The sequence below is a fragment of the Rissa tridactyla genome, chromosome 7, assembly GCF_028500815.1.
Source record: "Rissa tridactyla isolate bRisTri1 chromosome 7, bRisTri1.patW.cur.20221130, whole genome shotgun sequence".
Lineage (NCBI taxonomy): Eukaryota > Metazoa > Chordata > Aves > Charadriiformes > Laridae > Rissa > Rissa tridactyla.
Window position 1 is genome coordinate 56,242,170 of NC_071472.1, and position 214,071 is coordinate 56,456,240.

At 41.7% G+C, this 214,071-nt stretch overlaps 5 protein-coding genes across 11 annotated transcripts; 2 read left to right on the forward strand and 3 right to left on the reverse strand.

Moving 5' to 3' along the window:
• Positions 1 to 3,974: 3,974 nt before the first annotated feature.
• Positions 3,975 to 64,042, reverse strand: ZZEF1 (zinc finger ZZ-type and EF-hand domain containing 1). Of its 2 annotated transcripts, none has more exons than XM_054208227.1 (55): positions 63,531 to 64,042; positions 59,193 to 59,337; positions 57,945 to 58,139; positions 57,127 to 57,298; positions 56,159 to 56,358; positions 54,915 to 55,125; positions 53,350 to 53,466; positions 52,930 to 53,108; positions 51,776 to 51,874; positions 50,645 to 50,736; positions 49,485 to 49,633; positions 48,817 to 48,928; positions 47,407 to 47,622; positions 46,416 to 46,516; positions 45,909 to 46,078; positions 45,226 to 45,359; positions 44,857 to 44,927; positions 44,292 to 44,406; positions 43,521 to 43,680; positions 42,435 to 42,556; positions 42,238 to 42,348; positions 41,424 to 41,590; positions 40,734 to 40,815; positions 39,896 to 40,097; positions 38,652 to 38,800; positions 38,017 to 38,257; positions 36,374 to 36,453; positions 35,072 to 35,165; positions 33,989 to 34,505; positions 33,159 to 33,323; positions 31,812 to 31,931; positions 30,732 to 30,893; positions 29,950 to 30,079; positions 29,543 to 29,681; positions 29,181 to 29,346; positions 28,343 to 28,605; positions 27,164 to 27,336; positions 26,435 to 26,582; positions 25,722 to 25,858; positions 25,004 to 25,281; positions 23,745 to 23,919; positions 23,071 to 23,203; positions 21,257 to 21,453; positions 20,562 to 20,681; positions 19,025 to 19,213; positions 18,568 to 18,668; positions 17,903 to 18,038; positions 16,472 to 16,831; positions 14,456 to 14,599; positions 13,394 to 13,562; positions 10,831 to 10,929; positions 9,904 to 10,069; positions 8,249 to 8,399; positions 7,637 to 7,708; positions 3,975 to 7,152 (listed from the first exon to the last, which is right to left on the reverse strand). In XM_054208227.1, exons 1-55 carry the CDS (start codon positions 63,894 to 63,896, stop codon positions 7,078 to 7,080), a joined length of 8,937 nt encoding a protein of 2,978 aa, XP_054064202.1. In that variant the 5' UTR covers positions 63,897 to 64,042; the 3' UTR covers positions 3,975 to 7,077. The 2 variants fall into 2 exon arrangements, with proteins under 2 accessions (XP_054064202.1, XP_054064201.1); XM_054208226.1 differs by having other exon boundaries at positions 25,722 to 25,861.
• Positions 64,043 to 64,220: 178 nt separating this feature from the next.
• On the forward strand, positions 64,221 to 69,758 carry LOC128912403 (neuferricin). 2 transcript variants are annotated; one of them, XM_054208235.1, is made up of 4 exons: positions 64,221 to 64,495; positions 64,737 to 64,895; positions 65,566 to 65,752; positions 67,313 to 69,758. In XM_054208235.1, exons 1-4 carry the CDS (start codon positions 64,243 to 64,245, stop codon positions 67,524 to 67,526), a joined length of 813 nt encoding a protein of 270 aa, XP_054064210.1. In that variant the 5' UTR covers positions 64,221 to 64,242; the 3' UTR covers positions 67,527 to 69,758. The 2 variants fall into 2 exon arrangements, with proteins under 2 accessions (XP_054064210.1, XP_054064211.1); XM_054208236.1 differs by having other exon boundaries at positions 64,755 to 64,895.
• Positions 69,759 to 70,235: 477 nt separating this feature from the next.
• ANKFY1 (ankyrin repeat and FYVE domain containing 1) lies at positions 70,236 to 105,566 on the reverse strand. 4 transcript variants are annotated; one of them, XM_054208230.1, is made up of 25 exons: positions 105,415 to 105,566; positions 100,058 to 100,250; positions 98,403 to 98,521; positions 95,854 to 95,989; positions 94,247 to 94,370; positions 92,529 to 92,678; positions 91,430 to 91,595; positions 89,140 to 89,344; positions 88,333 to 88,401; positions 87,392 to 87,591; positions 86,888 to 86,985; positions 86,256 to 86,478; positions 84,089 to 84,187; positions 82,690 to 82,843; positions 81,585 to 81,753; positions 80,283 to 80,401; positions 79,786 to 79,942; positions 78,331 to 78,531; positions 77,138 to 77,314; positions 76,556 to 76,703; positions 76,195 to 76,285; positions 75,744 to 75,868; positions 75,392 to 75,538; positions 74,816 to 74,906; positions 70,236 to 74,066 (listed from the first exon to the last, which is right to left on the reverse strand). In XM_054208230.1, the coding sequence occupies exons 1-25, from the start codon at positions 105,422 to 105,424 to the stop codon at positions 73,934 to 73,936; spliced, it is 3,504 nt and encodes a 1,167-aa protein (XP_054064205.1). In that variant the 5' UTR covers positions 105,425 to 105,566; the 3' UTR covers positions 70,236 to 73,933. The 4 variants fall into 4 exon arrangements, with proteins under 4 accessions (XP_054064205.1, XP_054064204.1, XP_054064206.1 ...); XM_054208229.1 differs by having other exon boundaries at positions 100,058 to 100,271; positions 105,415 to 105,496; XM_054208231.1 differs by lacking the exons at positions 98,403 to 98,521; positions 100,058 to 100,250; positions 105,415 to 105,566 and adding an exon at positions 98,061 to 98,258.
• Positions 105,567 to 109,084: 3,518 nt separating this feature from the next.
• UBE2G1 (ubiquitin conjugating enzyme E2 G1) lies at positions 109,085 to 136,251 on the reverse strand. Its single transcript, XM_054208233.1, has 6 exons — positions 135,870 to 136,251; positions 120,559 to 120,661; positions 117,531 to 117,628; positions 116,307 to 116,485; positions 112,456 to 112,579; positions 109,085 to 110,302 (listed from the first exon to the last, which is right to left on the reverse strand). The coding sequence occupies exons 1-5, from the start codon at positions 136,234 to 136,236 to the stop codon at positions 112,493 to 112,495; spliced, it is 834 nt and encodes a 277-aa protein (XP_054064208.1). The 5' UTR covers positions 136,237 to 136,251; the 3' UTR covers positions 109,085 to 110,302; positions 112,456 to 112,492.
• Positions 136,252 to 152,309: 16,058 nt separating this feature from the next.
• Positions 152,310 to 181,229, forward strand: LOC128913153 (protein spinster homolog 3-like). 2 transcript variants are annotated; one of them, XM_054210250.1, is made up of 12 exons: positions 152,310 to 152,583; positions 155,638 to 155,703; positions 156,167 to 156,303; positions 156,853 to 157,004; positions 157,892 to 157,958; positions 158,870 to 159,060; positions 161,153 to 161,305; positions 164,467 to 164,656; positions 170,086 to 170,151; positions 174,865 to 174,963; positions 177,872 to 178,040; positions 178,541 to 181,229. In XM_054210250.1, the coding sequence occupies exons 1-11, from the start codon at positions 152,376 to 152,378 to the stop codon at positions 178,037 to 178,039; spliced, it is 1,497 nt and encodes a 498-aa protein (XP_054066225.1). In that variant the 5' UTR covers positions 152,310 to 152,375; the 3' UTR covers position 178,040; positions 178,541 to 181,229. The 2 variants fall into 2 exon arrangements, with proteins under 2 accessions (XP_054066225.1, XP_054066226.1); XM_054210251.1 differs by lacking the exon at positions 170,086 to 170,151.
• Positions 181,230 to 214,071: the final 32,842 nt, after the last annotated feature.

Sequence of the window (214,071 nt, forward strand, 5' to 3'; positions counted from 1 at the left end):
ACTCTGAGGAACATAAACCCCAAGGTGTGAGGGGGGGGGATTTCTGTGAAACCATTGACATTTTTGATTAATGAGTTTTCTGGGGGTGGTTTATGTGAAGAAGACGGGTAAGAGACGCAGACGTGACTTATTCTCAAGCAAAGGCTTGACTAAAGGTCTCCTGACTCAACGCTTCTCCCGACTCAGGAATTCATCTTCTCATTTTCTGCCTTTGCAGATTTTGCTGGGTGCAAGAGAAAGCCGTAATTTGTGAACTTCCTATCAACAGTGCGGTCTGTTCACGCTCCAAGGCAACAAAACCAATTTCAGGCCTACCTTTAAGCGCTTAACTAGGTGTGCTTAAGATTACACCTTAATTCCATATTTAATTTAACCTAAACTAAGCACGGTGATGAAATGAAGTCCTAATAAACGTCCAGCTACATATGCATTTTGAAGTCCTCCTATCGTAGGTGTCATACCATCAGAGATGATGCATTGGAGAGAAAAATCTGTACGGGATGCTTTTACTGATTAGAAAGTATAAAGTCATAAGGGGAAGCATTTCCCCGGGATTTCTCAGGCATTAACATGGGATCCGTCACCCCGAAATGCAGAGCGAGCTCCAACGAAGCGCGGCTGACGGCACCACCTGCGCTCCCACCCGCGCAGCCGCCCCACGGCCCCCAGACCACTGTCACATACTGGCTCTGGCTAAAAACACACGGGCAATATATTTAAATAAAATAATTACCAAAACAGACTGCACTTTTCGTTCCGCATTTGTCCACGTTCCTGCTGCAGGAATTCACGTGCCACTAAAGGAGCAGACCAGCAGCTCCTTTGGAGTCCGATAAGGTGTTTTGTTGGTTCCTAGGAATTTTATGTGGTTGAGGAGGTTAAAACCTTTGGGTGCCCGAAATGCAGGGAGGCGAAAGCTGAGCTCCCAGCCCACCTCCCCGGGGGTGCGCTAAAGATGGGGGGAGTGGCTCATTACAAAGAGATATTGGGCACGAAGCAGCGAGGAGGTGTGATGTTTAGCACCGACCTTGCCACCGCCTCCTGGGAGAGAGCAAACACCACCCGAGAGCAGCAAAGGGCCGTCTTCAGAAACCACGGCAAACCGGCGCGACCGCTCTCTCCAGGAAACACCGCACTTTCTCCGTGTTCCCTAAATCCAAACATTCTCAGCCCTTGAATACAAGAAGAATACATCTCTAAACGCTAAGGTGTGCTGCAGAACTGCCGGAGATTTCCATCTTTTTATCAGGAACCCTTTTTGATGCCTTCAGCTGGAGGAAATAAGGGTTTGGTTTTGTTTTTGTTTTTTAAGCTGTTTATTCCTCCTTAGAGTTGTCTCATCTCTTCCAAGTGAAGGAGCCACACAACGTGGCTTTGTGGGGAGCTTGCAGCGAGGCAGAGACGCGCTAAAGCAGGTCACAGGAGGCGACTGAAACCGCGCTGCTCCAGTCACTGCCCAGCGCCAGCGGAGGAGAGAATACAATTAAGGTCACCACAATTAGCCAAACCCCAGACTTGGGCAGGTCGGGATGGGCAACGCTCGCCAGGGCGCGCGGAGGAGAAGAGAGTGGTCAGGTCAGTGCCGGGGGCTCCAAACCCTGTGCACGGACGGAGCATCTCGCCCGGCTCTCACTCGTGCGCACACACAGGCATCAAAATGGCTCGGAGGACGCACGTTTGACCATCCAGGTGCTAGGAGATGCCAACAAAGTGTCTTGGAAATAAGCCTGCGCGAGAAGGTGCCGCTGACAAATATTGGCAGGCGCTTTAATTTTACACTTCTTTAATTTTCATAAAATTGACTTTTTTCCATGCAAGGCAAGCTCAAATATTTGTTATTTGCACTGCAAATGTTAAATAAAAGATGCAGTGAGATTTATGGAAAGTCAGACAGTAAAGCGGGGAATGGAAGAAGAAACAAGTTGGGTTTGTTTTTTTAAAAAAAAAAATAAAAATCATTAAAGTTGTCAGCAAAGCCTTGGTAAGAGAAACCCCCCAGCAAACTGCTTGATGCTTAGATGGGAAGACCCTGGCGTCACTTATCCTTTCTCCACTTCTTTTCCCGTGTTCCCTAAATCCAAACGTTCTCAGCCCTTGAATATAAAAGGCATAAATCTCCAAATGCTCCAAGGAGCACTACAAAACTGTCTGAGGTTTCCATCTATTTATCAGGAACCCCTGGTTGATGTTCCCAGTTGGAGGAAATCAGGTTTTTGGGTTTGTTTCAAGTGTTTATTCCTCCTTGGACTGCACAGCCGCTTACGAGCCCCACCACAACGGGTTTGAGCTGGGTACCAGCTTTTTATTATTTGTGCTTTCTTCGGTAAAAATCAGGAGAGATTACGGCCGAATAGACCTGATTAAATTAGACCTGACCGTCATGGAAAGAATGAGCTTTAATCTCACTTCCTTCACCCCTTACTTAATTCCTTCCCTATTCACAGTGGATTTCTCTCTTATTCACTTGAACGGGAATTGACTTCTTCGCTTTAAATTCGTAGGTGGGACAGATTTCTGTTTCCCCCTACACAGCCCAGCACAGTTCCTGTTTTTCCAGGCCATTTTACCAATGCCCAGTCTTTGTTCCAGTTATTATCCAGCCTGACCTCCTACAGATGAACTGGCCCGGTGTTGAAAAGCATCCTCTTCACGTGTATTAATCTCTTTCCCCACATTTCAGTAGCTTTACCTAAGGGAGATGCTTTTTACCTAGGGGTCATGCTTTTTATAGGCTCCCATGGTTGCGGTTGTTGTTTCTCCCCCAAAAACAAGGTACGATGCTTGTGCTAGCGGCACCCCTCACTGCTGGTTGCAAGAAACCACACTCCCCATTAGAAAGGGAAAGTACCAAATCAGATTATTGGGCCTTGCTCTGCTCCAACGCGCCCAGATTTTATAGCAGGGTACCTTCAGGGGTTTACGGACGGGCACTCCAGGTTTAAAACGGTGTAAAAGGGCAGGTTTTGCCCTAGTGTGTGCAGAGATACAAGACCCGCTGGAAACGTTACATCTGAAGCAGGCTGTGAGAACTCAAGGCAGTTGGGCCAGTTCTGTTTTAAACGCAGTGTAGCCTTCTAGGAGTCGGGTAAAAAGAGCCCCCCACATATAAATTAGCTAGCAGCTTAATTTTGATCTCTTGAAAGAAAACCAGACTTAATTAACTTAATCTGAAAAACAGCAGTTCCCAAACATCGTGGTTATGACCTCCGTCCCATTCCAGTGCCTGGGGCCACACTAAGGTGGAGAGCAGATGAAACTGAATTTGTTAGATTTAGCACCTTGCTTTCGCCAGCTGAAGCCTCACACCTGGCCGTCTCGGGGAACGGTCCCCACTGTCCCACAACTTCACAATCATATTATTTATTTGTATCTAATAAAATTGCCTAATAAGAGCATTCTCTGAGCACATCAAACCAGCAGAAACAACTTAGGGCTGTAGGTAAATACAGAAAGATGTCGACTTCCTCACTTACGCTTCCCTGAACAGCCCTTTCCTCCAGCCAAGTCAAGGTAAATAAGCTTTAAACTCAGTCCGCTGGACGAGGTAGGTACAAGCACCTTCGCTGATAAACACCGCTAATTAGAATCAAGAGAGACTCAGATAAATCCCAGCTCACATGAGACATCTGGGGATCCAGACGTGTGTTTCGGGTCTGAAAGGAAACAAACACAGGCGCTGAAAGCAATGGATGTCCACGGGAAAACTTCATTTTTAGGGTAAGGCCACTGGAATGTAAACAGCAGGGCTGGAATTTAGGAGATGACTCCAGAAGTATGCATCCTGCCCAGTTCGATACAAGAGCAGAGATATATATATATCTATACACACACACACTGACCGCGTAAGGAAAAGCTGGTTTACGTACAGGCATTGAAAATGAAGATTGGTAAGAAAACCCCTGGATCTCACTGGAAATTCGAGCATTTAACATTCAGTGAGGAGCGAGAAGAGCAAACAAACAACAGACACTGTGTTGTATTTTTTTGTTTTTATAGAATTTTTACAATATATTTCTCTTCATTTGCATATTTTACCCACATCTGTAGCTTTCTTTTTACATGTTGAACTGAACTGGAATAAATCTAAAGGTCTGATATATTTTAAACAACTGATAAAAATTGCAAAGTAGTAAACCCGTAAGAAAAGAAATTATAAAACTCTCATTTTTAAGTGTTTAATGAAAGCAAGTCAAATGTATCATTAGGAACAATACGGTTTGTTTTAAACACATCATAGGTGATTCAGGCAGGACAACTTGTTTTGTTTTGATTTTTTTTTCTTTTTATATTAGGCACATTTTTTTCAGCATACCTGTTTTCCAGACAGTTTTATACTATTCAATAGTATCATCCGCATCCACTTGGAACTGCTGCAGGATTTTCAAAATGTGATTGATCATGAATATTCATTATTGGTATTCTCTTCCTTTCTTTAAAACTATCAGAAAAAAATAATAATGAAAAAAAATAAATCAGTGTTTCTTGTCTCTTAAAAATCCGTAATGAATGATTGAGTTGTAAGGCAGCAACAGATTCGGTGTCAACTCAGGTCACAGTCCTTCAGTTCCATCTAGTGGGTAGAAATTACATTTAGTGGACGCTGTTCCTGGACAGTCCCTTCAGGGCACGATGACTGACTCACGAGGCCAGTTACTGCTGGTAGAGTAAGTTAAGCGGAACGCCTAGTAAGGAACACTGGCCACTCCTGGGTCATCCTTGCAGCCTCATGTCTTCGTACAGAAAGCAAAGACAGTCCAACAAAAAAAAAATGTGAATATGATAGAGCCATGACAGGTTCTACGAATGGTTTATTTACAGTCTTCATCCCTGATGTGAAAAAATGAAAAAAGCCTTCTTCAACTACACCAGGTAGATGTCAGCAGCATGCTACATGCCTTAGCAAATCAGCCCGTTGCGTATCCTTGACTGCTCGGCCATGGATTCACGCTCAGGCAGTGAACAAAGTCCTGCTGCTCAAGAAGAGCAATTTCAAACCGCTCACCTGTCCCATCGATACGACTCCCTAGAATAGACTTAAGAGCGTCTCATTTTGGCGGAGCAACTCCCGGTGCTCAGAACGAGTTCGTGCTATCAGAAAGGGCGAACAGTTGGTTCCTCAGGGCTCTCTCAGCCACCCCTGCGGTGAGACAGCAAACTCAAATACGTTACTCGGATGTGGGAACAAAATGATCCACACGTTAAAGACAGGCCACAACTTGGGTAATTCCCTTCCCATCGTGATCTCGTTCGGGAAGGAAGGAGGGCTTTAACCTGCGACTACGGCACACTCAAGGAAGGGTTTCAGAGCAGTATCTCTCCACTTCCGCTCAATCTTTGATAAATAGTGCATTTTTCCTGAATTCTGGCATTCTCATTTGCTAAGAGGGCCACTCCATTCCTGAAGGCAACGGCTTCAGCATAGCACTTCTTGGTCTTCAGTTTTAAGTCTTTCAGGCAGAACAATCACATTCCGATTCAACCTCGTCCCCTGAAGAAGCCTTCACTTTGCACTCACCCGGCTCAACAGAAGTCAAACCATCTTTAACTACAGCACTAGAGGCCATCCAAAAAAAAAAAAAAAGGGGATGTATTACTGCATGTTTCCCTCTCAGAGGGAAATTGGACCACCCTTAAAATTCCAGTCCCAGCTGATAAGACCATCACAACTCAGAGGTCGTCCCCCAGAGCAGTGCTCCTGCGCTTGCTGCACACTGCTGTTTAGGCATCACTCACCTGCTGGGCAAACAAGGCCAATGCGCGTATTCCCTTCTGACAGAGCCACTGCCTTTACACAACTTACACTCAGTTACTCCTGAAGCTTTTGGTTGCTTTTTTTTTTTTTTTTTTTTTTTTTTTACATATTCTAATGTTGAGGTGAGGAAGGGAAGAAGAAAATAATTAGCATAAAAAGTTCGCTGAATTCACACTTGACAAGACCAGCTCTACATACTGTAAAACTGAATACAAAATACAGCCCCAAATCCTTCTATGTTCTGTTTAACTCTTTGGAAAGGGAACAACCAGCGTAGTTGAGCAGGAAGAAAGCCAATTTATTTCAGCATAGAAGGTCTGCAATTCATTCCATGTTCACTACGAGTAATGCAGTTATTGCTCTATAAGATAAGACTGGATTGATCATTAACCCCCACCCTGAGTGCTGGGAGTCCGGGTTCCCAACGTTGCCGAGAAGGATCTCCTAAGCCACTGGTATTGAAATAATTAAAAGAAAAATGCCTCGTGAATAATATCTTTTAAAGATGTGATCTTCGAGAAACGTGTAAGTTCCTCAGTTCTTCATACTACCACCGCTTTGTGAATGGAGGCCAGCCTTGGCTCTCCGCGCTGGAATAATGGACTATTTAGAATAACACACTGGAGATAAATTAAGGTAAGAACAGATGATCCAGCTGATCAAATCAAAGAACAGGAGGAACATAAACCTCTTGCACGAGGATGCTCTGAAATTGGAATCCTTTAACTGCTACACGAATCACCCAGAATTTGTTTTACAACCTGTAGTTTAAGTAAGAATTAAAGTTCTTTTCCTTGGGTAGTAGCCTTCAAAACAAAAGCAAACATGACAGGATTCAAGCGTGGACCGTTTCTGCATCAGCCCGCCAGATTCTGGTTTGCCTATTTCACTTCAACGATACAGAATAGGTGCTGCTGACGGCATCACTCCGAGTTCAGCCGTATTTTCAAAGCTGTCACGTTCCATCCATCAAGTTTCCTTGGGAGCAGATGATACCAACGTGGGGGCCTTCCATTCTCATACTTCAGCTACCTTCTTTCCTTTACTTCCTCTGAATAAAAAAAAAATATTGTTCTGTTTACTCTAACATGCTACAATATGTGCATACATAACTGTAGGCGACGCGTGAGTTACTTCAAGATGTGCTTTTTCTTTGAAGTGCGCTTTTACTTTTACAAATTCTACATCAAGGTGGAAGGAAGGAAGGCTGCAGAGTGCTCATACACTGAAGCTGAAGGAACTTTTCCTGAACTGAGTTAAGATGTTTGTTCCAAGGTTCCTATGGACAAACTACTCTATCCCATGCACTCCGGCCTGAGCCAGTATTAAACATTCCAGAAACTTGTTGATTTGTTCGGATAGTTAATGGCAAGGCTGATAGCAGCAATGTTTTTCAGGGCCTAGAAGAGAGAAGGAAAAACAAAGTCACATCAAAGATGCTCCCCAATCCAAAACCGCAAAGAAATCCTTGTATGAAATTAAACAGAAATAGATAAATAACCACCCTGTTTCTAACTGGTCGTCTCCTGGTAGGGCAGTAATCGTCACGCATCCACACAGTTTCAGCAAGGAAACTGTATTTCCAGTGGCTGAAAGACCAGCCCCTTCCCCATTGCCAAGTTTTGGCAGTTGAGAGGTCAAATCGGTAAAACAGGTAGCCCTGATTACACCCGGCAGCCAGTTTGCGGCACATCATCCGACTATTGAAGACCAGCATTTGTGCTTAGTTCATTCCTCAGTTTCAAAGGCCTGTCATGGTACTGTAAAGCCCAAGTACATTCATACCTATTTTATAAAACTCCACTGGGCTATCAGAAATCATTTTCTATCTGCCAGAAAAATATGACAAAATCGCACATCCCTGGGGTTGTGCAATCTTATTACCTGTGCTGTGCAGCGATGAAGATGATCTTCGGTATTTAAGGCAAGCAAATACTCCTGTAGAGATCCAAGCTCCTGCAGCAAGAAAGCATTCAATGAACACCAACGTTTCTACCAAAGATATCATCCTACTAATTAACGTTAAAATGCTGACCATTTTAGCAGTCCCCAAGAATCAAAGGTATCAGAAATACACACAGGTCTCTCCTGGACACAGTCTGTGACCACAGAAATCAGTTCATTACAGACTGTTCGTATGTAACGTTCAGAATCAACTCAAGGAGAACCACATCCGAATACCTTTAAATTAGTTATTAAATCTGCATTCCTCTCAGAATAAAGAGTAGTTTTAGGGCCTCCGCCTTAGTCAGACACGGAAGAGTCATGGCTATTACTTAAGGTCCCGTGATGGATGGGGCAACACTGTGCCCCTCCATTAGAATCTGCCACCAAATTCCGCAAGAGAAAGCTGTTAATGTTTCTGAAGCATTTGATGTTTCGAAAGCGCTGATGGACTTTGCCAAGAGAAAGGCAAACTGCATTTAGTTTAACACGGAACTACGTATCATTCCCAGCACTGGGGAGAGGAGGGATACAAGCAGAGGAACTGCTTACAGCAACTCTGTTTTCTGTAACAAAGAAGAGTTCTGCGAGTGCTCGATGAAGAGGAAGGAGAATACCAGGCTTGGCCATGTCATGACCAAAGTTGTTTTCCATATGGGTGAAAAGCTGCCAAAGTGGCTTCAACAAGGTGAGGTCACAGTCCCTGAAAAAAAGTAATTTAAATGAAATAGTGAGTAACCATGATCTTTTTGGGGAGAAAAAAATAAAAAAAAACACCAAACAAATTTAAGAGAATAAAACCACACAGTTTTGACAGATGTATAAATAAAGGAAGAAACACAAGAAGCATTTTCAAATCTAAATTGAGTCAAGTGTTTCAGCACAATGACTTTCATTCTGAATCAGTGGAGAAGATCTTATATCCATGAATATGTCTAAATGACATCTCTAAAACGGACTGGCCACCGAAATGAGGACTTAAAAAACCCTACATATATCACTTTGCTAAATGCTCTAGCTCCACGGCCTGAAATTATACAAAACCGAACTACAGCACTGGGCAGACGATGCCCTTGTTTAGGGCAGACAGGCAAAAATTGATATATAGCTTTAAAAATAATTCCAACCCCGCATCCTTCCTACTGCTGAGTTAAAGCCAGCTAATCAAATGTCACTTATCATACAGATAAGATGACAGATATCATTCAATAGGGGATAAAGGGGGCGAAACTCAATTTCAGAATCCATCATCAGATTAACACAAGAAAAATATTAAATATTATAAGCACAATGGAGACTTGATCTTTTAGCAATTAAATTTGTTGTCCACATGACAAAGCAGACATTTTCTGATGAGAAAAACCTAAGGGAACTTGAAAAGATAATAAATCAGTGACTACAAATAATACCAACATAATTTTTTTCCGAGTTAGATGTAGATCGCCGTATCTAAAATTTGCAGAGAGTCAAGCAATGGTTCTATGTAATTGTCCGTTTTTATTGCTATATGCGAATATACTTTTTGAATTCTCTTTATCCAAGTAAGATAGTGGGATGCTCTTATTTTCGTGACTTTGTAAAACCAAAAGGACATAACCGAGATAAGTGTCAGCATTCCGGCACTGTTGCCTTTCTATCGAGTTAACGTGACTATACAAATTCGCAAGAGACTATAAAGCTCAACATTTTTTTGAATGTGTATTTTCACAAAACACACACATGCCATACACACTTCATCAGTAGTGCACCTATCCCTTCTGAAACTCAATTACAGGCTTAGTGGCACAACTAAAAATAATAATTTAAAAGTTATTTACTTTACACAGAATCAGATCATCATTTCACCAGTTTATTATTCCATCCTCACCTTAATTGTGAGGTTAAGTTAACCTAATAGAAAGAGAATAAATTTCTAGAAAATGAATTGAAATCTGGTTTTTTGTCCTGTTTTGGGGCGGTTTTTTTTCTTTACAACAACATCTGAATTCTTTTTGGCTTTTAAAAAAGGTCCAATGAAGAGAAAATGTTTTTGAAAAAAACTCCTTATAAGTTTCCGCTGTCAAGGCTCTGTGATTTGTATCCAAAAGGCAAATGAAGAATACCTACTTCAAATCACGGTTTTCTGGCTTCAAGATATTCTCAGCTTAGTCACTTTTTCTTCTCCTGCCCTTTGCCTTTTGGCACACAACGCAGAACAGCGCACTTACCTCTGGGCACTGCACTGCACTATCTTCAAGAGCAGGTGGATAGCCTTCAAACGCTGGTGGCCCGTCTGACGGCACGCTACCCCCACCTGCCATTCCCAGATCTTGGCCAGCGGGAGGTGAGGAACTACCCTTTCCTCAGACAGCATCTGCTTTAGAATTTCAAACCCTGGGAAAAAATAAAAATAAAATAAAATAAAATAGCTGTTACTTTCGTAGGGACCCATCTGTTCCTAGGCTCAGTTTTCTCCACATACAAAGTATTGCTCTGGCAAGTAAGACATATTGAACAAAAATACAAAAAAAAATATTTCTGAGATAGTTCTACACTACATCCTGACATCACAAGTCTATTCTGGGGCAAAAAAAACTAAGAAAGAATCCTATCTGAAATAGAAGTTTTGCCCAAATGAGGCAAACAAAACACAGGTCCTTGCTATCGTGTGATTTGCGGTAGTTTTGCTGATTACAAGTCATCCACCAGCTTCAATTTCGCTAAAAATATTTAATTTCTAAAATAAACTGATAAAAGCTTTCATGCTATATCTAGAAATTAGATCCAGAAGCAGCCTGTTCTAATGGATAACTACTTTTTAAAAACAAAATTACAATTATTTCTGTTTCCAATTACAGCACCTTGGAGTGTTTACTAAATCCTGTGTGTAATTACTGTCATATAATGAGACTTTGAATGCAAAAAACAGTATTACAATTGTCACCTCCAAACCTCTGTGAAGATTTGGTATTTCTAGCATAAAGTCACAGCAAATAAGAGACATTAGTCAAGTTTTAACTTGAACTAGTTACTTATTTCCAGAACGCTGGAGAAAGCAAATTTTAAGTCAGTAAAAAGGGATAACCACAAGTCTGTCAAAGCTTGGCAAAATAACTTGAAAAAGTCCTTTCCGATACATTCTGGGTGGTGCTTACCTGTCTGAAACCTTCCAAGATGACCCGCTGTCACTGTAAACTTATAACCCCACTCAGTGTTACTCATGTCAGAAGTAAATCGGTAATAGAGTGTGTCCCCTGTGTACGAGGGAAGGAAGAAAACCCACATTATTACCTGCCCGTTGTTTTCGCTATCACAAATACAATCCAAATGAAAACTCTGTCATAAACGAATCCTGGGTATCGTCATTCAAGAGAGGTGAGCTTTTACTTTTTGGTAATTACGAAATGCACAGAACAGTATGACAAACAGGAGGCTGAAGCAAAACGCAGAACGATTTCCCCTGCATAAAGACAGTTACCAGGATAACATCTCTTATATTTTTGTCAACTACATGGAAGAAGAGGGAGTTAAAGAAACTCTACGTTGTACACAGTTGAACTTCACTTTTCTAATTGTGTTTATGGATCGGTTATGATTTATGAAAAAAGAGCCTCCACATAGACAGCCAAGCTCACAGACCATTAAAGGTTAAAAAAAAAGTGAAAGTGAAGTTGCGCTGCTTTTACGTGTCAGAACATTGACTTGCACACTGTTACTCTAAGGAGCAAAACTTTTAAACTTAGCCACTTAAAAGCGGAAGAACTATCAAAATGTTTGATCATTTTACAATCAGACAGTGGAACATTCAAGAAGTTCTTGTCATTGCAGTATCTACAGCTTCACAGAGATAAACACCGGCACTTAGCTGTAACGCTAAAGAAAATACATCCTTACCTAGAGTGCTCTGTAATATTAGAGCTGCTTAAAACTTAGAGTATCCTACTGTTCCATGAGAAACCCTGTCACCCTGGGACAAGCATGCTGGTTTTCAGTGGGAAGCAGAATTTTCAAAGATTCACAAAGACGAAAAATTTTGAAAACATTTTAGGGTTTTAAATAATAAAAAAAAATAATCTAAAACCCTGTTCCCCTTTTCATCACGAAATGAAGCCATTTCTCTATCCTACTCCTAGGAGTCCTGAGAAAGCCCTGCCATCAAGTGAAAAGCCCAGAAGCCTTCAAATGCCTGGTTCCAGCTAATGCCTGCTGAGTGAAATCAAGAGCCTTAATCCAGACAGCCTTGGCTGGAAATAAAAGTTTCACAAGGTGAAACTCAAGTTTCACAGCCAAGGCTGCTCCAAAACAATGGCCCTCAAAGTTCAGTTTCTTGGCAAACGTCTGCAACTCTTTGGGAGGAAAATGAGGACAGCAAGAAGTTCATAAAAATCCAAAAATGTTTCTACAGACCCACATTTGTTTCTAACTAGCACCTTGTAACCTAAACTGCTTGCTAAGAAAGTTCCTAAATCTATTGACAGCTACTGACAGTATCACAGAATCACGGAATGGTTTGGGTTGAAGGGACCTTAAAGCCCACCCAGTGGCACCCCCTGCCCTGGGCAGGGACACCTCCCACCAGCCCAGGTTGCTCCAAGCCCCGTCCAACCTGGCCTTGAACCCCTCCAGGGATGGGGCAGCCACAGCTTCTCTGGGCACCCTGGGCCAGGGACTCACCACCCTCGCAGCAAAGTGTTTCTGCCTCAGATCTCATCTCAATCTCCCGTCTTGCAGTTTGAAGCCATTACCCCTCATCCTAACACTACATATCCTTGACAAACATCTCTCTCCAGCTTTCTTGTGGGCCCCCTTCACATTCTGGAAGGGGCTGGAAGGTCTCCCTTCAGCCTTCTCCAGGCTGAACCCCCCCAGCTCTCTCAGCCTGTCCCCACAGCAGAGGGGCTCCAGCCCTCCCAGCATCTCCGGGGCCTCCTCTGGCCCCGCTCCAACAGCTCCGTGTCCTTCCTGTGCTGCGGGCTCTGGAGCTGGACACAGTGCTCCAGGTGGGGTCTCACCAGAGCAGAGGCAGCGTCAGCTCCCTCGCCCTGCTGGCCAGTACTCGAAGTTTCGAGCTCCCTGCAACGCTGCAGTGCTCAGGGGGTTAGAACAACTTCACATAAGCAGCACGGGACCATGCAGTCCTTCAGCTCACAGCATTTGCTACTGGCGTTGTCAAAAATGCGCTTAGAGAACACAGGCTGAAGTTGTCAAGTCAAAAGGATTTTTTTCGGCTACTCTCTGTGCCAACAACTGGAGACAAGGCATTGGCACACACTCTTTATTTGCTCTGAGCGCTACTATAGCACACAGGCAAGAGATAAGCTTATCTGTTTGTTGTTGTTTTTTTTTTTTTTTTTAAAATGTGCTTCCTGTGGAAAGTAAGACAAGGCAGAAACAATGTAAGTGAATATTGTGCAGAACAAGGACTGTGTTGGAACAGAAGCAAGATTAAAATTTGTTTCCAGTAGCTAAGTGCATGCTTTGACTGAGGCGTGGAAAAAAAAAAGGTCAAGTAGCAGAACAACAGATAAGCCTACTTTCAAGAAACAAACGCAAGAGCAGCACGTCAGAGCAAACAGACTGGGATAAGAAAAGGAGTTTTTTTCCCCACACGTCTCAGGGACATCTGCCTTTAACTGCCATCTTCCAGTAGTTTCTCTCAAGAGTCCTGGATACCAGCAATTCCCTCTACATTTGCACTTTGAAACACCGCATGTTCACCTGGAAGCTCAAAATCATTCCATTTCTGCGGAGACCCACTGAAGCTGTGCCGATCCTGCTGGAAATCACTGCTGCTGGACATGAGCAACTCATCGCAGCCTTCTTCTGTATTACACTGAGAGTCAAACTTGATCGAGAGGTAGATAGCACCGGGAATGTGAACTTTATCCTGAGAAATAAACATAACATCTCTGTATACTGCAATACCATACCACCAACAAGCTACTTAACTTTCACCATACGAGCAAGGGAGATATAACAAATAGTACAGCATCTCCACGGGGAAAACCCCTCTTTTGTTAAATTAGCTCCTGATAAAAATAACAATGTAAAGCATGGCCTATTGTTTGCATTAGTTGGCGAGTGTAAAAATTAATTGCTAGCAACGCTTTGCTTTTTAAAAACCGATAATCGTTGCCGATATTGATCTCTTTGCCATATCCTAAAGGTTTATACACATTTTAACAATAAGAATCAGAAGTCTAAGAGCTGCAGGGGAAAAAAAAAAAAATCCCAAGACTGTTCAGAGGCAATAGTTACTTACCAATATATAACAGAAAAATGCTTTCAAACAGTAGCAAGAAAAGAAAGTCAAAAGCTGTTTGTGTCAGAAGATAGTCTAAAATGAGGAATACAACACAGACAGACTCCACTCCTTGTTTCTAACAGCACAAAGAAGTAACAGGCCAAGTGAAACAGGCCTTTGGATGAAAGGGTAGAAGTCTTTGCTCATTAAGGCCCTGAAACCATTTCAGTATACGATCTGCTTCAAACTCACGCCTAGTAAAACCATTTAAGTTACGCACTTTTTGCATGATTGAATTAGGACCACATAAAAGCGCCTTATTGAACACATTTCTTCACAGGGCAAGGCCTCGGTCGTTTGGCATCAGCCTCTTCAAAAGCAAGGCTGAAGAGGTGCTTCTCAGGTGCTCGGAGCGCAGAAGTCCCCTGGATGTGCGCGTGGAGTGCTGGGAAACTCCTGCTCCAGCCACCTCGATGCCTTTCAACTAGTCTTCAAACCACGCAAATCCACTCCGCTGCAGTACGCGTGTAACATACCTCAAAATTCGTATTGTTGTTGTAAGGATGTTTAGATTCGCGCATCTGGACGGCCATTCCGGGCTCCTCCATGAACTGGCAGGCCGTCAGCGCCATCGTCCCCAGCATGCTCTCACTGCACCCCTGCAGCACCTTCTGCAGAATCTGGGGAGAAGCAACACCCCACGTAAATACAATCGGCCACCAAACCAACACATACAGCCTTACGCGCTGGTGAGTGACACACGTCATTTCTAGCCACACGTTTCCCAAGAGAGAACCGAGGTACTAGCAAGAAACTAGACAAATTCACAAGTGATGTCTACACGTATCGTCTCCGTAAGTGCAGATTTTGCTCTGTCCTCAGTTCCAGATCTTTCAGTCTTTACCTAATAAAAATGTGACAGCTATTAGCTACATCTCTTTTCACAAATGCTAGAATCAAGGCTAATCTGTAATTAACAGTAAACTAAAGCTGGAAACAAGGAAGACAAACAACTTTGTTAACGTACTAAAGAGACACCTTTATCTTCTACATCTACAGCTTTTGATAGAATAGAATATCATGTCTTAGCCTTCAAAATGTACAACTCATGTATAAGAAGGAATGATTAAGTATCGGTTAAGTGGCTGCAGTGTTTGAAAGCACCAGATGCAAGAGCTGTGTCTTTAAAAATACAAATAAATGACATTTAGTCTATCAGGACACACTGATAACTCAAAACAACCTGAGTCTCCACTTTTCTTATTTTTCAAAAGCACACAAAAGCTCTGAATCAGAGTCCTGCTACTCCAGCCCCTTTCCAGGTCATTATAGCAACCCCTTACACCTCTCCACCTGCCGTTTTCTAACTCCTCCTATAAAACGTAATGCAAGCTCAGACCAAAAGGCTCATCTCCAAATCAGCCAAAAATTGATTTCTTGGGGAAAAGAAATTTAAAAAACAAAGGCAGTATGCAGCATAGTTCCCTGAATGCACTCTTTGCCTCCACACACTTGCAGAACAGCCGAAGACAAAGGCTACGCTTTTGAATTTAATACGCCTTAACAGATTTTTTTATTCTATCGGTGCGTCCTGTCATTTTCTGAACCTATATAAACACCCTGCAGCAACAATTTCAATGACATATTGTGTCAAGAACCAGTTCTTTCGGTTTGTTTTGGACCTGCCACTTATTACCTTAATCTGACACTCCTTTGTTTTCTTACCGGGAGGGCCAGTGAATACTACTTGCTGTTAACTTTTGTATCTGCTTACTGTTTTAAAACTACAGAGAGGGAGGAACAGACTTTTTCATTTCTCCTCCTCCCCTCACGACCTCACAGGGCAAAGATCAGGAGTGAAGAAAACTAGTTGGTTCCTCATACTGAAGTTATTCCATGGCTATGATAATCCTGCCACTCTTCTCCAGATCTCTTCCAGTTAAACTACCTCTTCTTTTTCTCTCTCTCTTTTTTTTTTTTTTCCATTTTCATTTTTTAATGAGATGAGGGAGTCAGGTCACATGCTGAAGCCCAGGTGAGAGCACACTACTGGTTCAGTGGCATACCGATACCTTCTGGTTTATTTTACCCCCTCTTTGAAGATTCCCAGCACTTGATTCGCTTCAATTGCTGTGAAGCATTGAGCTGACATTTTCATTACAACATTCTATTTTCATTCCACCATCGCTTCCCCCAGGGTAACAGTCAGCTCCTCAATGGAGTAGCAGGTACAACAATACACACGTTGAGATGTAACACAAAGCCGCTTTCAAAATGGACTGCCTATTTTCCCCGATTTCTGTATAAGATTTATTTTCCCATATATCTCTTTCACAACTGAGACTTGTCTCCACAAAACTAGTTTTTCCATTTTCTGTGAGCAAAATCAGTACGTTAAGACACTGACAGATTCCAACTGCTTTTTCAGAAGGCGTTTAAATTTTGGAGTTTCGATTTAGTTTAAAAAAGGAACTGCAAGTATTTTTGTTAGTCAGAGTCTCGTGGCATGTAGGCACAGGGCTTGTTCACAAGCATAGGTGAAATCCACTTACTTTCTCCCACAACTGCTTTTCCTCTAGCTGCATAAGCATGTCCAGTATGTATGTCATATGCGCTGGGCCACTAAGATCTAGGATTTCTTCATTTATCGCCACGTCATCTGGCCACTCGGCTAACAACGACGCCAGCACGTGCCTGGCGTAAAGAACAGCAGTTGCCTCATTTACACGATACAGGTAGTCTCTCACAGCCTTTTTACTTCTAGAGTCCAGCTCCTTGTGCAAGAGTATTGAACTCTTAGTGCGCCGTTGCTTGGCGTAACTAAGCTGTAGATCACTCTCGGTGTTGGTTATCAGTTTCTGGGCGACCGGATTGGTTTCTTCTGTTGCTTTATCGCAGAGCGCAGGCTTTGACTGCAGAAAAGAAATGCAAGTTTTAAAATAGGCTCTCAACAATTTACTTCCATATCTTTAGATGTCTGACCAGTCCATCAGACTGCAAGCGGGGTTTACAATGAATCTGTCTTTTACATACTGAAAATCAGATGCAACAAACACCACAAAAGTGTGATCTCTCACGCACCTACAGGGACAGAATTCCTCAAAAAGACTGTTTATGAAAACAGACGTCCCTATACTCCGCTGCATTCGTGACTGTACACACGACTGGAACCAGCAGTTAGAATTCTAACCAGAAGTGTTAATTTAAGCTGACCTACAGAGGTAAGGCAACAAAGTGCCATCCTATTTGTGACACAGAATGAGGCGAGTTGGGAGGGACCTTTGGAAATCATTTGGTCCAAATCTGACTTAAAGCTGAGCCTTGATTCAAAAATCAAGGCTTTGTCCAGTTAAGTTTGGAGAATTTCCAGGGGTGGCTATTTCACAGCCTTTGTATAAGCTGTTGTAAGGCCTTGTTTTTTTAATTATAATTATGTGAAACTACTTCAGGAAGCCCTTGATCCACTTTACTGTGCAACTGATATACAGCTGTGCTGGTGATACCGCACAGCCAGGAATCAGCACCCAAAATACAGCAAAGAGCTGTAGGACCAGGCTATTGAATGCGAAACCTTGCAATTGTAGAGCCTACTTTACAAGACAAATTCATTGCTTCCTTGTCCTGCTGAAATTACTGTAAGATAACAATAATATGCTAAAAGAGTAACGCTTACGGCATAAGCTTACAGTAATTAGATACAATCTCTCTTGTACAAGGAGAAGAAATTACAGCGTGCAATCACAATTTGTTCTCCTGACCTGAGAATCAAGTTCTCTTACTTCCTTAAGGAAAAAATTACAAGGAAAAAATATTTGATTCTTGTTGTACCCGCTCATTCATTCTGACATAAAACATTAACAACGGTTCACTTCAGATGTTAAAGAAAAAAAATTCCGGGTTTGAAGTTACTAAACAAAACTGAAGTCACTCAATGCCTAAATTAATTATTTTGCAACTGCTCCTTTTCGTGGAGAGGTACGTACCAAACAGGGTAAGATGATCATATCTGTATCCACCGCTTTTGAACTCTGCTCCTCCAACCTCAAACGCTTGCTGGGTTGCCATTTCTGAGCCAGTGTTCGGATCCTCTCATCTGTTGTAATTACATCTCCATCAAACCTTAAAAGAGGAAAAAAGAAAAAATACACAAACATGTTTCAAAAGTAATGCAAACCAAAGTAGTGCAATTAAATGTAAATTACATCTTCCCACCTTCTGTTTTAGAAAGATTCATTAAACTCTACCTATATTTATCATATTATGTTAACTAGCTTCCCTGTTCTAACAAGTCAAAGGTTTTAAATGTCATAAAATTGCTCATCTCTGTGAGAACATGGTGGCTCCGCGACATGCTTTGATTACTAGAAGCCACGTGTAAGCTCTGCGTTCTCCCCCAGTTAGGATAATTTAGAGACATAGTAGATCTTCATATGGGAATCATCGTATTGAAAAGAACATGCAACGTATTTCAGAAGATGGTGACTCGTTTCCATAAATACAACTTAGTAGGAGTTTATTTCCTTACTTTTTCACACATGAAAACCAAATCGTATCCTTGGAACAATTTCTATTTGGCACCTATTAGATTTTAGATCACTGCCCACATCTAGTAACCTTGTTTTTCTGCTGGGCCCAGGCTTTCACATACCTCTTTTGAACTTCCAGGAAAAAAGAATCTGTTCTTTTCATTTGCAATTCATACATGGCTCGAAGAATATGGAGAGGTGCGTTAAGTGCATCATGTGTCATCTAAGCAAGGAGACAAAAACCAAAAGAATAAAAAAGATGACATTACAGGGGAAAAAGAAGTGTGAGTTTCTTTCAGGATGATCTAGGTATTATTTTCCCACTAAGCATATAGGTAGAGAATTAATGAACTTAATATCTGGATTAATAAAAATTAAAAGTAATTTAGCAAAAAGCTTTATAATGATTTCGTAGTGTTCATTACTGTAGTTCTAGTTTATTTCCTTTAGGTAGTGGTACATTGGAATCACAGACCCGTGTAAATTTAGAAGAAAAACAGTCATATAAACTACCAAACATTGTATGCAACTAGCAAATTCACAGTAACTTCAAAGGAGGTAAAATTAAGTTTTAAGTACCAAGAAGCATATTTTGGTGGCTTCATCCAAACCCTCCAGAGGATCAAGCTTGTTCTGCTCTAAATCGACAGGACCAACAATGGGTTGCTCCACATCTTGATCTTGTTCCCTTTCTTCCAGTTCAGTATCCTCACGTTCAGCCAGGGAACTGATCTCTTTCTTTGAGGAATACAGCATTATTGACAAAATCTGCGCAGAAAAAAAGGTAGTATATGGTGTGACAGCTGTAAATATTATGAGTGTATCTGCAATCAGCATTTTATAAGAACATTATAAGATTTGGACAGTGCTTAACACATGCTATTCTAAAAAGAAGCAGCACCTAAAAAAAGAAAACAAAACCAAACTAATACACAAAACCAAATCGTTTCCCACTTCACAAATGAGTTACACCTTCCCGGCTGTTCCAAAGACAACTTAAGTGATCAGCCGGAAGTGTAAAAAATTGAGAAAATAATTATTTAACCATTTCAGTACGTCAAGGATTTAAGGATTCTTAGACAAGAACAGAGGAGAGGTGACTATCGCCAAAAGGCCTGCCATGCCCCTACAGATTCTTCTCCTTTGAAAATATCCCTTTGGCTTCAGCACAGCCAACAGTAGTACTCCTAACAGCAAGGAAGCGTTACACATTTCCCTGGTCCCCCAGTTTGCGCCTGCCTCAGCTCTGAGGAGTAACACGGGCAGAGCTACGGCGAGACATTGCAGCGCTCAGGGCAGACCACTCACTCGGCAGGATGCTGGGATGGGGCTTGGAGCAACCTGGTCTAGCAGGAGGTGTCCCTGCCCAGGGCAGGGGGTGGGAATGAGATCATCTTTAAGGTCCCTTCCAACCCGAACCATTCTGTGATTCTGTGAGGTGGGACACACCTCCCGGCGGCAGGGCTGGGGGCAGTGAGATCCCACATGCCAGGTCTGATTCTGCAGTGTTTCTAACCTACCACCTGCAGCAACTTCTCAGAATTCCAGGGCTTTACTCTTTCTCTCTCTTATTGTTGCTAAAGTCGTAAGTATGAATTAACACAACTCTTGCCTATGACAAAACATAACTAACAGTTGAACCACACTTACCTTCCTGCAATTAATGAACATTCAAAAAAAGCGTGCCCACATGCATGTTGATGTCCCCAAACTGCGCTGCAGTAATACCTTGTACATGTCTGAGTAATGCAAGTAATATTTTGCTTCAAGATTAATTATTATTTTTTTTAAATTGAAGAATGGCATTTTCAAGAACAGTCCAAATAAAATTCATTAAAGAAACTTAGAAGGTGATTAATGCCTCATCTTGCAAATTTCTTCCAAATACAATCAGATGAATTGAAATCAGCTCCTGCTTTAGAGAAGCTGGACTATTACGATGACACAATTATGATGGACAGAGGAAGGCAGATTCAGGGATACAGTTAAGTGAACGTTTTTATAAAGAATAATTAGAAATTCTCTTGGGACTTTCTTCACAAAGGGGAAGCACAGTGCCATAACCTTTCATGCCGTGTAAAAAGCCTGACTTTTTACAAAACGTAGCTTTTCTTACCTCCAAGTCTCTGAGAAGCCAGGTCTTGCTGAAGCCAGTTCCTTTGCTACATTTCTTCACTAGAAGCTTGAGTAAACCAGACTGAAGAAAGGCAGCTTGGATCTCCTTAAAACCATGAATCTACACACACAGACACAAATAAGTAAGTAAAAAGGGAACGATGCATCACAATGCTTGCAAGGCCTTGTCACACAGCCTCAGATAAATTTCCTGCCCAGATGAACTACGTTAGGAATCTTTTTCTTTCATGTCCCTAAAAAACCCCCAAAATACAAAACCCCACTTCAAATGCCTTAAGAGCATCACCTATGACACACACAGTAGTCATTAGGTAACTGTCTTGCTCCGACAGTCCAATAAAATACTGATCCCCTCTTCAAATAACTCAGGAGTAAGAAAAGGGGCAAGCGAGCTTCAGCCCATAGAGTGTTATCCCTGTAAATTTCTTCTTCTTTTTTCATGAATGGTCAGCCCCCCCAGAGGAAAAGCGATCCAACTTTCAACTCAGGCTCACAAATGCTATTTAAAGCCTACCAACATTTTCAGCCCTCTACAGACAGGGGTTAAAAGCAGCCAGCTGTGAGAGCAATGAACTTGTGTTAGTTCCCCAGTGTGCTTAGCCAAGTTCCTGTAGTGCAAGGTAGAATTTGAACTTTTCTTTACCTATTATATTCAATGCGTCAGGCAAAAGATACCTTAAGTGTTCTGTAAAGCCCCTTTAGAGCGAGCGACAAGACCCAAGTTGCTTCCACTGCCTCCGCGTAGCTGCTGTCCATGCTGGTCTGCAGAAGGTGCGTGGATATAAGCACAAAGTGCTGGAGGTACTGTCTCAGCTGGGCCTGGGAATCACTGCCTTCTTGTCCGCACTTCTGAATCAACTGGTAGTCTTTCACTGCAAGAGAGAAAAAACACTATTCACTAGGTTTGTCCTAAAATGTTGTGAAATCACCCTTTACCGCTACATGTGAGTAGGCTGGGACATGAACATGATCCATACATGAAGTACGTTCTAATAATGGTCTTGTACTAAAATTATCTCAGATTCATCGTATGGTCAAGGAAATACCTCATTTTTCAGTGCAAGTTAAAAAAATCCTAGGTAACTTCTGTCCACAGCTGATTTTCTGCACATATTTGCACATAAAACAGTACAGCATACAAAGCAGCGCATGTTGTATTTTACAATTAGAATGGGGAAAATTCTGACCTGCAGTTGATACAATGAAATAAAACTTGCTGGTCTTACTGTTCAAAGCATCAACAACAACAACAAAAAGCTTTTCTATTAAAATCTTTCTTCAATATCAAAAAGCAGTTTGGCCTGTTGATTTTTCCAAGTGTCTTTTAAACAACTTCAGTAGTTAAATCTTAGGACAACCTTTTCTTTATTAACTTCACAATTTTAGATCACGTGTGCCAAAGCTGAAAGCCCTCGCTCCTAGAAATCCAACTGATTATTTGTATGTTAAACATTTAGCTTGAGTAACTTTTAAACAAGGTGAAATACACGAAGAAAATTCTGGTACAATGCATGGGACCCAGGAGGCAGCATCTGTCTCTGGGTTTTTGTTATTGTTTTCTGGTGGGTTTTGTTGTTGGGTTTTTTTGGTGCTTTTAGATACCATAACAACCAATACATTCTACCAACATGCCCTGAAATTGAATATTCTAAAGTATCCAGACATTTCCTGGAGTACACACGACTTCATGCTGTATAGCTCCTTTTAATGTTTGTGTCAAACTTTAGGGGTATCCAAACTGTTTTGAAAAGTTCTTCCAGACAGGAGGAAAGCAGAGAAGATAAGACCCCTGACATTTAATAAAGCACATGATTAAAGGAGTTAGGCTTGTCCTCACGGCATGCTTTTTTACAGGACCAGGAAAGAACAGCCAACACAGCATCGTTTCAGAAGCAATCAATCAATAACGGGTATGTTTGTGTTCGCTCTTGGTCTTCATTTGCCCATAGTAGTACACCTTGCCCACAGTGGAAACAGGCACTTTATAAAAATGCAGAGTATTTTTTAAGCACCAAAGTAGACTATCCCAAAAATGTTCAGGCTCTGAGTACCTTTCCTTTATATAGCAGCACTGAAGTACACGGAGGCAGCATGAACGTTTTTTAGATTTGCAATTGTTTTAAAACATTAAGCGCGTGTTTGTAAAGGCTAAGACACAAGCAGTAAGCAAATCTCAAAACAGAAACAATTGCTTAATCAAAAGCATATTTCTGAGATTTCTCAGTTAGTAAAACGGTCTCAAGCGTTTCCTAAATGCTTTTCTGAATAAAAATAAACGGCAGAGTTTTAAAAAGAAAATGAGTCTCCACAATCTTTACTGCAGAAGCTTCACAATTCGATTTAACCTAAAAGCAGAAAATCAGGTGACTACTAGTAATGGCATTCAAACTCTGCAGACCCGCACAAAGGGGTCTAGTCAAAATATGCTTTTGGGTATCCATAACAAACTGTAAGGACGATTCTTTGATAAAATAAAAATGTCACAGAACCTGTTTTTCTCTTTCGGGTTTTGATGTCTACTACAACTGCCCTGTTTTTCTCAGTGAAATGCTTCAGGATGATCACGTTATGAGGCTCATTAGCATTGTCCATGTACACAGACCGAGTCCCCATACACAGCACCTGAAATTGCAGCAAAAGTTTCAGTTAGGATGTGGAGTACTTATTTGTAAACACGCAGTCATCTTTTATATTGGTTACATTTGCTTATACGTGGTATTGCACTTTTTAGCTGAACAATCTGCTCACTGCCAGGGATTTGTCAATCTTTAGAAAAATGGCAGTTCACTTGTATTAAAAAAAAAAAGCCTACAACTACCAGCTTAATGCTACAAAGGCAATATATCACAGTTAATGACTATCGAGAGTGAGACTGGAGTGTTTTGCTTGTATAAAAAGCCCTTTTCGATACTCAGATGTACTACGCTGGTTTTCTCATGATAGTTACAAGTAGCACGCAAAGAAATGCAAGGCAAAACCAGCTACGTTATTCCTCATTAGATAAACATGAATTGTGCGCAAGTGGAAAGATGTGAACTCTGACATACACCGTGTTTTGAGTTTACAACGGATGTCCCCAATTGATGAAATCCATAGTATTTAGAAATAGAAACCTAAAAACTCTAACCAATTTCGTTTCCTTTAGTATCAATAGGCCACTTACCTCAGGAAACCCAACCAGCACCAATAAAGTGAAGATATTGGTGTGCTTTAGCTGGAAGGGCAGTTGCTTAATGCAATGGTCAGTGAAAGCAGCGATCACATTATGCCACTGCGCAGAAGAGTTCAAAGATCGAAGAATATCTGCCATGGAGCTTGCCCAGTCCAGACCTACACGACTGGAAAGCAAGAGCAGGCAGTATTAGGAGGGCTGACTACAGACTTACCTGAAACTATTTTTCCTCAAGACAGCGTATCACTGTTAATCTGTCATAGCTATAAGCTTTCATATCATCATGTAAATGTTTTTCCAAATATTTGAAGCTTTCACGTCAGCTGACACATGAATTCTGTTTTGTTTTTCATCACTAGTGCATAAACACTGGTCTGTTTTCTCAAGGGGTTTACAGTCACAAATCAAAGCGTGCCTGAACATTGTTACCTTTAACTCCTAATTTTAGTTTAGAGCTCAGATGTTTTTCTTTGCACAAGTGGTTTATTTCCCACGTACATGACTACCTACTCTCTGTGAACTACACAAATAATCTAAGGAGACTGGCCTCCTTGCTCTAAAGTTAGTCTTTGAGAAACTCCCTTCCCTCAGCTGATCCTGGGGATATTCTGCCTTTAAATTTCATATGCTTTCCTATTTGCTTATGGACCTTCCCTATAAAACATAGCTACAATGGAAAAGCAACACTATCGTATTTAACGAGCATGATATTAACGTTAGAATGCCTGAGGGCTTTCTCAAGATCTTCGAAACAGAAGACCTGCCCTGCCCATCCTGGCTGCTTCCTGTGCAATTTCACTGTACAAAAATGTCTCTCTCTAATACTCTTACATAAAAGGGCCAGATCCAGAACTCAGCACTGGTGACAGTTACCACATGACACACTCTCCTCCCTTCCCAAGTTACACAGGAGATAGGTAACTCCAGGGAGAGAACTGATGCCATACAAAAAATACAGGACCATGTTTTGGTTTTTTGCTCAAAGTTTCAAAACCTGACTTCTTCCACCATAACACGCTATGTAGGTAAGCACAGAAAATTACCTCACTCTTCAACAGACAGCCTTCTTTTGGAAGGCAATTAAGAGATTCTCACCGCAACAAGAGCTGCAGATGCTAAGCCGTTTCCATGATACAGGGGTACAGCTTTAATCAACTTCCTATTAAAAAGCCTCTAGGCCTGAGGCACACAAGAAAGAAAACTAGTATTAGTCATCAGAGAGCAACTCATAGGTTTAAAGTAAAAGGCACCTGTCTAAACACACAGCTCCCAGACTGAACAGAAGGTGAGTTGTCTTCCAGCCTTCTGGCACCGTAGACCCGTCTCCCGCAGCAAACAAATTGTGTTTGGCTGAAAGGACTTTAGTCACTGCAGCGTCCACCTCTGCAGGCATAAGTCTCAGGATTAACTGGCCCAGAAGTCCCAATGTTAAATGATAAGTTTCATTTAGGTGGCCAGCGTTCGAGATTACAACCTGAAACATCAGTGGAAGTATTTGTTCCAGGTTAATCAAAGACATTGTGGAGCCCTACAGAAAAAGAAAAATCTCAGTAAGGCAGGGAAAGAAAACAAGACTTTTAGTCAAAGTCATAGCACATACAAAAATCTTCTGTTCTAATGCTCTTTCAAATGGAACGAAAGCAAATGAGAAACTAGGTTCCTACTTCTGGTGTTGACCTGTTAAGATGACCTGACATGTAAATCTAAGCTAGTGGCTTAAACTTTGCAGATGTTGAAGAGTTAAGATAGACTGCTTTCCAGATAAATTAAAATTCCCTTCCCTCTCCCCCCATGCAAGAACGAGCTCTTACATTCCTTAGTAACGTGAAATGTCTTAAGACATCCTGATTCACATTTTATAACATGTAAGGAACAAGACCCGTGTCCCACATTTAATTCGCTATGAATTTTCTTCACGTTATTTGCGATATCTAGAAAACTACACAGATTGAAAGTAAAAGAACTAACTGATTTGAAAGGTGGTAACATAGCTGCCAGCAATCCTAGAATCCTCTTCTGAGAGCATTCAGCAAAAACTTGTTCCTGGCTAGGTATTAAAACCTTCTCTGCTTGCTTCTGGGCTGAATCCTCCGAGACGCAGCCATCTGCTTTTTAAATTAAAACAAAAAAGAAGAGAATCCCCAAAATGGCATTAAGAATTAAAAAAAAAAGTGATAGCTTAATTTTTATAATTACAATCTAAGTATAAAACCTCTTTTTTAAAATGTAATTAGAATGTGAAAAGCAAGTCTTTATAAAAATGTATAAAAGGTAGTAGGCAAAGAGATTTACACCATCTATTCAAAAACATAAAGGATGGTATAGGGACAGATCCGTTTTACTACGATAATTCTAACAATACTAGTCTTTAATAGAATAAGACACTTAACTTCTGGTTAGGAATTCAGAAGCATTGTATTAGACCAACAGGAACTATAATCTCTATACATGGACACGTATCAGTGCAATTCTACTCCCGTTTCTACAACCCTTCAAGCCGATTGCAAGGTAGCAGTTGTTCAAAGCAGTGCGCTTGGCAGGTTTTTACAAAGCAGACAGCTCACTTGCATTAAAGGCATTTGCAAATACACAAAAATGGGTTCGGAACAAAAAATACAGCTGTTTGCTTTGCATATGAATGGATGTTTCTGTGACAGGGAAAATGAGAAATAATCTTTTACCTGTTGGAGAAACACTATCATCTACAGACAAGTCTGACTCTTGTCTCAAAACAGCTTTCTTTGCAAAGACAGCTTTGCTTTCACTTCCTTGTTTTCCTGCTTTATCTTCTGCAGGAGACTGGGTTTCATTGCGAGTATCTCCTTTCCCCTAAAAATAAAAAAAGAGACACTAAAAGATTAAAAAAAAATTTAATACCTGCAGAAACAGCCATGGAAAAAAGCCATCTGCATTTGTCAAACATTTTTCCTTGAATATCCAAACCTTTTGTTGGTTAAGAACTTCTTGATGTATACATGTCTTAAGCTTCTGTTCAGTGAAAATAGCATTTTTCTATTTTGCTTGAATCCCTATGCATAAAATTACTGCACAGTAATACTTTTTATGTACTGTCTAGAACTGTAGGAAACTCATTCTCCTACCTAAACAGTGCTAATGACTAGGGGAAATGACAGCCCTTTCAGAAAGGACGATCTCTGCCCCTTCCCTCCAACGCTTTGTGAATCAGTTGCCTGTAAGAACATAAGGTGATGCCTTCGTCTTTGATCAGCTGGATCTAATAAAAAACAAACCAACCAACCAACAACTGTTCCCTTGCCCCCCCAACTTTTACTTACAAAGGAAATCATTACTATCCCTTATTTCCCTTACATATCCAGAATAGGGTGTTTCAGCTTCTGAAGACGCACGTCTAATTGATATGGGGGGTTCTGTAAATAACAGGTACTTACATTACAATGCATAAAAGAGCCTGTGCTTGGCTTCTCATCTCTTCCCTTCGCTGCTTTATCACCACTATGGCCTTTTGGAGCACCATCTGTGGGAGGACTGACTGAAACAGTCTCATTCTCTGAGAGGGATTCGCCTTCCGGTAACATGCAGAGCAGAGCTAAATTTTTCAGACCTGAAAGCAAGAAAGTTATAAAAGCTATTTAGCTGTTGAGTGTCAAGATAGGCAAAAAGCAGAACCGAAACATTTCAAAAGAGAACTGCAAATTTCCCCTCACACACTCCTTTTGAATATCAACTCCATCAAAAAGAAGTTTCCCATCATGTTCACTTAGTTATGTAATTCCATTAAATAATAGTGGTGACATTTTCCACCTCACAAAGATATCATCAGGGTAGAAGTCTTAACTAATTAAAATATGTGTTAGAGATACCTCCCAACAGTGTAAATTATGAAAGGCAAATGAAATTTGTCTTAGCTTTTAATCTTCTCGCCACCTAAAATGTCTGTAGACTAAAACTGTACGCTAAAAACAAACAGATTAAATAAAGAGGATACATAAGTATGTGGTGGTGGTATTTCAGCTGTATTAGAGCTGCTCAAAAAGAACTACCAGTAAAATTATTTGAACTTGAGTCTAGAATTTTTGTTACATTCAACGTAGGTCTCTATTGTATCACCCTGTTTTCTGTAGTAGGTCTTGGTTCACAGAAAACCTTATTTCCAGGCAAACGGACATCATCCCCAGAAACTTATCTCATACCACACATAAGGTTAAAAAATTCTTGCCAAGAGATGTAGAACAAAAAACATTTTCCACCAAGTTATTTGCCTTCCTTCAAGTCCTTCAGTTGCCAGTAACACATTAGTAAGAGAACATGCAGCTATATTGATTGATCCCTTTACAACATCTGAGATGGAAAAAAAAACAACCAGAGAGTTGCCAAGTTGTCTTCAATGTTTATGTAAGCATAAAATTAATTTTCTCAAGCACCCTATTTTCCATGTTGCAGTGACCCCGAACGACACTCGTTCTACATTTGCTTTCAACATAAACAGTTATTCTCAGTGAAGTACACAGTAGCTTCCCCTTTCCTTTGGAAACTTCCAAGTGAGTAATCACAGACTTCTCTGACACTTGCTAGAAACCATTGTTTCAGTGAAGGAGGAGCTGACTCACCTTTTCCGTGCTGGGCTTTCATCAAGCAGTCTCCGATGAGCTGGATGCACTGATGTTGCAGAACTCTGGCATGAGTGAGCACCTGTGGATCCAGTTTCTCTCCTTCTACTTCCTCCCCATTTGCCAGATCTGCACTGTAGAGAGTCAAAGCTGCAAACAGCAACCAGGAATAATTGTGGACGTACGGCTGGATGAGCCTCTGCCGGTCACTGATTCGAATAGTCACCATGGGATACACCGTGATGCTGTGGGTGGGCAAGTGACTGAAAGAAAAAGGTACATGAGTTTGAAATGCAGCCACTTTCTTGCTAACCAATGTAATGAGTAACACACGACACCTTTACAGGAAGCTGTGAAAAAACCAACACATTGCAGTTTCAAACTGTACACCTTCAAGTGTGGTAAACTGTCAGAGCCTCACTGACTTCAGTAGCGCTCCTTTAACAGAACCTGAACTGTCGCGAGAGCTCCTGCTCCAGAAATTAAATTTTATAAGATCTTTGGCGTCAAGCACTAAAACCTGTGTTGTCTAACCACAGCGCTGTTCATTTCTTCTATCCCGTCTTTCAGGGCTGACAACTCTCCTTCTGCAACTTTCACAGCCATGGCTAGAAAACAATTGCTTCTAAGCTATTTCAGAGGTTGGGGCAGGTTTCTAAACTGCAAAAGTTTTTGCTGAACAGGTGCTCTATTTGTTATGTTTCCCTGAAAGACGCCTGCGGGATCTTCTGAGGTCAGACGCAACCTTGTAGGAAGCGTCATGAGAATGACAGACTGTACTTAGTTGCATATTACAGCTTTTCTGCGAAGTGGGGGAACAAAATCACATATTTAATACCTGTCAGAGTATTTCTTTGCAGAATAGCATCCATAGCAAAGGTCAAAGTCATCACAGACGTTGCAGTTCATTCTCCGACCTATGATAACTCCTTGACAGTGATCACAGGCATACTCCATGTTAACCATTTCATGGTCATCCTCGTGTCCTTCGGGTTTAACTCCACCTGGAAAGAAGTATTTTAATATTTCCACGTAAATCATTTTTGATAAAGGATCTTTCTTAATTTCAAATTCATGTTCAGATTAGGAAAAGCTTAACATTTCTAAAATACCCATAAGAAAAGTCTTTCACTTTGTTTTATGTATAATTTAGAAGAGTATAGGGTTTTGAGTTGTTTTGGTTTTTTTAATGATTCTTACCAAGAAAACAAGTTTTACACAGATCCATGTCATTGCACTGCAGACAGCGGTAGCGGTGCCACGGTGCAATTTCGTCACAGCCATCGCAGGATATGTCCACGTTTAACAGGTCACAGTAACGAGCAACAAACATGTGCATCTAGAGCAAGAAATGGACACAGTTCACTTGAGTATTATTTTCTAACTTTGAGTAAGCTCTTTTTAGACAAAAAGCAGAACACTTCCCCTGCCAAAAAAGGATGGGGATCTTTTCATCATTTTAGACTTTTGAAGGCCTACAGGGAGCCAGGGATCCAACTCGTTAAAAAAACAAAGTCAGTTTAAGTCAGATTCCTTTCTCTCCTTTATGCTTTTAAAAGTCTCCTAATTACTCCTTCTGCAGATAAATAAACAGATTATGAGGTCACCTTTCTCTGCTTCTCTGGATCAGCTTGAGCTATCTTTTCATACCAGGTCTCAAACATTACATCCTGACATTCATCCATCCACTCACAGTTTTGCTTGTAGTCTGCAATTTCATCTTCTTCACTCCACTGACTAAAAGAAAAGCAAGCTCAAAGGTAAGTTTGAATGCAATCAGGCTTCTCTCTAACATAAAAAAAAAAATTATCCCGAGTTAAGAACAAAGTGCTCTAACATGCTAATAAAACCAGAACTGTGAGAAGCCCAGTTCACTTGGTTCATAAGTGACCATGCAGACTCCTGCTTCTTGCGTCTGTGACAAGTTCTTAAATAAATATGGGGAGCACAATGCAAAAATCAGAAAAATCCACACTTTTGGTAACCCTAGCAGATCAGATAAGAAATTTAAAAGGTTTTTGGCCTTTACATTTGCTCATCTGCCTTTACCTTTGTTTCATCTACTATAACGATGAAACATGCAGGAGTTAAAACATTCAATATTCATCGAGACAAGAAACAGCATCATCTACCTCCTGCTACGCCGCTAAACAAGTGAAATGTTCCAGCAGTAATCAGGTTAAAGATAAAATTTTAATAGTTTTTGCACTAGTAATGCTGCAAAAGTTTTCAAATACTTCAGTTAAGCCCTTGGATACTGGCCAAAATTTTGCCATACTTGTTAGTGGTATTTTTACTGCTTGTTCCAGCACAAAGTTCAGGAGCCTTTCTTGGTAAAAATGGTATCGATAGTTAGTACCATGTGAAAGTCTCGTTCTTCCTGACTCACCAAATGATGCTGTCATGAATACTTATGTTTTCTTGTGATGTAGTCATCAGAAGATGTGGTAACTGAATCTCAACAAAGAAGGAAAGATCGCTTGGTTCCCAGCTCATATCCAAAAGGTGAAGGAGAGTTGTCTGCACACATGATAAGGCAGGAAGCAACGATCTAAATAAAAAACAAGACAGCAAAACATGACTGCTCCAACCTAAAGCTGAAATTGCATATTTGGGGATTAAGGGGGTGGTGGAGTGTGTGAAATCACCATACACTGATTTGCAGGCTTTACTCTGCATTAGATTAACTCTGTGGCAGAAACTCAGGGTTACTAATGCATAAACTTACACATTTAGCCAATAAGCCAATGCAATTTGAAATAAAGATGGGGTATTTTATGGATTCAGTTGAGACGAAGCTCATGCTGTTGCCTGAGCACGAGCAAGAGGGTCTGTCTCTGCAGTACCACATTTTCTTGATATTTCACAAAATGGTCAGGGTTGCAAGGGACCTTTGGAGATCCTCTTGTCCAAAAACCCTACCAAAGCAGGTTCCGTTTGCAGGAAACTTGTTCTCTTTGAAACCTTTGCCATGTTCAGTTGAAACTGGACAAAGGACTTGGAAGTTACTGGCAGGGAAACGGACATTATACACAGTCACGGAATTCTCATTTTTTTAGGACACCCGACTATAAATTCCAACAATTCTCACCAGGATGCTACAAAAACATGAGCTTTAACATAAAAGCATGGTTGCAGAATTGTGATATTTATTGCGTTTTTACTCTTGCCAAAGTATTCCACAATAAATTTGCTATTTCTAACAGAAACACATTGCAAAATTATAACTACAAACTGCCATAATAAGTCAAAATTTGAAGATTGATAAATTTATTGTGCTTTCCTGCATAGTATAAGTCCGTCACTTGGCATTTTTGGTCATAAAATCCTTATTTAGTTCTGTAAATATTGCAAAGTATAGTCAAACTTAATTAAGACATTAAACAATAAGTATCAAGTGACAAGGGAAGAGGTGAGGGAGAACAGAAAAAAACAATCTCACATAAAGAATGCAAGCAATGTACCGTACCTGTCATTAATAGCACTAAATCCCTTCACAGAATTTACCAGGAACAAAACAAGCTGATAGTAGGACTCTCGAATCTCTTTGTGTAGCTCAGCACCACAACCTTCCAGGTTTCCAAAGTAGCTAGAAATTAACGACTCAGTTTAATTGAACAGAATTCACTTCTAAATTTTAGGTAGCACGTTTTTGTGCAAATTTTACAAACAGACAATCTTCTAAACGCTCCCCGCAAGTGGGAAGGGTGTTGCTTTGGTTTAAAATGCAGTCTTCCGCTTTCAAAGAAAAATTTCAAAGAAAAATAAAAGAATCCCGTACCAGGAATCAGAAGTTAAGATAGAAAACAGGCAAAGAGAATATTCTCATGGCACAAACAAAAGAACATTCCTTCAAATTAAGAAGGTGCTTAACAAAAATCTAATCAGGATCTTAAAGGATATCAGTGCACTGCAAGATGAGCATAAGAACTCTTGACATGTCAGAAACCAGTAGACAAATTTCAGGCAGCACTGTCCAGACACGCGATAGAAATCAGAGCTAAATTCATGAACCAGAACAGCATAGTTCATGAGCTGCTGCTTTGAGATGGTGCTTTCTAGTTGTACATGCATATAATCGATGTGATCTTTTTGCCTCTTTATCGTACGTGTATCTGCATCCCCTACAACTGGCAGGCAGCACTTCAGACCGTAGCTTGCACGTCCATCGCTTTAGCCTCTGGCACACCAGTGGAATGTATCACCCCACAATAAAACGTGTCTTGTACAGGTATCGCATTCAAAGTTATGAAATTTCATGAACAAGCAAATGCTCGACTAACAAGATACAACATGCACCATTCTTGGAAGTTAGTTCTTCTGCCAGATAGGTACTACCTTGATTTACAAATAAAGTTCACTAAAATTATAAAGATGCAATGCTACATAAGGAATTACAAGTTAAATGGGTTAGATCACTGCAGCCTTACGGGATGAGAAATAAACCGATCTAGAATTAGACAGGAACTTAAACTAAAGCAGTAACTGGAGACTCCACAATCTTTTTGAGTTTGTTTTGATCTGGTTGGAACGGTAAAGATGTTTCTAGTTATCCACACTGCGATTCAACCACATGATACCCACTGGCATGAATAGCTGCACAACTTAGTCCCACTTGAAAATAATTATTAAATATTTTTTTTAAAATGATGCACGCAAGATTTGCACAGTAGCCTAAAAACTAATCCTCAGGTCATATTTTTATTATCCACATGGATAATGGAAACTTTCTACTGTTTTCAATATACATATGACTGGGAGAACACAGAGACTAAGACAAATCACATGGCTGAGACTTGTCTAAATAATTACTTACTTTGTAAAATCTTTCTGACAGGCTAGAAGTTCTAAGAGAAAAAGTACACATGGCGGATGAAAACAGTGTGGCTGCCCAAGCGAGCCCAGGCACTGGCGGATTGTCTTCAGCACTTCCATAATACTCTGCCCTTGGGATTTTCTCAAAGCAAGAACCTTTAAAACACTAAGAAAAGCAAAACACATCTATGAGGACCTTCAAAACGTCGTGCTTAAAGTAACCCAAATAAATGACAATAAATCACAATTCAAGAATTACTTGACTAGTTAAACAAGAGTTTGGGATCTAAGTTTTCAGTCATGTTTCTGCAGTGTACACTGCAGTTGGAGTGAGTGCTAAAGTTTCAACCAGAAACCAGGACTTCCTGCACCAGTCCAAATTTTAGAGCCTAAAATAGACAAACTGAGAACTGGAAATCTCCCTTTTGATTTACATTCTCAAAATATCAGGTAATTGAGTGAGAGATGCAACTATTCTGTATTTGGTATCAATGATTTCTAGTGCTGCTATACCACGTCTTCGCCGTTTGTAGATACGCAGCAAAACGTCATTGCAAACAGATCTCAGGAAGCAAGATAAGAAACAGCCAAGTAATCGTTTTCCACATTCTGAAGTTCTACATGATAGAAGTGAATCAAAGGGAATAATACTCTCTAGGAGCTCCTACGTGGTTGTGAATAACTGACGTTTGATACATAAACCTGACAACTAATTACGTACAACATGATTTTCAACGCTATCTTGCGGCTAAAAGACATTTGATTCCATCCAAAGAGGTCTGAAGACAAGTTTCTGTATTTTATAATTGGCAACATTTTCAATTTGCTTACCTTTCATGTGAAAGTGATTGATCCTTAATAAAGTCTAATGTGTTTTTCAGCATAGGATATTTCTCCTTCACAGTAGGCACAGCTCTCGGCTCTTCCATCGATCTGAAAGACAGCAGCCTTAGTCTTCCACGGCTGAACTGAGACTTCCGCGTAGGAGTGGAAGGAGGTGATGATGTGTCTTCTTGCTGTGAAACTGTATTCTCAGCAGGCTTGCTATGAAATGCAGATGCTTCTTCTGTTGCCAGGGGGTCTGGAACTTGTTTAAGCTTCAGATCGGATTGTGTCATTTGGCCCCCCTCTTTCGAAACAGGATGAGTTCCTCCATTGGAAGACAATGAGTGTGCTGCCTGGAAGTCTGTCTCCACAACAGAACCTTTTCTTTGGCATTTGTCACCGACATACTGTTGGATATCATCAGTATCTTGGGCTTCCAAACTATCTGAAGCAGAATCTTTCGTCTTTGCTCTTACGGGCAAAAAATTCAGTAACAAAAGGCTCTTCTGCATACAAAGTTTTGCTGCAGTATAAAAATTGGAAGAGTTAAAATTATGACAACAGAACACTAAACTTGCTATCTTCTGCTTAGGAAGAAAGTGGTTTATCTTGTTTCTTCTGAGCCAAGACAGCTAGAAAACACTGTTTTTCTTATTATATCGATCATGATGCTATCGGTTTCTTAGCTCTAGATTTCCAAAGGTTAAATTTGAGTAATCGCACTGAACCACATGAAGCACACAGTAGTCAATGAGAACACGTTCTAATAACAATCGTTCTTCTAGTCTAACATTAGTTAGTTGTGATAACAAGTATCTATAAAAACAGATGAACCTAAGTTCAGAACGAGGAGATCCACGTGAGAGGCCACTCCCCGTAGAATTTTCTCACATACTGTTTTCTGCAAAGAATAGCAGAACAGGATCCCAGACAGTTCATGTAATGTACACTAGTTTAACTCTTAAGGTATTAAAAAGTAACCCCAGTTGCTAACTTACCTTTTACAGCAGAAACAGTGACTACGATTTACAAGGCAATGCTTTACTGAACTACCTGGAATGCTTATACACTTGGAAAGGCAACACTTACCAAGAGTTTCTGGGTTCACCTCACTTGCTTCTGTGTTCTGCTTCTCCTCAGTATCATTTCCCCTACCCATCAGGGATTTCTGCTTCATTTCCAACTGCAGACAGGATGTTAAAATAGTTAAAATATGTATATCCCCCCGTATATCTATACAGCAAGGCAGTATGAACACTGCATCGTGTTAAAGGAATTTAATCTCAGGAACAGATGACAGTATTTCCTATTCCCCACTGCAGAACAAAACAGGCAGCAGTCCAACAGAGCAATACCTAAACTATCAGAGTAGATAACACAGCCTCGTACAGAGACGCTCAAGGTTTGCAGGCTGGCACCATTCCCTGTCTTGTGACTGACGTGTACCAGCCCTCCAAACAAAAAAAGGCTTCCCCTTTACCCCCACCGCTCAGGAAATGAAATACACCTAGTCATGAGACAAGATTCTCCAAAAGCATCGTGTCATCTAACTAGTGAGTGCTGTCAGATGCAAACGTGACCTGTCGTGCAATGGGTACAACGCGTTTACTCATCGTAACATCCATCTGCACTCATTGCATCGCCAGCGCATCAAGCTGCCTGGAATTCTTGCAGGCAAGAAAGAGGAGGGAGGAGCTTAAAAAATAAAAACAGTTAATTTGGCTGGCCCGCCTCTGAAGGGCTCACAAGGGTAGCAGAAAAGCGGGCCATAGGCTGAATTAGCTGTTCTCGAAGGCCACGCAGTTGTTAACACTCAGAATCTCCTGCAGACTAGGGAGATCTAAATGAGTTTTGGCTCTCTGCAGCTGCAGGTGATGATGCAGACACCTCTCACCAGCTTGTGAGCTGCTAACACCAGCTCGTGACATAAGGTACACCTTTCAAGGAAAATTACATGCAAAAAGCATACTCTGAACTGAAGCCAGCTACTTGCTTGTCAAAGAAGCAATTATTTCCTTTTCTGTTAGCACTGCATTACTGTAAGAATGATGTTTAAGAGTGATTTCTTTCTATGCTATACCTCAGAAGAACTCCAACTGCTATGTGCGAATCTTCCTAATTAACATCACTCATTCTTGCTGAAACGTAATACAAATTTACTGGAGTCAAATTCAGTCCTAAATACTCATGATGATACAACAGGGGCTGAGGGAAGTGCAAGAATGCGCTGAATCGTTTAAATTCAGAGTTTAGAAGTGAATCTATGTTCTTACTAAGTGAAAACTGTTGACCTACAATCACTGGAAGGAAAACATGGTTCCACCCAACTCCTTAACATCGTAAAATATTAAGGTAAATTACATTAATAGACATCCTCCTGAGTGATCTTACCATCCATATTCTAATGGAATCAGCCAGGGAATATACTTGTGCAAACTCCTCACTCAAAGGCACCTTGCCTCCACTGTTGACTGGAAAGGAGAGAAAGAAGAGTCCCATTTATTTGCAGCTCCATTTTTACACGACTACTTAACTAAAATTATGCTACAGTCTTCCCTTCATCTCTTAGTCAATGCTTGGAATTATGCCTGTAAAAAAACAGGGAATAAAACCTGCCAACTTTCATATGCCTTAAATACATAAATTGCACCTTGACAGGGTTATTTGCGAAGTTAAATTATGAATATCTTTCTCGTCTCCTCCCAAAATTGATGCCTGCAGTCATGGAAAATAAAAATCTCTCCTTATACATGCAAATATCACTAATGCAAACTGATAGCAGAATAATCAAGAAATACTTAGTATTAACTTAAAGCTCTAGAGATGTATTTAGTTACCAATTTTTTTTTCCTCTTTTGCTTTATGCTATGAATTTCTGGAATGGACTTTCAAGATCAATTTACAGAAGTTGAAGACGTGATAAAACAGTTTCCGTCAAAACTGGCCTGACAATGACTACGGAGAAAAAGATATTCCTATTCAGAGTTTTCCCTCTTCCACTCCCCATTTTTTTTTTATTTTTCCTCCTTCTTTTCAGCACCACTTGTACATACTGCACATGGCATCATGGGTCCTGAAATTAGCCTGCCCCAGCAAGACCCACAGATGAAGCTATTAACATAATCCTCGGATGGATATCTTATCCGCTCATTAATATTTTCCTGAGCTACCACCGTTTTCAATCTTACTCAGAAAATTAGATCAACTGTCAGACATGGAAAAAACGACTAAGGGCAATAACCACTTTAGACCTCAAGTCAGTCTTTGTGTCAGTCATTTTTACCCTTAACTTTATAGCTCAAAATGTAAAATGTTTTGTGACAGAAAGTGAAAGCCTAAAACGAAACCCTTCAAGAGCAAGTAACACCTTGTTATCCAATGCTACAAACATTTCAGTAAGCTTAAAGGAAGGACGGTCTAAGTTAAAAAGTTGTTCTTTTTACCTACCGAAAATATATAAATTGTAATAGAATGGACATCACATAAGTTAAAAGCAAAACATCACCTTTTATTTAAAAAATAAAAATAATTAAAGAACCCCAAAAAACGTATCTTGAGGATGCCACGCATCTAGTTTCCGCAGTGTAACATTTTGGGAGGTAATTCACACCTCCTCCGGTCCCAGCATTTAAAAGTATATTTAAGTTGGTGCTGACTTTTTAGAAAAGATAAGGATGAGAGTGGAAAACGATATAAGAACCAGTGATCACTGGGAGCCACGCTGTTCTGAATTAAAACCCCAAAGGACATCACTGCTCTCGTTGGGTATATCCTTATGAGGCTTAGTCAGTAGCTTATGATGGTTATTAACATTTGGAGAGAGCTCTGAAGATAAAAAGCATATAGTAATAAAAAATAAACACTCTAGAGGTAAGGCTTACCTAATCTACCTAAATGATGACCTCTTTATACAGAACATCTTTTTAAAAATTGTCACACTAAACTGATTTTTCAAAGTTTATAAACTGAACTATAAGATAGCCTTTTACAAACTTTAAGTCTTCATTATTAAGATAGTCTAGTATTAGAGTTACCATATTTCTGAAGCTTCTCATATAACTCTGGAGTGAGATACACCAAAGCAGCAAATGTTGAGTTCACAGCTTGATCAACAGTAGAACCAGCAACTATATCTGTCTTTGGGGTCTGTTTTTTACATGCCTGTATAAGTCCTTTGAAAAGTTCAGATTTTTGCCCACTGAAGTCCTGGGCAGGATCTGATTTTGCAAAGTCGATAAGAAAGTTACGGCAGTCATCTTGGTGAGAGCTCCTAGCCTGGAGAGAACGTTAGAAAACATTTACTTTAACATTGTCTGAAAAGTTGTTGCCGCTCAATTTTAATTTGACAAATTTAATTTGACAATTAAGTCAAGTTGCAGAATCTCTACTGCAGCTGAGCAACCCGATGTAATGAAAGATGTCCCTGCCCAAGGCAGGGGGGTGAATTAGATGATCTTTGAAGGTCCCTCCCAACCATTCTATGAAAACAGAAACTAATAAAAAGCACAGGCCAAAGTTTCTTTCCTCCTTTATATTTGAATTAAACAGCGCAAGTGGTGTCAACTTTAGCACAACAGCATATGCTTAGGGACATATCAACTAATTAAGCCTGAATGAAACTGTGCGATACATAGGGATTTCACGCCAATGAAACAAAAGCAGTGGGTACCTCTTTTTTATCTCGGTGCGTTTTGCTGCTTTGACTGGCTCCCGGCAGCGCCTCAGGACACATCTGGTGCCTGAAGACAGGTTTCCACAGAGGAGAATTAAGAACTGATGTTACTTTCAAAGGAGGCAAGTCTGCTTCGCTACCTAGTTCTGCAAGAAATTCAGGACAGACAGGTCAGTTACTAAATATTTTTGTTCATTTTTACAGATTAATGAAAATAAGTAATGTTAAACATCCAGTAGGGGAAAAAAGGTAATGCAAATAGTCTGAACAAGTAATTTAACAACATTCTCTAACTTCTGTTTCTCTAATATGGTGCAGAAAACTGATGTACCCTTCCTTTAATGATAGCATCAATAGCTTATCTTATAGTGATGATATGTTACATTATGGAAGGACTTTAAATTATTTCACTTTATTTATGACCATAAAAATTCCCCAATTTGCAAGAGAGTTTAAAAGGTTTTTCTCCTCCTAAAGACATAATAATTTGCTATATGTAAGCATGCTCCTATTGAGAGGAAGAAAATATTTTATGATAAGAACACTTCAATTAGTTCCCTAAATTCACAGGGAAGTACTTGCCTAATTTTCCAAGGTAAGTACTGACCACCTGACTGCAGCAGAAACTCTTTAACCTTGTTTAATTTCTGCAAAGCGGTGAATGAATTCAGATTTAGGAAGATAGAAATGCTCTGGTTTTGAAACTAAGAAATAAACAACTTTTTTTTTTTTTTTTTTTAAATCTCCCATCTCATAGTTCGTATTTTACTTATCTTCAGTGGCCCAAATGCTAAGTGTACTTCACTTCTGGAATTAGCCAAACTTAATTTGTAAATTCAAGTTTAAACCAATACCAAGTGCCCACGTGAAACTTTTTACATCATTTGTGTTCAGAAGACTGGGCAAACTCTGATATTAATTCCTAAATGTAATTCAGTTTAGTATGATTATTTCCAGATGTCTGTGTCTTCCTAACATGGGCTTCCGAACACCAGAGGCACCACAGTGATCCCTGTGACGCTCTCGGAGCAGTCCCACAGAACGGCGGCCGGCCCGGCCACAAAGAGTGGGGACAGCTCAGTGACCAAACTTTGAGAAGCAGCAATACAGCAAGTCTTCCATCTTCCGTCAAGAGAGAAATACAAAAGAAACTTCATTTTCACAGGGGATGCAAAACATAACGTCCTCGTATCTCCTCTTTATATGGCAACACAACTGCTGGAGCTATTAAATGCACTCACCTCGTAGAGATTTCAGGGCCATACTTCGGGAAGCCAAGCGCCCCATCAACCGGGATACAAGAAGCTGTAAATCCAAGCCCCAAGAAACGGCAACATCTGGGAGGCCGTAAGCAGTGACGGAAAACTTGTAGCCCCACTCATTATTACTGCTGTCAGAGTGAAAGAGAAACTGCAGCCGTGGGCCAGCCTTAAAGGTCACTTTCTACAGAGCAACAAAACAGTCATTTTGCCAAATGTACATGACAGGAAGACGTTTCAGGGTAATGAATTTCCTTCAGCAACTGGTTTTTCAGTATTATGTTCTGTCCAAAACAGATCTAATTTCCCCCACCATCTGAATGAGAAACCCACGATACTAAGCAGGTAAAATTTCTATTTAATAGCTTAATGAGACATTTTATAGATGATTGAGCTTTAGAAGACGGAGCCATAAAACACTAGAGAAGCATCCCATTTGAGTAGGGGTCATTAAAGAAAGAGCGTAGCTGCAGGAAGCACTACACTTGTCTCATGATGTAAAGAACTGTGAGGGCAGAGTGTCAACGAACAAGTTTTACCCATGTAGTTACTGTCAGTTAGACATGATTATTATTTTTCATTTTGACTGACTGCTCCTTTGATCCCAGCTACAAAGAGGGATTTTTACTCATTCACTCCTTTTATCTGCATCGTTGCAGAATTTCTTCCCCACCTCCTGCCCCCCACCTTTCAGAGGGAATAAACACGTACACACAAGTATGAAAGCACACATCCTTGTAGACGATAGGTTTCCACAAGAATCATAAGAATTTCCTAACACTGGATCTATCACTTGGTTCAGAATTTTAAAGACGCTCACCTTAGGCCACTTCTCAGTGCCAACCTTTGTATCGTAACGAGTTTTTGCACCTCTGGCATCAGTAAACTCCAGGTAATCATACCTGTGAAAATTGCAATTCATTACTTCCATATTTACTTTTTAAGTTTTGGGGGAAAATGTTTGCTTTTGGATTTTCACAAGCGCTGCATCTCAGAGTACCCTATCACATCTTTCTGAACCACACCTGCAGTGCTTCACGTGACTGCTATGGAATTTATTCTGCGTTTCAATGCAATAGTCCCAGCAAACACAGACCTGCTTTCCTGCAGAACTTTCCCAGCCCTTCAGAATCGGTAACGGGTGCCAATTTTAACATCTGGCATGTCTTAACTAAGCAGAAGCCCGATACGTTTCCAAGAGAAACCAAGCCAATAGTTTTGCCTAAAGAGGGCAAAATAAATACCACAAGCACAAAGTGTGGTGGTCACAGCAATATTACAAAACAGATCAAGGCCAAAGGAAGCAAAATTCACACAAACAGCATGTCTGTGCATTTGCCAGGAGAAGCGGCTTTCAGCATAAGTCATTCAAAATAGCACATTGTATATTAACTCAGGACAATGAAGAAACTGAAATGGCATGCTTAGAGCGCAGGAAGTATCCTTGCACATCAAAACATGCCCTCTGCAAATAGGTTTTGGAATCTAACACAGCACAAGACTAAATTACCTCCTTTCAGTTTCACATTTTTCATCAAATTCCACCTCAAAGTAAGTTGCCCCATGACATAGGAAGACTGAGACCTCATGGCAATTATTTTCATAGTTATGAGGAGATTCCATTGTCCATGTTCGCAATACTACAGGCTGTTCTTGCTGCCAGCTTTCCATTTCCATCTGTAGAATGAAAATGCATTCTTGAGAAAGTAAAGCATTAAAAAAAAAAAAATTACCACACTAGATTTTTGTGTCTATACTTTCAAGTTGCCAGATGTATGTACAAGGTGGAATTAAAAAGGCCAGAGCACTGATTTACACCTAAATTAGTTATAAGTACACCCTTGATAACCACCTTAAAGAAGCATTTCTAAAGCAAAATTCATCGAGTCTACTCAGGGAGGAGAAAGTCTCACCCTAGAAGAGCCCACAAGTCTCCAGTGATAACAAAAGAGAGTCTGGATGACTAATGCAGATTTAAACGTCTACACTACAGACGTACAGACTATTTGCATTACCACAAGCAACAAAGCTAAAAATGTTAAGCGTATGCTATTTTTAATTTCCCTCTTTCATTCTCAGAATCTCTCCTCCTTTCTGCCTTCTAGGCTTCTCATTCCAGTTGCACTTTCTGCTCATTTTGCTCATCTTCCGTACCAGTACAGACATATCTTCTGGTTCCTCACTCAGTATTTCATTACACATGCCGTACTTGTAGAAGCTTTTCAGCTCCTTTCAAACCCTTACCAATAGAATCACCTGAGATGTCTTTCCTGCAATTTTGCTTTTGTTTCACTGTACTTAATAGTGCCTCTATCTTTAGTTACCTTATGAGGCTCGCTACAAAGGCTTTTCAGTGGCTCTATCAAAGTGCTGAATCCCTGTAGCAGAGTACAGTATGGAATGTCTAAAGTGCAAAAATCCAACAAGAAGATGACCTAGGAGAAAACACAGGTCTCATGAAAATGCACGTCACCATAGCCATGCTACCCGGGAATAGTACAAAATCCCAATGGTCACTTACCAGCTGACGAGTGGCCATAGCAAAGACAGAGTTACTTATTTTTTCTACTATTGTTTTGCCACTATATTGAGATAAAAGTGACTGCAAAATCGTTCTGATATTTGACAGGAACTGGCCCACATCTAAAGAGAAAAAAAACCCTTAATAGCCACCTTAAGGATTTGCTACCACAACCTGCTTTATCAAACACTTAAGTGCATGGTGATGTGCACAAGAAGACAGAGAGCAGGAAAGGCATCTGCTGCCCCAAGGCAGTGACGCTCAAGAGCCAAAACAGTTCAGAGAAGTTTTCTGTGATATTTCTATTGTGGAAACAAGTTATGCTTATCAACGATATTAAAAAAAATAAAAATAAAAAAGAGAAGTGATGAGTAATTTAATCAAACACTCCAAGACTGCTGAAAATCTCAATGTATCGAGTAGCTTCCTCTCTATGTAAACTCACGTGCAGCTTAAGTAACGAATAAGGCTAATAATTTTTAGCTATAGCCCTACTCTATTTTAAAATGTAAGACAGGAACATAATAAACTTATTTATACACAAATAACATAAATATGAAGTAATTTTCATAAAATTACATCTCCATTAAGTACTTGGCCCAATTAGCTACCCAATACTGTGCTGCTCTATTAAAAAAAAAAAAAAAAAAAAAAAGACAGCTGTAGCAAAACACCCCTTAGAAGTGTTCAGCTTCTTAAGTTCTTTTCTCCTTGGTCTTACAAACAACTAAGAAAATACATACCACCACACAGAAGCTTATCAAGATAAGGGAAATTTAAAGAAAGCAAAACGTTCAAATGAAAGTCTGTAAGTGTATTTCTTTTTTTTCTTTCCCCCAGTATTTGACACCCAAAACTTACTGAAACGTTCTCTGAAGATTCTCCCAACATGAAGTGATCAATATGGCTAAAATTCCTGTTGCTCGATACACCTACAGACGTCTTAGAGACTGGAAATGCTATGATAGTTACGGGATTGACTCAGGCAACCACTGGTGAACCCTTATTACACTGCTATTTGAGAAATCATATTTTAAAGCCCTGTATTCCACCACATTTAATTCTGTATTCAATCCCAGCACTTACAGTTTTTAAGTATTCCTACAGCAAGATCCTTGGCTGAATTATCGCTACCCTTAAGTTGCAGGTAGCACCATGAAAGGAGGCTACCTTGAACAGACCAGAATAAGGAAGACAAGACTGTGCCACTCTCTTGCTGTGCAACATCCAGCATCATCATTTCACACTGCAAAATAAAGAATGTAAGAAAAGGATATCCTCGTCTGCCGCAGAATGACATACTACATGCAGTAAGTAAACTGTGATGGACATTATCATCCCAACCACCCCACAAGAAAGATTAAATGCAACTGACAAGCAGCATATAACACCACGAAGCAATAAATGTATTTTGTTTTGGTAAATTGCAATTTTAAGTAGGAATAGCTGAATATGAGTCACTCGATGTTCTCAGCACATTTTTTTCTGCATATGTAAATGACCCTCCTCCACTGACACCTCCCTTAGTGGCACGACCAGTTCTAACCTCTCAATATGGGATGATTACTTCTGTTTCCTAGTGTTGATAGGCTGCCATAAAGTCTTTTCAATGCTAAGGAAAAAATCCTCATCTTATAATCATTGACTCTAATATTATGAAATGTCAATGCTTAAAGGAAAATATTTCAATCCTTTGGAAACCCTAATCCTACCGACTTGAATAACCATGGACAGTTTTATCCAGAAGAACAGCAAAGCTAGTTCTTCGGCATACATCTCAGGCGTGCAGCTTGTGTTTGAAGGCATGCAAAAATCACGGCAAAGAAGTAGGAAGAGAAACAATGCAAAGACAGTTACCTCTCTTGCTGCCACTAGCAGAAGGGTATCCATGACTGACAGCACTTCACTTATGTCAAAATTCGCAGAAACTCCTTTCTCTGGTAATAATAAGAGTCCACCTGGATCTTGATCGCTACAAAACAAAGATCTTACTAACCATCAACAAGTAGCACAGTTCCAAAATACAAATTTAGTTATCCTTGTGGCAAATCTGTAGGGATTCTACTGTTTTGTTTTTTTTTATTATGAAATTCAAAAGTGTTTGGGTTCTGATGACTCTAGACTGATTAAATCAATACCAACCATCATCATGGACAAATAATCACTCAAAAACTGGAAGATAGCCTAGGAAAGTCTAAGAGCAAAATACTGTGATTCCAGTACCACCCTTGGACAAAGTTTTATATAGCTATTCAGTTAACAAACATATTAAGTAGTAGTACTCTCCTTTCTAAAGCAAGGTCAGTTGAGTATTTTGGAGAATTATTTTCCAGGGGAATAACATTTCTAAAAAGGATTAAAGGTGAACTTATTAACAGCCGTGGGGTATTAGACAATGATTTGGAATTTCAGGACCCCTTACCTGAAGTGGGTACACAAGGATCTGAAGGCAAGGTGCACAGATTGCTTATGTTCTTGCTCTGTGATGTTTTTCTAGAAAAGGAAAAAGATTTATTTTTTATGATACGTTCTGTTTCCTTCCTCTGTGAGAAAGAATTCTAATTTCTGCATTCTACTATTCATTTTTGGTAAGAAAGGCAGGGTTAGCTCCTCTTTCTTTGGATAAGCTGCAGAGAGAGAGAGAAGGGGGAGGGTAAAAAGAGGCAAAGAAAAAAAGAAGGTTTTTACTTTAATGGGACAGAGTATATGTTATTTGACAAGAACTCAGATTCGTCCTCTTTTCTGCATAAAGAAAGCAGGTACTAAATCAATGTCTCATGTAATGGTTTACCATCATGGTGAAGAGCTGGTGTCGCCTGGTCTGTCTATCTGGGAAAAAGACTGCAGCTCCGCTGAGTAAGGTGTTCTTAACTTCCTCTTTTAGCATTTTCATGGGCGTGGAGTTACTGTCCCCCATATCCACTACTGCTCATACAAAAAGGAAACAAAATTACAAGTCCAAATTAAACTCCATCTAACACGTTAGAGGCATGACTGAATTAAAGGTGTTAATTTACACAACTTCAAGCCCTTGCAATCCCATTATACACACAGAAAAGGAGGGGAAACTTTTTGACTTCTAGCAAGAAAGATTTTTCTCAGGATATATTTATTCGTTGAGTAAATTAATTCTAGGAACGTTAAGACTTGACAACTATCAAAGCTAACAAAGTGTTCAAGATGCGACAGACTCTATATAAACTGGTTTATCTCTAGCTTGCTTTCAGGAGACTGAATAAAGAGGGTACCATCCTACTTCCAATGAAATCTAAGGTGTAATTCCCGTTCTCTTCATAGGGTCAAGGAAAATTTCACTGTGATAGACTAATTAGCACACACCGACCTGACGAGAAAACAAAGGAACAGTAGCTGACTTGGCCTCTGGGAATTAATATCTTTTCCCAAATTGTAACTATTGTAACACACCTGTAAGCCAGAACAGACAAAACAGTTAATATAGTCGATATAAATTACCTTCACACAGATGTCTATAAAGCTCTTCTGCAGCTTCTGTGTGACCAGATGTTTTGCTCTGAGAAGTTTCTTGAGGTTTAGCAGTTTTACTGTCTCCAGTAAGTGCAGAGAAGCAGCTCTGGAGAAGCTGCAGCAGCAGTGTTTGAGCAGAGATGCATTCTTCCCTTGGGCTGTAAGAAAGCATAAAACAAACGGAAGTAAAAACTAGAAAATACGTTCTTTTGCATCAAACAGAAAATGCTATGAAAGTCACTATCTCAGATGGATAAAAAACACTGAATGGAAAGCACACAGCCAAAAAAGTACAGCTCCCAGCTAAATTAATCTACATCTCAAGTTCCTACATAACATGATAGTTTAAAACACATATGGCAGCAGTAGGAAAATGTTATTTATGTAAATAATGTAGTTTAGGAAGAAGAAACTGCTGCAACTAAACCAAGCATACTTTATTTATACATACACACAGAGATTGGTGCTCCACCACACAATAAAGAAGTGACTTACTTTTGGTGAAGTTTATTGTAAAAGTTCCAGAACAGCTGCAAATCAAGGCCTGTGAAATCTAAAAATGACTTGTATTTTAATCCACTCTCCTTCTGTTGAACCTTTAAAAAGGCAAAGAAAACGCAGGATTGGAAAATTAACTCTATACAGAACACATTTATAACAAGTAAATCCCTCAGCACCGGGCTTAAAGCGGCCTAGTTTCCTATAAATTTGCAGCTAACATGAATTGCAGTATAAGTTCTTTCATGGATATTCCACTGTCTAAATGCAATGGTTCATGCTGAAACCTTCCCCTTCACAGAGCCACTAATAAGGACTCTCTCTCCTCTCTCCAGATGTCTAGTCCCCCATCCCTGTCCTCCACCACCAAAAGACTTTGCAGCCTCTACCTCTTCACCTAATTTGATTCAAAGTAAGTAACAGCCAAAATAAGACTGCCCATGGTTCAAAAATCGAAGCTGAAAAGGCAGAGATGCATGCACTGTATGAATAAGAAACAATTTTGACATGTATCCTCAAAAATAGGGTACATCATGCTGACATATATCAGCACATACCAGCCACGTCTCTCAATTGTATATATCTCACCCTAGATATTTACAGAATTATTTCAGATAAAGAGAGGACGTTTTAGTCTCTGCAGCTTTTCTAGCTACTTCTCTAAGGACTTTCCCCCATGCTTGCTTCAGAAATAGCTACGTTACCTAACAGACAGCAGAGCATCCTTCGGTTGCATCTGCTTCACCCACCATTGTAACTTGATGCTGAAAAATGGTTCTTAACTCTCTTCTGGACCCAAAGTGTGCATATTCCTAGTCAACTTCAGTAAACATACACAGAATGCTATTTTCCAGAAACCATTTTTTTTTTCCCCTCCAGAGGATGGTTTTAAGTCACTAGTACCTTATCCAGGCACAATTACTGTTAGCATAGCCGTATTACTTTTAGCATGGTAAATACATGCTTAAAAAGAACCAAGTGAAAATACCAGGTCCTGTGCCAGCTGCTGGATAAAATGAAGCGTCTTCAGGAGAAGAGTTGTGCCACAAACGGTATCGTCATCACTCCTCCTGCACTGTAAGCAGTTCATACTCCTGTTGGGCTCGTCTCGCATTGGCCGAAGATAGCCAAGAACGTTCAGGCCTTGAACTCCGAGCCGTTCTGCTGTGTCTTGTCTTGTGCACAAGAACTTTATCATCAAGTACTGGAAGAATATAAGCATAAGATTTGTTTTAAAAGTTAGTACAAATTTGGCTTTTAAAAGACACGAGCGCGCATATGTGAGGAGACTGCCGGTGGCGTAAGGGGGGCAAGCCTTATTCCCTGTCAATCACCCCCAGAAGTTTAAAATACCGATCTTGAGATTCAGGCTAAGCTTGAGCTCTCCCCACATCCAAAAAGTCACAGTGATGGTTCTGTGACCTCTACAAGCATCTGCAAAGTTAGTTAATTCATTATCAGTTTCAGTCATTCTGCATACTCTGTTCCTTGGCTCAATAGTTACAGCATTTTTGCAGGTTAAAAAATTATTAGCTGCATTTAAAAGCAAGCAGAGGATCAATATATAATATTTAAAACATACTTTTATGCAGTCTGTCCACAGCGAGGTACAGAATGCAAAGCTGAAGGGAACAGCAAATCTGCCACCCAAATGTACTTAGTAACTACACACTCACAAGTCTCGGGGACTAAGGGTTACACAGACAACAGCGGAACGTCTCAGCAAGCAGTGACCGGTTTAGAAAGATTCCCAGTTGACTTATAACCGTGCACCGCTTCTGCTAATTTCCACAGGACAGAAAAGGACTGGGGAACTACACAAAAGATCCCGCCAGAAACAAGATAAACGCAGGGCCTGGAAAGCAAATTTCCCCACTTAAGCACTACAAATCAAAACCCATATTCTGCCACTCTTGAAACAGAAAAGTCCCACGTTCTTCAACGAAATCACCCTAACTGATGGAACTGCTTAGTCATTTTTTTCTGTTAAAACAAGAGTTGAAGAACCTGGCTCTGAAAGAATAAATGCTGTAACTACGCAGTAGTTAATTCATATATATATTAGAACAAAGCAACAATCATTCATCCTTTTTAGAAATATTTGCTCATGATAAAACCACTACTCTGTGCATAACCACGTAATTTTGCATTAAATTTGATCTTGAAGGACCATTTACCTACAGCTATATACGTGTACGTACAGAGAAAAAGAGCAGAACTCAGAGGACAAAAGTTGCATCATTCACTTAACTAGAAGCCTGTCGATTTTTACATCTACCCAGGAGAGTTCTTCCACAAAAAAAGAGAGTCATGTTTATTTCACCTGGGATTACAACAAAGCCCAGAGACAAGCCTCTGCTCACTGTGACTGGGAAAATGGATTTTCACGGTTTCTTACTTGGGAAATTCTGCATTGCTGCATTTTGACATCAACTTCATCCCATTCTTCTTCCACTTCAAACCAGCCAATAGGATCATCATCTCCCAAATCATCACACGAACAACTGCTTCTACGTATAAAAGAATGTAACAAGCTTTGTAAAAAAATAGAGTTTGAAAACCGCAAGGCTGTTGATAACCTACCAAAATATTTTTAGCATGTTCTGGATATAAAGATGAGAAGAGAGACAAAAGAAACTTCCACATACCCAAACTCTATCACGCGCAAGGTAAGAAAATTTAGGGAAATCTTTTTAGTCATGGTCCCTAACCTCCCCTCAACTCTTAAACAACAGTTCTGAGAAAGTAATTTAATAAAAGTTAATTAACATATGATCTTCCTACAGATTGTTTCTGTTACCAGTGCTCTGCATCTCAAGTAGAAAGCTTGTTTTGTTATATCCCTTTTTAAAAAGGTCTTTAAATCAAGGGTTGAAAACAACAGCTATATACTCATTTCCTCAAACACATAACATTGAGGCTCATTAAAATCAAACAAGTAACAATTAAATGATGCACCATTTTTAAGTCATTTGGGACAATTCTCAGTAGTTCAAGTGGCATTGCAAAAAGATCTAATACAGCATTTATCTTCCATGTATTCATTGCAAAACAGTCCACCTATACCTGTTTTTTACAAATTGTTTGAATTCCCGCAGCTTCCATTTGTCATAGCTTTCAAATCTTTTGAAGTGTTCCTCTGCGTGGAACTTCTCCGAAGCACTATTATACGCAAACACCAGCCCACACTGGGCCCCAATGGCACCTCTTCGGACCTAATAGAACAAATCCAGTCTTAAAAAGCTGGCAATAAAAGAAGCTGTTGCTTTCACAGAAAAAGGAAGCAACTAAACCCTGACAATGCTGATCTCTGGAATTGCACTTTTTACCTAAAGAAAAATGAAACACATTTAGAGAGTTATTATGAAATTGTTGAGAGAATTGTTATGAAAACTTTTGTACGTCACTGAACCAGGATCATGTACGTGGTTAATATCTGCCACATTTATCACGCTGCTACCACCCTAATATTAACTACAATACACACATTAATCCTAATTTTGTATACTTTAATTTTAAAAAACCAAACAAAACTAAAGTTACATATCCCAGTATCACGACACTGCAAAACAGCTTAGCTGCCTCTCCAGCTCCAATGAGAATTTACTTATCAGAAATCCATCCATATTTAATTCTCTTTGACACTGAAATATATATCCTTGTTCCAGGAATTAAAACTACTGATTTGTCTTAAGTAAATAAATAAATAAATACAGCTGCAGAAATCTCACTGAAGTTTTGTCCTGGCCATGATTTAATCCCAAGATCTTGCTTTCAAACCAGATAAAATCACGTCAAGTGTTCAAATTACACTGACGTCTCTAAAAAGAATTTGAAACTGAACTCACATGCTGTATATCTTGAAATCCGCTATTCACAGAGTTGAAAAATTATTTTAAGTATAAGGTATATAATCCTACAAATAAATACATACACTTCAGAGAGAAACCATACACCCAAGGCTCGCTGGCTTGAGTATGTTACAAGAGAAAGACAAAAGCAACAGAAAATAAATGTTTTACTACATGCTTGTGGTACCCTGAAAGAATTTAAGACCTCCATTTCCTCAAGTTCCCTGTGACTTACATAAAAGTAAAACCCCAAAATAACATTATTGCATGACTAATTTAAAATTTCTGTTCATACAAAAAAAATTCTAATTCAACTCTACCATTAGGGGGAAAAAAGCAATTCTCCTACTTGAAAAGCACAGAGGAACTACGTACCTTTATTCTAATTTGTGTCACTTGAAATGAAGATTCAGTTCCAGTAGAAAGAATGATACTTGCTCTGGTCTTCCCAGTTTCAGTAAGAAAACCTAAAGCAGCGGTGGGAACGGAATGAGGTTGGAAGGGTTGCTAGTGCAAGCTGTTTGAAAGAGAACACTAAGGTTGTGGACTAAAGGAGGAAACAAGAACACAACGCTTTTCAAGTGAAACGCTCAATAGGAAACGTTTCCAAATAAGAGCGTAAAAGACGAGTAAGACGACTGTATCATGTTAGTATATGCTCCCAAAGAGCAAACGCTGGTGTCTCCAGCCAGCGTCTCTCTGGGGCTGCAGTATCTGCAGCAATTTCAAGAGTGTTTCCCCATTAAAGGTTATTAATAAACTCACAAATACTACTTTGGCTTGTGGCTCTATTCACTGATATGATTCATTGTTCCCCAAACTGTGATCCATAAAACAACCGAAGACAATCCACAAAATAACTAAAGAATAAAATCAAACGCTACACGTGAGCAAACAAAGGGGTAAAATAAGCATTTGGAATGTGCCCGATTGCCTGCCACAATAACTTTCATTTACCAGTAGCACTGCACAAGACAATACAGAATTTTTTTAAAAAAGATTAGGTGGTATTTCATTGAAAAAGGAGGTCAAGAAACACAAACCTCTTTCTTTAGGTTGTATCAAGTACATAAAAACATTGCATTAACAAAGACGGGCTATAAAGGAGAATTAGAGTTACATACAGTCTCTGAAAATTTCAGTGATTTCTACCATATCTCGCCACCAATATTTGGGAAACTGGCAGTGGATGATTCATGACTTCAACCCACAAAATGTGCTCTAGTATAATTTTCTTTGTGACAGCTCATTGCTGACTTCCACACAGAATATCAATAATTCTCCCCCGAGTCCACTCATTTCTTTGTTTGTTTAGGTATTACAATAAGCGGGCTCCTGAGAAATCCACCTTGTTGGAAAACAGAATTTATATATTGTTGGGGGGAGTGGGGAGAATTATTGTTGGTAGCACCAAATATATGTAGATACATATGCAACAGAACCATAGCCTTGTTAACAGCCTTCGCTTCTGGTTGAATATTCTGGATTTTAAGTCTGGGCTCTTACCGTCCCCAGTCCACGGCTCTACAAGGAGGTTTTCAGGCCCTGATTTATCTTCTTTTCCCTTCACATCACATGCTTGCAGAGTCAGCCGTAATGGTTTTCCTAAATAAGAAAATTAACAGGTTTATCAAATTCATAAAATAAAAAGCCTATTTTCCAGTTTTAAGTTCTTCACACAGAAAACTAATGAAAGAAACCTTACAATATTATGAGCTTTTTACCATTGTCAGACCAAAAAAAAAAAAAAAAAAAAAGGAAGAAACTGTCATATAAGAGATACGGTAATCTAACATAGCTAAAGGTTTAGGTATGGACAGAAGGACAACGAAAATTGTGACAAAGAACGTTCTCTCAACTGTTTGCATACTTTGCAATTCACAATATATGAAATACCACTTTTGTCTTGCAAAAAGCAGGAGCTACTCTGGGAAAAATGAAAGAATTTTCAAATCTTTTGAAAGTTAATACTAATACTATAATTATAAAATAATTAACATACTCTTTGGCACAAACCAAGGAATCCTGGCAAAACCTACTAAAAGGCAAACAAAGGGAAAAATTCTCAGAAGAAAAAACTTCTCAGAAGTTAACACTTGAGAAAATACAGATTTATCAAACAAGTACAGTCCATACAGCAAAATCTTACGCCTTGTGCCAGACCATGCACAGCTCTACACTTACAACGTACTCAGAGTGATTTATAAAAGTGGAAATAAAGAACTGTTAACAGATGCTAATGACATTACATTTAAAACACATTAAAATTTGCGCACACGCATGTCTGCAAGAGAGACCACTTACTGAGGCTAAACACACAAAAAGTTAAGTGTGTTATCAGAAGAATAAAAATACTTGATGTCATTTGCCTTTTATACTATACAAACACTATCACCATCTTGACACAGGGGCCACTATCTACAAAGTTCATGTTCTCTCCCTCAAAATGATGCCACCCGGTTCAATTCTTAGATCAGAGAAAGCTGATCTAATCACCAACTTTTAGGGCAGTTCAGCTTCACAGGCTGCATCTTCTTGGTAAGAGATGTTAATTTGGAAGTCTTCTATGGTTTTAAACCCCAGCAGTACGAGTAAAACAACTCAAAGCTGCATATTGTCTTAAGTACATACAGTAACGGATCCAACAATTACTCATTTACCGTATTTATAGAGCAGGTTCTGTCTGACTGTTGCCATGGAAGCGATAAGGGATGAAGCCTTGTATGGAGTGTCCAGATGATCGGTGATTGTACAAAGGGAACTTATCACTTTAGCAACACTCCCCCGGGCTAAGGCAAAGGCCAAGAGTGTAAGTTCAACCTCTGGAGTAGTACAACAACTGGGGAGGGAAAAAAATACAACAGTACGAAAAGAAAACTCAGGACTTTGGTTTTAAATAAAGACAAATAATGTGCACGTGGAAAAATCTAATGTGCCTGTTTCTTAATGTCTCTGAATTTTTCAAGATACTGTAAGAAAAGCAGGTGAGTAAAAATGAGATAAGTTTCCTATGCAAATTCTTCTAAACCACTACAAATTCTTCTTTTCCACTACGTCAAAATACATCAACAGAACCTCACCTTGTTATTCTTATAAGGAAGCTATCGACTTCTTCCAAAACATTTGGAGATAAGAAGCTTGAAAAATCTGTAGAGCCCGGCGTTAGGGATAGAGGTGGCATGTGTTGCAGTGCTTTCCTAGTAAAAAGGACAGAATATAACATCAGAAACCCTGATAGAATCAGAGAACAAAGCCTTCTAAAATTAATTAGGTATTTGAATCTTCATGCGTTATATGAGTAGGTCTCTACGAATAGATTCTGAATGCAGAAAATCTGTTTACCCAGCGAACCTGTTTGAAAGGTAAAAACAGTATTGTGTTCTAGGTGGGGAAAGTTCAACGACTGCTACGTAATCTCGAATCTCAGCCTCATTATCTCAGATTTAATGAGACAAATAAATCAAGGGGGTTTCAATTAAATCTGTGACAGCATTAGAAATAGCTTAGTACTGATAAGTACTGCTTCACTTAAACAGTTCTAGAATTGAGTAAAAGCCCGTTAATAAAGGGAAAATTGCTACTAAATTCTTTCAGAACAATTACAGAAACCACGAGAGAAACCTGTTAGCTCAGATGAGAATTCGTCTTTGATTTCCTAGGATACTGTAATAATCCCAGAAAATAAGAATTCTAAAGCGGTTTCAAAGTCATTCTAACCAATACTAAAGTTTGCGTTTTAACTTTATAATTCTAACCACTGAATTTGTAATTCCTCAATGCATATTTTTAGTCGAGACTTCGTAACTTGTTTAGGCTTTATTAGCTCAGGATCCATGTTATATTTCTAACAAATATCCAAAGCGTAGCAAGACTGAAGGCTCTCAATTTTAGTAAAGCTCAGAACTACGAACCTGAAGTAAGCACGTATAAAGTTATTTAAAGTGGTTTCACAGATGACACAAATTAAGGATAGGCTTAAAGGACTTTAGCCTACAGTAGTCATTAAGGTTACGACGGCAGTGCTCTTAAGTGGTGGCATCACGGTAACTGAGCTCTATAAAAGTTGATGTGGGTGTGTAGCAATTTTATTAGGATTCCAATCCTTCAAGACATCGAGCAGAAGTGTTTCGCAGCCAAACAAGGAAACGTTACACAGACACTCACCAAAACCAAATGTCTGCACAGAGATATTGCATATAACCAACTATATCCCCATGTAATGCACGACAAGGCACTACATGTCAGGTATTTGCTGAAAATTAAGCCTAATTAAGCTCCCTTCATAAGTGGAAGCTGTCCATTATTTATAATCAATAATATTAACAAAGAAGATTAATTAATTTTAGGCTTCTCAAAAATATTACAAGCCAAAGGATAGGTGAAAAACATATTTTTCAGTGTCCATTCAGTCATGGCTTAACAACTAAATTAGATCCAACAGCTGGGAGAATTACCCTGGTTCTAGTATGTGCAAATGGATAAAAGAGAAATATCAAAATTTAAACAGTGCGATAGCTAAAAAGATGTTTAAACACCTCAACGGAGGGAGTGGAAACCAGTTACACAAGGGAGATCAGTTGCCTGAAGCTGGAAGTATTAAATATATAACTAAATAAGTCACACACCATGGAAGTTTAGTACTTACTGAGTATTTTGTAAAATAGTGTGAACGAATGCTGGATTTGTTTCCATGGAGGCTGTTACCAGAGAGGTCAGCAGAGACCAGTACCAGATAGCTGAAGCATCGCACACAGAGACGCCCACCTTCTTAACTCTTTGATAACCAACGGCCCTGAGTCCATGGATTCTAGTGTCACACCCATCACTAAGGCAACGCTTGATGTTTATCTGTACATCTGTCAAAACATAAAATAGAAATTTTTTTTCCTCATTTCTTCTGCTGGATTAGATCTAGAAGAATCCAGATAGTCAAAACAATAATTACTGCAAAACTTCTTAGAAAAATAGCAGCAGATATGTAACAGTACTCCCACATATAGACAACTATACATGTGTTTCTTCACCATGCACCCTACGATTTGGAAAATTTAGCCTCTGAATGGCTTATGCAATCAATCCATTACATATCGCACAGCTAGAAATCCGGAAAAAAGCAATAAAAGACCCTCAAAGCGGAAAACAGATTATAGACTATTTCACCAATACCTTTCCACCCACATACATAGAAAGTATCTTGGGAGTGGTAGTGGAGAAGACAGGGAAAGAGTAAAGCTTAAAAGCAGAGTTTTAAGTTACATGAAAATTTTCACGTAAGTTCTTGACCACTTTATATAGATAACATTGTCCTAGTTACTTCTGAGCAACGCTTCTGTGGCAGTCAAAAGCTCAACTTAGTGCAAAGTGCCTATTTGAACAGAAACCATCTTAGGAAGGAGCAGCTTTCCTCCGATGGATTCCAATATAGCACCCACACATCTACCAGACTTAAAAATAACACTACTTAAAAATCCTTAGCATAAAACCTGCTTTACAAAAATCATCTGACCAGCTTCAGAGTTTTGCTAACAAAAAAGGAAAATGTTGCTCAGAAGCAGATTTTTTGCTAGATACTATTATCCAACATATGCTTTCACTGCGCAAGCAAAGATATTTTAAAATTGCCCAGTGCCTTCAAATTGAGAGACTAAAACTGCATCTTCAGTCATTTCAGCTCTTCATCCCTTAGCCCAAGTTAGATAGATGCCACGAGAAAGACTCAGAAGACTCTCTTATAAGCTAGAAATTAAACTACAATTAAAACAATTTCTCTGACGCAAGGAGGAGGTCAAAAGTTTCTGCTCTAACGACCGACATTTCAACACACCATTCTATGATCGACCTTCAAAGCAGCAGCAAAACAATATACCAATGGTATCTTTATTAACTCACACATCTGACTAATGTTAGCGTTTTCCAACAGTGTTACGTAGCCAGTGATATTGCTTGGAATGTGAACGTCTCGGACCTCCTGAAGACTGCTGGCATTCCTCCCCACTGCCACTGTAACTTGCTGTGGCATGTAACTCTGGTCATTAGCTGCCACCGCAATGGACAGATGTCTTAAAACAACATCTGGTTTCATCTTTAAACTGCAAGGCAAAGATAAAACAGTTCTTGCAAAGGGAAGACAAGCCAAGCACTTCACTTCTAGCTAAGCTTCACCCAGTTTCCACTTCTACAAACACAAAAAAATCCACTGGAAATTACCCAGCGCTTCACAAGCATCACCAACGCTGTATCATGGTGGACAAGTTAGATGACTTGCAATTAACTTAAAAGATAGTTTAGTTCGTTTAGATAGTTAGACAGTTTAGATAGATAGTAAGAATGTGGAAATTTCTATTGTTCAGCTTTTCAACTGAGAACTCATTCCTCAGGAATAAAAATATAGTGTCAATAATGACCAAAATGAGGGGGTTGGTTTCGGGTTGATTTTTTGGGGGGTTTTTTGTTTGGTTGGTTTTTGTTGGGTTTTTTTGGGTTTTGGTTTTTTTTTTAAATTACACATTCTATACCTCCTACTGAAAAACCACTACATATTTCTGTTTCATGGAGCAGCAACTTTCTAGACAGTGGCAAGGAGATTCTATTCAAGTACTAACCAGTTTGCAGTTTGGAAAGCTTAGCTACAAAAACAAGGGTATGTGGCAGCATGGAAGATGATGCATTTGACACGTGAACGCTTTCGCTTGGTGATTAGGCCTTTAAACTTTATGCAGAGATTAATGACTTCTGCTTTCAACTACATTCATGTGTCACTTGTTAATTCCATAATTTTTTGCAATTACAACCCACTGGCTGTAAAACCTAAGGACTAACTCTTCCTCAACTCAGCTGCACGTTGCGGTGTTGCTCACCGTATCCAATGTGAGCGAGCACTCCCATCTGACTGCCAGAAGGATGTAGTTTCTCCATTTGTCATCTTGTCAATATCGGCGGAATTGGATGAGGTTTCTATGTGAGTGTAGCACTTTGTGACAGACTTCAGTTTGTCTGATTCCTGATTACCATTCAAGTCACTGGGGTATTCTGCAAAGAAAACAAATCACCCATAACAATCTTTTTTTTTTTAGAATTATGATACCTTTATAATAATTATCTCATATAAATTAACTTGTTGGCACTGAAAACAAATCCTGAAGAAGTGTTTCTGATAGAACCTAGAAGACAGAAAAGTTTCATTTCAGATGAAGTCACAATAATCTCAGTCTACCCCTTGCAGTTTGAAAACACCTACTTTGCCTGGAGTTCAAGAGGCTTTATCTCCTCTTTCCACTACCGGCCTCATCAGTGCTTTATTATTATTATGATTCCAAAATACAAACAGATGAGAGGAAAAAGTAAAATGTGATGGAGAAAACCTCCATTCAGCTATTCTAGGGAAGAGACAAAGCAGACTGTTGCCCCACGTAACTTCATCTGTTTCAATAAAAGTGCAGAGATCTGAAAGTATCAGGTCAAGCTGTGAAGAAAAGGGGCCCTCCCTCTAGGGAGACCACCAGGACAGTCTCATCTGAAATACAACAAAAGCAAAAAGGCACACAGAAACATGCAGACTGCCTTCATAAAAAGTCACGCCTGTTAACGTTTAAAGATTAAACAGAAAAAGTTTTTTATTTAATCTTCAAGTTATGGTTACACTGCCATCCTGAAAAAAAGGGAAGATACTACATACCTCTCTCTTTTAGGAGAAGTCGATCTAAAGAATCCTTCAACACAGAAGACCGCATAGTGCAGATGTTGTTGAAGTACTCCAGCACTGGGTAAGGGATGGCAGTACTAGAAATCCGATTCCGGTGCAAGAATCTCAGTATCATTGAAGCATGAAGACCAAGACGCTCTTTTGATTCGGAAAATATATCAATAAAACCTAGAAAGAGACATCATTTCTGTCTTTGTTGCAGCATCTGACTTGACCGAGTCGTCATTTCCCCCCTACATCTCATTACTAGGTAAATCCAAATTAAGCACCGGAGCCAATATTGGAACTACATTCCACCACATGAATTAGCTCAAATCTGCAGCCTTTGCAGCAGGACTGTGAAAGGTGCAGACAATTATTTTTTGCCAGTTACCTGAAATGCCTGAAGGTGTTCAAAACAATCACCAAAAATCTTAGTTCTTATGCTTATTTCGCTGTCCTAAAAGTTCCAAGCTCCTACCTTCAATACCCGGGTGAAAGAGATGCTGCTTGGCTAACGAGCTGGTGTACTCAGACCACTCGCCCCGAGCTACACTAAGCATTTCGCATTGGCGTTGCAGATTATTCCCAAAGAGGCGCCTAACGCTTTCCACCGACTTCATACGAAGTTTCAGCCCCTGAACAGTGGAACTCTGAATCGCAGAGCATTTAGATGGACAGAATCCTACCCCATAGAGTTCCCTCCTCCGACTTGTCTATTAGCCAATTCTAACACTTCTTGTCTGATCCTCTAAGGCAAATCCCCTTTAGCCACTTATCATCAAAAGCTTGGAAGGAAAGCCAGTAACTGATACTTATCCCACACATCAAATTCTGGAAACTGACACTTTCCAAACTACATGCTATAAAACGTGAATTATGTTTTAGCAGGATTTCAAATGCTAAATAACAATATAATAATAATAAAGTATATGACTCATCACCTGAAGCAGACTCAGTGGAGGATTTATTCCTCCAGTTACTGCGTATAAGGCTGCATTAGCTCAGCACTCACCAAAATTTTGCAAGGAACTATTTTCTGTAAGTTAGCTGGACGTAATTACGGGAAATTTTTAATTTACAGCAACTTCATTTGTGTGACACTAGAGAAGCGAGAATGACTTGGACTGTAATGTTGAGAAGATTAGGACAAACAACGCTATTAAAACAATTTATTGAAGCAGCACTCCTTATATGGGGCAGGACTTGGGAAACCATTTGTTTCGTCCCCTGTTCTCATACCTGGAACTAGTGAACAAGCTTGCAGTTGCCTGATTACATGGCTAAGCTCCCCTTGAAGATTAGCTCCACTAGAATTCTTGAGAGCCTCCAGCATATTCTCCACATCTACGGTGCCATCTCCTTCAGCATCAAATTGCGCGAAGGCCTGAAGAGGAATAAAAAATGAAAATTTATTTCAGCTTATTTACTTCAAGGAGAAATTCAAGGGATTTCATAGAAACTGTAGCAGTAAACATTACAACACCATTAAATAAAAATCAAAGAGTCTGTTTTCTGTAGTATTGAATTCATGATAACAGGAAACAGCCTGGCTGGAAATCTGCAATCTTTAGCAAGTTTTAAGGCATTTGCGCTGCCTTCCTATAAGAGTCCACTGTAGTTTTGCTTCGGTGGAGGCAGCACATCATCTGTACCAGTGAATCAGCAGTATCCATCTGCCGACATCTGTGACTACGAGGAAGCTGCTCACAAACGAACACTGAAAAGCTCTTCCATTAAAGGCTGAGGTAGTACTAACAGCCACACCACCAGTTACTCATTACTGCTGCATCCATCTCACACTGCATCCACTTAAATTCTTTCAGGTTTTCAATATTTTCTTTATTTAAGAAAGCGTCCTTAGAACCAGAATTATTTTTTTTAAATGTGTATTTCCTTCCATATCCTGTCCTCCTACACAAAACACCAGTTTAACATAGTTTGTCAAAGTATTTGTGAAAACAATGGAGGGAGTTTGAAAAGATATTTTTTTCTTATTGAAGGGAACCATTGCCAGCCTTAATAACTTTGACCTTAACATAAATTTTTAATGTAAAAAGTTGTGTTGAGCATGTATAAAAAGTAACTCACGCAGCTATGCATTTCACATCTTTGTACTAGCAAAAGTACAAGGTATTTTTATTCAGATAAGCCTATAAAACACAATCAAGCTCATAATCGTAAATGGTTTTAACTAGCCACTGCAGAGAACCCATCATCCAGTGACACACTAGTATTAAAAACCCTAGCTATATTTTTACAATCGTATTTAATTTTGAAACAAACTTCTGTTTAATTGCCAAAAAAAAAATTGAACCTAACCCCAAAAGAAATGCAGTCCTATCAGGAAAATCCAGTTTTTCATACAAATTGGGAATGCGCTTACAAAAGACATTTCTTTACAAGCAAGACTTCAGTCTCCCAGCCCTGAATTTGGTATTTCAAGTTCAGCTGTGTAGCCAAGTACACTTGGCCTCTAAACACCGATCATCTCACAAGTGTTGGAGAGAGTCAAGAAATCACTGCTCTTGGGGAGGAAGCTTAAGCTGGAATCTCTTGGTTTGCTACCCGATTATCAAACTTGATGTACCATTAAAAGCACTATCCTAGAGAGAAATAACCCAAAACGATTAGATCATAATAACCTGCCAATTAACCATGACACAATTAAACCACTTAAATGAGAGCAAAGTCCTCAGAAGACAATGGAATCGAAATGCCGTACTTTAGCTGACTAAAGCTCCACCAGCACTTCTGCAGCACAGCACTGAATTACAGCTTAGCAGTTTTATAAACTGTTAAACATACAGCTGAAGCTATGCTAACAATGATTAAAAAACGTATTCTTAGTAGGAAAGAGGACTGGTGCTGGGCATTCAGTAGGTACCACAGCCAGTACAGAGAACTAGTGCTGGCCATCAGGTGGAAACTGAAGCAAAACACTAAGACCTTTGCTTGAGGACAACAATACAGAGGGAATTAATTTTAACAAACCTAACACAGTTGCCAAAAAAAATATTAATGTACAGTTTTGTACCATGCCATTTTTGCCTTTATGACTTTTTCTTCTCATTTTTGAGGGCAAACTGTGCAATTACTAAAATACAAAGTGAAGAAGCGAGCAAGTTTTGTGATGATGTTAGTGAAAACAAACCACACACAAGATGACAAGGCTGGGCCTGCTGATAGCTACTTTAAACCAATTTCTTACACTTTCATGTAAGGAGTGATTACCACATATATGCTTTCCTTTGCATCTTAATGCCGTATTTTGTCATTTATTTTTAAACTTTTCCTATGATCTCAGGAGATTGCATCGACCCTAGAACTCTAAAATTATTTTTCGACTGTTCCGTGTAATTTAAACTCTATATTTGACACAAAACTTACACAAGTTCCACTGCTCAGACAAGCTGCCCTCTGCAATGGGGACAATAAGCAAAAAAAGAAAAAAAAAAACAAACCAAATCAGTATGCAAACCAGTATCCTGAGCTTTTGAGTTGTGTTCACGACTGGGACATGATACAAATGCAGTAGCAACAACCCAGCTGCATTCTGCTCCTACATAAAAGCATTAAGTCCACACACTTTCTACCCGGTTCAACCCTGAACACAAAGAAACATAAAAGAAACACCTTTCCCAGGAAATGATGGCTAAGGTGATCGCTAGGAAACACAGCGCATGGAGAAAGCACCCCCTCATCGCACAGACAGGTCTGGAGTTGGACAGCGTGACAGAGTACCTAAAGTGTGACTTAGGAAAATTCTGTATTTTCGTCCTTCACCCTCAGGTAAAACTGCAGCATTAACCTTTCAAGCGAAAGTTGGCTACACTACGTGATAGCTGCTGAAGGACTAATGAATAAAAAAAGGGATTCAGAGGTTCAGTTTACCTAGAAAATAGATTTTGCATTTAAACAGAGGTTCATTTTGTCCATAAAGCATTCAAAGTATATGGTTCACAAACCCCACACTGGGAACAGAAAAACTTCATGGGCAGACCAAAGCTTACTCTGTGTCCGACAGGATTGTGTAAACGCTAAAAAGTGAAACCTATTGACCCACCACCCACAAACTAACTTCTCATCAGCATAAAATACATCCTGGAAATCTAAACTACTGCAGCCCGTGGGCCAGTGTCAGTTATAGCAACAATGACATCAAGGTTTTCCACACAACTCCCAGCATCTCCACTTCGCAGGACAGACGAGATGTGACCACACATCTGTACCATGATAAATCCTTTGACAAGTTTTTTCCCCACTCCCAGGAACAGGAAAAAACCCCACACAAACTCAAACACCAAACCAAATTGTATTCTTCGTGCAGAGGTGGATGTGCCATACAGACAATCCTCAAACCATTTCTGAAGCCCGCAAAGCTCAGTTGTTCTTATTATCAGAAAGAACCCCGATGTACTAATTTCACTCTTACTGTTGTTACACAAGAAGCGTTCTTTATTGGCTCTTGTAAAGGAACTGGAAATGGAGGCAGCATTTTAGCAAGCTACTTGAAACAGTCTGGTACAAACAGACGTATCGGAACAACAAAATTAATCTCTTAGTTTACAGTAGCCTTATTAATGTGTCAACACTGATTTCAAGGAGCGTATGTGTGATTTAACAGTTTACCAAGTTATTCTACTATTCAGGAGCAATACAAAGACAGAATGAAGTCACTGGCCAGACTCAGAAACTGCACGTAATAAGAAATTCAGATACAACCACTTTCTTAACTGAGTGTGAAATTCCGACCAGGGTGTTCTGCCGCATTTTAAATGCTGGCTAGAGAGTAAAGCTAAAGCTTAAATGTTCTAGACGTGAAGTTTCCCATATCCCTTCCCACAGCAAAAAGGGAACTGTACTCTCTTCAACCATTAAAACCTTACCTTAAGACCTTCAGTCTGTGGAGGGGGAACTCTGTTACACTACTTTCTTCCAAGTTTTCCAAAACTCTTACTTTACAATAAGCAATGGGATACCAATGAGATACTTAATTTCATTGCTGATTTTGAGAAGCAACAATAGAATTAAGCCTGGTAAACTTCAACTTGCTGATACCATCAAGAAGTATCTCAGAGGAATTACTCGTACAGAATTTCCTACGTGTGCTACCACCAGCTGTGCTAGCGGTAGCAATACTATATTGTTGTAAATAACCATTTTATGCACAAGCGGCTGCTGAGCACGATCACTGAAAACAGACATAAATTAAAAAAAAAAAAAAAAGATATCTGTAAGTTGACTGCCTGCCTATCGGTAGCAACAGCCGCTTTTTCCACATTGCTGTGGAACGCTCTGGTCTGGCCTTGCCCCGGGTACCAGGAAGGGGTGACCAGGGTCTCCACGGTGCTGTCACTGGCCTCGCTGCTCGGACCACGGGCCCGGTGGCCCGGGCAGCCCCCCCGGCTCGGGGAGCCCGACCCCCATCAGCAGCCCAGGGTTCCCACCGCTGCCACCCCCGCCTCTCGCCGGGCCGGCCAGACCTTCGGCGAGGGAGCTTTTTCGGCCGGTTCTCCGCCCCGGCGCAGCCCCCCCCCGGCCCGGGCAGAGGCCCGACCCCGCCGTCCGCCCGCTCACCTCCTCGCTCTCGCCGCGGGAGCCGGCTGCCAGGCGGGAGACGCTCTCCAGCACCTCGCAGAACTGCTCCAGGCTGACGGCCTCGTCGCCGCGGCTGAGGCGCTCCTCCAGCCAGCGCACCAGCGTGCTGTGGTGTCGCGACACCAGCGACTCGGGCAGCGCCGCCTCCCGCAGCCGCGCCGTGGCTTCCCGCAGCCGGGCCTGGTCCAGCAGCACCTCGGCCGGGGGCAGCGGCGGCGCCGGGCTGGCGGCGGCGGCGCCGGACGGGAAGGCAGCGCCGGGCTGAGGCGCGGCGGCCGCCCCCTCCATGCCTTCCTCGGCGCCCTCCTCCTCCTCCTCGCTGCTGTGGCTCGCCGCCGTCCCCATGAGCCCTTCGGAGGCGCCGGCGCTCGGCAGAGCCGCTTCTCCTCCTTCCTCCGGCCGCCGGCTCCGCCCGGTCCGGCCCGGCCCGGCTTAGTCAGCAACTTCCCGGCCCGCCGCACCTGTCAGCGCCCGCCGGCGGCGGCCGCGCCACACTGCCGCCAAGCGACACCCGGCGTCGCAAAGTCCCGCCCCGGAACGGCTGCGCCGCGCGACACTCAGCCGTAAAGCACACACACCCTCTATAACGGACACACACCGCACTGGCCACGCTGCCGTCAGCCGCCGCCACGCTGCCGTGCGGCGAAGAAAGTGTCGTGAAAGGTGACGGGCGCGGTCGTGTCGCGGCCCCATGCGGCGGGGTGCGGCAGCGGCGGCGGCGCTTCTGTGCCTGGGGGCCGCCTGCCTGCTGGGCCGCGGGTTCGATCCCCGCGCCTGGCTGCTGCCGCCGCCCCGCCACCGCCTGCTAAGTGCGGCCGAACTGGCCCGGTACCGGGGGGCGGAGGGCGATCCCGGCCTCTACCTCGCCGTGCTGGGCCGCGTCTTCGACGTGGAGCGCGGCCGCAAGCACTACGGCCCCGGCGGCGCCTACAGCGGCCTCGCAGGTAGGGCCTGAGGGGCGGGGAGGCGGGGGCGCCCTAGGACCTCGGGTTCGAGTCTCGGAGGGGCCTGATGGGGCTCAGAGCGGGCCTGGCAGGGTTCGATGGGGCCTGACAAGGGTCGGAAGGGCCTGACGGGGCTCACTGGGGCCTGACACGGCTGGGTGGGGGGTAGCGGGGCTCAGTGGGGGCTCGGAGGGGCCTGGCAGGCCTTGTCTGGGGCTCACTCCCTGTCTGGGGGGCTCAGGGCCTGTCTGCCCCTCAGGGAGAGATGCCACCAGAGCATTTGCCACGGGCGACTTCACCCCGATGGGGCTGGTGGACGACGTCTCGGGGCTGTTGCCGGGCGAGATGCTCGCCATCCAGAGCTGGCTCTCCTTCTACAGTGACAACTACGACCCCGTGGGTGAGTGGTTCTGGAAAGGGAAATGGGGCAGGTGGGCGAGGGTGGGCCTGTGGCGATGGCAGGTCCGGGACGCCGCTCTGTGTAGGCCAGGCTTCGTCTACAACATGTTGGACATGGTGAAGGTCCTTCACCTGCGCCGCTGGAGACTGAAAGCTGTGAGCGACCAGCTGGAGCAGCTGCTAAACCAGACCTAGTTTGAGGTCTGCTTTCCTCAAAGGCGAAGCTGAACGGTTTTTCTCCCCTGGGCTGTCAGCTGCAGCTCTCTGTCCTGCTTTTATTTGTCTCGGCTGAGCAGAAGGCGCGGAGCCAGCGCTGCGAGCACCGAAATTAGCAGGACTCAGGAGACTGTAGGAGCAGCGGTGCAGGGCAACTATTTTGGGGAATGAGGTGCATGGGCAGGAAAGACTTCTGGGATCTGCAGCTGAAAGTGGCATTGACTCTCTGTGCCTAAGCTTATCCTGCATAGATTTATTAACATGGGTAAATCACTGTGTGATCCAAGAATGGAAGGGATGTAAACTCAGTTTGGTTTTAAAATTGAACCACGGTGAGATCCTCCTTTATTTGTCTTTAAATAAAAATAATTAAAAAGAAATAACAAAACCAAAACAAGAACTATTAATTTTCCTAGCCTGGAAACACTGTGGTCTTAACTGATCTTCTCTCCCAGGGAAGCTGGTGGGCAGGTTCTACGATGAAAATGGAACACCAACAGAAGCCTTAAGGCAGGCAGAGGCTGCCATTGAGGAAGCTCTGACGTTCAAAGCAGAAAGCGAGCAGAGGAAGCAGCAGTTTCCACCCTGCAACTCTGAATGGAGCTCTGCTAAGGGCAGCCGATTCTGGTGCTCCAGACAGAGGTAAACTGCCTTCCTGCCATCATGCTTGGACCCTTTGGAGCAAAGAATTTCTGCCCTTTTTTTGGATGCCCTGAGCTTTGTCATTGCCTCTTCCAGCAGGAGTGGCATAGGAAGATGTCCTAGGTCCTGCAGTCGCCGTGCTCTGTAGTCTGTAGGTGAGGTCTGCTGACAGAAGGGCACGGTGCTAACATGCCGAGTGCTGGCACGGCTGGAGCACACCAGGCATGGTCCCTTCCCCTGCCTGCATTCCCCCGGCTGTGCTTTCTGACAGGGGCAGAACAGCAGCCCTGTTCTGACAGCAGCCCCAGGGCTGTTCCCTGCGCCAGGTTGAGCCGCTGCTGCTCTGTGAATCGGAGTCCCCAGATTTTCTCTGCCAGTCCAGAAACCACTCGTAGCCTCCACCCAGTCTGGAGTTGCCCGGAGGTGCAGGTTGGGCTGGTGAAAGTGTTCTCCAGCATGAGGCAGCGGAGGGGAACTCTGCTCACTGACCTGGTGAGCGGGTAAAAGGAAAACAAAGTTTCATCGCAGTCATTATGCTTTTAGGAACTATTTCTGAGGCTAAAACTCTTCTGTCACACTGGAATCAAAATCAGGTTTCAGAATTTGCCACATGTGCATGTGATCCTCCTGTTCTCAGGAAAACAGGACAGAAATCCCATTAGGACCGTCTGCTGCATTCGAACAGGTTTTTTTCACCTATTGGGAATGCAAGGATTAGCTCATGTTTTTCAGTTTCACAACCTGTCTCACAGGCTACTGCCACAAGAGTTTTCACTTAAAACCGCATAAAAATGAGGTTGAGCTTTGAACAGTCATTTCCTACTTGGCCTATTTAATCATATTTCTCTCTCAGTTTAGGGACTATTTTGTTTGAAGATGAAATCATTTCAAAGACCGCATTGCAAAATGTGTCGGCTTCATTTCGGTACACCAGTAGCACTGCGTACCTTGGGGAATCTGCTTCTATGCGTGAACGAGCTTGGGTGCAGCCTTGGGACTGGGTCTTCTGTGGTAATCACTTGTGTAAGAGTTTAGAGGCTTAAAAAAATGCCGTAGTTAGAGGAACAGGCTGGATTTGGCCCATAAAGAGACATTATGAAGTCGTTGCGGAAATACTTGAGACTTTTTTGTTTCTTTTGCCCTAGTTCTCAAAACCACCGTGTTCAGTCGTGGCACAGAAGGCAGCGTGTGGTTATCTGTGAGCAATTAGCTACCCCCAGAAAAGGCATTTTGCCATTAGACACACTGTGCTACATAAGGCTATGATTCTATTTCCAGCAATAGAAACGTGGGAAGCCAAAGTCGGTCGCTCCCAGAAGGGTGAGAGCATGTAGCAGCGCCGATGGCACTAGGTTCAGCCACAGGTTTCTGAAGCACAGTCAATAAAAAAGTATCAGAAAGCTGTGGGATGTTGGCTACTGGGAGCAAAGGCTACCTCAGTGAGTGTATCGTTAGTTCTAACTCTCCCAGATTGTCTTGGGTTTTACCTAATTCTTCTCAGTTCACTGGAAGCATTTTCATGGGTTTGAATTGTAATTTATTTTTTTTTTTCATTCTTAGTGGGGGAGTGAACAGAGACTGGGCTGGGGTCCCTCGGAAGCTGTACCGACCCGGTTCGAGGGGGAGTGACTGCGTGTGCGTGAGGACTACTGGTCCCCCGTGGGGCCAGCCGGACTCCAGCGAGCACAGCGACAGGGGCGACCTGGACAACCCTCACCTGGAGCAATATGACGGCTGCCATCCACTGGCCGAGCAGTGTGTCCTAAGGGTGTGATTCCGAGCGCTGGATCCGAGGTGGGCGTAGGGTCCTGAAGCAAAACGTTGCACCTTGGGTGGGCAGCTCCAGCTTTATTCCCTTCCGTCTGTGCAAAGGGAGCAATAACAATCTCATGTTATTCGTGACTCTCTTTTAATGTACGGAGACGGAGAAGGAAACACTTCAGCCAAGTTAGTGGCTAAAAAACCAGCAACAGGATGCTTTTGTTCTCAGTGCTTTATTCCTATGGTATTTTTACATCTGGTGAAAAACTGTAAGATGCGCAACCAGAATTATATTTAAAAACTGATTTCTTGTGCAGTCAGGAAATAGATGCTTGTGTGCACGGTGGCGGGTGCGATGTGTTGTGTTTTAAGGCAGCGAGGTAGTGAGCACAAGAACCGCTGCATCACCACCGCCTCGGTTTACGCACAGTCCTCCAGGTGCTTGAACTCTGCCAGCTGCATTGTAGTGCTAATGCTTCTTCCCGGGCATCCGATTTACTCCAAAGAGTTTGAAGGGAGCAGGGAGAAGCGTGAATTTCTCCTACAGTTAAGGTACATAGTGTCTAGGTGTGCAGTTTAGTTATACACGAGCTTTATCAAGTTCTTGGAGTACCGAAGGCAAAGGTCATAGCTGTATTTCCTCATTTAGTGTTTGTATTAGATACTGTGCAAAGAAGATATTGAAAGCCACCTACGAGGATCATCATTTTATATTAACCTCACCATCCTGGGCCTCTGATTCACTGCTTTCAAACTACTCCGATCAGAGATCGGTAGTTTTAGGTAGGCAATAACAAAAGCTCTGTAGCAACACAACTGTCCTGCTGTAACCTGCCTCCTGTTTCCATCCTGGTAGATGAGCTCCCATCTGGTACGTGTCGGTCAGACTATAAGCCAAGGCTGGATGTCCCCTCACAAGGCCCAGCTCCCCTCAAGTCTGTACACATTTTAACACAGCTGGCAAAATTCAGCAACACGAGCGACTCCCAGAAGAGCAGGGCAAGTTATTACCATTTCTGTGCAGGGCTGGAAAGGACAAGGGAGGACCCGCACGGGGCTTGGGTGCTATAAACCCCAGCAGGGAAGCAGTTGCTGTTTCTTGGAGTCTACCCTTAGAATCAGTTTCTGGTGTAGCTGCAGCCTCAAGAGAGACACGCAGATGACACGGAGTCCAGCAGTGGCAGAGATCCATGCTGAGCTGAGTTCAGGTCTGTCCTTAAGGCAGCTGCCACCTACGTATAAAGAGCCAAGAGCCATTTATAAACTCATCAGTTTTGGGCTACTACCACCTCTAAAGAAAGTCCCACAAAGCTAAGTAATTAGTGAATAACTAGGGAGATTACAGGAGGCCTGGCAGCGTTGCTTCAAAGCAAGAGCGATAACGCGATTGCAGTGGCAGCAGGACATAGTTCAGCACTTCCCCCTGGGATGTTTTGATGGGGCTGGAGCTGCCGTGGACAGGAGCCACACAGCGGTTCAAACGTGTATGTGCTTAGTGTGGTGTTTTGGGGGGTGGCGGGGTTTAGCCTGGGTCTGTCGTGTTTCTTTTCCACTGTAACCTTGACGAGAAGTCCTCTAAGGCACTGTCGGTCAGCAGTGGCAGTTGTACGCGTGGCTGAGTGGCAGCAGAGCCATCGCACATCATCACGCTTTTAAAACTGAAACTTAGCCCTGGGCTTGTGCCCTCGTTGGGGTCGCAGCAGGCAACTCATTTCACACAAGAACCCTAATGCTAAAGCTGTGTAAAGCCTGCAGGAAAGAGCTGCAAAGCTTTGTCGTCTCCACAACTTGGTGGCCATTACAAGTGTCAGCAGGTCATTTGCTTTTGGACACGTCTCCTTTAACGAGAACTTGCATTTAGAGGCCAAACCATCCCCCAAAGTGATTGGCAAGTGTCTTTAAAATAGCTTTAAAAGTTGCAGCAAATTCCAGATTACTAGTCCATAGTTTAGTGTTTGGAAACACCGGGGGGAAGTCTCCTTTGCACTCAGAATAAGTCATCTATTAAAGCAGAGAAGGAGACTCCCTCGCTGAGCTGAAGCGCTCCAAGATTATCTTGTTTCTACTCCAGCTCAAAGGCTCAGCTCTTTATCTACCCGCCCATCCCAGGAGAGGAAAGGGTGGGGAGAAGCCCAGCAATAGCTACACAGGGTCACGTCAGCACAGACAGTGCTCTAATAAAGCTCACCATTCGTCTGTGGTTTAGTAAGTTTTATTAATAAAAGGCGAATGCATCACAATCTCACCAAGCTGTTTTGGTTGTTTCGCTATTGCACTGAAGCTCCCCTTTCCCCACAGCGAAGCTGCAGCAGGTACACGCTCCTCCAGGAGGCCGCGCTGCCCACACCGGTCTGCAACTGAACACACTCCAGCTCCCCGCAGCTTCTCCACGTAAACGCAGCCCAGCCGAGAGCTGACTGACATCGTGAACCAGCTCTGGCCCGGAGGGAGCTGGGATTGCTTTGTAAGAAATACTAGACTTGCCTATAGTCAAAGGCATTCAAGACACGCGTATGGTATAAACTAGAAGACTAGACCTTGTCAGCCAGAGTAACAGTTCCAGCAGTTCCACGTTAAAATGAACACCTGGAATAATCTCACAACAAAGAATACGTGTTCCAGCCCCAGTTTTCCACGCGGCTGGTGAAGGATAGCTTGCAGAGGGGCAGCTGTCTCTACAGGAGAAGATACTTTCTTAACAAGGCTTCCACCTCACAATGCGTTATCTAGTTATGCATTTTATTACAAGTAGAATCATTACACAACAAAGTAATGCATATTGGAAAAATACATTTTTACAATGACTCCAGACAATCAGTGCAGATAAAATGCCATTGTTCTAAGACTTCCTTTTCTATTTCACAGAGGGTAGTAGAAGGTTCAGTTATTCTTTGTCACTCACACAAGCTTGGATTTTTCTAGAGATGAGTTTGCTCAGTTCCCAGCTCTGCTGGTTACAGGAAAAAGAGGACTTGCCTACTAACATTTGATCTACAACAAAACCCAGCCTCGGCCTCCCATATTGTTAGGTGTTAATTTAGGAGCACTAGGTGAGGAGTTGCACAAGCCATGGATCTCCAGCACAGGAAGTCATTAAGGCATCTGTCAGCTTTTAGCCAGCAGCTTGCGACACTCGCTCGGTTAGCGCCTTCCCCACTACCTCCTCACTCCGCTTAGTGGCGTGAAACAGTGACTGCACCTTTTGCAGATACCCCAATTAAAACCGAAGCCCGACCACATTTTGTGCTTGTGTAAGAGCGCCGGATGACTGCAATCAAAAGGAATCCAGCCTCGGAACAAAAAGCTACAGTAGGAACCACCGCAGACCTCCCGTGCAGCCCCGCTGAAGTGCCTGAAGCCTGGTGTGACAGCATCACTTCCCAGGGACAGAAGTTGGTTTTCCACACACCCTTTTGTTCAGCTCTTGGCAGATTTGAGTCTCAAATTAATAGATACCACTCAAAGACAGCAGGGGCAAGGGGGGCGGGGGGTTCGGTCACAACTGTAGTATGCTACAAAAAGGAAGAGAGGTCGTTTATGGAGTTAGAAATGTGTCGGCCACTACTACGTTACCAAGGGCCTCCATTCACGTTTGTACCCTGCAGCGGAGCACTGCCAGCAAAACTCCCCAAAGGTCTCAGAGGTGAGAGTTCAGACCAATCCTGGGCAGAGTGCATGAAGGACTGAGCCCCCCAGCTGGTTGGGGGGCAGAGGGGGGGAAGTCAGCCTCTCTAGCTGAAGCACTAGAACAGAACTAACCGGGGGTTTAGTTCCGGCTGCGAGCTTTTCCCTTTTGACTCTGACAGAAAGCTAGTTAGTGTTGGCTGGAAGGAAACTATCTCCAAGGCACTTTAAAGTGATCAAATTCGCTGAATTCAGTTGCTTTAAATTTAATGAACACTTCAGGCTGTACGTTAGTTCATCAATAATTAGCTTTCCTTTCAGACTTCACTAAGAAACCTGGTACAGTATTGGCTGTAAACAGCAAATCAGGAGCATCACGTACCGTTTCCCAGAGCTTCAGGCAGTTATAATTAATATTCTAATTTTAAAAAAGCACAACTAGCCAGCCTTAAACTTGCCATTCAGTGAAGCTGAATTTTCAGATCTACATTTTTCACCATTTAAAAGGTTGCTTATTCTGTCAGAACCAAGCTCCCTGTTCCCTTGCCCCCTCCATCAGAGAAGTCACTGAAAAAACCCCATGTTTAAATGCTTTAGCAATTCCATGTTGTGCAGTTTTCCAATTAAGCAGAAGTCCATAGGCTGCAGCCTTGGAAGAACACTCCTCTACCACCATCCTTCAGTACTGTGAGTACACACCAGCCACTCCATAGCACTGTAGCTCCAAACAAAGAAGGAAGTCAACATGATGTCACGGGATACGCTAGAGTCAAGACTCCCTTCACCAAATGCACTTGCTCTCCACCATCATTCTTTCACTCCTAGAGACTCGCAACCGGTGAGATCCTGAAACATCCAGTCCACTGTTTCCTAAAGCACAGTGTTTTCCATCATCCATTTCACTCAAAAAAAACAAACTGTGGCTTGCAGTTAAATGCTTCAGACATGATTATCTTCCACCCCATTCGCCCAGACCATTACGCCAGAGATGCACCATTTGTACTAACCGTGTTACAGAGACCAGTTGTGTTACCCAGGGCATTCTGTTGGAACACGACAGCAGCAGACGTTAAACAGTGAGGCAAATTTGTATTAGCATCCATTATTCTCCTCTAGTGTTACAAGGGTGAGATTCCAGTTATAATATACGCATATTGGAAGATCAAAGTGCAGATCAAGTGAGACTTGATGTGAAATTCATCGTGCAAATGTCAACAGTTTCACCCTCTCCCACCCTTTTCTTGTACAAGTTTGAGAAAAACCTCAAGCAAGTCTCCCACAAAAGCAGCAGTCTGGTTTGCCACCTCATCTTACTGACAAGTGACTACTCCAAGCAGGACAATGTGTCACCAGCTTGTCCGTACTCTACACTGGAGATAACAGTCATTAAATAAATGCACACCAGTTCATGGAGCAGAGATGAGCAATGCTGAGTCTAAACTAGGTTCATTTCTTGGGATGACGACAGCCTTAACATGGCGTGTAGTTTTGCTCAAGTGCACTATTTTATTTCCCTCTGCCTGAAGCCTTTGCCCAACCAAACCATAACCTTGTCTATCAGCAGTTTTTCCCTATTTACTTAGACAACGTGGCGTTGGATTTTTGCAGATTCAGCATGTTTAAGAGAGCACGACCAGCCTAGATGAAGAAACTGCAGCTTAATCCAAACGCCTGGCACCGCACTGCCAGCTCAGAATCCTTCCTTCAAGGCCAGAGGCTTCATGTTAACAGTGAGCCTCCAAATACGCTCCCGCTCACCAGCAATCCTGCTGAAACTGGACCCAAGTGTAATGCCTAGAGGCGCAGCACACCTCGCACTGGTAGGGTCGCTGACTCTCCTGCAGCAGTTAACCAGGGTCTTTAAACCAAAGGAAAGTGCTACTCTCCCTCCTGGGATTCATAATGCACTTCAGCATTTATTGCCGTATTGCGAGTTAGGCTCCTTCACCAGCCTTAGTGTTTCTCCATTTAGCATATGCTTAGGCCTTTCAGCGCACTTCTGTTCATTTGTACAAGTTTCATGAATTGGAAGGACTAGCAATGTAAATATGAAAGTGCAACAAAGACTTCGACGGCTCTAGCAGGTATGAGCAAGAGTATTTGCTGGCTAAAACAATCTTGCACTTCTCTTGAACATGCCAAAGCTAATGAGACGTTTACTGAGGAGGTATCAAGACGTGGGTCTGCAATTCTGACTGCTTTGCATCAGATGTTGTAAAGCTTTCTGTTGTAAGGCCACAATTCTCGAGCTATGCTTAGAACTACTCCCACTTCTGAAGAGTTTCTGGAAATGAAGAGTGGTTGCAACAGCTCAGTCTAGCTTCACAAGAAGTCTTCTCTAGAGAAAGGGAACATTTATCTTTAAGACAAAGCAAAGAGAGATACCTGGTTACCCTGAAGCTTAATGCCATCTCTACTAAGCAGCCTGAAAGCCACAGGGCTTAATAGAGTTGCTCAGTGCAAAGCACCATGTCAAGGACAGACCTGTTTCATGTTAATTCAAACATCAGCCTAACAATTTTAGCTTCCGTATCCCACCGCAACTAGAAGAGGGTCCAAATTCTTTTGTCACTTGGTTTCAATGATCCACTCGAATTCCTAGTGAAGTCTATCACAGCCCAATACATTTACAGTCACACAAAGTCATTTATACCAGAATATATCATAACAGGGTCCTTAATTAGTTCAGTCTATTGCAGAAGACGTGTATAGGCCTCCTCTTCCCTATCCAGAGGGCTTGTAAGCAGAGCTGCTGTCAGGAGCACTGACTGGGAATCCCTTTACTTCCACAGCGTACTAGGAGACTCCTCCCAGAGTCAGGACATCAAAGCAGATGTTGCAAACTCGAACTGGCTTGTTCAGATCAAATTTTATGATAGGAATCTCTTTTGTTGAGCACTTATGGCAGAGCAGGCGTCCACAGTGTCGGCTGTTGACAGAAGAGGGGTGAGAGAAAATGTGAGTTCACTCACGGTGAACACCAGGATTTTGCCGTTCGGTATTCCGCAAGGATAGTACCACTAAAAAGGTTCAGTATGAAGCATTACATTTTTCTTGTATCTACTGGTATCTCGTGTAATAACCGGATACTAATGCCAAAAGACACGTGCTGCTTCTATACCAGCCAGTCACCTAGTACTACTGTAACTGATGCACGTGCAGTTTCTCTGGCACACTGGGCAATCTGACCTGTGCTAGGAGATAAGTCTTGGCTTAACTTCCATCTACCCAGCAAACTTCGTAGAAGTTCAGACTGGTTAAGAAAAGGCAACTCTTGTCTCCACAAGAGCAACTCATGTCAGCACCTTCAGTCACTTCCACGTTACAAACACCACCCCCAACCTGCGCTGGCAGTAGCTGCCCAAATCTGTCACCCATTTCGGAGCAAGTCAGCCCCACTACTGAAAGCAGGTGTCCAAAACCTCTGTTTCACTACTGGAACTTTGACATGATTTCTCATTTCCAACCAGTCAGAACAGTAAGTGCACAAAGTCCTTAGAATGCAATTTTAGTCAGACCACAAGTTACTGATCCAGGACGCAGAACGTTTCAGCTGCATTACTGGCTGTATACCTATGTTAACATGGGGGTTTCCTAAACAGCCAGAAGGAACGAGCCTAGCTACATGTGGAAAAGGAATCCGTTTCCTTGTAAGTACAGCAGGATGTGTCATATTACCAGTGATGCTTTCTTGTCGTGACTCCAAATTTGGCAGTGCATTCATAGCAGTTGGAGCCATCACACCAGGGAGGTTCTTTTGTCAGCATATCTGTTAGAGGCAAAAATGTAACGGCAAAATGGGCTCGGACACCTCTTGAGCACACTGTAACATTAAGGAGGCTTTTTCTAGTTCTAGGTTGCATCCAGCGTAATTGATTTAACTACTCCTGCAGTAGCTGCAGCCTTGTTTGTAGGAAAGGTGATGCTGATGAAAGCCACTATGTAGCACAAGTTAAGAAGCCGTACCCAGGTTTTAAGCTACATTAGACTGTAACACCAGACAGAAGTCTCCACGTCTATCCTTCCAGAAAAAGCCATATTTAAGTTTAACAGGTCTGCACTGTGCAACTTTTCAGTTGATCATGAGAAAAATTAGTACTTCTACCGCCCCATTTAAAGTAGTAGAATATTTAGAAGTTCAGCCCCTCAGAAATTACTGTGACCCCAGTCAGATGCCCAGAGATCTTTCCTCCACCAAAGTATCTCAGAAGCATAAGCTGAAAGCCCCCTCCCACCGTAGCACGCAGTACTTACCTAGCAACCTAAAGAGAAGCTGTTTTGTAGCAACTTGGTAGTTGAAGATATTGACTCCTTGATTATTGTTAACTCCAAGACGAGCCCCAGCTCTCACTATTGCACGACACAAGTTAGCATTTCCCTTCATGTAAGCCAACAGGAGCACTGAAAAATAAAAGCCAGATACCTCCCTGTTAACAGAATGGTAGGTCTTGTGCTAGACTCAGTCCAGAGTAGGAGCTTTAGTTCGTTTAAGTTTCCATGTAAAGTTTGCATCTTACTGTATTTAACATACTCCTGCCAATTATTCCAGTAATTTGAAAGTCTCTCAAGTCACTTCTAAGTTTAATAGTTGTTGAATCTCACCTACCTGTGTTTCCTTCAGCGTCAGGTTTGTCTAGAGGGTATTCTGGCATACACTCCAAGAAGAGGTCACAGATGGCTGCTGCATTATCTTTCCCATATTGCCCCAAAATATGCATTGGTGACTGGCCTCTGGGGAAAAAAAGTTTGCCATCCTGATCAAAGTCTGCTTGCTACTACAGTTACTCATCCAACTCATTCTTGTCCAAGTTAGGTGTACCACTGTGTACGTCTGACCCCAAGTAACTCAGTACGTCATACACAACTGCCTACTTCAACTTCCTTCTCCTGGTATACGTCATTTCCATACAGCATGCTCTGCACACTGCACTGTAAAATTAAGCGTAGAAATACTATAATCCAAGCCAAATCTTTGGCATTTTATTAATCTAGTCATACCACCACATATTTTAAAATACACTATGCTTCTTTTAGCCTCTTAGGACTATACTAATTACCTAATATTAAAGGCTTCTGCATCTACATTGCACTCTGTGAGGAGGACCCGGATATTGTTTAGACGGCCATGCATCACTGCCAGATGAAGAGCTGAAAAGCAGAAGAGAAGTTTCAAGAATCTGAAGTAGTCAGTGTCAGCAATAATTACAGCCTGATAACATTAAGCACTCTCCTTCCACTTCCCCCACCCCTCCCTCTCCAAAACTCCTTCCACCGGCTTTGATTCCTTGGACTTTCCTTCTCCTTTTCATCTTTGAAGAGCGAGCCCATTCAGTGAGCTATCTCTGCCACTAGGAGATATTCTTTATTAACAGACCTGCTGGAACATTTACAGCTATTTGTAAATCTTTAGAAGTTTACCATTATTTCCATTTTCATCTACAGCTGCAAAGTCTACTCCGTTCTCCAGAAGGACCGAGCAAATTGTGGGCAAATCTTGCTGGGCTGCTAAGTGAAGCGCAGTCTGACGATGCTTAGTCAGTTCGTTCACCTGGGCACCTGCAAGCAGCTGTCAAGATGCAAGAAGGAATATGTTCAGAGACGTTTCCAGGGCTATTAGCCAAGAGTTTACTTCTGTGAATGAAGCACACAAGACTCCACTGTACAGAGATACTTCTAGGCCTCCAGCATACATAAAATGCTATCGTTACTGAGCTGCTGCAACTTGAGTTCATGTTCAAATCTGTGCACGAAGTGCAAGGTAAGGTTCTTCCTTTAAAGCGAGCCACACTACCTAGTGACTGCTGCAAATCAAACATGCTCTTACAAAGGCTACTGATGCAGCTCAGCAAAGTACAAGCTACGGGAAACTTTATGCAAGTCTGAGTTCCGTTTGAGAAAAAGTGGTATCACCTTCAGCTGACTTCTCCAGCCTACAGGCAATATGCATTAAGGCCGAATGTGCCTTTCTAAGAAGGGGAAGAATGACTCTCCAGTACGTACCAGATTACGCACAATGATCTCTGAGCCAGCCTGTACAGCCAGGTGGAGAGGCGTCAGTTTGGAGGCATCCTGGACCCGGGAGTTTACATTAGCCTGTACACTTATCAGGAACAGCACACTCTCAATGTCCGAGTTCTGAACAGCTATGTGTAGGAAATTCCGACCTTTATTATCAACCTGCGGCAGAAAGGGCACGTGAAGTGAAATTTCTGTAGAACAGCAAGTTGATACATGGCAGGACATATTTTCACTAAGAGATGAAAATCTTATTCCTTTCACTGCTTCACATTAGAGACTTATTTGATAGATGTGACTATCAAATAACCGAATCGAGAAATTATCAGCTGCAACTGCTCACTCCAGCCTGCTTCAGACTACTTTATTTCTACTTTATGGCCTTGTCATTTCTTGACCACACTCTGAAGAGTATTATGACAGACAAAAGGTTAACAGCTGTTGTACTGAGCAGCAGTTAATGATTAAGTGAAACAAACTTGAGTAAACCTGGCGGTTACCACCGGAGAAGCAAGCAACACGCAATCCTGCCGCACTGATGCAGTGGCCACTGATTCTGTGGCTTAATACCAAGTGCGTGTTGTTGTTCCTATTTGCCTTGAAGCTGACGTTAAAGCACGTTTAGAAGCAGCTGTATTTCTAACCACCTTTTATATATGTTACAAGAGCTCATTAAGCACTCCAATACTTTACTAGTAATTAAACTTACATAGGGTAGCAAAACTCCTGAACAGCTGCCTGAAGCATCACACCAGAAACCTGAAGATACAGTTGGAGGTTTTGTAGTTCAGCAGTGCAGCACAACACCTATTATTCAGTTATTTTAGGTCAGGGTTTCTATTCTGCATAGCTTTAGGGAAGCTAGGTAACAGATTATTTTTCTACTAGTCCAGCACACGACAAAAGTAGAGTCAGAACTGTCTCTTTACGTGCCTGTTCCCCAATTTAGCACTGACAAGATGAGATAAAGTTTGATGAGACACTTGATGTTCTTACTCATACATAGCACGTACACACCTACAGTTTCCTAATAAATCCTGCTACAGAAAACTGGCATCTGGCAAATGTCATTGCATGTAAAACCACAAAAGGATAGAGCAGGATTTGCTTGTGGAACACTCGTTACCACGGACTAGAGCAGTAAGACCACCAGCACGCTTTGAATACTCCCAGCTTACCTGTTCAGCAGCTCCTGGCTCCCTCTTCAAAATTGCCTCAGCTGCTTTGTTATTTTTATATGTCATAGCACATGCAAAGGGAGTCACTCCTTGCCTATCACGTACATTTAGCTTAATATCTGGATGTGAAATCATAAGCTGAATGATAACATTATGTTGGTTGCTAATGGCAACATGGATTGGAGTTCTTCCTTCTGCATCCTAGAAGGAAACCAGGAAGCTTGTTATACGCAGATTCTGCAATACAAAATCCTTCCCTAACTGTGAGAAGTAGGGGAAGCGTATTAGTTTAGTTCTGTGATGCACCCAGCTGCCTTCGGCTGGGACACCAGAACAGTTGCAGTGGGAGCTCAAATCCACAGTGGAAGCGAAGCACGTTGGTATTTGTTTCTCCAAATCGGCTGACCTCAATCCGTTTAGGCAGCTCAGAGTAACATTTCCCATGCAGTCAGACATTTTGGGGGCAGAGATGAGCATTCAAGACTACAGCCAAGCGTTCCAAGAAAATGCTTTCAAACTAATAGTAGTTTGCAATATTTTATGTTAATACTTTATTAACAACTTGTAGAATTCAATTTTTATCTGAAAGAACGATGTACAGACTACATTATACAAACCTGAAGTATCATTTCCATAGATTCAGCACTGCAGATATTTCCCTAGCTTGACTCTCAGCCACTAGCGCTAAGTGTTCTGGAAGCTAAACACTTGGAACTTCCCTCCCTGAAAATATAACAGCATCAGGCATGTTTGCGATGCAAACAGTGTATTAACGTCTAGCAAATTCACGTAAGGTGTCTAATCACTTGTCTGCACCAAGCAGCAATTTACAGCCACAGCTGCTTTGTGGCTGTCTTCTGTCCTTCATGTTGATGTCATTTTCAATAGCATCAGGACCTAGAAGTGTATGTATTCACTTCTTTTATTGCTATTTGTCAAGCTTCTGTTTAAGGATTACTGTGTAGTCAAAAGTGAACTGTAACTCATAGTTACATCACCTCCGTTTACCCAGCAACAGACAACACTTCCCAAACATACTCACAAAGTAGAGTATTCTGTCATTTTACCCTAGAGCTGATCTAATGATTAATCGCAGCAGGCAAAAGCCCCGCTCCTGCCTTTAATTCACACTAGGGACAGAAGAGTTGAATTCCAATCACTGTATCAGAAAACTGATGCTGCAAGTGGTTTTCTGTATCATTATTTTCCTTCAGTATAGCTTCCTGAATTTGAATTAACCCATCATATGAGCAGGTAAACACTAGATTTGGTAACAAGGGACAGGAGAAAAAAAAAAAAAGAGAACTGCAGCCCAGCCCTCACATTGGCTCAGCTATAACAGAAGGATGTTCTTTTTCTTATCTAGCAAAATACACAACTAAGAGGGAAGTTTGTTTTCACTACATTAGAGGCAAAGAATCAACTTCAAAGAAACTGCACAATTTCTCTACGTACCTGAGCATTGACATTGGCACCAAACTCCAAAAGGCACTGGATCACCTCCTCTAGTCCCCAGCAGGCTGCCAAGTGTAGGGGTGTTTGTCCATCATGAGCTTCCTCTTCTCCTTCTCCATTCGGGCCTGGCTTCCTGGGACTGTTCACATCACAGCCACTAAAACAAACACAACACAGTCAATTTATTATGTTTAATCCAGATTTAAACTGTTCCAAACAAAGGTCAGAAGAGTTCGCAAGAGCTGATCTAGCAACTGCTGACCCATTCTACATAAGCACACGTTCCTGGTTTTAGTTTGACTTTTGTCACCAGGAACGTGATGCTAATACAGGTAACAGAGTGTGTCATTAGTCAGACTTCCGTACGTGCCACCCACGCACCAGAAGTCTGACGAGGCGCATACCTGTTACTGACTCAAATTAGCATTCAGTTCATTTATGCCAGGAAAATACATACATGCACATTAGAAGGTTTGTATTTCAGAAGAGGGTCTGACCTGCGAATAAGGAAGCATGCTATTTGTTCACTGTTTTCATCAATAGCTCTATGAAGAAGAGTTTGTAAGCAGCCACTTGGTCCTGACCCCCAACAGGTGGAATCACAGCCATGCCTAACCTGAAAGGAGAAGCACGATGAGGCAGTGAAGGCTTTGTTATGTCTCCAGCAGGCTCCTACTACTTTATATAGTCCCTTACTGATGCTTCTGAAACATTATCCCTTAGATGTAGAATTTGAGAGGCCTTATCTATTTCTTGTGAGTCACTGAATTTCAGGAAGCTACGTTAATGTCTTCCGGACCAATATTTTATTGGTCTACTAGATAATACTTAATTAGGTAGTGTTTACTAACAATTCAGATATTCACTCGTATACCGTGAGCAGACAGGTCTTAAGCCAGTTTGGGTAACAGTTACCTCGCTGTCAGCAACGACAAGCACCTAAAGCAAGTCAAGCGGCATCAGCAGACTTCACCTGTGAAGGTCTGGCCCCTTTATTTCTTTCCCATACCAGCTAAATAGAAATAGTTTTTTCCAGGAACTGTATTTCTAATATTTATAGCCTTCTACTACAGAAGTACTTACTCAAGTAACGCAGCATTAAGACTTGTTCCGCTCCATTTTACAAACTATTTAAAAGGTTTATACACGAGTAGTTTCAGTGGTGACTCCTTAGTCTTATCCACTAGCAGCACGAATGGCCAAGTACAGTTATTAGATGTATTTCTCAGCTCGTCAGCACAGCTTTTAAGTAGCTGTCTCTAGCAGACAATGACTGGATATCAGAGACAAAGCTTTCAAGTAACTTCCTTATAAAGGAGACAGAGAGGTCTATTTATGCCTCCTAAGAAGTCTCCTGTTGAATCACCTATAAAGTAAATAGTCCTAAAAGTAAATATAAGCCTTTAAAAGGCCTTCTTGATGGAACTTTAAGATGCACTAAAAGCCACCACATACATATGGGCGTTCAGTTTTATTCAGGAAGCCTATCGTTACACAAGTACAGTACGGTACAGACTGATGTTTTTAGTAGATCCTTACTCTTTCCAGAATCAGGAATCCAGATACCATATTCCATACTTTTGTTTGAGTGGCTGCAAGGTATTTGACTATGCAGACTACAGTGTTTATAGAAGATTTTGCAAGAAAAAGGAACTTCTGGGGAAGAAGAGCCTGTAGAAGTTAAATAATGGTATAGGACTACTCTGTTCTTTTCATGCATTGGGTTTGTCTTTGCTGATGAGCCCTTTGTTGCAACGCGCGCAGAAGTGAGACTAAATTAAGTCAACTGACAGTCTTACCAGAGTCGATGCAATATCTTCCAGGTTATTTTCTAAGGCAAGCCATAAAGGAGGATTTCCTTTCTCATCTGGCACAGACATGTCTGCTCCCCTGGTACAAATAGCATCAACCACAAGAGGGAGCTGGTTCTTTATAGCCAGCTGTAAGGCCGTCTCTCCATCCTGTGTTCTGAAATAGGTACAGTTGGAAGTGTGTTACTACTGTATGATAAAGTTAGGCCCCGTGTTACAGTAGTTTATTGGCAAAACCAAGAATTATATCCTCACGTGTGTATTTTTGCTGTAGTGAGACTATATCTCTACAGCCAGGCAAACACTCCATGTTAGTTTTTCATTACAGCTATGTAGTTTACCCTTCTCTCCCCTACCTTTAGTAGCGATTGATTTTTAAAGTTTGAAAAGCATGTTAGTGTTCTTTGCTCAGAGACACCGTCATTTCCTTATGTGCAGCCATCATTTGAGGACAGTTCCTTCAAAGCAAGCCTCTGCCACAGAAGCAACCAGATTTGTCTGCACTGTGCTTATGCTACCAGCGACCGTCAGAAATACCAACTGTTAGAAAACTGAAGTCAGAACAGTGGTATTAGGCAGTCTTTACCCATGACATTCATTACAGTATAGCTCGCAAATTTCAAGGACAACCTGTCAGTCATATAAGCAACTAAATGTTTTGTTCAGTCTAGTATCAACGTGTCTGGGAAATGCTCAGCAAGTTCTATCAGAATTTTGTTGCTGGAGCTACATCTGATCAGTTTAGATGGTAGAAAACAGGCAGTTCCAACAAGCTAGCAAACAGACGAGACTACAGAAGTTCAGTACCACCTCTCTAGGACTTGAGAGCCTGTTAAAAGGATCCTGCGCTACCTAGAATTAAGTGGCACCGCCCTCTGCAGCCTCAAAAGGAACTCGCCAATGGAGCTATGTATCTGTCCAAGTTCCCGTATGTAAACTCTCAGCCGTAACTGGTGCCATAAAAAGCACCAAATGCATAATTACGTACAAATCATGATTTGAAACAAACTTCAAGCCATTACATAAAGGCAGACATCACTACCCGGCTCCTAAATACATACCCAGTCGAGTGTTGTATGAATTAAGATCTTACCTGACATTTATATCTGCCTGATGTTCCAGCAAAAAGAGTGCACTCTTACTGTCTTGCCTCTGTATCGCCATATGTAGCAGAGTCTGTCCGTCTGACATCGTGTCATTGATGGACGCCCCAGACCCAAGCAGCTGAGCTGCTATTGTGTGCATGCCTACAGAGTTAAAGCTCGTTAGTATTTACCTTCAGTTCTATAAAACAGACACACTGAAGATTAAAAGCTTGAAGCTTTATTTATTAATTTTCAGTAATTACAGTATGAGATTTACTGCATCAATGCTAGAGCCTCTTAAAGTTCACATAAATGAGCTAAACCAAGTCAGGACCCAGCTTGAATATTCACAGACTTCTTGATTATTGAGCCCTTTTGGTCTCGCTTAAAGACACAAGACACGGTCTTGTATACAGAGCTCTCCCATTAGTTCTGCCAACCTAAATGCAGTCGAGTCCTCTTTAACCATACCTAGTCTAATCCTTCATATCACTTCAGATTTTTGTCCAAGAAACATACGAATTTTGGTATTGCATTCATAAGCTATTCCCTGAAGCATTACTGTATCAGATGTTTAGCTTAGTTCCTCCTCCTCTATCTCAGAAGCAGATAAGGGCAATGGTAGAGAAAGCTACATTTTGGTTTCCTTTTGTTGGACAGGAAAGTGAAAAGCCTGGACAGTGAAGATGTTTGTCAAGTATGGATGACGTCTAGGACTCCTGTACAGAGCAACATCACTAAGCATTCCGCCTCATCTCTTAAGTGCAGAGTGAGCAGTCATCCCCCACAGAGCTGCTGTTTCCAGCTCAGCAGGACCACACGTAAATTAATTCAGTAGTGACCACACCACCTTCTTTTGGCAATGTGCTCATACTGTTGCAATGTCACTTGACTGCAAACAAAAGTATCTCATTTTCCCCAAAACATTCCCCTCCACATTTCAGACAAGAAAGCGTCTTCTGAACCAGGACCTCAAATAACATTCACCTTAACAGCTACTTAAAGTAGCTCACCTTCCCTTCGTAAATGTCAGCACCACTGTACTAACCAGCATCTAGAGCAGTTAGCCATGGGCAGACAACATGGTGACCCGACGTGAAAGCTACCAGGGAGTTCTCAGTGGAACAACTCCACAGAACTACCAGCACAGTTGTGGGCAAGAGGCTTGAGGCTACTTGCTAGTGAACAAGAGAAGCTGTAGGCCTAGAAGTCAGTCAGATGTGAACATTCAGTTTTAGAAGCTGAAGAATCATTTAAAGCTCTCCTTGACAGCTTCTCACTGGCAGCACAAGCCAGGACATGAACACACGCCTGCTGGTTTGTTTGAAAGAAGTCTTATCCACATCATGGTGACATCAATAGCTTCCATATCTTTGTAAATTGTCACCTTGTTTTGATGGTACATACCTGTCCAAAGAGCCAACCCCAGCACAGTCTGGTCTCTCGAGTCCTTTAGACTAAAATCAGGAATAATTTGCAAGTTGTTGGTAGCATGAAGAGCATTAGCTAGAAAAAAACGCATAAGGAATTAGAGTATTCTTGTACTTGACCTGCAGTTGCACATTTAAAGCTGCAGGAGTAGCAGTGTCACATTTTAAAGTAGGCTGTTCCTTCAGCAGTTTGAAAGATCCAAGCAAGATACCTTCAGTTTCCCAGATGCAATACTGCTTAGGATTCAGGTAGTATTGCCATTACTGCCTAATCTTAGTACTCACACTAAAAAAACCATTCAACTTTCTAACTAAAAGACTTAACCTGCCCCCTTTCTACCTCCACTTCCAGAGTCGTGTATACAACGTTCTGACAATGAGGAGTGGAGGCTGTACTGCAAAATGGTGGCAGCATCCCTTCTCCTCAGCTCCCTGGGATGGCGGATATTCTCCCCAGTTCACCTACTCCCTCTGAATCCCACTTACAGTAGGAGACAAAACAGGCCTTCCTTCAGCTGTCAAACTCCCTCCCTTCTGCTAGAAAGGAGAAGCTCAACTAGCAGCATTTAATGAAGTGTCACCTGCTAGTATTTCAGGACTCGAGTCTCAACTCTACTACAATACTAGTATTACTCTGTACAAAATCCTCTTACTCAAAGAGTTGAGGAAGGCAGAATTCTCACCACAGAAAGATGTCTTTATCCATATTTGATTCCAGCATTTACCTGAATGAAATGCTTTGTCAGGGAGAGAAAAGGGATCTCAGTTGTACAGCTGGAATACAACCCGGGGCTAAGTGTTCAAGCCCATTATCTACAGTGGAGAATTTAGCAAGATTTATGGGCAAGTTAATTTTCTAGTCTTAACAAGCAGATTATTTGAGTTTAAGACTATGTTTATCCAGTCTTATTAATTGCTCCACTTAAACAATGTTTATAGGAAGACATGCTTTATTGGTAGTTTGTCAAAACACGGTTTAGATGCCACGTTGACACACCAATCCACTACAGCATCACTAGAATCATAGAATCATTTAGGCTGGAAAAGACCCTTGGGATCATCGAGTCCAACCATCAACTCCACTCTACAAAGTTCTCCCCTACACCATATCCCTTAACACCACATCTAAACGACCCTTAAACACATTCAGGGATGGTGAGTCCACCACCTCCCTGGGCAGCCTGTTCCAGTGTGTAACCACTCTTTCTGTGAAGATTTTTTTCCTAATGTCCAGCCTAAACCTACCCTGCTGCAGCTTGAACCCATTCCCTCTTGTTCTATCGGTAATTACCTGTGAGAAGAGACCAGCACCAACCTCTCTACAGTGTCCTTTCAAGTAGTTGTAGAGAGTGATGAGCCTCAGCCTCCTCTTCCTCAAACTAAACAGTCCCAGCTCCTTCAGTCACTCCTCATAAGATTTCTTCTCCAGGCCCTTCACCAGCTTCGTTGCCCTCCTCTGCACTCGCTCCAGCACCTCGATATCTCCCTCGTATTGAGGTGCCCAGAACTGGACACAATACTCCAGGTGTGGCCTCACCAGTGCTGAGTACAGGGGCACAATCACCTCCCTGCTTCTGCTGGTCACACTATTTCTAATACAAGCCAGGATGGCATTGGCCCTCTTGGCCACCTGGGCACACTGCTGGCTCATGTTCAGCCGCTTGTCAATTAGAACCCCCAGGTCCTTTTCTGCCGGGCAGCTCTCCAGCCACACTTCCCCAAGCCTGTAGCGATGCGTGGGGTTGTTGTGGCCCAACTGCAGGACCCAGCACTTGGCCTTGTTGAAGCTCATGCCGTTAGCATTGGCCCATCGGTCCAATCTATCCAAGTCTCTCTGTAGAGCCTCCCTATCCTCATGCACATCAACACCCCCGCTTCGCTTCGTGTCATCTGCTAACTTGCTGATGATACACTCTATGTCCTTATCAAGGTCATCAATAAAGATGTTAAATGGAAATGGTCCCAACACCGAGCCCGGAGGGACACCACTTGTGACTGGCTGCCAGCTGGATTTAACTCCATTGACCACCACTCTTTGGGACCGCCCATCCAGCCAGTGCTTGATCCAGCAGATCGTATGCTCATCCAGGCCATGAGCCGCCAGTTTTCCCATGAGAATACAGTCTGAACCAGAAAAAACCTACCTTTTTGTTCCAGGATGACTGACACCACATCTGGGTGATTGTAAGCAATAGCCATGTGAAGGGGAGTTTGCAGATAAACATTCTCTGCTGTTGGAGAAGACGCATCCTTCTGACCAAGCACTGCTTCTGCAGTCTGGATATTTGGATTGGCTCCCTGTTGCAGAAGTTCGGCTGTCAGGTTTGCTAGGCCATGCCTACAGGCTGTATGCAGCGGTGTTTCTCCCTTTAATAAACAGAGTAGCAGGTTAACAGCTTGAGACATGAAACCCAGAAGAAAAGTAGCTTTTAAACTACTATGACCAGAAGAATTGTTGTGAAGAGCTTATGTCCTAGGAGTTGAAGCTCCTTAGGATTTCCAAACTACAAGAGTTAGCCTATATTAAGGACTTCATTACAACAGGCACTGAGGGAAGTTTAAAAGCATGTTAAAACTGGTGATGCTGCAAGAACAGCGCCACAAGGACGCAACAGCTGTCTGATCACTAGTAAATATCTGAAAACATGCGAAAGGCTCTCAGCAGGTGTTCCAACTTGCTTTAAGCTACGGTTAGCAACAAGAGCTCTCCGCTATCTTATTTCTGAAGGGAAATAAGGAAATTTTCAGACTATAGTTTGTAAGTTTCTGCTTTTACCCATTTGTTTTGGTGGTTGACTTTTGCTCCATGAGTTGCCAGGAAGAGAGAAGCCGCCTCGTTTCCTGCACCAGCTGCCCTCTGAAGCAAGCAGTTTCCTAAAAAAACGCCATGAACACTATTAGAGCATTATTCCAACCACACTCTGATACTAACAAGTGTGCTAGCACCTTCACCACTACCTTACAACATCAAAATTTGAAGCCAACAAGGAAAATCCTACCACTGCAATGCTGGACTGCCACATACACTGCCATTTAGCAATTACACATTTTGAAACTGTGAAGAGGATGTTAGGACCTGGCAAGGAGTCCAGATTTTCTGTCACTTCCTGCAAGTCAAGCTCAGCTTGGGACCCGTTAAGTTCCAGCTCTGGGTACTACCTACCATTCATTATGCAGCAAATGCTGCTGAAACCTCATTTAGCTCCTCAGAGCACAGTTAGCAATAAGCAATTAAATTACAAGCCTTCCACCTACACAGAAATACAAACCTCTGTTTTACCTGTTACTGTGTCTGGAGCATCTGTATTGCTGCCTCGTTGGATCAACCTTGCTGCAAAACTGTTCTCATCAAATGAGGTTCCATTTACAACAGGAGCATCCTCAAAAGGGTTTACAGACTGATCAGACGATACAGTGATATACTGAACTGCAAGCCACAGAGCTGTGCTTCCTTCATGATCCTTCAGCTCCAAGTCTAGTCTAAAAATAAAAATTAATGTTCCCCGATTTATACCTTTAAAAGTGGTCCCCAATGCAGCTTAAGTTTCAAGTGTCTGAACAGCTGTACCAGTTTATCTAATACCTCACTGACAACTGTTGCTTGCCAAGAACCACACTGTAGCTCCAGTTACTTCAGAGAATTTGTGATTACCCCGAAACAAGCAAGGCACCTTTTAGTCGCTACTAGATTTAAGCTCATTGCTCCCAGGAGAAGCGTGGCCCTGGTAGATTTGGGCTCCCACTAACTGTAACAAAGAGGTAAATCCTCTTGTATTCAAGTAAGCTGTGAATAAGAATTGCAAATTCAACTACAAAGAAACTGAGTCAAATTAACTCTTCTGCTTCATCACCTTAAGAAGTTACTTGTATTAGCTTTAAGCAGCACCCAAGTCGAACTCAAGAATGTATTCAGACATTTTAAGAGCCTTATTACTGCTTTCAGCTCCACTACTAATGAAGCTATTACTACATTATTTCACCTATCCCTCTTTGAAAAACACAGAGATGCAGTTTGCTTCCTCTTTACAGTAGGGCAAAAACTTCCTTGGCTTTGGGCATTGTTCTGGCATCTTAAGTTATGCAAAGCCTTTATGCTATTGCATCCCAAGCCTATTGCTAGCCTTATTATAAGGCAAAAAGGCACAGAAGAGTTGTTAAACTAGTTTTCCTATTTTCAATGTACAAGGTAACCTCAGTTTTTCATGTTTAAGTGAGACTTACTGTTTGCACTGGAGAAGCTGACTGAATACAGGTTCATTCCTGACCACAACCGCCACGTGTAATGGGGTCCTGTAATTGGAGCAAAGTACAGCTACGTTAGTAATAAGTGAGAGGCTTCAGATTTTGTCCATGGTCACCAGCAGATTTATGGGGTTAACTTTTGTCTCTGCTTTCAGGAGAAGGGCACAAGCATGTCTTGAAAGAAAGAGCAATCTCCCTTTCAGTGGGCATGATTCCAATGAATTTGGTAGGAAGCAACTCTTCACACTAGTGTAAGAGCTAACCTTCAAGGAAAAAGCACAAGAGCTTGACCTATGAGAACTGAGCAGCTGATATACCCTAAGTCCTCGACATCATTTTACGTACTTGTTTACCAGCCCAACCTAACCTGTAAAGCATTTTTTAGGCCCTACACTTCAGATAAACACACTGCACCACTGGCTCTTTGAGATAATTTCAGTTTCACTGCCAGCTTCAGAGAGAATTACCTCCCAGGAATACTATTTGTCACCTTAGCTAGCTTGCTTTACTGTTTGGTGATTCAATAAAGGCAAACTGTGTGCCATGTGTTTTAACAGTTTCTACAGCTGGGCTATGTTTAATTGGTCATGACAGGGTATCATTCAGCCTGCAAAGTTTTCTGCTTTGAGTGCTACCCACAGGTCTTAAACTGAATTAATTCACTTTTCCTGCTTCCATTATCACCTGCGCTTTGTTGGCAGACCTGAGCAGATTCTTAGTCAGCTACATCCAATCACCACAGTATTATCTGTTAAACCAGCAGACTTTACTTCACCCAGTATTTACCTTCCTTTGCTGTCTTGCATATTTGGATTGGCTCCAGCCTGCAAGAGGGACTCTGCTATCTGTGCCATCTCTGCCATGACATCTGGCAAATGCTTCTTGGGGCTGTACGACGCCACAAGGTGCAGAGGTGTCTCCTGGTCTCCCAGTGTAGCAGCGTTCACACGGGCACCGTTTTTAATGAGAAAGTTTGCTGCAAATTTATCTCCTTTTGTGAAACAAAACAAGGTTATTTATTGATAAATACTTTGTATACACTGTACACTTCATGCAAGTCCAGAAACTGGATACACATGATTTCCCTCCGTACTATACAATCATGCCAAGTGTCTGCTCTTAGAATGCCCTAGCACTAGGTAACTTCACAAACACTTCACTGCAAAGTCAGGATTAAAATATTTCATAACAACCCTTGGAAAATGTGTTTTGCCCAGAGGTTACATGTGACTCAAGTTCACACATTAGTTTACTTGTTATGGTGATACTGAGTTTGCTAGTTCCTCTATCAAGATAAATCCATTCCTGCTTTAATGCACAGCTGGACAAATTGTGAGACTAACCATACAAACAGTTTTTGAACAAAAAGTGCTATTCCAGAGCATCAGTCAGAAGTGTGTAGTTGAAGTTAGTCATCATCTGTTCCGTCTTGCTACATCAACAAGCAATAACACAGCCTCTGCTCTTGCAAGTTTAGGCCCAATTATATACAGGATAAGGGCTTCAACAGTTAGACGCGCCATGCGCAGTATTCCTAAGAACTCCCTCCTGAGAGCTTCTCAGAAGCCAGAACTTAGGCCCACTTCTGTACGTGAAACCTTGGACTTGAAACACCGAGATGCCGAGAACGACTTCACGATAATACTAATTCCCCTTATCCAAAGATTACTTTGAATAGACATATTCACAAGTTGCTTGTCCTGAATGCAAGACTGGAGAACAAAGACAACTGTTCGCCTTTATCTCTGCCAGCAAAAACCAAAATCCCATTTTCTGATTTCCATATCTGACATTCATAAAAAATAAGAATCATGAGGCAAGTTCAGACAATTTGCTTTAGCTCCATTTCCAGAACATGTGATTGTTAACAGCGATTAATTCACTGAAGCTTTGGTTACTGAAAAGCAAGCATTCATTCTCAGAGCTCTAGCTTAGACTGGAAGCAGACATTAAAACTAAAGGACAAATGCTAGTATTAAGTATTAAGAGCAGCCTGCTGCAATCTTTCCAGTGTTTTATAGGGCTGTAACCATCACAACACTGACCTACGCCTAGAAGGTCTCCTACTCCTGCTGATGAAGTTTCACTCACAGGATCAGACACCAGCATTACCCTGTTTAGATATGTAGGAGATTAAAGGAAGAAGTTGGGAGCTGCATTTTGAACTCACATAACTTAAACTACTTCTAAGAGTCCAAAAGAGCTTGCAGTTTAAAATAAACTTATGCTTTTAATTTGTAGCACTACAATACCCATGAGGTCCAGTCACAGGTAAGGTTCCTGTTGTGCTTGGCTTTCTGGAACAGATCTGCCAAATTTATCATTGCAGGCAACTAGTAGCACGAGATGTTCACTACAGATTTTTACCAGACTTTGGCCATGGGCCAAGATGCTGCCGCTCCAGTGCCTTCAGAGTACAGCAGCCATAGCAACCAGGTCCTACTGTGCTCCAGTTTTCATAAGGTGCATTTTCTACTCTAAGGTGAAGAACAGCTCAGTATAATCATGTAGTTGCACTCAGACTCCACCCTGAGAGCTACGCTATCCACTGGAGCTTTGAAGATATTCAGACTGACATAGAAGCATCTCCACTTGCTCCTCCTCTTCTTCCAGTCTGTTTTTCCTCCGCTAAAACTGCTGTCCAGTAGCAAGGACCCTTGCTATTAACGATAATCACAGAGAAGCATATGCTGCATTCAACCCAGGTCTAGAAAACAGGCTTCATTTTTATTTATGACTAGGCTGTCATGCTTGATTCAATTATGTGTTGTCAAATTAGAATATTCTCAGTATCTCCCTACATTTCTTCTTCTAGCAGACAATACTCTACTAGATTGCTTCTGGATGACATGTAGCATAAGTTTAGTTCACCATCCAGCAGGCTAGCTTTCAGATCTCAAATAAGAGTTTGTTTGGTTTTAAGTTTCAAAAAAAGAAACAGGACAAAGTTCACCCTTGACTTCAATTTTCTAACTGAAATGTCAACTACAAAGTGACACAGGAATAAACTTTGGAATATATATTCCACACTAGGAACAACTGCAAGTTAACAAGGCTTCATATCTTATTTACTTACCTCTTTGGATGGCTTTATGTAATAGACTCCAGCCTCTCTTGTCTGCCCTATCTACGTCAGCCTTGTAGTTGACCAGTGTAGTTGCAATACTCTCCAATCTTTGGGCGAGGGCTAGATCCAAAGCAAGATCGCCATTGTGATCCAATTCATTGAGCTTCCCAGGAAGCTACAACACAGATTCAGTCAATGTACATCAGTTAGAGGTATGCTCACCAGCCCAACATCATATTTTAACAGCCTGTTCCAACGACCACCATGTTAGACCTTCAGCTCTAATGCAAAACGCCAGTGATGCATTTAGGTAAGTAGGCCTTACACAGGAAAAGAATCAGCAGACAAGCATCACCACAGGCAAGTCTACCTACAGGGCTGTTCCCTGAGAAAACAGGACTCCTGTTTGCAAGCCTTGCTTAACTCGCAGGAAGCAAGACTAGTACACTCTTAAAAGATGTTGCCTATATAGGCATATTCAACATAGTACTAGGAAGAATTATTCAACTATTCCTTTAAAATACCTCAAATCCCAATTGGATTTAGCACCTGAGGGTGCTAAGTACTGCTACAGTCCCAGCTCTCAATTAGGATTTGAGGCATCTTAAAGAACTAATTGAATAATTCTTGATAATTAATACTTGAATAATTTTTCTGTCCCCCTTTTTGAGGGACAATTTATTTGATAGTTGTTCAGAGTACGTCCATCCAAACAGAACAAATATCTAATTTCAAACGTTCAATAAAAGAGGAAAAGCATTTGTTTTAAGAAATGATGCTTACTGAACTGCCATAAAGCAACAACGTTGACTACTATGCCATTCAGCTTTAAATGTGCATATCACATATCACGTATTGACATTTTATTATATCTAATCTGATACATGTAAGATTTTTTTTAAAGCATTATGAATCACTTCTGAATTATGTCTTTCTAGAGCCCTTACCACTAGACCTCCATTACATACACAGAAGGAGCTATAGCAGTGATAAACATGCAAATAAGAGTTAGTGACAAAAATCAGTAACAGGGATCAGACTGGCAGTTACGAACTAGTTATCTGAAACACCAAGTTCTAGAAGACAGATCAAGCCAGTCTTACTATACCTGTGAATCCATTTCAATAAGATACAAAAAGACTACATCTTCTCTCTCAACCTTAATAGCCTTATGCAAAGGATATTCTGTCTTTGACTTGAACATTTTATACAACAACTGAGCACTCATGCTACTGAAGTCTTCTTTACGCAAGTCATCCTAGAAACAATAAAGAAGAAAAGGGTAAGCAATATTCCTGTTTTATTTATAAACAAGGCATTGCACAATGTAATTACGAAGTTCACAAAACAAGTTCAGTTAAAAGCTCCATTCTGACAACATCACAAGAAGCAAGAACAATCCAAGGTAGCCTTTTAAGACCAGGAAGAAGCACTCAGGAACTTTTACATTTTACAATTTAGTTTCAAGATCAGTTAGTAAAATTTTTCTTCCATTTTGTCTACAGACATAGAAAACTAGCATTTCACCAGACATTACAGTAGATTAACGTCTGGTCTCTAAACTAGTTGTCTATCTGGACTTAAATCACAGATTAGCGTTTCCTGACAAAAAGGACTACAACTATTGAAGACTGAGAACTCCACAGAACTTTGAAAAACTCCAAATAGAAGTAAACAGAAACTTAGAGGTCCAAAGACCTCAGGTTTGAGTTAGTGCTCGTTTGACTAAACAAGAACAACCTCATTTCCAGGTAGGATACAGCGTCAGGAGCCAGATGCAGGAAAGGGTTAAAATGGCTGACCGGCAGGTTCAGATATAAGAATCTTTATTATACATTCATAGATCAAAGCACTCCCTTCTGCTTTGGCATTAGCCAAACAAAAACACATTCACATCTGGATGACACGTTTTAGATTTAGAATAACCTAAATCCTCACGCAGTAGTCTGCTGTTGACAAGTCTTATTTTAAAGGCTAATCCCTTACTCAGTTAATCAAACTTTCCTCAAAATAACAGATCAGAGCAAGTGACACTTCCAAGTCGGTTGCAAGACTCCTCACCACTCCCTCCATTACAGAAGATAAATTCTTCCCTGGCTTCCCTGGATTATTTTTAGAAGTAAAAGCAGGCCTGGGATTTGTGATCTGTATAGACAGAAACCAACTATGAATGGACTTCTAAACAGTTCAGAGTCCAGATTTGATAAACAACCTTCTTGCTTATTAGAGCACAGTCCCTTTGGTTTGGCTCATGATTAGGAAACTAAGATGCTTTTTACAGTGAAGAATTTCCAATGAATAGAAGAACTCTTCAGGCTATGAGCTACTTCCCCAGTCAAGACATTCATGCCAAGATAGACAATGGACATAACCTCTAAAGACAACAAAAAAATCTTAGAGAAGGAGCCATTTAGCGTGCTTTGTTTCAAACATATAATTATGAATTAGTATTGTAGCGAATATCAAATAACACAGTGTCAAAAGCACAGAGTATAAAGATAACTGAGACAGATGGGAAGGGAAAAGTCACTCCTGCCTCAGAGGCAGCCCCTCCACTCACACCAGGGGGCAGGGCAGGCAGATTTCACAGCTTTTGTCAACACTGTGGCTCCTTGCAGACATATAAGGGTCAGCGTAATAGGTCACCTTAGTCACTGAAAGTTATCAGGAATCCAAGTAATCCCCATCCCAACTGGAATGCTCGAATGCTGGCATACCAAGAGATACTCCTGAGGTTAGACAGTACAGGAAGTTAAGCAAAATTCTGCTGATTAAGTTCCTATATTCTGCAAATATTTTTCTTTTCTTCCTTCTGACAGTACTTACCCAGTGACTTGCAATTATCTCAGCACAATAGTTCAGGAGAGTGCTAGCATTCAGCTCCTCAGCAGTCTGATAGAAACGAATGCAGTTCCTGACATTAACTAGTGACATAACTCCTTTTTCACATCTGTCAAAATAGGAAAGCCAGTGTTCAGTAACCAGGAAACAGCTTTACTGTAATCACTCACCCACGCTGTAACAGGGTCCTACATACTCCTTTTCCTGGACGCCAGTAGAAAAAGGCTTGGCCTTGCTTTACTGTAAGGCTAAGCAACATAAACATACTTCAATCAGAAGCCTTGTAAGGCAGCTTCCGTAAGAGCAGACTCCTATCTTTGGCATAATCCAAGCCAAGGTCCCATGATATACCACATACCGCTGGAGCCTGCAAGCAAAGATGGGCGTCCTCGTTCTGCCAAGGGAACAAACTGCAGTTCGTTCACTGTTATGAAGCAGGGAAGATGTCTATCTCTGCAAGTACTACAGTGACCATGAGCAGCTTTTGTGCCAAAGATAGAAAGAGGCATGCCAAATACAGCTATTTGATTCATAAAGAGAAGAGATAAATTTTAACAGCAGATCCAACAAATCTTTATAGGTCTGAAGTTATTAGTTTGATTTTATAGTAAGAAAATCCAAGTACATGCCAGCGATCTCCAAGCAGATATTAAAACAAAAGAATGGAAACACTTGTCTCCAGGTACACGTATGTACCAAGACATCTAATAACTGCTAGTAGCATACGGCATGGGGACTTGTCACTAGGCTACCATGAACAGACAACAGCTGAGGAATGTTTAGGTAGTACAACATGAAGACAATTCTGGTTGGTATAAAGGTTGAAGGCAGTTTTAGCATTGGCCTTATAGATGTCAACTTATTTGGACAGAAGAACTGACAGCAGTTTAGTTTGCTTCATGCTGAGTCACAGTTAAATCGCAGATTAAGAGTGCTATGTACTATTACTGCCCCAGAAACACGTACTCTATCGTTGACTAAATTCAAGTCTTCAAAGTTGTACAAAACTTGAAGAGGTTTCAATTTGTACTCTCAGGCTTCTCACTAAGTGGTTATTTAGAGCACTCTATACATTCAAGGTAACAACCTAGCCCCTATTAGAATGGTGTTAACCATGATCTCCTCAAAATGACAAAACATTGTAGTGTTACATTAACCTTTATGAAGAAAATTTGCAACCAAGATGCACAGAAGAACAACTATTGAAGATAAAGTTTTCACTTGTGCCATTTTAATACTGCAAGCTACTTGCCATTGACTCTTCTAGCATTCTCTTTAACAATTACTTTCTTGCAACTTTCCAGACCTTGCTACTAACTGATCTCTGCTTCCTCTTAATGACAAATTAGGGTTATTAGTTGACTGGGAGAGGAACTGGAAACTAAACATAAAAGCTATGAGGACAAACTGCTACAGTTTAACTGTAGTGCAAGGCTTTGTTTCCTGTAATCAACTGAATGTCGTGTTGTATTCCCGAAAACCTCCAGACTGAAAAAGCAACATTTGATCCCATTGCCAGCAGCTACCATCTTATTTCTATCCAAAGAAGGCTGAAGAGTTCAAGAAGATTCACTGTATTTACCAAGACTCACCTTTCCCTAAGCAGCTGGAGCTGAAATTTATTAGCCAGTTTCATGAGCTCTGTCAAGAAGATATCATCTTCTCTTAGCTCAAGTTCATCTGTGTAGATCCACCGCAGCATTGCCATGGTTACCTCTGGGTCAGCATCTGGTACAGGGAGCAACAGAGATTAATAAGATACCCGAAGAACAATCGCCTATTCAAGTAGCCAGTATTCCTCTGACCGTTAAAGCCACAGCTACCATGAAAAAAAAAAAAAAAAGACAGCCTCGTTGAAACTGTACTGCTTTATTTCAACCAAAATGTCAAAATAGAGGAAAAACTGGCCAGAACCTGAGACTAGTAACAATGCTGGCACCAAGGAGGAAAACCTTTTTTCCATCGGAACACTGTGCAGAATGCAGGGAGCCCTGTAACATCTACCTGCTACACAAATATTGCATATTTAGCAACCAGTGATGCCCCTCTAAAGTCTTTGGTCCCTCACATATGACTAAATCCACATCTACATGGACAAACACAAATCCCCTTTTCAATTTAGGAATCCTAAATATAGGATTATATATTATATCCTATAATATAAGGCTATATTATAGCCATATATTATGAACTGTTGCATTCCAACGAAGGTACTTGCACCTTGGTAATGACTACAAAGTACTTAAAACACCTGGGAACCATTTTTAAGAGAGGTGCAAAAAAGTCACTTTAAGAAGCTGGTTAGATTTCAGGTGTTTACAACACTGATCACAAGCCTGATGTTTTTACACAGCAAGAAAAATAGAAACCTACACCACAGGACGCAAGATACACAAGCCCAGTGGCCAGGGACCTTTGTCACCTAGTCAGAAGCATAGTGACAATCCTACTTACAAGGCTGTAGATGAGAACTACTCCACAACATAAAATCGGACCAACCACAACAAAAATACCATTCATTTAGAAAAATAACATTAGCCCCTTTAGCTGTTTTGTTTGTTTTTAAAACAAAAACATACATGTTTAAGACACTGAAATACCCACCCTAAACCACATATCCTTTACGTGGAAGGTTGCCCTAGATAATTTGCAGAGTACCAGACAGTACTTGGGATAGCACGTAGACTGCCTCCTAAGAAACAGGAGGTTTTAGTAAGGGTAGTATCTTTTCCTGAACTTGAAGTAATCAGAAAACCTATTTGAGCTGTAATATCAGCTCTGCCTTGGCAGAGAGAAGAGTTCATTTTCTCCTTCCCAACAAGGGAATCTTAAAGAGCAGAAAATTCTTCAGATTATATGAACTCTGAAAACACTCAATTTTAAATGCTGCCTGTACTCTGAATTTAGGATTCAGGCAATCTTAACTTGCAAGTTCTTAAGAAAACCATGACAGCTTTTAGGGAACAACTTGTTGCTTGCTACAACTATTTCATAACCTAATCCTTGTACTGTTTATCAAACTTTCTAAAAAAATTTTTGTTTTACATAGTAGAAAGTATCAGTCGCTAGCACTTATTTTAAGCATCATTCTGTAATAGGAAGTGTTTGCATTGTTAAACATGCAAGACTTCAGTTACATTTGAGATTCTCAAGCGAGCTTAAATGTGGCGCTAGAAATGCAATGAACGGCCATTTGCAACAAGACAAAACAATTAACGTAAGAGCTTTTTGGTAATAATCTTCTGTTAACATAGCACTCAATTTAAATAATACTCAGCATCTGTTTTCTTGTGGCTGCAGAAAGATCCATAAATCCTTATGCAAGAAAGCCTATGCTGTCTCATAAAACCAGCTTGCTGCGACTTGCTTCTTTCCAGTTTGTCTGCACTGCCAATTCACGGTAATACTAAGTGCAGAAAGTGAAGCCAGTGCTTAATATTCAACATGCCAGCCAGCAAACCTGCTTAACTTCATGCCTGTTTTTATTGCTCACAAATTAATTGTACAAGACTTCTATACTGTTAAGTACAGAAGAAAAGTCTGTCGAGAGGTTCAACCTGCAGAAATACTGCCCAGTGTAAGCACATGCAAGAAACAGCTACAGGAAAACAAAACACCATCTTGTGGGAGACTGTCTTTTAGAAAGCTTCTCTTCCTCACCTATTTTGCAATGGTATGAAAGTGCCAAAGCAAGTAACTTTTTACTAACACGTCAGTATTCATATTCATTTCCCACACACTGCATTAACAAGAAGCAAGGTATTTCCATGACACACTTCAGAGAAATTACGCACGCTACCTCAAAAAGCCCTGTCCTTAGAAAGGAAGAAGTCAAGCTCCTCCACATAGATTTGTTTTTCATTACGCTTAGTTGACTCTAGAAAAGACAAACAGGCCACCATTCTCAACCCCTGTTCATTAAAGAGAAAGAAGGTAGGTTATTGATTTAACTAGCACTAGCATCAAGCTCACAAGGGTACTACCAAGTTTCAGAGACAGAACTCCATAATTCATGGATTAAGCACCACTTTTTGTGGAGAGTAGTAGTCTAAAAGGTACATAAAGAGCCTTTTCCTAACAGGCCCTTTCACCAGTCATCCTAAAGACAATCTAAGCATCATACTGCTAAGCAGCGACTGACCTGACAGATCCAGCTCCTCTGTCGAGGCAAGGTTGGCAAGACTCCAAGTATCACTGCGTGCCGCCAAGACAAATTTGTGAGCACTGATGTGCTTGTCCCCAACTTTTATCTTCAGATCACTGGTAAGAGAAAAAAGTATACACGTGTACAGCGCGGGCTTCCCCTGTGCTTCGATATGTATGGATTCTGTATCTCCATAGTGTCTATGCCCTGGTATCCACACTTAGGTTTGAGTTTTTTTGAGACATCAAAATACATTTAATTGTTTAAATAGAACATATTGCCAAATGACACAGATCTTAATTTTTCTAGGGAGAAATGCAATGAGGCATTAGTATTTAAAGTGTTTGGGGTTTTGGTTTTTTTTAACCATTTCAAAATAAAATGCAAGGGAGCTATTGTAGCAGATAAGAAAATCCAACAATCTTGAGGTTAAATATTTATGTTGCAGTGTCCATACTAATACTGTCAGCTAAGCACCAATGGTTTCAGGCAAGACCAGTAAGAGAACAAACGATGTCTGACGGTAGTCTGAGTACAAGGCAGACTCCAAGAATCCCCAGTTCCCAGGAGACCAGCTGTCAAGAACACTTTGATTTCATTCTGACCCCTTTAAGACCAGGTTATCCTTTGTAGTTAGAAAGTACCTGCCCTGTTATTTTAAAATCCCATAGCTTCTAAATGTTCTGACTGTGTAGGTGTCTTTTCCAGACCATTTTCTAAATCAAAGCACTGCTATAAACTGAAGCGCAAATTACAGAGATGTTATTTAACAAAACTTGCATTAGGACTTACTTCCTTTCTGCTTTTATAACTAGACCACTATTCTGCGCCTTTAAAACTCAAAAACTGAACAGAATTGAAGCGATCCAGCTCTTCTGACATATGCTACATAACAAATCTTTTACCTAGCATGCTATAGTAAGTTCTGCCAGGCACAGAGCATTTTCTCAGGAAGGCTCATGAAGAGATGTCAGAGGAAGGAAATTTTAATCAAAACTATATATTTCCCCCCTTAAATGACTGAACTCCTTTACTATACTAGCATTGCTTTCCAAAACAGCAAAAATATTGATAAGCATCATTGTAGTCTCAGAACTAAATCAGTTAAGGGATCTAGAGCCTTAATGCGCCTGTAGAAAAGAAACCATTAAACCTAATTTTGTGTTGAGATTCAAAGACACAGTATCACTTATACCATTAAGTGACATATATCACCATCTAAGACCTGTTACATCATATAACCAGACAGGCCAATTTAATCAGGTTTCTTTACACACAACAGGAGAACAGAACTGGTTTCAAGGACATATCCTTTCAAGAAAGGAGGACTTTCCAGTTGGTAGAAGATACATTGTGTAATTAATCCATCAACTAAGTACAGATCAGTTTAAAATTACTTCTGGTCAAAGGGAGCTTTGCTGTTGACAGTGAATTTTCTTTAAACGTGTCTTAAATGTCAGTCTCAGAGATGAGCTTCTGCTTAGAGCTCTTGATTCAAGAGTTGGATTCAGCATGCTACCTGATTGTAGCATGCTCTTCCAACTGCAACTGAGGACCCTATCCATACCAGGCAGTAGAGAAAGACTAGTACCTATTGCAGTCAAAGACAAAGGTTCCTGTAATGCCCCTTTCCCCAAAAGCGAATTTCTTACCTGTACTGCTCCTGCTGATAGAGTTCAGCTACAATGGTAAGAAGTCGACTGATGAAAGTGTCACTGGCATTGTCTTGGTTAGCCTGGGCAGCCAGAAGGTTGCATCTCCTTTCTGTATCAGCTAGTTTCTTCTGCAGCTTTACATACTCCTGACGGAGAAGCATCAGGTGCTTTTCCAGCTTGGCCACCTCCTCTGCAGAGGCACACAGTGTTACTACAAGATTGAAACATGCACACCTTTGCTTTGCATCTGAAGTTAACTTGACCCTACAGGCATACCACACGTCTAGTTCAATCACAGAACACTCCAGTAAGAGCCTCTCCTCTCCCACCCTACTTGAGAATCTCAATCCCAATATTAAACTTTTTATTTTATATCATTGCTAGCCATAAACACACGGAAAAATCATCAGAACACAGTGACAGAAGTCACTTACAAAGAAAGTCCCTGAATCCCGTCCAGCCAGGAATGCTGTAAGTTTTCTAAAATCGTGGGAGGCCATGACTGTGGGAGTTATGGTGGGGTACAGGACTAACTCTTTAGTTCTTACCCATTCATTCAGTTTAGTGAAGATGCTGTTTGATTTTACAGCTGAGGCATCAACCACAAGTGAGCATTAGAACAGCTGCTGATGTACCGTATCTACCTCAGAGCACTTAACCGACCTGTTCAGAACTCTGCACACTGTCATCTAAGAAACTCCTTAAGAAATGTCCAGAGTGGAAAACAGATTCTCCCCAGAATCTACGTTTTAAAGGCCAGTCAAAAAATATATAAAATTCTAGTTAGTACTGGCACACAGACACGTTCCTCCATCGGAGGCACTGCAGCGACACAGCATCATTACACAGGGTCAGGTCCATGGTGGCTATTGGAATTCAGGAGCAGCACAGCAACAGCACCTGGGAATCTGATCCCTGATCAAGTATTTCCATCCCATTGCAGAACCTGCTTTTCCACCACACTTAAATGGTCACTCCACAACATGTCATGATAAATTAGTACAGTGAACTCAACCCAGGCCACCTATACGAAAAGCCTCTACTTCACTGCTGGAAGGAAACATCTGTACACGTGCTTAAAAACAGTCCAACTTAACGAATACTTGTTCACGGATTAGTTGCACAAACTGCATGTAGCTATCATTGTGCTTAATTGATTATTTCCCTGCATCATCAAGATGATTTTCCAAATAAGGTACAAATCCAAAACCAGTCCTAAAATGAGAGGGGGCAGGGAGGAGAAATTTGGAAGCTAACCAATGATTTTAAGTGGGAAAGTTCCTACAAGATTACTCCTTATCAGCCAGGAATTCGATGTTCAACAATTTTTCTCAAATATTTACTGAATGGAAGCCACTACTACAAACAATGAGAAACTGAGCTCTCTTGACCAGTGTTTTCTTTGTGCTTCTGTAGAAGAGTTCAACAGCAGAGCTGACCTTGGCCTTGCTCCAACACAGGTCCCCAGGGCGAGCATCTTTCTCTAGCTCGGCTGCAGAGAGAATGCCTCATTTAGTCTGTCCTCTACTGACTGCTGCAGCAAATGCTCCCTCATAAGTCTTTTAACTTAAGAACTACTGTAATGGATAAGCAGACAGTAATTTACCCTATTTTACTCTTCAGTTAATACTACTTAAGTAGGTTTGGCAGTGTACTCCCTTCAACAGTCTTTTATTTAGCTTCATCCTTTAAAAGTTAATAGATATCTCTTTTGGGATACTTCCCTTATTCTAATGAAACATACTATGATTTCAGAATTGTGCTACCAAAACCACACCAACCATCAAAGAGGGTTTGAAATTCTGCTCTATTCTTTCTATTTAAGGATAATGCAGTTTCAGTGTTCCCAGAACTAGAAGGACATGTTTTTTTAGCAACTGCTTCTTCCTGACTGATTCATAAGGAACATGTCAAGGGTGGCACAAAGCAAGTCCTACTGTTATAGTAAGGAGAGCAAAAGTCTGATAGAAGCCAAGAGCAATCACTGAAAGACACTCAAGAACCACACCAAAAAGCAGTGTATGAACACCGCCACTGTCCATACAGTGAGTTTTTTAGGTGCCACTCAAATGCTAGGAACAAGACATTGCCTGCTGAACCTCACAGCATATATCATCTTGAAGAACTATTGCATCTTCCAGCCAAGCAACGAGACTGTGGAGGTGTGAATAAAGAATCAGTACCAGAAGGTAACACCCTGACTCCAAACTACTCTGAAGTCAATAGGACACAATGCAGAACTGCCTTAAACCCTCAAACAGTGAGAGCTTAAGCTTTATGCATAACCGACAATCCAGCTTGCTATTGCTGCTTCCAGGGCAATCCAAGACAGTCACTGCTGGCAGTGGAAGTACCTCAAAGAGCTGAGGCCTTGAAAAAAATCTTGTTTTCAGATTGACAGCGTGCACCTCCTGCAACCTCAGCGAGAGGGACTGGTAAATGCTTGCTGTAAAAATTATAAGAGCTGTTGCCCTGGTTTGAGGTCAAACAGAACCAATAAATAAGAGCAGCTCTTATTCTACATGACAACGTGCACGCCCTGTAGCTATGTAAGAAATACTACTGCACACTTGCAGTTGGTATTGGATCTTACAGCACATTTCAAGTGCACATTCAAGACATTCCTCAATGTCCAGTTAATCAACATTCACTGCAAAAGAGAAAGCCTCAAGTTTTCCCTTTAAAAGAGTTAATAAGAGAGTTACTTAAAGTAAGAGTTGCTTTAAAAGTGGAACTTGCTCAATCTCAGGTAGAAGCACCACCTCCATTTAAACAAGCAGCACCACAGCCCCAAGTTTAATATTTCCAGTCCTCAATTTTGGAAGGGTGAAAAAGAGCCACTTTTTAAAAATCAATGTAAAATGACCGTTTTATCTCCAAGCTGGCAATCATTTTGACAGAGCACATATTATTGCCAGTCTACATTATACATGACCATTCACGTGACTGTCTCCCAAGTATAACGTACAATTGCTGCATGCACACACACATCTAATGAAGATCCTTGCATGAAGACACTGAAAGGACAGCCTTACTGGAAGATACCAGTAAGTCTCCGGCTAAACACCAATCCACAGGCATCAGTGAAGAGGATGCCTGGGTTCAGCAGAGAAGCACACACAAAGTAACTCCCTTTCTGAGCCCATAGTCCAGGTGTGGAGTTAACAGATGGCTGGACAAGAAAATAAAAGCAGTGTTTGTTAACATCTTTCTGGCAACTAAACTAGCATCTCATGAACTGGCAGAAGTTTATGCTCCATATCAAAGACTTTAAAACAGACTTCAGAAAAGGCTACAGACATTTTCTTAAAGGAGAAGGCACTCAAGAGCAAGTAGACAGCTGAATTCAATGAGATAAGTAGGGAGGCAACAGGCAGTGGGGTGACAGATAGCGTGTACCACAAACTAGAGGGAGGGTCTAGTGGAACTCATTACACTGCCCATCCCACCCACCAAAAGCAGTGACAGAAACAATATGGATAAGCATTTGTTTAGTTATGAAGTGGATCCAAGTGAAGTATTTCAGAAAAACATATTACTTCCTCATCCCCTTCAAGTCAGGTCCTTCCCCTACTGTTCCACACTGACTCCCATCTCCCCAAGGCTGTAGAAGTTACTGCTTTCCTGTTCTTCCTCATTTTTGCACACTTATGATCTTTACCCCGACAACCATCCCAAAGTACTACAGCATACTTCCCGCTGCTCTAGACTCAATCGTTAATCCAACAATTTTTACCTGTGCCTGCATGTAACCTAGTATCCTCTAGTACTGGTGGAACAGAACTCTTTCAGGAGTTACAAGAGGAAGCTCAGCTCTTGTCTTTATAAACTGTTCAATCAATCAGTAGCTCGTAATTGCAATAAATCTAATTCAGGACTTCTGCACACAGAAGCAACATTTCCATAAGAAAAAGCACTCAGCTTCTGAGCAGATAACCTTCCTTAATAAGCCTTCACTTTTCATCTGACTCTCCAATACCATCAGTTCTTAAGTACAAAAGTGTTGCTGCAGATAGGTACTTTGTTTTAACGGACAAAATGAGCCCCTCTGCCCAGATATTACAGGAATTGAGTAGGGAAAGCTGCAACTCCAGCTTATTGCTCCTGTTCATGCAGGATCATTCATTGGTCACGTGCTTTCAGTAGCCAAAAGATCAGAGAATTACTTGAGTTAGGGAAGAATCTTTGGGAAGTACAGATGTCTGAAACGGGACTTGCATCAATTGCAGGTTCATTCTGCAGAGCAGGACCCTGAACCACAGCCTCAGCAGGGAAAGTTTCACCACCTGAAGACATCTAATGTCCACCATAACTGGGCCACCAAGGCTTAAAACAAGCCTAAGAAGCTGGTCAGATAAACACGAAACAGTGGTATTTCAGCACACAAAGTCAGGAGTTGCTCTAAAGATTTATTTCACCAGCTTAACTGCAGCATCCCCTTGGCCGATGCATGCCAGGAGATCAGCATCTGCTACGTCCCTGTTAGTTAATATTCCACAAGTGATTTTAAAATTCTACCACTGTCTGAGAGTTGCACTTCAAGAGCTGAAGGCTGTGCTTTTAAGACTGGAAGTTAGAGCCTTAATTTCCTTTGTAACTTGGGGCATTTCAGCTCAGTTTGCCGACTCAGTTTCCTCCAGTGAGGAAAAGAGGAAGCTTCTGTCTTGCAGAAAGAAGCAGGACTGTAAAGATCCAAGTATTTTTTTCAAATCTCATTACCTCAGTTAAATTAATTTGGAAGTGGTGTAATTGATAGCCTCCAAGCTATCAATTACAAAATACCCAAGCAAAAGCCGTCGAGGAGTTCTGCAGATCTCATCAAAGCCCAAATTCGACAAGAGGACTCCCAGCAGCAAGTGACCTGCGGCGCAGCCCCTCTGCCTGACCCCAAGCAAAGCCGCCGCCCCCCGCGCCCGGGGCGGCCCCGGCCGGGCGCTGCTCCCCCGGGACAGCCGCCACCCCTCTCCCGCCGCCGCTCCGCCCGGCCGGCCCGGTGCGGGCACGGGGCGGCGGGACGTCCCGCCGGGCTCCGCACCACCCGCAGCCACAGCTACGCCAAAAACCTCCCTCCTGAGGGGCCAAGGCGGCCGTGCCAGGCCCGCTCCACCCCCGGCGGCGGCAGCCCGCGGCCAGGGCAGGGCAGAGACCCCCCCCGCCATTTCACGTTCACCTCGGGGGCGGCCTGCCCCACCCGTCGCGGGCAGGGCCGACCCCGGTCCCACAGAAGGGAGCAGCAGGAGCCTCACACGGGGGCTGCCCCCGGCCCCCTGCCAGCGGAGAAGCCACCCCGCTCGGCGGCGCTCCCCGAGCGGCCGCGGCCCCGCCCGGCCCCTCGCTCGGGCTCCCCCCCTTACCTTCCGCCATGTTGGGTCCGGCGCCGCGGCTCTCGCGAGAGCCGCCGCCCGCCCCGCCGCCCGAGCCTGGGCGCTCTCGCGAGATCAGCGCGGCACGTCCCCCCCCCGGCCGCGCCTGCCCTCGGCGAGAGCCCCAGACACGCTGGGCCGGGCCGGGCCGCTCCGCCCCATTTTATACCGGCGGCACCTCCCCGCCACAGCCGGGGAACGGCCCCCGGGCCCGCCCCGCCGGTGCTGCCCGTCCCCTCCGGAGGCTCAGCGGCTCTGCGCCTGAGGCGTCTGGCCCCCGGGCGGCAGGACGCAACCGGCGGCTGGGGTGAATCGCCCTGAGGTGTCCGTGCCCCCTCAGCTGGGGCGTCCTGACCGGGTGGTGCCTTGTGTGGGCTGTCGAGCAGCACCATGGCCGCCTTGGCAGGAGGGCGACAGGAAGAGCTAGAGGGCCGGGAGATGCCGGAGAAGAAAGGCCGGCAGCAGGGGAAACCACGGGGCCGTCGTGCACTGGCTTCAGCACACCCCACAAGCAATGTGTGCCTTCTCCTGCCCACCCGGCTCCAGGGCAGCGAATGGGAGTGGCAACACGGGGTTTCAATCTGATGGGGTCTCTAAGCACGCAGCCATTACTCCTGTCGTCGCTACTTCAGCTCCCGCACGACTTGCTTTTGTTTCAGAGTCAACAGTCCCGGCAACTGGATCGGCACCCAGTGGGCAAAGCGGGTGGTTGAGAGTCGAGACAGGCAGCGGCCAAGGAACAGTAACGAGATCGTGTTCTGAAGTCATGTGTGCAACAGAGCTGAGCCTCGACTGTCCTCATTGCTAGTGATCTGTCCTGCCTAGATACAACAGAAACACCAAAATATTCTATGCTGATTCAACAGCATTTTTTTTGTTTGCTTTGAAGTGCACATTTCAAATAAATGCTTGAACACATTACGTACAGCATTGTTTTACAGAATTTTCTCCAGACTTCACCTTCATGTCAGTGATCTTTGAAAAGTAACTCTGCCTCAGGCCTGTTTTCTGTGCCCGTTGGTTAAAATGGCAAAACCAGAAGCAGGCCTAGACCTAGGAGAGCCACAGGCTGTGGTTTCTAGGCAGATCACGAAACATGGCCCGTCTCATTTTTCACAGCTTAATGACAAGTGTGTCCGTCTTTGCTACATAGCTAACTTCCGCCACCGCGTTATGGGTGCTACTGATCATCTTGAGTAACTGCAAGGTAACAGTGATTACTGCCTGATCAGATTTAGTCTTTGTTGAATTTCTGAGCAACAACAGAGATCAGATTTCAAACTACTGCAATGTTTTGCATGTGGGCAATCACCAATCTCATCTTTTGTAGAGGATTTGCCTGTGCAGGAAGGCATCTTATTACAGCCTCTCTTTAAAACCCGAGCACCTTCTGGTGTGGTTTGAAATCACTCGTACGTGCTTCTGAAGACACACCGAATTTCTGAGTCTTGTGGTGCTCCTCTGTTTGCACTGTGATGGCACCGTACCAAGAGCAGGGCACCAGATGGTACAGGCGCAATAAAAAGTCCACCCCCCATCGGCCTACCAAACCCCCAAAATACACTTGTAATCACTTCATCATTAATGTTCTCCATTTATTGATGGTCTAGTTTCAGTAAGCATTTTCTAGGCATCACAACAGGAAAGAATTTTGGAATTTTAGCTGAACAGCCCTTCCGATTTTTTACAGAGATCTTCTCTGATGCATAAGGGGCAGGCAGCACGGAGAAATATAAAAAAGGAATGAGGACGGCCATGCTACTTTAATATTTATTAAAATTCTACACTTTTCTTTTGCCTTTCCTCCCCGTGATGCAGTGTTATCTGTAAAGCAGGCTACGATGTGTTGAACAACAGCACAAATACTCAGCCATAATTACAAGCCTCCAGAGAACTAGAAAAAGTGTAATTAACTGACAACCTACATAAGCCAAACTAGATACAGATCCTGGTACAAGTGAAACTGAGTAAGAATGCTGGTTTACTCGATTGTTCAACAAGTATTGTAGTACTACTTGTATGTACTGCATCTCTTCAACAGTGTTCCTGTCGCGAGACCAAGCAGAAAGTTCTGGTTGTATCAGAACCCTCCTAGCCAGATCCCTTTCACGTGGGGGGCAAGAATAAACAAAAAGCCAACTGGGATCACAGAACAGTTAAATAGGCCATTTCTGCACCTGCCAGAGGCTTTCTACAACCTGGACGTTTGGCACCAAACCCTCAGCTGCCTCCTTCGTTAAGTCATCAGGCATTAGCCATACCTGCAGCTTGTATGTCTTAGCAGTACAGCAGCACTCCTTCCTTTGGAGTATCTGGGTCACGTGGAGTCACAAACCATCTGGGTAAGCCAAACAGAAGTGGGTTTATATTTGAATAATTTACAGAAAGAAGAACCAACACTGCTGTGTAATTAACAGCTCTTCTATACCACTGATGCAAGACTAACAGTTCCTGGCCTACCCCTTAAAGAGCAAACAAGCAAGTCTTCAGGGAACAAATGAGAAAAATAAACCTGTAAGCTTAAAAAAAAAATAAAGCTGAAGTTTACAGATGAGTCAGTTGTGAATTGTTTGTGTTACTTAAGAAGACAAAATGGAGAACACTGTTTAACTTGCTGAAAACAGTGAGTACCAATTATCTTGAATTGCTGCCAGCTCTTTAGACACTGTGGAAAGGGAAAAGGAAGGGCAGCCCATGGGGGAAGGAGTCCACTGCTAGGTTTAAGAAGAGTAGCTTCTTCCCAATGTTTTGTTTATGGAAAGAATGGCGCCAGGTCACCGAGATTCTGCACAGTCCCAGCTCTTAGATAAGTGAAAAAGGGTAGCCAGCTGGTGTGCAAGAAACCTCCTTTCAAGCAATTTTAGACAAGCACTCAAACAGGAACTAAAATCAGCTATTGTGTCCGGGCGCTAAGAGCTCTGAAGTACTGCACACATCTGCCTGCCTACATGAGCAGGCTGTCTAATTAAAATCATATTTAACTACTGACTTCTCAAAATAATTAGTTAATATGCAAGTGTGGAAGTTAAACACATCTGTTTATCTAAAACACCTGTGGGAGAAAGCAATACATTTACTTGTAAGCCAGCTTCTACTTAAGAAACAGCACTTTTTTGTCCCATATGGCTGTATTGCCACTAGTAACTGTCATCTCCCTCCACCCCACACCTCAAGAAACCTAATACGTGCCTTTTAGTATCTGCATGTTGCACAGCATCACAAAACTAAGTGCAGCCAGCTAGCAAATTAGTACTGAAGGCTTCTTACAAGACAACTCTAACACCGGAACTCTTGATTCATTGCAGAGCTACTCAGTGCTGTTTAAAGCTGTGGTAAACCTGTGACAGAGCAGAGAACAGTCAAGTCGTTGCAAGTTCCTTTATAAAGTTTCTTCGGTAGAAGGGTGTTTCAGGTAGACTTGGAAAAGCCTTGTTACCAGGTAGTCCAAGACTAGCATTTGCTCACTGAAGGGTCAAGGATGGTGATAATAGCAAGAAAGGTGTGTGTTTTGTTTGCCTTTTAATTATTTGAAGATTAAATACCGTATGTGAAATTCAAACCGATGTTTGCTGATGTTATGTTGCTGAAGATGTTCAGGTAAGTTGTGCTCCAACTGCAGTTACCCCTCCTATTTAGATACTCAAGAAGCCAGTTTGACACATTATTATTGGAAAAAATTATATTTTGGAAGAACTCACTACAGAAGGTGACAGAATTCCAAAAATCAAATTACATGAAAATATACATCGCAATTTTCTTTGTACATTAGGTGAGGAAAACTCTGAAGTAAAGGCAAAGAATATGAAGGGCCACAGGAAAGAGAAAAGGGAAAAGGAGGGAAACTATTTTTGATACCAAACCCAGAAGTTAGTCCTTTGAAAGCCTACAGATGTGCATGCTTGAACTCAACCTTGAGAAAAAAAAACAAAAAAACAAGCCTCCCCCACACACACCCCGCCCCACAAACAGGCAATGAGAAAGGCAGGAAAAAAAAAAGTCACCCACAGAAAGCAGTTCATTCCTATCTTGGACTAACTTAGTCAACTGAACTTCCAAATGAAAGCGCTTAAAACCCTTGGAAGTTAAAAATCCAGCAGGCTGCTCGAGGGTGCTCCATGGCCAGTTTTATTGCTATACCCAATTCAAGAAGTATGTGCAATTGGGTTTAAAAAAGGGGTGGGAAGGAAAAAAAAAAAAAGCACCTTTGAGACTACAAAGGTCATCATAAGAGAAAACACAAGCAATTGATAGCAAATCCTTTCAGGGTTTAATTAGGAAAATTTCAAGTTCTGATGGGGGAAATAAAAGGGAGCACATTTCCAAAAACCAGAAGAGAGATACTAAACTTTAATAAGCAAGAGATTTTAATTAAGCCTCAGTGGGTCAAAGGAAAATTAAAGCGGGGGGGTGGGAGAACAAAAAACAAAACCCAACTTTTTCCTAATTGGTTTTAGTTTGACATGCTTCACAAGTTGTTGTTTTGTTTTTGTTTTTAAACTGATAGGAAATAATTAATAGGGAGAGAAAAAACCTGCTAAAATCTTTAGAATTTACACAATTCTATTCCTAACTACAGACAGCATTATTTGGTACAATGTGTATTTGTGGATGTACATGAACAGTATATATATTATCCGGATCATGTTGTGCTATGTACACATCTTTACAATTCTTCCTGAAGGTTAAAGCAGTTCATTAGATTTCAAAATGCGTAATCATCTTGTGTTGGCACTTGTTAGGCTCTTGTCAGCATTGATAACTGGCATGTTTTATTGCAGCCCAGTTCCAGCCAGTGTTTGCCAACTTGTAACAACAGAAGTCCAGCAATAGGTGGGTAGAGTGCAGGAAAAAAACAGTGCCATGTTTCTCAATTGAAGACCTACAAAGAAATCACAGTTATTAAAATAAAACCCCTCATCATCCTCAATTATTTCAAAGATGTTAAATAGCGTTTCAAGCTCCAGGAAGATAATCATTACTTGTTCAAGAACTTTACATACCTCTAAACAGAAGACGCATAAATCCAAAATCATCACCTGAGAAAGACTTGGGTTAGTTCAGCACACTGTGTACCCAAGCTCAACTGTCAGACTTTCAGGCTCCCGTTACTCGTGTTGCTTGTCAAGTGCATATACAGCGTGTAGACGTTTGATTATTCACACATACAGCTAAACACTTGTAGATTTATCATTGAAACTTCTGTGCGTCACTTACTGTGAATGATGGATGCTGCTGCAACAGCAAAGTGCAGCACAGAATGGCACAGCAGTGCTTCCGTAAGCAGTAACACCACTGCTACCAAGTCACCGTGCTTGTTTGAAACTGGCCAAATGGCCCCTTCTCATCCAACTCATTGCCCATCACTCACTTAGGAGGAGTCACCAGGACTTAGAAAAGCTTTTGCCTTCCAAAAAAGCAACACAGCCAATTACTTAAATATTTGTCATGAGCATTGTTTCACTACGGCCAAGTTTAACATGGCAACAGAGCTGAGGTTAGTTGAGGATACTCTGGAGCGTTACTCACAGTTACTCCCTTTCTCCACAACAGAAAAGACTGCCAGCCGCATTAACAATTCTTACACTCTAGTTACAGGCAGTCATATAGGACATTCGGTTCCTTTGCTCAGCCTTGTGATCAATATTAAGCACTTTCATGCTTTCTCTATATTGGAGAAAGTTCCATTCAATCAAGGCATTTCTGCAGAGAAGAGATCGTGCAGTACTAGTTTGGCACAGGTGGAGCTTTCCGCCGCCATTTTTACAAAAGTCTAAAAAACTAATTGTTTCCTGTACCACCTTGGTGAAGAAAAACTAACTAGCAGGGGCATTTACTAAGCTGTTCTAGTTAGACAGTAAAATCCCTTTAAACTACATCGAGTGCTATGTTTTCACACCCCCCCGCCAAGTTTTGTATGCTGAAGTTAACTACTACATTTTTGTATGCTGAAGTTAACTACTACATATGGTTTTGGGCTTCTCCAGCCAAACGGGTCTGAGTAGTTTATTTGCCAAACCAACCATTAAGAAAGGGCAGCTCCAACATGAAACTGTTTTGCTTTGAAAAGCAAGAGTGGGAAATTATTAGCTAGCTGAGGAAGTTTTTCCTTGGCATAGCAAGATAAAGTGACCAAAGGCCAGATATTTAAGGGCCCTGTTTTAATACAGAGGTTTCTACAAGAGCTTATTGTGTGGGAAAAAAAATCCCATTAAAACTAGGATGGGATTGTTCAAATTAGAGTAAGTATCTTGAGTCAGGAGCTCATTTTTAACAGGGTGGCGTAAAGTATAAATATCACGCCAGCTACTCTCAGGTCAAAACTTGTCCAGGCTCTCAGATATGCTACAGTTCAGTTTCCAAGCAGAATATACCTGTTCTTCTGAAGTCTTCCCCAGTAAAAAAGTTTTTTGGGCTGCTGAAGAGAACACCACCTCTTTCTTGATATTACTGATGGGATATTCTACACTTGATCCTTCTGATATGCTAGTATACTTTCTATTAAAATTCCCAAAGATACCTGAAGCAATCCTTTCCAAATGGTTCCTAACAATCTCACTGAAGTCTTATTTAAAACCTACATACAACACCAACATCTGCAAGATAAACTCCATATATATATACACACACACACTTGAGATAGCAAGACAGGATGCTTACAAGATTCAAACAAGTGTTCTTCACAATGAACATGAAAGAATGATTATTTCCTTCTATTACAGCTCTAGTAACCCTTAAGCACTATTAATAAAGCAGGATGGATGCTGACAAAGAGAATTTCAGTTTCTGAGCAGCACAAATGCAAGAGTACCAGAGAAGTTCTCCAATCTTGACAGAAGAGACTGTTACTGCACTTGAAAATTCTTTTATTCTTTAGTATGACATATAGCCAAGGAACTCTACTGAGACCATGCAGCTGAGATGAAAGATTGTTTGGTTGGGGTGTTTTTTGCTTTTGAGGAAAAAAAAAAATAGTTCACTTAGGCAGGAAATTCTCAGCTCAGGTAATTGACTTGTCTTTAGAAGGATACTTACCCTGAAAAAAGTGAAGCTACTAGCTGCTGAATAAGTGTCACTCAAAAGCAGTTTCTTGGCTTTTTCTTACACAGCGGGCAACTTTTCTTTTAAATTCTCCATTTCTGTCTTCTCTCCATTCTTTCTGTAATTGAATAGACAGCTTTCAGGCGTCAGTCCCATAATAGTATACAAGTTCTAGGAAGACTCTTGGTGGTTTTAGGTATTAGCTATCTAGTCAACATCTAAATTTGCTTACAATCATTGAGCTAGTCACTGAAAACCTGTGACATTCAGGAGTTTTGAAAGCTTGCTCTGGGTTTCTATGCAAGCTGCTCACAAGATGCAGCCTTTCCCCCTCAGATTGCAGGCATTCTCCAAGACTAACCCAGTGGCTACCAATATTTCACAATGCCTAGGCCGAAATCTTTTTACTTCAGTCTGCAAAGTAGCAGCAAACTCCAACTGTAGACCACAAGCTATTGTTATGGGTTAGAGAAAATGACTGTAACCGCAGTGATGAGAAAAAGGTACACAGCTACTGTGAAGACAGTAATTATTCTGTGATTTTTAGGACCGTTTCAACTCCCTATCAAGCTAACCAGGACACTCCAGGATACAAATACAGAAGTCGCAGCATTCAGAAAAAGCACAGCACTGTCCTTAGAAAGAAAACACCTCCTAGTTAGACGTGGCTGCAAGATATTGGCTCCGTGAGGAAGACCTCAACGGCACACCTATGGGGATAGTCTGTGACAGGCATTTGATTTCAGAACTGCACAGATGAAGAACCAAGATAAAGATGAACAGGAAGATAGGCAAGGGGTAAGTCTGTACCCAAAGATGTGCACACTATGGCATCACCAAAACCCACAGGAAAAAGCAGAGCCAGTTTTAAGTCTTTCCTCAGATGGAAGCATAGGAGCATCATATACTGTGACTCAGGCTGACATGTTGGGTACTGGCAAGGAAGCAGTGGGATAATACGAAGAACCCCTTATTTAATGAAGTAAGTTCTACAGTTCTTAGTTTTTGATATAAGAAATATATTCTTCCTGCAGAGGTGGGGCAAGTAGTTAAAAAGCCCCACACGCTCTTTTACCTGAAGCAACATAGCACACAACACCACTTTTTCACCCCCTACTTTGAATGAAGGTTGTGGCACATTTGAGCAAGAGAAGGTTCAGATAACTGGTATATCTGAATATTCACAACCTCCAAGCTCACCTCCTTAGTAAGCACATTGGAAAGCCCAGCATGTCTTATCTTTCCAGGGAAAGCACAAATAAGGCTACTAATTAATTTGTTCTTTTTCAGCAATTAATACAGCATTTGGTTCCTTGGATTGGGACCTAGAACACAAGATGGCTTAAGGCCAAGCAAAGCAGTGAATTTGTGCCCTCCTAGCTTCAGATTTATTTTTTGTTTCTGCCTTTTATATTTGTAGTTCTATGAAGCAAATGTTCAGAACTGAACAGCAAAGTTTCCAATTTGACAGCAACCTCTCCAAAGCTCTTCTTTTAGGTCATGAACTGTTCTATCTGCTTCTCACAACATCTATTCCAGCCCTCGTCCCTCATTTTTCTCCCACTCCAAGAGACAGTACTCCAACATGCATAGTTCATTTTTCCAGGAAGTGGGTATATCCCCTGCTCCTATACGCTGCGAACTGCCTGTAACACCTTATTCTCTAGGCTTACTTAAAACTAGAAGTTAATGAAAGCAGACAAAGTATCTTTTAGAACTACCAAATACTGTTGCTGCAGTAAACTCGTACTTCGTGAACCAAGTAGAAGATGTCTCAAGAGCAGCTCAGAATAAAGCACGAGCTGGTGATTCTTCATTACCCTGATGAGTATGTTCTGATTAATATGAAGAGGATGCAACCTACAATCCAACAGCAGATGCTAAGCTGCTCAAAGCAGCGCATTAAATTTAAAAGCTACATGGAACATCTAATACCACAGTCAGAAAAAAGTGACTAACATCGAAAGGTTACATCAGTGATACCCCAGTACTGTCTTCACAGTTGGATTTAAGTTTTTGTTCTTTCAAGTTAGGCTAGAAAATGCTGTGTTTTCTTAAGACACTTTCACCCTTTACCCTAAGGTTTAGCTAAACAAATACATAGTTTTCTAGCTAGCATATCTCTCTGAAAAGAAAAAAAAAAAAAAAGACCCACAAGAAAATCACTCTGAAGTGGCTGGCAGAGAGTGGGGCACACTACAGAAAGATTAAAAAGCTTGTGAGAAGCTGGGGAGGTGACAGACATAGCTAGAGGTATCAGCTTTCTTCAGTGTTAGGTCTGCTACATTCAACATGCATGAGTCTAAACTGAGGAATTCTAATTGTACTTTTAGCATTTCATTAATAACTTGCTCCTTCCAGTGCTCTCAGGTTTGCCATCAGAAAACACCTATGTTTCCTGGGTATTTGTTTCCACCAGTAACGTGACACAAGAAGGGGAGGTCTGACACTCAAAAGAATGTTAATAAAGGGAATTCTTCAGTACAACTTTTTGTGTTTATTTTTGGGTTTTTTTTCCCCCCCATTAAGTTTGTTCCACATAAGACTATTGCCATGATTTTTTAGCAGAGCTCATTGACCTTTGCAAATGCTAACAGCATAGCAGATCACAGGCTTCAGGAAACTAAACTCCCACCCACTTTGGGAAGGTATAGCTAGCTTGACAGAGCAGGTTAACATGCTTCTAGAAAACTTCGCATCTTCTGATTGCCAGCTCCCTTTTCCTCACTACCTCAGTTAAAAGACCTAGAAATTCTCTTTCATGAGAGAATATCATGTATTAGTCACTGCTGAGCTGCAATTCTAGAGTAATTCAAAGGAATGCATGTTGGTGTATCTCAGATGAATGGGACCTGAAGTCTGTCCTCTTACTCTCCTCAGAACTGAGGAATTTTTCCCCTCCCCAGCACAAATAGTTATTAGTCTAAACCCTATTCTGCACAGCTCTTGTAGAGAGCCGACAGCTGTGTTTCTACACTCACACAGAAGAGGCCATGCTCCACAAACACTATGCTGCATGGAACACTTGTGTGTCACTTATGAGGGAATCTTTACGGCAGATTCACCCTGGTCTTCAACTATAAGACAGGCTATTCTTCCTCACTCCTTAGCCAGTGGTTCTAGTCTGGGACAATGCTTCCTCCAGAGCTGAAGGCCGGATGCCTGGTGAAACTTTCCAAGTACATTCTTAAAGCACAGACCTACACAGTGAAACCTACTGCTTTAATCCATGACCCAGGAAGACTGCTGTAGAAAAGTGAATGCAAGAAGTCACAACATAATTATACTGAGGGACCTCAGCACATTCTCCTCCTTCCATTCCAATCAATAAGTCTGGTAACAGCTTATATAATTTCAAAGGCAAAAATTTTTGCTGCATTATAGTAATAACATAGCAGGAATCAAGAAAGGTTCTAGAATATGTTAACTTTTGCAGCTAAACTTAATGGCAGTTGTAACTGCTACGTGTATATAGCTACACAGGATTTTACAGCCAGGCTTCCTTGAATTTTTTTAAGGCTAAAGGAGCTGAAGTTTATCCATTAAGTACCTCTTGTACAAGTTATTTACTATAAACAAATGCATTACTGCATGGGAGAAATTAAACCACTGCCTATGAAATTTGACAGCATCTTTCCCTTTCAATCTGCAAGAAGTTTCACAGGGCTAACTAGTAATTCTGTTTTACAGCATGACTACTTTTCCCAACAAAAAGGTAGCCTTGGCCTGTGATATAAGAAGTTCTTCCAAAAGTTATTCTACTGTTTGTCAAACTAAAAGCAAAACTCCATCACAAGTTTAGGTTTCTACACTGAAGATAATTGGCAGACCAAGAAAAATCTTACCGCTGCATCAACATTAGCAGGAGAATCACCATTGGGATCTGCCAGCATAGAAATAACACTAATCATTATAGTTTCCACTGTGTGAATGGGAAGCCAGCGTTCCTCAGGTTTTTCATAGCCATATTTGTCTTCTCCAGGCTCATGAAGAATTGAAATGCAGACATCACCATTCTTGTCAACTACAAAATAGAACAAGGCATATTTCAGTAATGAACAACATGCTGGCATTTCTTCAGAATAGTTAGGGAACTGTTCATCTTCACTCCAGCTAGTCGGAAAATGCATTGAAGATGCTTTACAAGAAAACAAAGTAATTAACTATTACAGAACACAATCCGTAATAAATACGGCTTGGTGGAAGTCCGTTATGCCTGGACTTCTGGCAGAGAGGAAAAGCTTAATTCTAACATCGTTGCATGTTGCAACTTTCAAGACCATTTCCACAGGCTTCCACTAAAGCTTTCTCTGTTGAAGTTCAAGATAGACATTGACTATTTTCCACAGCAACAGCTGGATATTACTGTAATATATTGGAATATTATTTGAGCTGCTGGAATTAGAAACTGCCTGACAAGTACTCTGATATTTCCAACCCGAAACTAACACAGCATCAAAATTGTCTCTCTGTCCTTATTATGGGAGCATTGTGCTGGACTCCTCCCAGCTTTCAACATCTACCACTTTAATAATGACTTTAGAAACTGAAGAGCATTCCTCCATCCCAGTAAAAGCCTTATTCCACTTTATTTTACGTTCCCACCTATGTCCAGCTGTCCCTAAGTAAGCAAAACATTAGGAGGGATCTTATTTGGCTGGACTAAAAGATGCTGTTATTTCCTTTCACGCTTCACTGGAGGAGGACAACCTTGGCCTTCTATATTGAACTGCCAGATTAATACTAAGATGAAGTACTTGAAGGTACAACAAAAGGCAGTCAAGTTTCTCCTCAGACCGGAATTTTACACGTAGGAAAAAAAGAGTCCCTGAACAGTCACCAAGAATTCAAGAAGCTACTTCCAGTAGCTTCTGAAAATACTTTAGGAGCAGTCTCTCAGAGCACCACTATTAAAAACTCTGCTATGGTTATTACTTCTTCATGAAGTGAAGATGGCAAAGTAAATGCAGAGTTTCATATTTCTAACATGAACAGAAATGTATCCATTTGTCTTCATCGCATTTTAGTTCTCAACTGCAAAAAGAAATTGAAACTTTGACATTTCTTACCATTTGGATGCCAGATTTCTGTGATGAATTTCATTTTTGGCGGCCTCAGTGGATAGTCTTTTGGAAAAGTAAGATGAGCCTTGAAAACACCACCTTCACTGGGGAATCAAAAATATCTTAGTAGAGTTTCTTGTAAGCTTATGCTGAAGACTGGAACTTACTGATGTATCAAAAGCTTTAAGTTTACTCCTCACACAGCTTAACATCGTGTTACTAATTATCAGTACCATCATTTCCATATGCAATTCAGAGAGTTTCTAGATTGAGAAGATACTTTCACATGACACTGCCAGTTCCCCAACACTGTATCTTTTTTAGAATGATATTCCAGAGGGGAAAAACCATACACCACCACTCCCCACCCCTCACCCTCCCCCTGGAAAAAAAAAATTGCTGAGGAATTCGCTATCTGGTATTACAACTTACATTTTCCCTCCCAGTACATTTATTAACAGCAAAAAAAAAATATTGCCAATAATTCCCCTTCTCAAATACAGCCCAGCAGCTACCTGTTTATTTTCCTCCTTTAGACACCTCAGTCCTAATTTCTTTATATTCACTGCAGCAGTGAGCCTCAGTGAAAAGTTACAGAAAGCTTTGTGGTTGTGTCTACAGCATTACTTTGAAAAAAGATTTCCAAAACTACCTCTTCAACACTAAGCTACAAGGCCTCAGACACAACAGTGAGGTGTTCTGCATTAGTTACCCACTGAAATAGAAAACAATAATAAACAAGAGACATCCAGTTTTTATGTGGAGTTACAGGCCTGTATTTAACTAAGGTAACAGTGTATTGTTGCTTTTTTCCTCTCAATTACTAGGTTTCAGTATCTGGGAATAGTCCCTTTTGAAAAATGTGAAGCCTGTATTAAATGGAAAGCCTTACAGATGGAATACTTCACTGTAACATTTGTCCTGTTACTGCCATTTCTTGTAATTGAAGTTTGTAACAAAATTTGAAGTTGCAAAGACAGAGAATACAAAAACTGGAATATAACCTCCAAAGAAGGTGGCACAAGATGTGCAGTATGACTACTCAGTAGCCATGCAGACAAAAGAACTGGTGTAGAACACACAAACCTGTTCAGTGCAGGGGTTTGGTTGGGTTTTTTTGTTGTTTTTTGCTTTTTTCCCCAGTATTTGTAAAGGAGTAGGAGCCAGCATCCAAAGCCCACAGGCTACTGAGAAAATAACAAATTCTACCACCACTAACCAAAGATGTGAAGTTCTACCAAGTGTCTCAAAAAAAACCCCACAACACCAAAAAACCCTAAAAATCACTACATTTAAGTGACTTGGCTCTTAAAGTAAAGCAGCTGAGGGGATCTGAACCCCAAATGAATCATTCATTTTCCATGCTTTTTAGACGAGGCAGGCAGTTTCCAAAGTATCCTTGATCCTGGGAAGAACAAGAATTCCAGAAACACTGGCTATTTTAACATCCGTATTAGTCAAGACAAAGGAGAGTTAGATTACATTTATTGATACCCCAAACCAGTTAAGTCCTTGCTTTCAAAGTTAAAAAGTTCTTCTTTCCCTTCTTAAAGGAGCAGATCATAAAGCTCCTAGGCTGTATGATTGCCCCTCACCAACTAAGTATAAATACAGCTCTTTAAATGGATACACATTAGAAAACAGCTAATGAAGTACAACCGTCAATTAAGGGAGATCAGTGCCATTTTTAGCAATATTCCTGATAAAGGGGTCTCTCAGTAGAGTCATGCACTGAGTCTGAAGTCTTTTTCGGTAAACTCAGAATAAATAAAGTGGGACCAGGAATGAGACTAAAGGTTGACGATTTTGAACCACCTGGTTAAGTTAAAATATTATGTTCTACTGTCACCATGAAATGGACCAGGGAGGATTCAGAATAACACTACTTTGAAAAGCAGCAACTAAGAACTGGAATAGAAGAGAGCTTTTGTCTAAAAAGCCTCAAAACAAGCTCAGCACCTTACTGAAGTGGGGGAAAAATGCTATTGCAATTTTTAACATATAATAAGAGGTTCAATTATAATCAGTATTTCTTTACTGACAGTATTTATGAAGTGGCCATGAGAATATAATGGAGCCACTACAAAATTGTTCTAAAGAGGTCAACAGAAGTTGGAGAATTCATCTCATTCGAGACTCAAGAATCTTAAGGTAGAGAGCTTGAGAAGCAAAGCAATTCAATTACTCCCCTTAAGTACTTATTCAGAAGTCTGCAGACAGAGACATACAACTTCATGATGGAACTAAAATTGACCTCAGGTAAATGTCACTAGGCTTTCTGTATCAGTAATTTACCCCTGGAACAGCTTAATGAAGGAGAACAGAGTTCGTCTTCAAGAGCTACACTTTAAACTAACCTCTTCTGGGCACAGAGCCTTCTCCCAGGAGCTAGAATAAATGATCATTCATATAACCTCTATGAGAAAGAAATTGTTCTCTCAGTTAGCCAGAGCTTCTTTTTTTTTTTTTTTTAAAATAAAACAAAACCCAAACCACGTGGCACGTGCCAGAGTGCTTCAGGTATACAGCAATGCAAAAAACAGAGAACTTAGAAGTCCAGGAAAAGAAGTTACTGTATGAACTGCATAGTTTTGTGTTCAAATGTTAATTTAAAAACCTGGTCCTCGGGATAAAGATGCAAGCTTTTTGAAGCCCATTGTGCAAGGTTTGCCAACAATTCAATTCAACACTGAGGTACTCTAGGTCATGCTAGGTAGTTCTCCCATCTCAAACTGACAAATAGTGGATTATACCTGCCTTAAACACATAGGAAAACAGAAGCTCCCTCCAAGTACAGCCTATTCTTTTTCTACACAAGTACAGAGGGATCAGTGGTGCGTTTTCCCAGGGGAGCAAAGCAGTTTAGAACTTCTATATAGCAAATTCAGCTATTTACAGGTATTTTACTAGCAGTAGAACAGCATTACCTAACTTAGTCAGTATGAAGATTTAGGTTAACTTCTACTCACTCAGACCAAACTATAACTAGTAAATCCAAGTTCACTTAAGTTTCTGTATAAGTATCAGTACTTACTATAGTGTATCTGGAGGACCAATAATAAGGACTTCCCATCGATAAAGATCATTGTCATCTATTAAGCCCGCTGAAAAGCCTTCCACTGGATTTTTGTTGAGCTCTGTGTAGAAAAAAGAATTTAATAGTGACTTTAGGTGTCTGATATGCATTCGCTGGTTTTGCTCATGCCTCTATACGTGACCAAAAAAAAATCCCATAACTTTCAGTGATTTGGCGCCTACTGATGGGATTCACAGCCTGGATGAGAATCCTCAGCTCCCTACCACATACACCAGCATGCTGACAGAGCTGAGACCCATAGTCTGACTCTAAAACTATCTAAAGCACACGATGAGCAGAAGGGCTAAAATAATTCAGAACTGCAGGACATGGTCTCCTAAACTAGGTACCATACCAATAGGTGTGTGTGTAAGTCAGAAAACAGATTTTCTACTAATAAAAAGGCCATACTGGTTTATAAGAACCCTGTGGAGCCAGATTAAATTAAAGTCTACCTTTAACTCTAGAAAATGTTAACAGAATAACAAAGTGACACAATGTTTTATTTGAAACTAACATCCTGCTTCCCTTAAGTGATTTTTTTTCAGAATCTGAAAACATTTGAGACCCGTGCCCAGCGCATTCTGGAGATAATGATTTACTATATTCTGAACTGCTAGAAGAGAGCATAGAAAACAAACTGTTATGCTATTTAGCTTTTGAGGTTTTTATTATTTTTTCTTTTGTTTCACTGTTTCATCCACTTCTGACAAGCAATACGGGATTCTAAGTTCATAGGCTACTGCATATAGTTACTGTCAGATAGAAAGCTTATATGGAAACAGCTGTGCAGAAGTTAGACCTAGATGTAGACTCCACTGAGTTTCTGTTTGCAGCTTGCTCCAGGGAAAAGCATAAAATTTGGAAATAAACACCTCAAATCTATTCTACCTAAAATTCAACTTGGGGGGAAGGGGGTAGAACATCTCTTAATCAACAGCTTTGGGTCAAAAACTAATTTAAATGCCATATTGACACCAAAGTGAAATTCTTGACCCAGCATTTCCAACAGTACATACAAAGTCCTGATGTATCTTGGGTATTTAGGATAGGGGAAGGTGAGAAAAAGCTGTTCCTTCAACAGATCGGTAGTTTCCAGATTAAGCTAGGGACTTTTTGTTTTGTTTTACAATTGCTAATGCACTTATTTTAAATCCTGTCAGACATTATACAGCCCTCATTATTATATTCCACAGTACAGTAAATCTACATGTTCCTTCTTTGTAAACCCAGTAGCTGTATTTTGTCTTGATTTCTAGGCATTACAGACTTAAGTTCAGAGGTCCTTGTAATGCCCTCAGGTACATGCAGAAGAACTTCAGGTGAGAACCTCATACCTTTACAGAGAAAAGGCTACCATTAAGTCCAAACTGATTTGCAGACACTGTTTGCCAGTTAAGTTCTTAACTATTTAAAGCATCGTTAAAAAAATGCAAAAAGAATCAACTCAAGCACTAGACAGAACAGTCCCAGTCCACATGGGAAAAAAAGCTCTCAGCTCACATGAAGGATAAAAGTCCTGAAGAGGTAGATAGCAGGAATACTGACTGACTTTGGCCATTGGTAATTCAGAGTCAAATTTATCCACACAGATGACTCAATCTTAAAATCCCAAGAAACGTATTGGAAGGGCTTTTCTTAGAAGCTACTCAGCAGGGGTTTAGTTAACAGATGAGGTCAACCACTCACCCTTCAAGTCACAGGACACAGACTTCGGTATTGAACCAAATCAGGTTTTTTTCAAGACAATGCAAGGTAATATCGCAGGCTATTTAACCAAGATGCAAGCTTCAAAAACCAAAAAGCTATAGCACAACCACACCTCCACTAAGCAGACCAGTTTTCAGCCTCTGGCATCAGTGAAACTTTGTGGAAACAGCTGCGTGAGCTTGAGTAAGAGTTCTCTTTAATTTTAGGTGAAGGGGCCAGAAAGACTAGGTAAGAGTCTCACATGAAGTGAGGATTTGCCAGTCTCTTACTACCTCCCTACTACAGGCATTTCTCCAGCATCAGATATTAGAAGTTTCACCACATTAATAGTTGAATATAACCTGCTTTTTTATAAAATCCTGCATGAAAAAAATTGTTTATTGCTTGTGCAAAAAAGCCACCTGTGTTCAGGACACTTAAGTCATCCTTTCGGATATTATATTGGTATTGTAATAAAGAACATCCAGCATAACTACAGAAGTCAACAGAAAGAGTGCAAATATTAGATTTGATTATCCCACCTTAATACTTTCAAACCTGAATTTACGCCTCAAAAACGTAAGTTCCCTCATTTCTGCATTTCCACAGGGAGAAAACGGTTTATGTGAAGTTCCGTGTAAACTGTTAGAACTCAAGCTGCTCACATTTAGCTTCCTTACTGTTTGCTAGTAACCACTTCCCAGTGATAAGACTGAACAAGCCAGCTAGAAGACAAGACTCGGGAAAATTCAGCATGCTTCTCTATCTAAACATGCCGCACTATTTTTGAGTCCAACATACACCTTTTCTTCTCTATTTCTTCATTTGTGCTATTTCCATTTCTTCTTACATCTGCCTCAGCCTCCAAAAAACTTTTTTTTTTTTTAATCCTTAAGTCCTTTGAAACATTTTTCATGTATTTGTTCCCAATTAAAGACAGCTCTTACACTCTGACTCCTTCCTAAGGCCTTGCAGCACTATATTGCAAGAGATCTTGTGAGAAGCAATAATACTGCTGGATGCCAACTCTTGTAATACAGAAAATCTGTAAACTGTACAAAGGGGACAGCCATTGACAAAAATCTCCAGTTACAGCAGTTATAGAAATTTGCTTAGTGGATGCTGCCTATAAAGCAAATTATGTTATTTCTTTTACAGGAGGTGGCATCAGTCTCTACTTGTAAGACGTTCTCACTTTCCTTCCCTAGCAGCAATATTGGAGCATAGTTCAAATAGCCACTGCTTGCACAAATACTTTGAGGTAAAACAATGGATATAAGCTCAGGCACCCTCTCCACTAGAGGTATGTAGAATTACCGTAGGCAAGTTAATCTGGATGGAAGAGCTCTTTTTATTTATGCTAAACTGAATGTCAACTAATGGCTGGTTGGAAGACAAAAAAGGAAATGTCAGGAAAGTTTTGCACTGGGACATGAAAAACATCCTCCTTGGCTGCTTTACCATGGATAGCTGAGAGCTGCTACTCATTAAAACTTGCAAACACTGAAGCCTAGGGTTTGTTTGGTTTTGATTTCCCCCCGCCCAAAATATGCGGCCAATGCTGCATATCAGAAGAGTTAACAAGTAGTACCACCAATCTCTTCATGAGTTGAGACTCACACACTAGTGAGATCCATGCACCAAAATCCCAAATGAATAGCAATGCCACTCTGGCAAGAGAGGAGTGTGCACACGCACACGGCTCACAGTCGCAGAGTCAGCTGCTAGGCAGAGGGATCTCTGCCCACCAGTCACAGCCTCTGGTGACACCGACACTGCACTCAAGAAAATGAGACACCTGTTCCCTGCGTCTGTCATTTCCTCCCAGCTACAGCAGTTAACTACTTGCAGCCTGAACAAGAGTTTTCCTAGACAAACACATGGAAGGTGAGAATGCTTCATAAAACAAAGGATTCAATTCCCTTCCCCAGCCGGGGAGAGGGAACAGGCCCTTGGTGCAGGTCCTCTACAAAGTCCTGTTGAAGAGCTGGCCTACAAGTCCTGGAAAAGCAGAGAAGTCAGACACCTATGAAGAAGTGAATCCCTCCACGTTATTTTTTCAGCACTGAGTTTTCCTTTGAGATTTCTTGTTTAGCTAAAGCTATCCTGTACTTTTTAAACATAAATGAGTATTTCAGCACACTTCCGTCATGTCCATGCCTTAATAAGTGAAATTTACTTGCTACGATATATTACACACTCTGGCTTAGTCTTTCTGCCAATAATTTATGCATTTCTCTACATTGTTTAATATAATAGAAATCCTTTATCCCAGAGGAAAAACAAAAAAGGTCTTACATTGAGTCTAGAAGCAGTTTCAGGTAGATCCTTCCCAGCTGAAGCAGCAGCTGACAGCCAAAGCAGCACAAGCCTGGAGAGCCGCCAAGCAGCAACGTACTGGGGAAAGAATCTTGTGGCTGCTTATAAATTAGGCATCCAGTCCCTTTAACCCCAGCCCCGAACCAATACCTGATTTGGGAGGTGAGGAAGACTACAGGCTCATAATCCAATAGATTTAAGTCCAGAACAGACTTTGATGTCCAATGCCTTGCCTCCCACATGATCTGTCGGCACAACCCATTGCTCCTTTAGTGGCTTAGCTCTTGTTAAAGCAGAACTAAGTTACCATTGCCTTAAACTTGAGCCAGCACAGTACCATAAGCTGTACTTCCAGTTTCAGTGTTTAGTTGACACCAAGCTACTGATGTTCCCACTCTCAGTAAAAATGCCTTTATGTAAGCCAAGAGACTTTCACCAATCCAAAAGCAAAACAGCATCAACAAAAATGACTAAGCAGAAAGAGCCCCATGGCTACATGCAGCAGCTATGTACGGCATCTAAACTTTTCAGCTTGATGTTTCACCCAGCCAGCCACTGCATATGAACACTTCAGAGTATTTTAAGCTACGCAACAGTACAAAGCTTTCAAAAATATAAGCTTCCACATTATGTTTAACAGTAGCCTCTTTAGCAAGTTACACATTGGTTGAGTTTTATGCAGCCCGTGGATTGAGTCCAGCACAAAACCAGAGAGCAGACAGCCCAAGTCCTAGCTGAGGCTTCTGGAGAAGGCATCTAGTGACTTACATACAGGTCCCAGAACAAGCAGGTTGTATCACAGCTTTACACTTCCTATACATTAGGCTTGTTTTTTCTTGGTTGCTTTTTGTGAGTCTTAGCACTAGTCCGGGAGCTTCCAACAACTGTACAGACTGAAAAACCTTGTTCTAGACTTTTTACATACCCCAAGCTGTGACTTCTATGTAGTTTATTACTTAACTGAGATCAGCTATGATTTCCAAGACTTTCCTTTCTGCCTGCAGACCCAGCTCTAAGTCTCTGATTCTAGAAGATTAGGGCTGAGACAATGATAAAGTAACATGATCTCCTTGCACAGATGTGTTACCAGAACTCTCCATATTATCTACTTTCATCATGTTCTGTCTTGCTCCACAAGCTCATCCAAGAAGTTCAGACAAAACATAGCATGAGATACACACACACTTCTGGTAGCCACTTTGGCAGTGACAAATAATACAGCAATTAAGACAGGACAGTCTTAGTCTCAGAAGGACACTGTCATTTTGGAGTAAGACTGAAAAAATAAAGACAGACCTGTCTTAAGAAGCGTCTGGCAACTAACTAATTTCCAGTGCGCTATGCATCACCCCCTGTTGATAAGGGCAGCATCACAGATTTCTACAAATCTATTGCTCCTCTCAGTTCAGAGAGTTTGTAGGGAGGGTTGTATAGTTAGCATTAACAGGCAAGTTGCTCACAGAAGTGATCTCAGATCAGTGCTACACAGCTTCATGCACCAACACACTTTGCTTGCCATCTCCTCAGCTCTAGCTGTACAGCCTTTCAAGGACTTGCACAGTGAAGCAGTTTTTGGGAGGATGGAGGACAAGGTTGGGGGTTTCTTTTTTGATTTTTGGTTTTAATCCTGATCAACTTCCTAGCCAGGGCTACAGCTCAGCTGTGCAAACAAGAGGACAGCAGCACCAGCCCAAAGGGAAGAGGCAGAAGCTCCTATAACCACCACTACAGATCTGTGAATTAAGGTTATAGTACCAAAGAAACTTGACTAGATAGAAACTGGAATTATTTTACTAGTAAGGTGTCGTGTTATTCTAGACAAGCCAAGAATTAAGTTTCTTGATTGTGTGTGTTCTGTAGCTCCATGTTCTACATGAATTGTGGCATACCTGAAGACAGACAATTGAAAGTTCAGGTTAGCTATTTAGTTGAAAATTGACTCTTAACACACCAACCAGAAGCTTGCATGTCTTTGGTACTGTCTTGGTTCTTTAGGAGTTCCCCATAGGCCTCTAAGTCCATGGAGATGGCCACCAACAGACATTGTCAAAGCTACTTTAGACATTGAACTCAACTTCTAGGTGATAAAGCCAGCTCTCTCTCACAGTCTCCGTTAGACCACAGATATCCAGCTACCCATGCGACCTGGCAATCCAGTTTACTCAGCCCATGATCTGTTCCCGTGCACCATTTTACTGAAGAGTTGTGATGACAGGCAAGAACAGAGATGACCTGTTTTGAGACATTTTCTTTCCATAGCACTCTTCACACATAGAGGCCTTCTGTGTACACACACTCAGACCAGTCCCTTCCCAACATCCCACACTTACTGTACACAGAAGGAAGCGCGTTCCCCCTCCCTCTGATGCGTTTGCCAAAAAGCAAACGTCTGCAACTGGGTAACTTAAGCCACTGTGGAGCACAGTGTGCCTACTAAGCCAACAAGTCTTTTCTCTCAAGATGAAGGTGGTGTTCCAGTTACTTTCCTGTGCAAATCAGTTTCCACAAAACACTGGAAATACAAAACATACTGATGAAAACCGTTTAATTCCATAGTATCTGTAAAGTTTTGAAGTAGTTATACTTCCAGAATTAAGGTTCTCAGCAGTAAATTTAGAACATACATTCAACTTAATAGCAATCATGTATTTTTGGTAGACATTGAGATAAACTGTTACCTGAAGAGCCCTCTTTGGCTAGACTCCTTGAAGCATGCTGTATATCCCAACACATCGGAATCTAACACAGTTACATTACCCAGGTTAAAATGGAGGTTGAACAGGTCTGTTAAAAAATTGGTTTCTAGTAAGGTCTGAATTTTGGGGGAAACGGTATGAGGAAGGAAAGAACAATGGTAGTCAAAGAATTGAAGAACCCCCCATTCTGAAGTCCACACCTGAAAGGAAGCAAGTATCTCATCAGGAAACATTCAGCAGTTTGCCCATAAACAGTCAACTGCAGCACAGGGCCACATTAATCTATCACACCCAGTACAACAGAAACTCCACCTTCTTTCCCCCCCACTGCCTTGAGTGTTCAATGCATGCTTCCACTCTTAAAAGCGAGACAAGTGTTAGGCAGGTACATTCATCTGCCTGTATCTGAAACTGTCACACTCAGCAGCATTCAATAGAGATCTTATCAGGATAAGTAGTTCCTGAGACTCCGTGATTATCTCATCCCAAAGCAGATGTCAAAAACAGGTCAGATGAATTACACTCAACAGGTACTTATTTCTCTCACCTACAAAGGAGCCTACGGAGCTTCAGATGTCTACTGCATATAACTACTAGAATTTGGCAAGACAAGTGTTATCCTAGGTGCCAGCTGTGTTACTGTAGTTGAGTTTAACATGGACAGCAGGAAAAGTTAATTAACTTCTTAACAGCTGTTTGCAAATTAAAGCTACAAAAAATTCTATCCAAGTATCTTCTGAGCAGTCATATACACATCAGTAATGAACCAGCACTGTTGAACAGAGCTAAGAGCTCTTGGACGTGTGTGGCTTACATATAAGAATAGAACACGATTCTAGGAAATCCACTAGAAAGTCTGTATCACAAGACTATGCCATAGGGAGATGTCAACATCTGAAGAGCTCATCAGGAGCTTTCTTCATCATATGCATAAGTTGTTGTGCAAGTCAAGGACACTTTTCCAGCTTGTATTCTCTCTTGCTTATAATATGAATAACAGGTTTGCATATCCTAATTTGAACTACATTGTTATTCAGAATTGTTTTCAGACATTTCTCTAAGTGACTCCTGACAGCACCACCTTTTATATCAGCACCAAGTGCAGGCCAACTAAAAATACCAGCCAGTTTGACACACTAAGTAATGCGATGACTGCATGGAAGTAGGTTTCTCTTAACTAACAAGTCACATACAGAAAGTATGTATGTGAAAACCTTTGCAGAGGGTTTCTATCAAAAAAAAATATTTACTGTTGTTCCAAACCTGCACAAGCACTGCTAACATTCATACCCAGGAGAGCAGTTATTTTTATGGAATCCTATTTCATTTAGATTCCTATACTTAGTGTTGTTACAAGGCCTGGATATCTGATCTCTGTTCCAGCCGATATGCCTTGGACCTGAGAATAGGAAGGAGAAGCAAACATGAATGCTTACATTTGCAGGGTGGCCTATAACTTAGGCCTACTAGATTCTGTAAGTGAAAGATCTTGACAAGACCAGTCTACTGACAGATATCCACACACCACTGAAAACTGAAGCACAGAGCAGGTGCAACATGGTGATAGCACAGGCTGACATGTGAAGTGTTACCCGGATTCTGTTCCCATACATTGGGACAAGCAGCAGACTGTGTGAGTTTTGAGAGTCACATGCCCTCTTCCTCACCCAAGCCACCTGCTCTTCTTTCTCCAGGCACCTAAACTGCACACTCGTTTTAGTATTTGGTTAGTTTATACTTTCAGAACAGCAGACACCTTTCGGTTCAGTTGCACTTCGTTAGAACCCAATCCTTATGCTGGAAACAAAATGCTGTATTTTATTTTATTTAATGCTTCCATACTATTCTACACCAAGACTCGAAGCTTACTTCTGCAGAATACCCCACATGCTTAAAGACTTAAAAAAAACCCCAGCTTACAGGTAGCAAAAAAGAACACCTAGATCAAAACAGCAGTTGCATTAAACACACTAGAAGAAGAAAATTTAGCAGAATGTCTATTTGAGGCAAACAAGTTTTACCTACGAAGTTCACTTATTTTCAAACTGTTTAGAACAGGGCTTTGAGGGAAGGAAAAAAAAAAAAACACACAACTTGTACCAATACTAACCACAAAGGGGATCAAGCAATGCTATCTCAGTTCAATATGCATGTACTGTTCCAAGTCTTCCTTTGCATTAACAAAAAAAAAAAGAAATTGTAGATACAGAAGAGTGAAGGCAGCATCGGTTATAATTACAACATGTGGTTTTATTTGAGGACTATTCACTCTACTTGATTTATCCCAGATCAGTTTCTCTTACACCAAAAAGAGATATTTATAGCAAAACAACAAATCCTTACAGTTTACATCTCTGCAGCAGATAGCTCTTTAATACCAGAGTTGGAATCACTATCAATCACACAAGGCAAGATATTTTAGTGGGGTTTGGGTGATTTAACACCTCCAAATAAAGATCTTATCAATAAAGCAGAAATACTTCTAATGAAAGTATTTTCCCAATAGGTATTAATTTGCTCCTTATTTCACAGGGCGTCCAGCAGCATTCTCCCATTCCACCATTCTCTAACAGAACAGAGCAAAGTTACTTTACTGACAAATCCAGGTATGTCCATACTTCAGTGTAACTTACCACACCTTGTTTGGGGGGAGCAGAGGAGGAAAGAACTCATCATTTACGGTAAACTTGGTTCTTTCTCCAAAAGATTAGTAAGCACATCTAGCCAGAGCCCACTGGCTGTGACTGTAGCTGCCCCATCAAGGGGTAAGCTTATGAAGCAGGTTGTTATTGCTTCATCCTGTTCAAGCAAGTGGTTGAGTCATCAGGCTCCCCCCATTCTGAGGTTTAGCTAAACCCCACTTTCCAGAACTGCCAGCATCCCTGAATTTTTGCTCTTGTGACTGCTTTCATAAATACTGTTTTCTTTGAAGAGGCAGAGTTCAGCTTATTTCTGCAAGAGGAACATTTGAAAAACTAACACATGCAGCTAGTAAAGTTTGCCACAAGTCACATCCATTATGTTATTTGCAGTGCAACAGAAATTCAGGCGGCTTGTACTGCTCAGACTCTAGTCACTCTAACAAGACATGTGTTTTAGCAGTGATATTATCTATAAAGTCAGCATGAGCAAGGTAGCTTTGATGCTTCTGTCAACACATCCTCACAAGAAACAGGATTATCTTATTTGCTATAGTGGGGCAAGCGTGTTGAGTGGTACACACATGCTGTATCTAAGCATCCCCAAAAGCATCACAGCAACCAAGACTGATGGTTATCTAAAAATATAAGAGTCCTTTAAAAAAAAAATGGGGTGTGTGTCTGTTACAGCATTTTAAGTGATACTGAAGTTAAGTTTGACACATGTGGGACCTTGGAGTCTTAAATATTCAGGATAATACAGAATATTACTGGTCATACAAACAAACCTCTCCAAGGAAGCTAACAGCCAGACCAGCATCAGCTTAATGGTTCAGATCAGTGACCTCAAATGATTATCTTGTATACAAACTTACTGTAAGCCAGTAAATAGCCAGTACTAAATTGTAAACAGAGGCTTCTTATACCACCAGCCACCCAAGAGATATGCCATCTCAGCTTCAATCTATAGAGTGAGCTTAATTCCATAATTCCCTCAGAATTCACTACTCAAATATTTTAAAGTCAATCCTATATAGTCACCAGAAATTCAACTAGCTCAACATTACACTGCAAGATTTTTCCACACAAGGAAGTTAAAATTGTTGAACTGTCACATTAAGTATTTAATGCAGTTTCCCAACTTGTTGATTTTTAATTACACATTTTTACTTTGAAATAGGAGCTGTATACACTTTAATTTGAAATAATGCCATGTTTCAGAACAATATTACTGTGGGGTTTTTGCATCCCAAGTTGGAGAGTATTTACAACACAATACAACCTCAGACTACAAGGGCATGGTTACTCCTCTGTTGTCAGTGATCCATGTTTATGTTAAAGAGGACTTGCACTTCTGGTTCCACTGTGCACTACTGATTTAACTGCATCCCCCCTACATGATTTTGCTGGATGAACTAGACAAGTCTGCCTACTCTAACAAGTCTCTGTGTCAGCAAGGATTTGGCAGAAAGATGAAATAAAAGCATTCAGAGAAATGCCTCAGTTGGCAAAACCCTTGGACTTGACAGCTCTGGAGATTGGAAGAGGAGCTTTACACTCCTAGTTGTCTCCTGACTCCTTTTAAAGAGCATAAAGTTTTGGGGCTGTACAGAGAACACAGTTTATCCTCCCCGCACCTCCCTTGGGGGGTGAACTCTCTAATCTAGGGCTATACCAATCTATGTACATGCTGTTGACTTTTTGGCAGTTCAGAGGCACTTCATTCTTTTAGTTTTTCCTACACCTTATCCATAAGAGGAAATGGATAGGTCATGCTTCTATTTCACATTATTACCAATCCACAACAAAGTGCCTTTCTCCTTCAAAAAAAAAAGAGAGCATCTATAAGAACAAATATATTCATTGAATTTTAAGAGATTTCCAGAAGTTGCTAGATCTTACAATTAAGTTAATATACAAACAAGACATTTAGCTTCACAGATACCCATAGAGGGGAACCTCCCTTCAGCTCAAGCTAGTTAGACTAGTGCTCTAACTGGCTTTGGTAGTCACAGATTCCCATTCATCAGTTCCTTTAAACAGTTAAAAAAAAAGAAAATAAATAAAAACTACCCAAAGTTCTGACTACCTTGCTTTGAACTGTTCTTGTGCCTAAATGGAGGCAAGCACATGTCAATATAAAAACAGCTACAATACTAATTCCCTGGTGATATAGCTCAATATTTCATTAGGAAATGCGCTGTGAAGTTACTTAGTATCGGGGGGCAGGTAGGGGGCAACAAAATAAAAAAAAAAACAACCCACATCTACCTTGAAGTTATATTTTGTGACTGTCATTGAATATCCCTTCTCCTAGAGCATTACCAGCACCCAGAACATGCCACGTAAATTGAAAAGCATGTTATATATACAGTGCTGTGGTCCTAGCTACCTGCTCAAGTTACAATACAAGCCAGCTTGCTCCAGAAGAAATAGAAGTCTGTCTTTATACACTTATTGGAGCAACCTGGGATTATGTTGTCAAGTTTCATTCCGTGTTTTGACCAGACCCTTGGTTTTAAGTCTTAGTGACAACCAAGACGACTTACCAGTTGACCTTCACTTTAACAAAGTCTTCAAGAATCAAAACAACTCATTAAAGTGCTACATGCCATAGACACTTGTTTTCCCCCACAACGATTCTATTAAGAGCCAAAGCATACGGGAGACAAAACAGGTAACTGTTCTGAGAACTACTGTTTTACATTCCTTTCTCCTCCTGTCATTTTTATTCTTTTTTTTCCCCCCCTCTTGGCATCAAGAAGAGCCATCCAGGGTCTCACCCGCTAAAAAGATTTCTATATTCCTCAACTGCCTCACCATTATATAGGTTTCAGATTCCCCCTTCAACCCCCCCCCTCCACTTCTGGATGTCCTGCTCCAAGTCTAACAGCTCCAACTTCAGATCTCTTGTGCTTCAATAATGCTAGTTTGACAAGTGAGTGATCTAGAGCAATTTAAACTCGTTTAGATCACTAACTCATATCCACTGCCTGTTCACTGTCCTTCAAAACCCAACCACTAGGTACAATCCAATGACTCACCACACTTGATTTAACACAAAAGCTGCATGTAGCAGAAGGACTGAAGTATCAGCCCCACCAGGGGAAAGAATACCACAATGTCGATTTTTGTTTTGAGGTAGAACAAGTAGCATGGGTGTAAACAAAGGGACATATCAGAGCAGCCGAGACTTGGAAGAAGACAGTGAGCAGTAGGGAAGGAAGATCAGACATCATGAAGCTCAGTCTCTGCATTGTGACTTCAAGTAGCCTGCCATCAGAAAAAGCAGTGTCAGAGTCCAGTTTCAGCTCAGTTCAGATGTTACTTAGGTTATCACGTGTGGAAGAAACTATGTTCTTTCTCAGGTCAGTTACTCAATACGGGACTTCTGAAGAGTTCAGGACTCTTCTTCAGAACTCCCCACACACTTAAGTATGCACACTCACAATCACTTTTAATATGGTTTCAATTCTTTTTTTAATAGATGAAAAGGGATACCAAAGGCACTAATATTATTTAAAACATAAAAAACCCACAAAGGAGTTGTACGTTACATGCAAATGGTTGCTGTACTTGAGTCAGTACAGTTGAATCAGTAGCAGTAACAGGGGCAACTGGAAAAGCACACCAGTTTTTACCATTACACCTAAAGCCTTCAGAAAAGAGTGAGCAGAGAGGTAAACAGAAGTTAACCCACAAATCTAACAGTCTACAAGTCTACTTACATATCCAACCAGCCTGGGCTTACAGAAGACCTCACAAGAGAAGAAAAAACCCCTACACAACAGAAGCTGACAGCTATTGCTTATTATCGAGAGGATTCAGCTAAATGTCAAGCTTTCTTTCATGAAGCACAATTAGTTGGTTAAAAGAGAAATTCCAGACAGCTAGAGAACTATATTAGGTTACCAAACGCTCATTTTTATCACGTTAGAGAGCAACTACTCTACACCATTACTTCCCTAGAGGGATCAATTATAGGAAAGAGAAGCTTTGCATCAAATCCGGACTGGAGCTCCTGTAGTAAGCCTATACCTAGTGTTATTAGCATATCCGAACACGTAGACACCTCACTGAATGTCAGTAACAATTTCAGTAGTTACTAGGGCATTAAGAGGCACATGCTTATGTTCAGGTGTCCAGCTGCAGTATGTATGAGATTATTTTTTTTAAATAATGTCACCTTAAAGGCATAAGAAAAAAATAAATCCAGTAGTAATAGTTAAATACATTGAAGTTTCCTCAAACTTATAATCAACTAAAACCAGAAGATAGTGCTGGAGATGCAACCAAACACATCATCTAGCTTGCTACACCTGGTTATGCAACTTCACCTCCTTACTGCTAACAGTGTTGTTTTCCACCCTTACGCTTTCAAAGACATTACCAAAGTCTCAGGCCAAAAATCCTCCTCCAGGAATTTTTCTGTGCCACTCAGTGACCCCATCCCTCTGTGCGGCTACTCAGTAAACTTCAGCCAGCGCTGTATTTGCCTGAGTCTAGGTACATCTAGCACAAATTTCCTTATCTGTGTATGAAGAAATTTTTACATAACTGACGAAAAAGGCAATCAGATTCGCCCAAGGTGCCGAGCAGACCCGTGCGTTTTCTCTGAGGGGACGACTTTACCCCGGCCGCAGAAACCCAGCGGGCAGAGGACGCGGAGACACATGTGGGAGCGGGGGGCGGGCGCGGCGACCGGCTCCTCGCCGCACCCGCCCGGCTCGTTTCTCTTTAAATCTGGCAGCCAGCGACACATGGAGCTGCATTGTGCGCCCCGCCGCCCGGGCGGCCCCGCGCATGCGCCGCGCCGGGCCGGGCCAGGTCCCCTCGGCGGCGGCCCAGGCCGGGCCCGCGCGCACGGCCCCCCGCCCGCCCGGGGACAAAGGGAGGGGGCGCGGCGACAACGGGCGACGCGGAGCCGAGCTGCCAGCCAGCCCGCTCCCCCTCCGCCGCGCTCCCGCCGCTCCGGCCCTTCCCGTCCCCGGGCCCAGGATCGAACTCCTCCTCTCCTGCACCCGTCCCGCCCCCGGCGGACCCCCCTCGCCCCTCCCTGCCGCCCCCCCACCCGCAACGGGCAGCCCCGCTTCCGCCCCCCCCCACGCCCCGGTGCTGCCCGGTCCTCTCCGCCCCGTCAGCGTCCGCAGAGCCTCCGGCTCTTCTCCCGACAACAAAGGGGGGAAGCGGCCTCCCCCTCCCGATCCCCCCTCCCCGGCGCAGGGCACGGGAGGTGAGGGGGGAGCCGGGGAGGGGAGGCGGGACGGGAGCACCTCAGGTCCCCGCGGGAAGGTGTGCGTGGTCGGGGGACTCACCCCGCGCCTCAAGCGCCGCTTCCAGCGGCAGGCAGATGGGGAACGGGGGCGAACCCTCCCTTCCTCCACTTCTTTTCTCTGCCTGACAAACATCTCCTCACACCACGGACACTTCCCCGCCCGGGCTGCAGGCAGGAAAGCTCCGGCTGCCTTCTACCCCCCCCTCCCCCCCATCCCCAGGGAGACAGGGCCGCAAGAGAGATCGTGGAGGACACGCAAGCAGGGCCACTGCCAACCCACCCCCCCCGTCACCAACCACCACCACTTCCCTGACGGGACGGGGGCAGCGGAGGAAACGCTCCCCCCCGCCATGACGGCCCTCCGCACCCCTCCCCCCGGCTCCCCTGGCAGCGATCGCCAGGCAGGCTCCCCCTCCCCCCCTCGGCCTAGTTCCCTCAGCTCCCGGCTGGGCAGGAGAGCGGCGACGGAGAGGGGGGGGGGGCCGTAATCTCCCCTTCCCTCACACACCCCGCCGGCCGCCCGCCCGCCCGCCCCCTCCCCTGGCCCGGCGCCCCTTCCCCCACCGCAGGCCCCGTCCCCTCAGAGGCCGACCCTCACTCCCCCCGCGGCGGATCGCCTCCCTCCCCGCCGCCGACCCCCAGCCGGGCTACCTGCTAGTTGTCTCCGCAGTAGCAAGGCGGACTGGAGCTCCGTCATTCTCCCCCTCTCTGCCCGGGGAGGGAGTCCCAGCGGCGGCGGGGACGGTGCGGCTCCTGGTGCTGCGAGCGCCCGAGGCGGTGGCGAGTGGCCCTCAGCCTGCCCGCACCGCGCCCCGCGGGGGTCTGGCTCCGCGCCGGCCGCCGCCACAGCACGCAGGGTCCCTGGCAGGGGCGAGCGGCCGTGGCTCCGTGCCGCCCTCCTCCTCCTCCTCACCGCCGCCACCTCCTCCTCCCCCCGCCCGCCAGGAATTTCACTGCACTCCGGGCCGCGGCGCGCAGGCGCACTCTCGACCGGCCGCCGGCCCTTCCGCGCCGCCATCTTGAGAGAGGACACGGGGGCTGGGAGGCGGGGCGAGCCCTTCTTCGGCCGCCATGTTGAGAAGGTCCTTCCTTTTTCCCCTCGCTTTTAAAGCCCTAGCTTGCAAGGAGCGAGGGAGAGAGCTACTGCTGAGGAGGGCTTTCTTCAGGAGGGCCGTACCGCGCCGTCCCTCCACACACGATGGTTGTGCTGCTGGCTGCTTTCCTGGCTGCCTCTGCTTGACACCTTATTGAGGGCAGAGGGGCTTCTCCTGAGGGGACAGCTGGCTGCTCCCTGTGAGAGACACGTCTTCCCTCAGTCACCACACTGCACAAGACTAGTAGATACAGGGCAGTAGGTAACCAAACCTATCTGGGCATTTTGTTCCTCCTCAAAGCCCTGCTTGCCCTCAGACTGCTGCCATCTCCCCAGCCCAGTAAAATACATGAGGAGTTTTTGAGGAGGGGCTAAAAAGAGCAGCTAAAAAGAACAGGCTAAAAAGAGTTAGCAGCTACTGGATGAAAGTTGCTCATCCAGGATTGCTGCAAAATGTAGATTTTTGTCTGTGGGTGTGATGGGGATGCTTCTGTGAGAGGGAGCGCGCTGCTGTGCTGAAGATGTGCCCAGGAAAGGCAGAGAGGTATAAAAGGCCTAAATCAAACCCCGTGTTGTCCTTGTGAGGTGAAGTGGCTCTCCTGCATTAGCTTATCCCTGAAGGATGTAGGCTTGATTTTGGATCTCCAGCAAAAGCCTTCAGAAAAGGAGATTTTGGCAGATGACTGCAAGTCTGAGGACAGGCCCTGCTGAGAGGAAGAGCTAAAAATTAAGAGAGTTTATCACAAAGAATTAAGTAAATGGCCAGGGAAGGGCTGACAAAAATACAAGTTGTCTCTGTATTCACGTGTTGACTGTGAAAAATACACCGTGATAAACAGGTATGTGAGACTAAAAAGGTACAGGCTACTCTGCTCCTCTGCCATTGGCGTTGAGCGCCCCATTGGATTCTCTGATTTTACACTGTAATTCTGAAGGAAATGTAGTTTCTGACTAATTGGATAAACCGTTATTACCAGTGACAGAAAGCAGAAAACTCCCTGCTCTATTGCAGAAAGAAATGACTGCAAAGGGATTTATCCTGTATCGGTTTGCCAAAATGTTCAAATCCTTTAGACAAGCAGCTCTCTATTTTTTCTGCTTCAAGGGGTTTATTTTGTTTGTGAACACCAAACTTGGCTTGCAATGAAGGAAAGAGAACTAGCCTATGAGAGAGATGTTTCTAGTTCGCACTGCTAAAGTCATTTCCCATGCTGCAATTTGGAAGGCCTAGTATAGTCTGAGTTTCATTACTGTGCCAGTACAATTAATCAGAATACTATTCCCAGATATTCTTGCAGTTCTGATTAAATCCGTGTCCTCTTCAATGATTAAACTAGGATGATACAAGACATCCCACAGTGTGTGCTACTATTACTGAAATTCATCTCATAAATGGTGTTCTTAGCTGAAGCAAGACTTTGTGAAAGTCTTTCTCCTTTGTAGGTTGACTATAATTCCTAAATGTATTTTGTATTTGTATTTTGTATTGCTTCAGTCAGGTTCATTCAATCTTAAGAAACAATCTATCCATTTAAACATAGAAGGCTATCGTGCAAGTACGTTTTGTAAACTTATTATGCTAAGAGACAGTCACCCAGATTGGAATTCAGGCGTGTTTATGGGAAGTGACACTGGTGTGGATGGTATTTCTCTTTCAGGAATAAAAGGTAGGCTTTGTTCACAATGTCAGTTAAGCCAGCACTAAATTCACTCACTCAACTTTCTGTACCTGATGTCAGTTCAGGCATGAGTACACATTTCTGACAGTTCTATTAATAGAGGACCAAACTACAGCATTGAAGACTGAAAGGTTATATGAAACAACTCTATTTCTAGTGCATTCTATTAATCAAAATCATCCTGAACTGTTCACCATTAGGTCACTCGCTGGCAGTTATCTTACTTAAGAAGGGAAGAAGGGAAGTTTTATACAGTCTCCTATGGCTTGTGTATGATTTTACTTGTAAGGAACATACGAGGCTGTGAGCTGGGAGAGAAAGGATATGGTTTAAGCTGGCACAGATGACCTGGATTCCTTTATTTTGGAAGCACATTCAACCCTAGTTTATAAAAGTAGTATGTGTTTCATTACAGGAAGCATTGGCGACTTAAAGTACTCTAACCTTGCTCTGTCAAATCACCTTGCATGCAGCTTCAAAATGTAGAACATGGCTACTGCTAGTGAGGGCAGGTGTGTGACCGAGACATAAACTACTTTAGTATTTCCTTACAGCAATAAAGACTCGTGGAATCCCATCAGGGAAATGAAGCCGTCATGCCACAGCAGAGTGGGAACTCTGTTGGCTCACAGTTCATGTTGCCTGTCCTTAAACACAACAGGCTATCTGAAAAGCAATAAAAGCCTTTCCCTGGCTAGATGAAGTGATCTTCTCTTCTGTTAATACCTACTTTCTGTACTCTGTATGCACAAACACCTTATCTTACTGTTTGCTGAGGCAACATGCAGTACATTTTAGGAAAAGATCTCAAGATAGGCTTAAATTTGTTTTACTGTCTCTGGCATGCAACTATGTCTCTCTGCAACCGTCTCTTCCATCTCTGCATTAAATGGAAGGGCAATAAGAATTTAGATTACTTTCTCTTTCCTGAGAGCATTTCTTGTATAATGACTGTTCAGATCTTACAGCCATTTGCTGTGGTCCTTACTGCATTAATCTTTTCCCTTGGCAAGGGTATATTATCATCATAGTTCATCTCGTGGTTAAAATAGGAAATCCTGGGAGTTCTTCTGTCACCTTAAAAAGGATCAAGGTTTCACATTCAGCACCTTACTTTGCCTGAATGTGATGTCTTTTGTTTGACTTTCTCCCCTGCTTCCTCATCCATGACACAAATCACAGATTACACTAGTAGATAGTTTCTGTTCAGGAGAGAGTCTTCCAGCTGGATTCACACTGTTCGCAACATCTGCTCCCCTACTTCAGCTTCTTGGCAGAAACAAAAAGATGATGGTAAGATAGACGTAGCTCCCTGTAACATGTTCTGCAATGTTCATCTAATTTTACATGCTGGAGTCAGAGAAGAGACATCTTAAATGGTAGCAATGTGAGGTTATCAGTTTTTAGCTTTGAAAAAAGTTCCTGTTAGGCAAACAGGGATCATTTATATGTCCATTATAATATTTGCAGGCTTGCGTTTCTTGCAGTTTATGTCTAGCAAACAAGTTGTTTTCTTAACTGTAAAGGCTAAGTGTTATTAAGGGCTTATGTTCTGGACCCAAATTGTCACCAGGAAAAAGTGCCAGTTTGCTGAGCTGTGGTATACTGCTCTGCCTCCTTGCACTTGTTTTTGCTGTTCATTCACTGATACAGAAGTATTTTGCTTTAAGGAGTCTCTCTTTGAATAAGCCTTGACTGAGTTTGTTTGCGAGTAGTAAAATCCAAATTATTTCTTCATATATTGTGTGCAAAGGTAGCATTTGGCCAGTGCCATGGATGTGTATTATAAAGGCAAATGCTCTGAAAATTCCTTGTTAAGAGAGAATTTGGGAAAAAGGAGACAGCAATTCACTGTATTTTGTCTTTGATTCATAGCTCCCTGCTGGCTTGAATAAGAATAAGAGTATAACGAAGACTAAAAGCTGGTTTGTTTCCAATTAAGTATGACCTATAAATAAAGCAGAGGACTAAACCTGGTCTGAACACATCAGTCTGGCCAAAAGTATTTTGCATAAGTTCAAGGCTACTCCTACATAACAGGTTCAAAAGTTTATCTGTTACTCAAATGTTGTTGGGCTCATGTTTCACTGGGAAGTGGGTGTGTGTGTGTGAAGAAGGGGGGTTTCCTAGAAAAAATGGACCAGTGAATCAGTAGCATGGCTAACAGAGAGAAACCTGGTACAGGAATTGCTGCAGCTGCTACAACACATCTCTTCAGAACATACCTCCCTGCACAGTATGATGAAAATGTTTATATTTACTTGTATTGTAGCACTGTTTAGATCTCCAACTAAGATCAGAGCCCTGCCGGGTTAACACTAATCCTCGATGGTCTCCTGTAGAGGTAAGAATCTCCATTCTTCTGGAAGAGCCCAAATAGTTAGGATGGACATGTGTGGCAGTCCATGGTGCTAAATGTCTTGCCCAAGATGCCAGAGCAAGTCTGCACTGGAGCCAGAAATAGGAGCTGATCCTGACTTTCATTCCCTGATACATGAAACCACAATGGCTTTAATGTTCAAACCTCACCATGTGTCTGTCCGTCATTCCTTAATAAATCCTGTAGTCTTCCACCTAGGTCACCAACCACAGATAAAGGCTTCGGTTGTGGCATGAAGCGTGGAAAATGATTGTTTGAGCCAGGGAGAAGGTATGTAGAGGTTGACTAAGTTGTTCAATGAAGGGTGGCACCTAACAAAGTGTTTTGACGTGACTTTTGGAGAAGATTTCTGGTATGAATCAGCCTTGACAGGAATGGTCGTGGTAAAACAGCCTCTGGAACTGCAGGAAATCCTTATGGATTCTTATGGTGGTGTTTACACAGACTTTTGGCAGGAAGGCACTATTTAAGACCTGTGTAAACCAGAATGACCTTGTTCTAAACTTTATTTGTATAAGCTTAAACTGTTACTTAAACAGATACCATTCTCAGCTGGGAAATGGCAACTTTGCCTAGTCATTAATGTTAGGATCAGGGTAAAATTCCCACCTGAGAGGTGTTCACTTTACACAACATGGATGTAATTTCTTCAGAATACATTGGATTTCTTCCCTCATTATTAGTGAGAAACAGTTGACTTCAAAATAAGACAGCAAGTGAAAGCAGCAGAAATGAAAGTAATGATGAAAGACCGGCTTGAGTGCCAAAATAGTTATGGGAAGGGTTAAACTGAAATGAAAACTGCAGTGTCCTAGCTGATATTTCTAAAGGACTGAGTGTGAGAAATTTTTGCTTTGCTACCTGCAAAGCCTGACCTAATTGACAATCAGTTTAATATACCTGATGGGAAGCAGTCACGAGATGCACCGCTGTGTCAGTTTTCAATCCTTGGAACAAATACAAGGATGTGAAATATGAGGCAGGTAGTAATTGATTTGCCTTTTCTGAAATGCTCGTCCGTTACTGTAAGAAAATAAACATCAGTATTCTTACTTGAAGAAAACAAGGGCATATATTTGAGGACGGTTATTTGTATATAAATTTGATGCCAGAAGTTAAAATACTGTTTTCACTACTTACTTCCTTTTTCTATTGTTGGCTTAAACCAGAGATTTAAATAATTGATTCATAATTTAAAATGGCAAGCAGGAAATATTAATTTACATGATTTATTTTAATCTTATTTTACATTTATAATTCTTAATCCATTTCTTAAATAAAAGCAGATTCCTGGTGCTTGGCAGGACATTACTTTTCTCAGTCATGTATTTATTCAAACTTTTGATATTGTTATCTTAAGTCGTTAAGTACTATTTGAGATCTTTTGTCTATTAGATGCTGTGAGCTTTTAACTGATGGTTTCTGTAGTTACATTTAGATGAGATTCAGTTAAAATGCTCAAAGGAATCATTAATGAGAGATGAAAATTTGTTTTTAGCTCACCCAACTTCCAAGATATTAATACTACCAGATCTTATCCTCCCACAAGTTAGAATTAATCATCCTGCATCTTGATTTTGCTCATAGTTTGGAAAAGGGGAAAACAAGCTGGCTTCATTTTCAAATCCCAGTTTAGTTCTCATCTCTGAATGAACCAGTAATCAAAATAAACTTGTTGAATAAACTGAAATGAAGAATTCACTTTTTTTCCGCACCTGCAGATGAAGTTAGTGTTGTAAAAAGCTGGTTCAGCACTCAACATGCTATTTCTAGCCACTTACTCAGTAACACCCACCAGTTTGGTGTTTTGACTTTCTCTGAAATTTCTGCAGCAAGCCTGGACTGCTTTTATATTTTGTACTTAGTGATTCCAGATTTCACTGTCGTGTAGGCTGCCCTTATTTCACATTTTATTTTAAATAGGGCTGTCTTTAAAAGGACAGACATACTTGGTTTAAAATAAAGAATGAGACTTTAAGAATTGTTTCGCCTTTTTAACTGGTGAATTCTTTGCTTTTGCTCGCATTTTGCAAAATGTATCATAGTTCATACCACTTAGCTCAAATTATTGATTAGGAGGTATACAAAGTACTTGGCAACAAAGTTATTTTTTTCCTGGAATCATCTAGAACAGTAAACTTGCAGTTCTTTGAGATATACTCATATTTGTACATGACACGTTGTAGCGCCTTTGCTAGTACAAAATTAGTACAGTGCACAAAAGGGAAGAAAATATGTATGCATGATGGGTAGGTATTTCATAGCAAATTGCCATAGAGATTAACGGAGCAATGGATGTAAATGTAACCTGCAGAAGGGCTGTACATGAGTATAAGCAACACAACCTACACAGGTATAGTTCAAGTGGCAAATCCCTTAACGTGAATGCAGTTATACAATATACAAGGATTAGTCCCATAGGGGAAGCAAAACAGGTTAAGATAGTGTAACTACAGACATTTGTGGGCTGTGGTGCTATCATATAATACAGTATTTGCCTCTACTGCAAAATTATACTACCATAATTCTCACAATATAGACAGGTACTCTGGCATTGAATTTAATTTCAACAGAAGCTCAAGGAAAAACTGGGCTTTGAAGCAGAGAAGGAAATACCAAGATGGCCTGTTGCTGGAAGCAGGTGAATGGACAAAAGGGATGAATGCCTCTGACCTGTGGAGTCTGGTAACTTCTTGCTGCGATCTTGCTACAGTGCTGGATGTTTCTGATCTTAATGTCTTGCTGTGCATGACAGGTTTGTTTTTCTGTTCGAGCTACACTATGAACTACTCAGAGGAGGAGAAAAGGTCGGAGGGGGAATGGAGGCAGTGAAAACACAGGTTGCTTGAGTTATATTTGGCTTTTTTGAACAGATTAATCACTTTGCTGATTTACACTGTCCTTATTCTGTACCTTTTAATTCTTTCTTAAGGAAACATCTTAATGAACTAAGTCAGAAAACATTCTATTAACATAAACCTTGTTGTGGGGTAAAGAAAATCTTTCTTTTACAGTTTGGAAAATTAAGTGACTGCAGTTCTTCCATGACTTTGATGAAGCTAGTTAAACTCCTGCAACTGTTCTAGACTTTGAAACAAAGGTTCTTCTTAGCTTCATTTAACTTAGGGATTTACAATAAATTCTCATAAACCCTTTTTTCAAGTAAATATACCAGCTGAAGTTTATATTAATGCTATTATTGATAAGAGTCATAGCATTATGTATTATTTTCTGCTATGTATTATTTTTAGCTTAAGACAACAGTGTTACATAACAAGGGAACATGATTAAAAACTAAGCGTCAAGTGTTAATGAAAAGCATCTTAAAAGCTACTCTGAAGTATGAAGTAGAGACTTTGCTGGTTGCTGGCGCCTAGGAGCAAAGAGATAATAGTTCTTTCACTGGTGCTGAACTTATCTTAAGCAAAAGTAGCTACTAAAGGCATGAGAATTCTGTATTATTACGCTGTATCGAAAGTGTGTGAAGGGTGCAAATGCCACGATTTGGCATGCTAAATCATACCACATGCCATGATTCCAGGCAAGAAAGAAAGGCCAGATTTTGTTCATATACCTTTTAATTTTAGATGAAACACCTTTTGAGACCACCTTCAGATAGGTAAAATTACTGGTAGTATAAAAAGTGAATGGAAGGAGGTTATGAATGGAATGAATAGATAGAATAGAAGCGTAAGAAATGAGTATGACCACTTTTTATTTTAGTATTGCTAAGTAATTAATAAATATAAATTATTCATATCGTGGGTTTATTACTGGGGTTGCAAATTTTGTGAAGAATATTGTTTGCAAAACAGAGCCTGAGAAACCAAGTGCTGAAGCCTGAAAACATCTTGTGCATTATTTAACAAAAATCAGATGTTAAGTAGAACTGCATAAATGTTTCAAAGTTTTAATATTTATTGTTTTCTTTCTCCCTTTTAAGGATCAATGGTACCATTTGCTTTAGAGCACGAGACTTGAGGTCCCTTTGATTTAGCAAAGGAAATTGGTAGCAGAGCAAGGAATTCTTCCCAACTCTTTGTCTCCCAGATATAACCAATATAACTGATCCACTATCCTTCATATTTTTTTGCTCATGGATTTTTTTGGTTTTGTTTCATTAAAAGCAGATGTTTGACTGGCCAAGGATTTTACAAACTTCTTTATCACTAGCTGATTAAAATCAAACAGAAGATGCCCAGGAAAAGAGTGACTGGCTACTTTCTGCATTTGTTCTTTTGTTGTTGGAGTACAAGCTACCCTCTGCCTAAGGTGAGTAGCTATCAGTGACAGTATAGATATATTTTAATCCAAATTTCCTATCTAAATTGCTTCATAACTTTAAGAACTTCCCAATATTTGCACAATAACTGTCAGCATCATGGGGTTAGTATAACTAAGAGCTTCAAAATGAGAAAAGTTTTCTTTTGTTGCTGGCAGAATATGTTTCCCAGTGCTAACAATTATGCGTGGCTATAGGGAGTTCATGTAGTTAGCCTTTTCAAAAGGGTGAATACAGCTGGCACTTTGCCTTACTGGAAGCATTGAGAGTGACTGTAAATTTTTTTTTATGCAGGAATGCTCTTCTGGGAAGTAGACATTCTCAATATTAAATTAGATTATTCTTTATTTAAATCTATGTTTATTCAAGTTTTTAGTTAACCCTAACCTTAACATTCTCTGTAGTGATTAAAATGCTGTGTTCACTTGCAGAATAGTCTTCTCTTTCAGTCTGGAGGTAGTGAGGCTAGGAAGGAAAAGGCCTCATAGGGAAAGGCCTCCATTTTTGTTCTGTCAATGCTTGTCTGTTTGTCGTTACTCATAATAAATGGCTCCTTATCTGTTATGCTGTCTCCTTAATTAAGAGGGCTCTGGTGTATAGAAATGAAGACTGCAGTGGTCAACTAATGGTTCTTCTGGGGATGAATGTTTCACTGAGGTAGAAAAGTCAAAGCATTGGTTAAACAGACATTTAATTCCACAGTTTTCTTCCAAAATCCATGCAAATTTCACAGCCCTTTTCTGCTATAATTACGGCAGAAGCATCCAGAATCCTAACATACAAGAAAACCAGTTATCAGATACACCAATAAAAGTAAGCTTGAGCTAAAAAACTGGTAAAGGCAAAAGCAGTTAAGTTGATTAGCAAAATAGTATCTTTGGTGCATAGTAACTATAATGCCTCCCTTCTCTTGACCTCCACGAGCTGTTCTGTGCTTGAATAAATCTCAGCTCAAAGCGGAAGCTCTGTGTCAGTGATGTGCAGCTTCCTCCTTTGTCTGATGTGAGTGACTGTACATTTTTTTTTTTGTTTGAGAACATTTGCAAAATGTTCTCACTTGCAAAGAAGATTTTTTCTTTTCTTTCTTTCTTTTTTTTTCCCCAGAGAAGAAGGAAGGAACAGTTAATAGAACTGGAGTGTGTTCATCTTTTACTGCTCTGTGATTATCTGTTGGAACTGTAATTTCTTCTGCTATACCTTTTGAGGCAGGATTATATGGATACAACCAAGGAGAATGTCACCTGTGAAGTGAGTTATTTAGCTAAGCTCCCCAAGAAATTTTTCATAAAGTTGTAGTTTATTTCCTAATTTAAAAGGTGTGCAGGAGAAGAGTCTGAACTACCCTCCCTGCCTAACCAAAAGCATGATCTGCATTCCAGGAAGTTTAAAGTTACATATAGCTTATTTGTCAGTAATAATGAATAAAGTGGATTTTAGAGTATAAAGTGTAAATATTATTTGCTGCTATCACAAGGCTAAAGTGTGCTTAAGCTGGATCCACACTGTGTTTTCTGCTATTAGCCAGGCAATGTGAGAAAAAGCATTTTAAAAGGAAATTCAGGCTGAGGAGGTAAAAAGGATGCAATAACTAAAAATGTAGTATTTCTTGAAATTCACAGAATGAGAATCTTGCAAGCAGATATTTTCCAATTAAGTGTATAGTGGAACAGGTGGTCCAGCTGGTTTTCGTGAAGTTTTTTTGGTAACAGAAAATTGCTCATGAAGTGTGCTAGATTCATAATGACTGGTGACAAGTGATAGGACGAGAGGAAATGGGTTCAAGTTACGTCAGGGGAGGTTTAGATTGGATATTAGGAAACATTTTTTCACTGAAAGGGTTATTAAACATTGGAACAGGCTGCCCAGGGAGGTGGTGGATTCACCATCCCTGGAGGTGTTTAAAAAAAGGGTAGATGGGGCACTTAGGGACATGGTTTAGAAGTGGCTTTTGTCAGGGTAGGTTAAAGGTTGGACTTGATGATCTTAAAGGTCCCTTCCAACCTCAGCAATTCTATGATTCTATGATTCTATGATTGTTGGTCTGGATGGTTCAGTTCCTTGCTACATTTTTTTCCACAAGAAGCATGTAAAGGCAAGGGACAGGCAAATTGAGTAATGGTTCATACTGTTAGTTCTGCCTGCAAAAGTCTGAAGAAAAATTGTTGGCATTCTAGTCTTGATTATTCAGCTGCTAAATTTTATTCTAAAGTACTCAGTATTTCATAACAGTTTTTTAACTCATTAGCAGGTTCTACCTGAATGTTAATCGTCACTAAATGTGGCCACAAGCAATACACTGAGATAGAGCAGATTCAGTAAGCTGCAGGTGCAGAATCTCTCAAACTTCCATTGGAAGGAAAGCACGCAGGCTCCCTCCTTTTTGGCCAGTACAGGCTGTATATTCCAAGGGAATAACAATTTGGGAAATGTGCATCAATCCAGAGGACTGAAATACAAAAAAAAATGTACATGTTAGTAGATGAGTCATCCCTGGAGTTTTGCAATATGTTCTTTTACGAGAACAGGATAGACTATTGATTCTATAATGTATCTGAAACTGAAAATCACGCTGAATTTTACGCATGATTACATTACTTGAGTAGCCTGCTCTTGGTCACTGTTTGTTTAGACTGTAGGTCAAACTGACACCCCTCCACACATGCAGCCCAGAAACTAAAGTCTAGGTCCAACTTCATCTTTACGTTTTATCATTGCAGACAGGGTTCAAAACCAAAAGTGTTTTATTGTGTAGCCTTGGTTCAAATAGAGACCAGAGTAACAAACCTTTAAAAAAACATAGCCTCTTTCCTAGGTCTCTGTGACTCTGCAGTTCTTTGGTAGTCATTATCATTGTCTTTGAATCTCCTTGGAGTGGAATATTTCAGGTAGACCCAGACATGCATTTATTAAGCTGTCTGTCTACCAGAATTATGTTAAATTTAATTTTTCTGATCTTGTCAGACACTAAAATCGCTAAGTCTTGCAGCAACCCATATTTCAATTATTTGCAGAATCTCATGATTTAGAGGTTTAAAATATCGTTTAAAATATTTATAGGTTTAAAATATGTATACCTCAAAATGCAGACCATTCCCATATATGCTTGCAAATACACACAAGCATGTATTTTCTTTTGGTTACTATATGTTCTCTGTCTGGGTGATGCATGAGAGAGGTTAGATACCAAAAGCAGCTTGTTTCTTTTTTCCTAAAATGAGTATTGGTGGATCTAGTCAACGATGAGTATTATTTCCATATTCGGTTCTTTCATAGACTTTGTTGCTGTTTGCTATTCAGTGGATTAATAAGCTTCTTTTCGTTACATATATAGAAATGGTTTGGAGTTAATCAGGTTAATAAAATATTTTTCAATTTATATATTTCTGATATCTTGGTTCACTATTAATGCACCTTCTGATGTAGCTTTCTGGGAAAGCCCTGGCAAAACCTCCAAAGCTGTTCACGGATGCGGCAGCATCCACCATTAAAGCATATTTGGATAAATAAATACATTCAAAGCAAAGACATTTTGTAGTAAATACTTGTAAATCCTTTCAGGGAAAACTGGAAGCTCTCATATCAGTTGTCCATAAGCAGTGCTATCTGGATTGCAGGCATGGCAGGTTTGTTGGCAGCGTCTCACCTGGGTTTAGTTAAACTGACAGGAACACACCAGCGGCTCTCACCCTTGTTGCTTCCACGAGTCTTAGTGGGTTAGCACAGCCCTGCCTTTGAGCACACGAGGCATCTCTTCATTAGCTGCCTCCGACCCACCCCACTGGCCTGTTTCTTGCTAATAAGAATGGCAGCACAGGGCAGGGTTGTGGCCAGGAAAGGGTAGCTCCTCAGTCTCACCGGGGAGCACGCAGTGCAGCCATGAAGACACAACAGGGCTGCTGCCCAGATGTTGAGTGGGTGCCTAGACAGACAGGACACTCGAGATGAGTAATAGTCAATGAGAACTTATTTGAATGCTCTAGTTGAAACAGGCGAGCTTCCTAAACACATAAAACTCCCATGGCTTGGCCTGCTGGCTATCAGCCAACCAGTTCTAGTTATCACCAAATGTGCATGTTCATGTGGGGAGTCTCAGCTGCATTTGTCAGGTTCAGCCATCAGAACAGCTTTTGGTACCACAGCCAGATTCAGAATGGTGTAAGAAAATACATTGCTGTGTGTGTGGAGTAGTGCCAAATGCCTCTAATAAACAGGTTCTGACTTGCTGCTACCATAGCAGGATTTAACTGCTGGTGACTTCTTGTATGACACAGCTTTGAGATCTCATGCTTAAATGCCCCATCGACAGAACAGAGCTGGCGAAGGGAGTACGATAGGGATAAAAAGCTACTTTTAATATTGCATTGGCACCTGGCACCCCTAACGTAAGCTATGTAGGCAGACACTGTGCTTTGTTCCAAGACAGTCAGTCCATATCCTGACTGACAGAAATGAACAAATAAGGAAAAAAGAAGGTATTTGGCTATAAAGAAATGAACTGTAGTCTTGCCTAACAAAAGTTGACTTGTATTGTATAGGGGCATTCTGAAGCCCACACAGCAAAAGTGGTTTGTGACAAAGTATTACAGGAATTTTTTGGCATGGCGTTGTCTGTATGAACATGAAAATCGTAATTGGAGAAAAGGCCAAATAGGCAGTTAAAGGCAGGACAGCTATCAAAGAATGATGCCTATAAAAACTGACAGGGTAAGGCTAAGTCAAAGAGGGCCTTCTAGAGGCAATTGGAGACTTGTACCCAGCAGTGAAAAATGGAGTGGGTGGAAGGATATGGCTTGTGACACTGAGGTGAGGGGGAGAAGGGGGATGATGTGAAGGACGGGTGATGTCTGGTACCAGTAACGGTGGCAGAATTGTGGTATATTCAGCATTGAGGTCCCAAGTTTGGTGCTGCAGACAGAAAACTGGCCAGCTAGTATAGCATCAAAAGCATAAAGTGGAAGTGATGTCTGGAAGCTTTAATGAAGGGCAAGAGGGGAATCAAGAGTTTGAGAGGAGTTTAGAGCTGGTGGTTTGGTGTTTGTGAGGAGCATTTTCTTTTTAAACTCTCTGTCTTTGGAAAATGTGGAATTTGGAAATTCCATTTTAGGAAAGCCTGAGTTCTTGCCATAACAGTATTAGTTAGAAATCTGCTTTTAACTGTCTATAAATATCAAGTTTAGCAGCAGATGTCCGGAGCTGGGAACCGTCTAGGATATGCCCCAGAAACTTGAAGGACATTTCAATCAAGAGACATTTAAGCTATCCAGAGTGAGAGTTAAATCCTGATGAGCTGCCCTGTGGAGCCTCCCTTACAAGGTCTGAGATGTGGCTGGGCATCAAATATGGAAAATATTCCTACTAAAGGATATAGAGCCCAGATCCACTACTGCCTTGCTTTTGAAGAGAACACAGATAAAAAAACAAAAAATAGCACAACTCGGACTGTTTCACTTCCTATTGCTAATGAACCTCTGCCCCAGCAGTTAAGATTCATCAGTTTGAGTCTCCAACACCCTGTTTAGCCTCTACTTCTGCCTGTTGCTGTTGGGTTTTCTTTTGCTTTTAAAAAAAGTAAATAACTCGTTTGCAGTAGGCAGCGTCTGTTGCAGGCTGAGCAGCAGGAGCGGGGGGCGGCGGGGGGCGCCAGGCGCTGCCCGGTGCCGGTGTTGGGGCGCCACCAAGCGGCGCAGCGCGGCTCTGCAGCGGCTGCCGGGGGCCGCAGGGGAGCAGCTGCCGCCGCCTCTTCTTCACACTTGTTTTTGGGCTGAAGTAAAGCAGAGATGGCATTCGCCCTGCACATCTTTAAAGCCAACTGTAACTCTTCAAAGTATTTTTTGCAGGTTTTTTTTGTTTGCTTTGTTTTATTATTTTTTTTTAAATCCACGGTTGTGGATGTAGATAAAGATTTAATCTCTACAAAGTTGTGCTGATTCTTTATTGCTCCCAAGTATAGCCAAGTCTTTGCCTTCGTTGGTTTAATAAAGCAGTGGGGTGCATAGGTAATGTGACATTTACTCAGTGAAACTTCTATATAGTAGAGAAAAAGGCAATAGCGATAATATTGAATAGAGAGCAAAAATTGCTTCCTGATAGTAAGTTGACACACTCCGAAATGTTTTCAGACACAAGCTGACTTACGTGGAGCTCTCTTCAGCAGGAGTGGAGAGACATGCCCACAGTTTATACCTAAATCATTCCTTAGAAAGTCGTGAGCTAAGATCTTACCAAAAAAAAGGACCCCCTTGAAATAAAATTAATGTAGACTTATCCATGATTAAATTAAACATGCCTTCTGATTCATGAACGAGATCTTCATGATTTGAAGACAAAATGAAATACTACAATGTTGAGCACACAAAAGAAAAGGAGTGGGCATTTTACAAAATGGCCAAGAAATACTAGGTGCTATTTTGTTTTTCAGTTTAGTCTGAAGCATGAAACACACAGTTCTTAAAAAAAACCCCAACCATAGACTCTTGTCTTCATACATGAGTCATAAACTGTCATCAGGATTCATTCCAATTAGCTGGCTCACTCTTATTAAACTCTTACACTTTTCTGTTAACTTTCACTTTAAACTTTATTAACAGATGCAAAAAATAAACTACCTTCTGAACTTTGTAATCCACAAAATGGCTCAAAAGACATGTGACTAGTTATGTGTCTAAAAAAATAATTAATATAATAGAAAAACCAATGCTGGAAGAATTAAGTAAGAATACTTTTTTCAAATCTGAGTAGCCAGAAGAAAGCCAGGGAAGAAAGGTATCTGCACACCCTGAAAGAACAAGAACGCTTTTGTGTGTCCTCCTTTCTTCCTCTTTTTTGGGGGAAAAGGGGAAGAAATCCCATTGCACAATTCAGAACTCTGGAATGTGCACAGCTCTAGCAGGGGTCAAGAAAAGTGTTTTTGTTTCCATCTCGCTTTCTCTGCTTACTGTAGCATTCTGGGTTGGTTTTTTGTTTTGTTTATTTTTTGTTTGTTTGTTTCTTTGTTTGGTATTTCCCCCCTAAAAAAACCCCTCAAAACCAGCAAGCAGTCTGGAGTGTGAGTCTTCTGCTTAAATTGCTGATTTGACTCAGGACGTTATTAGAAAGGATTTTGTTTTGGGTGTAGATCTGGCCAGTGCAAAGCAGATGGGTGGTGGCAGGGACAGGGCTAGGTAGCCCCGTTTTAAAGGCCAGGGATGTGTGTGTGTGTCAGGAATAAGGATCTGAGGTGCAGAGAAAGCAAATGCCTTGTCCAGAGTTGCACAGGAAGTCTGTGGTAGAGGAGGGCTCAAGTCAAAGATATGTACCCGGTCTAGTAAATGAGAGTCTCCTTTTTTCTTTCCCTCTCTTCTGTAGAAAGGCTGTTTTTATCTCTGGCAACTCACTGAGACCTTAGTGAAGACTATTATTAATTTTGCCTATGCAATTTCTGTGAGATCATTGCAAAGTTGTGCACTTTTATTTCTTGGATGCACAATGGATTATTTTGCTTTTGTTTATGATTGCTTTTCCTTGTCTTCAAGGTATAGCACTTCAGCACTTTTGCAGCTTCTTTCTTTGTAAAGTTCTTCCTGCGGCAAGGAACATTTAATTTCAGTTTTTAGCGGCTAAGCTTCATTGCCGGAAATGACCGTAGTGATTGCAGTTCCTCATAGCCCGAACACAAAATTGACTTGCAGCTTGGTGCACTGAGGAAACACTTCATAATCTATGGTGACTTTCTGCACTGGGAAATATGCAAAACCCTGGTGCACATGAAAACACAGGTTTGCAGTCCCAGCCGCCTCCTGAGGAGCAGAATTATGGAGCTACTGCAGCACATGTGAGACAAGGTCCATTCGTGTCTGTGTCAAGGACCGCTCCAGCAAAGAACAAATACCTGATAGCTGCTGTGCTGTGCTATGCCCATTTAATAAATTTCATGGATTGGTTCATTGTACCAGGTGAGAGCCTATTTTCTCCTTCTAAGGAAAAAGAAATTTAAGTTCTCAGCAGTTCTACTTACTCTGTAATTACAAATGTTTTCTAAAGTAAGGATATGCTTTATGTCTTTTTAATCTTTCTCACTTATCTGCTTTAGCCTGTTGGTCATACTCTTAATGAAACTTCCCATTATAAATCTTGAAAGACCAATAAATGATGTATTAGTTATTTGTGGTTTATAGAATGCTTATAAAAATCACATCTGTTAAATACTTAAGATTCATATTTTAAATCTAAGTCTCTTATAAACGGACTTCAGCATACAGAGCAACAAGTCCATTTTTGTGTCTCGATTCTACAGGCTTCCCTTTATTCTATACAGCAGCTTACCAGGCCTTCTGTGGATCTAGTATATTAGATATGACATTCCTTTATCTGAAATATAGTGATGCCATTCCTGCCATTAAAAGTACAGAAATTATGTTATCTTTGTGCAAGCTTGTTTAGGGGAGGCTTAACTTCCTCGTGAACTGCTGGAGATTGTGTGATATCTGCAATGAAGAGTGTAACATGGTTGTGTAAAGAGAACGGAGACTCCCTTCCTTAAGAATTAGCTACCAAATTTACAACTTGTTTTCTAATAAATAACATCCTTCTTCCAAAATGTGATTTTCAATTTATTTTTTTTTCACCTAGCCATGAACAGCCAAGCATTGATTCTAGTAAGCTGGTGGGAAATCTATGTTTTTTCCTCCTATGTAAACTGTGCTCTGTGTAAATTCTTCTGTTTAGCATCACTCCTAAGCATCTACCATGCTTCCAGGGATCTGATTTATAAATTAGGAGGAAACATTTGTTGTGAGCTTGCTATATTTTACTTCTGAGTGGCCTGGAAATCATAAATGTTTTAAAACCTTGAAAAACCACAAAGGATGGATTGTTAAATTTGAAATTAATATCTAGTGACAGTACACAAACTAATTATTTTTACTATTTAGACCATTCAGAAATTTAAGACATTTGGTCAGTATCTTTAAAAACTGAGAGGCTAGTAGGTTTAGGAGTTTACGTTTTTTTCTTCTGAATACTTCTTAACCACACATGTAAGAGAGAAGGAAACAAGTAGGAGTGCATGCTGAACGATACTGCAAGACTGTTAGTGAAAAACTTCAATGTATGAGTTCCGTTGTCAAGTAACTTTCCCTGGAGAAGGGCAGGGGACAGGAGAGGATGAAAATACCTTCGAGCAAGAACTGGGATGCTAGAAGGATATGCACTTGGAAGTATTAAGTGCAAGCAATCATTTGGCTTATTTAAGGCTTTGAACTCCTGTATATGCTAAGAGCTTAAAATTTTCAAGAAGGCCTGTAAAGGAAGGCTTGCCTGCTTGTTAACATGCTCAGTTTCTTGTGAGTGAGGTACCTTCAGGGACATGTAGGAATTCAAACATCTACTTTAATTACGATATATGACTAAAACACTTTTAAGTTAACTCTATGACCTCTTGGGCCATGGTGGAAGTCTGTAAATTGCAGTTTGTACACAGCAATATACTGTTCATCTGCTAGAACTCGGCTGCATTGCAGAATTCTTGCATCAGAACTTTTGAGTTTGGCTGTCCATAGGTATCAACATATTGTTAAATATAAGTTAACAGGAAAGTGAATAGGAGAGGCTTGAGTATTTGTTAAAAGTAAGCTGGTGGCAGTTATGAAGTTGTGGTTTCCGGGCAGTTTTGCTTACAGGCTTTGACAGAGTTTGCATCAACCTTCACACAGAAAACAAGCTCTTCCACTTAATTGTCTGCTGGATTTGAGTCTTCAGTTTGTTAAAAAAGGTGATCGTTCAGACTTTCCCCGCTCTGATCTGTTACCCTGTTCCAAGCTGTTCAGATCAATGCTTTGTAATTTGCCAATAACTGATCAGGCCAGTTATTTCACTTACATGGAGGGGATAACATTTTAATGGTGCTCAGCATGAAAGTTAGTTTGAGATGAAGTTGTGGTTCAGTTCAAGTCTTGTGTTAGCTGTGATTTATTCTTAATACTCTATTAGTCCAAAACTGAAGTTCCTGTAATATAGTATTTCTGTGTCTTGATAATTGTTATCAGACAAAGTAGATACAATTGATTTGTTTTAATGATGCAAAATGCTTGAATGAAGTCACTGACTTAAATTTCTGAGACCATTAGGAAAACCCTAAATGCAGGATATGTTCAAGAGTCATGGAGAAACAGCTAAAAAACCTTTGGTGCTGCTGTTAGGCTAGACCTTCCTCTAACCTAATCTAAACTTTTTCAACATCTATTGAATGATTAGAAATTGAGATGAAATTTCTGTCAGACGTTTATCACAAATAGAAACGGTCACTTTTGGTGACGTTTGTCTGTCATTGTCACCACTTAAAATGTTAATTTGTAAATCCACAATTATCTATATCTCATCTGATCTCTCCAAAATTGTCGTGGAAATATGAACAGAATTACATGGTCTGAATTACAGTAGTATTTCTCTGGCTATGAGCAGATTTAGCCACCATTGGCTAATGAAGACTGTAGCCATTTGCATCCTGAAAAATGCACTAATTTGAATGCTGTATATACTGAAAATATTAACAGTTATTCTTAACAGAAGGAATTTCAACTCATCTTAACATTTTAAGGTCATTAAGAAAATTTTAGGATTAGCTGTATGAAGATAGCAATCTCCTGGCTGCATATTTTGCCACTGTTTTGTTCCACATTGTGTCCATTAAACTTTGAACTGTGAACTGCGCTTAGGTACTAATGGTGCAAAAGAAGCAGAACACTTGTGGTTGAAATTGTGGGTAAGCTGACTCTCCTAAGAGCTGTATAGTGGAAGATCATGAATTTTATTTATAGTGATAAAAATTTTAAATTCTGTGTGTCTGTGCTTGTGGTAGAGTAGTGGTTTACGTGTAAACTAGCAACCTAAATGTGCTGCAGTACTTGCAAGCCCTGTTCTTGAAAAAAATCCTTGAGTTGACAAATGAATAGAATTACAAGGAATGAGCAGGGTATTTGGCTGTCACTCAACGTCTGACTCTGTTGCAGGGATCCTGTTAGATATACAGAAATACTTCAAGCTTAGTGATGGGGGTACAGGTCTACTGCAAACAGGTAAGGAAATCTTTTAACTTCAGATAGTTTGTTTTGCCTTGCATCTATGTGGACTGTTCCTAAAACACAGTCTAGTTACTTTTTTCTTCTAGTTCCTACTCATGTGTGGTATCGTTCACTTCCACTTGTGGGCAGGCTGACTATAATGCAAAACTGAAGGTCTTTGGTTCAGGGAAGACTGGTGTTGAGTCCTTCAAAAATCCCACAGTATGTGAATCACAAAGGATGAAGGAATTTCTCAAGAAAAACAGAACTTCAGCAATTCATGCGTTTTATTTTTGTATCGGGTTTTTTGAATCTGCATTTATCTTTTTCTAAATATCAATCTACCTACTAGTTCTACAAACTCAGCCTGCCTTTAGTCTCTGCCCTAAAAATAACCTGTATTTGTCTGAGGGGTGAGGAGTACATATGATAAAAATAATTTGACCAATATTGTCTTTGCTCCTTCTTGGATTTCCAGTGTTCATCTTGTGTTACATGCTGGCTGCCCCCATCTTTGGATACCTCGGTGACCGCTGCAATAGGAAGATCATCCTTGGAGCTGGTATCTTCTTCTGGTCTAGCGTAACATTAGGCAGTTCATTCATCAGTGAATTGGTATGTTGCTTTTTTTAGAGGGTACTATGAAAATATGAAAATAATCTGCATATGTCTTGCAGGAGTTGATAGAGTCCTTCTCTGATCACATTTGGAAAAGCTATCAGTGAGTGCTCGCTCCCCAAGCCTGCACTAAATGGGCTTTGTGGCGTGGCTGAATGGCTTTATGGGATGGTAGAGTTCAGTCTAGGCAACGGAGAACCCATACATTACTGCTACAATTGATGGGATCTTATTTTTGTCCCGAATGATTGTTGATTTTGACCTTACAGTGTAGGAGCTTATTTGGTAAGCTTGTGGTCTGTCGACCCTATCCTGTGATTCCCTCTGGGTGTCACTCTAAGAAATCACTACCGTGCAGAAAGTAGAAAGCACAGCGGTGGAATGCAAGGGAAGCAGGTGTGAGTGGAGGGAATACAGACATATGCAAGAGGCAGTTGAATTCTTATTTCCTCTGGTACATTTGATCCACTAAAATGCACCTCTTTGATAGCAAGCTTTCTTTCTTGCGTGGCCTTTTTTGGACTATAATATTTCTTTTGCCTGCAGTATTACTGGATATTCTTCCTTTTACGAGGACTAGTTGGCATTGGCACGGCCAGTTATTCCACAGTAGCACCTACCATCATTGCAGACCTGTTTGAGGAAGGAAAAAGGACCACAATGCTATCTATCTTCTATATCTTCATTCCAGTGGGAAGGTTGGTTTTCTTGCTAGTAAATGACCCGCCTTTCAAAATTCTGTCTGACCACGCCTGTGTTTCAATGTACCCCGAGCCTTGATTAGACATATTTTGATATATATCTGCAGTGGCTCTTGCAAAAGGAGTTTTCACTTGCTTAGCATGTTTAAATAGAGCTGTTTAGGTTTATTTCTGTATTTACCTTGAAGAAAAATTTGCTTTTTTCCCCCAACACTTTTTAGGGACAATCTAAACTCTGAAAAATGGTAGGCTATGAATAAAATATTGAATAAATTCTAAAAGAAATAGGTGCATGGGGGTAGGTAATTTATTTCTGGTTTTTGGAAAACAAAAGCTTTCAGATGTTTGTTTACTTGACAAATTTTTCAAGAACCCTTCATTAAACATCTCCCAAGGAAGAATTGGCACTTCCCTTTCCTCTTTTAGTTAAATTGACATTGTGTCTGAAGAAGAGGTGGAGAAGGGCTTTTTAAGTGGTTCGGAGGCATACTCTTTATTAGAGCAGGCAGCCAAGGCTGAGCCCAGATTAAAACTAAAGGAATTCCTGCAGGGCTTAATTCATGTGGCTAGGACAGAAAAGAGTAAATAATAAGCTGTTTATAGGCTGTCTGATGTGGGTTTGCAGTGTTCTACAGAATATGTATTCCAAGGGGAATCTGGGACATTATTGCCACCATCTCAAGTCTGCTCTGAGGAAGTTAGACTCTCTTTTTAATACTGGCTGGCAAGTAGACTAGCATAGACCATGACCATTGTTTCTGTTTATCCATTTTGAAAACTATGACAAAATACTTTTCTGTGCTCTCCTTACCTGCCAAGACATATCATTTCAGCCAGCAAGAACTCATTGGTGCCTACTGATCATTCCTTTCTGTTGCTTACAGTGGTCTTGGTTATGTCCTAGCAGCTGGCATGGCAGATGCCACAGGTGACTGGCGCTGGGCATTCAGGGTGAGTAATTCACTTTCACTCATGGGGCTGAGCCATTCACTGTAAAATCAGAATCATCACTGGGGTTCAAACCAGGACATTGTGTTAAAAGAGGTGATCAGTGGAAAGACTTTCTACTGTCTGACTGGTCATGAACTTCATATTTAAGAGAATTCTTCCTGCTGGACAAGTGGAAGATTTATGCCTAGCTCTTGCAGAATGAAAGCAGGCATAGATGAAATTGTACAGCAGCCAGGGCAGGTGCTGATGTTCCTCTTACCTGAGGACACGCTTGGAATGGTTGTGAGTACACCAAGACCTCCTCAAACAGAGGAACTCAAGGTAAAATGGTCATTATACCGGTAGCACCAGTATATTTCTTCAGGAAAATACAGAGATATTTTTTTCTGAAATGCTGTTGGGAACAACTTCTATTATTTTAGGGTTTCAAGAAAATACCCTCTTCCGTTCTGATCATGTCATCATGATGTCTCTCCATACTGAACACCCAGTGCTTTGGAAGTACTTTGTCAGAGCCTCCTATCTATAAAATTAACTAGCAAGTACAGAATGATTGGGGAAGAATGTTTACTGGAATAACAGTCTGATGTTATTCAGATAACACTGATGACTGCAACAGTGATTCTTGCATTTGTGGACAGAGTACTGCAGTACATTCTTCACGTGTTTTTCTCCAAAATCAGCAGGAGCGGTCATGTATCTGTATGATGGCAAGGAGGATCTATTATCTTTCCTCCGAAGTCACCATAAATCACCGAAGTCACTCTTCTTCTTTACAAATATGACCTACAAACAGCAAGTCACATCTATTTCTGAACATATCTGTAATTCTCCGATATGTAATTCTAACACTGAATTTGAATTGCTGGGGAGTTTTCACCATAAGAAAAAAGGTATCCTTGTGTCTCCAGGTAACTCCTTGCATGGGAGGTGTAGCACTGGTTCTTCTGATTCTACTGGTCCCTCACAGGACCCAGAGAAGGACAGCAGCACACAGAGCACTGAGCATCTCCGGCACAATACGAGTAGCAGCTGAGAAACCAGGTGTACACAGAACTGCCAAGACTACTTGGTGTCAAGATGTCATATCACTTGCCAAGAAGTAAGTGATTTTAGCAACAAAGGTTCCATCCATTGAGGAATGACCATTCCAATATTAGAAATATGACCATCAAATCCCGCTCAGCTCCTTTGTATTGTGTGCTGTATACAAGATGATTGAAACACCATTAATAAAAATTTTGCTTCCACTTTTACAGGAATGCTACACAAAAGATCAAGAATTTATTTGCTTCTGCTACCCTCCCATTTTGAGGAGGGGGAAGGAGACAAAGTTATGATGGCAGCATGCTCCTATTTAAATCCAACTCTACTTTTTACTAAGCTTCCCCTTCCCTCTTGCTTTAATACATACAGTAAGCTAGACTGGTAAAAGTGCATATTTTGCAGGTGTAACTTTATCTGCAATTCTTAGTGCCTAAGGGAGGTTGGATCAGCATGTCTCAGGCAGTCTTTATATGGTATTTGTGAGCCTGGTGTGCCTCTGGTACAAGAGGTCAGAGCGTATAGGACCCCGATATGGTTTATACAGTTATTGTACATGCGTTTTCACCTGCTAACCTGTGGCTGGCAGATCACCTCTTCCTTTTAATCACACAAAAATTAAAGTCAACTCCAGCTGAACTGCAGGACGAAGTAAAATACTGACTGCAGCACGTTTCTCGCGGCTGTTCCCCTGCAGTCCGTGGAAGCCCTTGCCGCGGGCAGGGAGGAAGAGTTGGCTGTGGTTGGAGAACAGCAGGTGCCGCTGTGCAGCTGCGCTAGAGCCGGCTCCGCACCGTTTGGGATTTGAGCGGAGGAGGTGCGTGGGAGGCTGCGGCCGCTAGGGAAGCCCGGGGCCCCAAGGCTTGCGGGGCCATGAAAGCGGTTCCCAGAGGACGTGAGATCAAGCCATGGTTTTCCCTCCTGGCACCCTTTCCGTGGTCGCAGGCTGCTTCCCGGTGTCCCAATTGAATGCTGTTAGTTTAAAGCTTTGCTTTCCTGGGACCTTGACTGTCTCTGGAGTGTTCTTATTCTAGAGGATCCAGCGTTTTATAATTGACAATTAGATTTGCGTCCTGTTTGCATCCAGAACAGCAAGTACATTGGAGACTGATTTTGTTGGTTCATGGTTTGTAGGCAGTACAGTCTGAAGTGAACAAAAAATGAACTTTCCTGAATCAAAAATGAACCTTTCGGACATTTCAACAACTAGACTGTCATCAAAGTTGCTTTCCTACAAAGATGTTCCTTACAACCTCCAGCAATGGTGTAAAAATAGATTTTAATTTTCTTTGGTGATTGATTTCCAAAGGATAAGAACATACTGCCAAAAAACAGGTGGTTCCACTTTTAATCAAGTCCAAGAGCCCTTTATCTTTAGAAGGTGAAGAATTAGGTTCATATCTTAACAAAACCTCTAGTCTGGTGGTCGATCACATGGTCATTTGCAGCACTTTTATTTAGTTGTGAAATTTCATATCTCCCTATTGACCTCAAAGGGGACTTTCTCCTAAACTATTAACTAGAAAGAGACTAGTAAAAAGTTAATTTTCTCCTAGGACAGGGCAGGAAGGGAGACAAGGTTTAGACAGTTTTTAAAAATGCTTCTCCTTTTGTCTGAGAACTCGCTGTGCAAACTGAGAGTCTATTTTTGCTTATTCAGGTAGAGTTAAGGAGTGCTTCAGCCGCTGCATCTTAACAGTTTGGAAGACTCAAACGTTACTCTCATTTATACTGGTCACAGACAACTTAAAACCATCCTGAGGCATTTAGACGTGCACAAAGAACACTGTCATTTGGCTACTAAGCCATTAAACTCTTCCCCACTCTCTATTGTTCTAATTCTGCTATAAAAAATTTCACAGCAATTGTTTTAGCAAAAGTTGGCAATGAAATCTGCAAGACACTGGGACTAGGATTTGATATGTAATCAGTAGGTCATACTCCTTACTCTAATTAGAACTTCACTGTTGAAGTTCATAGATAAGCATCATCAAAGTTCATATCTTCAAGGGAGTGCATATTGATTAAAAGATGTCTGAATGAATTGTTTTGTTATTGCTTGAAATCCTGAGTATTGCAGGTAGGCTTTTCCCATTTTCCTCACCCCCCATTCTTTCTAATATCTCTCATTTCTTTCTTTTGACTTTCAGTTGGAGTTTTGTCTGGTCCTCTCTGGGTCTGACTGCCATGGCCTTTGTTACTGGAGCCCTGGGAATGTGGGTACCGGTGTTTCTTTACAGGGCTCAGGTTGTCCAGGGCATTGTACCACCATGCCTCCGTGAATCATGCAATTCATCTAACAGGTGAGGTGTGCAGGACTGTGGAAACACACTTGGAAACACTGCACAGTGTTAAGTCACAGTTTGTTTCCAAAGGCAGAAGGTAGGATGTGACTGTGAACGCTTCTTGTGAAGCCAATTGGGCGTGAATGTTAGACTAAGTTGCTTCCAGGTATGCTGAGACACTCCTATTTGTTTGTTTATAATCACGCAGTTAACTGGAAAGATGCTGCCAGTCCTATTTAAGTAAAGTGGAAAGAAGCATTAACGGGAACCGTTGCAGGGAAAGGAGCAGCTTTAGCAAGGAGACTTCAGTTGACAATCGGCTGTGCACCCAAAGCTACCTAAATATCAATTTAAGTATGTTTAGATCCTGTGTTTTGGTAACTTTCCTGTTACCTTCTTGTTAGTCTGATTTTAAAACTACTGCTGTGTTGTCCAGGCCATTGTGACTCCCAGCATAAAGCAAGCAAATTTGATCTAGAATCATATCATTACATCAAAACAGGACAATTTGGTCTTGTGAGTAACTGCCAGCAGCGTTCCGCTTACAGAGACTGTCCAGACCAATAAAGATTCATGAATAAGTATCAAATATTGGATGGGCAAGGGGAATTTACAACAGGAGAGGAATTGTAAGTAATCATAATACAACTTCTTAGAGCTCATTTTTTCTCAGTTAGGAATAGATTTTTTTTTTCCTTACAGTGTGTTATCCAGAATAGAAAAATATATTCGTTGTTCCTCTTGAGTATTCATGGCCACCCTCAATAACAGTGAGCACTGGGACACTTTTCTTCTATGTAATGACTCCCTGCCAGTGGCCTCCATGCAAGTGTCCCTGTCTTTGTTCTGGAGGTATCTCAAATCTGGTTGCAGCCTCTGCCTTCGTGATGGATTTCCAAGAACTAGCTGCTTACTACATTGTCTTTCCAGGTAAAGACAATTAAAGGGAAAAGCAATAATCACACCTTGAGTGTGTCCTCTGGTAATGGGGTTCTTCTGCTTTTCTGCAATGGGATAACCGAGTCAACTCAAAAGTGGTTTCTAAGTTGTAGTGTAAACCAGAGGGACTGAATAGTCATCCACAATAACTTCAATGGGAAATGCAGTTGTCCTTCCATGGATGCCACCATTGGCACATTACTTAATAGCGAATAATGCTGAGGAAGGGAGTGAACTCAGGAGTTTGGCTTAGGGTAGGCAGAGAAGGGAAGCTGAACAGTTTAAACTGTTCAGCTGTATCTGTTAACAGATACAGTTTAAATACTTCCTTTATTAGGATGAAGGTGTTAGCCTGTGTTTTGTTTCCTAATCCACCTTCTGAATTATTATTCCACAGTAGTGTTGCTAAAGCAGACATGGTCTTCAGGGAAGTAAAATGGAGCACCTGATAGTTTAACCTCATGTACTGCTTCTTACAGGGTGCTTTAAAAATAACCTTGGCATACGCTAGTGCCAGAAGCAGCATAAGGCCAGTTTTAGACTGTTATTCCATGGGGATGCAAAGAAACATAATATAAATGACTGTGTCAGACCTGTAGCTGATGGTGCTGGAAGAACTGAGCTGCACATTCCCAGACCTGCCCAGGGGTACTTTAAGGACGTTTCCCCCTCTGGCTGTTCAGCAGTTGCAGGCTTTGTTTAAGGATCAGGGCTGTGTCACTTAAACTCCCTGGAAACACAAATTCAAATGGCACCACAGGTGGCTTGAGTCTCAATCCTTTCAATAAATAGGCAGTATGAAGTTTTTAGTCAAGTCTTTTTACAGACACTTTTGAACAGATCAGATGGATAAGTGAGCATTCTCAGACCCTAAAAGATCCCATAGGAGCCTTTCCCCAGGACTAGGTTTCTGTACTTTCCTGTGCTTTTGTTTAGTTTTCGCTATTCCCTGTTTTTCCAGCTGTAGGTTTATTTCAACTGCAGTTTACAACACATGAATCTTCTAAGCACAATTCCATGAGTGCTTTAATCAACAAATATCACCTTGGAACTTGCCTCTCCCAGACAAATCTCTAAGATAGTTATTCTGCCTAGTGACAATCTATATTGCCGCTATCAAGCTAGAGTGAGTGATGGATCAGAATCCTGAAGAACTTACAGGGAGAGTACAAATATGCTTAAAGTTTGTTATCTTGTATAGCAGTACTTTTTCATTTTTCTTGTAGAATTATTGAGTTCTTCCTAATCATTCAGAAAGAAATTAAAAAGTAGATGCACTGTAATTTAATGGTATAGATCATATCCTAACTGGTTACTTTGATTTGCAGTCAGAGAAAGCTTAGGAAAATGTACAGAACTTATCATGTAGCATTCTGAAATATTTAGAAGCACTTGGGCTCAGAACACAATGCTCCTGTCCCCGTTTGCCTCAGGAGAATTATGATGCATTAAACAATCAGCGGCACCACTGGTCTTGTTGTAAGAGACTTGCTTTGTCATTAGGATCTCACATGGGACAGGGAGAAAAGCATATATGGAAGTCCCTTTGGAAGCTCAATCTTCTAAGCTATTCAAACACATACTTTTAAAACATGAACTTGTCATTCCTGGAGAACACATTAGCATTTGCAGACACACACAGCTGAGTGGCATTTGAAATTCTGTGTTCAGAAAATACTACATGGACCTCCCACTACTTAACTCTTCAATAGTCTTTGAACTCTTCTGGGATGTGGTAGATGTTTCCTATAGTCAGAGAAGTGACTCATCTCAGGTGTGTTAACTAGAGGGTTATAATTTAGATATATATAATTCCACGTGATAGGATCTCTTCCAAGGCAGCAGATTGTGATACAGAGTTATTCCATCTGTGTTTTAGGGATGACTGAGTAGATTGGTTCACAGGGTAACCAAGATGACTGTATCTCCTCTAAATCACTGGATGTCCAAGCCAGGTCATACCGAGAAGAATCCTCCCTGAGCTCGGGTGCACAACACCTGCTCTGTAAATGAGAAAGTACCTGCTCCACAGGATAGAGCCTCAGTTGCAGAGGCATAGCTTCAACTGAGGCTTGGGATTACATCCATTTAGAAGGAGTGGGAGGGTTAGATCAAGCGGAATAAAATTCAAGTTCCCCCATTAAATATTCCTCTGAAACTAAAGGTATAAGCTAACACCATTTTATTTTCCCACGGTATGGTCTTACTATGCTCACTTGAATGCTTTGCTTTGTCACCAGCCTAATATTTGGAGGCATCACCGTTGGGACAGGAATCTTGGGGGTCACTGCTGGGGCAGAAGCTGCAAGAAGATTAAGGAAGATAAACAATAAAGCTGATCCTCTGATCTGTGCCACAAGCATGTTCATTTCTGCTCTCTGCCTCTACGTAGCTCTGATGGTGGCCCAGGCAAACATCCTTTCCACTTTTGTAAGTGCCAATCTGTCTATCATTAGCAGAATGTCTGCTGGGATCCCGGGGAGAATAGGAAGGAGGAGGAGGAGGCGAGGGGTGGCTTTTGCAGAATTCTCTGTTATCTTCTAGACCATTAAGAGATTTCAGTGACTTGTGACAAGGTGGCCTGCCAGCTAAGCACTGTGCATGTTGCTCTAATAGTGCCTGCAGCTGCGGTCTGTCCTGGGAGAGCCACCTTGTGCATTACTTGGTCCAGTAAAAAGGGCAGGCAGGCAGAGCATTATAAATTGGGCCTCAGGACCTCCAGAGCCTGCGCACACTGAAGAAGAGAATAGTAAGCCTATGTAGTTAGCTGCGTAAAGCTAGAGTGCCCCTTATCCAAAAATGTAGTTAAAGGAAGCCTTATGTTAATTTTTAATGCTATGTGACTCATTTAGTATTCTTATTTATTTTTGCTCTCTGAATACTTGAAGATTAGTGTACTTATGACTGTACAATATGTACAGTTCTTGCTAAGAATAATTTAGCCGTCACCTTCAAAGCCCCAAATCACTAGCTGATCTTCAAAGTCAAGCTTTTGGCAAAGCAAACTGAAGTATAAATCGCTTAAATTCTGTTCTCGGTGAAGGGGAAAATAGACACTTACTAGGAATGATGAATAATTCCAAAAAATCCCTGTGAGAGGGAAGTGAATGTAAACCTTATTTTAACTATAATCTGGTAACAGCTAGGGAAAGACTCCAGACTTTTTTCCTGTGACTCCATAGTGACAATTAACATGATTAACATAAATAAGAGCATCCAAGTAAAGTTAATTACAGTAATCAACAGTTCTCTGCAGAAGGGTACTTTTGCAGTTTTTTTGCTTCTAAGAATAACACTTATTCAAAGAGGTTTTCCTTTTGATTCCTCAGGAATCTGTATTCCTGTGGAAAAATACCTTTACACCAAAGGAAAAAACAAATGGATTTGCATGTCTGAGTGTGTGTACACAAAGCAAAATGTGAAATTGAAGATTATTTTTAGATTCAATTGTGGAGATCTGAGTGCCAAAAGAATTAGCCGTTTTCTTTTTCTGCTTCTCAGGTTCACACATAGTTCCACTTTAAGTATGTTCTTGAGCTCTTTTTCTGGCGTTAAAGGTGGAGAATTGTTTTATTTGCCAGCCTGTGAATCAATATATTGGTTTTGAATTACCAAAGTATACCTTTTATTAGGACTGATAAAAAGGAATTTGTTTATATGTTTCTCTTCTTGCAGACAGCATTCTGTTTCCAAGCAGTGTGTTATCTGGGAAGAAATTCTGAACTGGGATATGGATAACTGTGTTCCTTAAGTTTCTTCCCATGAGCAGACCGGTTGGTCTTTTAACCAGAGACTTTGCCATTTTGTCATTTGCTTGATGTGCTTGATTCAGGTCTTCCAAAATGTAATGTCAACAAAGTGCAGTGGCGATAAATTGTATGTAATCTAAGCACCTGACTCTTCTAGCACTTTTACTACTACAGCTGCTTAACTACTGCTTTCTCTGGCACCAGCCGTGCCTCTCCTTGCTTTCTAAACAAGATCTGACACTAGTCATACCGGTGTGAGAATTGGAGTGGCGTGCCAGCTGGTGCATCTAATTTGAAGGTCCCACTGAAACAAATCTTCCATTTGTGTAGGACACTAGCAGGAAACTGGCTTTCCAGTCACTGTCTACTCAGGCACACTGACACTAGCAAACCTGTCTCCATCACTTCCCAGTGCAGAAGCTACTGAAGCAAAAAAGCATACGTGCATTGGTGTGCAATTACAGTAGTTTCTGTATAGTGCTTTTCACTGTCTTGAGTGGATAACGAAAGGGAACAAGTCAGGTTTAATTAGCTATGGCCAAAGCTGGAAGGAATGTTTCAACGCACAAGATTCTCAGGTTAACATGGAAATATGGCTGGACTTCCAAGATTTCTGTTGGGGCAGGTGACCTGAAATGTAATGAAATTTCTCTCCTCTTTCTGAACACCCAGTTCTTGATTTCAAAGACTACCTTTGAAAAGACAGAGAAAAATTACCTGTCTTTGTTGTCTCAGAGGAGCTCTGTCTAAAACTGTTCCTGTCTCCAAAACAAGGCGAAAGATGCATGCTCTGCGGTGCAGCAGGTGCTTTGGAAAGTCATGACTGAACCCTGTGACTGGGAATCTTGGACAATATTTGGTGTTGTGGAAACTTAAACAGACTTATCTTTGATGGTAATGCTGTATCAGGACGCAGTCTTGCCCTGTGATTTGCGTGTGAAGGAGGCATTCTGCAGCTGTTGTCTCTGATACACTCTGATATACCAGAAAAGGTGTGGTTCTTTTTGAAAAGACAGAACTTGTTGGCCACAGATGGTCCAGCCATACCGATTCCCCAATTTTTGGTTGAGGCATGTGACTGTTGAAAAGCAGAATGTGTGTTTGGCAGTGCCATTGATTACAATCTAATTCTCTTCATACTAGTTTTAGGTATGAATGTAAACAGGCATCTACAAAGCAAAATCCCCTTAAAATATGGGATATTGTACTGGTTGTATCCTTTGGAAACCAACTTTAAGTGCTGTGTTAAAAAAGTTGGGGATCATGGAGAAGGTGCCATCTATAAAATACAAAGTTTCACTCTTTTCTAGGTTAGAAAAGTTTTTCTACACTTAGATTAAAATGAGCATGCCACAAACATGATTGCACAAATTTAATGGAAACCTTTTCAATAATTGTTTAAAATAAGAGACAGTATGAGGAATATTGAGAGATGATAGGAACAGAACGATGTACTTTAAATAGAACATTGCTGTAGTGTTTTCCTGCCATCCCCAGCCCTTCTCCCTAACCGAGTACAGTACTTTCAGGGTATCTCCTCCTGTTTGGAAGAAAAGCGCATACAACTTTCTCTTCTTTATTGATTGCGGTTGTTTTGCAGTTGGATGGCTAAGTATGACAGCTATTCAACCATATTGCATTTATTCTGCATGAGAAAGTACAAAATTTGTATTGCTTTTAGACAGAATACCTTGATACAATCTGTAGAATGTTTTGCAAATTTGATTTGCAAATTTGCAATTTATCCAAAACTGGGATAAATTTTTTGGCGACCCTACAACTGCAATCCACACAAGACCTTAGGAAAGAAAAGCAAAGCTAACAAAATTGTGTCTTCAATGTTAACACAATTATGTATGAAATATTTATTCTCTGGAGTATGAGGCCTTAGCCACTGCATATCCCATTTTCTTATTATGGATAATTTTTCATTAATTCCTATTCCTTTGAACTCTAGGTTGAGCACATAAATTGTTTCCTAAAGATGAATTTGATTTCTTCCTTGCACTAGGCATGACATGCTCTTGTTCTTAGGAGCTTGTAGAGATTAAATAACATGAAAAAAACATGAAGAAAAAGGAAAACTGGAAATAGTACTTTAAAAGTACTAAACATCACAAGATTCCTATAAGGGAGACAGACTGATCTCTAATTTGATATGTAAAAGCAAGTAGCTATATATGCCATTAATGGTATCTAGGAACAGTTTGGCAGTCTTCAGAAGCTTCTGCACTAACCATTCTATTTGCATCTTGTTATATGTAAAGTATCAGCCAAGATTTAAATAAATCTCTTTGTTCTTTGTCTCGTTCCTGTTTTGCTTTAACCTGCACTATATCTTGCTAGCTATGGCACAACTGACAGAATTTACATAAATTCATGCCATTATCACTGTACAGCAGGATTCAAATGCACTTCTGCGTTTGCCTGGGAGTACTGCTTCGACTACAGGACGCAATTCTAAGTTAAGCAATAGCACATTTAAAATTCCTTTGTATGGAATCAGGGGGAAAAAAAGAAAGGAAGGTTCTTGATGAATGTGCATCTTCCAAGAGAGTTCAGAAAGTATTAGCTTGAAATAAGACAATGAAAGGCTAATATTTTCTGGTGGCTGCAAGATTTGTCATTGGTAGTCCTTATTGCCAGGTGGCTTGGCAAAAAGCTGAACTGTGTGATATTGCTACCCACGTTAATGAACATGTTTCATTTTGTGTTTGGCCCAAAGTTCTCTGATAAAAGGTGTGTCACTTGCTTTCCAGATAAGACTGGCATGCAGCATGGTTTCTGTAGTCTATAGACTGTTACTGCAACAGTCACGGGATTGGAGAAGAATGATTGCATTCTGTCTTTTGCAAGGGCAAGGTCTGCCAAGGTTGTATCAGTGGAAAGACTTTGATAGTGGGATACATAAATCCAAGAGCTAAGACTGTGTCAAACAAGGACTATGTGAAACTACTGATATTTGTTATAAAACTTAAAGAAAAGTAATTATGTATGGAGGAATAGATTCAGCTGCAAATTAGAAAACCTCTAGAAAGCATTTTGAAGGAAAAGATGTCTGGATAAAGGTCTATACTCATATCTCTGTACTTCAAGGAACTTTTTCTCCAGACTGGTTTGGAGAAGAAAGCATGTGAACAGTACAGGCAGGAAACACAGAGGAGGTAGGGGTGTCATAGGAAGATGGATAATAGCTCTGGTTCTTGTTAGGAGAATGTAAGCTACCCTCTGAGAACAATCTGATGGTTTGCCACTGTGCCTTTCTTAGGACTGCATTTTCATCAAACAGACACAGCATCTTGATCAAGACCTTACTGAACAAGATGCTGGCACCTGTTGTTATAATGGATTTTATTTCCTAAGTGCCATCTAACTCTGTGGCCTGTGTCACTAAATGGATTCTGCCTTCTAGAACTGCTCCAGCTTAACAGCATAGCTTTAGTGCTTTCCTCAAGTATTGATTAGTCTGTACAGCCTGCTCAAATCTATGTCCACGGCTGGCTGAAAGGGTTAATGTTTTCCTAAGACCACAGCTGTAAGAGCTGTTGGGGACTTTACCCCATTTCCTGATGTCTGGGTCTCCATCTGTGATGAATTAGGGAATTCCCACGGGGCACCAAGGCTTTGAGGCTGCCTGTCTCCTGGAGTCCATTTCATTTTGGAAGTCATCTCTCTGAAGGAGCCTTAAAGAGTACTTGTACTGGCACAGAGGTGTTCTATTGATTTCATTTGGAAATGTGAGCAAAGGGAGATCTTTGAGCACTTTTTGAACCTGTGTTGAATGTTTCTCTTCACAGGTTCTTGCTTTCCTCTTCTTGGGTTCAGCAGTTCATTACAGTTTATTTGGTAGTGTGGTATATGTTTCCTATTTTGGCTCTTCTGCTGAGGATTTGTGACATGAAGCAACTGACATACCTTCTCTGGTTCCTTTCCCCCTTTTTAAGACAAAGTTAGTGTTTGTAAGCATAGACGGGGATGTTTAATTCATAATTAGATGGGTATGTACAACAACTCTTACATAGATAAGCATGGTCAGTAAGCCTGCCTTCATTTTCACAATAAAGAAGGTCAACGTAGTGTTTATAGTCACTGCTTTCTTCTTTTTGCCAGATTTTTATTGCACTTGGAGAACTGTTTTTATCTGTAAACTGGGCTGTTGTGACAGACATACTGTTGGTAAGTGCTTGTGAAACTATTTCCTTATTTTGAGTTTTTCAGCTTTTCTCAACATAATATTGTTCGTAAGCCTGCATCTTCATGGCGAGAAGGACCTCCACCTGCTAGGAAGAGATGAATGAACTCTTACTAAGAATCCCCTTACTGGTACCCTGGTCTTTTGGTTTTAGGTACAAGCACTGTTTTATCAACTGGCAACAAATGGGAAGGTGAAAAGCTTGGTGGAGCAGAGCTCTGTAGTGGCGTGTTTTCCCTGAGAGCAGACATTCAGTGTATCAGCATGAATGTGCTTCGGGTTTGATCTGTTGAATTCTAAATGTTGCTAATTGTTTTATCAGAAAAATTATGGAAGTCAGCTGAATTTGTGAATGTCTGCGCATTCAGTGGCAATCTTATTTGGGAGTTGTGCTTCATCCTGCTGAAAACCCATGGGTTCAGTGTATTAATGCTATTACATTGACTGAAGGGTGTCGCAGATAACGACAGTAATTTCTCTTTTTGCATCGTTTCCCCTGTGAACTGGTAGGATTTCTGATAATGTGGCTGGATTTGCTAATGCATGTTTTTATTTTGCCATGAAAATGACTTTTCTTTCTTCCCACATGGCACTACTAGCCAGACAATGTAGCTAGGAATTCATTTATCCTGCGACCTGTGGAGCTGAAGACAAAGGAAGATGCTGACTGAATGATAAGGACTTTCTTCCTTTGTGGCTAATACATCAAAATGCATTGCGTGTAGCAACCTTTGTGCCTCTTATTCAGCTGTAAACAGGAAGGTATCTACTGTACAACTACAGTTATAATGTGCAAGTGGCGAAGCGCTGTAGCTGCCTTGCTTACAACACACTGGCTTACTGGGAGGCTGTACAAAGAGTGTCCCTTATGAAATATGTTTGCCATCTGTGAGGTAATGGGACTCCATCTTTTAGGGGTTTGGCAGCTAAAAGCGTAGGAGATGCTGGAACTAGAAGCTAATATAGGGCTTGGGGAGGCTACCAACTTGTCCTTGCCTTTGTTTGGAAGTGCCCTGGGAGGTACAGGAGTGTTTACCAACCTGTGTGTTCCATCTGCTTTTTTAGCTGACAGCTCTGTCACACAGTCTGCAGGAGGATCTCTAAAACCTCCAGAGACAGCACAACAGGGTTTGCAAACTATCTGTTTGGGGCACCCTGCTTATCTGCCAAGGGATCTGGACTGGGATCTCCTAGGAGATGACAGTGTGTAGGATGGTGTATGCATTGTTGACATGGCGTAGGTGACGCAGTCACTGTGGACAGGCAGGGTGCTGTGGCTATTTCAAAGTCCCTGTGTGTGGGAATGTTTGTTTTCTTCTTTTCCTAGTGAATCCTACAGAGCATTGAGCTCTAGCATGTGGTTTCCGTTGTGCAGAAGAACATGAACAATAGTACAGGGTACTATTGTACGAGCCTGGTTCCTACAGGAAACGTCCTATGCTTCTCTTCCATTTTTCTTGTTGCAGCTTTTTTCCATATGTCTCTTGTAGTTACTGATATGAGATATTAAATAAATGTGAGGAAGTGGTACAGGGCACTGAGAGAGTGAAAGTGCCTTTCTCTTTTCTCAAGCCTGCAGTGCCCACAATATCCTAGGTGCATAATAATATTTGATTTGTATTTCTCAAACACAGCCTGTCATTATCAATAAAAGAAATCTGAGTCTATGACAGATGACATGATATAGTTGGAGAGCCAAGAACTGACAGTCTCCAGCCTAGTACAGTCTGTCATAGCAAGGTCTACTTCCCAAGCTCAGAATTTTCTACTGCAGTTTCTTTATCTCTCTTTCTGTACGAGAGCCTGTTCCCAAAGTTCAGATGCTCGTCTGGCACTCCAGGCAGATTCTGGGAGAAAACAAAACTTGAGCAGACTGCATGCCCTCAGCCTAGGCCAAGGTGTGCCATGAGCACAGTGAGGAGGAGCTGCTGGACTGTTCCTTCATCCCAAGGATGACAAGGATTTCAGCTTCCAGATCAGCCAGTCTCATGTGACTCTGTTCTTACACTGGCAGGCAACTGGATACAGTGTGATGGCAACATGACATTAAAGTGGATATCTCTGTTTCAGTATTTATTATTGTTGAAGCACTCTATCTAAATATTCCTAGTGAAAAAGAAATGTTCCATCCACGATTAGAAATATCTACTTCGGAGAGACTAGGAATGGAAAGGGATAGAAGCTAGCTGTATGTGTACAAAGGAAGGAAGGAGGTTTTGTCTTCTAATAAAACTGCATTGTACGGAGTACTCTTAGTGGGTGCAAAGATGCTGTTTTAAGATCTTGGGTGATTTGTGTATCCAAATTTGTGGCCATTTCTGCTAAGAGAGGCACTGCCAATGTGGACTGGTTCTTTACTGAAACTGGTTGCAATATGAGGCAAGCAGGACCAAAAGGCTCCCACTGAATGGAAAGAGTTGTACGAGCTCTTGAGAATCTCCCTCTCTGAATAGAGGAAATTTGGCTGTAGAAAAGAGGATGTCACTGCTCATTGCTGTGTTTCTGGCATTCCAGCAGGGTGTAAGGCATGATACTGCTTAGAAAACCCTGGCTACAAGAAGGGTTTGCTAAGCAGAGATAAGAGGACAGATAGCCAAGTTGGCTACGATTTTTGCTAATTATGTTGGAGGAAATCTGTCTATTTTCTTTCCCATTTTAGATCAAATGCTCTGTTACATCTAAATGGGATTCATAGCCTCACTTCCTAAAGAAACAAGACTTAACTACAATTTGTGTCTGCTTTCTCTTTGAAACCATAGATTTCAACCAAGTCTGATAAAGAGTTAGACACCTCAGGAAGACCCAAGTTCATACAGGCCTTGTGAAAATAGGTGACCTTGCTGAGAAAAAATGTCCAACTTGGCACCCCTCAGAAGAGCTGTGTTTTAGGGAAAGACTCTGTAGCACGTATGTCTTGTCAAACATGAGACAAAATGGTAGGAATAGGTTTGTGTGAGAGACCATGAAAACAGTAGCAGTGGAAAAAGCTTGGTGTGATACTTAAACTATTCTATGAATAATTTTTTTATCAAAATAACATTTTTGAGGTGTTTTAATTCCATATGTGCTCCAGTCTCCATACCAAGAATGTATGCCATGCTAGCTCCTGCAGATGGGAGCTGCAAGAGGGAAAGGAAGGCAGCGCTACAGTATCCCCTGTCAATCCATCCCTGAATGCAAACCATTACATGAATGTAGCTTATTGTCCTTCCTCTTTCCGCACCTGTGCTACGGATTTGTAGTTTCAGGAAAGTTAAAATGCTGTAACTTACTGGTATGTATAGGTCCTGACTGCATGTGGCACTTATTCTCACAAGACTAATTAACCTTGGTGTCTTGGACGATGTTGCTTCTTTACCTGCCTGTTTTAATGTCCACTAATGGAGTTCCACCCACCCTAAAGGTGTGGCATTGATGTTGCTATTGTAATATAGCTACATCTTAGTGGTAGGTAAATATTTTTTTTATCTAATATTCTGAGGCCTCTTTAAACACAAATAATGATAATAAAATTAAGTTAAATGTGAGAGCGGGATCTTTTTTTTCCTTCTAAACCCAACTAGTCGTGCACGTTAGTGTTTCTTTGAAGACAGCTATAGAGCCACAATAGCTTATATACCTTGAGTTTGTCTCTTGCAAAAACACCCGTCACTCTATTAATTAGTGTTTGAGACACCCTAAGTGATGTTCAGATCAGTTTCCAAAAAAATGGGGTATAGAGGAGTGGGAGAATATTAAGCATTTTGTCTCTGATATAAGCAAGTGGTTGGAAAACAAAGGTATGGAGGTTTAAAATTGCTTCTGTCTCATTCTGACTGTGAATGCGTTTTTGTATAAATGTGTTATTGAAAGAGAGACACAAATTATATAGAATCCTACTGTACTTCTTCAGGCACAGTTGATCTTCAGTAGCAGAGGCATAAAGCCCTTATTATATTTCATTTTAAAAAATAGTTCTAATCTATGTGATGCTTTGCTGTGTGCGGGGTGTGCGCCACATCTTCTTATCCAACTTGTTATTTAAACTGTGTGTCCTCAAAAGCATAATCATTTTGAGGTATTGTTGCTAGACTAGCTATATCTCAGGTGCTCTCCAGTTACTAGCAGCACACTCCTGCCATCAGAGCTATCATTAAAGCACCATCAGCCACCTTCTGGTCTGCCAGGTTGGGTCCCCTCCCTCTGTCTTCACGTGATCTGCAAGGTCTCAGCTGACATCATTTATAGCCATAGCAGCTACTTCAGGTTTCGGGTACCCCAGTTTCCCCCCCGCAGCCTAGACCATGCCTGCTGACACAGTGCCGGAAGAGATTTTTCTCAGAGTCTGTCAGTGCTGAATCTCATTATTAGTACATCAGTACAACTGGATGGGTTGCTGGCTGGAGGTTTCTATTAGTTGCATGGCCAAGTGAATCTGTACGAGCTGCTGTGAGGCTACAAAGGGAGGCAGGGGAGTCATGTTTGTCCTACTTTATTGTCATTCCCCCTTGTGTGTTGCTTTCTTGAATGTTTTTTTCCTCAGCAAAACATCCAGTGTACTCTTTTGCTCAGAATAACTTCTCTCTCTGCAAATTGTAAACAGTGTTTGAATAAGAAATATATAAAAATGGATATATTAACCTCTCTAGGATGTTATATAAGTTCATGAGATTCACTGCGTTAGTACTCATTCTCTTGTGGGTTGTGTTTTGTTTCAGTATGTTGTGACACCAAGACGGCAGTCTACAGCTATTGCCCTGCAGATTTTGGTGAGCCATTTGCTGGGAGATGCAGGCAGCCCATATCTCATTGGGACTGTAAGTGATTTCTCTGCTTATTGAGCTTTCCTTAGGGTAAAACTTTTAGAAACTGAAAGACAGACAGACACAGAATTGTAGGCACTTCCTGGTCCAAAATTAGAAGTTACCCAAATTGGTGGCCTTGATACTAGAATACAGAAAGACATTTTTCTAAACATTTTTACGTGCATGCAACTTCTGGTCCTGTGACACTGCAATTATGTAGAATACAATCCTATACCTGTAGGTGTGAGTAGTTCCATGCAGTGCATAGAAATTTATTTTGATTTTAAATTTGCAAACTCATAAATTTTCGAAGCCATACATTTTTGCAAAGATAATGTCATTGGTATTGTACTTGGATTTAAGCACTTTCTGCTAAGTTTGTGAGGAGTTTAATGGAAATTAATCAAAATACCATTTTATATCTTGAAACCTAAAACTGTCAATGCTCTCCTGAAAATCAGAACAAGAGTGACTGCAATGGTTGCCTTTTGATACTACTTGGCATTCAAAGCTCTGCTCTCAAATTACCTTAACCTTGAATTCCCTTGTTGCTCGAGCCCTGATTTCTTTGCCCTTCCTACATTGCCTTGATCTTAGGTGCTTCTGAGCAAAGCAGCCTAGTACTTTTTTCTCCTTGCAGTTCATTTGATTTATAGAATCATAGAATGGTTCAGGTTAGAAGGGACCTTAAAGCTCATCTAGTTCCAAACCCTCTGCCATGGGCAGGGACACCTCCCACTACACCAGGTATTTAGTTGCAGTGGATGATACCTGTCAGTGTTGTTTCCTTCCTTCATTATTTTTGATTTAAGACACAGTTTGATTCTAAGACACTATTTTGATTCCAAGACACTATTTTGATTCCGCACACAATAGCTAACCGATCACCCACTTTGATTTCTCTGCTTTACTGGACATGGGAGAGTCGTTGTTGCTGTTGCTTTAAATTTTCTTTCTATGAAAGTTTATTTTAAGAAGTTCACCTCAGGAATATATGTTCTTCCTTTGTCACATGTTAACAGTGTTAGGGTTAGAGACGGCCAGACAGAAATGCCTGAGTGAGCTGTGCCTGCAGGCATAGCTGCTGCTGGTCCAGACAGACAGGAGATCCCTCTTGTCCTCAACTGGGCGAAAACCAGAGTCTAAGCAGTGTAATCTGTCTGGCAGAGAAGACAGCCCTCTCTCACTGAGAGATTCCTCCTGCTGGCTCTCTTGTTTTGGCAAATGAAGAAATCACTTTGCTCATTGGTGTGTATTAAGAAACTATTGCCTTCACACTGACTTGGCTGTATGCATGGGGGAACATAATAACCGACATCCCTCTGTCATGAAAAATGGCTGAAATGATATGCAAAAAAAGGAGGTACCTTATAAGCTAAAATATGTCTTGTGCATTCTTCCTTCTTTGACTATTCCATTGATGTATGCTCCCTGCCTGAAAGATGAAAATATTTGTGTCTCTTACCCACTGTTCTTTGCCATCTATGAGGCACAGCAGAACTGAGGCTTCCTGCAGAATGTGCTGCTGCATCCTGCCAGTAACTGTGTGCAGCATACTTCTTACGCAGCTCCTTGCATGCAGTTGCCTTAAATAGCAGCTAATCAAAAAGCGTGAAGACAAAAAAAGTGTATCCAGATGAGATTAACCTCCAGTAACTTTGCAACTTTGCAAAGAACAGAGACAATAAATCCAGGAATAAAACTGATGTATGTCCAAATGGGGTCCTATGCAATGAGCACAACATTGTATTCTAGGATGCTTCTGTGAACCAATATATCAACACTGCCCATGTCCACTGTTTATTAACCACCGAATCTTCTGCATTCATGTCTTGCTATTGTTTACTAACCTGCTTCAGCTAACCCTTTAGCTTAAAAACTGGCTGGACAGTCTGGGAATAGTCTTTTTCAAAGTCTGTTTTTCTTCCCCTTGTGCTCCAGAGATTTTCTTACTGAGCATTTTAAAATTAAATGCATTAGGTTTGTATTTTGGCCATTATGCTTGCTGTAGTCCCTAGGTGCTCATTTAGAGTTATCTTGCTCTTATCTGCCTAAACCGTCATAAATAATCATAGTGAACCTAGCAAAGGTTGAAGAGTCTCATATTTGTGTATTTCAAGTCACATAATGTATTCTAACCATCAAGAACAAATGTGGGCATAAAAATGACTGCATTCAACATTCATCTTTTTGTTTATGCTAACGAGATTTTAAGTTCCTGCGTTAAGTATTGAATCTTACTGAGTTCCTTGAAATCAGATTTTCTATCCGTCTACAAAAATAAAATTCACATGTCTCATTTATAGCTTTTACAAACTGACCCTCCAGCCAGTGCAAAAAGCAGCTGCCTGGTATCTTCTTCTTCCCAGTTCCTCATAATGTCACTTCATGATTCCTCAAATGCCTTTTGGCTCCAGAGCAAACTCCACTCTTTTCTCTCAAATTAATTTCCAGTTCTTCCCTTTTTAATGAGTGTAGCTGCTTGTGCCTGTATTGATGCTGATCTCCTGTTTCTATCCATTTGATGCTGTTTAGGCTTAGATAGAGAATAACATCAAGAAATGATAAAGGTCATTGCTAAATGTCTGTCCTGTGCTAGCGATCTGGAGATGGGCTAGAAAATGGTAAAAAACGTTTAAGTTTACCAAACGTTATAAACATTGGTTACAGCAGTTCCTACTCTTGTGACTGGAGGCACTGAAAGTATAAAAGAACATGAGATTCCTTGACCAAATGGACCTGGATAGCAGTGAAGTATAGGTGCATTAGGTACTGGGTCGGACAAACTTTGGTAGCGGGCTTTTCATCCCTATCCGCCTAGTTTTATTCTTTTCAAGGACCGTGCTATAAACAGTCTCCTTAAACAAAGAGAGCATGATGGTGTTGTCTCAGATTAAGGACAGCCTTGTTCATTCCCTAGATCTCCCATGCTATCCAGGACAAGAATGCTCACTCATTCCAGTGGAGTTTCTGGAGCATGCAGTACAGCTTCATCGTGTGTTCTTTTATCGGTGTCTGTGGAGGAGCTTTTTTCCTCCTGACATCTTTCCACATCGAGGAAGATCGTAAGGAAGCGGAGCGACTTTGAGGTTTCTATATATCTTTATAACTTTTAAACCTGTATCTGATTGCTTTCCTGTTTGTACACTAGCCATGATATTGGCTCTGTAAAGTTAAAACACAAATATCTGCATTATGTTAATAGCACATTAGTTTCTATAAAAAACTAAAGGCAAAATCCCAATAAAGTCTCAGATTAAACAAACCTTCCATATTGAGCAAAACAGACTGCAGAAGACACAAGGATTGGGGAAGTGCTATTAGTGACACCTTCAAAATGCTGCAGTCTACGGAGGTAATAAAATACCTTTACTGTAGGTAATGCACAAATACAGCCTTCATGGAAGGTCTCTTTCTACTCTGGTCTTTCTAAGCCCAGCAGAACCAGTCCTAGCCTTCTCCTACGTCCCTGAAAGAAGTCATATTCAAAGTGTAAAAGACTTAAAGAAAACCTGTTGAATTGGACAGAACACTGTCCTTAATCGTCTAGATTCTTACAAATTCCTTCTGCTCTGACTTGGTTTTTTAGGTACCAGAAATGAATGCTGTCTTTCAAATGAAAATGAACTCTGGGGCAAGATTTGCAAAGAAGAAAAGAACGTCCTCCCCTTTTTCTTTCCTTTTTGCTTAATGAGATACAGCTAGAAAAAAGGCCGAATAACAATCCCTTCATATGGCAGAAAATCCTGCATTCTGACTTTTTGGGATGCTTTTCACTGTGAGTCAAAAATTGCTACTGCACTGGCATATGGCAACCCTCCCCCATCTGCAAAACAGGCCCAAGTATTCTGGGGAGCTCCAGAAGGTAGCATATAGAGCCGTCACAGGCACGACTGCTAACCTAAACGAGACAGTAGCATTTAAGGCAGAACATCTCATGGAGATTAGGAAGGGAGGCCTATGAATTCTCAGCAGGATAAGATGTGCCTGTAGAATTTGGAAAATGTAGACAGTACAAAATGTGTTTTCAGTCATCTGAAATGACCAAGAGAAGCAGAAACTACCAAAGTCAGTGTCACATTCAAGAGTGGAGGGTTGTGATCATTTTATATGTAATATGTTAACGGCCTCTTTATAATCCTTTGAGACTCTTCAGCGTGTCCTCAGGCCTTGGGTAAGTATCTCCTCGTGAGTGAACAGTAGTAGCTGTAGAACCACTTAAATATAACAATCCATTTGAGCTCTTATCTCTAAAGTGCATAAGACTTTGGAGTGATATCTATTGTCACAATATCATGCCAGGTGCCAAACCGGACATGATTAGTGCCGCCAATTTTCATTGTTTGAGGTGATGTTGTTCCCAGCAGCACCTTAAAGCCAAAGCCTGAGGAAGATATTAACAAGTGAATTGTGAAGTATTCTGAATTTTGCCTGATTCTCCCAGTAAATCATAAGGGTCACAAAGCACAATATTCCTGTAATGACTGTGAATATCTAATGTCATTATAAATAGCATATAAATAGCAACTGCAGGTTTTTGTTTCTCCCCCTCTCTCCCTCATTTTTAAAAAATCTGTTCTGAAACCTGACTTAAACTCAAGTAGTGAAATTTGGCCAGAGCTTATGCCATTATGGGAAATAATAGAGAAACTATCTTGTGATACTTAGTAAGCATGTAATAGTAATTCCCTTTATGCCCAGAAACTGATGGAAGAGTTCTGTGACAAGTGCACATCAGTATTTTAGGCTGTAAAATTATTTTGATTTTGTTTAATTCTCTGTGCTGGTGACAACAGTGCCAAATCAATCCTTCCTTAGTATCTTATCAGAATTCCTCAGAAGCTGCATATAAATGTACTGCCATAAAGATTTGCATTGTGCTTCAAGTCTCTTGTACACAATATTTAGACATGTATATTCTGAAATTGTCTGGGGATATTGGTCTTAGGTAATGATTTCGTTTTGGTAAAGAATTAATTTTATGAGGTAACCTGATACTATGAAAGGTGTTGAGCTTGGATTTGCAGAGCTCTGAGCATCAGTAATAGAATCACAAGATTCAACCTTTGTTGCCAAACTTTAAAGTTTGCAATTGCTAAAATCATTGACAGCTGCAAACCAGATGCTCCCAACACCACAGCTGATTCCTTGAAACTCAGGCAGACGTTCCAAGATCTTGAGAATCATTGGGTTTTCCCATTAATCAGCTATGGTAGGATTTAAGGAGCTTGATAGTACTTCTCTATTGATACCGTCATGATTTGCCCTGTAAACAGATGATCTATTTATCACTTTTGTTAAGTCAGCATTAAATTCTTCTTTTAAAAAAAATAATCAGAAAGTGTGTCTGGAATACTGTGGAGGCACGCATTTGACATATGAGCAAGAGATGCCAAATGCTGTTCTGTAGATGGTACATGAAGCCTGTGACAAACTCTTTCCTACTCCTACTCTTATCTCCTTTGTGAAAGTCAGGGCCTAGAACTTAGCAGGATCACGCTGACTGGTTCGATTCCATCTTTTCAAATGCTTCTCTCTTTTCTTTGTAATGTAAGGGGAGAGGACTTTTATTTTTATTAATTTTTTTTCTGCATTTTAGTAGGACTGACATCTGAGCCAAGAGACAGGATGCTCTGAGCTGTGCCTGGGCCTCTCTGGAGCTGCACTGTCATCTGTCTTGGTTCAAAGTGGGGTCCCTCTCCCTTTGTGGTGGGCAGGCAAGAAACACATGCCTGACATCAGAGACAGTCATTCATAGCTCAGATGACCTCACAGTTGGATGCCCAGCTTCACTGCTGTCCTCATAAGGTACCTCCAGCAGTCGGGAAGAGGGGAGAGAGGTGGGTTGTGCATTTTGTGTCTTCCCGCTGGGATGCTGATGCTTTCAACCCCTCGGCCATGGAGCCAGACCTGCCTCCCTCTCTCAGAAGACAGGAAGGTTTAACCAGCCCCACCCAGCTCTTCCAGGTACAATTGCCTCCATTCAGCCAGGTTCCATTATCAACAGAAATTATAATTGCACCCTTGAAAGAAGAGAATACTCATGATTTTCACTTTGTTGTACATAATTTCCCAGTTTGACAGAAGCCCTTCTGGCCCCACTTCCCTACAGGCCCGTGCCTGTAGTAACCACTGGCCAAACTGCCATGAAGTCACCCTGTTAAATTCATCCCTCAGGAAAGGCCGCGCTATTTGCAGCAACCCCTCCGACAGCCAGGTTGCTCCCAGATTTTCCTCAGGGCTGTTCTACACTCAGCATTGCCAAAGGACATGCCTGTGCTGTGGAAGATCAAAAACTGGGAAACACCAGAATGAGGGAGCTTTCCAGAACTATTTCTGGAAGAACTGAAGATCCAGTTCTGTAAGAAGCTGAAGCAAACCCTGCACATCAGTGGGAGTTTTGAGTAGTATTTTGCCCGTGTCAGTGCTCAAGGACTCAGATTAGTTGCTGAAATGGTGAAATGATGAACTTTCATATTGTGCTTGTAATTGGCAGACCTCAAAGTGGTCAACAAAGATCATCATTTACATACCTGGGGTGTTTTAGAGATTAACAGATAGCTTCTGGATATGTATTTTTTCCTCTAACACTGTGTCTGGTTATTAATATGTCTCTTAAATAAGGCACTGACACTGTCTTTGTGGGTCCTGCAATACATATTTTGCCTGTGCTGAACCAAAGTTGTGTTTGGACAACAAGGGAAGAAGAGATTCCTGCATGCTCAACCAAGTTTATTAGCAGTTTATTTCTTGGTTTTTCTCCATGAAGTCAACGTGAATGCTGTGGGTACTGATGTGAAAGAACTCCTCTCGGGGGGTGAAAAGCCTAGGGGGAACCAAACCCGGCACCAACCCAGCATCAATCCTCGCCACTCCTGCACCAAGCTGTGCATGGCCTCAGCCCTCCCTGTGACCCTGAGCCCTCTGATTCCCCCCATATCGGGGCTGTACTGAGAGGGCTTGGCCTAGCTGGGCCTGGCTCGGGTTTGCCAAAGGCAACGGGTGCCCAGGGCAAGGCCTATCAAGGGGTGTCTGGGTGCTGGCTCAGTAGTTGGTTCAGTGGTTTTCTTGGGTAGGTTGGGTGGATGGTTGGCTGGGTGGTTGGCTGGGTAGTTGGCTGGGTAGGTTGGCTAGGTAGTTGGCTCGGTTGGCTCTGCCTTGGAGAAGCTGTTCACTGTGCCACCCTGGAGAAGCCCTTCACCGCACCACCCCAGAGAAGCCATTCTCCACGCTGTCCCAAGAAGCCCTTTGCTGTGCCACCAAGGAGGAGCCATTCATTGTGCTGCCTGGCTCATCTTGAAGACCTTCATTGTGCCACCCCAGAGGAGTCCTTCATCACGCTGACCGGTTCTTCTTGGAGCCCTTCATTGCGTCGCACCAGGGGAGCCCATTGCTGTGCCACCTCAGAGGAGCCTGTCACCATGCCACCCCAGAGAAGCCCATCTTCACGTATTGTGCTGTATTTTGTATTGTGTGGTAAGATATGGTTTTGGAGCAATCTGTTCTGGGGCTTTTTTGGAGCGGTCCAGCTAGGGGCTTTTTGGGAGTGCTCTGTGCCAGGCTTTTACAGAGCTCTCCTTAACCTTAATGTCAGCTTGATAGATGATGAGGAAGAGGAGTGTGAGCCTATTGATGAAGCCTCTGACTGGGAACCAAGTTCAGAAGACAAGGACAATGAAGATGATGAAATGCTTTTGCAAGGAGCACGTAGATTTGTTAACACCAAAAATGAGCTTCACAGAACAACAGTATGAAGGTCTGATCTGGCTGTGTTAAAACATGGATGTGCAAGGAGAGGAATTGCTTTGAAAAGTGTGTTTTCCTCAGTGATGTGGGCACTACAGGAAGATTGTCATGGGGGTGAGGGAATTCAACAATGCCCATCTTGTGTTATTCTTGTATTCTTGTATTAGTCTTGTGTTATTTATTGTATTGTTATATATTACTTTGGTGTGGTTTTTTTTGATTGTTGTCTTAAGTGGTGGAGCCAGAGGATGGAGCTCTGGGATTATATTCTGTGGTAACTGAAGTAGGACTTTTTTAGAAGAGTATTTTCTCAGCTAATTCTTTTCCAGCACCATTGGGGTCTCCTGGTTTGAGCTACACTTTTAAAGGTTGTTAATGCTTCATCTTCCTGTGCTTGGAATAAGTATTGGCATTAGGGGAGTCTTTAGATTTTTGCTGTATTTACAGTAGTACCTCTTTCCATGCCTGCACATCACTGGAATTGTGTTCAGTTCACAACAAGGCTGAAATCTTTCGGTTGGGTGGCACCATGTTCTCTGCAGGTGCCCTTCAGGGAATTCCTGCTCCAGCTGGTGTATGTTCTGCAGCACAGCCCCAGCCCCAGCAGCAGTACCATGGGCCAAGGCTTCAGAAGCAGCAGACCTTTGCAGTTGCCCCTTCTGCATACTGTGGCTACTGCACAGGATCTCAGGGCAGAAGGATTTTCTTCACTCTGCTGTCAAAACTGTCCCAGCGTGTCCTGTTGCCCACTTGCACTTATTGTGTGTGGGGGATGTGGGGGTGTGTCTGCGTAAGGAAACAAACAGGCTGAAATAGAGGAGGCTGAAGATCAGAGGAAAACAGGAAAGGCAACTGGAGAAGTGGAGTTCAACTCCCACAAAAGATTGACGTTCAGCTTTGCATTTGAATACAAAATGCAAATGAAGTTGTAGCATTCAAGATCTGAGAGTGCCCATACAGTGTTCTTAAAGACTGCATATAGTAATTTCCTGCCTCTTTAATATGGTTTTGCAGTCTTACAACTTTTAATCTTTTCATTTTGAATGCAATTGTATTGTATGTATATCCATGCCTGAAGAGGTTGAATGATGTCAGAAACAAAGGCTGCTGTTTAGATCTGTACTCAGACAGTGTAATGTTCTTGCAAGGCCTTCTGAAAATCAGTTAAACTAGAATGGACATTATTGCAAACTGACATTGGGCTGCTTTTGGCTGCTAGATAATCTTTTGCCAATTATGAGTCAGAAATTTCTCTCAAAGATTGTACATATTGAAAAGAAAAACATTCACGGTGGGCAGCTCTTCCACCTTTGCAGAGCATGGGTTTCTGTTGGCCAGTGGCATACTGTTTGCCAAAGCTATTTCAAAGCTATCTCAAGCAGAAACACTCTGCATCCCGTATGCAGTGAAAGGCTCTTTCGTCTGCTCTCAGGAGCTTCCAAAGCCTTTACTTTGGAAGTAGAAATAGCTTTTTATCACTGGGGACTCCCAGTCAAATATGTAATCACAAAAGCAAACTTAGAAGTAATTCTTGATTTTGCATGATAGATTGAGTGTTATTACTGATACATCAGGGCTGGAAATTAAGTATGACCAAAGTAGCACACTGGAAAAGCAAAGCTGTAATCAAGCTGCCCTATACTGGTCGACTGAAGTTATCTCCATTCAGGCATATTTTCCTGTTCTTGTATTATTTCCTTAACAGCAGGATATATTCTTATTCTCCTGGAGAAATTAACTTGTAAGTCCAGGATATGTGAATATTGAATGAAACTACTCCATTTGAGGTACAGATGGGACCACTCGGACGCTCCCCGGACCCTCCAATGTCAAGTTCCCCAGTGTTTTTCCAGTGAGGTGGGAATGCACCACCACTCAGTGGGCTGAGTCTGGGGACAGTCCTACGGTCAGACTCGCTCTGGCTAGAGTTTATTCTCCACATCTTTGGGAGGAATCTTGGTGTGATCTGAATCTAAAAACCAACATGAAGCCAAGGTATGTCATCAAATGTTTTAACCCTTGGCTGTTCATATGAAATGTGACAAACTAACTTTAAAACTGTAGCTTAACACAATTAGTGTTGTTCTGAAACCTCAGAAATTGACTGGAGGCTTGGCTTGCGAGTCTGCGATGTAAGACAGTAACTCGTAAGAAATGAAACAGAAGCCTACATCCGTTTAATGAAATCATTCCTGTTTCTGAAAGAACCCTTGAAGTAGAGTAACAAAGAATGTGAAATACAACATGTGCATTGACTTAAAATCTTTTGGTTTAAGAAAACCAAAAGAACTGTAAATTAATTTGTATGTTTAAATGGGCCTACCCAGAGTAGGAAAGTGAACGAGGTCAGTCTATAATTGGCTGCAACAGCAGCAGCTTCAACATGTCGCCTTTAATCAGGCAGCAGTTTCAGTAGCCTCAGGTACAGTTTTAAAGCAGTTCACTTCTCAGACACGAGATCTGATCCACGCGATCTCTTGCTCCTCCTCTTTGGCTATAGAACAGCAGCTCTTTCCTGCAACGGCAAAGGAACAAAACTTCTCTTTAGGCATCGAGGGAAATACCAGTTGTTTTCTACAGTTCCAATCAGGTAGAAGTAAGAAAAAAGATGGGGCTTAAAGAAGTTATTAAATTTGCTGATCTATCTGGATTGGAAAGAGCTACTGCTGGAAGCCGCTGGTTACGGAGATAGTTTGTTCTGCAACATTCAAGCTCCTTGGAATCTGTGTCCCTTGCATCAAATGAATGATAACCAAACAAATTGACAAAACTTGTCTTTTCTGCAACTTTTTGTATATTCTCCTCCTACCTTTAACATGTCTTCTTTGCTCTTTCCAATGAAAACAGGGGGTAAAAGGCACTCTGGAACAGCCACAAAATGTGAGATTTTTTAAGTCCATTCAGGTAACGATTTTGATCTTTTCCTCCCATTCCCTCATTCCCCAAAGCAGGGACAGGTGATTGGTACTGACCTTTAGTGCTGTTCATGTGAATATTTTTTTAAAGAAGTTTTAGAACTCTGCTTGGCATAAAAATTGCCTTCAGAGTCGTGCTTATTTCTAGCTTCTGCTGAATGCCCGTAAAGGCATCAAGTGGGCGGGACATGGCTAAGATACAACAGTACCATGGCGTATAACTGCTTCTCCAGGGTGAGCCTTTCCACCAGTAACGATGTGTGAGACTGCCATCAGCAGAATTTTCATTGTCAAAGGCCTTTTATGTAAGTTTTTTCTCTCCCTCCCCCTCTGCTTCCCAAGTAAGTAGCCCTGTGCTCTGCTCCTGAAAGGGGTTTCGCAGCACTGAAGAAATCTTTCTGTTCTGTGGCTGAAGGCGTGCAGATGGCAGACCACAGCTTTCCAGGCTGCACCTTTATATATTCTGTCTAGACTGCTCCCTCCTAAGAAGCTCTTGTGTTTTATTCCTCCTTGCCCTAATCACTTGTGCAGCTGAGTATTTGCAGAACAGTTGTGACCCTTTATAACGCTCCTGACGTAGCCATGGGTGTCCAAAGCATCATTTGGCTTCGAAAAAAAGGCTCAGGGTTGTTGCTGTCATCTGAGGGACCTGTGCTGAGACTGGACCAGTTATGACAGCACCAAGCCTGATAGCTGTTTTTTTACTAACTCATCCCTAACTTCCACTGAAGAAGACTTTAGCAGCTTCACGGGTGTCAGTACTCCATCGATGAAGAATTGGCAGTTCCCCCCTACTATTCTATTGCAGAAGAATTGGCTGAATTCTGTCTTGCTCGTCTCCCCTGCACTTGTCTTGCCTTGTACTCCCTCCATTGTCCAGTGACCAGAGATTCACCTAGTGCCTTTGTCATTAGGTATAGATGTGCTCTTAGTTTAGAATCTGTAGAATAATTAACTGATTCCCATTTGGAAGTTAAGATAAAAGAAGTAGACACTGTCCACCTGATAATAACATCATATGAGCACAGAAAGGCCAGATCAGCCAAATTCATGCTGTAGCTGACATTAGTTTTTTCTTAGCAGGAGATCCGTCGTCTCTGCTTTTTTATCTTCCCCTTCTCACATTAAAATGCAGATGCAGAGTCTGTTGAAGTAAATTCTGAAATAACTTAGAAGCCTAAAAATCCTCCATTACCCCAAAACCTTTATGGCAAAAGTTTTCCTCAGAGGTCCTCCTGCTGTTCTGCAAACATTGTTCACTCCTCCAAGTGCTTGTACTGGGTTCTCCTACCCTGCCTGCAACATTGCTGGTTACTGCTGCCTGGGAGGGTGCCTGCGACCTGGAGAGAAGTCACCTCCTCCCTTGAGACAGGCAAAAAAAAACGATGGAAGAGCAACGTCCGTGGGTCCCTGCCAAATTGTGCTGGCATTCAAGTAGCTGGAACTGGCTGTCTTCCATTACAAGAGAGCCACTGGGTTCATCTGGGTTCTATAATTATCTTCATTGTAATCCAATAAAGCCTTGGAAAGGTTCTTAGAAAGCTTTTTGTTTATAAGGGAAACAAAGGTTGATATGAAAAGACTCTTGATCCTAATGCTGTGTAGCTGACAAAAATTGCGTTGGTCTCGGTTTGTGTAATTTAATGTTGGCATAACAGTTTTGTTATTAGTATGTAAATTGACTACATATCCTGCAGTAATAAAATGGCTGCAATTTTGAGAGATTAATGTAAGTGCTGTCAAATCCCACTGTGGAAAGGTCCTTTGTAAATGCACAGTTAAATGTACACAGATTTGGAATGTGCCCGAATCCCAGTAGGCCTAACCCTGCCCAGGGAGCTGGAGCAGGGCTCGAGACGTGCGCTGGCTCCGTAAAACCAGGATGCTGTACAATGAGCGAATCTGTCCTGTAGAGGACTTTGCTCATATTGTGGTACTAAGATCTGACTTTATCTGCTCATGTACTGTGGTGGATTGTTTCCCACAGTTAATAATTTTCTATATTATTACAAAAAATGTGTTTAAATGGAATTGAAAGGTAAATTCATGCATTCATGTATGCAGGTATAATTTTCTTTTCAGTATTTAATGTGTTGGGCAGTAGTCTTGAAACTGATGTAAAAAGGGTGAACGTAACTATTTTTGAAAGTACTGACTTCAAGCTAGCTATTTAATTCCATCATAATGTACCCTAGCGAGCGGCCTCGCTCTTTTCTGTCTTCATGCCTTTTTTTCAGAGCCTTGCCTCCCTCTGTTCCTAGTGAAGGCGGTCTGAGCAGCTGTGTGTTCAACACGCAAGAAAATCAGGCCATTTACTTAAAGACTTAATTATGGGTTTAGGAGCCTAATCTTAGGCACCTAATTTTTGAAGTCTTCACTGTAGGCTTTTTTTTCAGGAATATCTCTATCCTGCTAAATGAAAACATCACTTAAAGAAATGCAGGTCTGCGTGTACTTCTTAATCTTCAGTCTGGTAGATATTGCAAATGTTAACTTCTTCATAGCTTTTTGCCTTTATAGTTTTCATTTTCAGTGAAGGAATTCGTTCTTTGTGTGTGTTGACAATCCACCGCAGAGGAGATGTCACTGGAACTGGTGTGTCATGTCAGAGCTGGGAGCAGACAGAGCTGTAGTGAAAGAGGACATGGAGTGAAAAAGGACACCTGAGTTCTCCCTGGGAATATTTCCTCAGTAAAACCAGATGAAAAGATGTTTCTTCAACCCATTTGGATAACTCTGTGGATTCATGTGGTAGTAGAATAAAATGCGGATCACAAATTCCCCATCTCTGATTTTTAAGAGCACTGCAGGAAGGCAGCCTTGTGGCATGATGGAAGAGAGGTATGTGGGCATGAGCGAGGGGTGAAAAGGAGAGGTGACTGATGAAAATGCTGGGTAAGCAATCCAATTCTTTTTATAGTAAACGTATTAGCCTGGGTTTTGTGTTAGGAATGACTAGAGATGCTTCACCTAGAGGATGGTTAATGGCAGCTGGATCGTGTTTAAGCAATATCTTATCCTAGAAAATTATGTTCATGATCTGATTTTTACCACAAAAGCCTCTGCAAGCCAGCAGTCTCTCCTAGTCGCCCCTCCAATTAATCTGGGTAACCTAGGATAGTTCAATGGGAATCGCATTGTAAGCTCCGCAGCAAGGGAATTATTTTTCCTTGGTCCTTTGTTTGTCTGGAAGTCATGGAAGACACTGCTGCTTGCCTGATCTGTAAAGCGAGGAGGCACAGCTCCTAAAGAAAATTGCAGTTCTATTTTTAGAATTGTTTTAATTGGGCATCAGATATGCGTATCTCCAACCTATTAACCTGGTCACACTGTGCGGTCTGATCCTCCTCTAATGGCATGTGATTAAACGTGATTCATCATCACCTCTGCAAAGCGCATGCAAGTGGGAGAACGTTGGTAGTGAAGCAGATGCAGTTATTTTCATACCAGCTGCTTTCTCCTGTAAATTTAGTTTGTATTGTTAAACACAGTCATGTTGTCCTAGGGGGTCTGTGGCTCCTGATTTAGTGCGATGACTAATGTTCTTTGCTGCACTTTACCAGTGGCTCAGAGTGCTACTGGAAAGGGTGAGACTGACAGAAACAACACGACCAAAGCACGGACGTCGGTGGCTTTGAAGGAAGCCAGTTATCTGTCTTTTGGGGGAGAAGAAAATTTTCATCCTTACTGGGGTTGCCTGCACTTGCAAACTTTATGAAGGAATGTTTATCTTTTTTTAAGGGCAAGGTGTGGGATGAAAGGGGAAAGATTTGGATTTGCTGACCCATAAATAGCAAATGTTTAACCAAAAAAGAATAGTTTGTTTAAGTGAAGAGAGAGATCTGGTAGGGAGCTTGTAACTGCCTAGAGAGGAGGTGTGGCCACAGGATGGGTCTGCTTCAACAAGTGATTGGATTTTTTTGTGATCCCAACAATTCCAGAGCAGACTCACTACAGGTAAATACATTTCAATTCCTGAGCATTGCAAACTTGCCTTAAAAACAAGCTGAGCTGCCTACTTTAAGGTGCCTATTTTTCTTCCTGATGTGAGAAACCTCTGCCCTCCAGTGATGCTGCGGCAGTGCAAGAAAAGATTCCAGATGCCTCCTCCTCCTCCTCCTCCTCGCCTTTAGTATTTACTTCTAATGGCCCTGGAAAGCCGGTGTTAAAACTCATTTGTTCTGAAGCAGCATTCAACAGAGGGGCTGGAATATCTGATTTCCAAGGAGTACCTGCATACGTCAGACAGGTTGTACATGCTGAAGGCAATGGAGATTGCCAGAGAGACAGTTAGTTTGAGCCATTTGTATTTTCTTCCCAGTCAGGCTTTGCTCTGTCCTACCCTCCGCTAGCCGAAGGCTGTGGCAAGGGATAATGAGAGATAATGGTATTCTTTATCTTCAGGCTTCTTTCCAGTCTGAGATGCCTCACTCTTTTGGTGCCAGCTGAGGAAAGGTACTTTCTTGCTTGTCCTGCTTTGTCCTCTTGTGCTCTGTCCTCCTTGCTTGACAAGAGCACAGAGGAGATGGGTATCTCAGCCCACTGTAGGAGTGGATCTTTGCTTTGTCTCTCTTGTAAGCCTCGGAGTCGTGGCTATAGGAAATGCATTACAGTGGCCAGGGCGTGCCGAGAGCCCAGAATGAAGCTGTTGTCTGTGTGAAGGAGAGACCTAACTGGCAGCCGAGGCTGGACAAGAGCTGGTGCTCAGCAGGGACATGAGGCAGATGGAGCGAGGGCTGGCGGGCGTGCAGGGAAAGCAGGGGAGGAGGAAGGCAGGAGCAGCTGGCAGTGGGGGAAGATGCGAGCAGTAATGGGAATGAACAGGAGGAGGAGGAGGGAATGAGAAACATCCTCATTTGTGCACTGATATCCAGCGTCCCCTTCAGCAACTGTGACATTAGGATTTCAAAGAAATGTCCAAATAAATTTGTTCCTTTAAGGGATTTATTTTAATTCTTTATTAAAATAGGAGATATATGTGCATTTTCTCCTCTAGCCCACTGTTTTAATAGGATTACCTTTAGCATCACCCCATGGGCTCTTTAATTCTTCATTCCAAATCTTCTGTGGGAAGTTGTCTCAGCAGATCCAATCAGGTGTATTTCATTGCTCAACAGTAGAGAGGAAATGAATTTTTCTGATGAGGGGAAAGCACAGTGAATAGCACATTCTCCTCCCCAATGCCATCTGCAATCAGTTTTGTGCTGCAAATGAAGTCAATGTTTTCCTGGGTCAGAGGTGGCTAATTATTCATAGCACTTTCATTTCCAGCAGTAGAGTCATCATATCTCTGCCAATCATCATTCTCTTTCGTGTTTGGCTTACTCTGCATCGCTCTTAGGTTTGCAAGTCTAGCTGCTACCCAAACTTGTACTGTTCTTTGTTGCTTTTCCTGGGCTACTGCCAGTAGTTCTCTCAGCTTCTGAAGAGACCGACAAGAGGACTTTGGCACCAGTATTGTACTTTTCTCCCATCTTATGAGATCATGTCTGTTTAAAAAAGAATGAAATGAGAAGGAAGGAAGAATGTAACACTGAATTTACTTGTAAGTAGCCAAAAACCTGCCAACTGAGTAGTGTTCACTAAGATGGATAAATGTCATTTGTGGGTTTTTTAATGGCAATAAAGCCCAGAGAAGTGTATTAGTCAAGGTACGGCAGGGATTTGAACCTGACTGTCTTAACTCATAGGCTGGTATATTCCCTGCTGGTGCTTAGTGCCTCCCTCTGCTGAGTGTCCAGAGCTCACGGTGTTGCAGCAACCACAGGTGGGTTTACAGTGTCCTTTAGGCTTGCCCCTTGCAGTTTTGCCCTTGGATTTACAGCACCGTTCCTAACGTAGATGAGAAGAGTAACTGAGCACTACTTCCCGTTCACTGCAGCAGACTGACTGATGCATTGGTAGGGATGGAAACCCAAGGAAACTATGGTCCAGCCTTACATTTTCATGTAGTAGTAAGGTTCTCTTTGCACAGATCTGTTTTGAAAGATTTTAAGAGGGCTTCAAAGTAGATGCCGATAATTAAAATGCTAATTAAAAATGTTCCCAATGGTGTTCACTGATAGTGTTGCCAGAGCAGGTGAGATTTCAATTATCTTGCTGTTCCTTTTAGAATTAGAAAAACACTCTGCAATGAGTTAAGATGGAGTACCTAAGCCATGGTGATTTCAGAGCATTTAAGTGCTGACTTTCCTCCAGATTTCTTCAGTTTCTCTTTTTCATCTTAAAAAAACCCCAAACCAAAACAAAAGTTTCTTCTGACAATTCTGAAACTACGAAACAGCCACCCAGGGAACCTGAAGCCTATCAGCCTCGCAGGGGAGTGAGCGAAGCCCCACACGCCTTCCATACAGGTTGCTTCGTGAGACCCCCTCACCAGATTTACCTGCTGCCTTTGCTCAGAGAGGAGGTGGGGAGAAGACTCTTCCGAAAGGCTTTGAAATAGCAGCCACCAGAGCAGGGGATGTGGGCAGCAAAGGGCCAACAGCAAGTGCCAGCTTCAAGATCAGATCTTCACGGAGACTACAGTAACGCTTTCAAATGCTCAGTTCTTACAGCCTAAGCCAGCAGAAAACAGGTGAGTTTTCTCTGGAGGGCTCACTGCTCTGCAGTTTTAATTGGCAGGAATTTAAACACGCTTAGTGACGTAACTTTAAAGTAGGGAATGGCACACAAAGGCAGGACTACAACAAAAGGAAAGCTGAAGATGGTAAAATCAAAGGAGAGATGATGGGATTAGGGGCAGATAGTAGGGATCCACAAAAAGGAGGAAACGGGCTGCCAAACAGCTGATCAAAAGATGTACTCTAGTTAGGCAGAAAGCTTTCGCACAGGAATTCCAGGACAGAGGCTTGATGGCCTTCGTCTCTTGAGTGTAGTGATGTCTGTAACTAGGGGATGTGGAAGTTTCACCAATTATTGTGGACTAGATCCTGTATCATGAAGGATGTGAAAGGGAATTCTGTCTAGCATCGTATGTAAATTTAAATTTTAGAAAAATGGTTTTTCTGTAGCCAGGATGAATCCTGCTTTCAGCCTTCCTCTTAGAGGGTATCTTTAGCGCCAGATGAAGTATTTTCTGAATCAGCATCTTTTAATGGTGCAGTGTGCAAGAGGTGGTGATGGAAGCTAATGATGGTGTATAGGAAAAGCATTCAGGAAGGATTTGACAGATGAGAAAGGAATGTAAGAGTGGAAGAAAGTGAACATATGCTAAACCAGAGTGTCTGAAGCTAATGTGGTGTAAAATGATTCAGGCTAATGAAGCTTTTCATGAAATAAATGCCTGCTAAACTCTACCTGGAATACTGCACTGCCTCTTCCTTAGATCAAAGTAATTTGTATTCCTCTGATATTTATATGTAACAGTGAAGAACGTTATAATTGCTATCCAAACATTGGTTTACGTCATGCCTTGCAATAACCCCGGGCTGTGTTTGTCTTTTAAAAAGTATGATGTCTGTGACATTCCTTTTTAAAATGGTGTAGTAAGTTTGGAGACAATTTAGGTTTGTTTATAAAATCAGGGCATTGTTCATTAAGTGTCTGTTACTGATTGCATTGTAATTTCTTGGGTAGATAAAACATTGCAGTCTGCTGCTTAACATATATATACACAAAATACAGTACTAAGAAGACAGTTGGACTTGAGGCAGTGGAATAGCTGTGGCAGTAAGATACCTCTGTACCCCCTCACCCAAGGTATGGCAAGTGACAAATTCATATGCCTCACTCAAATGCCAGAATTACTCAGAAGAGGTAGCTCCTGAATGGTTGCGACCTCCTCTGAAGAGGAGACAAACAGGACGAGTGAAAGCGCTGCAGTTATGCAGTGCCTGACAGCAAAAGGTTGCCTAAAACTTCACTGCTCTATTTCCACAAATACGACGTCGTTTACAGGCTTCACCACCCTCCTTCATGGTACAAGAGCAAGGAACCATAAGAGAATGAAATCACAGAAGGCTGTGAAGTTAAAATCCAAGCTGTTCATTTTGTCCTTGCACAATGGGCTTGTGGAACTCTGTTGCCCAAAACTACCGTAAGATTTCTTGAAGCAAAGCATTTCACACCCCAAAATAAAACCAAAGACGACCACTGGATACTGTCCTATGTACCAGCAGCACTGAGATGTAAATACAAAGAAACATTTCCAAAGGTTTTGGTGAGCAACAAGAAAAAAAATCCATGAGATGAACAAGTTACTTTGAAGTGTCTTAGGGAACTGTTTTATGACAAGATTAGAAAGTAGTTTTAAACCCTACACAGTGTTTCTTGCATTTTTCCCTGAAGTAACCCCGGCTGGTCCCTCACGGAGGCAAGATACTAGTTTTTCACTGGTCTGATCCGATAAAATTACTCCTGTGCCTCCCCTGATTGAAGATGCTGACAAAATTTCAGTGGAAGCAAGATTTTCTGTTAATATCTGCAAAAAATGCTGATGCCCGACAATGATGTGTGGTTTGAGACAAACGTTGAATTGTTTTATATTGCCATGGTCTAGTCAGACACTTTAAATGACTCCAGTGCTTTAGGAGTATACAGATTTAACCACTGGCAAACTCATTGCACAATCCCTAGGAGCTACCTAAAGAAATGCTGAGTTTTCCAAAATATTTTGCATCTTCAGCTGAGATTATTACACTTTTCGACAGCATTCCTACAGGATGGATATACTGTGCGGAGTAGTTTGGAAAATCTGATCATTTATTAATTGGGGGGTGGGAGGTGTAAAGGGACCCGAGCCTCAACTGTTGCTTCCGAACAGTTGGAGCTTGAGGGAAACTTGAGTTTTACACGGTGCTCAGAAGGGCCATCTGTCTTCCTGTGACAGCAGAAGGGACACAGGGAACACAGAAACGTGTCTATTGGCCAGACGTGGCTCCTGCTTCTAAAAAATCCCATCTAGTGAAAATCAGCTTTAGAAGCATTTTTGCAGAGCTTCAGTGGCAACAAGCCCATTTTCTGTATTACAGGATAAAGCATGCACTAAAAGACACATGTGCTGATTACTTTTAAAAATAAATATAGTGACCTGAAGTAGAAAGGGAATTACTTAAGTGGAAAGATGAAATACAAAGGAAGATTCATTTCCATAGGTGGCTGGAGTGTGTCTGTCGAGAATATACAATCATGACTGCAGGGAGACTTGCCAAACCCAGCAGAGGGTGTTCACCGAACACACTGGTTTAAAAAATAAAAGTTGTGGTCTGCTCTGTGGTGAAAAGAGGCAAAGGAAAAATATATCCACCTGCTTTTAAAGAGAAGACGCTAAACTGGCTAGAAGGGAGTGAAACAGCTCCGCTCTCCTAGCGAGCTAAGGGTGGTGCTACTTTAACATCACCGTGTTGAGTCTGTCTGTCTGTCTCCAGGGCAGGAATTATCCACCTGTGTGATAAAGTCCTGGTTCAACGCCCGGCCCAGCGCTGCTGGAGCGGCAGCTCTGAATTCCCTGTCTCACTGAGGAGCTCCCTCTGAGAGACACACTCGGGGTGGCAGTGCAGTTATTGCAGTACTTCTCCCTAAACCAGTCATTCACAGTGCTGCTAGACGACACACGTAAATATGTCATTTAATTCCATTTCACCTCAAAAAAGTTCCATGAAAATTAATAATATTACATTATGTTTGTACAGCAAAATCCAGAAGAGGGATGTTTAAACTCCTGTTACTAACATCCCCACCCTAACCATTTCAGAATCCCGATCTCTTTGATTTAGTAGGGGAGTAGCAGGAATGGGTATTCAACATTGATCTCTTTGCAGGAAATCAGCTGAAATTAGCTTTTAATACACAAATTACATATTTTACATACTTGTAAACTATTATCTTGGGCTGTGTACTTTGCCCATATTTAGTGTGCCTTCATCAATCACTGTATGTTGCACTTGCATTACTCTTATTTTAACATTTTACCAAACGCACAATCTTGTCAAATATTAACTTAGCTAATGTTTTAGAAAGGTAGATGGTCCTCAGACAGCCTTATTTTCTAGTTTACAAAGGCTCTAAATGGTACAGGTGACTTTCATTATGCTGATTACTCCTTTAATAGCAACCATGTGTTCTCTCTCATGTTAAATTAGACCACTGCAAACTTACTTCAGTCTTGTCCCAGGTACAGCTGGTCTTCTCAGTCTTGTAAGAACTTGTGGGTTTTCAGCTAGGCTTCTCTGTTATTTTCTGTTTGTATGTCTCCCTTAGCAGTAAATATTTTACTCTAAATAACAAATACTTTAATGCTGCTTTGTTTAGGAAGCGTTTTTGGTTTGTCATGCTCAGGGTATCGCTGACTGGAGTCTTTGGTAACAGGTATGCATTGGGATGCTCAAGGCTGGTTTTAGATACATCAAAAAAACCCTCTGAAGTATTGAGACAGGTTTCTGTATCCACAGAGAAATATAAAGTCAGACAGCTTCAAGCTCTCTGCCAAGTGTCTGAGAGAGGAGGTATAAGAAGCATTATGGAACAAAGAACAGTCCTGGGAGGGAAGGAAGATAAAGCATCCTTCAGGAAACGTGTCTCTCTAGCTACAGGAAGACTGCTGACTACAGAGGGGAATCTTCATGGTGATGTCGGTAAGTTTTTGCTTGTTAACTATGCTTTGAATGAGTTGTTGGCCTGTGGCTAAGTAATCTCAGCTACAAAAACTGAAGTGTACAACTGTCTGTCATGTGTTTGGGAGGTGACCTTACTGGTGTTTGTGCAAGAAGAGTGCACTGGTTCATGTATAACTTCCGCGGCCCCAGGAGTGTTACTGGTTTCTGTCCCCCGTCACACTGGATGCTCTCTCTGTCGTTGCTTGCAGGGGTTTCAGAGGAGCTTCCCTTTAGCTAGGGGGGTCTGGAGTCAGACATCACTGTTATTCTCAGTTGTGTTCTGTCTAGTGAAAAAGTAATGAGTAGTACAACGAAGAGGAAAATTACTATGTACCTTGAACAGACACACAACCTGTTTGCCATTTGTCAGCTCAAAGAGTAAACTCTGTGCAGAGCATTTTTTTGTCACCTGCTACTTGAACTGACAACGTCCCCATCTGTAAACAGGCTGTCTGGATGTTTTGTGGAGCACTGCGAGTGCCTGCTGTGCTGGCCCCTTCATCTGGAACAGATATCAGACTGCAGCTGCGGTGCCAGGGCTGCCGGCTCGGTCACACCGAATCCTGTGCTGTCATGGGGTGTCCAACCCTCAGGAGCAGGCTCCTCTGGCCTCCCCCTACCACGGGCACGCGTGGGGGTCTGAGTGCGTATCCCCAACTGACAAATCTCAATGTTGTTGACTCTGAGAAGTCAAGTCCTAATATTGTATGAGAAATGATAATATTGGTGCCGAACCAAGAGACCTAAAAATGTAGAAACCGAGTAAGTGTGGAGAGATGGCAGCTGCGTGTGTATGTGTGTGTCGTATGCAGGCTGCAGCATGTCCTTTGCAAGACTTAGTCGTGAAAACTATATTGGATCACTTAGTCTTTGCTGGTGGCAGACTGTTTCTTATAGTCTTTGTTCCCTAAATGTCATGTCTGCTTATAGCTTTTAATTATTTTTAAGTGTATCTGTAGCTTTAGTAAACAGCCTTGTGGATTTCGCCTTGAATATATTCTTTTTCTAATACTCGTGATTCTCAAATTTTAATGTTGTCATACAACTCCTATGTGTTAGCCTAAATATTTCCACATATACCTTTCAGACCCTCCTAGTTCTCCCTTGATAACCAATCCCTCTAGTACTTTTAATTATATTTACACTTTGCGTATTTAGTTTGTCTGTGCTGCTATAGAACTGTCAGTTTTCAGTGGCAATCTTCCTTGGGCTACAGCTATCAAAACGGCCTGCCAGTTCCCCATCTGCTAGGGAGCTTTCCTGTCATATGTAGATCACTGTCAGTAGGCTGTGTTCAAGAGTTAGGATGTTGCCTGAAATCCTTCTTTGGCTGACAAGCTCATTTTCTGTAACATCTTGTTTAACTTGTGCTTTAAGTGACACTATCTAAACGAGAACATGTTGCGCAACCGAAAGCATTGCACGCTATGTATGGTACAGCCTTTGTTTAACTCCTTTTTCACCCCAAAGTACTTCTCTAATAGCTGAAGGGCTGGTTGTGATGGTTTGGGAACCTCGTCTTGTGGAGATAATTTTTTTTTTTTCCCCATGTGATTTACCAGGGACTTGTTCTGAGCATAGTTTTCCATAATGAAGCGCACACACATCACAATGCTTTTGCTTGTGAGTGACGGCAAGGTCCTTGAAGGCCAGGTGATGAACCCGATAACATAAAAGGAAAGTAGGATGTTTCCCAGCTCCATAAGCTCTGGGTCCTCTGTGCAACTGGGCAAAAGGCTGGAGGAGCCATACAAGCATCCTGTAGGTACTTTCCCATTGTGGAGTGTAATGAAGCAGCTGGTATATGTACTGTGTTCTGCTGACTGCATTGAGATCAACTGGCAGAGCAGGTTGAAGAGAATAAGATGAAAAAGCTGTGGTATGACAGCTCGTTTCGTTTTGGAGATGTCTCACTATGTAAGGTATCACTGTAAGACTCTTCTTTCTCTAATAATGTATAATAATAGGTAACTGGAGATTACACTGTTTTCTACTTCATCTTGAAAGAGGACTTAAAGCCAGCTTTTCCACAATAATCACAGAATCTTAGTGGTTGGAAGGGACCTCTGAGATCATCGAGTCCAACCACATAAAAAAAAAAAATAGGGGTAATTCACCCCTATGCCAGCTGATGCATGCTGCCCTGTATGTGCAGGAGGGAAGATGCTGCTGCTGGTTGGGGAAATGTGCTAGAATCCAGGATTCCTAGATTTTTTTTTAAGACAAGCTACCACATTTATTGTATTTTTTTTTTCTCATCTGCTGGAGAAAGATAATGCTTCTTGTTCAGAGGGTTACACCTGCCTGGAGCTTGCAAAGAGGTCTGATACACTGCTTTGTCAGAAAAGATTCCAGCTGAGGAGTCTTTTATGGTTTATGTAAGGCAGGTCTTCTCCAGAGAGAATTACCAGAAATGGATTTCCAGTTTTTGGTTCTGCCACGGACAATATTCGTGAATGTTCTACACCTTGTTCAGTGTATTGAGTGGAGAGACCATTTCGTGCCTAATGGGAGGCTACAGCACTATTGCTCGACCCTGTGATCCCTCCCCTGTCATCTTCAATCTTCGTGTAAGCTAGCTGGTTGCAACAAACCCAAGTTTCTCCTAAAACTTATGTCAGGTAAATGCTGAAAAGTGAATTTTAACAATTGTATGGATTAAAAAAAAACCACACAACAACAAACTGAAAGCCGCTGCTATTGTCAGGCAGTGAATATGGGTAGTAGAGCTGCTTCCCTAGCAGGTAGGCCATGAAAAACCTTTGGACCGTTACAAACTTTGTCACTGCACTGATGCTCATCTATCTCGTTTGTGTTTCTAGCAACAATTCCTGCAGTGAATGCCACCAGGATTAATGAAATACTCCCTTTAGCATTCGCGTAGCTCTTGCAACTTCAAAGCCTGTAATGGCGCGCTGCTGAGGCGGGTCACTAGTCCTCTGAACCCTTCAGGGATAACGCCAGTGTGTTTCTGTAGCAGACAAAGGTGCCCAAGGTAGATGTGAGTAGGACCTTTCCTCAGTCATGTTTGTAATTACTTAGCCCTGGATCCAGCTTAATTTATGGCAGTATGATAAGAGTCAAAATTAAGTATTGGAGATTTGACAACTCCCTACTGGTTGTATTTGCATTAGTTTCGAAAACAAGGCAAAACAAGCATGCCTTGTGTCGAGCTGCTGGCTCTTGAAATGAGTTAGGCATCCTCACCTGACTAAAGGTTGCAATGGTGTGTTAATTCAGGTTGGATGAGGGGTGCTGGTACCTCTATTGCGAAGTTCACGCCACGCAAAATGTGTTCTGATTGAGCTGTCAGTGTGTAGGCTGCTTCTTACTCATCAGAATTTTCTTTTAACTCCATAAACAATTTGAAACAAGCTGCGTGAGAAGAGCACTGAGGAATCTTGTGTGAGCCTGGACGTACCCTGACTGCTGCATGTGCAAAGAGTTATGGCCACAGTGAAAGCACTCTCTGAGGTGCGCTGTTTATTCAACTTTCTCTATTACTTGCTAAAAATTCACTGCTGCTGTCAAACCTCGGGCCAGTGAAGGGAGCGGGAGTGTCTTGTAGCGATCCCCATCACGCAGGGAGATGACTGATGGCCAGTCTGCTGGTGAAGTATAAGCTATTTTGGGAAGAAAAGTAGCACTGCCTTGTTTACAGGAGTGCATCCAGTACCCGGCACTGAAGGGTACCTGATCCAAGCTGGTCGCTCAGGACACCACTAGTGAAAGGGTCATAGTAGTGAATTAAAACTGGAACAGTTACTTTTGCAGTCTTCCTCTGATTCTGGACTAATCTCTCAGAAGAGAAGATAAAAATTAAATTTGCATTCCAGGCTTTGGTTAAAAATTGAAAAAACTGTTCCGTGTCATGCATAAATTTCTGTTGGTAAACAGTGCAAATGAGAATTGGATTAATCTCTTGATTTAACTTTGTAATCATATAATTTCTCTGAAAGATTGCAGTGTGGCTTCCTTTTTCTTTAATTGACTTCTCTCTGCAGCAGGTTCTCTTTACACACCAAGTCAGTAGTGCTGCTGCAGGATAGAACCAATTGCAATGCTTTGTTAAATAAAGGTTATTTTCATCAGGGAAACGAAATCCCATGAGAGAACTGATTTCTGCCCTGAGCTCTCGTGTAATACCCATTACTGCTTACTGACAAAATGCTGGACGCTGCTCCATGAGGCTGCTTCTGAAGCAGTCCAGTCAATTCCGTTGTCTGACATCAGCTTTAAATGTTATTTCCTGGAAAACATCTGAGCAATTTAAAAAAAAAAAGAAAAATTAAAATTAGATTTGAGGAATCTTCAATGATATTCAAAAGCTCGGTTCAGGAAGCGAAGGACTGACATTCTAGAGCACACTTCAGCACATCATTTTTATGGATTTGCCTTTTGGTTTTTAATTAAAACTTTTTAATTTTTTAAGTATCTGAGATTAACTCGTGGGCTAGTCTCGACCCCTGCCTAAAGTGGATTTAGGGCCAAATCTATGGTCAAGAAGAGAAATAGCACAAGCTTGAACCAGGATTTTCTGTCTAATGCCCTAGCTAGTAGTGAAGTGCCTGCTTTGGGTTGAGGCTGCTTTGTTGGCATTGAAAAGCCTTTGCTTTATTTCAGGCCAGGATGGAAGCAAACGTGAGAATTTTGACACTTGTGAAGCTGAATTTCTACACTGTTAATGTTGCTGGGTCCCTGCTTAGTGGCAAATGCTATTGGAGTGGTCTTATTATTTAAGTATAGAATAAAAAGAGTGAAAAACAGATAGTCAAATCCCTAGACCGTATAGAACCACCAGCACAAGATTTAATGCGTTCCCCCCTGCACCGTCAGAAGGAGGTATCTACGTAGTTAACAAGGGACTTTCTCCTTTGTGGAATGTGTGTGCTGTTAAGTGTCTGCATCTGCTCTTCTCCTGTAACCAAGGAGAAATTTATACCTGTCTGATACAGCATTTATGGCATCATGAGTTTACTGTACCTCCAGTTCATGCTGATCACATGGGAGGAATCCTTCTGTGCACAAGTTCCTTGACTACTGCTGGTCCAGGCACACTTATGCTATTTTTAATACAGTTAATAATATCAGCAATTTAGGAGAGAGAGCTCTTCAAAATATGTCTACTCCTTTAACTGTGGCTTGGAGAAAAAACATACCTTTTTCTAGGGTTGTATTATCTCGTAACTATCTACTGCAAGTTTTCTTCTATTAAGCACTGGGACTTCCGTAGCTTATAGGTCTGACCCGTTTTGCTGTTTACAAGCTGCCTGATGTCTGCTCCCTGTGCTTTCACAGGAAGCTGTAGGAATTATGTTATCAAGGGTGCAGCAGTTGCATTTGGCATCAGTGTTAGGAAAATGTCTTTTCCATTACCTTAAATACGTACCAGGTATTTTCAGTAGTGTGGCATATGGAATATTGAGCTCTCTGGAAAGTGACCTTTAAAGGATGTCTAACTGCACACCCTCTGTGATGGCTTTGGAGGGTGGTATATTTTTCCCTATTGCCCTTGGAAAATTTGAGACCTTTAGAAGAATTAACAGTGTAGAGTTGCTGTTAATTTGTCATGCTAACACTGATAATTGACTTTAGTCTCACAGAAGAGCTGAGTAATACTTCCTCCTGCACATAGCAAGTATTTTCTTTGATCTTTATGACTTCCAGTGTGCTGGAACATCTAGGAACTCCTGAGCTTTTCTCCTGTTACTGTTAAACTTCTGCCTTCCTAGGAATCTGTGTTTGTGAGCCTCAGGGGTTTGCATGAGGCTTTGATATTGAGCGCCAGGTCACTCCTCTAGCCAAGCTCCTCTCTTTGGGTGCTTTTTGCCTCCCAGCAGATGGTGCGTGTTGGACTCGGCCTTTACTAAGCGCTTGCACTCATCGCATGCAGGTTGCCTTCAGAGGGAGGGGGACAGAGTGCAGCCCTGAAGGGAACAGAATAAAATATAAATGAAGCAGACGGCACAGCAGGAAGCAGGCTGGAAGCTCAAGAGGTACCAGGGAGCTTTGGAGGGCTGCCTGCTGACTAACGAAGAGCCAACCTCATCATAGGAGGGAGTTCCGCTCGCCCCTTCTCCAGAGCACTGTGTGCTTACATCGTCTTCAAACCCATTTAAAGAACAAAGTTAGATGGAAATACCTCCTCTTCCCTTCTGACATGTGCTTATCTGCACTCTTCTCTGTGGGAAAGGCTGCGCTGCCAGGATTGCCCCACACTGATGTAAACTCACACTATATCACGCTGTCAGCCAGCAAACAGAGCCAGTCTGTGTTGTATGCCTCCATCATACATCTTGCCTGGCAAACAGGGTAAAGATGTGGCCTGGTACAAGTTAAATATACTCTCATCTCTATCTGCCTTAAGTGTTTAAGAGTCGCACAAAGTGTAGTGCTTCATTCATCATTCATAACAGCTGAGGGGCTTGGGGGTGTTTTGGGGATGGAATGATGAACTGGCACATACAGGTTACAGTGTTGGATCCAGTCTGGACTGATAGACAAATGTCCACCCGTGCTAAGGTTGTGAAATAAAGCTGCATTTGTTATGGAAGAGGGAAGCAACTCCCGTGAGAGTGCAAATCCTTCTAGGACCTGGCAGCGTTCTACCACTAGCAGTAGCTGGCACACTCAGCCGGCAGCCCTGGTGGAGTTCAGAGAGTGAGAAGGTCAGGGAAAGTGCATGGAAGCCTCATTTATCTGGTCAGGCATGCACCCAAAACCAGTCCCGCTTTTGCCTGCTCTGCAGTTCTCGTGTGGAAGCAAAAGGGATCAGAGACATCAGATGCCCTTCACTGGCATCAAATTTATGGGATAAAATACTGCACTGGATGTAAAGCTGTTTTGCAAGTATGCTGTTTTCTGTTCCTCTGACTGCAGTAGAGATTTGTGTCTCGTTTTAAATGGTGTTTCACTGTTGATGGATCAGGTTTGACCTTCCATAAGCCTTAGGTGTAGTGCCTGTTGTTCCCTGCCTGCAAACTGAGGAAGTTTATACTCCAAAATGGACATGTGTGTGCAGCAGGGTACAGAAGAGACAAAACACTCCTATAACTGGTATCAAATACCAAACACTAACTGAGCAAGTTCATAGTGCTTAACTGCTACTTAAATGTGTGGGGAAAACAAGCAACCAATTCCTCTGGCTAATCCTCCAAAACCCCCAAACCAACCAGCCCACAGACTGCCCACTGCGTCTTTGTAGGTACGTGTGTGGTACTGACTGCCAGACCCATGCCTGCCTCACAGCCCTCATTGAGCTGTCTACAAACCCAAACGTTTCTCCGTGTTGGAAAATGTAATTGAGAGTTGCATTTCATAAGGTACTCTTCGATTACCATTTCCAGTTTCATCATCCAGAATCAGACCTTCTACTTTACTAGGATGAAGCTGCTGACCTTTTGGCAGAGATTTGAGTAATTCTGACAGCAGGGGGCACTGATACTAGTGGATGCATGGATCACAATTGCACATGCCTTATTTCCTTTGTAAGTCAAGCAAAAAGAACCTTTTTCCTGTTTTTAGAAAGGAGACGTGTGCTGGAGTTGAATCCTTAATAGCACTGTGGCAAGTGGATTTATTAAAAAAAAAAAAAATTTTTCAGTGACTTTATTTCACCATTATTCTGGTGAATGTTTTTAGCCACAACAATCTGGTGAGCTTCTGTCTTCCCTGTTACAGTGAATGGTTGTAGACAAAATGTGTCAGACAAGCTTATTCATGGTAAAGACAGCCATCCGTCTTTTTTTACCATTAAAGTGCTCTCCTTGCACAGTTTTAATTTAAATCCATGGAAAAAGCCTTTCTCTTCTGAGTAATGGCAAAGGCCTCTACACCTCTATTTTTATTTCTTTGTCCTCATCCTTCATTCTGTAGTAGCATAGGTGCATCTCTTTCCTTTCTCCTTTAGGGAGTTTTGATGATTTTGACCTGTGAATGGCGAGGGTAATAGAAGCTTGATCTTCCATGGCAAAACATGGCCCATTATTCATCATTCTTCCATTCAGACGGCAAAGTGTATTTCTTATATGTGTGGCCTCACCTGCCTGTGTGGTAGAACAGCTTTGTGCTCTTTAAGGCTGCTTCTGTTTGTATTTTTTTCTGATTTCATCACTTCTAGTGATTGGCTTGGTGTTGTGGAACCAGGACGTTTGGTTAAGATTTGAAGCCTTGGCAAGTCTTGCTTGCAGAGTAGATATTGGTGAAGACTGAGAAACCAGCTTAGCAATTTAGACTCATTTTGGCACTGACTTATCCGAATGAGTGACAGTCAAATTCACCGTCTACCTGTGCTTCCCACAGGCTTACCAGCTGGGGGTTGGGATGACGAATGCATTGAGAGGCAGAACTTCAGCAGCACTGGGAGCAGGATGAAAACTCACAGGTGTCTGAGATGTGGAGAATCTCAATGTGTGGAGGGTGGTGCCTGTTATCTCAACAGAGGACTCTTGCTTGTTGTGCTGCTTGTGTGGTTGCTCAGTCATTAAGCGTAACATAAAAGCAATTCTTCTCATAGGGACACATAGAAGGCTCCTGCTGGGATTGTTCTGAAGGGAAAGATTTTTTCCTTCCTGCTTATGATATCAGCAATCCCAAATGCTTCATTAAGATGCAGAGAGTGAGGGGAAAGATCAGTACTTTTGAAGATCTGCCTTGTGGTCACAATTCTGATGAGTTGCTCCTCCGCAAAAGGCAAGTTGTCACTACAGCAATCAGGTGTTTGTAAACAGCAGGAGCAGAGATATCGTGTGGATCAGGCCATCGCTAACAAGATGTCCATCCAACCAGCTGTAGAAGCTGCTTGACCAGTTGCCCACAACTGTTGCCTTCTGCGCATAAGGGTGCCCCTACAAGGGTGCAGTCCCTTTCCCATTCAGCCATCAGGTGAGCTCAGAGATGATTTCAGCCCCAACTGGCTGGCATACTAGGGGCATGGCAGGCGCTAAAATGCTGGTATCGTGAAGGCTGGTATCCTCCCACTTTGCAGGATAAACTATAAAATCACTTCATGGTCTCCCATTGAGTTCTCACAAGCCCCTCCTGCACAGAAAGATGTGTGTTTTCCTACAGTTCATGGGGAAATCGATCCTGGAGCAGCTCAAGCATTGCTGAAAGGAAAGCTGTGGATAGTGCCTCAGAGATGAGTAATCGTGATGCTCCAGAAGGTGCAGTAATGTGGTGATCCACTCCCTTGAGCGTCCATCTTCTGGCTCAATGCTGCCGGCAAAGCTGCTCTGAGTCAGGACAGAGCAGCACAATGAAGCAATGTCTCTGCTGTCTTGTGACCGTCCATCTCTTCAGAAAAAAATTACCAAGACCTTGAGACAGTGTCTTCTCTCCTTGCTTACGGAAGTTGGGCTCTCCCTCACTAGTGAAGTGTTCACAGCTGGCACCTGCACGAGGAAAATTCAGGTGTCTGCTATACAATAGCTTTTGTGTAATCTCCACTGCAGTTATCAGACAGAGCTCTTCAGTTTCTTCTTTGCCACTTACCAGCTTAATTATATCCAGGTAAAGAGTGTGCTGGAAGGACAGTTGCTGCAGGAGAAAAACAACTGGGTGGTAAAGACACAACTAGATGCATTCAAACATGGGGAGCTTTAGCCATTCTCTGTCATTTCATTCCTCTGATGCCCAGGCTTCCTCATCCTCATGTGCTGACCAGAAGATGTAAGACAGACCGAAATAGGAATTGCAAGGGGCTCCTAGGATATAGGGTGATCTATAGGATACTAGGCAGTCCTTGATAGCTTAAAAAATGTTATCAGATGTGACGACTAAGGGTGTATCCATCCTATAATGTGCCTTAATCCCAGGGGACAGTTGCAATAAGAGACACCGTTGCTGTGCTCAGCACTAAGTGCCTGACCAGCTATGCTGGCTTTCAAATTTACTGAGGAAAGGGTCAAGCAGCTTGCAAATAATTTTAGCTAGAAATGACAAAAGGAAAAAGGATGGTGCTTTTAAAATACCAAATCATTTTGCCCTAAGACTTTCAGTTGAAAAACTGACTTTCACTTAAGAAATGTAAAATTTGAAATGGAAAAAATATCAGTCTTGGGTTTTTTTTTTGTGTTACATATTACAAAGGCAAAGTAAAACACTTCACTGGGGCTGGAGAGATGTTCTTTGGTCAAAACCTAAAGGCTTTTTTCAGTGCATCTGTAAAAACTTGTGTACTTGTTTACCCCAAAGCAAGTCTGTTGTCCGCTTCCCCCCCCCAGTTTGTCTCTCCCACCCCTCAAATTCATATATATGTGCGATTCCATTAGTGAAGTAAAAAAGTAATCCTTTATTTGCTCATCTCTGGGTCCATGGGACCTAAAGAAAGTTAATCAGTTTTCATGTTGTGCTGATACAGGGGATAGATCCCGTTGCCAGGGCAGTGTTGTGAAACAATGTCTTACAGGTGGTTTGCCACCCCCCTTCCCTACCTGGTCCCACATTCATTTTGAAAAGAGCAGTTGTGCCTAAAGACTGTGGCAGCCAAAACCACCCTAGTTTTCCCTGAGGTTTTCGTTGGCTTTTTTTTCTGATACTGTATGGAGAGACAATGAGAGCTCAAATAGTTTCCCTTTTGTTTGCTACTGCATAATTTGAGGATACAGTCACCTTTCTGAATACTGTTGCCCTATGGAAGCTTCAGTGGTGGGATTACAGGGCTTGTTATTTACCAAGATTTTAGCAATCCTGCATTTTTTCACCCGAAGGTAATTTTACTAATCATTCTTGTCCTGGATTGTTGCCATCGTTGGGGTGGATGTGCTTTTCTCCTATAATTTCTGCACTTATTTGGAGGAGGAAGTGTTGCCGAAGGAGCTGGGCTAACCCTGATGTGAACCCTGAAACATTTATTTTGCAGGTTGCTGTGTTTGGAAGGTGCTATCGTGCTGAATTAAAATAAAGCTATTGCAATTCTGGGAAACGAATGTTGAGTGCTCAGCCCAGATTCCAAAGAGTCTCTATGGCCTTGTCTAGACTGACTCAAAGAGGCAGCGTCTGTGCTAGATTGCTAAAACGCATTAGCAGAGGTAGAGCACACTTTAATGCATGTGTTAAAATGCACTTTTTCTTGATGCTCACGTCAATAGTCTCGCTACCACCCCATACATTCCTAGTCTAGACAAACGTCCGTAGATTTATGTGCCAGAGGCAATGGGTAAACCTTGAAAGGCTGGCGTATGTGATGGTTCCGTTACCTCAAAAGGGAGAATTTTAACCCAAAACTAAGTACAGAAATCGTAAGGGAGGCAAAACCTTGGTAAACTTGACTGCAGCTAGCATCGGTGAGAGGAGTGGGCGGGTTTTGTTTGGCTTTAACTGAGCTCTCATCAGCCTGTGCCTTTTCTCCAATATAAACTGGCACAGAAATATAAAAGGTGCCTCCTTGCTCTGAAGACAATGTTAAGGAGTAGTCTCCACAAGTTGTCTAGACTGCCCTAAAAGATGTATTTAAAGCCCATTAGCTAAAATGACTTAATTATTGTATTAAAAAGGCGAAGCGGGCAGGATGATTTGTATTCTGTGGCCGTAGCCTGAGAAAGCTGGAGTGCACTGGGGGATCTCAGGGCTCTGCCTCTGCGGTGGAATGGCCAACAGTTCTGTGCAGAGGCCAAAGTAGTCTAGCATCTGGAGTTCTCCCAAATCTTGGAGAAATCAAAGGATACGGAATCAGAGTGTGGATGTAGCTCTTGCTCCTGAGCATCAGTTAATAAGGTAAATAGCTTTGTTCCTTCCCTAACACTGCAGGTTGTTAGGTCAACTGGTGTTTTGTGGCCTTAATGGCTTGTGAGCTTGCTTAATGTGTCAGAATTGGAGGAACAGACTGTGTTTAAAATTCAAATAATCCATTTTCATATGAAATCTGTGTGGGATTTGAGCAGTGTCCAAATTAATGCATGGCACATTTGAATACTGACTAATTAGACTTAACAAATCAGTAAGAAATGGGCACTGGTGAGAACTAAACCTATTAAAGAAACAGAACAGCATTTCCTTTGGAAAAAAAAAAAAAAGAAGCCAACGCCTGAGACTTTATGTGGTGTTTTCCATTCACAGAGATTTTGAAATGCTGATTAAAAATGCAGTGACCTCTGGGATGAATGTTGGCTGTGATATGCAGAGCAGCAAGGTAAAGTCTGAGCAAGCAAGCAATAGAATTAAAGTCCTGACTGATAAAGTGCAAAGCTTAGGTCCATCATCAGCGAAGGATTTGTTTTCCAGACAGTAGCAAGAGAAATTACTTACTTTAATGACAGAGAGACTGTACGATTGATGCTTTAAAGTGACCCTGCGCATCCTTCCAGTGCATAGTGAATATTTGATTCCGTGCTATACTAGGTTGTTTTAAACATCTGAAGGGTGTGGACTAAGGAGTTCCTGGTGTGTTTTCTTAGTGATTTTTGCAATGCTTAAATGGTCTTCTAATAGGAAGTGCGCTGGGACCCAGGATAAAATCTCACAAGGAGACATCAATGGAAAAAAACTTCTATAAAACTTCACTTTCTGATATTAAAAAATGTGGTTTTGAGAGCTTCTGTCAGAAATGTGTCTTGTGCCTTGGATAGGATGTGCCTGAGGCCGATTCACTCAGACTTTCTTACCAGCAGCCCTGTAGGAGGGGTTTTCTCTCTGGATTGCGCTGCTCCAAGTTGTGAAAAGGAAGTTCAATATCTACGTATTCCATGTGTTTCCAGGTGAAATGTTTCAGTGGTTTTCTTGCTTGTCGCGTGTGTATAGCATTTGAGGAGGAGGAGGATTGAACTGTACCAGGGGACGGGGGAACTGGGTGTGGGACTCTGGCTGGAAAACAAAGATCTGTGGTTTGGCCATCTGTAAGAAGAGTGGCGATGGTTCTGTGTGAAAGTGCTTGTTGATCTGAAGGAGGAAGGAGAACACAAGCAGTAAGTATTTTCATGAGGGTGCTAAGCTGAGCTACTCCTGTGTTTCCTTGTACTATAACCCCCAGAGGTGAGAAGACTGAAGAGGCTGCAATGGGACAATAGCCTGCAGGACAATGGGAACTTTCATTCTGCATGGCTTTCAAAATGCTTTGACTCCGGCAGTGCCTTTCACTGGGAATTCCTTGCTCAGGAGGTCCGACTGCAGCCAGGTTTTGGTAAGACAGTGAAGTCGCCTCATTCTGTACCAGTGGCTTTGCAAAGCCTGTGAGCAGCCAAGTCATTCCCTTCCAGCTGCTTCTTATCTGCCACGTGTAAATACTTCGCCATTGATGAGCAATACTGAGCATTTGAGAATACCTGCATTATGTCTAGATTTGGAATTGGAAGTGTTTTTTTTTTTCTACAGAAATTAACTCCCTCCCATTGTATTTATTTGTAACTTAGTCCTTCCTGCCTCCTAACAGGATCACAGCGTGAAATACAGCAGTGATCTGACTGACCAAATGTTGTGACACATAAGCATTTCAGGCTTCTACTGACAGAGTGTTACTGTGCATCACCATGTCTAAGGAGCAATCGTCTGAGTCCTGACCAAGGCCTCTGTCTTCCTCGTGATGAGGAAGTTGCATGACTTCCAACAAAGCATTAGAATGAGATGCAAGTAAAACTTGTGATGTGATAGGGGCGTTTCCTTAAATTATGCTTTTTGTCTGTTTACTGTTGCTTTTAATGCTCTTAATTTTGGCAACCCTGGTGGATCATAGTTGGTGGAGGCAAGGCGGGAGGCTGTTGGCTGCATCGCGTTTTAAGTGAAACAATCCCAATAGAGACACAGGGGAGTTCTGCTAAACGGTATCTGGGACTTCTCTACACATAAAGTTGCAATGTCTTTCACTAGTCTCATGAGGAGGCAGCCGTGCGTGTGTAATAGGTATTTGCATCACCACAGATCATTACAGGATGGCATGGGAATACAAGTCCGTTCTGTAACTCCACCCAAAGTATGATTTCTCCAAAAGATTGTCATGCCCTATTGACAGCTGTGGATGTTCTTCCTACACTCCCTGCTGGAGCAGCTTGTGAAGGAAATGATAGGATCCAAACAAAAGGCCGGAATTTTCACCAGAACGCATCCATCTGAAGTAACCCTAAGGGGGGAACAGACTTGCTCAGCTCTTCTGCAAAAGAGATTAATTTTGCCCCAGCAAAAAGGAGGACTGTGGCAGGTTTGTCTCACCTAGACGCTGTTCTGGTTATCTCCAGAGGAAATCTATTTTTACCTATATAGATCTACTGTTTTTCATTAACGCGTGCTAAATTTTTTTGCAACCCTAGTTTCCCTAGACAAGTTAATGATGTAAAGAAGCATTTTATTTCTGCAAAGGAGGCTGTATTTCAGCTTCAGTATAGTCGGTTTAGCCGTACGTGTGCACTGGAAGGCGCTTCGCTACTGGGCCGTAACGTCAGAGACATCACAGGCTTTCATGCTAAAGCACCCTGGATTTTCTTGGAACTGAAGTGTTTTTCTGATGGAAGGCACAAGGAGCATAGAGAAAGAAGATATAAAATTTCAATTAGATTTCTGTTCCTGAATATTTCTCAGGGGGCTAAACACAATATATTACTAATCTGAACTGTAATCATGAAGTCAGTAACTGCCTTTAAGGGGTCAACGTATTTAAGCAGCATTTGCAGTATTTTCACAAATACAACCATATTACAAACCAGTGTTCTTCTAACAACTCATCGTATTACCAATATGCGGAGGCATTGCTCCTCTGTCAAACTAAGGATGTTCATCTCGGATGTACTTTCATTTGCTCTTAATATAAATAAGCCTATTTCAAGAGGATAATTGTGTAGGTTTTGCTTGCTCCCTTGCACAGAGCTCAAAATTGGAGCCGTGAGTGCAGCGAGTTTTGGAACACAGCCTTGGAAAAGAAAGGCCCCTGTTGTATTTAACTTCATGTACCTGGTGCTACAGATGAGATGCTACTTGATGTGCAAATCAGAATTTTCAGTTTTGCCTTCGGTAAATTTGTCTCAAAATCTCTCATTGTTTACCTGCTGAGACCCAGGATGCCTTAATGAAAATAAGATACTTCAGGATTAGGTAGGGCAAAATAGTTGGAGCATGAAAAATATGGCTTTAAAAATTCAAATTACGTAAGAGAAGCAGGACAGATAACAGTCAAGGTCATGAAGATGCAATGGAGGAATTTCTTATGTATGTAAATAACTGGTAATGGTTTTGTTTGTAACGGTTTGTATGCAAATCAAAATATAATAGGGACAGTAAAAACTTGCTCATTTATAGAGCTTGGCATTAGAAATGCAGAGACACTGGGGAAAAAATATTTGTGAACTAAAGCCAGTGCCATACTATACCACCCTCAACTTGCATCTCTCCACAAATTCACATGTTGTATGATGGGGAGTGTTGGAGGACCTTTGTGTGACCTGTTTGAGGGTCAAACACACACTTACTGTGGTTTCCGCTCCTGCCATTAGCTGCTTTGAAGCTGTAGCTTCCTACGGAGGATGCTTCATCACTAAAGGCAGACCATTGATTTTGAGTGAACAAACACTGTGTACTTATTGACTGGTTTCCCGGGTCCTGTGGGATGGTTCTCCTCTGACAAAGAGACAGGGCAAGTTTGTTCACACAGTTTCCAGGCTTCCTTTTCATAAAGAGGCATTTGATCCACACTTTTCCTTGTACCAAGAAGCCCAGGGATTATTCCTTTGCAGTGAGGCACTTTGGTTATATGCACCCTGTCTAGTCAGAACCTGGATTTTAGTCTGCTTTGCCCTGTGGTATTTTTTCATAGCTGCAGCCCTGGAAACTTAAATGTTACACAGAAGAAAGATTTGTTTTATACGTGATGCTGCATTGTTGTTTATGTGCTAAGGTGTTGGAATGGCTTTTCTCCAGAAGTTGAGGCAGAATAGATATTTCTTCCTGCCGTCTCCAGGTCAAATCCTTGAATTAAATGCATAAATTAACTAGCCATGGATTGGCATCCTTGACTGTAAAACTGTTCCAGTACATGGCTTGAAATTAGAGGAAAAGAGAATTGCTCAACTCTTCACACATTCTCAGTATAGGTTGCCACTTTTCAATTTGGGTAGCTAAAGCCAGTCACTTAAAGAAGTGGGCTTTATGGGATGCTGGACTCCTACTGTTCTGTGACCAGTGGGAAGTGAACAAAATGGGCTAATGTAAGTGTGTAAGAACTATCATTCCTCCCTTCTCCAGAGGCATACTCCGGTTCTTAGATCAGAAAACCTGTCAAAGCTACTATACCCCATCACCTCTGACCTGAGAGAAGTATCCAGGTTCCCTCAAATCTTGTCCTGCTACTGTGCAGCAATCTAGTAATTACCCCACAATACTAGCGAGTAGTGAAGTAGCACTGATTTTTCTTCACTTAAATTTTGGTGGGGAGTCTTGTTGGTTTTGTGAATTTGGTTGTTTGGTTTTTTTTTGCCTTATCCCTTAGGCATGAGCAGAACTAACATTTTAGGACTAGTTCAAAAGCCTCTGAGTTTTGGTCTAGTGCAGTCATTCTGCAACTGAGATCTGTGAACATATGTAGAAATTGAAAGCATGGGGAGGGGAAGCATGGCAGTAAAAATCACTTAGCTTTTTCCCAAAATGCATGTGCCAATTATGCTATATAAAAGACAAATGTTTTGTCCTTTGCTCTGTAAATAATTAAAGATGCCATTGGGGATGATATAAGCAGGCAGGTTCCTCGGGCAGGCTTGCAGAGCTATGTTAGGATGTCCAGCCTGAGATAAAAGGTGCTGGGTTTGCTGCCCTGGAGGCAGAGCCGGGATCATGCTGTGGTTTAATCATCCCAAGTCCTTTGCTACAGACAGAAGTAAGCAGTGCTGCCTCTCTTGCTAGTGCAGGCCATTTCCAGATCTGTGCTAGTTTAGGAGTTGCCGGTGAGCTCTGTGAGGTGGAAAAGGATATCCACGTGCACAGGCTTTCCCTGTCTCTCTGGGCTGGAGCAGCAGCTCCCCATCATGCTTTACCCCACAAAAGGCATTACAATACCGGTAGCTGCTGCCCAGGATGAAGGGTTTGGCCCCCAGCGGCTTTCTCCCATCCAGACGTATGCAGGGAGCTGCATCTGAACCTTATTCCAGGATGTGGATTGCCTACAGGAAAGGTAAAGAGCTCTTGGGAGTATTGCACTGTGTTTGCTCAACCATGTAATGCAATTTCTAGTGCGCAATGCTGTACACACTTGATATCTTGGGTTGTTTTAGTTATTTTATTTTGACTGCTATGGTAAAGCTTGTGGGTGTCTTTCTTTTTTCTTTTTTCCTCTTTTCCCCTGTTGGTTTTTGCTCCAGAAGTATGTAAACCAGACTTCTCACTTCCCTGAGTTTCCAACACAATGTGAGCATTTAGCATCGTGGCATCATGACAGTGCGGGACTGCGATCCACACATGATGATGTTTCTGTGTGTATTCTAGACTTAGTAGTATTTCATAAAGACACATACAAACAACAGCATGCACATAAATATTTTGGCAAAGAATTGTTTGCATACAGGAATATAAGTGCACAATATTAGCTGCAAATGGATTTATATTTCGATCCATGTATGTAGTGAGTCAAAGCATTTGTTTTATGAACAAAAGATTATGGTAGAAATTTGGATAAAATGTACAATTCTTAATATTAAATAGACATTAAATCTCTAGGAAAATGAGACACAAGCCTTCGTGGAGACATTTCTGCATGGTTTTTGTTCAGTCTTGCTTCCTGTTACAAGGAGCTCGCTCGGGCTACACCTAAGGTGACTTAATTTCCCAGTTTGTTCAGTTGCACTGTAAATCTAAGCTATTTTCTTGTGAGTTGTTCCATGGTAATGTACTTCCTGCTGCTGCAATGGCTAATAGACCCTGGATAAAATCCTCTTGGTAGCTTCAGAAATCAGCCT

Coding starts and splice junctions, on each gene's coding strand:
- LOC128912403 (XM_054208235.1), top strand. CDS start 64,243: ATGCGGCGGGGTGCGGCAGCGGCGGCGGCGCTTCTGTGCCTGGGGGCC. Junction 64,496..64,736: donor CGCCTACAGCGGCCTCGCAG/GTAGGGCCTGAG, acceptor TGGGGGGCTCAG/GGCCTGTCTGCCCCTCAGGG. Junction 64,896..65,565: donor TGACAACTACGACCCCGTGG/GTGAGTGGTTCT, acceptor CTTCTCTCCCAG/GGAAGCTGGTGGGCAGGTTC.
- ZZEF1 (XM_054208226.1), bottom strand. CDS start 63,896: ATGGGGACGGCGGCGAGCCACAGCAGCGAGGAGGAGGAGGAGGGCGCC. Junction 53,109..53,349: donor TTCCTTATAAGAATAACAAG/GTGAGGTTCTGT, acceptor TTCCCTCCCCAG/TTGTTGTACTACTCCAGAGG. Junction 10,070..10,830: donor TCTTGGAAGGTTTCAGACAG/GTAAGCACCACC, acceptor ATTTTTTCCCAG/GGTTTGAAATTCTAAAGCAG.
- LOC128913153 (XM_054210250.1), top strand. CDS start 152,376: ATGCAAAACCCTGGTGCACATGAAAACACAGGTTTGCAGTCCCAGCCG. Junction 156,304..156,852: donor GTTCATTCATCAGTGAATTG/GTATGTTGCTTT, acceptor TTTTGCCTGCAG/TATTACTGGATATTCTTCCT. Junction 170,152..174,864: donor TTGTGACAGACATACTGTTG/GTAAGTGCTTGT, acceptor GTTTTGTTTCAG/TATGTTGTGACACCAAGACG.
- ANKFY1 (XM_054208229.1), bottom strand. Junction 98,522..100,057: donor TATCAGCAGGAGCAGTACAG/GTAAGAAATTCG, acceptor TTCTCTTACCAG/TGATCTGAAGATAAAAGTTG. Junction 76,704..77,137: donor AGATCATTGTGCGTAATCTG/GTACGTACTGGA, acceptor GCATCTTGACAG/CTGCTTGCAGGTGCCCAGGT.
- UBE2G1 (XM_054208233.1), bottom strand. CDS start 136,236: ATGGCGGCGCGGAAGGGCCGGCGGCCGGTCGAGAGTGCGCCTGCGCGC. Junction 120,662..135,869: donor ACTGCGGAGACAACTAGCAG/GTAGCCCGGCTG, acceptor TTTTCTACACAG/AGCTCAACAAAAATCCAGTG. Junction 116,486..117,530: donor AGAAATCTGGCATCCAAATG/GTAAGAAATGTC, acceptor TCTATTTTGTAG/TTGACAAGAATGGTGATGTC.